We start from the raw sequence: 203,027 nt of genomic DNA, 5'->3' as shown, positions 1-203,027 counted from the left end.
GCCACACTCACCAGTGGTCAACACCAGCCCCTTGGGAGAGCTAGGCAGCTCTGCCTTATCAAAAGCCATGACCAGCTGCCAGGAAAACACCACTCTGGGATGAAAGGAGAAAATATGGCATCACCAGAGTTGAGTCACATCCAGGCACTTGTTTGTGGCCCATTCCAGCTCCCTCACCTTTCACTCCTCTTTCTGCTGATCCCAACCTGAGAGCATCAGTTTAGTTTCAGCTTGATTTCACATCTACGTCCAAGCTCACCTGTAGATCCCTACACCTTTCCATTTCATAGGGCCAAAAGACCTCAAAAGAAAAAGAATCAGAAAAGAAAGACGAGGTCTCAATGTCCTTTACGGGGAGGACCAGACAATAATTACATAAATGAATAAGATCATTTCAGATAATGATACTTGCTGTGAAGAAAATAGAATGTCAAACAAAACATGCGAAGCCCTCTTAAACTTGAGGGTAATTATTGGAGAACCTCATTCAAATCCTACACAATTTAAAATATGTCCTTACAATCCGAATAAGGACAACAGATATTATGTTTTCATCAAGAGATGAGGCTGTTCGTGATCAGCATGTGAATGCTTATTTCTAAGGCACTCACACCCAAGATTCAGCAATCTCACGCTCTGCAGAGTCAACCACAAACTCTTAATCTCTTTGTTTGTAGGCCAAGGATAGAAAGTGAAACCTCCTCACTAGGAGAACCAGCCCTGTGTTTGGAGAGAGGGGAAGAGACAAAGGTTTTCCTATGTCTCACTGGAGACCTGTGAGCCTGACACACAAGGAAACACAAATCACTGTTTCTTGGCAGAATCTCAAGTTGACATTTTTATTTGGAGTTTTCAAACAGCCAGATGGTGATCACTCAGATCTGCACCTATGGCTCTGAAGCCTCAAGCATTCAGGGTCAGTTTCTTTTTTGGCTGTTTGAAGCCAGAAAATCAAAGCCACTTTATACCAATAGGGAAATGCTACCATACTGGTGGGGAAACAGCTACTGCTGCAAGCCCCCGACTGCCTCCTGCCACTATGTGCTCCCCACCACACAGCCATTAATGGATTGACGCTGTGTCCATCGATCTGCATGTACCCAGGCCAGACTGATTAAATATTTACACCCCCAGCTGCACCAATGGGGAAAGCAGACCCAAACCTCAAAAGCCTGGTCTTACATGGGACCCTAAAATTATTTGTTTCCTTTGCCATCTTGCAAAAAGAGGATTCATCTAGGAGCCAAGAGAGCTGGGCTCTGGTCCACCTCCAGGCCTGGTTCTGTCTAGGCCATATCCTGGTGTTACTCTGGCCCCTAATTCAGAGCTGGGGTATGTCTCTTTCGCAAGACTCTGTCATTGCTCCATGATAAGGATGCCTGGGCCTCTGGAACACAGGGCCGAATTAAGAAGGATCTTTGTATTTAAGGATACTCTTTCCTACTTCTTCAACCCCACCTCATCTTCTGCCTCCTGAGAAAATCTGGAGATCAGACCCCTCTGGTGGATAGACACAGAAGAAGTGAAGGCCTATGGATTTCTCGACTATCATTAGCAGCAATCATCTGAAGCTGGAGTCCATTAAATCCAGCAGGCTTTGTTCCCCAGGTCAAACAGCCAAAATACATGGTGGTACACACCTTTAGTCCCAGCTACTCGGGAGGCTTAGGTGGGAGGATGGCTTGAACCTGGAGGCAGAGGTTGCTGTGAGCCGAGATCACACCACCACACTCCACTCCAGCCTGGGCAAGAGAATGAGACCCTGTCTCAAAAAAAAAAAAAAAAAAAAAAAAAAAAAAAAAAAAAACTGGAGATGAAAGAAAGCTAGAACCATTCCTGAGCTCTGGGGGGAAAATCAATAGTTGACAACAAAGTTGTTTGTCTGTGGGAACGAGAACGAAGTGCTGGCTGGCAGACAGGAACCACTCGGGGGTGAGAGCCGGTGAGATTTTTTTTCCACCAATTTTATTGATGAAAAAGCTAATTATACCATTAACTTTGCTTTTTTCCCAAATGATTAGATTATTGCTGCCAGGGAAGAGAATAATGTGGCCACAGTCAAGAAGAAACATTAGATAGCTTTTAGAAGTTAGGAAGGCTTGGTAATGACCATGAAAAGGAGGGTGGTATGACCTCCGGATGTGGCAGACTAGAAAGAACTAAAGCCACTGGTCTATTTTCCATAGGAAAGAAATAGCTGATGGGACCTAAGTGACTTCTTCCAAGCCCAAGGCAGGCCAAGGGCTCTCAGTCCCCAGACAGCCATCAACAGAATTGATATATGAGATCCTTAGCACCACCCTCACCAACTCCTCTGCACAGAAAGCTGGAAATCTGACCTGGGAGCTGTTCCTGAGCACTCTTCATGTAACTCCTATAAGCTTCCAGGTGTTATTTTGAAAAGGAATTCTGAGCCGGGCGTGGTGGCTCACACCTGCAATCCCAGCACTTAAGGAGGCCAAGGTGGGTGGATCACCTGAGGTCCGGAGTTAGAGACCAGCCTGGCAAACATGGTGAAACCCCATCTCTACTAAAAATACAAAAATTAGCTGGGCATGGTGGTGCACACCTGTAATCCCAACTACTCGGGAGGCTGGGGCAGAGGAATCGCTTGAACCTGGGAGCCAGAGGTTGCAGTGAGCCGAAATCGTGCCAGTGCACTCCAGCCTGGGTGACAGAGTGAGACTCCATCTCAAAAAAAAAAAAAAAAAAAAGGAAGGAAGAAAGAAAAGGAATTCTGGGCTGGGCACAGTGGCTCACGCCTGTAATTCTAGCACTTTGGGAGCCAAGGCAAGCGGATCATGAGGTCAGGAGATCAAAACCATCCTGGTCAACATGGTGAAACCCTGTCTCTATTAAAATTGAAAAAAAAAAAAATTAGCTGGGTGTGGTGGCGCATGAGGCAGGAGAATCGCTTGAACCTGGGAGGCGGAGCTTGCAGTGAGCTGAGATCGTGCCACTGCACTCCAGCCTGGTGATAGAGTGAGACTCCGTCTCAAGAAAAAAGAAAAAGAAAAGAAAAGCAATTCTGGAGCTGCTAGAGACCAGACAAAACATGGGCCATGGGGTAAGTAAATTCTTCTTCTGAAGAAGGAAAATAAATGGCAACTCCTTGAGGAGTGAAGTCAGCAGAATAACAAGATCTTCCTTCATTTCCTCAGTCCTAGTTGTCCACCCATGCCCAAAGGCTTCAGCTGTCTAATCTGAGTGAGCAGAAAAATTTAGCTTAAATTGTGTAACTCTGTAGACCGTGTCAGGTGATGCTAGCAATAATAAATCATGTCATTTGAAAACTCTCTACGGCACATTATCTCATTTAATGCTCACAATCACCTTACAAGTTTGATTCTCAATCCTAGCTGCCCCTCAGAATCACCTGTGGAGATTTAGAAAAATCGATGCTTAGGCCCCACCTCAGGTCTAATGCAGAACAAAAGACGTAAACCAGAGCAAAGGAACTAGAGCTTAAAAATCACCCAAGGCTGTCTCTGACTCCTCCTGTCTCCCCTCAGCCTCAGGATAACTCCCTTCCTCATGGGTCACAGAGGAATGTCGAGATTGAGTGAACTAATCACAGCCACCCTGGGCTCACCTTTATCCAACCTGCGAGGCCAAGGTGGCAGCCTGATTAGGAGAAGCTCTTGGTCACACCGTGCAGTCCTCGGGATCCTGTGTGCCCACAATCAGTGCCCCAGCCAGCAGGATAGGAGCGTGTCGCAACCTGCAATCTGTTCCTTGTGCCTCCCTCCCCAAGTTCTAGCTCTGAGTTGGGTGAGCATAGAACCAAGCAGATAGAACAACCTTTCACAGTTCGCATGGGCTCTTTATGCTATGAATTAAGTCTGGGGGATTGCTCCCAACCTCCCAAACCTAAACACCTTAAAAGCTGAGGCCGTTCCTCATCCCCCTCCAACCCTATGGGCAGAATCTACCCAGGACTGAGGCCCTACCCGTCATCCTGTGAACCCTGGAGAAAAAGTGATGGTTGCCAGATTTACTCCACAGTTCTTTGCTCCCTACCAATCTCTTCCCTTTCCCAAACAATTAGCTTCTTCAGTTAGCATGCTGGGGCAGGTGAAATCTGTTTGGGATCATGAACATAGTTCCTTCTATTTTCCACTTCAGCATCAAGAAGATATACTACCCAAACCTGATTTCATTTGTTCATGCCACAGGCATCTGCCCCTCACTTATATGCAAAACACTGTCAAGTGGTTGACAGGATAAAGTTATACACCACCCCTATTCTCAAGAGACTTTATAGTTGAATAGAGTTAAGAAAAAGTTTTAGAACAAAAATAACTGGCCAGGTGCGGTGGCTCACACCTGTAATCCCAGCACTTTGAGAGGCCAAGGAGGGCAGATCATGAGATCAAGAGATCTAGACCATCCTGGCCAACGTGGTGAAACCCCATCTCTACTAAAAATACAAAAATTAGCCGGGTGTGGTGGCACATGCCTGTAGTCGCAGCTATTTGAGCTGTTGGAGCAAGGGAATCGCTTGAACCAGAGAGTCGGAGGTTGCAATGAGCCAAGATTGCGTCACTGTACTCCAGCCTGGTGACAGAGCAAGACTCCATCTCAAAAAAAAAAAAAAGAAAGAAAAATATCATTGTGAGCAGAGTATAAATGAGGTAAGACCTACAATATGAAACAAATTAAGGACACCTTCAAAAATTAGGCAGGACTTGATTTAAACCTTAACAACAGATGGATGACATTTCAACAAGTGCAGAAGGACGACACCGTTTTAGACACAGAACAGTGTGGACACCATGTTATGAAAGTGGGAAAGTTTGCCAGGTGCGGTGGCTCACACCTGTAATCCCAACACTTTGGGAGGAGGAGGCAGACGTGGGCAGATCACTTGAGGTCAGGAGTTCAAGATCAGCCTGGCCAACATGGCAAAACCCTGCCTCTACCAAAAAAAGTACAAAAATTAGCCAGGTGTGGGCAGCTGTAATCCCGGCTACTGAGGAGGCTGAGGCAGGAAAATCACTTCAACCCAGGAAGCGGAGGTTGCAATGAGCCGAGACAGTGCCACTGCACTCCAACCCGGGTGACAGAGTGAGACACTGTCAAAAGAGACAAAGAGGAGGGAAAAGAGGAGGGAAGGAGGAAGGGAGGGAGGGGAGTAGGAGGGATGGAGGGAGGGAGAGGGAGAGGGAGGGAGAGGGAGGGAGAGGGAGAGAGAGAGAGAGAAAGAGAGAGAAAGAGGAAAAGCTTGGGTGTAGTCAAGGAAGAGCTAAAACCCAATGTGGTTGAAGGACAGCCAATAGAAGGGAAATCATGAGTGACAAATTAGACTATAAAGGCCATTAATATCAGCCCAAGGGATCTGGCCTTAGCTTGGCAGAAAGGGGCACCACTCAAGGCTTTTAAGCAGAGGAGTAACAGGATCAGAGTTGGGTTCCAAGAACGGCAGGTAGGCTGGATTCAAGCAAAGACACACTGCAGAGGCCAGGTAAGGAGCTGTTCTCAAAATCCTACTCACACGTGATAAAGGGCCTGATGCACATGGCAGCCGTCAGAATAGAATGAAGGTGACGGAGGTGGAGGAGCTACAGACAGGACTAAGTGACATTGTAGTAACTCTACAGCCTTGTTCCCTCAGATTTCTCCACGCAGAGATGATCTCAGACAGAACAGCTGTGACAACACAGATGTCCCAAACACTTTATACTCACCATGACAAGTGTCCAGGAGGAACAACAGGTGTGCAGCACCCAGTCAGTGTCAGGGCCCACAGGCTCCTGCCACTCTTTCTAATGATGGCTTACTCCCCTGGCATGTAGTTTTTTTATTCTGGTTTTGCTGTCATGAAAGCTCCCCTGTCACAGAGTGGCAAATGCACAGTTAAGTCTTCAGAGGCCACAGCTCAATTTGAACACAACTGTGCTTTGGGCTCCTCCTAGTCCAGGTGTTGCAAGGACGCTGTAGTTCTGTAGCCACTCACTTATTCTGCCTGCTTCTCCACAAGGGCCAGCTGTATGCTTTCCCTGAACTGATGACCCTGGCTCAGTATTTTCTACTAAGCAGCCTGGATAGCTTTCCTACTTCAAACCTTGAACTCCCCTCTTCTATTACAGACTGATTTTTGCCCCCAACTTCCAATTCATACATTGAAGCCCTAATCCCCAATGTGACTGTACTTGGAGACAGGAACTTTAAAGAAGTAACTAAGGTTAAATGAGGTCATGAGGGTGGGACCCTAATTCAACAGAACTGACGCCCTTACGAAAAGAGGAAAAGACATCAGAGATGCACTTGCACAGAAAATAAAGCCATGTGAGGACACAGGGAGAAGACAGGAGAGGGGCTTCCAAGGACACAAACCTGTTGACACCTTGGACTTCCAGCCTCTAGAACCGTGAGAAAATAAATGTTACTTAAGCCACACCTTCGGTGGTCTTCTATTACAGCAGCTCTAGCACCTTCTGAGGAATACTGCCTACCCAGGCTGTGTGTTGGAAAGGGAATGTGTCAAAGGAAACTGAATTCATGCTTTGGTGACTGGCAGAAATGTGATGCCATTAAAAGATGGTGTAGGCATGAGGAATGAGATGGCAACGTCAGTTTGAGGTAGGTTTCAATTAGAGGACTTGACAGAACATCACCTAGAGCTCAGGAGCTGCTGGACTAGAGTCCGGGTTTGGGACCATCTGCACAGCAGCACTACATGAAGCCCATCAATGAGAATACAAAAGGAGGGGGGCCAAGGATAAAGCCTTGTGCAATACCTATATCTAAGTGATAGGAAGATGAAACAAAAAGGCCGACGCGGTGGCTCACACCTGTAATCCTAGTACTTTGGGAGGCCGAGGTGGGTGGATCATTTGAGGTCAGGAGTTCAAGACCAGCCTGGCCAACTGGTGAAGCCCTGTCTCTACTAAAAATGCAAGAATTAGCTGGGTATGGAGGCACACACCTGTAAGCCCAGCTACTTGGGAGGCTGAGGCAGGAGAATCACTTGAACCCGGGAGGCAGTGGTTGCAGTAAGCTGAGATCACACCACTGCACACCAATCTGGGCAACAGAGTGAGACCCTATCCCAAAAAAACTAAAAAGACAGAAAGAGAGAGAGAGAGAGCGAGCAAAAAGGAATAATCAGAAATCAAAATGCCAAAATTTCAGTGTCATCAAAACTAAAAGAAGAATTTTAAGATGGGATAGTTAACAATGCCAAATAATGCTAAGAGGTAGAGAGAATGAAAACAGAAAATGCCACTGACATTCAGAAAATGGAAGTCTGGGCCTGATAAGACACTAAGAAGCAAGTGGATACCAAGTAACAGAGGCAACAAATATTGATACATTTGGGAAGAGATAAATGAGAGAGTAGGAGTAGCAGCTGGAGGGAAAAGCAGGATTGATGGATGCTTTATTTATTTATTTTTATTTTATTTTATTTTTTGAGACAGAGTCTCGCTCTGTCACCAAGGCTGGAGTACAGTGGTACGATCTCAGTTCACTGCAACCTCTGCCTCCCAGATTCAAGCTATTCTCCTGCTCAGCCTCCTGAGTAGTTGGGATTACAGGTGCATGCCAACATGCCCAGCTTTTTTTTTTTTTTTTTTTTTTTTTTTTTTAGTAGAGACGGGGTTTCACCATGTTGGTCAGGCTGGTCTCAAACTCCTGACCTCATGATCCACCCGCCTCAGCCTCCCAAAGTGCTGGGATTACAGGCATGAGCCACTGCGCCCGGCCTGGATGTTTTTATTTTTAACATTAAGGAAATGATCGGCATGTTTCTATATCAAGAGATGATATGGAGAACATGGAAACTGGGATTAGCCTTGATGATCCTTGATGATCTTCTCTGGGGGCAGGAGAGAAGTAGAAAAAAATGGGATAAAGAAGAAAACAAGGTCACTTACCTCAGCATCAATCTCTCCTATGAAATAGTTGACAAAAATCAGGAACTTGGAGAATATGGAGCAAAAGTACCACAGAAAAACAGTCTCTAGGGTCAAACAGGTAAATCAGTGAAGGTGGCCAGGAGGGGACGGAGGAACAGCTGCCGCTCTTCATGAGAAGACAACTGCATGCAGAAGAGGAGGCCAGCATGCCAAGAGACTCTGGAAATCTAGATTTACATAAAATGTCCCCATTAAAAAAAACCTGACAGCTCTTTCAAACTTAAAAGAAATTCTATGTAAACCAAAAAAGAATGGAGCCCCCGAGCTGGCGGTGAACTAAGGCAGTGAACTAATGGCCACAGCATTAGTTCACTACAAAGAGTCAATGAATTGAATTAAAATGTCTAAGAAAAAACTTAGGTTAAAAATATATATATATAATAAACTTGTAGCAGCAAGTTTATTTTTTCTCACAGTAATATACATCAAGAATAGAAAAGGAAAGTGGTAACTTTTACCCTAAATTGGGGCTTAACATGTTTTTAAAACATAAGAGTAGGCTGGGTGCAGTGGCTCACGCCCATAATCCCAGCACTTTGGGAGTCCGAGACGGGTGAATTACTTAAGGTCAGGAGTTCGAGACCAGCCTGGCCAATGTGGTGAAACCTCGTCTCTACTAAAAATACAAAAAAAAAAAAAAAAGCCAGGTGTGATGACAGGCACCTATAATCCCAGCTACTCTGGAGGCTGAGGCAGGAGAAATGCTTGAACCCGGGAGGCGGAGGTTATGGTGAGCTGAGATTGCACCACTGCACTCCAGCCTGGGTGACAGAATGAGACTATGCCTCAAAAAATAAAAACTAAAGGCCAGGGGCAGTGGCTCATGCCTGTAATCCCAGCACTTTGGGAGGCCAAGGCAGGCAGATCATCTGAAGTCAGGAGTTTGAGACCAGCCTGGCCAACTTGGCAAAACACCGTCTCTATTAAAAATACAAAATTTAGCCAGGCATGGTAGTGGGCATCTGTAATCTCAGCTACTCAGGAGTCTGAGACAGGAGAATCACTTGAACCTGGAGGCAGAGGTTGCAGTGAGCCAAGATCGCGACATTACACTCCAGCCTGGGCAACAAGTGAAACTCTATCTCAATTTAAAAAAATAAAATAAAATAAATAAGTAAATTAGCTGGTCATGGTAGTGCATGCCTGTAATCGCAGCTACTCAGGAGGCTGAGGCACAGGAATCGCTTGAACCCGGGAGATGGAGGTTATAGTGAGCCGAGATTGCACCACTCACTCCAGCCTGGGCAACAGAGCAAGACTCCATCTCAAACAAACCCATAAGTGTAGGATGTGAGGATTTCTAGATTTACAAGGAGCACAGAGCTGGAATGAAGGGGGCTGTCACCAGCGATGGCCAGATGCAATGAACTACCATCAGGAAAGAAAGAGCCCAGGTACTGTCATCTCTGCTCATATTCCAAGGTCTGGGACTTAGAAGTGGCAGGATTATTCCATAAATATAATCATCTACACCCGAACCCACCATCACCTTATCTAATAGTAATCAGGAATCAATTATGCAGTCAGTATCACACCATGAAGAAAACAGAGCCTCTCCCCACAAGGCACTTATGTAACCAACACGCAATCCATGAAAACACTAAACCCTAAAACCTTAGCAGGGGCCAGGCACGGTGGCTCACGCCTGTAATTCCAGCACTTTGGGAGGCCGAGGCAGGTGGATCACCTGAGGTCAGGAGTTCGAGACCAGCCTGGCCAATATGGTGAAACCCCGTCTATACTAAAAGTACAAAAATTAGCTGGACATGGTGGCATGCGCCTGTGGTCCCAGCTACTCAGGAGGCTGAGACAGGAGAATTGCTTGAACCCAGGAGGTGAAAGTTGCAGTGAGCCAAGATCGTGCCACTGCACTCCAGACTGGGCAACAGAGCAAGACTCCGTCTCAAAAAAAAAAAAAACCACTTAGCAGGACTGCTGGTGAGGAATGTTTAACCCTAGTTACTTTGACTGTGGAAGGGTATCTGATTGTATAATCTAGTGTGAAACCATAGAGTAAGTTATTTCTGTTTCATTGAGGGATAAGGAAAAGAAACGGCAGGGTCTCTCTGGCAACATTCAACCTAGACATTATTTGCTTTCCACTGAACTCCACGCTTGCCTATAAAACATTCTGAACTTCAGCAAGAAAAAAGCAGCATTCTCAGGACGCTTGACCACAGTGTGCACTTTGAGGAATGCTGTTCTTGCAGCACTTGTGTGCATCTGTGTAACAAAAAAGAAGAAAACAAACCCACTAGACTTTTGTTAGGAAAATACAGTTGGTGGAGACTGTGCGATGTTAAGTCAGCAACTATAGACAGGCTGAGAATTCCTTACAGCCATCAGCCCTGACTCCAAGACTTCATGCCTCACACCAGCCATGGCTGGCCTCCTTCAGAGTCTGCCACAGAGCCTTGGCACATGCCGTTCCTTCCAACAGCATAAGGAAAATATCCTGCTGTATCTGAGCTGGTACTGACTGATGTCTCTAGCAAGGAAGAGATAAAGACAACTCAATTTCACCCTTCTTCAAATGTATTTTACCTAGAACAGATCGTATATTTTTATGCAGATCATATTTAAGGCTGCCTGGATTTCTCCTTTGAAAAGCAAGGCATATGGAAATTCAAATACTCAAGTGTATTTACTTCAAATAATTAATATCAAAAATAGAAGGAGAAGCAGGGCTCTAAGATATGTATTTGCTTAGTGTACTTTCCCATTGTGATAGTTACTGGTCTTAGCCAGAGAGAAATTTCAAATGTGAGAAATCAATGAAATCTATTCCACTGAGAATTATCTGGAGAAGAGTGATCACAGACCCACTGAGTAGTTTTTATTTCTCATTTATGATCAAGAATGGAATCTACTTATCTCAAAGTTCATTTGGCCTGCTGATACCAAGGGACTTCCCTACCCCCAGCCACCATAAACAATACTTTGTCCTATATGGCAAGACTCTGGGCTGGAGTTCAAGGATTTCGCAGTTGGATTGCTTATCTAAGAGTTCTATGAGTTGGGAGAGGGATGGAGCCAATATTGTGTGGAAACAGAGGCACCCACAGAGAGAGGACATCCTCAAGCTGCTGATAGAACTAGTACCTGAAAATAGCTCAACCATCCTGAGGGTCAGCTGAGACAAGGTTTTCCCCAAATCGACATTTTGTGTTACATGACTTTTTGAACTTGCATTTCTACCCCCCTCACTTTTTTTGGTATATCTAAACTACTACAAGAGTCCCGCCTCAAGACAAACTTTCTGACCCTGGTTTTATGATACTATATTCTTAAAAAAAAAAAAAAAAAATCACTCAAGAAAAAGAAATTCAAGCTTCTTGCTCAGGCACTGAGGCTCAGCATAATCCAGCCCTACCTCAGGCCCCCAGCTCCTCAGCAAGCCCCAAATGGTCTATGCACGGTCACCCACACGAGCCTGCCCTTTGCTCATGCCCCATGCTCTGCCTGGAATCCCTTCCCCACTTCTGACTACTTATTCACAGTAAGTACTAAGTAAACATTTTTTCTAAGTGAACAAATTTAAGACCTACCATTTTCAAGGCTCAGTTCAAATTTTAGATTATATACGAACCCTTCCATGACCATCACAGTCTGAAGTTCTCATTTCATCTTCTGAATTTCAGTTATTGCTCATATACTTAACAAGTTCTATGTAATACCTGCTGCGAGGCAGGTATCAGGGTTCAACCCAGAATAGCTACCATCCTGCCCTGAAAGAGCCCGGAGTCCAGTGGGGAGAGCTATGAAGCATAACTGCTGAACAACGGTGTGGGTGCTGGAATATTTAAATACAAAGCCTTTCTTATTGTTTTATGTATTTATTGAGCTCCTACTAGGATTAGCCTAGGTACTTTTTGTGGGTTCTGATTCAATCCTGATGGGCCATTTTACAAGGAAAAAGAAAAGAGACTCTGAAAAGTTAACTTGGTTTTCCCTGGCTATTTGGATAAGCAGAGTCTGGATTCAAACCCAGTTGAGTCTGGACTCCTTTCACCATCTACCCTGCCTCCCAAGCCTGAGGTGTAGAATGTATTCTGGAAATACGTGTAGTCAGACTGGGAAGAGGAAGCCATCCCAGGCAGAAGGAACAGCACGAGATGCATTCCCAGAATGGCAAATGGTTCAGGAAGGTCAGAGCACAGTTACATGTTGAAAACAAGAAGTAGGTTAGACTGTGAAGCACCCCGGACTCAATCCAGTAGACTATAGAGGAGCTTCAGGGTCCATGTCGTGTGTCCGCAGCAAGATAAGCTTTATATGTGTGTGTGTGTGTGTGTGTGTGTGTGTGTGTGTGTGTGTGTGCGCGCGGCTGGGGAATGGAATCTCGCTCTTGTGGCCCAGGCTAGAGTGCAGTGGTGCGATCTCGGCTCACTGCAACCTGCGCCTCCTGGATTCAAGCAATTCTCCTGCCTCAGCCTCCTGAGAAGCTGGGATTGCAGATGCCCGCCACCACGCCCGGCTACTTTTTGTATTTTTATTAAAGACAGGGTTTTGCCATGTTGGCCAGGCTGGTCTCAAACTCCTGACCTCAAGTGATCCACCCTCCTCAGCCTCCCAAAGTGCTGGGATTACAGGCGTGAGCCATCGTGCCCAGCCAAGATAAGCTTTCTTAAGAGCAGGCACCACAGCCCCTTCCTGTATTTTCACACCATCAAGTTTGTATTCAATACAACTGGTGGAAAGCCACAGGCTTTTCTGGATCATTTAGTTTCATGTCCCCAGTGGGACCCCGTAGTTCTATGTAGCTTTATGAATGCCAACTATCTGTGCCTCCAACAAGGCTTGGCAACTCAGAAACCAGTGACCACCTCAGACCAACAGCAGACCTCCTCTAGTTGCCGCTAAGTGGGCTAGGGCTATCTTTTCTACTTATCAAAACTCCTGCCATTCCCTGGATTCCTTCATTTCCGGGTGTCATGTAATAGCAAAGCTGTCTGAAGATTATCTCAATAGCACTTAAGATGTGCTAGGCACTATGTGCATTCATTTAACCCTTGTAACTTCTGGAACTAGATTCTAATATGCCCATTTGACTGATGAGGAAATAGAAGCTTAGACAGTAAAAGTCAGTCTGATCTGGAGTGCAGGTTTCCAATCCCAGTGCTCATTTTCTTAATCACTTAGCCATGATACCCACCAGGCAAAGAGATTAAGGAAATCTGGGCAGTCCCTCATGAAGGACCAAAGAAAGAAGTTGCTGAGATCTTGAGGAAAACATGTCTAGCTCCAGCTTGCCTCTCTCATCGCATCCCTATGCAACGAATGCAAGAATCATTTCACTAAGATGTGACCAGAAAAACCCATTCCCACATGATTAGACCCTGGACTTCAGACGCCCTGAGAGAGTATTGGAGTCCTTCAACCTCCTTTCCTGAGGAACACCTTATCAAAGTCATCACCATCTGCATCTATTTTTCCAGCTCCTTCCCTGCCACACCAATTCCATTTATGCAAATGTGTTTGTGCCAGGTAGTGCTCAAGGGGCTGGTAATACAGCAAGTAACACAAATGATAAGATCCCTGCAGTCTTGAAGCTTAACATTGGCAAAGGTGACAAGTAAAAGAGATGATTTTTTTTTTTTTCTCGAGATGGAGTCTCACTCTGTCACCCAGGCTGGGGTGCAATGGCACAATCTTGGCTCACTGCAACCTCCACCTCCCAGGTTTAAGCAATTCTCCTGCCTCAGCCTCCCAAGTAGTTGGGACTACAGACGTGCGGCACCATGCCCGGCTAATTTTTGTATTTTTAGTAGAGATGGGGTTTCACCATGTTGGCCAGGCTGGTCTCGAACTCCTGACCTCAGATGATCCACCTGCCTCGGCCTCCCAAAGTGCTGGGATTACAGACATGAGCCACCGCACCTGGCCAAAATGAGATGATTTCTGATGGTACATGCTATGAATGATAGAGATACTGGTGGTGTGGAGATGGGAGGCTGTTTTAGAAAGTCCTTCTTGGGAGGTGACATTTGAATTCATACCCAAATGACAAGGAGCTACCCTTCAAGGCTCCAGGATCTACCTTATACTTGGCCAACTGAAAAAGACATTAATGATGATCTGGTCTCAACTTCTTATTTGTCAGTGAGCAAACAGAGGCTCAATGAGATTAAAAGACTAGGACAAGGTTTCCCAACTGACTAAAATTTGTTTCTTCTTACTATTCTATAGAGACTTTCAATATACACATTTGAAATCTAGGCATCTTAAGTTGTGTTTTTAACACATTCATTTTTTTTTTGTTTTTGAGACAGGGTCTCACTCTGTCACCCAGGTTGGAGTGCAGTGGTGCAATCATGGCTCACTGTAGCCTCGACCTCCTGGGCTCAAGCAACCCTTCCATTTCAGCCTCCCAAGTAGCTGACACCACAGACACGTGCCACCATGCAGGATTAATTATTATTTTTTGTAGAGATGGGGTCTCACTTCATTGCTGAGGCTGGTCTGGAACTCCTGGCCTCAAGTGATCCTCCCGCTTGGGCCTCCCAAAGTGCTGGGATTACAGGCATGAGCCGCCATTACCTGACCACACATTTGTACTTATAATTTTATTTTCAGTACACTCTTGGGGAAAAAATGACAGGCCTTCACTTGATCGATAATGAAATCGAGCCTCCAGTTGGCTGAGTAGTTTGTCTAATGGCCTGTCACTAGCAACTGAATGAAAACTCTGATGATTTGTATTCTAGTCCTATGTTCTTTCACCTGGGTGAGAAGTAGCTGCCTAGTCAGTGGTCTGTGAATATAAGACATCATTACCAGCAACTTCACACCCTATGGTGCAAAGAACATACAAAAGTCAAAGATAAGCACAAATTACTATCGTAACACAGAAATTCAAAGACCCTGAGTAATTTGCTGCAGACTTCAGATGACTGGACAATCATGGCCTGAGGCAGTCCCCGCTATCCCCTCTTGCCCTCTGGGTACAAGACTGAAAGCTGCCCTGGTGCCACATTGCAGAGATTTTAGTAAATAAAGAAGAATGTGTTTCTCAGAGCCAACCCCCAAATCTTCATAGCTGGATCCAACCCAGACCGGGAGTCTTCATAGCGAGTGAACCCTTAGGTGAGTGTCATATTTAAGTCTCATGACTCTTCTGCTTAAGAAATAAACTACTAGTGGTTCCCAAACCTACCTGCACTGATCAGAATGATCTGGGAGAGTTTTCAAATAAAGATCTTTCGATTCACACAAGACCTGGAGACTTAGAAATGCCAAAGGTGAGAGCCTGGGGAATGTAGGCTTTAACATTCAGCCAGCCTGGAAATTCACTGGTTTTTCTCATGTCTTAGTGCTGCAGTGTGATACAGAGAGGAAAGACGCCTGCTTTTATTATCAAGTGGGCAAGCTAAGTTAGGCTGCATCCTTTAAGGGCTGCTTCCAGAAGAGTCTTCTCTGCTACCCAAGGCCCCTGTACCAGTAGGAAGGTCCTGGGCGTATCCGCCTGGTTACCTGTGAAGTCTGTTGTCTCATTCCCTTTGGCTGCACATCAAACCCCCGCAAGACCCAGGGAAAGCTTTTTCTGAGATCGGCTTGCCAATTTCTTTGTGAAGCAGACCCCAGCCTGCAAGGGTGAGGCGCCTCTCCAGCAGAAAGAATCTCAAAGTGTGGATCATCCCTCACCCGCAACCACCGCCAAAGGGGCCTGGCTCCCTCCCCATGGGATTCTTCTCCGCCCTAGACAGCCAGCTACTGGCTTGGAAAAAGAGAAAGAGAAAAGGAAAAGAAAGAAGGTAATTCAGGCCTCAGTGGCCAGCGCCCTCAAGGACACGAGCAGTTCTTACCTGGAGATGGAAGAGGAGCCGCTCTGTTCGTTCGCTCAGGAATTCTGTCTCTGCAGGTGAGCACTGGGCTTGCAACTCGCTGGACTTTGAACAAAGGTTGATTTAAAAGCTAATGTATTTAACAGGGACATGTGGTCTGAATTCAAGTGACCTCTGTCCTGCTTCCTGCCAGCTGGCTGGGCCCTGAGCTAGAAAACCTGACAAACCTCAGCAAACCAAATGCTCTGGCCCACCTGCCTGGCCCTGCGGGGAGGCTGCTGCTCGCCAGACACTCCCAGAGAACGAGGAGGAGAGAGGGGGCGAAGGACAGCCAGAGAGGAGGTGCCTCCGCTTTCCTTGGTACTCTCCCTTTGGCAGATGCCTTGGTCACACCCAACCAACCCCCAATCCTGTTAGGGTCCTCCAGTCCCCCATCCCGGGGTCAGGGCCGAGACTCATACAGGAGCATCCTCAATCACTGAGGCCTCCTCAAGGAGCAGTAGCCTGTAACACTCCCACCCAGGAGGCCAGTAAGCCCCAGGAAATGGGGCCAAGCGTTCAGGGCACCCATCCTGCTTCCCTCCACCCTGGATTCTCACTTGTGTGCTCCCTAGGAGTTTAGCAAGCAAAGCCCTTGCTCTTATGTCCCAGGTTTCCTTCTTCTTATCCACTCTCTCCCCTCTTTTTTTTTCTTCTCTTTCTCACCTGACGGTGCTCTTTCTGTTCTCCAGCCTAGCGATAATTGTCTTCGCTTCCCACACTCAGAGTCTCTCAGGCAAGCCCAGCAGGGTAGGTGGAAGGCATTTTTACAAACCCCTCTATCCTGCTGCCTTGCTGCCCAAGAAGTAGGCTGGTGCCGGTGTGCTCAGCCCCCAGCCCTAGCCGCGATCAGCAGCTGATTCCTATCAGCAGCACCCACAGACAGTTCTAGCACTGGCCTTCTCACTGACCTGGATCCTCAGCCCACACTGCAAATCAGGGCAAGAGATTGCTCCCGGCACTCAGGCAAAGCAAACCACAGGCCGAGGACTGCGTGACCTCACCCCTCTTCCACCCACACTGCAAAGGCCATTTGTCTTTGCTGGGCCTTGGCTTGGCCCCCAACAAAGACATGACCTGAGCCAGTGGATAAACGGTTTAAAATGACAAACACTGAGCGGCTTCCTCATACCAGCTTATCTTCCCCCACCTCGGGGATAAGCCCTCTTGGCCTCCTCTATATCTTTCAAAGCAGAAGGCAGAATGGGAAAATCTGGATTTTAGGATCAGAACACCTGAGTTCACTGTAATCCCAGCACTTTGTGAGGTCGAAGCGGGCAGATTGCCTGAGCTCAAGAGTTCAAGACCAGCCCGGGCCACATGGTGAAACCCCATCTCTACAAAAGTTAAAAAAAAAAAGCCAGGCATTGTGGTACATGCCTGTAGTCCCAGCTACTCTGGAGGCTGAAGTGGGAGGATCACTTGATTGAGAGGCAGAGGTACAGTGAGCGGTGATCATGCCACTGCACTCTAGCCTCAATGACAGAGGGAGACCCTGTCTCAAAAAAAAAAAAAAAGAAAGAAAGAAAGAACACCTGAGTTCAATTCTGACGCCACCGTTTCCCAGGTGTTTGATCCAAAGTAATTCAGTTTTAGCTCTCTGGGCCTCACTTACCTTCATCACATATAAATAGCTGTTATTGTACGGTTTTTAAAAAATAGCGGGTTTTTTGTTTTGTTTTGTTTTTTGTGTTTTTTGAGATGGAGTCTCACTCTGTTGCCCAGGCTGAAATGCAGTGGTGCAATCTCAGCTCACTGCAACATCCGCTTCCTGAGTTCAAGTGATTCTCCTGCCTCCGCCTCCCGAGTAGCTGGGATTACGAGAGCCCACCACCATGCCTGACTAATATTTTTGTATTTTTAGTACAGACAGGGTTTCACCATGTTGGCCAGGCTGGTCTCGAACTCCTGACCTCAAGTGATCCACCCGTCTTGGCCTCCCAAAGTGCTGGGATTACAGGCCTGGTGTATTCCTTTTGTATCTGGTTTATTTCATTCAATGTGATGTTTGTGAGGTTCACTCATGTTGCTGTGAGTAGCCGTAGTTCATTTGTTTTCATACTAGGATTGCATTTACATAATGTCCAAATATAGGGCAGAACTTTGGGGGATTCCCGGTTAGCTGGTAACACATGACCGCAACTTCTGGTATACTGGCAAGATTCTAATTCTTGAGCTAAGTGAAGGTTACACAGGTGTTTAAGATTAATTATTGAGCTATGCATTTTTGTTTCATGCACTAATTCTGTATAAATAATAATTAAATTATATTGAAATTTTAAACATTACAATATGTGTATAGCATACTGGAGTAAGAAGAAGCTCTTCAAGGCTAGAAGTGACCTGCCTGAGGATTTCAGCTGTGCTCAGCTCTGCATGATCTATTCAAAAGTGGAAGGGATCAGTATCGTGGCATGCCAATAACCTACATGTGGCACACCTGAGCAATCTGGTCAGGAAGATTTGATCTCTCCACTTCAATTTTTAAAAATTGGCTGGGCACAGTGGCTCATGCCTATAATCTCAGCACTTTGGGAGGTTGAGGTGGAGGAATGCTTGAGTCCAGGAGTTTGAGACCAGCCTGGGCAACATGGTGAAACCCCACCTCTACAGAAAATACAAAAATTAGCTGGGTGTGGTGGTGCACACCTATAGTCCCAGCTACTCATGAGACTGAGGCAGGAGGATTGATTGAGCCTGCGAGGTCAAGGCTGTAGTGAGCCATGATCATGCCACTGGATGCCAGCCTGGACTACAGAGCGAGACCCTGTCTCAAAAAAAAAAAAAAAATTAAATTGTGGTAAAATATTCATAACAAAAAAAATTACCATTGTAATCATTTTGAGTATACAATTCAGTGGCATTAAGTACTTTCACACTGTTGGGCAACCATCACCACCATCCATCTCCAGAACTTTTTTATCTTCCCACAGTGAAACTGTATAGCCATTGAACATGATTTTCTATTCCCTCCTCCCCAGCCCCTGGCAACCACCTTTCTACTTTGTTTCTACAAATTTGACTACTCTAAGCACCTTCTATGTGTGGAATAGTATACTATTTGTTCTTTTGTGACTGGCTTATTTCACTTAGCAAATGTCTTCAAAGTTCATTCATGTTGTAGCACATGTCAGAATTGCCTTCCTTTTGAAGGGTGAATAATATTCCACTGTGTACATACACCACATTTTATTTATTCATCCATCACGGAATGAATTGCTACCACCTTTAGGCTGTAGTCAATCATACTGCTGTGAAAATGGATGTGCAAATATTTGTTCAAGTCCCTGTTTTCAAATATTTTGGGTATTTGCCCAGAAATGGAATTGCTGGATCATACGTTTAATTTCTTCAGGAACTGCCATACTGTTTTCCATGGTGTCTGCACCATTTTACCTTCCCACCAGCAACATAGAAAGGTTCCAATTTCGCCATATTCCCACGAACACTTGTTATTTTCTGTTTTTTGTTGGTTGGTTTGTTTGTTTTTTAAATGATGGCCATTTTAATGGGTTTGAGGTGACATCTCATTGTGGTTTTGATTTGCATTTCCTTAATGATTCATGATGTTGAGCATCTTTTCATGTGCTTACTGGCCATTTGTATCTTCTTTAGATAAATGTCTATTCAATTTGCCCATTTTAAAAATCAAGTTGTTTTTGTTGTTATTGAATTGTATCATCTCAATTTTTCTTTATTATAAAACAAAGACTCAGAGAGGTGAAGTGACTTAGCCAAAGTCACCTCAGGCAGAAACATGGCTAAAAACACTGCTCTTGCTTTCATGGCCAATGCCCTTTCTACTATACCAGTCTGCCTGGTTTAATGGGTATCCTCACATTTTTCTCCAACTTCAGGTCTGATTGTCCCAGTACGCATGTCCTACTACCCTGTCTTTTTAGTAGCTCATTAACTTACTCTGAGCCTGGAATTTTAAGCTCCAGTGGTTTTCTCTCCCTGTCTAGAGTCAGTATTTATGACAGGCTCCCTTTCCACTCTCTCTGTTACTCTGGCCTCATCCCACCTTAAGCGGCAGCCTGTGTACTCTGCATACCTTTGGAGGAATTTATTAGGCCAGGGTCCAGATGCGAGACTGAGATAAATGTTTTACAGCAGTGTGGGTGACAAGCTGGAGACATGGCAATGCCACTTGGCTGCAGCACACACTGGCCCCACATGACTGCTGACCGGAGCTTTCTAGTTCTTTTCAGTAACCAGGTGTCAGGACAGGGGAGGCCTGAGGATCCTTGGAGACCTGTGAATTATTAACACTTGCAAGCTGGCTGCCAAGGATATCCGAGTAGTAATTCACTTGCTCCTCCTTTTCCCAGATGAGGGGTCAGAATACACCACCCTTTTCCACCACAAGAAAAAGGCACAGAACAAGAACATGCCATGTTCTGGGTTCCTGCATGTAGCAAGGTCTGGTCTTGGCACTCTTGGAGTATTGGTTAAAAGGATATTTGGTTGCCCCTTTGTAAGAGATACAGAAACAATCAGTGGTCCTTGGGCGGTTTGGATTCTGCCTTAAAAAGCCAGACCCTCAAGGGCCCCCAACGGTCCAGAATGGGGAACAGGAGAAGAGCAAGAAAAGTGTCAGGGATCTCAAAGCCACAGCCTCAGCCCGACCTCATCCCTCTGGGGACCATCCCATCCAGAGGTAAAGGGTCAGTGAGAAAGAAGCAGGAACCATGAACAGCCTAGTGGCCCAAGTCTGTAGCTCGATTTAAAAGACATCCCTCGGCCGGGCGCGGTGGCTCACACCTGTAATCCCAGCACTTTGGGAGGCTGAGGCGGGTGGATCACCTGAGGTCGGGAGTTCGAGATCAGCCTGGCCAACATGGAAAAACCCCGTCTCTACTAAAAATATAAAATTAGCCGGGCGTGGCGGCGCATGCCTGTAATCCCAACTACTAGGGAGGCTGAGGCAGAAGTATCGTTTGAACCCAGGAGGCAGAGGTTGCAGTGAGCCGAGATCGCACCACTGCATTCCATCCTGGGCAACAAAGCGAGACTCCGTCTCAAAAAAAAAAAAGACATCCTTGCCAGGCGCAGTGGCTCACGCCTGTAATCCCCACATTTTGGGAGGCCAAGGTAGGTAGATCACCTGAGGTCAGGAGATCGAGACCAACCTGGCCAAAATGGCAAAACCCTGTCTCTGCTAAAAATACAAAAAAAAAAAAAAAAAAAAAAAAAAAAAATCCAGTCGTGGTGGCAGGTGCCTGTAATCCTAGCTACTTGGGAGGCTGAGGCAGAAGAATTGCTTGAACCTGGGAGGTGGAGGTTGCAATAAGCTGAGATTGTGCCATTGCACTCCAGCCTGGGCAAGAGACCAAGACTCTGTCTCAGAAAAAAAAAGACATTGCACCTCAAAGTATTGCTTCTCCCAGAATGGTTCCAGTGCCCCCTGACATTCTAGCTTGGAGAGCAAACTAATTGTGCCCATCCTGTTTTCTCTGTTGCTTAGAATTCTTGACAGGATGCCGGGCGCGGTGGCTCACACCTGTAATCCCTGCACTTTGGGAGACCGAGGCAGTTGGATCACTTGAGATCAGAAGTTCAAGACCAGCCTGGCCAACATGGTGAAACCCCGTCTCTACTAAAAATACAAAAAATGAGCTGGGCGTGGTGGTGGGCACCTGTAGTCCCAGCTACTCGGGAGGCTGAGGCAGGAGAATCACTTGAACCCAGGAGGTGGAGGTTGCAGCGAGCCGAGGTTGCGCCACTGTACTCCAGCCTGGGCAACAGAGTGAAAGAGCGAAACTCTGTTTCAAAAAAAAAAAAAGAATTCTTGCCAAGGAAAAAGCAATGCTTGTCTTGTTTTTTGGAAATGTAGTCTCGCTCTGTCACCCAGGCTGGAGTGCAGTGGCACAATCTCAGCTCACTGCAACCTCTGCCTCCTGGGTTCAAGTGATCCTCCTGCCTCAGCCTCCCAACCGGGATTCCAAGTGTGCTCTACCACGTCTAGCTAATTTTTGTATTTTCAGTAGAGACAGGGTTTCAGTATGTTAGCCAGGCTGAATTTGAACTCCTGACCTCAAGTGATCCACCCATCTCAACCTCCCAGAGTACTGGAATTGCAGGCATGAGCCACCATACCTAACCAATGCTTGTCTTTATTATCCACTGAAGAAAGTACATTTCCTCCTCCGAAGCCCAAGTCAGCATGAGGATGGCCCCATCCGGTTTGCCTTAGGGTAGAGTGCAGCCTCTGTGCCTCCAGACAACTGTAGACGTGCCTGCAATTCCACTCAGCCGAGTATTTTTTTGCTAAGCACCCTTTGCTAAGTACTACCTATTAATTTCCTCTGGGTCAACTGAAAATACCAGGGAGGGTAAATGTTAAATCCTTGATGGAAGAGTGAGGCATCAAGGCCTGGGACTCTTGGTGCCTGGGGGAAGGTTGAGAAAGAACGGCCATTGCCAAGTGTGGGAGACCAGTTTCCCCAACTTCTTCAGCCAAAGACAGCTTCACAGGTGCCTTTCCGAGGAGCCCTGCACTGGGACTCACATTATGTGGCTTGCAGGCAGCTCTCGGAGATGATGAGCCAAAGAGGACGGGGGACCTGCAGTTGCAGGCCACATCCTGTCACCGTGGCATCCAGCAGGCCATGGGGCCTGCAATGGGGAGAGTCACATTCCCCTAGGCATTCACACAGCAGAGTGCAGCTTCGTGGGGGTGGGTGAGGGGGAGCCACCCCAGGGTACAGACAGAGCCGTGACTGCAGCCGTTTCTGCCGTGAGGCTGGTGTGTCCTGGAGACACTCGGGCTGTCCCTGTGGAAATGGGTGTGCAGAGCCGGTGGCAGTGTTTGAGCCGGCAACCCCACAGGCCTGGTCTCCCTCAGGAGGAGGCCTGGCCGTAAAGGAACTTGGTGTCTTCTCTGACCGGAGAGGGACAAGACAGGCTCTTCAGGACACCAAAGTAATTTGGGCACATTTTTGTGTGCCTTCTGTTTTAAAAGACAGAACTTAAGAGCACCTGGTGAGCCATTCACTACAGACTGGAAATTAGAATGGAGGCTGACAGAGACATTGTCTCCAGGGCCTGCCGTGTCATCTTGATACCCAAACCCCTGAAACTGCCACCTCTGTCCCCACAATAAAACAGCCCTGAGGCCAGGCGCAGTGGGTCATGCCTGTAATCCCAGCACTTTGGGAGGCCAAAGCAGGTGGATCACCTGAGGTCAGGAGTTCAAGACCAGCCTGGCTAACGTGGCAAAATCCTGTCTCTACCAAAAATACAAAAATTAGCTGGGCATGGAGGCACGTGCCTGTAGTCCCAGCTACTCAGGAGGCAGAGGCAGGAGAATTACTTGAACCCGGGAGGCAGAGCTTGCAGTGAGCTGAGATTGTGCCACTGCCCTCCAGCCTGGGCGACAGAGGGAGACTCCATCTCAAAAAAAAAAAAAAAATAAAAAAGCGAAACAAACAAACAAAAAAAACAGCCCTGACTCCCTCTCCATATTCTATCATTATTCTATTACCAAGGACTCTGGGCAAAAGGCCAGCAATGACAGTGGCTGGGGCAGGGGCTGAAATGCCTACATAACTTTGCTGTATGTGCCTCTGGCTCTGAGGCTTGGTTTCCTTCCAGAAAACTGTTGGCTGTGCTAGGTGTCAGTTCACCCTTCTCTGGGGGAGAGACTGGGCCTTGCACCAGCCCCTGGAGCCTCGAATGTGCTTCCTCACAGCTACTGGGGCAGTAGGCCCTGAACTGGGCCAAAGTCAGAGTTACTCTCCCTCACCCACACTCACCAAACTCACACATGCTAAGCAACAAGGGGCAATGTGACAGGAGAATGAGCTCTACTCTCTACATGCAGGTGTAGCCTCTGGCACCTTCATGGCCTGGAAGTCTAATACAGTCCAGTGAAATGTGGAAATAGCTACAAAGCTAGAGTTACCTTTGGTTGCAGTGAACACACGAGACTTGGACTAAGCCGAGGCAGGTGGCAAGTCTGAGCCATGCACCTGACAAGGGAGACTGACAAACTGGACTCTGTTCAGAGAAGAGTAGAAAGGACAAACAAAATATTGGAACCATGAAAGCATTGAAATAATTATAAGAAATAATTGCAGGAGCTGGGGATATTTAGCCCAGAAAGGAGAAACATTAGAATGATTAACTTTCTTCGGAGATTTGACAGACTCCCGAGTAGAAAGGAAAACTAGGTAATGCTGGCCGGGCGCAGTGGCTCACACCTGTAATCCCAGCACTTCGGGAGGCTGAGGCAGGTGGATCGCCTCAAGTCAGGAGTTTGAGAACAGCCTGACTAATATGGTGAAACCTCTTCTCTACTGAAAAAATACAAAAAAATTAGTCAGATGTGGTGGCAGGTGGCTGCAATCCCAGCTGCTTGGGAGGCTGAGGCCCAAGAATCACTTGAACCCAGGAGATGGAGGTTGCAGTGAGCCAAGATTGTGCCACTGCATTCCAGCCTGAGCAACAGAGGGAGACTGTCTCAAAAAAAAAAAAAAGAAAGAACACTAGGTAATGATACTAGCCCACACCTGAGTACTTAGTATATGCCAAGCACCATGTCAATTGCTTTACACACTTTTCTCATTTACTCTAAACAGCAGTTCTGTGACATTGTTATCCCCATCCCACAGTTGAAGAACATACAGAAAAGGTGAATGACTTATCCAAGGTCACATAGTAAGTGGTGGAGTCAGGATGTAAATCCAGGCGTCTGCCGCATGTGCCTGAGACTTGCCTGCCATCCGTAGACATTTCCCATGTGGGGCCCTCAGCAGACTTCATGGAAAGTTACAGGCAAGCAGGACTGACAGCAGCACAAGGAAGAATTTTACTGGAAGTATTCCACAAGGGATATTGCGTGGACACTTTGGGTGGTGGTGAGCTGCAGAACAGTAGAGCGATTCAAGCAGAGGATGCAAGAGGTATTACCCTGAACGGTTTGCAAAGAGCATTACAGCAGCAGTAGCACCAGGGAACTTGTTAGGAATACAGCTTCTTGGACCACCCCCACCCCTGCCCTGAGACCCTGAATCAGAGACTCTGCAGCTGGGCCCAGCCATCCGAATTGTTCAAAGATGCCCTCCTGGTGATGTTAATACACGCTCAAGTTTGGGAACAACTGGCATGCAAGCGTCTGCACGTTTCCAGGGACTAGAAGACTGCTGCAGTCTTCTGCTTCCAAAACCCCGTAATTCTACAGAAGTCAGATGGAAATACAATTCAACGTCCACTCAGTTTTTCTTTTTCTAAATCGTGTCCAGTTACACAATGTAGCAACTGATAGATTGTTTTCAAGATATTCAAAGGCCCACAGGATACAGATCTGGGAGGCTGTGGATGGCCAGGAGGCAGCCTAGATTTCAGCCACCTCATTGTTTCACTGACTTCCAAGCCAGCCCCACATGTCCCTGCTCCTTGCTGGTTCACACTGTTCCTCTACCCCTGCCTTTTGAAATCCTGCCTTCTTTCAAAGCTCAATTTAAATGTCACATTGTCCACACAGAGTGCCTAACACTGTCTGCGCCCACAGGGCAGTCTCCTTTTCTTCCTCCCAACCTCCCCTGCTTCCTGGCTTCTCTCTCACTTCTGGGGTACTTAGAGCTGTTGGTGCATTCTGTTTCATCTCACAGGGATGCAGGCCTCTCTCAACAGTGTGCTCGCCTTGAGAGCAGGCCCCATTCAGTCATCGACAACCCCACAGGGCCTGGCACACAATAACCTTGTGAGAAGTGACCAAAAGTGACATCTGCAGAAAACTGTGCATGCCACTGATTGCAGGATGGACAGACGCCACACGGCTGGTGAAAAGGAAGTGCGCTGCAATTCACTTTTGAGCCCTGAGGTCTCTGCAGAACTTTGAGGTTTTTTGCAATAACCAGTATGAATACATGTGTGTAAACTAGTACGAAAGGGGCCTCAACCTCACTCACCCACAACCCTGGTTGCCTTGAACTTCTCTTCGTGTTGCTAATAATCACTGTTTGACAGCTCCTCGATGATAAGGAATGCCGAATGCTCTCAGAGCCAACCTTTGGAAGGACCCCATGGACCCAAGGAGGGAGAAGTCTCCAGCTGAGAGAGCAGAGAGGTCATCTGTTTGAACACTATCATAGCGACAGCAAATAAGGATACTGGGGATAACAGAAACCAGGCCCAGTTTAGCAGTTCATACCTGTGGGACCCGGTTTCCTGTGGGCTGTGGTGGACTGGTCGTGTGACCAGCATGGTGGTGAGACACTCCTCATCCCAACACGGGTTCCCAACCCCCAGGCTCCCAGAATGGACTCATTCTGCAGTGAAACCTAACACTTTGATGGAGTGAAGAAGTATTTCTTTTTTTCTTTTCCTTTTTTTTATTTTTAGAGACGCAGTCTCGCTCTGTCACCCACGCTGGAGTGCAGTGGCGCGATCTCGGTTCACTGCAAGCTCTGCCTGCCGGGTTCACGCCGTTTTCCTGCCTCAGCCTCCCAAGTAGCTGTGGACTACAGGCGCCCGCCACCACACCCAGATAATTTTTGTATTTTTAGTAGAGACGGGTTTCACTGTGTTAGCCAGGATGGTCTCGATCTCCTGACCTCATGATCTGCCCGCCTCGGCCTCCCAAAGTGCTGGGATTAGAGGTGGGAGCCACCGCACCCAGCTTGGAGTGAAGAAATATTTCTAATATCTGTCTCATCTGACGATGGCTTCAGTGGAGTGATCTGGGAGTTCTCAAACCCCAGAGCACCCTACTGTTTTTAGGACCACAGAGTGCTACAATAACAGGAACAACAAGGAAAAGAGAGGCTCTAGACTAGTCACGAAAACATTTCCCCCACCTTCCCTGCACCCTTGAATTCTTGCTTAACCTGGCACTGGGTGTCAACCATGACAGGTGTTCCCCCAGAACCATGGCGCTTCCTGGTGTGCTGTGCCCTTCGGCACAGGGCCTGGCCCAGCCTTGTAAGACTTAGAGCCCAATGTTTCTGATTCTCAGACTAATGCTCCTGCCATCTAAGGGCACAACCCTAGAATTTAGGAACAATCGTAAAGTCCCAAGCCATCACTGACCAAGGAAGAACAGAACAGAATAGAAATGGATGTGAAGCTGGGCATGGTGGTTCAGGCCTGTCATCCTAGCACTTTGGGAGGCCAAGGCCAGAGGATTGTTTGAGCCCAGAAGTTCAAGAGCAGGCGGGGCAGCATAGGGAGACCTCATCCAAACAAATCTTTTTAAAAATTATCAACCGAGCATGGTGGCTCACGCCTGTAATCCCAGCACTTTGGGAGGCCAAGGCAGGCAGATGGATCACTTGAGGTCAGGAGTTTGAGACCAGCCTGGCCAACATGATGAAACTCTGTCTCTACTAAAAATATAAAAATTAGTCCGGCATGGTGGCAGGTGCTCATAATCCCAGCTACTCGTAAGGTTGAGGCAGGAGCATCACTTGAGCCCAGGAGGCGGAGGTTACAGTGAGCTGAGATCACGCCACTGTACTCCAGCCTGTGTGACACAGCGAGACTCCATCTCTAAATAAATAAATAAATAAATAAATAAATAAATAAATAAATAAAAAGTTATCCAGGTGTGGTGGCGTACACCTGTGGTCCTAGCTGCTTGGAGGGGCTGAGGTAGGAAGATCACTTGAGCACAGGAGGTCAACGTTGCAGTGAGCTATGATTGCCCCACTGTACTCCAGCCTTGGTGACAGTAAGATCCTGTCTCAAATTAAAAATAATAATAATAATAAATAAATAAATAAATAATTATAAGAAAGAAAAAGAAAAAAAATGGGTGGCAAATTAAGGTCAGTCATTCATCCTCCCCCCCACCACACCAGGACCATTTTGGTGCCCCTACTCGTTGCCTCCCCTGCTCACCACCACCCTCACTCAAGCCTTCTTGACAGCTCCCTGCCCTTCTTCCCTTTCAGCCTGGAGCAGCTGTGTTCTCTGTCCTACTTCTAACCAAAACCTACTCTCAGGAGAAGACTTGGTACCTTTCTTTATACTTGAGAGGACATTCTGTCCTTTTATCTTCTAGTTATTCTATCGTCAGTCCTTTCCTTATTATGAATTAGCAAACACAAAATCTTTGTTCCCCAGGGTAAAGAAAAGAATTTTAAGAGGTGGTTTTTCTCAGCCCCCTCAGCACCCTAGTCTATTTCTAACACCAACAAGACAAAACAAGGGAGAGGAAAGGAGAAGGAGATGGAGGACCAGTTGCAGGAGAGAAAGGAGAAAAAAATCCACAGTGGGGGTGGAGGAAGATCTCTGACTGCTTAACGACCCATCCTGTGGTTTTCAAAGACTGAATATAACAGCTATGAAAGTGTGAGCAATGACGAAACTGGAGAGATGGGGTTTTAACAAGATGCAAGAACAATCTGAGGACTGAGAGCCGTTTCAACGTGAGCCCCCAGCCTGAGAGCAAGAAAGAACTTCTGTCTGGAGGTAAAAAGATCTGTTGGGGACCTGGGGTCCAGGTGGAGGGACGGGATGGTTGACAGAACTGCTCAGGCAAGGACAGGCTTCCCATGAGGTCCCTGAGAAACCTGCCTTTTGGAGGGAACTGTCCTCTGTCCTCTGGACCCTGGGGAGAAGGTTATTTCTGCCTGCCAGACCAGCATGCTCGCTCTTCTTCCATGGGCATTCAGGGATCCTGGCCCCACTCTGACATTCCTCAAATGGAGGAATTCCTCAAATTGCCAGAGGAAAGTTACCAAAGTTTAGATCAGCATTCTGCTGGAGCTCTTCAAGGCCTGGGTTGAGACAAGCCAGGAGGCGGCCCGGGGCTTGGAGCTGGCCCTGTGAGGCACCTCTAGGGGAAGTTCACGTCCTAGGTGGTTCACATCGTGGACCTCTTGGAGGTCCATGCATAGATTCATTCATGGGATTTGTGAATTTTGGGGAAAAATACATCTTTATTTTCACTAATCTTTAATTGAAAGTTAGCACTTGCTTCAGTTACGAATATAGACAATGAACCACAATAGAATTTGCCATCAATAGAAAACACAAATATTTTCAAATCTCATTACAGTTGTTATAGATTTCTCCAAATGTCATTAACGCTCAGCACTACTGCAGAATTACAACAGTTACTAGGCTGATACCAGATCTAAAGAAGCGTGTGTACTGCTCTATCACACATTCTTGTCATGTTTTGACAACTGTCTTGTCATCACTTGTTCCCTTTATTATCCCATGTATCTTATTAATTTTTAAATGTTATTCTGAGAAGGGACTCCATATGCCTTCCCAGACCACCAAAGAGGTCCACGGCCCCCTTTACGTCAGGCGCCTGCTTTGGTGTGTTGAGCAGGAAGCCCAAAATCTCAGACAAGAGCTTCAAGGGCCCCCCAGCCCAAACCTCTGTTTGCTAACAAGTCTGGTTCTACTTTAAGGCAGTTGGGGTTGTGGAGATAGAAAAAGAAGCGCCTTCACAGCAGCAAACGAGATCTTTCTGGGCATCTTTTTCAGTGTCGTGGGAGATCCGTATTCAGAGGTATTTGTGGAGCTCAGAGCTGACCTTCCAGCTCCTCTGAGAGGTTAGATCCGGGCTCCGGTGACAGAGGAAATGGAGTCTCTTTCTTGCCATCTTGTCCCCATCCTCCCCAGAAAACCTCTGGCAAAGCTTTATGTGTCATCTAACCATCACCACATTCCTATGAGGGAGCTTTAAACACAAGAGGAATGTGAGACTGAGCGAGGTCCAGCAATGTGCCACAGGTCACACAAAGCTTGAATTTGAACCCAGGAGCCTACGAGACTCCAGGAGCCCCTCCGGAGGTGAGGGAGGGGAGAGTTTCCTGCAGTCTGTGAGCTGTTGCCTGAGAGAGGCCCCGGGCTCTGGGGCCACCAGCGCAGCTCGGGAGCCCCGGGGAAGATCAAAGGTGAGGATGCCAACTGCACGGGCACCCACCCCCGTGCCCGCGCTGGGGCTCACAACGTTTTAAGAGGGGAGACCCGCCCCTGGCGTGTAGTGGGCCCAGAAAATTCCCAGACTTTTCACGACCACCCGCTCTCCCCCTATTGAGGGCCAGGTGCCGCTCTAGTACATGCTGCGTCCCCAGGACCCACCAGGCCCAACTTTGCACCCCCTCAACTCCCCTCCTAGTTTAGGCTTTCCCTGTCTAGCCCCCATGCTCGCCGGATGGTCCATGGCTGGAGTGACCAACGCAGGGCAGGTTGGGGTCACTCGGCTTTGGCTGGAAGGCAGCGCCCTCTAGCGGCCAGAGTGCGGAATCAGCGCCGCCGGCTCCGCGCTGCCCGGCCTGCGTCACACCAGGGTACTCCCCTCCCGGGCACCAAGGTCACTTCCCAGAGCATCCTTGCCCAGTGACCCCGCCTCCCCCCAGCGCTGGTGAGGGGCCCACAACAGACTTACACGCTCTTCTTCAACTCAGCCCTAGGCACCGCGAAGCCTGGCCACTCCAGCGGAGTGACCGGCTGCATCAGCCCCTCCGAGCCTGTCTGCCTGTCCTCTGTCTCCTTGGAAGCGGTCCCTACCCTGCGCCCCTCCCATCCCGCTGCACCAGTCCCTTAGGAAACACGCCTAGAGAAGGGACACGACCTTGTCAACATTCCATGGCTATGTGGTGCGGAGCCAGGACTGGAAGGAAGCCCGATTTCCTCAGCCCACCTTAATTCACCAACTGTATTCTTTTTTTTTTTTTTTTTTTTTTTTTGAGACGGAGTCTCGCTCTGTTGCCCAGGCTGGAGTGCAGTGGCCGGATCTCAGCTCACTGCAAGCTCCGCCTCCCGGGTTCATGCCATTCTCCTGCCTCAGCCTCCCAAGTAGCTGGGACTACAGGCACCCACCACCTCGCCCGGCTAGTTTTTTTGTATTTTTTAGTAGAGACGGGGTTTCGCCGTGTTAGCCAGGATGGTCTCGATCTCCTGACCTCGTGATCCGCCCGTCTCGGCCTCCCAAAGTGCTGGGATTACAGGCTTGAGCTACCGCGCCCGGCCATCCACTGTATTCTTTAGGCACCAGCTCCCCAAAGCCCACAAACATCTATGAAGGCCTAAGTCCATTGCCATCTTGTAACCTTTCCACATCACTCATCCAGAATTTCTCCTTTCCTGCCCCTTGATACTTTATAACCTTATTACTGTTCTTAGTACAGTCGTTCTTGTGTTACAGCTGTTCGTGGATGAGTGGCTGTGAGGAGAGGGACAAAGAGGACTCCAAGAGAAAGACTCTCATAACTTGGGTTAGAATCCTGCTCCCCAACTTAGGAGCTGTGATTTTAAGCACGTCGCAAGGCCTCTCCAAGCCTCTATATGCTTCGTGCAAATAATACATTTTAAAAAATAATAATGGCTTAGTGTTTTATAACGACTAAACACAGTCTTGTAGGTAGATGTGCCTGGAACACTGTCCATTGATTCCAATATACGAAAGCATAAAAATAATCATAGCTATCACTTATTGAGCCCTTACTCTCTGCCAGGCATTATGCTAAGTAGTTTACACAGGTTACCTCATTTGACCCTCACCACCCTAGGAAGAAAATATTTTGTCACCATTTTATAGGTCAGTAAACTCATTTTCAGAGAGGTTAAGAAACTTGCCCAATATTACACAGATAGTGTCAAAGCCAGATCTCAAACATGCTGGTCTGACTTTAGAGACCATTTAACCACTAAAACATCTTTGCCTCTGCTGTGTTAGTGATCTCTCTGTGCCCCGTGGTGCCTGACACATTATAGATGCTCCGTGTTTCTGAAATATGTCTATTTATTAAAAGCTGAGCATAGTGCCTGGCCCAGGAGCCTAAGAAACTTGACCAAGTCATGCAACTATTAAGTTTTCGGACCAGGATTTGAACACAAACACTCTGGCTCTAGAGTCTATGCTTTTTAACCATAATTCTGGGCTGAATGAATAATTGCAATCCTTCTTTATCTTCCTCTTTGAATCAAATGATGCTTTGTCACTAAATATTCTATGTTTCAAGAGTCACCAGGACATTCTGGTATAGCATGAAGGTATAACAACACAGGAGAGGGAGCAAAAAGAGGTCAAGGCTAGGGGGAAAGGACATTGGGGCCATACCTTGAGCCGCTGCTGGGATGTTTTATTAGGATTTTTTATTAGGATTGTGACAAATGTACAGATAAGTACAGACAAAATTAATGATCGTCTCTACTTAGATTTTATGTTTCTTAATAGTACTGTATAGTTTTTATCCTATAAGTCCTATTCGAATGTTTTACATTTTTCTGGACATTTCATGGGTTTTTTTGGTGGCTATAAAGAATGAAACTTTTTCTTCTACCATATTTTCTAATAATTATATCTAGGAAAATTAATAATCTTATGTATTAATACCTTAAATTATTTATATACACTAATTTAGTTTATTTTATACAAATTATAATTACATAACATTCTATTCTGTGGATCTGCAATAATTTTTTCAACCATTCTTACCAGTGGGTCTTCACCTGTTTCCTTTTTTTGTAGGGGCGGGAGGGCGACGAAGTTTTGCTCTGTTGCCCAGGCTGGAATGCAGTAGTGTGATCTTGGCTACTGCAATCTCCGCCTCCCAGGTTCAAGCAATTATCCTGCCTCGGCCTCCTGAGTAGCAGATCACAGGCACCTGCCACGATGCCCAGCTAATTTTTGCATTTTTAGTAGAGCCAGGTTTCATGTGGGCCAGGCTGGTCTCCAACTCCTGACCTCAGGTGATCCGCGTGCCTCAGCCTCCCAAAGTGCTGGTATTACAGGTGTGAGCTACCACACCTGGCCTTCACCTGTTTCTATTTTTTTGGTATTATAAACAATGCTGCAGTGAATATCCTTGTACATATATACTACCACACTCATGCTTTTATTTCTGTAAGCTATAGCCTAAGGGACAGGGTATGTGCATTTGAAATGTTCCCCCAAAGCTCCATAACAATGTATAGTTCTACCTAGAGTGAATGATTGCACCTATTTCTTCTTACCCTTACCAAACTTTATCAATCTTTTAAATTTTTGTTCATTTAACAGGCGGTAATTCTGAAATGCTGAACTCTGAATTTTTAATTTGTACTTCCCTGAATACTTGTAAAACTAAAAAACTTTTTATTCCATTTCCTCTTTTGTGAACTGCCTATTCAGATACTCTATCTTTTATTGTTTTTAATAATTCTTAAGTTTCTCGGGTTTTCCAGATGTAAGCTATATCACATATAAATAGTAATAAATTTGCCTTAAGACTTCCAATATTTATACCCTTTGCTTTATTTTCTTGTCTAAATGTAATGGCAAACACTTCCATTACACTGTCCAAACAGAACAATGTAAAATAACAGAAATAATAGGAAGCATCTCTGCCTTAAATTATCCTATATTTTACCATTAAATATGATGTTGAAATTTCATCTGAGATATACATTTCTCCATTATATTGAATAGTATTCATCCATTACCATTTTACTTAGGATTTTAGTGGGAATTAATGTAAGACTTTATCAGAAGGTAATATTGACTTTCTTTTTTGATCCAGTAGTATGTTAATTAATAATTTCCTAATATTAAATCATCCAAGAATTTCTAAAAATGAAACCTCATTCCATTTGTCATGGTGTGTTATATTTTTAATATCTTGTAGGACTGGTTAATTTTTGTGTGTGTGTAATTTTTGTTTTTGGCTTTCTTGAGACAGGGTCTCACTGTCAACCAGGGCAGAGTGCAGTGAAGATCATACCTCACTGCATCCGTGAACTCCTGGGCTTCTCCCACCTCAGCCTCTTGAGAAGCTGGGACTACAGGTATGCACCACCACACCTGGCTAATTTTTGTATTTTTTGTAAAGACAGGGTCTCGCCTTGTTGCCCAGGCTGGTCTCAAACTCCTGGGCTCAAGCGATCCTCCCACCTCAGCCTCCCAAAGTGTTGGGATTATAGGCATGAGCCACCACACCTGGGCCTTTCCATTTTTAAAAATTTAAATAAAATATTATAAAACAGAATACAGCAGCATATGAAAAGAATAACATACTAGGCTGGGCGTGGTGGTTCACGCCTGTAATCCCAGCATGTTGAGAGGCCAGGGCGGGTGGATCACGAGGTCAGGAGTTCAAGATCACCCTGGCCAAGATGGTGAAACCCCGTCTGTACCAAAAACACAAAAATTAGGCGAGTGCAGTGGCAGGTGCCTGTAATCCCAGGTACTTGGGAGGCTGAGGCAGGAGAATCGCTTGAACCTGGGAGGTGGAGGTTGCAGTAAGCCAAGATCGTGCCACTGCACTCCAGCCTGGGCGACTAAGTGAGACTCTGTCTCAAAAGAAAAGAATAACATACTATGACCAAATGGTTTCAGTTTTTGTTTGTTTGTCTGGGACTGCAAAGATGTATCAATTTTAGGAAATCTATTAATGTAGATCACCATCTTAATATATCTTAAAGAAAAATAATATAATTTTAGTTGATACTTAAAGGCAATTAATAAAACATTCACATCCATCCTTGACATTTTAAAACTCTTAATAAAATAGAAATAATGTATATTCCTTAACATAATGAAATACATCTCATTCTCAAAGCTACTATAATACTTAAAAAGGAAACATTTAAGCATCCCCCATTAAACTTAGAAAAAAGACACTCATTATTACCATTATTATTTAATATTTTTCTGGAGACATTAACCAACAATATTAGAAGAAAGAAATCAGAGATATAAAACAGAAAAAGAATTATCATTATTTACACATAATATGATTGCATGACTGGAAAATCCAAGAGACTCAACTGAAAAATGATAGAATTAAGGGAGGGGAGCTGGATATGAAATTAGTATCTAGTAAAAAAATAGCCTTTCATATATGAACAACAATGAAAAATTAAAAGATATAATGAATGATATAATGAAAAAATAAGTTAAAAGATACAATGAGTGGAAACAACAGATGCTGGAGAGGATGTGGAGAAATAGGAACGCTTTTACACTGTTGATGGGAGTGTGAATTAGTTCACCCATTGTGGAAGACAGTGTGGGGATTCCTCAAGGATCAAGAACTAGAAATACCATTTGACCCAGCAATCTCATTACTGGCCATATACCCAAAGGATTATAAATCATTCTATGATAAAGATGCACACGTATGTTTACTGTGGCACTATTCACAATAGCAAAGACTGGGAACCAACCCAAATGTCCATCAATGATAGATTGGATTAAGAAAATGTGGCACATATACACCATGGAATACTATGCAGCCATAAAAGGATGAGTTAATGTCCTTTGCAAGGACATAGATGAAGCTGGAAACCATCATTCTAAGCAAACTTCATAAGGACAGAAAACCAAATACTGCATGTTCTCACTCATAAGTGGGAATTGAACAATGAGAACACATGGACACAGGGCGGGGCACATCACACACTAGGGCCAGTTGGGGGGTGGGGACTGGGGGAGGGATAGCATTAGGAGAAATAGCTAATGTAAATGACAAGTTGATGGGTGCAGCACACCAACATGGCACATTTATACCTAAGTAACAAACCTGCACAAGGTGCACATATACCCTAGAACTTAAAGTATATATATAAAAAAAAGATATAACGGGTAAAAGATGACATTTTCAATAGTGAAAAAGAATATGAATTACTCAAGAAACAAACTTAGCTAAGAAATGGACAACGACTTTATGAAGAAAACTTCTATACATACCTGAGACACATATATTTGAAAAATGAGTATCACATTCTCGGATCAAAAGAATCAGTGTCACAACAAATTCAGTTCTCCCTAAGTTAAAATATAAATTGAACATATCCCAATTTTAAAATACCAACAGGACTTTTTCTTGGTGGTACACACAGTAGGAAAGGCGAGACTAGACAAGCCGACTATAAAAATCAGAAAAATAAATTTATAGAAAAATTCTTGTTTTCCCCTTTTGAATTTTAAATGCTGTGAATGTAATTACCTATTCAAAAGTTATAAACTACAAAACTTTATATTTTTAAAACATATACACACAGAGAAGATTTTTTAAAATAAAAATACATTTATTTTATATACATAATTGCAATTTGCCCTTTTTGACCTAATGATATATCATGAATATCCCTCCAGGCCCATATTTATAGAAGTATCTCATTCTTTTAATATATATAATATTTTATTGCATAGATTCATGGAAACTTATTAAACCATTTCCCTATTGATGAAATTCAGGTGTTCGTTTTTCTTCAGTTTGTTTATTTTGAAACAGGGGTAATTTTTCTTAGCCAGGATTAGAAGGCATAACTATAAAAAATAAAACACAATAATGTTGAAGGAAAATTATAGCCTCAATTGGAGGAAAACTTTCCTAAACAATGCAGGAAACCCAGACAACTTAAAGGAAAATATGATTAGGTACGTTGTATTTAATTACATACAAATGTAAATTTTCCTTGTGAAAAAAAAGCATCATAAACAAAGAGAAGAGACAAACAACAAATTGGGAGAAAGTATTTGCCTAAAGAAATGGCAGATGGGTTAATATCTCTAATATAGAGAAAGTTCCTAAAAGTTGAGTTAAGAAATATAAAGAATATGAACACACACAATTCATAGACAAGGGAATACTAATGACCAATAAGCATATGAAAAGATCCTCAACCTCACTAATCATGGAAATGCAACATAAAACAAATCTAATTTTTCATCTATCAGATTGGCAAACATTTTAAAGTACAGAAAATACTCAGAGCTGGCAAGGGCACAAGGAAATGTACACTATTAAGCATTCTTGGTGAACATCTGATTCTCAACAGTCTTCTTGGAGAGCAATCTGTTTATAGTAGAAAAAAGTTTTAATCCTCATATTCTTTGACCCAGCAATCCAATTTAACTTAAAATATATACATATATATATATAAGAAAACAGCCCTACTGTCTCCCTACATCTCTCCCTCCCCTGCCCTCCCAGTATATCTCACTTGGTTTACCACCTCAATTCCCAGCCAGTTGGACTCTAATGCCCAAGCCCTCCTCTACCTCCATCATACTCTAGCCAATCAAAGCTAGTGCCTGGGATGGGGAGATGGTCTTGGAGCCCTGGAAGGCTTTGTCTAGTGGGTCCCCCTGTGCTTTCAGGAGACTGAAGCCAAGGATACCAGCAGAGCCAACATTTGCTTCAAGTTCCTGGGCCTGCTGACAGCGTGCAGGATGCTGATGGAAACTGGCAGAGGCTGCTGTGCCCTGGCCATCCTGCTGGCAATTGTGGACATCCAGTCTGGTGGTGAGGATAGGCCCTAGAGCAGAGACGGCCATGGGGAGGATCCTGGGCTTGTGGGAAGGGCTGGATCCCATGATTTTCTCTGATGGGGAAACAAAGGACTCACTTTTTTTTTTGAGGGAGTCTCACTCTGTCACCCAGGCTGGAGTGCAATGGTGCGATCTCGGCTCACTGCAACCTCCGCCTCCTGGGTTCAAGCAATTCTCCTGGCTCAGCTTCCTGAGTAGCTGGGACTACAGGCATATGCCGCCACGCTCAGCTAATTTTTGTATTTTTAGTAGAGACAGGGTTTCATCATATTGGTCAGGCTGGTCTCGAACTCCTGCCTGACCTCAGGTGATCCTCAGGAGCCCGGCTGACTCACTGTTCTTGACATTAAGGAAAGAGTAAAAAATATAGTGTCTTTTTCTTTTTTGTTAGAACTGATACTACTGCCTCTCTGTCAGACATTCTGCCTCTGCTACATGTTTCAAAGAGCCTGGTAATCTGTGCCTCAACCTAAGATTCCTTTAAGTTCCTATATACTATAAATTTATGAAATCCAGGTTTGAGATCCAGATACTGCAATCTTCATTAACTTCAGTACCTAGTTTAACCACTCTGCCTCAATTTGTGTATTTATAAAACGGGAACAGTAACACCTGTCTCTACGGCTATACTGAGGATTTGATATATAGAAAAGCACTCTAATAGAGACCCTGTAGAAGTTCCAGCTGGAAAGTAGAAATAAAATATAAACCATTTTGGAGTTAATCAATGGCTGGGATTGCAAGTCTCCCTCAGATACAGGTCTTATAAGACCCTTATCTCTTACTCTTGTAAGAGAATTGCATTTAATATGTAGGGGGAAGCCTCCATCTGTGCCTCTTCACCATTTTCATGTGAGTGAATTTAGTTTACTGTATATACCAAGAGGAGTCTTACAAGGAAAAGCAAGTCATAGGGGATCAAGCTGCCAAGGGAGTGGGGCTGGCAGCCTCATCATCTGCCTGATGAGTTTTTAGCAGAGAGCTGGATGTAACCAAGGTTGGGGTTTTGCAAGGATCCGTCACAGCGGGAGTAAAGCTAAGGGAGCTGAGGGTGGATATAAGGGAGAGATTATAGTAATGGACTACAAAATATAAACTACAGAAGGAAGTGAAGTTTGAGGAGAGTGAGGGGCAGTACAAAGGTGGCAGGGCCAACGCACTGGAAAATTAGGTCAGAGACACCCATTGAGCCGAAACATCCTGGGTTAACCCAACTATTTTCTCCACTTCTGTATCTAGGTTACAGATTACTTACAGGGAAAATCATCAAGTCGGCAGATTGGCACCATCAGAGTCATGGTCTTTGGCTACCAATGGTCCCTCAATAATTAGTCTGTTTCTCCAGTCCATTCTCACTTCATTTCTGCACAGTGGCTGTTTTTAATTATCTCTGGTATTTCTGTGGTCTCTCTCATCCTATATCTCTTAGAAAAACTTTTACTCTTCCTTCAAGTCTCAGCTCCAGCACTAAATTCACTGTGAAGTTTTCCTGATTCTTCAGACTTAGGAATCTCTAAGATTCCTCAATTATAATAACTGTGGAATTAAATTGTAATTTTTTGCTAATCTGTTTTTACATTAGGCTTTAAACTCTGAGAGTGGCCAGGCACGGTGGTTCATGCCTGTGATCCCAGCAGTTTGGGAGGCAGAGGCAGGAAGGTCGCTTGATGCCTGGAGTTCAAGACCAGCCTGGACAACATAATGAGAATCTGTTTCTACAACACAAAAAATTAGCCAGGCATAGTGGTGCATACCTGTAGTGTTAGCTATTTGGAAGGTGGAAGCAGGAGGATTGCCTGAGCCCAGGAGTTCAAAGGTGCAGTGAGTTACAATTATGCCACTGCACTCCAGCCTGGGTGACAGAGCAAGACCTTGTTTAAAAAAAATTTTTTTTTAATTAAAAATCCCCAGTCATCTAATGGTTAGGGAAAAAAAGGTCTGACAGTGGGGCTCATGTCCTAGTCATCATTGCCCCAGCAGGGCTTGGCAGGGTGAATACCCACACATATTTGTTAAGTGGAGGAACAAATAAACCTATGAATGAATGGATGCTTTGAGCATATTATTTAGTACCTTAATTTTCATTTTCCAGATGAATAAACTACTGCCCAAGGAGTTAGGTAACTTGCTGACAGTCACACAGCCATCGATAGAGCTGTAATTTGTATTTCTTGTCTGCCAGCACTGCTGCCAGGTTCTGCTTCAGTCCTTCCTTGAAGACTTCTAGTGATAAGGAGCAGTAATGGTGAAATTCAAAAAACGCTACCTGACCTCTGGGTAATTCTTCCCTTTCCATTCCAGGATGCATTAACATCACCAGCTCAGCTTTCCAGGAAGGAACACAACTGAACTTAATCTGCACTGTGTGGCATAAGAAAGAAGAGGCTGAGGGGTTGGTAGTGTTTTTGTGCAAGGACAAGTCTAGAGACTGTTTTCCTGAGACCAGTTTAAAACAGCTGAGACTTAAAAGGGATCCTGGGATAGATGGTGTTGGTGAAATATCATCTGAGTTAGTGTTCACCATAAGCCAAGTCACACCGTCGCACAGTGGGACCTACCAGTGTTGTGCCACAAGCCAGAAGTCAGGTATCCGCCTTCAGGGCCATTTCTTCTCCCTTCTAGTCACAGGTGAGTCTCTAATACCCCTAATGACACCAGGTGGGACACTGAGCAGAGTTGACAGCTGGTGATGTAATCAGATGGTTCAGGTCCTGGATAGGCAGTTTCCTTCTTTCTCAATCCTTTTCCAACATTCCCATTGGCAGATGCTGCCTTTCTTCAACATGCACATACAAACATAAACTCATTTTGTTTTTAATTTTAAAACTCTTACCGGGGTGGCTATCGCATTTTTATTGACAGGGAGATGGTGACACAGGGGTTGAAGAGATTTGTCCAATGCTACTCACTGACCGGTGAAAATAAAAACAGATAGAAATTAGGCCTCCTGGCCAGGCACGGTGGCTTATGCCTGTAAACCCAGCACTTTGGGAGGCTGAGGTGGGAGGATCACCTGAAGTCAGGAGTTCAAGACCAGCCTAGCCAACATGGAGAAACCCCATCTCTACAAAAAATACAAAATTAGCCGGGTGTGGTGGCGCATGCCTGTAATCTCAGCTACTCGGGAGGCTGAGGCAGGAGAATCGCTTGAACGTGGGAGGCAGAGGTTGCAGTTAGCTGAGATCGCACCATTGCACTCTAGCTTGGGCAACTACAGTGAAACTCCGTCTCAAAAAAAAAAAAAAAAAAAGAGAAAAAAAAAGAAATAAATTAGGTCTCCTGATTCCCAATTCAGAACTCTCCCAGAAATGCGGCTATATTTCTAAATTCAGGCAGACAAAGAGATTAGGTTTGAGATAATACGAGTATCTGTCTTAAGGAGCATTTAGTTGGAAGAAACAGAAACCCATTCAAGGTACCACAGATTAGAGGAGGAAAAAATAAAGCAAAAAGTACAGCTGGCCCTCATGAGCTCTAGCTCCTGGAATCAGAAACTAGAAAGGGGACAGGACGCAAAACAGTTACCATTTCAAACTCTGAGGCGGCAAGGCCTCTGGCTTCTGCATCTGTCTTTTTCACTCTGTGCATGCTCCCCTGGCTCCATTACTACTTTGGCATGTCCTAAATATGGCCACTCCAGCCTTAAGTCAAACTGTGCCCAACAGAAAGTGTCTGTGTTCCTATATTCCCAGACAACAGAGCAAGCCTCCACAATTCTGTGAAAAAAAAAAAAGTTTACCTGGCTGGGCTCTGTGGCTCACGCCGGTAATCCCAGCACTTAGGGAGGCCGAGGCAGGCGGATCACGAGGTCAGGAGTTTGAGAGCAGCCTGGCCAATATGGTGAAACTCCATCTCTACTAAAAATACAAAAAACAAAATTAGCCAAGCATGGTGGCACACGCCTGTAGTCCCAGCTACTTGGGAGGCTGAGGCAAAAAAATCGCTTGAACCCGGGAGGTGGAGGTTGCAGTGAGTCGTGATTGCGCCACTGCACTCCAGCCTGGGCGACAGAGCGAGACTCCGTCTAAAAAAAAAAAAAAGTTTACCTTGAATTATATATTCAGCCAAACTATAAACCAAATGTAAGGAAAGAAAAAAGATACTATCACAAGATGCAACGACTCAAAAAAATTTGCCTTCCATGTGATCTTTTCAAAGAAGCGACCAGAGGATGTGCTTCAGTAAAACAAGAAAGTGAATCCGTAAAGGAGATAAAATGAGATACAGGAAACAAGGAATCTAACAGGGAAAAGGAAATTCTAAGCTGGACACAGTGGCTCATGCCTGTAATCCCAGCACTTTTGGAGGCCAAGGTGGGAGGATCACTTGAGCCCAGGAGTTAGAGAAAAAAAGCCTGGGCAACATAGGGAGACACCATCTCTAGTGGAAAAGAAAAAAAAAAAGGAAATTCTAGAATTTAAAAAGGGCACTTAGTCCAGAAGAGAGCAAGAGAAAGAAGACTCTGGAAGGGAAATCTCTAGGAGGTAAAAATGGAATTGACATATCATCTTTCTAAAGGCCCATTAAAGACCCGATAAAAGGATTAAAGAAATGGATATGGGCCGGGCACGGTGGCTCAAGCCTGTAATCCCAGCACTTTGGGAGGCCGAGACGGGCGGATCACGAGGTCAGGAGATCGAGACCATCCTGGCTAACACCGTGAAACCCCGTCTCTACCAAAAATACAAAAAAAAACTAGCCGGGCAAGGTGGCGGGCGCCTGTAGTCCCAGCTACTCCGGAGGCTGAGGCAGGAGAATGGCGTAAACCCGGAAGGCGGAGCTTGCAGTGAGCTGAGATCCGGCCACTGCACTCCAGCCCGGGCTACAGAGCAAGACTCCGTCTCAACAACAACAAAAAAAGAAATGGATATGGAAAACTCTGCCAGTAAAAAAATAAAATCAGGCTCTAGAAAAAACTAAATTTTACAAAAGAAACATAGCACACAACTTGATTCTGCAAAAAAATAACACAAAATCCAAATTATGTAAACATGACTAATTTAAATAAAATTTGTGATACAATTATTTTTGCAAGAATGCAGAGAAGGAAAATGGGTAAAAGTATAACCTTCATCTACTATAGCAGAAAGCCAACAGAAAATGTCTACATTTTATCACTAGGAAGCAGCAATATGAGCATATTATTTAGGAATATAAGACATCTTGAAGAGTTGGCAGTGGTTGTCTCAGACAATAAGCCTAGGAGGATAAAAGGGCACTGCTATTATTCTCTAAGAACTTACAACTACTTTACTTTTTTTTTTTTTTTTTTTTTGAGACAGACTCTCACTCTGTGGCCCAAGCTGGAGAGCAGTGGCATGATCTTGGCTCACTCCCAGGTTCAAGTGATTCTCCTGCCTCAGCCTCCCAAATAGCTGGCACACGCCACCACCCTCGGCTAATTTTTTTGTATTTTTAGTTGAGACGGGGTTTTGCCATATTGGCCAGGCTGGTCTCGAACTCCTGACCTCAGGTGATCTGTCCGCCTCAGCCTCCCAAAGTACTGGGATTACAGGTGTGAGCCACCGTGCCTGGCCTATCTTACTTTTAAAGAAAAATAAGTGTAAATTACCCACTTACCACCACCCTCCCCCCATGAAAAACTGGCCCAGAGCCTTTGAACAAATGTTTTTAATCACCTCCTATGGTTCCTAGTTAATTCAAATGTTCAACTTGTTTAGTTTGATTGACTTTCTTCCTTGCTTCCTGGTGTCTTCCTGTCTGACCTAGCCACAGCATTCAGCACTTCTGACTATTCCCTCCTTCATCAAAGTGTCATCTTAGTGGTTTCTGTGACTGTACTCAAGTGGTTCTCTACCAGCTTGGCTCTTCTTTTGTCTTCTCTATTTCCTCCTCCCACCTCTCAAACATGAGTATTCATTCCCCAAGACTCACTTCTCATCACTTCAACCTTTTCTCTTTACTCTCTCTCCCCAGTTCTCATCTACCCATGATTTAAACCAGCATCTCAATGCAATTGACCATCAAATCCACTTCTCCAGTTCAAACCTCTTTCCTAAGTTTTAATTAAACGTTTCAACTAACAACTGTACTCCTAGCTCCTAGATGCCCCACCATTTCCTCAAACTCAGTACCAAAGCTATCCTCCTGAGACCCTGTTTCTGTTCATGACTGAAGTCAACTTTGGTTCCTCCTTTTTTCTTAACCCCCAATTCAGAGAGTTACTAAGTACTACTGTTCTTCCGCACAGCAGTACTTTGTTATTCCTTTCCTTCCAAAGGTGTTTTTCAGGTCTTCATCACCTCACACTTAACATATTCCAATAGTCTCCTAACTAGTGAGTCCCCTGAGTTCAGCAACTGTGCCCTACTCACCTTTGTATCTCCCACACCTACCACAGGGCCTAGCACCGAGCTGTTGCCTAATAAATGGTCCAGCAACTCTAAATACTGTTTCTGCCTCCACTCCATTCTACATACTGCCACCAGCTTGTCTTTCCAAAATGCTAATTTGTACATGCCACACCACTCAAAGTTTTAATGGCTTCTCACTGTCTATGGGATAAAGTCTAAATTACTATAGCCTGGCACTAGAGACTCTATAGCATTTCATTATATTTATGTGAATACATTGCTTCAGTTAAACTGCACTAGCAGATACTCCTCTTTCATTCATCCAACAAATATGTATTGTGCATCCCACGCCCAGCGCTGCGCCTTGGAGAACAGAATGAGGTACAACACAGTCCTTGTTCCTTATAACCTAAAATTCCTGTTCTAATATATTGTTTTGGTTGTGAAGATTCTCCCTAAGAAAGAATGCTTTTCTCATCTCAGCATATTTAAGTATTACAGTCAGCACATCTAGATGGTTCCCCAAATGTGGAAATTAGGTGCATTTTGGAAGGTAAAACTGGTTAAGAGGAGACAGGTAACAGATAATAAACAATGTCAGCTGGGTGCGGTGGCTCATGCCTGTAATCCCAGCACTTTGGGAGGCTGAGGCGGGCAGATCACTTGAGATCAGAAATTTGACACAAGCATGGCTGACATAGTGAAATGCCATCTCTGCTAAAAATACAAAAATTAGCCAGGTGTGGTGGCACATGCCTGTAACCCCAGCTACTTGGGAGGCTGAGGCAAGAGAATCACTTGAATCCAGGAGGCAGAGGTTTCTGTGAGCTGAGATTGTGCCACTGCACTCCAGCCTGGGTGACAGAGCCAGACTCTGTCTCAAAAAAATAATAAAATAAAAAACAATGTCTGCCATTTACTTACTGTGGGCCAGGCATTGTGCTAAGTGATATTATTTTATTTAAGCTGCATGGTCTTTTGAGCTATTGTGCTGTGATAACTGAAGCTTGAAGATAATTTACGTTTATCCAACTAGTGAATGATGGATAAAAATCCAGATCTAGGCCAGGTGCGGTGTCTCAAGCCTGTAACCCCAGCACTTAGGAAGGCCAAGGCAGGTGCATCACCTGAACCCAGGAGTTCAAGACCAGCCTGAGCAACATAGTGAAAACCTGTCTCTACAAAAAATACAAAAATTGGCTGGGTGTGGTGGCACATGCCTGTAGTCCCAGCTACTAGGGAAGCTGAGGTGGGAGGATCGATTGGGCTTGGGGCTTGAGGCTTCAGTGAGCCATGATCACGCCACTGCACTCTAGCCTGGATGACAGAGCAAGACCCTGTCTCAAAAAACAAAAACCAAAACAAACAAACAAAAAAACCCCAGATCTATTCCAAAGGGCAAGATTTTAACTTATGCTAAATTGCTTGACCCACTCTAGAAAATGGGGCTATTTGGGGATACCCAAGTCCAAGGTAGCTAAGCTGTTTCAGCTATCTCTGTGGCAAAACTTCAGAATTACTTTAAGGTCTATCTGCATCCCCAGTGTCTGACACACAGGAGATTCTATACTTATTTATGGCTGCTTAAGTACATCATCATTACCCACAATGTTAAAGATACTTATCTGGGCAACAAATTACGGCGGGAGGAATCCTTGGAGATCATAAAAGAGATGTTATGAGATGATGCAAAAGGAGGTACTGATGATTTCTGAAACCCTCCCCTGATCCAAGATTCTCTTTTGAACCAGAGACAGGGAACTACACAGTGACGGGACTGAAACAAAGACAACACCTTGAGTTCAGCCATAATGAAGGCACTCTCAGTTCAGGCTTCCTACAAGAAAAGGTCTGGGTAATGCTGGTCACCAGCCTCGTGGTCCTTCAAGGTACGTCCAAAAGAGCCGTAAACACCCCAAGCAATGAGGGTGCTATTGTATTTCTGCCATCTTGGTTATTCTCCAGGAGGAGAAGGTTGGAAAGGAAGTCCAGAGGGAGAGGAAAATGTTACTCAAGCCCTGGTTATCCATAGGAAAGTTCAAACCAGTTTCACTGATCCAAAAGCACTAAAGAGGAAGACAGATAAATCAGACTTTCCAAAGGGTAGGAGGTAAGACTTATTAGGAAAGAAGGCCTGTGAGAGAGGCAAGTTAGTACAACCACCTGTACTCACTGCGTGAACAGAGGACTATAAGTTGAAGCAACAGGTTTTTGACTATTAGAGGAAGAACAAGAGACAGACTTGGTTTGGAGATGGTTTTTTGTATTGTTTTTTTCAGATGGAGTCTCGCTCTGTCGCCCAGGCTGGAGTGCAGTGGCACAGTCTCGGCTCACTGCAAGCTCTGCCTCCCGGGTTCATGCCATTCTCCTGCCTCAGCCTCCCGAGTAGCTGGGACTACAGGCGCCGCCACCGCACCCGGCTAATTTTTTTTTTTGCATTTTTTAGTAGAGACGGGGTTTTCACCATGGTCTCGATCTCCTGACCTCGTGATCCGCCCGCCTCGGCCTCCCAAAGTGCTGGGATTACAGGCGTGAGCCACTGTGCCCGGCCTGGAGACAGGTTTTTGAACATTGCAGCTCCCCAGCAAAGGCTGATGGCCAAATTGAGTATATTAAACACATGTAGCTGAGTCTTCTGAAAATCATTTACCAATATGGATTGGTGCTCTCCCTATTAGATAATAAAAGTGAACCTTCCAATAATTTGTCATTATGTTTTTGCATAATAAGCAACTGATTCAGGTTTTTGCCTGTCCTTGGCATTCTTAACTCCATTTAATTTAGGCATTCCTCAAATCAATACCACTGTTTTGAGTGACATCAGAATGTAAGCTCTATATATGTAAGGACTTTGTCATCTTTACCCCAACAAAAAGTCCCACACATATAGCACGCTCTTAATAAATTTGTTAAAGAACCTGTACGATGAATCAGATGCTTTACACATGATGATTCTAACCTTATACAACCCTTGCAAGCAAACATCCCCTGGTTACTCATCAGGAAACAACATAAGGAAGTTAAATAGGGCCTGGTGCGGTGGCTCACACCTGTAATCCCAGCTCGTTGGGAGGCTGAGGCAGGCAGATCCCTTGAGCCTAGGAGTTTGAGGTCAGTCTGGGCAACTCGGCGAAACCCCATCTATACAAATAAATAAAAGCTTTGTCACACGTAGTGGCACACACACCTGTAGTCCCAGGCTAAGGCACAAGGATCACCTGAGCCCAGGTTGGTTCAGGTTGCAGTAAGCCATGTTCATGCCACTGTACTCTAGCCTGGGTGACAGACTGAGACACTTTCTCAAAGAAAAAAAAAAGTTAAATGTTGCCTGTCACAGCAATTAATACAGATCCTTCTCACTCTAAAACCTTACACTCAGTAATGACCTACTATAGGCAAAGCACCTCTTACCTCCTTTACCACCCCATTCATTCTGAGATTGACTCCTCCCCTTTCCAGAAACAGGACCACCTAAATATTCCCTATTCCAGTCCCTTATCTGCAAGTCATCAAAAGAAAACACAGATTTCAAAAAGAAAACACAGACTTTATTTGTAATCCTTGACAAGGATCTTCTAAATTTAAGCCTATGCCAGTTTTCAGGAGGAAACATGAATATGAAACAGTCTGACCATTTAGACATAATTTTTTATTGACTTTAAATTCTCTTGGTTAGGCTACTGTAACCAGTAAAACACATTTTATTTTAGAATAAAAATTCTAAAGGGTAAATTGAGTCTAGCCATACAACCTACTACCAGTTACTATCTCTGATTCCCAAGTCATCCTAGAGAAAAAAAAAAAAATCTGGACTTTTTTCCTTTTCCACTCAGGTGAAGAGAATGAGCTTTTTAATCCAATTTTTTGTTTTCTCCTGTATTCAATTCAAGTAGCTTTAAAGTTAACCAAAGGAAAAAACCAAAGCTCAATATTTGATTAAATGAGAAAATATACACTACTTAGAAGCTTTCTTTTCTTTATCCTTCTCCCCCAACTCAAGGCTTAGTAGAATTATGGAAAGAGGTAGTATTCAGTAGAACAGTACACATGCTTTTTCAGGTCCAGAAACACCACATAGATCAAGTTATCACGCTTACATGTGGGGAAGAGGAGGAGGGAGTTTCCTGGATCTCTGTGCCTCTCAGCTCATGAAGCCAATTTCACTGAATATCCTTATCACTATGCCAACAACTCAGATCTATACATGGAAAACCTACCTTCAATTTTTTGAGTGGCATCTATTGCTTGATTGTCCCTTCCAGCAAGGAGTGATCAAAGACTAGCTCCCTTCGCACTCCCACCACAATCAGATTTGCTCAAGATTACAACCCTAATTTAGTAATGTGCAATACATAAAATAGTTCCCACTTTCCTTTTCCAATCCCTTCACAGTCATGAGGGCCTATCAAACACACATCTCAGGACAGGTCAGACTTCACTATATCAGGTATTTTGTTGCTATTCTAAGTTATAAGGCAGTAACACAAACTTTCTTTTTCTTTCTACAGCTTTGTAAGCCTTGTGCCAAAAAAAAAACGTTTTTAAAAAGCTACAGCAAGATGAGTCTGACTCTAGCTTAGTATGTTTCTCATTACAACAGGCACAGAGAAGAAAGCAACGGGACATAGGGGAAGAGATGCTAAATATACCAAGAATCTGTGGAAATATAAGCTGGGGCAAATCAGTGTGATCCTTGATTTTGCTGCTCACCATCAGAGCAAACCTGCCTTCTTCCCTCCTAAGCTCCAGTAAATAAACAGAACAGTTTTCACCAAAGTGGCTGGTATAGTCCTCAAATATTGGATAAATATGTGCGTTTTTGTACCTCAGAACAATTTTTCCTCCCTCCTCCTCAACATAGTAAAATAAGTCAAACAAAATGAGAACACCAAATTTGGGGGGAATAATTTTTTATTTAACACTGTAAAGGAAAGAGGAAGAAAACAAGCAGAGATAGGTAGGACAGAAAGGAAGACAGCCAGACCCAGTGACTGACTTGGCATGAAAATGAGGAAATGCAGACAGACCTCAACATTCAAAAACATCCACACAGCACTGCTGGAGGAAGAGGAAGATCTGTGCAGACCAGGAGCACCACAGGCTACAACTGCCCAGCTTCAACTCAACACTTGTTAACCTCTTTGGTCATTTCTCTTTTTAAATAAATGCCCATAGCAGTATGTGCAGTCTTTTCTTTTCTCCTAAATCCACAAACTCTCTTCTTTCTCTTTGGACAGACGACCTATTGTCATAGTTAAGCAGAGAGTGGGCAGGATATTCCTGATAGGAGGAACTACATGAATAAAGGGGTAAGAGCACAGAAATTTAGCTACAGCTCCATGGTGAGCCATTAAAAGGAAAGAGACACTTTACCTGTGCTCCTTGGCAAGGACCTGCCAAATGTGGGAGCTACGGTTTGTGGGAACGGAGAGAGATATGGCTGAAGTAGACGAGTAAGACCCTTATTAGTGATAGTCCTGAACCTCAAACTAAGGATTTTAGACTTTGTATCCTATGGAGATAAAAGAACCAGCCAGAGTCAAAAAGACCTGGATTCAAATTCTGGCTCTGCAACATACCAGCTATTTGTCATTGGGCAAATGAATTTTTTTTTTTTTTTTTTTTGAGACGGGAGTCTCACTCTGTTGCCCAGGCTGGAGTACAGTGGCACGATCTCGGCTTACTGCAACCTCCACCTCCCGGATTCAAGCAATTCTCCTGCCTCAGCCTCCCAATTAGCTGGGATTACAGGCATGCACCACCATGCATGGTTAATTTTTGTGTTTTTAGTAGAGACGGGGTTTCACCATGTTGGCCAGGCTGGTCTCAAAATCCTGACCTCAAGTGATCCACCCGCCTCAGCCTCCCAAAGTGCTGGGATTACAGGCGTGAGCCACCACGTCCAGTGCAAATGAGGTTTTGAGATGCTATTTCTGTTTACCTATCTGTAAAAAGGGATACTGCCAACTGTATCTTCTGTTTCCACAGGACTGTTCTGAGAATTAAATGAGAGTCTGGATTTGGAACCTAGAGCCATTTGAATTCTGACTCCAAAGTCTCCAAAGCCTTCTCCATTACATCACATTCACCTTAATCTTTCTCTACCTGTTTTATATATGTTAGTTCTGTGTTTCTAACTAACTAAATAAGCTCACATGGGTAGAGATGTCTTTTGTTTTTACTATTCAAAGAATCTTCTGGAGCTACTCAACATTATACAATCATTGGAAGTCTCAGAAAGAAGATATATCCAACTATATATAGGAAAGGTTTCAGCCATTGTACTATACTAATTATAGTCCACATATAAAAATCTGTGACACATAATCACAGGAAACATGATCACTGCCCAAGTTTATGAAGACATTTAAGAGCATTAGATTACTAGCTCTGACTCGAACTAAGCAGAATATATACAAAGCAATCATACTTTGTACATACCAACTGAGTCTTGCTTCTTAAGAGTTTATTTACTCTGCTTATCTCTCAATACTTGGTTAAACAGAAATTTAAAATACTTGTGTCTTGGCTTTCAAAATGTGTTGATAAACTGACTTCAAATAAGCCTACAATTTCCATGCATAACAAGTAGTTTTCTGGACACACATCTTAGCCCCAGTCTACGTGAGTGATTCACAACCACGGGTTCTGAACCTCTGTGAGGCCATGAGGTTATTAGAAGGAATCTATATAGCATAATCTTCAGCCTGAATAAATATCTTTCAAGTATTTGTATATACTATATTTCAATTGGATGTAAATTCTGGTGTGACTAATAAAGATACATTGACTTAGGCCCGGCGCGGTGGCTCAAGCCTCTAATCCCAGCACTTTGGGAGGCCGAGACGGGCAGATCACAAGGTCAGGAGATCGAGACCACCCTGGCTAACACGGTGAAACCCCGTCTCTACTAAAAAATACAAAAAACTAGCCGGGCGCGGTGGCGGGCACCTGTAGTCCCAGCTACTTGGGAGGCTGAGGCAGGAGAAGGGCGTGAACCCGGGAGGCAGAGCTTGCAGTGAGCTAATATCCGGCCACTGCACTCCAGCCTGGGCGACAGAGCAAGACTCTGTCTCAAAAAAAAAAAAAGAAAAAAAAGATACATTGACTTAAAAGCATTACTGAAATTATAGCAGCTTTTTGTTACATATTCTTTAATCAAAAATACTAATAATATGGCTATCATGTTGTTGGAAGGGAATCTAATAATTTGGGGGTTTTTGTTTTGAGACAGGGTCTCTGTCGCCCGGGAGTGCAGTGGCACAATCTTGGCTCACTACAACCTCTGCCTCCTGGGTTCAGGCGATTCTCCCTCCTCAGTCTCCTGAGTAGCTGGGACTACAGGTGCGTGCCACCACACCCGGCTAAGTTTTGTATTTTTAGTAGACATGGGGTTTCACTGTGTTGCCCAGGCTGGTCTCAAACTCCTGACCTCAAGTGATCTGCCTGCCTCAGTCTCCCAAAGTGCTGAGATTACAGGCATGAGCCACCATGCCCAGCCAAGAATCTAATAATTTTTGGACCTTGAAAATTGTATTTCTTATTAGAAACTGTAAAGAACCACAAGCTTACATCCTATGATTCACAGATCTAAGTGTTCTGGTTGAAAGAGGAGAAAGGGGCAACATTCAAACTACACTTCTGTGGACACCAAGTGTAGTTTGGCAGGAAAACATAAAGTTTACATGTATAAAACCTTAAAGCTGAATGCCTATAATGCACTTGTCTGTGGCAGGTAAGAGAGATCAAAACCTTACAATGTCATTTGGATCAGACAAGGGCTCTATTTTGATCCTGGAAAGCATCTCTGGTTGTACACATTGTATTCTATGCATTCTATTTTAAACCCCTGGAGCAGCGCAGTGCTCCCCGGCTGAATACTGAGACACTGACATTATTGCAGGCTAGGATTTCCCCCTACAGGACAGCCACTTGTGATGCTTATCCCACCAAAGTTTTCCTCCATCTTACTGCGACAGAACACAAACGAGATTCATTAGGGAAATTCTCAATAAGAGTATTCTATTCTGTAAGTCGCCCCCAATCCCCAGAGCTCCGATGGATTATTCTTGTAAACAGCACTTTTATCTTCCGATCTCTCTACCACAGAGGCCAAAAAGGGTTTTCCCCTAACATCCAAATATCTATTCAGATACCAGCCCTGCTCCTTCTCGTAAAATCTGTCTCCTCACCTGGGCGCGGTGGCTCATGCCTGTAATCCCAGCACTTTGGGAGGCCAAGGTGGGTGATCACTTGAAGTCAGGAGTTCGAGACCAGCCTGGGCAACATGGCAAAACCCTGTCTCTACTAAAAATACAAAAATTAGCCAGGCATGGTGGCATGTGCCTGTAATCCCAGCTACTTGGGAGGCTGAGGCAAGAGAATCGCTTGAACCCAGGGGTGGGGAGGTTGCAGAGGGCTGAGATCATGCCACTGCACTCCAGCCTAGGTGAAAGAGTAAGATTGTGTCTCAAAAAAATAAAAATCTGTCTTCCACTTCTTAAGTCCCAAAGCTGTTTTGTTGTCATTTAAAACAGACTCAGACTATGCTTCCCTCCTGATTTATTAAGACGGATATATTTAATTTGTATTTCTTGAGGGAACAGCACCTGGGAACCAGGGAGAAAGAAGCTGAAGCATGCGGGTCATGAATTATTCCATTTGGTGTCAATAATTTGTCAGAAAAGTTTTTTTAAAAAAGCAATAGATAACTGTATTATAGTTCAACTGATTATAATATAGAAGCAATGGATGATGAACACCCTTTCCTCAAAGTCTTTTATTCCCAACCTTTGGAAATGATTAGGTTTTTACCTCCAGGGAATCCCCAGCCCAAGCCAGCATACCAGAGAACTCAGGGGAACAAAGACCCTAACAGTTATGTACAATGAGAGAATTAGACTGTGAGGTTCTAGCCCTCTTCTCTATCTCTGATCACTTTACCTCAGTGCACACCATATCCCTTCTTCCTCCATTGTGAAATGTGCATATACATGTATATAAATATCTATATTTACACATATATACATACATAAAAATGTGCAATACAAAGACATAAGCAAGGAGTTTTTCCTAATAACTATTTAATCAGAGACTGGTTGGAGAAAAAACAAGCTCTTCCCCTTGAATTTTCCTTCTAACTTGAGAACCAATTCCCGCTTAAAGAAAACATTTAAGAAGCACCTGTCAGCTGGGCGCGCTGGGCTCAGGCCTGTAATCCCAGCACTCTGGGAGGCCGAGGTGGGTAGGTCACCTGAGGTCAGGAGTTTGAGATCAGCCTGGCCAACATGATGAACCACTTCTCAGAAAGACACATTATTAACTTGGTGAAACTTAAGTGGGATGAGGAGCACTCTGTATACATGCATCATTTCTGTTTTTCCTCGTTGTGATGGTTAATCTTACGTGTCAACTTGACTAGGCCACATGATGCCCAGATATTTGGTCATACAGTACTCTGGGTGTGTCTGTGAGGGTGTTTTTGGATGAGACTAACATTTCAATCAACAGACTGAATACAGCACACGGCCCTCCCTAATGTAAGTGGCCCTCATCCAATCAGTTGAAGGTCTGAATGGAACAAGTAAGGGAGAAGTCCTCCTGCCTGACTGCTTGAACTAAGACCTCAGTCTTATCCTGCCTTTGAACTGGAATGGAAACATCAGCTCTTCTAGGGTCTCCAAAAGCTGGCTTTCAGACTGGAACTACACCATCAGCTCTCCTGGATCTCTAGCTGGCCCACTGCAGATCTTGGGACTTCTCAAACTCCATAATTGTGTGAACCAATTCCTTATAATACATCTCAGGCTGGGCATGGTGGCTCCTGCCTGTAATCCCAGCACTTTGGGAGGCCATGACAGACAGATCACCTGAGGTCTAGATCTAGAGTTCAAGACCAGCCTGGCCAACATGGTAAAATCCTGTCTCTACTAAACATAAAAAATTAGCTGGGCGTGGTGGCAGGTGCCTGTAATCCCAGCTGCTAGGGAGGTGAAGGCAGAAGAATCACTGGAACCCAGGAGGCAGAGGTTGCAGCAAGCTGAGATCGTGCCACTGCACTCCAGCCTAGGCGAGAGTGAGACTTCCATCTCAAAAAAAATAAATAAATAATAAATAAGAATAAGAATAAATTCCTGAAGAACCCTAACTCCTCAACACAAATTAACGTGGACATCTGAGGTGCCTCCCATTATAAGAAGAAACACAACAGATTCATTAAGTGGGACAGTCTGGGAAACAGCAAAATGAGTCTCACGTCCTCTATCCATCAGAGCAAAAAAAGTGAAGAAAATTTCATATAACTTAGTCTGATGCTGTTTGCTATACTGTGTAAAAAAGGCAGACCCCTATCCAGCACTTTGTTTCCACCCTTTGTAAAGCTACTCAGATCCTCTAGTTCTCTAGGCATTGGTTCTCTAGCTGTAAGTAAAACTACAACTGCCTTTCCTGGCATCTCCAGACACTGACAAGCAGATAAATATGTCCAGGCTGTCATAATTTTTCTGAGACAACTGATATTGTGTACTTGAAAACTGCAACATGGCCGGGCGCGGTGGCTCAAGCCTGTAATCCCAGCACTTTGGGAGGCCGAGGCGGGTGGATCACGAGGTCAGGAGATCGAGACTATCCTGGCTAACATGGTGAAACCCTGTCTCTACTAAAAATACAAAAAACTAGCCAGGCGTGGTGGCGGGCGCCTGTAGTCTCAGCTACTTGGGAGGCTGAGGCGGGAGAATGGCGTGAACCCGGGAGGGGGAGCTTGCAGTGAGCCGAGATCAGGCCACTGCACTCCAGCCTGGGAGACACAGCGAGACTCCGTCTCAAAAAAAAAAAAAAAAAAAAAAGAAAAGAAAACTGCAACATGTCCCAAGTTCAACACAGCCTTCCTCCATCTAAGTAGTGGCCAAATATTCATAATACACCTCTAATTTCCTTCCATCCTCCTCCCCAATTCAAAACCAATGTTTATTCTCAAGCTACATTTCAGGGGCTACACACAGTAAGTAGGTCTCATTCCCCAAACAATAATCACTACAGAGGTGTAATACAGGAGGTATATGAAAAAACATATTTTATTCCCTCTGGGCCCAAATGAATCATACTTTCTGGTCACAACTTTTAGAGGCAGGCTATTATTTCAGCAGGCCACTCTCTCACTTTTTCTTTTCCCTCTCTGACTCCTTCATCCTCTACCAAAGTACAGAAAAAAGTATCTCTAGCCCCCTTCTGTCACCCACAAATCAGTGTATGATAGTCAACAAAAACTGAGGAAAGACTCCTAGCCAAGAAAGAGACCCACTAAAGAGTGGTGTTTTTGTTCTGATCATTCTAAACTATACAAGGCTGATGTGACAATACAAATGGTGCACCTCTGTACCTTTTTTTTGGTACACCAACAGTTGTTCTATGTCCCCATCATTTCCTTTTGAGACCTTGAAGTTTCAATAACATTCTTGACCTTACTGTATTCAATGTTAAACACTTGAATGCTACAAAGAGCATGTGCATGGGATGTTGCTAGGCTGAAAAAATAAGGCCTACCTCTCCCAGGCCAAGCTGTTTTGGACATGATCACACTGATCAGTTTGAGTCCAAGTATAGCCAGAGAACCAAGCAGAAAAGGAAAGTTTCAGAGATGAAAAATAGGCTTAAAAATTAAAATGTGGCAATGTAAAATCTTAACTCCTGAAGACCAATGAATTACCAAAAACAGTGAACTGGCTGCAGACGCTCACTGCCTCTATTTCTGTGAGGCAAATTATTTTAAGATTACTAGGAAAAAAGACAGTAAACAATGAGTTGAGCACTTTGAGAGGTTGAGGCAGGCAGATCACTTGAGCCCAGGAGTTTGAGACCAGCCTGGGCAACAAGGCAAAACCCTATCTCTACAAAAATATAAAAATTACCCAGGCATGGTACCCAGGCATGGTGGCAACATGCCTGTAGTCCCAGCTACTTGGGAGGCTGAGGTGGGAGGATCACTAGAGCCTGGGAGGTCGAGGCTGTGGTGAGCTGAGATTGTGCCACTGTGCTCCAGCCTAGGTGACAGAAAAAAAAAAAAATCAGTGAGTTGGGGATTTTTTTTTTTTTTTTTTGAGATGCGAGTTTCATTCTTGCTGCCCCGACTGCAGTGCGATGGTGTGATCCTAGCTCACTGCAACCTCCGCCTCCCGGGTTCAAGTGATTGGCCTGCCTCAGCCTCCCGAGTAGCTGGGACTACAGGCATGCGTCACCACGGCCAGCTAATTTTGTATTTTTAGTAGAGACAGGGTTTCTCCATGTTGGTCAGGCTGGTCTCGATCTCTTGACCTTGTGATCCTCCTGCCTTGGCCTCCCAAAGTGCTGAGATTACAGGCGTGAACCACCGCACCTGGCAGGAATCATTTTTTAAAATCTCAGAGGCAAAGATCTCAAACATCTGTCTTTCTGTGCCTGTACACTGCCCAACTCATTCCCAAAAAGGAATGGGAATTAGATTCCTACCAACATAAGGCTCCCAATATATGTTATGTAGGTTTCTGGGGAAACTACATCAACTGAAGTAGTCTTTAAAAATTAAAGTAAGACGCCAGGCGCAGTGGCTCACGCCTGTAATGCCAGCACTTTGGGAGGCTGAGGTGGGCAGAGCACAAGGTCAGGAGATTAAGACCATCTTGGCTAACATGGTGAAACCCCAATCTCTACTAAAAATACAAAAAATTAGCTGAGCATGGTGACAAGCGCCTGTAGTCCCAGCTACTCGGGAGGCTGGGGCAGGAGAATCGCTTGAGCTCGGGAGGCAGAGGTTGTAGTGGGCTGAGATCGCGCCACTGCATTCCAGCCTAGGCAACAGAGCAAGACTCTGTTTCAAAAAAACAAACAAACAAAAATTAAGAAAACCAAAGCACACAATGATGAACCACTTTTCTCTTCTTGCTGTAATTTTTCTTTGATTTGCTCTCTGGGGTTCAAGACAAAACGAAATCATTAGTCTTAGATTCCTGAATTTGACCTCGCCTCATAGCTAATGTGAGCAAGAGTAGTTTTTTTTGTTTTTTTGTTTTTTTTTTTAATACGATTAAGACAAAAGGACTTTATATCAGCAGGACTTTAGGGCTGTGGTTCCACTGTTTTTATAGTAAAATACACTAATGGTAGGGTAGAGGTTGGAGAAGGAGGTGGAAACACCCGTTACAAGGCAACATGACAGATAGCAGGACCCTAACTAGACTTTCAGGAATTAATTCTATTCAGGTGGGAGGAGCCCTACACAATTAAGTTTCACACTTATAAAATTATCACTCTGAATTCAGGGATAAGAGGCATTTGGTTGTAGACACAATTCCATCTGTAGATACTAACTTTAAATTTAGAGAAGAAAAACATTCATTGCATTAATATTATGTGTTGAGTTTCTTACATGATTCCTAAATCCATCTACTAATTTTTTGTTTTGATACAATGTACAGCTATGGTAAGATGATTACCACAGCCCAGATTCAGGTGTGGTCTTTAGCTTCAGAAAGTCCATCGGTCATGTAACTGACTGTCATTGCTAAATCTGTTGCTTGCAGAGGCCTCAGAGCTCTGGCTTTGCCGAGTAGAGTCCTCACCATTTAAGCTCTTCCTACATACAGGACATGTGTCATGCTGAAACAGAAAAATATTAGTCTATGTGAAGATCCTGGCCTGAGAAGCTGGGAGTACTGCACACTTAAATAACCCTGAGAATTGTCACATCAAAAATTATGACTTGGAATAGAAAAACAATAGGGAATGCATCCTCATACAGCATGCACTGGCCTCTAAGGTGTGATACCAGGGTATCTCCCAAACAGAACTTTAAGCAGAACTGACAGGCACAATTCTAGGCCAGCAAGTTAATAACAGCTAACACATACCACCAAACAGAACTAAGCAGAAACAGTGAGTAATCTATGACAAGAGGGTAACTGCCCATTACTTCCCATATGGTCTAGAGCAGAGGTCAGCAAACTTTTTGTTTAAAGGGACAGGAAAATTGGCCGGGTGCACTGGCTCACACCTGTGATCCCAATACTTTGGGAGGCCAAGGCAGGAGGATCACTTGAGGTCAGGAGTTTGAGATCAGCCTGGCCAACATGGCAAAACCCTGTCTCTACTAAAAACACAAAAATTGGCTGGGCATGGTGGTGCATGCCTGTAATCCTAGCTACTCTGAGAGACTGAGGCACAAGAATCACTTGAACCCAGGAGGTGGAGGTTTCAGTGAGTTGAGATCATGCCACTGCACTCCAGTCTGAGTGACAGAGTGAGACTCTATCTCAAAATAAATACATAAAGGGACAGAAAATAAATATTTTAGGCTTTGCAGGCCACACTACAGCTGTTACGACTAATCAACTCTGCTGATGTAGCACAAAAGTTGCCACAATCTATAAACAAATGAACATAGCTGTGTTCCAATAAAATGTTATTTACAGTAACAGGTGGCAGGAAACAATGACCTGTAGAACATAGTTTGCAACCCTTGGTCAGAAAAGTTCCAAACAAATAACAGTACCAGAGTTAGCCAGGGATTTATGGGATAAAATCTGATCTACTTGGATCTCGAGGAACTGTTAACTATATCTTTACTCTGAATCATCCCCCCAAGAAGCCATGACTTGCTGTACTCACCAGTTCCAGCCATGGCACAATACAACTGCTGTGAAAGAAGTGATTGCAAGGTAACTGCCGGACTTCCTCTTCAACTGTGTAATCTTCTTTGCATACTGGACACTCTAAACCCATATCTGTTGAAGAAGGTAATGCCTTTTAAAGTAAACAAGCAAAAGGAAGGAAGAAAAAACTAACCCAATGTCTCTACCAACCCTATGAATGCATAAAGACATGAGACAAAAGAAAATGTACACCCAAGTAGCAGGCAGCTAAGAGGCATGAATTTATTTCAAAACGAGGGCAAAGGTGTAGTAGACGGAGACACGAAAAGGAGGAATGACGAATGGGGCCTACTCCAAAAAGGCCTACGTAGGAATTATACAAGGCCTATTTTTTGATGTAAAGAGTTGGAAGAAATAAACCGGGGCTTAGATGATCTGTTCAGTAAAACGGAAAAACTTCTTCCCAAATGTGTGACAGCCCTCTGGCAGTCAGTTTCCACTGTCAATCTGTCCACCATAGCCAAGGGATTCATCTCAGCAACCTTGGCAGTTCAGTGTCTCAAGCCACTTGCCACTTTCACCATGCTCTTTTCAGCATGGGATAAAGCACTCTATTTCAGTGTGGCTGCCCTAAAGTCCTCTGTAAAAATTGTTAATGAGGGCGAAGGCGGGTGGATCACGAGGTCAGAAGTTCAAGACCAGCCTGGCCAAGATGGTAAAAACCCTGTCTCTACTAAAAATACAAAGATTAGCTGGGTGTGATGGTGGGCACCTGTAATCCCAGCTACTTGGGAGGCTGAGGCAGAGAATTGCTTGAACCCGGGAGGCGGAGGTTGCAGTGAGCCAATTCGCGCCACCGCACTCCAGCCTGGACAACAGAGCAACTCTGTCTCAAAAAAAAAAAAAAAAAATGTTAATAAAAGCTATACCAGAAAAGAAAAAAAAATACCAGAAGCTATACCAGAAAAGCTATACCAGAAGTGGTGCTACAGAACTGCAAAGTTGAAGTCTAGCTCAGGTCACCAAATCAAGAGACAGAAAACCCTCTTCTCTGAGAAGCATTAGTCACCAACTATATTGGGAATTCCAAGCAGCAAGTTTTGAGTTTCCCAAATTTGGCTAATACTGTCAGCTAGTCTACATGCCTAGTGGCTGGGATATGCTCCATGAACCAACAGCAGATAAGGCATTTGGGGCAATACTACTACTTAACCGATTTACTCCTTACTCTCCATTCTTACCACCTTAGCCTTAATTATTTTACTTCTCATGCCTAGTCTGCTGCAACAGCCTCCCAGCTAGTATCCCAGATTCCACGATCTTAACCCTCCAAATATATCCTATACTTTGCTACAACTTAATTTTCCCTCAAACCAGCTCCATAGCAATCCCCAGCTCCTCTTCACTTGGATTCTCAGCTGGCACCTCAAAAATCAATGAATTAAAAATGTAAAACATCACCTCATCTCCTTACCCAAACCAGGGCCCATTCACTATTTCCCCAGCCCTTAAGATGTCAGCACCATGTTTACAGTTACAAAGCTGTGAAATCTCAGAATTATCTTTGACTTTCCCCTCCTTCATCCTATTACGCAATCAGTGAGGAAAGCCTCTCTCCAAAATGATCTTCTGAATCTACCCTTTCCTTTCTGTTAGTATTGTCACCATCACCTGAACCTCACCTGGACTGCTGCGACAGACTCTAAAATCCCTGTTTCTGCTATCTCGCTTCCAATGTGCTACACACTGCCCCTAGACTAATCTTCCCTAAAGACCACTTTACCTGAGTCACACACCACGTATATTAGTGCATACTTTTCCTTAAATAGAATGACCTAAGATGGCCCACCTTGTCTTTGAAATCTCTAACTCTAAACCCAAACTGATGGGAACAGAAACTCCCAGTCCAGAATGTTGTCCCTTGTCACTAAATTCCTCCAGTGCTTACAAATAAAGTAATATCTATGACTAATATACCTAACTGTACCTGACACAAAGTAGATCTGAAACAAATTCCCAGTCTCCTATTTTTTTCTCTTCTCCTTTCCCCAATGTCAGTATCATGTGTCCAACACAGTTTTTAATCATTTGATGAGTTTTTCTTCAACTTATCAGAATCAAGTCTTATCTATCTTTGTACCTCTTTATTCCCAATGGCACCTAAAAAAGAGACATAATTGCTTAGGAAATACCTACTGACTAACCTAATAAAGGGGTAGGAACTTTCCAGATTTGGCACCCAGGTAGGAATTTTAGAGGGCCATAGCTTCACTTAAAGGTCCTTAATATAGGAAGGTATTGGGATTTTTTTTCTTATTTATCTTTTTTGTCTTTTTATTTTGTTCGTTTTTTAAACTTTTCACTTGTCAGAAGATACTGGGATTTTGAACAGAGATCAGAAGATGACAGAGTAAGTATAAAAATGAACCTACCAACTTGTTCCTGAGTTACTGTCACTGTTGGAAGAGATGTGATCTTTTCCTTGTCAGCTGGGGGAGGGCCTGTGTTTTCCAGTTGTCCTAAAAGCTACAAAAAAAGAGAAAGAAAAAGATGAAGTGGCAGACATCTCAATACACCTGGAGAGGGAGCTGCTCCAGCTGAGAACCAACAGCACAGACATTAGGTATGTTAGTTACTCTTACTTCTGCTAGGCTCTGAGAGGCTTGGGTTTCCCCTTTCCTGCTGCCAGAACACTCATAATTGCTTTACAATTTCAGAGTGACATTGCATAAGCCTACAGACAAACCCATGACTGCAAGGCCCACCTCTGGGCATAAAGCAACTTCAGGGGCAGCAAAAGGGTTGTGATGTCATGAATAAAACTACAGCTTAATAAAAAGTTAATATGTAACTGGTCCAAAAGCTTCATTCTGCTGGAATAAGAAAAAAGCGAGAGTATGAAAAGTAGCATAATGTAAGCCAAGAAATAGGTAAATTACCGCCTATAAGAAGACTGAATATAAAGGACATGCTTTCTAGTCTCAGAAATCCACAAGGGAAGTGAAAAACCAATCAAATTAAAATGAACATAAACAAGTGGAAGCAATTATACATGGCATGGGAATACCTTTTTCTCTGCTTCCTTCCCCTACTTTGCTCCATCTAGCAGAAATCCCTGCTTTGACATGTGAGGAAATCCTCCTTTTTTTGTGAAATACGTGTCAACAGAATCCTTATAGGACTGAACAAGAAAGACCAAAAATACAAAATACTATTTTTTATAGAAGTCTTTTCTTCCTATGGAGATGAAACCATCTTCTAGAAATTCCCTCGGACCTAGGAAGTGCATGGATGCTGAGCTAACCCCATAAATCATTCATCCCTTTAGTAAAATGGAAACCCCAAAACTCAAAATATTAGAGAAAGCAGAATGACTGCCATTTCAGAAAGTAGCAGAAGGAAAGCAGGAAGCCTATGGAACCATGAGACACACTGAACAGACACCCTCAAAAGGCAGCTCCTCACCTGGGTTACAATGGCATCAAGCCCTGTCTGACCCCAGGCATAGTCCCCAGGGTTGGAGTGCAGCATCCCGCTCCTATACATGAGATGAGACAGACAGCATTAGATGGAGTGACCAGGCTCTGCCTTACACCACAGAAAAAAAGTGGCAGAGGGATCCTGTTCTCTCTCAGAGCTGGAAAGTCACTAGTCCTCCAGGATCAAGAGGCAAAGAATTCTGTATATTTTCAAGATCAAACAAACTATCCAGAGATAGTATCTCATTCTCTAGGAATTTTACTTAACTAGAACATAAAATGTAAAGCTACCTAAAGTACCACATGACATGCCAGAACAAAAAGAGTGACTCATTGCCTGTTGGTTTCAAAAATTTGTCTTTTCTGTGCCCACTTATATTAAACACAGATGGAGCTGCTTTTTAAGGAGAGTTTTCCCTTCATGACTGGTCAAAATCTACAGCAAACATCCCTCATTATAAGAGGCTGCCCACAGTTCTGGACAATGAGGAGCTTTCAAGTAGAGAAGCAGCCATAGCAGTCTCTCTGAATCACAACTTAGAGCAATTACAAAAGGGACTTGGCAACACCTTTTTCTCCCCCCTCTGCAGAGCTGCTGGTACACTACCAGCAGAGGTCCAGACTAGTGGATGACAGAGGTCCTAAAAGGACTGAGGTTCCTTTGAGCAAAGAAACCTTCTGGGCCACAGTCAGAAGCGGCAAATAATTTCTCTGACAAGAAGAAATTCCATCTTTAATCCCTATCATACGTAAGTGTCACTCTGATACTGAATACAGCCTATTGTTTCTTCTGACAAATCCTCTTACTTTGAAAAAAATAAAGTTCAGCATAATGTTTTCAACTTCAGAAATTCTTAAGAGTAAAATATTCCTGTGTAGTCTACTGGGGAACCCACAAATCAGATACCAAGCCTGGCAGGGACCATCTCATTCCCTACCTCAACACAACTCTCAGATCTGAATATAAAAGGGATCAGGACATTTCTAGCAACCAAACATTCTGGGGGACCAGGACAGCCTTCCTGAGCCTGAATAATAAAAAAATAAAAGTTCTGATTAAGTTTGGGCTTAGCAGATAATGGCAGTCTAGCAGCCTCCAGTTACATCTACATACTCACCTATGCAGTTTTTTTGTTTTGTTTTTTGAGATGGAGTCTCGTTCTGTTGCCCAGGTTGGAGTACAGTGGCGCGATCTCGGCTCACTGCAACCTCCGTCTCCCGGGTTCAAGTGATTCTCCTGCCTCAGCCTCCAAGTAACTGGGACTACAGGCGCATGCCACCACGCCTGGCTAATTTTTGGTATTTTTGGTAGAGATGGGGTTTCATCATGTTAGCCAGGATGGTCTCGATCTCCTGACCTCGTGATCCACCAGCCTCGGCCTCCCAAAGTGCTGGAATGCGATTATGGGCGTGAGCCACCACGCCTGGCCTATGCAGCTCTTTTTCTCTACTGCACAGAAATGACAGCACCTAAAATGATGTCACTCCAATAGAGTAAGATAGAAAGCAATTAGTTACTTACCAGGAAAAAGGGTGTGGAGATCCAGGAATGGCAGAATTTGCAAAGAATCCTGCAAAGATGTGTTGTAGTATTCTGTTAGAGAAGAAAAAATTAGGTAAGACAACAGACTAATGAAAGTACTCTACAGATATCCATGGCTGCCTAATTACCAACTACTTCCCTAAACCAAAATAGTTTTTTATTGGCTATTACACAAGAGACAGCATCAGAAACCAGCCTGCCACACGGCGGTGTGCTATTTTGCTATTATGGCTATCTTCCTGAACTCTGCTATCTTATAGATTAATAGATTTTTGTGAATTAAGCTGGAAAGGGATCTGATGGTATGGTATAGTTTTTCAAACTATGTTCCTTGTTCCACCAACAAGGAACTATGTTCCACCAACATAAGGAAGGGTTAAAAGGGATGCCGAGCCAGTGGAATTCTGGACCCACCTTCCTTTAACAAGGGTAGTTCCATTTTTGTATGTTGTACACATTGGGTTTCTGAATAAGATATCATTTAATGGGTCCTTCAAAATAAAAGTTCAAGCAATAATTCTATTTTAAGGTTGTTTTAGATGATTATAACACAAACACATATAAACACACACATGCTTAGCATTTGTCACTCTGAATACTTAAGATGGCACAGGTACACAGTTCTTTATACGAATGAGTCTTTGTTACCCAAAGAGATACTGGAGTGATGCCTCAGCAAAAGAAAAACCTGAAGAAGTTGTTCCCCTAGATCTTCTGTGTTCTGGATGATATGTAATTTTTTTTTCTTTTTTGAGACAGAGTCTCGCTCTGCCGCCCAGGGTGGAGTGCAATGATGTGATCTCAGCTCACTGCAACCTCTGCCTCCTGGGTTCAGGCAATTCTCCTGCCTTAGCGTCCCGAGCAGCTGGGATTACAGGCACCTGCCACCACACCCGTCTAATTTTTTGTATATTTAGTAGATTTAGTAGAGACGGGGTTTTACCATGTTGACAAAGCTGATCTTGAACTCCTGACCTCGGCCTCCCAAACTGTTGGGATTACAGGTGTGAGCCACTGCACCCAGCAATGATATGCAATTTTAAGTCCCTGGTTCCCGCTTTACTTATTAGGCCAATTAATGTAACAATGGCAGTAGCCAACATTAGACTTTCCCTGCTACTAAAGTTCAACAGCAGCTCAGCAGCTAACTGCACTATTCCGTTTGTTTGCTTGCCTTTTTGTATTATTTTTCATTATTTATTTTTAACTGACAAAAATTGTATATATTATGGTATAGAACATATTTTGAAATATGTAAGCATTGTGGAATGACTACATCAAACTATCAACATATGCATTACCTCACAAACTTATTTACAACAATAACACTTAAAATCTACTCTCTTAGCAATTTTCAAATGTACAAAACACTGTTTTTTGTTTGTTTTTTTTGAGATGAAGTCCTGCTCTCTCACCCAGGCTGGAGTACAGTGGCACCATCTCGGCTCACTGCAAACTCTGTCCCCCAGGTTCAAGCAATTCTTGTGCTTCAGCCTCCCAAGTAGCTGGGATTACAGATGCGCACCAACATGCCCAGCTAATTCTTGTATTTTTAGTAGAGATGGGGTTTCACCATATCAGCCGGGCTGTCAAGTAATCTGCCTGCCTTGGCCTCCCAAAGTGCTGGGATTATAGGCATGAGCCATTGCACCTGGCTGAAAACATTGTTATTAACTACAGCCACCATGTTGTACAACACATCTCTTGAACTTTTAACTGAAATTTTGTATCCTTCAACATCTCTCTAATCCACCCCCTCTGCCCCACAGCTCCTGGTAATTACCATTCTACTCTCTGCTTCTATGAATTCGCTGGCTTTTTCAAAGAATGCTTCGTGTTGTTTTAAAAATATGTCCAAAAATTATTTGATAATCTTCCCTTCAGTGTGGGCTTGACTTAGTGACTCACTTAACAATAGAATATGGCAGAACTGATCACCTGTGACTTCCAAGACAAGGTAACAAAGCAGGAGAAATGGCCAGGTGTGGTGGCTCATGCCTGTAATCCCAGCACTTCGAGGTGGATGGATCACTTGTGGTCAGGAGTTCGAGACCAGCCTGGCCAACATGACTCCATCTCTACTAAAAATACAAAAATTAGCGAGGCATGGCGGCACATGCCTATAGTCTCAGCTACTCAGGAGGATGAGGCAGGAGAATCACTTGAACCCGGGAGGCGGAGGTTGCAGTGAGCCAAGATCATGCCATTGCACTCCAGCATGGGTGACAGAGTGAGACTTTGCCTCAAGAAAAAGAGGTGGTGTGGCGGGCGGGGCGCATAGTGCCTTCTCCTTGTACTTCTGTTGGATCAATCACTTGCTCTGGAAGAGTGCCATATCAAGCAGTCCTATAGAAAGGTCCATGTGATGAGGAACTGAGCACTCCTGCCACCAGCCAGAACAAACCTGCCAGAATATGTGTAAAGCCTAGTCACCCCTATACTGCAGCAGTGGCCAACATCTTGACTGTAAGCTCATGAAATCCTGGGCCAGCATCACTCAGCAACGCTACTCCCAACTGAACCTGTTCCTGACCCAGTGAATCTGTGAGATAATAAATATGTTTGTTTTAAGCCACTAAACTCTGAGATAATTTGTTATACGGCAATAGGTAACATACAGATTTTGATATCTGGATACACGTGCTACCATAATAAAGACCTAAAATGTGAGAGTACCTTTGGAACCCAGCAGTGGGGCAGAAGTTAAAAGGACTTTGAGGAGAGCATCAGTAAAGTTTGAAGAGCCTTGAAAAAAAAAAGCAGCACTATGGCCTTTGAGGAAGTTAAAGGTGAGATTAAGAAAAGGCAGAAAAATCTTATTGGAAACTGGAGGGAAAAAGATCCTTGTTATATACTGGCAAAGCTGTTGCCTTACCATAACATGGAAAGCAGACGTTGCGGTCCACAAACTGGTTGATAATCTAGCTAAAGAGATTTCCACTTTTGAAAGTACCTCCTGGCTTCTTGTTGCTTACTTTAAAATGCAAAAGAGGTATAAATTAAAGGAAGGACAGACAGTTAAACAAAAAGGACAGAATTATATAATTCTGAGAATTCCCAGCATCTCCAGATTAGTAAATGACACTAAAATTAAGAAATGGATTTCAAGCAAAGATTAAATCCAAGGCACTGCCAAAAGACTGATTTCAGATGAAGCCAAGGATCAGACTATAACAATTCTTTGTTAAGACCTCAGAAAGGGCCGGGCGCAGTGGTTCACACCTACAATCCCAGCACTTTGGGAGGTCAAGGCAGGAGGATCACTTGAGGCCAGGAATTTGAGACCAGCCTGGCCAACATGAAGAAACCTGTCTCTACTAAAAATACAAAAATTAGCTGGGCATGGTGGCACACACCTCTAATGCCAGCTACTCGGGAGGCCGAAACATGAGAATCACTTGAACCCGGAGTTAGACGTTGCAGTGGGCTGAGATTGTACCACTGCACTCCAGTCTCGGTGACAGAGTGCAACTCTGCCTCAAAAAAAAACAAAAACAAAAAAAACCACCACAACCTCAGAAAGATCTAAAATAGTACCTAAAGAATCACTCAGTTAGAAAATTGGACTAAGAAGTTTAAGGGTGTTACTGCTGTAACAAACTACCACAAACTGGGTAGCTTAAAACAAAAGGAATTTATTCGCTCACTGATTTGGAGGGTGTCAGTAGGGTTAGTTCTTTCAGAAAGTTCTGAGGGAGATTATTTCCATGACTCTTTCCCGGCTTCTGGTGATGGTTGGCAGCAATCTTTGCCATTCCTTGATTTGTAGACGTTATGTCCCCCGAGTCTCTGCCACTGTCATCATACGGCTTTCTTCTCTTTGTCTTCTGTGTTCATGTCCAAATTTCTAGCTTCCTCTTTTTTTTTTTTTTGAGGCAGAGTCTCACTCTCGCCCAGGCCGTAGTGCAGTAGGTGCGATCTTGGCTCACTGCAACCTCTGCCTCAAGGTTTAAGCGATTCTCATGCCTCAGCCTCCTGAGTAGCTGGGATTACAGGCATGAGCCACCACGCCTGGCTAATTTTTGTATTTTTAGTAGACATGGGGTTTTACCACATTGGCCAGGCTGGTCTCGAACTCCTGACCTCAGGTGATCCTCCCACCTCGGCCTTCCAAAGTGCTGAGATTACAGGAGTAAGCCGCCACACCCAGCAAATTTCTCTCCTTATAAGACTATCAACCGTTGGATTAAGGCCCTTCCTGATCCAGTGTGATCTTCTTATAACTTGACTACATCTGTAAAGACCTTGTTTCCAAATAAGGTCATATTCACAGTGACCTTATCAGGGTTAGGACTTGAATACAGCTTTCTGGGGGACACAATTCTACCCACTACAAGTGGTATCCCTCAGCAATCCCAGCAGAAACCCAAGTTGGAAAAAGTCTAATTAGAAGAGATTGGTGGACGTGGCTTTTGCCTAATTGCATGAACCCCAGTGAGATTCACAGGATATCAAAGTTTTAAAAAGAAACACTGACAGCTTAAACTGAAAGGTGGAAAGATAGTACAAAATGAAAACAGGTCTCTGGGCCCTCAAATTTCTACCAGCAAGAAGCATGCTAAGAAAGTTATGCAGCTACAAATATGAACTACTTTTAATGGAAAAGAAAGGATGACTAACAAGGTGGACTCCAGAGTCACAGAGAAGAACTCCTGGGCAGAAACAGAAGTCCTAGTCAAGGAATTTCTGACATTTGTCTAGACAACTATTATAATTGCTATGAACCAGCAATTTCTTTGTGCCGCCATTTTTCCCTTTTGGAACAGGAAATCTTTATACCTGTTCAGAATCACTGCCTGTCCACATCACTGCATGTTGGGTGTGTGATAGGTAGATTACTTGTCTCTTTAGTTTACAGGTCTTCATATCAAAAGGAACTGTACCTGAGGAACTATACCCAAGAAGCCACACCCACACTTGGACCTAGTTAAAGGACAGCTACCTGTATTTCAAGCTGATGCTACAGAAGAAGGAAACTTTTTTTGATAGCTCTTGGGAGGAAGAAGTGTAAATAATTTGTGGCTAGAGGGCAAACTGGTGATTTTAAAATACATCCATGAATTCTTTAGAGGTGGAGCTAATTCTCTTCTCCTTGAATGTGGGCTAGACTTAATGATTCACCTCTTACAGACAAAATGCAGCAGAAATGACAGTGTGTGACTTCCAAAATTAGGATATAAAAAGGCATTATGGGTTTTTTCCCTTCTTCCTCTATCATTCTCTTGGATCAATAACTCCAAGAGAAGCTAGCTGCCAAGTAATAGGGACATTCAAGGAGCCCTATGGAGAGGCCCAGATGGTGAGGAACTATGGCCTCCTGCCAACAGTCATGTGAGTGAGCCATCTTGGAAGTGGATCTTCCAGGTCTAGTTAAGTGTTCGGATGACTGCAGCCACAGCTGACATGTTGATTATAAATAACCTCATGAAGCCCTTCACCAGAACCACCTAGCTAAACTGCTCCCAAATTCCTGACCCGCAAAAATAGTGAGATAATAAATACTGTCATAAGCTGTTAAATTCTGGAGTAATGTGTTACACAGCAATAGGTAACTAATATATATCCACCTATTTGCCAGTGACAAGAAGGGCAAATTATCACATGCTTAAACTGATCAATAAGTAAATGGTAATAATCAAGTGTGAGAGACAGCCTAGTTCTTGAAGCTGTTAAAAGTCAATCCTATAGGAATGCTTGGAATTATGAGGAACAATTCACCAGCAGCTGATGAGCTGATGATTCCTCTTTCTTGGCTGCTCACTCTCTGGAAGTCAGATGTTAGTCCCATATTTTTGCAGCAGTAACAGAGACTGCTCAGGGTGGCCCCAATGCATATGAGCTGTTGCTCGGAGAACAATAGTTCATAGAGTATTTACAATGAATTTTGTTTATTAAAAAAAAAATCTTTTCTTGTTAAAGCTAAATGTCTGGGAGGATGTGGAGGGAACAAAGATAGTGTATACATTTAATTTCAGAAACTTACAGAAGAGAAAAATCAACCCACTGGGTCTGGAAGGGAAGTCACATGCTAAAACCAGGTAAGAGTCTTCACATAGTTGCCAGAGCTGTACTCTCTCTAGGTTTTCCTCATACTTCCCAGGCTGTTTCTTCTGAGTTTCCTTTGCTTATTCTTATCTTCCAAACTTCTAAGTTTGGAAGGCCCAGGCCTCCATTCTCTGAGCTCTACTATCTCCTATCTTGACTTCTTTGACCATTTTATCCAGCTTTATAATTTTAAATACCATATATAGGCCACAACTTCCAAATTTTATCTCCAGCCAAGACCTCTGCCTACTCAACATTTCCACTTGCGTAATAAGCACCTCAAACTTATTATGTCCCAAACTGAATTAACTCTTAAATATTTTCCTCCAAACTTATTCCTCCTAATGTTCCCCATGTCAGCAGATGGTGGCTCCATTTTTCTTGTTTTCAGGCCAAAAACCTTGATGTCATAACTCTTCTTTCTGTTACACCCCATATCCAATCTGTCAGTAAATCCTATCATGAATATTGCCAAACTGCATCTGAAACCAAACCATTTTTCACTACTCTCACCCAAACCACTGGTATTTCTAGCTTATATGAACGCAATAGCCTCTTAAATAGTTTCTCTGCTGTGTCTTTGCCTCGCACACCTTGCAGCCCCCCATTTTATTTTCAGCACAGCAGTTAGAGCAATCATTTCAAGATATAAATGACACCTAACTCTCCACTGGAATAGAAGTTCTTATAATTGCCAACTAGGCTTCATATAATCTAATACCCACCTCCCCATTCCTACTCCCATCAACTTCTCCTACCATTCCCCTCACCTTCTCTGCCCTACATTGGTCTCTCCTTGTTTGTACATCCCTACACTTCCTTGGTGTCTATTCAGATACTTTCTCAATAAGACATTTGCTGACCATGCTCTTTTTGAAACTTCACTTCCACCATATTCCCTATCTCCCATCCCTGCTTTTCTTCCACCATAGCACTTACTACTGCTTAACATTCTGTTTATTTTGATTGTCTATCTCTCCCCATTAGCACTTAAGCTCCATAAGGGCAGTCATTCTTGACTATTTATTGACTACTGTATGCCCAACATCTGGCACATAGTAATACACAATGTCTGTTGAATAAATTAAGAGACCTCTTATGGGGCCAGGCAAACTGGCTCACACCTGTAATCCCAGCACATTGGGAGGTCAAGATGGGAATACAAGACCAGCCTGGACAACATAAGGAGACCCCATCTCTACGAAAAAATTTTAAAATTAGCTGGGCCTAGTGCTGCACACCTGTGGTCCCAGATGCTTAGGAAGCTGAGATGGGAGGATCACTTGAGCCCAGGAAAAAATTAATTAATTAAGAAACCTCCCCTAGATGGGCTCTGATATGGTTTGGCTGTGTCTCCACCCAAATCTCAACTTGAATTGTATCTCCCAGAATTCCTACATGCTGCGGGGAGGGACCCAGGGGGAGGTAATTGAATCATGGAGGCTGATCTTTCCCATGCTATTCTCATGATAGTGAATAAGTCTCATGAGATCTGATGGGTTTATCAGGGGTTTCTGCTTTTGCTTCTTCCTCATTTCTCTTGCCGCCACCATGTAAGAAGTCCCTTTCGCCTCCCACCATGATTCTGAGGCCTCCCCAGCCATGTGGAACTGTAAGTCCAATTAAAGCTCTTTTTCTTCCCAGTCTTGGGTATGTCTTTATCAGCAGCGTGAAAAAGGACCAATATAGTAAATTGGTGCCAGGAGTGGGGCATTGCTAAAAGATACCCAAAAATGTAGAAGTGACTTTGGAACTGGGTAACAGTCAGAAGTTGTAACAGTTTGAAGGGCTCAGAAGAAGACAGGAAAATGTGGGAAAGTCTGGAACTTCTTAGAGACTTGCTCAATGGTTTTGCCCAAAATGCTAATAGTGATGTGGACAATAAGGTCCAGGCTGAGGTGGTCTCAGAATGGAGATAAGGAACTTGTTGGGAACTGGAGCAAAGGTGACTCTTGGTATGTTTTAGCAAAGAGACTGGAAGCATTTTGCCCCTGTCCTACAGATTTGTGGAACTTTGAACTTGAGAGAGATGATTTAGGATATCTGGCAGAAGAAATTTCTAGCACCAAAGCATTCAAGAGGTAACTTGGGTGCTGTTAACCAGTTTTATAAGATAAGCAAAGCATAAAAATTTAGAAAATTTGCTCCCTATGTGATAGAAAAGAAAAACCCATTTTTTAAGGGGAAATTGAAGCCAGCTGCAGAAATCTGCATAAGTAGCAAGGCGCCTAATGTTAATACCCAGGACCACAGGGAAAATGTCTCCAGGCCCTGTCAGAGACCTTCACGGCAGCCCCTCCCATCACAGGCCCAGAGGCCCAGGAGGAAAAAGTGGTTTCATGGGCTGGGCCCAGGGTCCCCGTGTTGTATGTAGCCTAGGGACTTGGTGCCCTGTGTCCCAGTTGCTCCAGCCATGGCTGAAAGGGGCCAACATAGAGCTTGGGTTGTGGCTTCAGAGGGTGCCAAGCCCAAAGGCTTGGCAGCTTCCCTGTGGTGTTGAGCCTGCAAGTGCACTGAAGACAAGAATTGAGGTTTAGGAACCTCCACCTAGATTTCAGAAGATGTATGGAAACACCTGGATGCCCAGGCAAAAGTTTGCTGCAGGGGCGGGGCCCTCATGGAGAACCTCTGCTAGGGCAGTGTGGAAGGAAAATGTGGGGTGGGAGCCCCCACACAGAGTCCCTACTAGGGAACTGCATAGTGGAGCTGTGAGAAGAGGGCCACCATCTTCCAGATCCCAGAATGGTAGACCCACCGACAGCTTGCACCATGAGCCTAGAAAAGCCATAGACACTCAACACCAGACAGTGAAAAGCAGCAAAGAGGGAGGTTGTATCCCACAAAGTCACAGGGGTAGAGCTGCCCAAGACCACGGGAACCCACCTTTTGCATCAGCATGACCTGGATGTGAGACTTGGACTCAAAGATTATTTTGGAGCTTCAAAATTTGACTGCCCCGCTGGATTTCGGACATGCATGGAGCCTGTAACCCCTTTATTTTAGCCAATTTCTCCCATTTGGAATGGCTGTATTTACCAAATACCTGTACCTCCACTGTATCTAGGAAGTAACTAGCTTGCTTTTGATTTTATAGGCTCACAGGCAGAAGGGACTTGCCTTATCTCAGATGAGACTTTGGACTTTGGGTTAATACCTAAATGAATTAAGACTTGAGGGGACTGCTGGGAATGCATGACTGGTTTTGAAATGTGAGGACATGAGATTTGGAGGGGCCAGGGGCTGAATGACATGGTTAGGCTGCCGCCATGTTACAAGTGCCTTTAGCCTCCCACCATGATTCTGAGGCCTTCTCAGCCATGTGAAACTGTTAAGTCCAAATAAACCTCTTTTTCTTCCCAGTCTCAGGTATGTCTTTATCAGTTTTGTGAAAACAGACTAATATAGGCCCCAATCAAATGTATCTTGAAAGATATATACAATCTATTAAGATAAAAAATATTATAAAATATGTGTAGTATAATCAATTCAATTTCAATTATATAGATGTAATTATCATATATATATATTTTAAAAGGTCTATAAGATTATACATCAAGGCGTAACTATGGCTATTTCTGGATAAGGTTGTCTTTTTATTCCATACCAAAAAAAATATTTTTTTTAATAAGGAAAAAAAAAGTTAACCGAAAAAAGTCAGTTCTCAAAATCTGAGATGTGATCAGTGGTCAGAAAACCATGGTCCAAGAATCTAGGGTTAACTTCAGAAGCACATATTCTCTAGGTAGGAAATCTTAAAATATATTCTTTACACAGTCATAAAAAAGAACAAAATCATGTACTTTGCAGCAACATGGATATAGTTGATATAGTTGGAGGTCATTAGCCTAATAAGCAAGTTAATGCAGAAAACAGAAATACCACATGTTCTCACTTATACATGGGAACTAAACATTGGTTACACAGGGACACAAAGTAAGGAATAATAAACACTGGGGATCACAAAACCGGAGAGGGAGGGAGAAGGGCAAAGGTTGAGAAACTACCTATAGGTACTATGTTCACTGCTTAGGTTATGGGATCATCATAAGCCCAAACCCCAGCATCACACAATATACCTGTGTAATAAACCTGCTGTTCTGTGAGTTACCAGGAGAGCAAATTTTTAAAAATTTAAAAATTAAAACCAAATCTGTACATGTACCCCCTGAATCGAAAATAAAAATAATAAATTTTAAAAAGAACATATTATTTAGGTGGGACAGCTTCTTAGAAGTAATGTACCCTACAAAGCGAATCGGAAACAGCTTACTGCTAACTAAAATCAAAGAGGCTTCCTTTATATAGCCAGGAAGGAGACTAAACCACCAGGCTAAAATGCAACAAAGAACCAAAAGAGTAAAGCACAACAAAATAAAAATGGGGCTGGGTGCAGTGGCTTATGCCTGTAATCCCAACACCTTGAGAGGCTGAAGCAGGAGGATCACTTGAGGTCAGGAGTTCGAGACCAGCCTGGCCAACATGGCAAAACCCTGTCTTTACTAAAAATACAAAAAAATTAGCCAGGCATTGTGGCTCATGCCTATAGTCCCAGCACTCAGGAGGCTGAGGCAGGAGAATTGCTTGAATCTGGGAGGCAGAGGTTGCAGTGAGCTGAGATCACACCACTGCACTGCAACCTGGGAGAGAGTGAGACTCCCTCTCAAAAAAACAAAACAAAACAAAACAAAAACAACAAAATAAAATAAAGATGGGTTTCAATGTAATAAGTGCAGACTAGTGGGTGGTAATCTCTATTACTTGTCTGGAAAATATGAATGTGCTGGTGTTGACCTAACACAAAGCAAAAAAACCTAACAAGCATTAATATTTTACCGTCCTAAAAAATTATTTGAAGTGAAATATGAGTAATTTCTTAGCATTTATCACAACCTGAATGGAATTTCTCTTAAAGATCATGCAATTTCCTTGCTGATTCTATATGTACCAAACCACCATCCGATTGCTTTTGATTTCTTGATATCTGAGAAATTCACAGACAACAGTATGCTAACAAACAGATGAGTTTTGGAGTCACTGAAACAGAATACCCTCAGTTATAAATGTATAAATTAATCTTCTGACACAGGTCAGATGCACTTAAAGTCAGATAAGATGAGCTAGTCTATTCAAGACCTAATTAACTATCATTCAAAAGCTGCAGATTAGAGGATAAAGCACATACTTTAGGGACACTGAATAAATATTTGCAGAATGAATGAACAATGTGAGATTTCCCTGTCTTTGTGTTAGTAAAAAACTTTTACTCATGCCAATGAAAAAGTCAAAGAAAATGGATCTCATTTCAGGGAAACTTATTAAGTTGGTGTGAGGAACACACTAATAATCCCACAAAGGCTAATCTCTGACACCTGATTTCTTAAATACAAAGTACTCTTTTTCTTGAAATGGAGTCTTGCTCTGTTGCCCAGTCTGGAGTACAGTGGTGCAATCTTGGCTCACTGCAAGTGATTCTCCTGCCTCAGCCTCCTGAGTAGCTGGGATAACAGGCAACCACCACCATGCCTTGTTAATTTTTGGATTTTTAGTAGAGATGGGATTTCATCATGTTGGTCAGGCTGGTCTGGAACTCCTGACCTCAAGTGATCCACCCACCTCGGCCTCCCAAAGTGCTGGGATTACAGGTGTGAGCCACCGCAGCTGGCCATTAAATACAAAGTACTCTGTTTACAGTGAAACCAGTAAAATGAACAGGAAATTGAGATGTAGCCCATGGAAACCATAAATGGAATGCCCATATGTTCCTTCTCAAAGCAAGAGGACAAAACTGTTATCAGGAAGAAGCCATGCTAAAGTTTAATCAATTTTTTAAAATTTGTAAAACATGAAATTGTACTTTCAAAACATACAGTGACATCATAATGACAATTACTGTAAAGTAACAACCATATGGAACAATCTGGGCAGGCCTGCTAAGTAGGTATAGTAATAGGCCCCAAAGATATACTGTGTTTATTTATACTTCTATGAAAGAAAAGAGAAAAGAAACTGAATTTAAAACTTTCAAGTTCTATTTACTGATATACTGGTGCCTTGGAAGGAAAGTTTCTGAGAAAATTAGGGAAATGCTTAATTCTTTGGTTAAAAAATAAGTGAGAAGGCTACTTAATTTTAAATTTTTGACTTATACTAAACAGTTATACTAAAATTTTTCAGTACAAGTAAACAGTTAAAAATCTCACCAAATACAAACACTTCCATTTCTGCACTATCCTGGCTCCAATATTTAACTGCCTTTATACTCTTAGACAATTTACCTAAACGCTCTGTGCCTCAGTTTCTCTGGTAAAATGGAGATATTCACAATACCTTCTTCACAGAGTTATAGTGAGGATTAAACAAATGAATACCTGTAAAGCATTTAGACTAGTTTCTGGCACATACTCTTAGCTATTATTACTACTAATTTATATTTTTTTGTACTTTTTAGAGACAAAATTACAAGTATCCACTTATTCAAAACAAACACGTTTAGTAGCCACTATAAAACCGATACTGTGCTAGAAGCTGAGAATACAGAGATAAATAAAACATTACCCTACACTATTAACCCCAGAAGTAACTGAAAAGACTGTAATAGATCTAGTTCTCAAAAGATACCAGGTCCAGATGGAATTACAGGTAACTTGTATTAAACCTTTAAATAATAGGTAATTCCTGTGTTATTTAAACTATTTCCAAGCATAAGATTACAGCAAATTTTCCCAGTTCCTTTTATGCAACTAATATAATCCTGACACCAAAACTTGATAAAGAGACTCACCGTCTTTTGAATAAATATAAAAATTCTTAAAAAAAAAAAAAAAAAAGATAAGGAACAAATCAACTCCAATAATGTATTAAGAGACTCCAGCCTGAGCAACCTAGTCTCTACCAAAAATTGAAAAATTAGCCAAGTGTAGTAGTACATGCCTGTAGTCCTACCTAGTTCGTAGGCTGAAGTGGGAGGATTGCTTGAGCCCACTGAGTTTGAAGTTGTAGTGAAACATGATCTTGCTACTGCACTCTAGCCTGGGCAACAAAGTGAGACCCTATTTCCCCAACCTCCGAGCCCTAAAAAAGACAGATTAGTGCTCCTTGACAAAGCAGCTTGAATAGAAACACTAGAAAACATTAGAAAACATACTTGTTAATAAAATGCATTAACTGTTTAAGGGAGAAAAACTCTAAGGTCATTTTGATAGGACTGCAAAGGGCATGTGACAAAATCATTAGTCATTCTTAATTAAAAGCCCCTAATAAATTATGAATAAAATTAAACTTTCTTAGTGTGATAATGCATATACTAGGAACCAAAAGCAAACATGTTTAACAAAGAAACACTAATTCATTCTCACTGAAGTCCGGAAAAACACAATGATGCCTATATTAAACAACTTGGTTTTGGTAGTATAGTCAATATAACAGATAAGAAAAATAAGAGGCATAAACATTGGAAAGAGAAACACAATCAATATTTGAGGATGATATGAGTGCTAACTAGAAAACTAAAGAGAATAAAATGAAAAACTATTACAATTAATAAGAGAATTCAATTAAGTAACAAGATGAAGGGTAACAAAAAGTTTGCCAGCAATAATCAGTTAAAAAGTCAAATCGGCCGGGCGCGGTGGCTCAAGCCTGTAATCCCAGCACTTTGGGAGGCCGAGGTGGGCAGATCACGAGGTCAGGAGATCGAGACCATCCTGGCTATCACGGTGAAACCCCGTCTCTACTAAAAAATACAAGAAACTAGCCGGGCGAGGTGGTGGGCACCTGTAGTCCCAGCTACTCGGGAGGCTGAGGCAGGAAAATGGCATAAACCCAGGAGGCGGAGCTTGCAGTGAGCTGAGATCCGGCCACTGCACTCCAGCCTGGGCGACAGAGCAAGACTCCGTCTCAAAAATAAATAAATAAATTAAATACATAAATAAATAAATAAAAAGTTAAATCAAACTATGAAACTTGACTGAATGATGCAAAGTGTCCTGTATCTTCTACTCAATTGGCTGTGAACCTAAAACTGCTCTAAAAAAGTCTATTTTTAAAAAGAAAGAAGAAAGGGAAAAGAAGAAGGAAAAAGAAGGAAGAAGAAGAAAAGAGAAGGAAGAAGAAGATGGAAAAGGGAAGGAGAAAGAAGAAAAGGGAGGAAGAAAAAGGGAGGAAGAAAAAGGAAGGAGGAAAAAGGAAGGAGGAGGAAGAAGGAAGAGGAAGAATGAGGAAGAATGAAAGAGGAAGGAGGAAGAAGAAGGAGAAAGGAAGAAGAAGAAGGAAGAAGGAAGAGGAAGACAGAGGAAGAAGAAAAAAGAACCAAATAAACTGAGACCATGAGCCATAGGTCTGAGAAGTTTCAGTATTACTAAAACGTACCGGCTGGGCACAGTGGCTCACGCCTGTAAACCCAGCACTTTGGGAGGCCGAGGCAGGCAGATCACCTGAGGTCAAGAGTTTGAGATCAGTCTGGTCAACACGGCGAAACCCTGTCTCTATCAAAAATACAAAAATTAGCCAGGTGTAGTGGCAGATGCCTGTAATCCCAGCTACTTGGGAGGCTGAGGCAGGAAGAATGCTTGAATTGGGAGGCAGAGGTTGCACTGAGCCGAGATCACACCACTGCACTCCAGCCTGGGCAACAGAGCGAGACTTTGTCTCAAAAAAACAAAAAAGCCTTTCCTGTCCCAGCCTGCGTGGTGTGGGCTTGTGGGTCTTTGAGACCTGAAAATTGAGAGCGTTTTCGCACCCCAGGGGCTGCTTCTGGTGGTTCTGCGGCCATCACCATGCCACAGACCGAATATATTGAATTACACCGTAAACGCTATGGATACCGTTTGGATTACCATGAGAAAAAGAGAAAGGAGGAAAGTCGAGAGGCTCATGAACGTTCAAAGAAGGCAAAGAAAATGATTGGTCTGAAGGCTAAGCTTTACCATAAACAGCGCCATGCTGAAAAAATACAAATGAAAAAGACTATCAAGATGCATGAAAAGAGAAACACCAAACAAAAGAATGATGAAAAGACTCCACAGGGAGCAGTACCTGCCTATCTGCTGGACAGAGAGGGACAATCTCGAGCTAAAGTACTTTCCAATATGATTAAACAGAAACGAAAAGAGAAGGCGGGAAATTGGGAAGTCCCTCTGCCTAAAGTACGTGCCCAGGGAAAAACAGAAGTATTAAAAGTTATTCGAACAGGAAAGAGAAAGAAGAAAGCATGGAAGAGGATGGTTACTAAAGTGTGCTTTGTTGGAGATGGCTTTACAAGAAAACCACCTAAATATGAAAGATTTATCAGGCCAACGGGCTTGCGTTTCAAGAAAGCCCATGTAACACATCCTGAACTGAAAGCCACCTTTTGCCTACCAATATTTGGTGTAAAGAAGAATCCCTCATCCCCACTGTATACAACTTTGGGTGTAATATTACCAAAGGTACTGTCATTGAGGTAAATGTGAGTGAATTGGGCCTTGTGACACAAGGAGGCAAAGTTATTTGGGGAAAATATGCCCAGGTTACCAACAATCCTGAAAATGATGGATGTATAAATGCAATCTTACTGGTCTGACAGCAATTTCATATATAATTATTGAGGACTACACACCAATTGAAAAAACTGCCATTACTGTGATGTTTCTGAATACTACCAAACAGCCATACATGTCTGCAATGAAGAGATTTATTAAATTGTAAACATTAAAATGGTCCTGTTTTTAAAAAAAAAAAAAAAGAAAGAAAGAAAAAGAAAAAGAAAAGAAAAAAAAACTCAAAGTACCAACTGTCCCCAAATTAATATATAAATTCAATGCACTTCCAATCAAAATCCTAATGGGATGGGAAAAGGGGCAGAGATTAAAAAACTGCATCTAAAATCCATTTGGAAAGGCAAATACAAGCAAAGCATTAATAAACTTGCAAACAAACTAAGAACTTTGTTTTTTTTTTTAAGAAAAGAACAATAATGAGATGGACCTTCCCTACCAGTTTTCAGATCACAGTATAAAATCGTAGTGCGTACACCAGAATGGTACATGAATAGAATACAAAAATAAAGATCTACAGCACATAACAGAGAATCCAGAAAGAGAAAGGTAAGTATGAAAATGTATACATAATAAAGGTGATATTTCAAATCAGATATGCTATATATTATGCTATAAATAACTGGATACGCAAATGGGGGGGATTAGATCTTTAACTCAAAAATACACAAAAATACTCCCCACCCACCAGAGATTTGGGCATAACGCCCAATCAGGGCCAGAAACCTTCCACAAAAGTCGATGGATGGGCACGCCTGTAATCTCAGTACTTTGGGAGGCCATGGGTGGATCACTTGAGGTCAGGAGTTCAAGACCAGCCTGGCCAACATAGTGAAACCCCACCTCTCTTAAAAATACAAAAAAAAGCCGGGCGCGGTGGCTCAAGCCTGTAATCCCAGCACTTTGGGAGGCCGAGACGGGCGGATCACGAGGTCAGGAGTTCAAGACCATCCTGGCTAACACGGTGAAACCCCGTCTCTACTAAAAAATACAAAAAACTAGCCGGGCGAGGTGGCGGGCGCCTGTAGTCCCGGCTACTCGGGAGGCTGAGGCAGGAGAATGGCGTAAAAACCCGGGTGGCAGAGCTTGCAGTGAGCTGAGATCCGGCCACTGCACTCCAGCCTGGGTGACACAGCGAGACTCCGTCTCAAAAAAAAAAAAAAAAAACAAAAAAAAATAGCTAGGCATGGTGGCGTGAGACTCTAATTCCAGCTACTCAGGAGGGTGAGGCACAAGAATTGCTTGGATCTGGGAGGCAGAGGTTGCAGTGAGCTGAGGCCACACCACTGCACTTCAGCCAGGGCAACAGAGCAAAGCTGTCTCAAAAAAAAAAGAAAAAAAAAGTTGACAGATGGACATATCCTCTGGGATGAATCCTCCATAATTCCTGTAAACTTGGAGCCACCACCGGCTATCTTTCATTTCACAAAGAGAGAGCCATCATCATAACACAGGAAAGCAGATTTGAGAGAGAAAGAATGATAGACAGATGAACATAACATATTGACTGACCATCTAGATCCACCTATAGACTTCTAATTTACATCAGTGCTTCTCAGTGTTACTCCTAGGAAGTGATTTAGAAATCCAAGGGAGCAGTTTTGCTAGTCACAATAAATGGTAGGTACCATTCACATTTACTAAGCAGGAAAAATGAGTGCTAGCTACCCTGCAATAAACAGGAGGACAGCCAGGCCCAACAAAGAACTGTCCGCCAACCTGCATATTCTGAACATTCTGCCTGGACATTCATTTGGTGACAAACTACCTATATAATTAACTGAAACTAAATCCAGCTCCATTCTACACATAAACACAAATTATTTTCCATTTGGTTTTAATATATACTGAATTTTCTAGGCATGTAACTATTGTGAAAACTGAGGGAAGTTTATGCTTCCCCACAAACCCCAGAAACTTCCTAAGAGTTCTTCACCATTTTGAAAAGTCGTAACATTGTACCAACAATGCTTGTGGCAGATGAACTGTAAAATATAATCCTCTTGTACTGTTTGCATTTGTAGCTATCATCTTAATGATTCTATATACAGAAGTAAGCACCTAACTTTTCCTTTTGTCTCCCATAATAGTTATGGCTAGGGATTTACACATTAAAACACATATATTCATATATTTTTTTATTTCTCCTTTATATTAATTGGAGAACTGTGTGTGTGTATATATATGCATATGTGTTTTTATTATGTTTTATAGCTTATATTATCAATAAGTTTCTAATCAGAATAGTAGAGGGCATTACAAGACAATTGTTATAATAGGGAGATGTTGGGTCTGATATAGCTAACAACCATTTGAGCTATGTGAACCAACACATTCTAGTTTTTTGGGTTTTTTTGAGACAGAGTTGTGCTCTGTCACCCAGGTTGGAGCAATCTCGGCTTACTACAATCTCCACCTCCCAGGTTCAAGCGATTCTCCTGCCTTAGCTTCCCAAGTAGCTGGGATTGCAGGCATGTGCCACCATGCCCAGCTAAATTTTTTTAATGTTTAGTAGAGATGGGGTTTCGCCATGTTGGCCAGGCTGGTCTTGAACTGGCCTCAAGTGATCTGCCCACCTTGGCCTCCCAAAGTGCTGGGATTATAGGCATGAGCTACTGCACCTGGCCGCCGGTTAGTTTTTTCTTAAGTTATATTAAATTGAATTTCTATCACTTGTAACCAAAGAGTTCTAACATAACCATAAAAAGCATTAAGAAAATATAAAAATTAAATTTTAAATCTTGGAGTAAGAAGAGCCTCTTTTTTTTTTTTGAGACAAGCAAGGACTCACTTCTGTTGCCCAGGCTGGAGTGCAGTGGTGCAATCACTGCTCAGTGCAGCCACAACCTCCCAGGCTCAAGCGATCCTCACACTCATCCTCTGGAGTAGCTGGGACTACAGGCACATGCCACCATGCTCAGCTGATTTTTCATTTTTTGTAAAGATGAGGTCTTGCCATGTTGCCCAGGGTGATCTTAAATTCCTGGGCTCAAGCAATCGTCCCAGAAGTTTGAGACCAGCCTGGGCAACATAGCGAGACTTCATCTTTACAAAAAAAATTTAAAAATTGGCCAAGCGTTACAGGCATGGTGGTACATGCCTGTAATCCAAGCTACTTGGGAGGCTAAGGCAGGAGGATTGTGTGAGCCCAGAAGTTTGAGGCTCAGTGAGCTATGATCACACCACTCTACTCCAGCCTGGGCAACAGAGCAAGACTCTTATTACAAAATAAAGAAAGAAGAAGAAGAAGAAAAAGTAATTTCAAGGGGGAAGAAAAAAGATTAAAAGGGTTGAATTCAGTGAACTAGACCTATACAATAAGGATTTTAAAGTATCCACTGGGTCTGCAATTATTAATAGAAAGTCACCAGGGACTTTAGTGAAAGGAGGGCCAGACTACAGCAGGTAGAAGAATAATGAAAGATAAAAAAGTAAACACAAACAACTCTTAAGAAATTTTATTGAACAGGAAAGGAAAAAGATTACTAGGCAGTAACTGGAACAGTAATTCTCAATTCTGGCTACAATAAGAATAACTTCAGGAGCTTTTTAAAATTACCAATGCCTGGTTTCACCCAGACTAATAAAATCACAGTCCCTGGTGATGGAGTCCAGGTACCAGTTTAAAAGATATCCTCAGTGACAACGATTTACAGCCAGGACTGAAAAACACAGAGCTAAAGAGTAAAACAGTGGCCAAAGGGCATTAACTGGGAAAGAAAGCAGGAAGAAGAAGATGGATGATACAAAATCCCAGACGAAACAGCTAGAGAATGGGTCAGAACATGGGCTGATAGGCTTGCCTTGAAAAAAAAACAAAGGACACCTCATCTCAGGAGGCTCGAAGGAGAAATGAATGTTGATATAGAGAAACTGGGCACAGGGATTTGGGGAGTTCATGCCCAAGGCCCCAATTTTCATAAAGGAGAATATAAATCAGCTTCTGAGAAATTTGAAGAATGAAATTTAGTGAAAATTAAAATATCTGTTGAGGGAATGCAAAACAAAAGCCTAATCAAAAGCATGAAATCTGGTGGCGATTAAATGCACCTTACTATCTGCAGGGGCATGATTGGGAACATTTATGTGACTTTTCTAAAGCAGTATTGAACCATCCCCTAGTAAAGGAGCAAGGAAATGTGAATCACAGCACTGCTCCAAAATTGGCCATTTAGTGGGTGGAATGGAGGAAAAAAAAAAAAAAAGATGCATAGGAGGTAAAAGTTTAGACGAACCGTAGTTGAGAAACTCAATAATGGGATCTCAAATCTCAAAACAGGTAGAAAAGGGAAAGTAATCTACACACAGTTTAACTGGCACAGGATACAGTAGTTTTAACTCTGGGTGCCATAAGCTATTAAAACAATGTAATTCACTGATTTTTGTCCTAGACAATCTCATTAAATCAGATTTCCCATATCCTGTATTTGTTCCATGAAGCGATGTCTGCAACTAACTTTGAAATGCACAAAACATAAGATGAACTAATGGAGAGCTAGATGGATAGATATGTAATAAAGCAAGTATAGTAAAATGTAATAAAGCCTAGAAGGTGTGTGTTGGGGGAGGGGGGAGTGTAGGCTCTAGAACAGCACTGTTCGATAGAACTTTCTAAGATAATGGAAATTTTCTATAATATGTTCTGTCAAATACGGTAACTATTAGCTACATGTGGCCAATGGGCCCTCAAAATACAGCTATTTGGGATTGAGGTCTTTGAATTCTGAGTTTTATTAACTTTTGGTTAACTTAAATGTAAACATATAGCTACATGTGGCTAGCAGCTACCATATGAGACAGTGCCGCACTAGATTCATAAAGCCCTAGATTCAAGTCTTAGATACACCAATGGCTGTTACCTTATTTCTGAGACTCAGTTAATTATTTTATAAAATGAAAACAGCAATAGCACCTATTACTTCACACAAATTAAACAACATAAAGCAGATAAAGCATGAAGCACAGTCCTCTACATATGGTAAACACTTAATAAAATTAACTTTTATTATTCCAACTAAATGAGATCCATGAGCAAAACCATCTATTTGACTCATCATTGTGCTCCTACTGTCCAGTACAGTGCCCCATACAAAAAAGACACTCAACAAACATGTATTACATGAATGTTTTTACAGTCATAAGACTTTATATTTATCCTATTAAATTTGTTTCCTTTCTTCACAAAAAGCAGATACTTGATTCAATTTCATGTTAAGTCCATTGTTCCAATCTGTTGAAATATTTAACCCTAATGCCTATATATTTGATACCCTTTTGAAATTTTGATAAATATACGGCTATAGTTTGAATGTGCCCTCCTCAAAAATTCATGTGTTGGAAACTTAATCCCCAATGGAGCAGTGTTGAAAAAGAGACTTTAAGAGATGAATCTCCCATGAGTGGATTAAATGCCTTCATCTCGGAAGTGGATTAGTTATTGTGGAGTGAGTTCCTAATAAAAAGGATGAGTCTGGCACCTTTCTTTCTTGCTCATGCATGCTCTCTTGCCCTTCTGCCTTCAAACATGGAACGACACAGCAAGAAGGCCCTCGCCAGATGCAGATCCCTCAATCTTGGCCTTCTCAGCCTCCAGAAATACAAGAAATGAATCTCTGTTCTTTATAAATCACCCAGTCTCAGGCATTCTGTTATAGCTACACAAAATGGACTGAGACACATATCGTCTATATATTAATTTAAGACATTAATAAAAACGTTAATCAGAGACGTATAACATTTCTCACTCTCTAGTTCATCATCAGGTGAGTACTAACATTCAATTTAGCTTCATTTTCATTCTTTCTACTTACGTCCATCTTGTCCACAAAGGTAGTAAGTATGAGACCCTTATAAAGATTAGATTACACCAATTTGTCCTTCACTGAAACTACCTTAAAAAGTAACTTTAAAAACAACAACTCACCCTTCAATAGCTGGAGATCTGTCAGGACGAGAACTTCCTCGAGATCTGTATCTCCGACCCAATGGTAACCGTGGAGGCCTTGCTCCCCAGAAGTCAGTGTGAGTCTGGTGACCCCTTTCATTGGCTCTATTATCTTGGTCCAGTGGATTGCCACTTAGAAATGGTCTAAAATCTTGAAAAAACATTGTGTGATCCAAATGGCCCCAAAGCTAGTAAAGACCAGAAATAAGTCACGTGTTAGAAAAATCAATCAATAAACACCTGGATTGTTTACAGTTTTTTATATTACAAATGGCCGCCGTGATTATTACTGGATGTGTCTGCTGCTGCAGAGGTACAAGAGTTTTTACGTTTTTGGTCTGTCCAACTATTACATGATCCATACATCTTCAACTTTACTGGGTAGCGACAAATTGTTTTCCAAACTGGTTGCAGCAATTTATACACCCACCAAATGTTTAAGAGTTTCTATTGTGCTACATCCTGGCAAGCACTTGATATCACAGGACTGTTTTTAAAAAAAGTTTTTAACAATTTGGTGAATAGAAAATGATTTTCCAATGTGGGGTTTTTGGTTTTGCTGTGTAAGAAAAATTACGAATGTTTAATTAAAATGCGTATGTTTTGGTCCTATGCCAAAAAGAAAATTTAATAGATCTGTGGTGAGCCTGAAGACTCCTTTTAGCATTTCTTACAGGGCAGGTCTATTAATAATGAAGCCCCCTCAGCTATTATCTGGGTATGTCATGATTTCTCCTTAATTCCTGAAAGATAGCTTTGCCAGATTTAGAATTATTGGTTGGCAGGTCTGTCTTGCATCACCTGAAATATGTCATTCCACTGCCTTCTAGCCTCCATGGTTTCTGCTAAGAAATCAACAGAAATTCATCTTATTTAAGATCTCTTATATGTTACAAGTTGCTTCTCTCTTGCTGCTTCCAAGATTCTTTATCTCTGGCTTTTGAAATTTTAATTACAATGTGTCTTGTATGGGATGTCTTTGAGTTTACCCTTCTTGGGTGTTAGCTTAGCTTCCTGGATGTGTATATTCATGCCTTGTCAAATTTGAAATGGTTTCGGCAATTATTTCTTAAACATGTTTTCTGCACCTTCCTCCCTCTCCTTACCATGATACATACGTTGGTATCCCACACATCTCTTGGGCTCTGTTCATTTTTCTTCAATCTTTTAAATGTGTGCTCTTCAAACTGTATAATTTCAGTGGACCTATCTTCAAGTTCACTGATTCTTCTGTCTGCTCATATCTTTTGTTGAGCTCCCTTAGTGAATTTTCATTTCAATTATTGTAATCTTCAGCTCCAAAATTTATTTGCTTACTTTTAAAAACTTCTATCTCTTTACTGATATTCTCTATTTGTTGAGATATTATTACCTTGAATCCCTTTACTTCTTTGTCCATGGTGTCCTCTAAGCTCTTTGAGTATACTTAAGACAGCTGATTTAAACTTTTTGTCTAGTAATTCTAGTATTAGTGCTTCCTCGGGGTAGTTTCTGTTCATTTCTTTTTTCTTGTGAATGAGGCATATTTTCTAGATTTTTCACATGCTTCGTAATTTTTTAAAAAACTGAACATTTATAATGCGTAAAAAATAAAACAAAAAACAAAAAGAGATGGGTGCAGTGGTGTGTGCCTATAATTCTGGCTACTCATGAAGCTGAGGTGGATCGCTTGAGTCAACGAGTTCAAGATTAACCTGAGCAACATAGCAAGACCACATTTCAAAACAAACAAATAAACCAAAGAGAAAAAAAAAAGAAACAAAAAAAGAAAAAGACGGCCAGGCGCGGTGGCTCACACCTGTAATCCCAGCACTTTGGGAGGCCGAGGCGGGTGGATCACCTGAGGTTGGGAGTTCAAGACCAGCCTGACCACCATGGAGAAACCCTGTCTCTACTAAAAATACAAAATTAGCCGGGCATGGTGGCACATGCCTATAATCCCAGCTACTAGGGAGGCTGAGGCAGGAGAATCGCTTGAACCTGGGAGATGGAGGTGGTGGTGAGCCGAGATCGTGCCATTGCTCTCCAGCCTGGGCAACAAGAGTGAAACTCCGTCCCAAAAAAAGAAAAAGAAAAGTAAAATGCTCGCCAGGTCTTTGCTGATTAGCTGTTGGGGCACTCCTTCAAAACTCAGCCAGGGCCTTTATAAATCTGCCTTAATACTCACTTCCTGCTTGTGCTGAACCTAAAGACAAGCCAAGGTGAAAGCTAACGGCCTTGTCTTTTCTGAGCATGCATACTGCCCTGAGCTGTGCACTTGGCTTTCCAGTTTCTCATCCACAACAGCTTTTCAAAGCTCCTATTCCTCCACAAAAACTCACTCTACAGCTTTTCCTCTCAGGCTTTCAATATCTTATTGTTTGCCCTGGTTTTTTGTTTGGTTGGTTGGTTAGTTGGTTGGTTGATTTTTGCCCCTAGTGGCAGTCCTTCGGGGAAAGGACAAAACAGAACACATAACCCCTTAGGAGGAAGAGGGTTCACTCTCTGGAATCAGGCACCAGCATGGGGAACACAGGCTCTCATCTTCAAGACTACAGCCATACCAGGAAGGAAGGTGAGGCTAGGGTAAGCTAAAATGCTACAAAGATCTCTTATCTTGTTTCAGTGCCCTTTCTTCTGGTGAAGTATTTGCTTGGCTGCTGTAAACCTTTGACTATCTTTCCAGAGTTTCGATAAGCTTGATTCTGACTTTTTTGTCAAGGTATTTGGTGTTTCTGCAGAGGGATGACCCCCAGAAGCTCCTACTCTGCCATTTTCACTGACATCACCCTGTCATTGTGGTTTTAGCTTGCTTTCCCTGATACTAATATACTAATAAGGCTAAACATCCTGTCATGTAATATTTACCAGCCATTCCTATGTCTTCTCTTCCCTGCTGCACCCCCCCAGCCTTTTTCTTTCTTTTCTTTTTTTTTTTTTTTTTTTTGATGTTTTAGAAATCCAAAAATTTCTTTCTTTTTTTTTTTTTTCCTTTTTGAGATGGAGTCTTGCTCTGTCACCCAGGCTGGGGTGCAGTGGCACGATCTCGGTTCACTGCAAACTCCACCTCCTAGGTTCAAGCCATTCTCCTGCCTCAGCCTCCCGAGAAGCTGGGATTACAGGCATGTGCTACCATGCCCGGTTAATTTTTCATATTTTCAGTAGAGATGGGTTTCACCATGTTGGCCAGGCTAGTCTCAAACTCCTGACCTCAAGTAATCCGCCCACCTCGGCCTCCCAAAGTGCTGGGATTACAGGCGTGAGCCATGGCACCCAGCCACATTTATTTCTTAAATTTAAATCATATTCTTGTTAAATCACACAGAGTTTACTTTTTTAGCACTCATCAGTTGTTTCAACTAAATCAGTTTTAAATCTCTATTCTTTCTCTTTTATGTCTTCTCTTCTTTCATGTCTTTTGTCCATTTTCCCATTGAACTGACTTTCTAATTGCCTTAGTATCTTTTTTTAAAATTCTGTATTTTAATAGTTAATTCCTGGTAACAGAAATGCAACTGATTTTTGTATACTGACCTTAGTATACAGAAAATTTGCTGAACTCTTAATAATAATTTGTGTACATAGAAAACCCAAAAACAGGCTGGGCACAGTGGCTTATGCCTGTAATCCTAGCACTTTGGGAGGCCAAGGCAGGAGGATCACTTGAGTCCAGGAGTTCAAGAACAGTCTGGGCAACACAGTGAGATCCTGTCTCTACAAAAAATTTAAACATTAGGTGAGTGTGGTAGCATGCACCGTTAAGTCCCAGCTACTCAGGAGGCTGAGTGGGGAGGATCACTTGAACCCAGGATCCTGAGCTCAAGATCATGAGGTCGAGGTTACAGTGAGCTATACAGAATCCTAATTATATGCTATGTTTTTTCATATACATACATACCTATGGTAAAGTTTAATTTATAACTTATAACTTAATTTATAACTTAGGCATCGTAAGAAATTAACAATAACTAATAATAGAATAGTTATAACAATATATAATAATAAAAGTTTTGTGAATGTGGTTTTTTGTTTTTTGTTTTTGAGACAAGGTCTCAACTCTGTAGCTCAGGCTGGAGTACAATGGCGTAACCATGGTTCACTGCAGCCTCAATCTCCTAGGCTCAAGTGATACTCCTACCTCAATCCCCCAAGTAGCTAGGACTACAGGGACGTACCATCACACTTAGCTAATTTTAAAAAAAATTTTTTTTTTTTTTAGAGATGAGGTCTAATTTTGTTGCTCAGGCTAGTCTCAAATATCTGGCTTAAAGTAATCCTCCTGCCTCAGCCTCCCAAAGTACTAGGATTGAACTATGAGCCTCTGTGCCCCACTTTAAAATATCTTATTGTAGCTGGGCATAGTAGTTCAAGCCTATAATCCCAGCACTTTGAGAGGCTGAGGTGGGAGGATCACTTGAGGCCAGGAGTTTGAGACCAGCCTGGCCAACATGGTGAAACCTTGTCTCTACTAAAAATATAAAAAAATTAGCCAGGCATGGTGGCATACACCTGTAGTCCCAGCTACTCAGGAGGCTGAGGCATAAGAATCGCTCAAACCCAGGAGGCTGAGATTGCAGTGAGCCGAGATCACTCCATGGCACTTCACCCTGGGCAACAGAGCAAGACCCTGTCTCAAAAAAATAAAAATAAATAAAATAAGATATCTTATTGTGGTATACTCACCTATTTTCAGGCCCTGGTTGACCACAGGGTAAGGGGGGGGCTACTGTACCAATTTAGACTCCTACCAGAGTATAAAAGCTTACATTTACCACTACTCTGACCAACGTTTTTTTTTTTTAAGAAGGAGTCTCGCTCTGTCGCCCAGTCTAGAGTGCATTGGCACGATCTTGGCTCACTGCATTCTCCGCCTCCCAGGCGCAAGCCATTCTCCTGCCTCAGCCTCCCGAGTAGCTGGGATTACAGGCGTCTGCCACCGTGCCCAATTAATTTTTGTATTTTCAATAGAGACGGGGTTTCACCATGTTGGCCAGGCTAGTCTTGAACTCCTGACCTCAGGTGATGCACCCACCTTGGCCTCCTAGAACACTGCAATTACAGGCATGAGCCACCACACCCAGCCTGACCAACATTTTTTAAAAGTTTTAAAAATTCCAATACATAAGCTGAAGAACAAAAAGTAATATGCAGAGTAAAAACATCAGTTAGATTTCTCAGCCAGGCACAGTGGCTCACATCTGTAATCCCAGCACTTTGGGAGGCTGAGGCGGGTGGATCACCTGACGTGAGGAGTTCAACACCAGCCTAACACGGTGAAACTCCATCTCTACTAAAAATACAAAAAGTTAGCTGGGCATGGTGGAGCATGCCTGTAATCCCAGCTACTTGGGAAGCTGAGGTAGAAGAATTGCTTGAACCCGGGAGACAGAGGTTGCAGTGAGCTAAGATCGCGCCATTGCACACTCCAGCCTGGGCAACAAGAATGAAACTGTGTCTCAAAAAAAAAAAAAAAAAAAAGATTTCTCTAAATACTGGTGACATAAAACACCTTTTCATTTTAACTGCCATTTGCACTTCTTATCAAATCTGCCTTATTTCCCTTTACTTTCCAGTTACAGTCTTCAACTATTAGAGATCACTGGTTTCTAGTCTGAAAAATTGTCTAGAACACAAGAATTCTCTTGACCCAAAATTCCAAAGTAAACGCAAGATTTAAAAACCTAAAACTATACTTGTCTTCAATAAGTGAAAAAGTACGAGCAGACTCCTCCATGTTCTCAATCATCTATCTCACGAAGATAATTACAAGAAGAACTATGATTCCCTTACTATATACGATTCCACAACATTTGCTCACAGAAAACAACTCTCAAAGTAACCATTAGTTTCATTATAATTTAAAAATAAAATATTTAAAATCTTGACTGGAAGAAAAGTCAAGCACCAAGTTCATAATAATCTGCTTTGATACTAACATACTTTTAGATGACTATAAATTGTTATCACACCTAATAATATATAAAATTTCTAAAGGATCCATGCTTAAAAACAGCTTCAGCCGGGTGTGGTGGCTCACGCCTGTAATCCCAGCACTTTGGGAGGCCGAGGCGGGTGGATCATGAGGTCAGGAGATCGAGACCATCCTGGCTAACACAGTGAAATCCCATCTCTACTAAAAATACAAAAAATTACCCGGGCGTGGCGGAGGGCCCACGCATGGCGGAGTCCCAGCTACTCGGGAGGCTGAGGCAGGAGAATGGTGTGAACCTGGGAGGCGGAGCTTGCAGTGAGCCGAGATCGCGCCACTGCAATCCAGCCTCAGCGACTGAGCGAGACTCCGTCTCAAAAACAACAACAACAACAACAACAACAAAAAACAGCTTCAACATCATAACGAGGCATTTTTCAACTTGTATAGAAAGTGCAAATTAGTGCAAATTAATAGTAACAGTCAATGTATTTGTGGCCTATTTTAATCTCAAAATAATAGTGTACCCTGACCAAAGAACACAGGACAGCAGAGCACACCTCACAAATTTATACCAAATCAGCACTAAGGATAAAAATAGCTTCAGGTCATTTGTCTCTGAGTAGACTTAGATAAGCATAAAAGAAAAAAAAAAAAGCTCATACAACAAAACTGGGTATTTAGGACACAGCTTACATAAGTAAAAACTAATAGGGAACACTATCATAGAGTTTTGCTAAAATAGTCTAAAGAATCACAGAGACAGTTTGACAAGTTTTGCCTTGAAAACCTGAAAACATTACTCTGAATATAAGTACAATGACAGTATTTCTGAAAATATTTGGGGTGAACTACTTTCACATTCAAAATAAAAAACAGGATGGACAATATCTTCCATTTAGCAGAACTTGCTCTACACTAACCATGATCACATCAGCACTTCTTAAAATATTATGGTATGGTCCTCAAAAACGTAAACAGTTACCAAATGACCCAGCAATTTCACTCCTAGTTATATAACCAAGAAAATTAAAAACATATGATCACACAAAAACTTGTACAAAAATATTTAGAGCAGCATTATTATTCATAACAGGCAAAAAGTGTAAACAACTTAAATGTCCATCAACTGATGAAGAATAAATAAAATGTGGAATATCCATACAATGTAGTATTATGCAGCCATAAAAATGAATGAAGTACTGATACACGCTACAGCATGGATGAACCTTGAAAACAGTATGCTAAGTAGAAAAGAGTCGGTCACAAAGGTTCACATATTACGTGATTTCATTTATAACAAATATCCTATATATGCAAATCCATAGAGACAGAAAATAGATTGGTGGTTGCCTAGGGCTGAGAGAACTGTGGAGAAGTATGTAGTGACTACTAAGGTGTATGGGGATTTTTTTGCGGATGATGAAAAAGTTCTAAATCAGTGGTAAACGGTTGTACAACTCTGTGAATATACTAAAACCACTTAGTTGTATACTTTAACAGGGTGAATTACATAGTATATGAATTATATCTCAAAAAATAATATTAGAGTCTATAAAGATGAGTCAATTAAGGGTAAATAATTTTATAATTATTAACCTTAGAAACGTAATCTCGAAAAAGTTCACAGGTGATTTTGTGAAAACATTAAAGCAAAGCAAGGAAGACACTCATCACTCCGAAATGTTTCCTCGTGTGCCTTTATAATCCTTCCCTCCTGCCCCTCCCCATCCCCAAGCAACCCCTGATCTTTCTGTGGTATGCGTTTTTTAGAATTTTATGTAAAGGGCATCGTATTGTATGTACTCTTCAACAGAGGAATGATGTAGCTGATTAGTGAATAGCAAAGTCTAATCTCTAATGATTTCACATTTCTCCAGCAAGTGAAGTTGCACAAATGCAAAATAAGAGGTTCTGATTATGTGTGCCTGCTCTGCAGACTCTAATTCTCAGGTAGGTCATCCTGTATAAACTTAGGATGTCCATTTGGCCACAGTTCAACTTTGTGTTCCAATTCAGCTGAATAAAAATTAAATTTTTATATCCATCTGTCCGGTGTTCTGTTTTATTTCTCAGTATGTTGTAGACTTAGGTAGAAGAAGTATGATCAATGATCAACCATCATATATAACTAGACATGCCTAACACAGGATAATAGTTCAATAAATATAGTGTAGCCATTAAAGAATATGAAGTCCTAAATTTTTTTTTCTTTTTTTTTTGAGACAGGGTCTCACTTGGACACCCAGGCTGGGGTACAGTGGCACGATCTCAGCTCACTGCAATCTCTGCCTCCCAGGCTCAAGAGACTCTCCCACCTCCGCCTCTCGAATAGCTGGGACTACAGGCATATGCCACTACACCTGGCTAACTTTTTATTTTTATTTTTGTAGAGACAGGGTTTTACCATGTTGCCCAGGCCAGTCTTGAACTCCTGGGCTCAAGCGATACGCCTGCCTCCACCCTTCCAAAGTGCTAGGATTACAAGCGTGAGCCACCATGTCCAGCTATAATTCTATTAACTATAGAGAGACAAGTAAAAGGTTTATGACATAATACCAAGTAAATTTTTAGAGGCAGAAATACGATATACTCTATGACAGCAACTCTAAACAGTTATGAGGTATGCATATGAGAAATGAGAAGTATGCTAAAAAATGCATAAAGCTATAATCAAGTAATGAGAATATGGGATATTTCTTTTTTTTTTTTGAGACAGAGTCTTGCTCTGTTGCTTAGGCTAGAGTGCAGTAGTGCGATCTCAACTCATTGCAACCTCCGCCTCCTGGGTTCAAGCGATTCTCCTGCCTCAGCTTCCCGAACAGCTGGGATTACAGGTGCCCATCACCACACCCAGTTATTTTTTTTATTTTTAGTAAAGATGGGGGGGTTTCGCCACAGTGGTCAGGCTGGTCTGGAACTCCTGACCTCACGTGATCTGCACACCCGGCAGATATTTCTCATTTTTAAAAAAGCTTAGGCCGAGGCACAGTGGCTCATGCCTGTAATCCCAGCACTCTGGGAGGCCAAGACGGGAGGATCACCTGAGGTCAGGAGTTCCAGACGAGCCTGGCCAACTTGGTAAAATACAAAATTACAAAAATTATAAATTATTTTACTTGGTAAAATACTAAAAATACAAAAATCAGTCACGCTAGGTGGCGGGGGCCTGTAATCTAAGCTACTCAGGAGGCTGAGGTGAGAGAATCACCCAAACCCAGGAGGCAGAGGTTGCAGTAAGCCGAGATCATGCCACTGCACTCCAGCCTGGGCAACAGAGCAAGACTCCGCCTCAAAAAAACAAAAACAAAAAAGCTTAAGGTTGTTATTTTTCAGTATCTACACCTTAGGACAAAATCTGAAAGGAAATGTATGGAAAAAGGGAGCTCTTAGAATAGTGAAACTCGAATGGGCGCAGTGGCTTACACCTGTAATCCCAGCACTTCGAGAGGCCAAGGCGGGCGGATCACGAGGTCAGGAGACTGAGACCATCCTGGCTAACATGGTGAAACCCCGTCTCTACTAAAAACACAAAAAATTAGCGAGGCGTGGTGACATGCACCTGTGGCCCCAGCTACTCAGGAGGCTGAGGCAGGAGAATCACTTGAACCCAGAAGGCGGAGGTTGCAGTGAGCCGAGATTGCACCACTGCACTCCAGCCTGGACAACAGAGTGAGACTCTGTCTTAAAAAAAAAAAAAAAAAAATTGTGAAACTGAAGATACATATTTTTAATTTTTTTTACTGCCACTATAATGCTGCTTATGTAACAAAAACAAATTTTATTTAAATACATATAAATCAGACAGCTCAGAGCACTCTGCCCTCTTGTGCATACCTGAGAGCTCTTTTTTCCAGAAAGCCATGTATCTTATTTTCTCCTAATCTGAGGCAGCCGCCAGAGCCACTCTTGCACTGAAGTGATCCATTCAGGTAAGCTGAGACTCTAAGATCAGATGACCCACTGGCACCAGGTCATGGTCAGAAGTGCAAGTAATCAATGAAACCTTCAGGTAGCTATGGGGCTCACTTTCCAGATTACCAGCAGGAGCTTAGTATAGCAATGTCTTCTCTCTACAAATTGCTAGCAACATTTTCAGATTCACTCTCCACTGGCCCTCACACATTATTCAAACATTGCTCCCATGTAACTGGCAACCCTCCCCTACCTTCTCTCTATCCCATTAGTCTCTTATCTCCCACCCCAGTCTCATTTTTTTAAAAAAAAGTCAATACCGATTTTGTCAGAAATTTTCTTGGAATGAGCCTCTTCTAATACAGTCAGTATTTTAAGAATTCAGCTATCAGTAAATGTTACTTATAGAAAATAACCACCTCATTGTACAAGTAGCTCCGGCTAAAGAAAAATAGAGCAAACCTGAGCATAAGTCTTTGCTGAAATTACCAACTAAAGCGGGGAAAAGAAAAACAACTTTAGTTTCTATATATAATTTTATTTCTGTTTTTTCTTCAGCGACATAAGCATAAAACCTTACAGCTTATGAATATTATTTTGAGATAATTTTCACATCTTTGCTTATCTAAATTCCACCTACTCTTCAAGGCTCCAGTGCCAAGTTTTACCTTCTCTATGAAGTCTTAAGAATGGCTAAAATGTATCAAGCACTCACTAGATGGTAGGCACAGTCAGGTCTACACACCTAGCATGTATTAACTCAATTTAATCATCATAACATCCCTATGAGGAAAGGATGATTATTTCCCCCAATTTACAGACAAGGAAACAAGAGAGGCACTGAGAGATTCTAAGTAACTTTGCCCAGGTTACACAGCCAATAAATGGCAGACACAGGATTTGAGCTCAGGCAATTTGGTTCCAGAGGCTGTGCTCTTAATCACTGTTATATGACCTCTCCTCAAGACCATGGCCCACCTTATCTCTTCCTTCTACTATACTTGTTACATATATCCCACAATAAATTTATTATACTCTGTACACTTTTTTTTTTTTTTTGGAGACAGAGTTTCGCTCTTATTGCCCAGGCTGGAGTGCAGTGGTGCAATCTCCGCTCACTGCAACCTCCGCCTCCTGGGTTCAAGCGATTCTCCTGCCTCAGCCTCCTGAGTAGCTGGAATTACAGGCGCCCACCACCATGCCTGGCTAATTTTTTGTATTTTTTAGTAAAGATGGGGTTTCACCATGTTGGCCAGGCTGGTCTCAAACTCCTTACCTCAGGTGATCCACCCGCCTTGGCCTCCCAAAGTGTTGGGATTACAGGCATGAGCCACCACGCCCAGCCTTCCCTGTTTTTTAAGTGTTTCACTTGCTCCACAACTAAATTTTAAGTTCCTTTCAGGCAAGGCAACCATGACATTTACTTCCTGGCCCTATTTCTAGGAGAGTGCTATGTATGAAACATTCAATATATACTTTTAGTCAGGCACAATGACACCTGCCTGTAATTCCAGCTACTAGGGAACCTGAGGTGGGAAGATCACTTAAGCTCAGAAGTTCGAGTCCAGCCTGGGCAACACAGTAAAGCCACATCTCTTACACACACACACACACAAACACTCACACACACACACACATACACTTCTTAGCTAATTTTTTAAAAATCCCTGGCAACATCTAAAGAATATGAAGTTACAAGCTATGAATCAGCAAAATTACTTTAACACCTGAAGGATAACTCATGCCATCAGTGTCGGATTTAGCATTACTAAAGTTAGGTAACTGACTACATATATTTATTTTTCTTCTTACTCAATGCATCTCTTCCTGGTGAGTCATATCTACAAAATTGGCAGACCAATCTATTTCCATTACCTAAAAGAGAACACTAAAGAAAAATCAAATGAAATTTCTTCTTCTGCATATGCATAATCAGTAAGTGACAATCTGTGTTATCACAAATAGCACACACAAGAGAAAAGAATACTGAAATCACAAAGGCTTCCAGGACTGGCAAACAGAATACATTTTATTTTATTTTATTTTTTTGAGATGGAGTCTCGCTCTGTCACCCAGGCTGGAATGCAGTGGTGCGATCTCGACTCATTGCAACCTCTGCCTCAAGCAATTCTTGGGTTCAAGCAATTCTCGTGTCTCAGCCTCCCATGCAGCTAGGATTACAGGCACATGTCACCATGCCCAGCTAATTTATTGTATTTTTAGTAGAGATGGGGTTTCACCATGTTGACTAGGCTGGTCTCGAACTCCAGCCCTCAGGTGATCTGCTCACCTCAGCCCCCAAGGTGTTGGGATTACAGGCGTGAGTCACCATGCCTGGCCCAGAATACATTTTAAATAACGTTTTTCAATTCATTAAAATGAGAAAATAAAAATGGAAGTTCAAAACATGATCTGTCTGGAATCACTCTAATCAACCTGGGCAGTTCAGAGTTAACCAAAACTCTTAATACTGGATATTAAGAAGTAGTACAGACCATAAGCAGAAAAACCACCCTAAATAGAACTGGACCATTACCCACACAATGTTGGTAAATCTAACAACATCAAAATGTGGGGGCTACAGGTCTTAAAACAATTTTCAAATAATAAGGGAGAGAAGCTTAGGGTTTTACAGGCTTCTTCTTAAATATCACTTTTCAAATATACTACTAGTACAATTTCAATTTACATACAAAACAGTGAAATATTTTGCTATCTCTCTAGGCACTTCAGCTATCTCTGGAAAAGGTTAATGTGATCCTAAAACAAAGAAATCCTGATTATGGGATTTAACTTATTTCTTACTTTTAGCATCTGTCAGCTTTCTAGAGCTGAACAAGTTGTATGGCAATATAGGGTACACATACAAACAAGCAAAAGAAAAACATCAGTGTTTTTTGTAGGCTGGCAGGTTTGTACCTTCTGGGCTGTAGTCTCTAAATGATTAAAAACAGAGAGTACTAATGCCACTGAATTATACACTTAAAAATAGTTACAATGGTTTCTTTTTTTAAAAAAAGACAACTAAAGAGACTTTAGGTCAATGGACAAAGTGAAAAAAGAAAATTACTCTGGATTTAATATAAAATGGTATTCAAGAATGAAGACTAATACCCTATTTTCAAATCACAGTTAAGATTTTTCCCAAAAAATATGGACGCCACATTATAAGAACACATAGAAATTATTTACAGACCCCATCTTGGGATCTGAAAGGCAAGTAAATGTATCCTTAATCTACACCAAACTACTGTGTTGACTAAAGGTAAGCCCTGGAAACCAGTACCTCTGTACAAGGTTGAAGACTATCTCATTGTGACTTCGACAACTTATCCTGGCCTGCACTTTACCTGGTTGTCACACCACTAAAGCAGAGTCTGCAACACTGTTATTTCAAAAACAGCACAAGCTTTTTATTCTCACACTGTATGTACAATAACGAAGTAGAAAACAAGAATTAAAAACACTACCAGTTTAAAAGAATACAGTTTGAGGCTATTACTTTCTCCTAAACAAGGGTTTATCAAAGGTAACATGCTCAAGCCCCAGTTACTGAAAACACAAACCTTCCCAAGGGTTACTCTGGCCCACATTTTTTCTTATACATTCAGTTAAACTCTGATGTCTTGCCACACTGGAAAATTAGTATCTGCCATGATTTTAACACCTAACCACTTCTCAAAGAATTCCTACAACTAAAGGAAAACTTACCTCTGCAAAATGTGTTGTTGTGCTATTGTCTATCCGACTGCCGCCACCACCTAAAAAACTAAAGAGAAAAGGAATGAGTGGTGATTCTATTCCCAGGAACAAGCTCCCCTCCCAGAAGCTAAATATAGAATGGCATAATGAGAACAAAGCCCAATAAGGAAAAATAACTCATCCCAACACAACACCTATAAAGGAAATTATGAATAACTGGCATGTAAATTAATCTATGAGAAGTATCATAAACCACAAAATCAAGTGATTTTCAAGGCTATATCCAGTGAAAATTGGAGAAGTCACCATAGAGAAGGAAGAAGGACCCACAGCCAGCAATGCAATTCAGATTTGACCTATCAAAAGAAAAACATTTATCCTCAAAAAACACTAACAAAACAAAATGTTTCACTAAAAAACCATTCAACCACCAGATGAACAAAACATGTGCAGCTACAATAGTTAATATGTCTTAGGAATGATTAAATGTAGTAACGTAAGGGGCCTGGTACTGTATTTAAAACACTATAAAAGGATTCAATAAATATTTCTCCCCCTACCCACCTTTCAGGACCCAACTCAAATGCTACCTCCTCCATCAAGCCTTTCTGTACTCACCAACCAAATAAGACTCTTCCACACCCCTCTGCACTCTCACTTTGATTCTAAAACCTACCTTGTATTATAAATATCTAGGATGTGCTGCATCCATTTCAACCCATTTGCCTCCTTCATCAATATAAATTCAGGAGGCAAAGACTGCAATTTATTAATGCCTCTCAAATACACGTAGAGTGTTCATTAAGTGTCAGACATTACACAGTACTATCACCTTTAAAAACCCTGCAATGTCAATATCCTATATTGAGACTCAAAAATAAAAGTTGTTGAATTAATCACGTGAAAATGATAAAATAACTATCTATTCCCAAGGACCCTGAAGAGTGGAGAGAAATATTAAATCCCATTGTCCTCATGAAATTTGCAAAGAACAAAGAAAACAAGCTAACACATCCAGGAAGGGGGAATGGAAAGAATCACAGGAACTGCTGGATACCACTTTTACCTCAAGAGACACACTTAAGCACACAAACATAGAAACACTCACCCCAATGATAAGTTCACAAACTACTACAAATAGTTTTCATCTGTAGGATTACAATACCAATCCAGGCATTGTGCTGAGCTCACTGAGGAAACACACACACCCTAGTTAGTCTGAAACCGAAAATGAAAAAGCAAAGCTAATGCCATTCTTTATGCAATCATTCTCAAGCCTTATTCCATGATTAGAAACCATTTAATACCTCTATTAATTTCAGAAAACCACTTTTGTAAAAATCACTCCAAATGTATAACAAGCCCAAAAGTACTTGTACATCTATGCTAAATAAAGAGCTAACTGAACTACCACATACCATAAAAAACTAAGTTGAGTGGCTATGTATCCATTTGATTGCTCAAGCCCAGACAGGTTTCCAGGACTCTTCCTTCCTGCCTTTACTACACAGTTTCAGGGATTTAAATATCCTTGGTAATTGAAACTGCAACAACTCTTATCTTCTGGGGTTCTGCTCTCCCTGAAGCTACCTCACTGTTCGCTTTCCTTAAAATTCCTTTACATTTTAAGAGTAATAGAGCTAATCATAGAGAAGGGATAATAGAAAGCACCACGTTGTTCTGAGAAATGTTACAAAGCTTAAGAAAACTTACAGTGTGCTCCTCTACATGGAAGTTTAAGAGCAGATGGCGCCCATCATCTAATATTTACATGTGAGAACCTCCTCTTACTGGTTTTTACCCTTCCACTACTTACCACTGCAACTGCTAAATATTTAAATCAGCAAATATTTATGAACTTTATAGAAGGAAATACCATACTGCCTCTAAAACAAGGATTCTAAGAAAAAGATATCTTCTTTCATGTAAAACACTAATCTCTTTCAAAACACACAGTCTGTATGAGTAAACTGCTACCAACAGCACCTATATAAGACAACCTTTGATCTACAAAGACACATAAAAGAATTAAGAACAAAAACCACAGAATCCATAGTTCCCTGCTAGGCAAAGATTCATCCTATAGTTATTCATTCTCATTTATAACTGTATTTGCATAAAAGTACTATCTGCCTAAAGAAACCAGGGTTACTACTTGAAAACTTGGCAAAAAATAAGCCCATTAATCGTTCCCCCACAACCAATATATCCTTTATTTAGCACATGCAGAGCATAAGTGCCTGAAATAAGTATTTGATGCAATTATAATGGCACAAACAAAAAGCTATCCCAAGTTAGCATGCCATCCACACAAAACTGCTAATTTTGCAGTCATGCTATTCTTAAAGGTTTAGTGTTGGTATTGTACTATTTAAAACCAAGATGACATTTAACCATATCAAAATAGATCCCATGCCACATATTGCCCCAGAAGCTCCAGCTTGTTTACACATATAATCACCAATCATTAGTAAAGTAAAACTAATAGTACATACTGTAAAATGTGTAGTTTTTCCTGGTTGTGGAAGGTACCTTCAAACTTTAGATTCTGCCAACAGTAACAGTAAAGGAATTACCTACTGCCATTAAAATCCCCAAAGTCACTCCAAGATTAAGATGCTTCAGATTACAGATTCTTTTTGACCAGTCAGTATTTCTTCAATTTTCACACCAATGTTTAAACAAATAGCCCCAAAAGAACAAATGTGCCATTGTGTTTACCAAAAGAGGCCATCCTATCAATGCTATTTTAAAATTTATTAAAATTTTAGGTTAGGCCAGGTGCAGTGGCTCACACCTGTAATCCCAACACTTCGGGAGGCTGAGGCGGGCAGATCATGAGGTCAGGACTTCAAGACCAGCCTGGCAAACATGGTAAAACCCCATCTCTACTAAAAATACAAAAATTAGCCAAGCATGGTGGCGGGTGCCTATAATCCCAGCTACTTGGGAGGCTGAGGCAGGAGAATCACTTGAACCTGGGAGGCAGAGGTTGCAGTGAGTCAAGATCGTGCCATTGCACTCCAGCCTGGGCAACAGAGTGAGTGAGACTCCGTCTCAAAAAAAAAAAAAAAAAGATTTTAGGTTGGGCACAGTGGCTCATGCCTGTAATCCCACCACTTTGGGAGGCCAAGACAGACGAATCACTTGAGGCCAGGTGTTCGAGATCAGCCTGGCCAACACAGCAAAACTCCGTCTCTACTAAAAATACAAAAAAAATTAGCAGGGCACAGTGGCGCACACCTGTAGTCCCAGCTACTGGGCAGACTGAGGCCCAAGAATCGTTTGAACCCGGGAGGGAGAGGTTGCAGTGAGCCGAGATCAAACCACTGCACTTCAGCCTGGCAACAGAGCAAGACTCTGTCTCAAGAAAAAAACAAAAAACAAAAAACAAAAAAAAACAAGAAAACACATTTTATAGTTTTGTTCACATAAACAAAAAAAGAATATGTAAGTCACTTCCAGAAATATTTCCCCTTTTTATCAGCTGTATACCTTTACTAAGGCCAATAAGAACAAATTCCAAGCACTGCAAACCCATATATTAATATTACACTGGAAAGATGGCCTAAGTTTGACAGCAACAATCTTTTTTTTTTCTTTTTTTTGAGACACAGTTTCGCTCTTGTTGCCCAGGCTGGAGTCTTGGCTCACTGCAACCTCCGCCTCCCAGTTTCAAGTGATTCTCCTGCCTCAGCCTCTCAAGTAGCTGGGATTATAGGCACCCGCCACTATACGTGGCTAATTTTTGTATTTTTAGAGGAGATGGGATTTCACCATGTTGACCAGGCTACCAGGCTGGTCTCGAGCTCCTGACCTCAGGTGATCCATCTACCTCGACCTCTCAAAGTGTTGGGATTACAGGCATGATCCACCACACTGGCCAAATAATCTTAATAAGAACAAGAGACTCAAGGCTTCCTCAAAGTAGAGGAACAATCAGCTTCCCTGACTAGAACAGCCTGTTTACCTGATTAGGTATCTATGTCAGAAGTCACTCCCTAACCCACCAAAGAGGTATAACAGCAGTTTACCTTCAGGCATCAGAGTGGTCACTAAAAACCAACTAATAATCTAAGATAAGCCCCCGAGTCTCAGCTAATAAATGAAAACTTACCAGATTTACTCTGACATGCGTACAGTTGTACATGGAATGCCACATACAATCAGAAGCAGTGCATATCACCACATCTGCTATCTTATTACTTTCCAAATTTTCCCATTTTTCTTTCTTTTTCCTCTCCCATTCTTCTGCCCTCTTTTGTGCAAGCTCATGCACTCACTGACACTCTCTTTCTCTCTCTCTCTCTCTCTCACTCTCGCTCTCTCTGTAGAGTGTAAGTTATAAAACAAATTCAATTTACTCAGTCCATGCTGAGAGAAAATAGTTTTGATAATATAATGTCTGACTTATTCATGAGCTTGTACAATACCTGGAATCATCTGTCACTTCTTCAATAAAGCCTGATTCACATCTGGGACAAATATATTCCTATAAAAGAAAGGAAGAAACAAAAATTTTTCATTAGAAAGCTAAGTGAGATCTGTAGTTTCAGAATAACATGCAGTATACAAGCTGAGGCTCTGAAATGCGGTATGTACTTGCTGACTCGAGTAGTATTTTTTTTTCTTTTGTGATCTGTCACCCAGGCTGGACTGCAGTGGTATGATCATGGTTCACTGCAACCTCGATCTCCCAGGTTCAAGAGATCCTCCTGCCTCAGCCTTCAGAGTAGCTAGGACCACAGGCATATGCCAACATGCCTAATTTTTTTTATTTTTTGTAGAGGATGAGGTCTTGCTATGTTGCCCAAGCTGATCTCAAACTCCTGAACGGATCTTCCTGCCTCAACCTCCCAAAGTGCTGGAATTATAGGCATAAGCCACTGAGCCCAGGCTAGTTTCTTCTTTTTTCTTTTTCTTTTCTTTTTTTTTTTTTTTTTTTTTTGAGACAGAGTTTCGTTTTTGTTGCCCAGGCTGGAGTGTGCAATGGCATGATCTCGGCTCACGGCAACCTCCACCTCCTGGGTTCAAATGATTCTCCTGCCTCAGCTTCCCAAGTAGCTGGGATTACAGGCATGCACAAACACGCTCGGCTAATTTTGTATTTTTAGTAGAGATGAGGTTTTTCCACGTTGGTCAGGCTAGTCTCGAACTCCTGACCTCAGTTGATCCACCTGCCTAGGCCTCCCAAAGTGGTGGGGTTATAGGCATAAGCCACCATACTCAGCCTTCTTTTTTTTTTTTTTGAGATGGAGTCTTACTCTCTTGCCCAGGACCTCAGGAGCTAGAGTGCAATGCAATGGCATGATCTCGGCTCACTGCAACCTCCACCTCCTGGGTTCAAGTGATTCTCCTGCCTCAGCCTCCTGAGTAGCTGGGATTATAAGCTCCTGGCTAATTTTTGTATTTTCAGTAGAGACGGGGTTTCACCATGTCGGTCAGGCTGGTCTCAAACTCCTGACCTCAGGTGATCCACCAGCCTCGGCCTCCCAAAGTGCTGGGATTACAGGCATAAGCAACCACGCCCAGTCCAGTACCGGCCTAGTTTTTTCTAGTATACTCTGGCAAATACGGAATTCCATAAAATATTTGCAGAATTGTTTCATAGCTACCTAAGTGGTTTCCACTGACAGCTGAAAGGTAGAGTGCCAAAGATTTTTTTCTTTATTTTAAAATTTAGGTTATTCATTTATTTATTTTGAGACGGAGTTTCGCTCTTATTGCCCAGACTGGAGTGCAATGGTGCGATCTTGGCTCACCACAACCTCCGCCTCCCGGGTTCAAGCGATTCTCCTGCCTCAGCCTTCCAAGTAGCTGGGATTACAGGCATGCACCACCACGCCCAGCTAATTTTGTATTTTTAGTAGAGACTAGAGACGGGGTTTCTCCATGTTGGTCAAGCTGGTCTTGAACTCCCGACCTCAGGTGATCCCCCCGCCTCAGCCTCCCAAAGTGCTGAGATTACAGGCGTGAGCCACTGCGCCCGGCCTATTTTTTTTTTTTTAGACGGAGTTTTGCTCTTGTTGCCCAGGCTGGAGTGCAATGGCATGGTCTTAGCTCACTGCCATCTCTCCCTCCCAGGTTCAAGCCATTCTCCTGCCTCAGCCTCCCAAGTAGCTGGGATTATAGGCACCTGCCACCATGCCAAGCTAATTTTGTATTTTTAGTAGAGACAGGGTTCTACCATGTTGGTCAGGCTGGTCTCGAACTCCTAACCTCAGGTGATCTGCCCACCTTGGCCTCCTAAAGTGGTGGGATTACAGGCGTGAGCCACCACACCTGGCCTAAAATTTAGGTTTTTTTTTTTTAATTAGAATGAATTCATCATCTAATTTTCTCTTCAAATCTAACAAAAAAAGCTCCACTATATATATATCTCTCTCTCTCTCTCAAAGCAGTAAAATATTATGATAATGACAGGTATAGAAACCACTACTTTTAGGCTGGGCGTGGTGGCTCACACCTGTAATCCTAACACTTTGGGAGGCAAAGGTGGGCGGATCACTTGAGGTCAGGAGTTCAAGACCACCCTTGCCATCAGGGTGAAATTCCATCTCTACTAAAAATGTAAAATTAGCTGGGGTGTGGTGGCGTGTGCCTGTAGTTCCAGTTACTTGGAAGGCTGAGGCAGGAAAACTTCCTGAACCCAGGAGGCAGAGGTTACAGTGAGACCAGATAGTGCTGCTGCACTCCAGCCTGGGCGACAGATCCAGACTCTGTCTCAAAAAAAAAAAGTAAGAAACTGCTACTTTTTACTATGTAAAGAAAGAGACTGCTACTTTTTACTATACATACAAGAAACATAAAACTGGGCCGGGCATGGTGGCTCATGCCTGGAATCCCAGCACTTTGGGAGGCCAGGCAGGTGGATCATCTGAGGTCGGGAATTTGAGATCAGCCTAACCAACATGGAGAAACTCCATCTCTACTTAAAAAAAAAAAAAAAAAAAATTACAAAATTAGCCGTGATGGCACATGCCTGTAATCCCAGCTATTCAGGAGGCTAAGGCAGGACAATCGCTTGAACCTGGGAGGCGGAGGTTGCAGTGAGCCAAGATTGCGCCATTGCACTCCAGCCTGGGCAACAAAAGCGAAACTCCACCTCAAAAAAAAAAAAAAAAAGAGAGAGAGAGACATAAACTGAGTAACAGCATAAATCAATTTGTAGACTAGGAACAATGAAGCAGTACAATATTTCTATTCTAATCTATCTTCTGTTTATCAATGATTCCAAATAAAACCTAACATTCTCAAATACCCTACAGAAATGACAATTCAAATAACCAAAACAATTCCATTAAGTCAATTTCTATTTCCTTCAATAATAAATCTTTCTTTTAAATAGTATCAAGCGTTGGGGATAAGAATACACTTTAGACACTACCTTATAGTAATTTTTTAAAGTATATTTTAACTACCTATGAAAATAGATCTGGGAAACATTTTTTTTTTAACCTCATCCTGGACTCCAAAGGCACAGGAAAGACATTTTCAACCATTTTCTTTCTTATTTATTTATTTATTTATTTTTGAGACAGGATCTCACTCTGTTGCCCAGGCTGGAGTGCAGTGGCACAATTTTGGCTCACTGCAGCCTTGACTTCCAGGGCTCAGGCAATCCTCCTGGTCTCAGCTGGGACCACAGGCACACACCATGGCCAGCTATTTGTATTTTTGGCAGAGATAAGGTCTCGCCACATTGCCCAGGCTGGTCTGGAAGAACTCCTGAGCTCAAGCAATCTGCCCACCTTGGCCTCCCAAAGTGCTGGAATTACAGGCATGAGATACTGTGCCCAGTTCAAGTATTTTCTTATGCCCTATAGTTTCTGAACCCAAAATTTTGTTTTACCTGAAGATGATGTAAGCTGTATTTGACTCTTCAAAGAAAGACAGGATGGCAATTCAAACACTCAAATGCTTTTTTTCTAAAGAGATGGGGTCTCATTCTGTCACCAAGAGTGGTGTGCAGTGGCACAATCACGGCTCATGGCAGCCTCAAACTCCTGTGCTCAAGTGATCCTCCCAAAGTGCTGGGATTACTGGCATAACCCACCATGCCTGGCCCTCAAATGCTTTTTAAAAAGGAAAAAAAAAAAAAAAATCCCTCATGTCAAAAAGATTAGTTTCTTGAGGAGACAGTCAAACCAAGAAACAGCGAATCTAATACAATAATTGCTATAATCAATGAACACTGGAAACAGAAACAAATACAGAGTTTGCCTGGGAGAACTAGGGAAAGCTCTGACTGAAACACACACCTAAAATAATTTGTCCAATGAAAAAGGAAATAATAGGTTTAGGACCATGATGATCGAAAACAGCATGCATGGAGGTTGGGAGTGGTATGAATGTGGATATGCAGACAGGCAGATAGGGGTCAGAATGTAGCAAACTTTAGATAACTATTAATATCAACTTTACCTTCAGGATCAGAAACTCAACCTTTTTTCCCCACTACACACATGAAGGATGAGACACATTCACAACAGGCATACTGTAAACTACTCCAGAAATAATCTGAGGACCACATAAATCCCTGAGTCCTCCTCTACTCCTTCATCCGCTACCCTCCCAGAAAGCTGCAACTCCCTCCCTTTCTCTCCCATTAAGAAAACTTATCTGGGCCGGGCGCGGTGGCTCACGCCTGTAATCCCAGCACTTTGGGAGGCCGAGGCGGGCGGATCACAAGGTCAGGAGATCGAGACCACAGTGAAACCCCGTCTCTACTAAAAATACAAAAAATTAGCCGGGCGCGGTTGTGGGCGCCTGTAGTCCCAGCTACTCGGGAGGCTGAGGCAGGAGAATGGCGTGAACCCGGGAGGCGGAGCTTGCAGTGAGCCGAGATCGCGCCACTGCACTCCAGCCTGGGCGACAGAGCGAGACTCCGTCTCAAAAACAAAAAAAGGAAACTTATCTGGTTAGGCGTGGTGGCTCACACCTACAATCCTAACACTTTGGGAGGCTGAGGCGGGAGGATTGCTAGAGCTCAGGAGTTTGAGACCAGCCTGGGCAACATAGTGAGACCTCGTCTCTACAAAAATTTAAAAATTAGCCAGGCATGATGGCACATGCCTGTAGTCCCAGCTACTTGGGAAGCTGAGGCCAAAGGATCGCTTGAGCCCAGGAGGTTGAGGCTGCAGTGAGCTGTGATGGCACAACTGCACTATAGTCTGGGTGAGAGTGAGACTCTGTATCAAAAATATATATATATATACACACACACACACACACACACATACACACACACATATATACACATACACACATACATACACGAGTGTATCTGAATGCCGAATGCAAATGAGACTGATTTTGGAAAGCTAACCTTATCTAATGTCTAAGATTAAATTCAAAAAAAGAGTCAATAGTAAAATGAAATCACAGTGCTAGGCCCTCTTTCTTCTCTCTCCCTCTCTCATTCATTCCTATTGCTTTAAATATCTCTATATGCCAACTCCCCCCAAATGTATATCTCTATCCCAGGCCAGTCTTCTGAATTCCAGACTCACTCACTCTTACATGTATGCGCTCTCACACGCTTTTTCTCTCTTACACACACCCCCCTCAAGACGTGGCATACCAGTTTGCTCATACTAGAAACCCAGGGGTCATTCCTAACGCCTCTCTTTCACCTCCCACCATCAAATCCTGGTACTCCAAACACAAACACATTTCCCAAATCTACATACTCCTTGTGCCGCTGCCGCTACCTTAACCCAAGCCAGTACTGGCTCTGAGCACTAAATATCTTCCCCTCTTTTTCCTTTTTTTTTTTTTTTTTTTGAGATGAAGTCTCGCTCTGTCACTCAGGCTGGGGTGCAGTGGCACCATCTTGGCTCACTGCAACCTTTGCCTCCTGGGTTCAAGCAATTCTCCCACCTTAGCCTCCAGAGTGGCTGGGATTACAGGCATGTGTCACCACACCCGGCTAATTTTTGTATTTTTAATAGAGACGGTGTTTCGCCACGTTGGCCAGGCTGGTCTCGAACTCCTGACCTCAAGTGATCCGCCTGCCTCAGCCTCTCAAAGCGCTGGAATTACAGGCCTGGGCCACCACGCCCAGCCTGAGTATCTTCCCTCTTAAGTCGTGTCCTGCTTCTCATTTAGTCCTTTCCAATCTAAAATCAAAAAAGAACCATCTTTTTTAAAGCATAAAACAGACCACGTCATTACCCAGCTTAAAATCTTTCAATTATTTAAAAAAACACTTAAAATTAAATTCTTTAACACGATTTACAGGGCTGGTCTGTGCTCAACTTGACAATCTCATTCTAGACTACCCACCTCTCCCCTCCCTCAGTGTGTTCTAGCCACAAACTAGCCTTCTTTTGATTCTTCGAACTCATCAAGCTCAGCATTGCCCAAAAGCTTCCTGTGACTAGAACACTATTTCCCTTTCTGTATGGCAAGGGGCGTCTAATTTCTTTCTTTTTCTTTTTTTTTTTTTTTTTTGGAGACAGAGTCTCACTCTGTCGCCCAGACTGGAGTGCAGTGGTGTCATCTCGGATGGGGATCACATGAAGTCCCCACTTCACATGGTCCCAGTCACGGCTCTGTGTCCGGAATGTATTCCTTCCGGTGGGTTCTTGGTCTCACTGACTTCAACAATGAAGCCGCGGACCCTCGCGGTGAGTGTTACACTTCTTAAAGATGGTGTGTCTGGAGTTTGTTCCTTCAGATGTTCAGATGTGTCCAGCGTTTATTCCTTCCGGTTGGTTCGTGGTCTCGCAGACTTCAGGAGTGAAGTCGCAGACCTTCGCAGGAAGTGTCACGGCTCTTAAAGGTTGCGCCTCTGGAGTTGTTCCTCCTGGTGGATTCCTGAGTTCGCTGGCTTCAGGAATGAAGCCACAGACCCTCCAGGTGAGTGTTTCAGCTCATAAAGGTAGTGCGGCCCCAAAGAGTGAGCAGCAACAAGATTTACTGCCAGGAGCGAAAGAACAAACTTTCCACTACTTTGAAGGCGACCCGAGCGGGTTGCTGCACTGGGCTGAGGATGGCCCGCTTTTATTCCCTTATTTGTCCCCATCCACATCCCGCTTGATTGGTTCATTTTACAGAGCGCTGATTGGTCCATTTTATAGAGTGCTGATTGGTACCTTTCTACAGAGTGTTGATTGGTGTGTTTACAATCCTTTAGCTGGACACAGAGCTGCTGACTGGTGCATTTACAATGCTTTCGCTAGACACAAAAGTCCTCCAAGTCCCCACCCAATCTAGAAGCTCAGCTGGCTTCGCCTCCTCAGTTCTAGGAACCAGGCTGTCAACCACTACAGCTCCTTCACAGGAACATGACACTTCAGAGATATAAATCAAACTGTAGAAGTGCTCTATGGTGGCCGGGCGCGGTGGCTCAAGCCTGTAATCCCAGCACTTTGGGAGGCCGAGACGGGTGGATCACGAGGTCAGGAGATCGAGACCATCCTGGCTAACACGGTGAAACCCCATCTCTACTTAAAAATACAAAAAACTAGCCGGGCGCGGTGGCGGGCGCCTGTAGTCCCAGCTACTCAGGAGGCTGAGGCAGGAGAATGGCGTAAACCCGGGAGGTGGAGCTTGCAGTGAGCTGAGATCCGGCCACTGCACCCCAGCCTGGGTGACAGAGCAAGACTCCGTCTCAAAAAAAAAAAAAAAAAAAAAAAGAAGTGCTCTATGGTTCTTCCTGTCATTTGGAAGTGACAAGTACTCCTTCCATTTATAAGCAACAATCAAAGCTTTCTCAATAGTTATATTTTGATTTCAGGGAAGAAAAGCCAAAACTCTTCCCAAATGCTCTGTTAATTATTCTTTATAAAAGTAGCTAATTATAAAATAAACATCACAGCCTGGAATATCCTCCTGCAATCAACATTACAGAAACAACAGAGAACTTTTTAGAATATACAAGATCTTCATTCTCTAATTATCAAAGTAAAAAATGCACATTTGTATCTTACATACTTTAGTAGTCTGATTTCAGAACAAAGTCTGGTCTCAGAAAACTATTTCACTTCCATTTCTTTAATCTGCCTCTTAGATACTTGGAAACCCCAAAATGATACTCTAAAGATACTGTATTTCCTGTTTCTAGATTTTCCTTATAAAGGCTTCATATCACTCCACTTACTAGTACCACTTTTCTTCTGGATTCACACAAGTCACTAGCTTTCCCATGATTTCCAGCTATGTTAAGGGTCCACCCCTTCACTCTGAGAGCTCAAAAACTCTATCAATTGCTTCAAACTAATCAACAGACAAGGCGTTAGATGAGGACAGAAATGAAATAAGATTGGTTATAAGCTGATAATTGTTGAAACTGTATACATATAGATTCGTTATATTATTCTGTCTACACATTTTGTGATAGAAAATACACAAAAATTTGCCATCTTAACCTTTTTTTTTTTTTTCTGAGACAGGGTCTCCCTCTGTCACCCAAGCTGGAGCGCAGAGGCATCATCTCAACTCATTGTAACTTCTGCTTCCTGAGACTACAGGTGCATGCCACTGCACCCGGCTAATTTTTGTATTTTTTGTAGACATGAGGTTTCACCATGTTGCCCAGGCTGGTCTTGAACTCCTAAGCTCAAGCAATCTGCCGGCCTCAGCCTCCCAAAATACTGGGATTACAGGCATGTGCCACCACACTCGGTCCACATTAACCATTTTTAAGTGTAACAGAAGTGTTAAGTATATTCACATTGCTGTGAAACATCTCCAGAATCTTCTCATCTTGCAAAACTGAAACTCCATACCCATTAAACAACAACAACCCATTTCTCCCCTTCATTCCCTGGTAACCACCATTCTACCTCTGTTTCTATGAATTTGTAATTTTTGATACTGACACCAACAACCCAACTGTCCCACAGAACTGATGATTATAGTTTCTTTTGAAAAAATAGAAATTGACTCTCCCAGTCTTAAAACGTGAAAAACTTACATTTGTCTTATCTGAGTTCCTTTCTCAGGAAACCATCAGGTATCCCAGATATATCAAGGAACTGAAACTTACCAGATCACTGCATCTAAATAATGAAACCTCAGACCCCTCAACACATCATGACTGCCTAAGTGACCTCCTGCTTCCTGTTGACCAACTTCTCTTCCTTATCTCTCTCTAATTCCTGTTTTCCTGCATGTAGTTACAGCTCTTCCCTGCTATATAAGCCCTTAATTTTAGTCAGCCTGGGAGATGGATTTGAGACTGAGTTCCTGTCTCCTCAGCTACAGCACCCAATTAAAACCTCCTTCCCTGGCAATACTCATTGTCTCAGTGACTGGCTTTCTGTGCAGCAAGCAGCATGACCGAGAATACACCCCTGGTGTTTCAGTAATAATACCTAATATAAGTGAAAGCACACAGTATTTGTTTTTTGACTGATTTATTTCACTTAATATCCTCAAGGTTCACCCACACTGCAGTATGTGACAGATTTCCTTTTTAAGGCTAAATAATATTCCATTGTGTGTATATACCATATTTTATTTATTCATCAAGGACATCTGGGTTGTTTTCACCTCACAGCTATCCTGAATGTACTGCTATTAGCATAGGTGTGAAAATATCTCTGAGGCCCTGCATTGAATACTTCTAGATACATATACAGAAGTGAGTTTGCTGGATTACATAGTAATTCTATTTTTAATTTTTTGAGGAACTGCCATGCTGATTTCCATCACAGTTGCACCATTTTACAGTCCCACTAACAGTGCACAAGAATGGTTCCAATTTCTCGTAATCTTCACTAACACTCATAATTCCCTGTTTGTTTTTTAATAGAAGGCATCCTAATGGGTGTGAGGTGATATCTCATTGTGGTTTTGATCTCTCTGATGATTAGTGATGTTGATCTCTCTGATGATTAGTGATATTGAACATCTTTTCAAATGCGTCTTGACCACTGGTTTATTATCTTTGGAGAAATGACTATTCAAGTCATTTGCCTATTTTTTAATCTGTATATTTGATCTTTTGTTGTTGAGTTGTTGTTCTTTCTACTTTCTGGACATTAATACTTTAACAGATACACAATTTACAAACATTTTCTCCCATTCCACAGGTTGCCTTTTCAAGTTGACTGTGTTCATTGATGCACCACAGTTTTTAAGTTTTATACAGTCCCATTTGTCTGTTTTTGCTTTTGTTGCCTGTGTTTATGGGGTCATATGCAAGAAATCACTGCCAAATCCAAAATCATAAAGCCTTTCCCCTAAGTTTTCTTTTAGGAGTTTTACAGTTTTAGGTCTTATGTTTAGGTCTTTAATCCACTTTGGGTTAATTTTTATATATAGCGTAAAATATGAGTCCAAATTTTTGTTTTGCATGTGGAAGTCCAGTTTTCCCAACACTATTGGTTGAAGAGACTGTCCTTGCTCCACAGAGTGGTCCTGGCACCCCTGTCCAAGATCATCTGACCACATATGCAAGGGTTTATTTCTGGAGTCTCTATTCCATTGTCTATATGTCTGTTGTTATGCCAGTACCACACCAGTTTTATTACCGTAGCTTAGTAATATATTTTGAAATCAGAAAGTTTGAGTCCTCCAGCTTTGTTCTTCTTTTTCAAAACTGTTTTGCCTATTAGCGGTACCTTGAGATTCCAAATTAATTTTGGGATGAAACTTTTATTTGCAAAAAAAAATGCTGTTGGGATTTTGATAGGTATTCTGTTGAATCTGTAGATTGCTGTGGGCAGAATTCATATCCTAACAATATTAAGTCTTCCAATCCATGAACACAGGATGTCTTTCTATTTATTTGTAAGCTCTTTAATTCTTTTCAGCAGTATTTATGTTTTGTTTTTCGTGTTTTTTGAGACGGAGTCTCGCTCTGCCACCCAGGCTGGTAGTGCAGTGGCGCGATCTCGGCTCACTGCAAGCTCTGCCTCCCAGGTTCACGCCATTCTCCTGCCTCAGCCTCCCAAGTAGCTGGGACTACAAGTGCCTGCCATCATGCCCAAGCTAATTTTTGTATTTTTAGTAAAGATGGGGTTTCACCATGTTGGCCAGGATGTTCTCAATCTCTTGACCTCGTGATCCGCCTGCCTCGGCCTCCCAAAGTGCTGGGATTACAGGCATGAGCCACTGCAGCCGGCCTCAGGGTTTTCAACAAATAAAATCATATCATCTGTGAACAAAGATAATTTTACTTCTTCCTTTCTAATTTGGGTGATTTTAAGTTCTTTTTCTTGCCTAAATTGGCTCTGGTCAGGACTCTTAATACTATGTTGAAATAGTGGTGGCAAGAATGGGCATCTTTGCCATGTTCCTGATATTAGGGGGAAAGCTTTCGGTCTTTTACCACTGAATAAGATGTTCACTGTGGGCTTTTTTTTTTTTGTCGGGTAGGGGGGTAGGTGAGGGTGGGAAGGGTCTTGCTCTGTTGCCCAGACTGAAATGCAGTGGTACAATCTTGGCTGACTGCAGGCTCAACCAATCCTCCCACCAAAGCCTCCCAAGTAGCTAGGACTATAGGCGTACATCACCATGCCTGACTAATTGTGTTTATTTTTTGCAGAGATTAGGTCTCACTTTGTTGCCCAGGCTGGTCTCAAACTCCTGGACTCAAGCGATCCTCCCACCTTGGCCTCCCAGAGTGCTGGAATTATAGGCATAAGCCAACACACCCAGGCCACTGTGGGCTTTTCATAAATGCACTTTGATATGCTGAGTTTCCTTCTATTCCTAGTTTGTTGAGTGTTTTTATCATGAAAGGGTGCTGGATCTGTCAAATGCTTTTTCTGCATCAATTGAGATGATCATACAGTTTTTTGTCCTTTATTCTGTTAATGTGGTATTCTCTTTACTTTGATGTGTTTGAAATTTTCCATGATAAAGTTTGTTTTGTTGTTAAGTTACAACAGTCTGAGAAACGTAGTTGGGTCAAGAAACAGTTAACCAAACCATATACTGAGCAAACTTGTGGCCATTTAAAGTAGAAGATCAGAAGTAATTTGTTACGTTAGAATTAAGGAGGGAAGTCTACCTATATTTACCAAACACATTTTGTGCTTGACACTGTGCTATTCCACTTAACCACTCTGTGAGGTAAATATTGTTACTGCTATTTTACAGACAAAAAAATGAAGGAAAAAATTGTTTGTGCCCAGATGACCTTCCAGAGACAGCCCCAATAAGATCTCTCAGCCCATATATTCTTCTGCAATGTGACCTTCCCACTCCCTTTAAAGACATGGAGTCTATTTCTCAAGTCCCTTGAATCTGGGAGGCCCTGTGACTTCTTTGATACAATACTGTACCAGTTCCAAAGCCCTTAACTGCCTGGCAACTTCTACTTCCTAACTCTTGGAACCCTGAGCAGCCACATAAGTTTAGGCTACTCTGATGGATAGACAGGCCATCTCAAAGAGCACAGAGACATCAGACAAGTAAAAGGAAAAAACCATCTTAGATCCAGCCTAGGGCAGAGTCTTCAGATGGCCCCATCTCCAGGTACCATCTGACCACAACCACATGAAAGACCTTAAGGGGAGAAGTGTCCAGTTGAACCCTGTCAATCCACAGAAACATGAGAGATAATAATAAGTTATTGTGTTAAGCCACTACATTTTGGATAGACTTGTTAGGCAATAATAGAAAACCAGAACATAGCCCAAGGGATGAAAAGGAGCTTTAGGCCAGGCATGGTGGCTCACGCCTATAATCCCAGCCCTTTGGGAGGTTGAGGCAGGCGGATCACAAGGTCAGGAGATTGAGAACATTCTGGCTAACACGGTGAAACCCCATCTCTACTAAAAATACATAAAAATTAACTGGGCGTGGTGGTGGTAGCCTGTAGTCCCAGCTACTCGAGAGGCTGAGGCAGGAGAGTAACGTGAACCCGGGAGGTGGCGCTTTCAGTGAGCCGAGATTGCGCCACTACACTCCAGCCTGGGCACAGCGCGGAGTGCAGAGCGAGACTCCGTCTCAAAAAAAAAAAAAAAAAGAATGAAAGAAAGAAAAGAAAAGGAGCTTTAAACCTTGGTCTTTCTTGAATCCAAAATTCCATCTTTTTCTCATTACACCATGTTGATTGAAAATAACTATGCTTTTAAAAGGCACAGTGTCTCACGCCTATAATCTCAGCACTTTGGAAGGCCAAGGAGGGGGGAATCACTTGAGGCCAGGAGTCTGAGGCCGGCCCAAGATGGCAAAACCCCGTCTCTACTAAAAATATAAATATTAGCCAGGCATGTTGGCACACGCCTGTAATCCCAGCTACTCTGAAGGCTGAGGCAGGAGAATTGCTTGAACCCAGGAGGCAGAGGCTGCCGTGAGCAAAAGAGTAAGACTCCATGTCAAAAAAAAAAAAAAAGAAAAAGAAAAGAAAAGAACTATGCTTTTAAAGGAACACTAAATCAAGAATAATAATGAATCAAATGCCAGTTATATGTCAGGCACTATGGAAATCTATCCTACACTCACATATTAATACGTCAAGTCTTCACAACAAACCTCTCCCCAAAATATTTCCAATGTATACAGTCAAAAAATCTTACCCCTCAAAATTCAGTAACTAATTTCTTTCTTTTTTTTTAAACTGAGACAGGGTCTCACTCTGTTGCCCAGGCTGGAGTGCAATGGCACGATCTCAGCTCACTGCAACCTCTGCCTCCCCGGCTCCAGAAATTCTCCCACCTCAGCCCCCAAGTAGCTGGGACTACAGGCATGTACCACTACGCCCAGCTAACTTTTGTAATTTTTTGTAGAGATGTTTTGCCATGTTGCCCAAGCTAGTCTCGAACTCCTGAGCTCAAGCAATCCTCCCATGTCAGCCTCCCAAAGTGCTGGGATTACAGGCGAGAGCCACCACGCCCGGCCCAGTCATTTCTATCATCCCATCTGTAAAAGAAAAGCGTAACAAAAAACCTAAGTTACTTACCTAGAATCATTGGAAACAGGAACCCAATTGTTTCCAGCAAACTAAGTTGCTCTCCCCCTAGGATCTAAAAGATTACTGTAAACAACTCTAGTGAAGATACTCAGTAGCAGGTTCTGAATCAAGAACAACTCCTTAAGCATAGCTTAGTCCTGATGCTGACCCACATAAAAGAACAGGCCGGCCCGGCGCAGTGGCTCACGCCTGTAATCCCAGCACTCTGGGAGGCCGAGGCGGGAGGATCACGGGGTCAGGCAATCGAGACCATCCTGGCTAACACGGTGAAACCCCTTCTCTACTAAAAATACAAAAAAAAAAAAAATTAGCCAAGCATGGTGGCAGGCGCCTGTAGTCCCAGCTACTCGCGAGGCTGGGGCAGGAGAATGGCGTGAACCTGGGAGGCGGAGCTTGCAGTGAGCCGAGATGGCACCACTGCACTCCAGGCTGGGCGACAGAGCAAGACTCTGTCTCAACAAAAAACAACAACAACAAAAAGAACAGGCCAAGAGGACACAAAGCACTAGAAATATAGGAAGGAAAGGGAAAGGGTGGTTTTAATGCATTATTTTCTTTTGCCTCCAGTATTTCAAAGGATTAGTTATCACAATATGTGACATCTTAGAGGACAAGGAGCTACAAATTCAGACCTATTTATATCAGGTCACATAATGTGAAATTTACATATTCTTGAACCCTATACAAGTTTGTATCCAATACATATTCAGTGCATCAAATGTAATATAAAGACTTACTACTTATTTCCTAATTTCACAGCTATGTTTTCCTACCTCTTCATTATCAACTCAAAGTGTTTATTTTATCTAAAACAGAAGTTCCAATGGTGATTAAAGTGTCAAAACAAAAAAAAAGCCCATTTTCTGTCTAGTCTGACAGTTACAATACTGTTAGACACATTCTATTGTTCATATTCTCTTTGAGTATCGCATGGCAAGACAGTCAGAAATTCCTAATTAGAAGAATTAAGAACACAAAATTTTTGCTACACATCACAGCTTCTAGGCCAGTACCCAAAATACTTTTAATCTGATGCTAAGTCTCATCACTAGGTCAAAGACCCTGCTTTTTTCTAGAGACTGGTTCCCTTTACAAGCCAGGTTATACGTCCTCCTCCCTTTTCAAAAGCATCAAATGAACCCCAAAATAAAGACAACAGAACTTCTGAGTTCTGTTCCCAGTTCCACCATTATCTCAAAGTCTCTGTGAAAATCTGTTTCTAAAGTACAAATACTGTCCTCACTGACTTCTTTCTCTCACCTCTCCTTCAAGAAAATAAGGAAGACATACCTCTTATTCATTACAAGAAAGAGAAAGTTTCCAGTCTAAACATTTTGAAATTAGTCCTCTGAGCTCAAGGAGTTGTAAGCAAGTGTTCTCTTGGCTATTAATAAGGAAAAGCAGTTTACTAAAAAGGAAAACAACAGGCCACAGTTTCAGTGTTACACAAGGATACCTATACAATTTAAATACTGTTTGAAGAGCTGTGATTCAGTTCCAGGCCAATAAAACTATCTTGATTTATTTATGGTCTCACCCCTAAGAATAGTAACATTCACATTCACAACCTTTATCTTCTTTTTTTTTTTGAGACGGAGTCTCACTCTATTGCCCAGGCTGGAATGCAGTGGCACAATCTCAGTTCACTGCAACCTCCGCCTCCCAGGCTGAAGCAATTCTCCCACCTCAGCTTCCCAGTAGGTGGGAATACAGGTGCCCGCCATCATGTCCAGCTAATTTTTATATTTTTAGTAGACCAATGGGTTTCACCACACTGGCCAGGCTGGTGTTGAAATCCTGACCTCAAGTGATCCACCTGCCTCAGCCTCCCAAAGTGTTGGGATTACAGGCGTGAGCCAGCGCACCCAGCCACCTTTATCATTTTGTTCCTTAATTCAGGCCATGATTGAACACTGACATTACAGATTCCAAACAGGAGTGCATAATCAACCAAGCTTCTTTAGCTCATTGTGTACCAAAGCAGAAAATCAGGTCACAAGACAAAGTGTTACTTGATACAAGCTTGATCAGATAGTCAAGAAGCCAAATTTTCTATGGAAAAAACACACGGGACTACAAGAATTACCAGAGAAAATGTTAACCTCAGACAACATAATATAGCGGAAAAGATTTATAGTGTTTTTGGCTTGCTCACACTAAAGGCAGCAAGAAAGGAAACAACCCAGTGGCATAAATATAAAATGATAAATTGAGCCAAAAAGTATAGATGATTAGCTCTGATGTGTACCACAATCGTTTAGAAAATGTATTTTCTTGCTTTTAGCTTAGGCTGACAGAATCTTGTTTCACAAAGTGACAACATTCATTCACTCAGCAAAAATTCTAAGCTGTATATTCCAAGCATTATGTAGAAAGAAAAATAACCTGGAATTAAAAGTCACTAAAATCACCTACAAAGTGTATGCTCTGATAAAATCATACTTCCCTGAACCATATTCTAGTAGTTAGGGAAGTCAAAAGGCATATAAAATGAACTTCTGAATATCCTAGTCTTAGGTACTTAGCCTCGAAATGAGAACTGAGCAATGCTTCACAACAGCGTAAGTGGTTAGAGTAATGAATGTGAAGCAAAAACAAAGCTGGACTGGTAATCATTTCAACTATGTATGTGCACTTCAAAACATCATGTTGTCTATCTTAAATGCATGCATGCATGCACACACACACACACACACACACACAATTGGACTGGAAACACAGAATAACCAACCAGTTGTGTGATATTGGGTAGCTCACTTCATCTAAATGAGATAGTACCTGGAATATACTAAATTCTCAACCAACTGTAGGTTCTAATAAATTATTCTGAGTGATTTGGATATGGAATATTTCTCAAACCATGTTTCACAAGATATTAACCAGTGGTTAAGGGGGGGAAAAAAACTAGATTTAGAAAAGCCTGAACTAAATATCAAACATGCTGCTTTAATGAATGATTTTTCAGAACCATTAATATGCCATTCTGTGTCACAAAAGGGGAAGTGGAGGGATGGAGATAGGGAAACAATTTGGTATGCAATATTTTACCATAATTCTGAACTCCTATTAAATCTCCTGGCACACAGTTTGAGAAACACTGATCTAGACTACTGATTCCCACACTTTTGGTTCCCATAAAGCAGTTAGATTTTTAAATTAAAAAATTGGAAACTCGCACACATTGCCAGCTTTTTTATTTTGCCAAGTATAAATATTTTTTTTAAATAACCATCTACTATCACCATCATTTCATTTTAAAAAGTACTATTTTACCATGTACCCACAGAGCAATCAGAGCTTCTGACTGAGAACTCTTAATCAAAATAAAAGTAATACTTGGAATTCTAGCACTGACTTTCCATCAATGATATAAGAGAACTTCACAAGTATGACCTAATTCAATTCACGGCAGGAACATTCAGGTCAGGAAAGATCACATACAAACTGGTTGTTAACAATAGCCACTGACTATTGGATTAAGAAATCAATTAGTTAACTGAATAGAACTTTAAGAACAAAAGCAACGTAAATGCAACCTCAAAGCAAAACAAAGAATATTCATAAAACAGTTCTAAAAAAAAAAATTATCCTAGGCCAAGTTTACCTGTTACTGAATCCCAAGTCTTCAAAAAAAAAGAAGTTTTAATTTATTTAGTCAACATTATCAGCATTATTGCTTTGTTTGATTTATAAAAGGAAAACTTTGACATTGCTTTGCATTATGTCCTCCATCCTAACATTTTCAAGACTGTTCATCATTATAAGATAAAATATGTACTAATAGTTTATAACTCATGAAGCAGATTATTTCAGGGGTAAAATCTAAATCCTAGTATGTTAGTGGCTACCACATGATCTATGTGGAAAAACTACAGAAGAAAATTTCCTTACAAAAAATCCAAAAATACTCCAAAGCTCAAATCACTAAACCGTAGCTAGCAGGAATAATCACAACTATCTCATTTTACAGACAAGGAAAATGAAGACCCTGAAAGGTTCAGTAATTTAACAGCTAAGATAAAGCATTTTTTCCCATAGTACTATAATATTATTTATATGTAATTAAAATAAATAAAATCAGCTATAAAAAGGGCTGACAACAGCTGCAAAATGAGGGCTAGTTGTTAGTTCTACAGCTTACAACAACAGTATCTCAGACCTGAAATGGGCAAAAAGTCATTTGCTCTAATCCAGAGATAGCTACATTAATATAATGTTTAAATGAAATATGAAATTTAAGTCCAGGCGCAGTGGCTCACGACTATAATCCCAGCACTCTGCGAGGCCGAGACGGATGGATCACTTGAGGTCAGGAGTTCAAGACAGGGTGAAACCCCATCTCTACTAAAAATACAAAAATTAGCTGGGCATTGTGGCGCATGCCTATAGTCCCAGCGGCTCAGGAAGCTGAAGCAGAAGAATCTTTGAACCCGGGAGGCAGAGGTTTCAGTGAGCTGAGATCGTGCCACTGCACTCCAGCCTGGGCAACACAGAGAGCCTCCATCTCAAAAAAATAAAATAGATAAATAAATATCAAATTTAAAGAAAGCCAAAGGAGGAGAAAATATTTAAATCCTCATTTTACTACCCATTTTTCTCAACATTTTATTAATCTCCTTGCTTCTTCCTGAATATAGCTGATACAGTTTGGATATGTGTCCCCTCTAAATCTCATGTTGAAATTTGATCCCCAATGTTGGAGGTGGGGCCTAGTAAGAGGTATTTAGGTCATGGACGCAGATCCCTCATGAATGTCTTGGTGCAGTCCTTATAGGAATGAGTGATGTAGTTATTTAAGAGTGTGGTACCCCTCCCCTTTCTCTCTTGCTTGCTCTCTTGCCTTGTGGAACACCTGCTTCCCCTTGGCCTTCCACTATGACTGGAAGTTTCCTGAGGTCCCACCAGAAGCAGATGCTGGTGCAAAGCTTCTTGTACTGTCTGCAGAGTAATTAGCTAAGTAAACTTCTTTTATTTGTTTATTTTTTGTTGAGACAGAGTCTCCTTCTGTTGCCCAGGCTGGAGTGCAGTGGCAGGATCTCAGCTCACAGCAACCTCCACCTCCTGGGTTCACGCAATTCTCCTGCCTCAGTCTCCTGAGCGGCTGGGATTACAATGATACGCCACTGCGCCCAGCCATAAACCTCTTTTAAGTTACCCAGCTTCAGTTACTCCTTTATAAGCAACACAAAATGGACTAAGACAACAGCCTAAGTACCTAGAACAGCTCCTGGAACATAGAAGGTACCAATACAGTTACTGAATAAATAAAAATGGACTGCTGTTACTGTTGCATAATCTAGTGCCTGTTATTTTAATGTTATTATCAAATACAAACTAAATTCAAAGTGCTGTACTTCACAAATAGAGTATATGTGTGTGTCCTCAAAGAAAATATTCAGAATCAATCACTCAGGAATAGAAATAGACATACTTCTGGAAACCTTTTACAGTACTAGTGTTACAGGATGAGATAGACCTATATTATACTGCTAATCTTATTAGAAACCTTAGGAACTCTGAATCTGTCCATCTAATACTGATTGCATATTAAAATAGGATGCTAATATAATATTAAAACAACTTCTCCCTATCCATTCAATCAGCATCTACACTTGATAGAGAATAATAAACCAACAATTTTAGTGATTAGTAAACTAAGGTTGAAAAATTCAGGAAATTAAACATTTTTATGATTCTCATTAATATTACTTTCAACCACTTTTTTATTGCTACAGGTATCTGTAAATATTCATGGGGTACATGTGATATTTTGGTACATGCATACCAAGTCAGGGTATTTAGGGCATCCATCACTTTGAATATTTATCATTTCCATGTGCTGGGAACATCTGAAATCCTCTCATCTAGCTATTTTGAAATATACATTGTTGTTAACTTTAGTCATTCTACTCTGCTATCAAACATCAGAACTTATTCCTTCCATCTAATTTTATGTTTATACCCATTAATCAACCTCTCTTTATCCACATGCCTCACACCCTCTACCTTCACACACCCTTCCAGCCTTAGATATCATTCCATTCTCTACCTGCATGAAATCAACTTTTTTAGCTCCCACATATGAGTGAGAATATGCAATATCTGTCTTTCTGTGCCTTGTTTATTTCACTTAACATAATAACCTCCAGTTCCATCCATGTTGCTACAAATGGCATGACTTCATCCTTTCTTATGGCCAAATAGTATTCTGTTGCATATATACACACACCACATTTTCTTTATCCATTCATCCATTGATGGATACTCTGATTCCATCTTTGCTACTGTGAATAGTACTACAATGAACATGGAAGTGCAAGTATCCCTTTGATACACTGATTTCTTCTCTTCTGGATAAATACCCAGTAGTGGGATTGCTTGATTGTATGGTAGTTTTTAGTTTTTTTGAAAAATATCCACTCTGTTTTCCACAGCGACTACACTAATTTACATTCTCATCAACAGTGTTTAAGAGTTCCCTTTCTTCCACATTCTCATCAGCATCTGTTATTTTTGTCTTTTTAATAATGGCCATTCTAACTGGGGTATAATGATATCTCATTCTGGTTTTGGTTTGCACTTCTCTGATGATCAGTGATGTTGAGCACTGTTTCATATATCTGCTGGCTATTTATATGCCTTCTATTGAGAAATGTCTATTCATGTCCTTTGCCCAACCATTATTTGGTTTTTTATTATAATGTCAACAACTCTTTAACCTAAAACATACAAATCAAGACTAGCAGTGAAAATTAATTTGCTGTTTGCCTTTTACATGTTATTAAAAAGTAAATGTACCATTTATAAATAGTTTGTGCACTATATCAGCAATCCAAATAACTACTTTTTTTTCAAAGCAATGAAGCTAAGATATAAAAATTTCTATTCCTCAACCTAACTTTTCTTAACTAGGTACACTAATACCTGTAAACATTTAGCAGTGACCATATTACAAGATCAGGATCTAATAATTGGCACCATAAATTCAAAATCAGGGAACCAACAGTTTAATAAGTTTGAGAGTAAAAGCACCTCACATTAGTACTTAGAGAAGATCCTCTAAAGAAACTTTCATTCAGCAAATTCAGCCATTAATGACTAATGAAGTAACTCTGCCTACAAAGCCCATCAGCTGTTTATCTGAAAGGCAGGCAATTATGGGATGACTCCTCTACTTATAAGCTCTCATATGCAGAAATAAAGCCATATTCCACAAGAGGCTTCACTCTACCGGCCACTAACAAATGGCAAGTGGTCCATCAAACTGCTGCTTTGAGCCAACCCTTCAGTCATTAGTCTACAGGTCTGTGCTTTGTTGCTTTGTTTTCAAGGGTTTTTTTGTTTTTTTTTTTTTTTGAGACAGAGTCTCACTCTGTTGCCCAGGCTGGAGTACAGTGGTACGATCTCAGCTCACTGCAACCTCCACCTCCTGAGTTCAAGCAATCATCCTCCCTCAGCCTCCCGAGTAGCTGGGATTACAGGCGTGTGCCACCACACCCAGCTAATTTTTGTATTTTTAGTAGAGACAGGTTTCACTATGTTGGCCAGGCTGGTCTCAAACTCCCGACCTCAGGTGATCTGCCCCCGTCAGCCTCCCAAAGTGCTGGTATTACAGGTGTGAGCCACTGCACCTAGACCCAGCTAATTTATTTTATTTTATTTTATTTTATTTTATTTTATTTATTTTTTTTGGAGACAGAGTTTCGCTCTTGTTGCCCAGGCTAGAGTGCAGTAGTACGATCTTGGCTCACCGCAACCTCGGCTCACTGCAACCTCCACCTCCCAGGTTCAAGCAATTCTCCTGCCTCAGCCTCCCGCGTAGCTGAGATTACAGGCATGTACCACTACGCCCGGCTAATTTTGTATTTTTAGTAGAGATGGGGTTTCACCATGTTGGTCAGGCTGGTCTTGAACTCCTGACCTTGAGTGATCCATCTGCCTCAGCCTCCCAAAGGGCTTGGATTACAGGTGTGAGCCACGGCGCCCAGCCTGTTTTCAAGGTTTTTATGAACACTAGTACCTCCATCATTTTCAACAGGTACAAAAAGAAGAAAGCTGCAAGAAGAAAAAGCCTACAATTAAGTTTCCTTCATTCAACAAATACTAGTTGAATATCTACTACGTATGAAGGCACTGTCCTAACACTGACGAAAAAGAAAACATCAATAATAAGAGTGGTAAGGAAATAAATTTGAAGACATACAGGAATTGTCTAAAGGCCAAGTAAATCTTTGTCTTTTAGACTAAAAGACTGTGCTTAAGTAGTGAATAATAAGCAAGAAAAAAAGACCAGAGTGAATGATAAAACAGAAAAACGTTTTCCTGTATGATTAAAGGTCATTCTTAAAGAGGACAATACAATCATCTAGGGGATATTTGGGACATCTATGGAAGTGCTTTGGTTGTCACAGCAGTTAAGAAGTGCTTCTCACTATTCATAATAGCAGAGACATGGAATCAATCCAAATGCCCATCAATGAGAGGCTGGATAAAGAAAATGTGGTACATATACACCATGGAATACTATGCAGCCATAAAAACGAATGAGTGATTACTTTGCAGGGATGTGGATGGAGCTGGAAGCCATTATCCTCAGCAAACTAACATAGGAACAGAAAACCACACATCACACATTCTCATTTGTAAGTAGGAGCTAAATGATGAGAACACATGGACACATGGTGGGGAACAACACACACTGGGACCTGTGAGGGGAGCCTCAGGAAGAACAGCTAATGGATGCTGGGCTTCATACCTAGGTGATGAGTTGATCTGTGCAGCCAACCACCATGGCACACATTTACCTACACAACAAAACCTGCACATTCTGCACATGTGCCCTGGGACTTAAAATAAAAGTTGAAGAAAAAAAAAAGTGTTACTGACATTCAATTGGCAGAGGTCAGGAAAGCATAGGCAAGTCTGGCACAAAGAAATAATGTCTTTATTCTCAAACTTCCTTATGAATAGTTAACTGGATTTTTAAAATTTGTATAATTACCAAAGCCTAGAACCTAATTCCATTCTACATATAAGCACCAAATCCTTCTGCATAATTTTACTCATTTATTTATTTTTTGAGACAAGGTCTCACTCTGTCACCCAGGCTGGAGTGCAGCGGTGTGATCACGGTTCACTACAGCCTTGACCTCCTGGGCTCAGGTAATCCTCCCACCTCAGTCTCCCAGGTAGCTGGGACTTCAGGCACGTGCCACCACGCCTGGCTAATTTTTTAAAAATTTTTTTGAAGAGACAGAGTTTTACCATGTTGCTCAGGCTAGTCTCCAACTCCTGGGCTCAAGTGATCCATCTGCCTTGGCATCCCAAAGTGCTGGGATTACAGACGTAAGCCACTGTGCCCAGTCCGTAATTTTAATATGTACTGAATGTTCAGAAAAGCAACTGCTGAATAAAGTAAGAGAAAACTGTACTTTGGGGCAGATACAGTGGCTCACGTTTGTAATCACAGCACTTTGGGAGGCCAAGGAGGAGGACAGCTTGAGCCTAATTCAAAACCAGCCTGGGCAACTAAGTGAGACCCCATCTCTACCAAAAAAAAAAAAAGGAAGAAGAAGAGGAAGAGGAAGAGGAAGAGGAAGAGGAAGAAGAAGAAGAAGAAGAAGAAGAAGAAGAAGAAGAAGAAGAAGAAGAAAGAAGCTGTATTTGAGTTTTATTTATACATTTGCAAAGAACTGTTCACTGTACTGGTTTGCTTCTCCTGGTATTTAAGTTGCAAATACCCTTACAGCAGTCTATTCAGGCAGCTGTTATGGCAAGCGAATCTGTCAGAAATGTTTTCTATTTATCCTTCATCTTACTGCAAGATAATTTTTTAAATTATATATGTAGGGCCGGGCGTGGTGGCTCACGCCTGTAACCCCAGTAGTTTGGGAGGCCAAGGTGGGCGGATCACTTGAGGCCAGGAGTTCGAGACCAGCCTGGCCAACATGGTGAAACCCTGTCTCTACAAAGAACAAATAATAATACAAAAAAAATTAGCCAGGTGTGGTGATGCACACTTGTAATCTCAGGTACTTGGAAGGCTAAGGCAGGAGCATTGCTTGAAGCACCCTGGAGGCAGAGGATGCCGTGAGCCACGATCACGCCACTGCAGCGCAGCCTGGTTGACAGAGATTCTGTCTCAAAAAAATATATATATACATATATATATATGTATGTATGTAGAAAAGTTGTATTACCTGTGGATTTCATTTCATTAAAGAGAGTACTTCAAAATACTTATAAAAAGAGGGCAATGGATCTGAGAGGTTTGAGAACTAACGGGCTAGAAGATCAGCATCACTGTAGGATGCCTGCAGGTCTCAGTTAATCCAGCAAAAGGTAAGAAAGAGCATGTAACTATAATTTTTTTTTCTTTTGAGAATGTAAATTCTAAGCATGGTGAAAGGTAAGCAAAATGAAACTTCTGGAAGATGGTACTATGGTTTAAAAGCCTATTCAAATCTATACAACATCAAAGTAAGCGGCAACGAGGTAAACATTACCTTGTCTACTAAGAAGTTTCCTGTGACACTTCCTCAAATTGTCAAGGAGAGAGATTAATCTGTCTTAACAGATTTTCAAGGAAGATAAAACTAACTGGTCTGGCCAGGCATGGTGGCTCACGCCTGTAATCCCAGCACTCTGGAAGGCCGAGGCAGGCAGATCACTTGAGGTCAGGAGTTTGAGACCAGCCTGGCCAACATGGTGAAACCCTGCCTTTACTAAAAATACAAAATTAGCCAGGTATGGTGGTGCACACCCATAATCCCAGCTACTCGGGAGGCCAAGGCACCAGAATTGCTTGAACATGGGAGGCGGAGGTTGCAGTGAGCCAAGATCGCACCACTGCACTCCAGCCTGGGTGACAGAGTGAGGCTCTAGGTCTCAAAAAAAAAAAACCGGTCTGTTTTGGGGAAAGAGTCACCAACAGTCTACTTATCATATAAGAAAAGTATGCCTGGTTTAAAAATCACTAGAGCCAACTCACTTCTGTCTTTTTCTTCAAGAGATGGGGTTTTGCCATATCACCCAGGCTGGTCTCAAACTCCTGAGCTCAAGTGATCCACCCACCTCAGCCTCCCAAAGTGCTGGGATTACAGGCATGAGCCACCATACTTCTAACTGATATACATGCATTTGGGGACCTCTGAGAAACTCTGAACTGCAAACAATTGAAAAAAGAAACTTTTAAAAAAGAAAAATTTTTCAGCACCTAAACTTCTGTGTGAAACTACAACCACCACCAAAATGTTTCCAATACATTAATGGCCCTATTTCTCTGCAAATAAGGATTACTCATCATTCTTACACTGCCTTTCAATTAGGATTATACAGATACATTCCTTATTCAAGCTTTCAATACGTGCACCTAAGTATTATTTTACAGTGGGATATACTTAGGTAAAATGAGAGGGTCAGATGACTCAGAAGTCGCCTGAAGAATTTTAGAACAAAGATTAATAACTCCAATATACCCCCTCAACCAAGAATTTGAAGAAACTAAGAGGTTAAACACAAAATTTCCAGAGCTCATGAAACTTCTGAGAAGTGTAAGAGAAACACAGAAAGTAAAACTAAAAGTAAGGCTTGTTGTTTGTTTTCATTTTGTTTTCAAACTGGGATTTCCAGCTGTCTTACTAAATTACATGCAGTGTTACTATCTCAATTAATTCCCAACTGACAAAACATGTGGATAGTTTTCTTTTAGAAGTCACCCTTACAGTACGTAACTTGAGAGGAGTAATCCAATTCCTCTGGTTTCAGTAACTCCAAAGACAGAAAGTGACTCCAACAGATATAGCTATAATGGAATCGCAGCCACTAACTGAGCCCTAGTTCCTGTTCTAAACAATCTCTCCCATCAGTGCTTTGCCTAAAATTATACGGTCTCAATTATCTTACTGAAAATTCACTGGGATCCCAAAATTAAAAATCAAACCTACACCTAAAACAAACCTTAAACACCATTAGCACAAGATGACACTGACTATCCCTCTAGCTATCCCACGGTTTCTCAGCCTCAGTCCTCTTAACTTTTTGGGCCCAATATAATTCTTTGAGGGGGCTATCCTGTGCACTGTAGCATGTTCAGCAGCATCTCTGGCCTCTACCCACTGGACGACAGTAGCAGCCCTCCTCACAGCCCCCAGTTATGAAAATCAAAAATGTCTACAGGCTGGGTGTGGTGGCTCACGCCTACAATCCCAATACTTTGGGAGGCCCAAGCAGGACTGCTTGAGGCCAGGAGTTTGACATCAGCCTAGGCAACACAGTAAGACTCTGTCTCTACAAAAAATTAAAAAATTAGCCAGGTGTGGTGGTATGGTGGTACAGCTACTTGGAAGGCTGAGGTGGGAGGATTGCTTGAGCCCAGGAGGTAGAAGCTGCAGCGAGCCGGTGATCACACCACCGCACTCCAACCTGGGCAACAAAGTGAGAAAAAAAAATTGTCTACAGATTTTGCCAAATGTTCCCTGGGAAACAAAACTACCTGAAATTGAAAACCACTGCTCTAGGCTATCTCCTTTATTACTCATTAGGCTGTGAAGAGATCCAGCCTGGCCAACATGGTGAAACCCCCGTCTCTACTAAAAATACAAAAATTAGCTGGGCGCGGTGCCAGGCGCCTGTAATCCCAGCTACTTGGGAGGCTGAGGCAGGAGAATTGCTTGAAACTGTAAGGTGCAGGATGCAGTGAGCCGAGATCGCACCACTGCACTCCAGCCAGGGTGAAAGAGGGAAACTCCATTAAAAAAAAAAAAAAAAAAAAAAAAAAGGCAACGAAACATAAAGAAATACAAAGTGTTAGCACATCTAGTTGGTACTTCCCCCAAAAATACAAAAAAATTCATCTGCAGTGAGTTCAATTTTCAGATTTTTTTCTTCCTTATACTGAAAAAGTCCCACACAAATTTCCAATATATACATTTATATTTATCAGAATTTCAAGGATAAACTAGCCTCTACCTATAAGAATGCATATTTATTTCTAGATATTGCAGTGAATATATGTACTGACACCGTACATTCCAATTTCATATGGCAGCACCTGCATTTTGTACCACTGTAGCCTTTTAAAGACCTCAAAACACTGAAGTCATTACTTTTTAAATATAACTACTGGGTGTTCAACTCTTATCAATCATTCAATCAAAAAATATTTAATTAGCAACTGCTATATAACACCAGATAGATACCTCTCTGGGACCTTTCTAAGAATCGTGCAACTTGGAAAGGTCAGTGAGCTTAAAGGGTCACAAAGTCTTTAAGAAATCTGCTTTTTAGCTACTTTTATTATGGGTGGTTTGAACATTTTCCTGTATTAGAGTTATTACAAGTACAATTCAATGATGAATGCCATCTGTAGCACCTGGTAGAGCCAAACTAGATAACATTACTTATTGATAAGGAAAACATTTTATTAGATCACAGAAGATGATAAAAGAAGAAGATGGAGAGAAGCCTACTACATAGTTTCTTCAGGTGGAGCCTGAAGGTGAGCAGGCCTTAACCTGATCTCTTCATCTGGATTTAGGAAGATACCCTGATCTCCATAAAATACTTAAAGAACCACCCTAGTCTCATCAGTACCAAAAGTAGGTTACTCTGCATATGATTTATCTCACCTGTTTAATGATGACTCTACCAAATTTAATCTCATAAGGTTACATTCCCTAACCTTGATTTAATGGGGAAAGACGGATGGTAGGGTGTAGGGACGGAATAACACCTTTACACTCCATGACACTGCCCTCTGTGGTGTACTACCCAGTCATTCATAATCAACGTAGCATACTAACTCCATTAGTCATGGCTTCACATTGTCTCTCAATAAGATAGGTCGAGTTTCTGCTATGGTTTTGAAAATAATACTCTGAAGTTACTTTAAGTATTTATTCTATCATCTGATGACCAAAAAATCTACAATGGCATTTTACCCAGTCCTACAGAAACTTGAAATCCTGAGGCTCCAGGCTATAGAATCGAAATCTCTGATTTTAAAATCCAAGTTTAGTACTCACAAAATTCTACTAAAGTTATTTTCACTGTAAATAGGAAAACACTTTCAATAAGAAGAAGAAATTCCTAAACAATACTCACTTGGAATGGAGACTTTTTTTGAAGCCTAACAGAAAACAATGCCATGAAATATGTTTTCATAATTCCCTTCATGATTTCTCATTTCTTAATATCTTCTTTCCAAATGAACCTTTTGTCCTCTTTTCGAATGGTTTTTTTTTTTTTTTTTGAGACGGAGTCTCCCTCTTGTTGCGAGTACAATGGTGCGATCTCGGCTCACTGCAACCTCTGCCTCCTGGGTTTTCAAGCAATTCTCCTGCCTCAGTCTCCTGAGCCCAGCTTAAATCACTAAATTGTTTAGATTAGAGGCGCCCACCACCACACGAGGCTAAGTTTTGTATTTTTAGTAGAGACGGGATTTCACCATGTTGGCCAGGCTGATCTCGAACTCCTGACCTCAGGTGATCTGCCCACTTTGGCCTCCCAAAATGCTGGGATTACAGGCGCTAGTCACCATGCCCTGCCCTCTTTTGTCCTCTTATCTGGGTAGATCCAACCCAAAGACACACAAAGCTAGAATTGATCAGGATTAGCAGTAAGGAGTGTTATTTTATCAAATTAAATGAATTCAGTCTACATGTGGCTTTAAAAAAAAAAAGATGAAATAATAAAATAATAAAATTTTAAAAAGAAGAGAAGAGTGATTAAACCTTGCAACCTAGTCCCACTGAACACAATCATGGCTCTGAAACAGTCCTTCCCATTGAATGGGTGAAGAAACCTAGTAATAGCTCATTAAAAGCTGATGTAAACTCAATACCCAGCCTCTGGTGTTCAGTGAGGACAGCACTCATAGGTGATGGGTTCTTTCTTTCTCTTTCTTTTCTTTTTTCTCTCCTCTCTCCCCTCTCTTCTCTCTCCTCCAGACTGGCTCTCTGCTACCCAGGCTGGAGTACAGTGGCACAACCATAGCTCACTGTAACCTCGAATATCCTGGGCTCAAGCAATTCTTCCACCTCAGCCTCCCAAGTAGCTAGGACTATAAGCACATGCCACCATGCCCAGCTAAGTTTTATTTTTTATTTTTGTTGAGACAGGGTCTTGCTATGTTGTCCAGACTGGGAGAACATTTTAAACAAAGGGAGACAGAGGTCTAAAAATAGGTAACACATAGAATGGTGAGGTAAATGCTATGGCCAAGGCACAGGGCGTGTGGAGGAATGAGATGAGTTTTTGAAGCTGATTAGATTATATCATGGAGTCTTTTTCTTTTCTTTTTCTTTTTGAGATAAGCTCGCTCTGTCACCCAGACTGGAGTGTACTGGCACGATCACAGCTCACTGCAGCCTTGACCTCCCGGGCTTGAGCGATCTTCCCCACCTCAGCCTCCTGAGTAGCTAGGACCACAGGCACACACCACCACCCCTGGCTAATTTTTTTTATTTTTATAGAGATAGGGTCTCACTTTGTTGCCCAGGCTAGTCCCAAACTCCAGGGCTCAAGCAATCCTCTCCTGCCTTGGGTTCCCAAAGTGCTGGTATAACAGGTATGAGCCACAGCATGCCCCAGTTAAGTGATGGTTCTTGGTATCCAACTATCACAAGAGTCAGTACCTTCTTTGTTTACTTTGTTTTTATACAATTTATCCATATCTGATTTTGACTGGGGTATTAAGCCTTTTTATATATTGACTATAAATGGTTTTTAGGTTTTATGTCCTTCATTTTGCTCTTTGTTTTCTATACATCTTTCTTAGATTTTAGGTTTGGGGGTACATATGTACATTTGTTACATGGATAAACTACGTCACTGGAATTTGGTGTACAGATTTCGTCACCCAGCAACTGAGCATAGTACAAGAGTTTTTTGACTCTCATCCTCCTCTTACCCTCACCACCTCAAGTAAGCCCTCGTGTCCATGTTTGTGCCCATGTGTACTCAATGTTAGCTCCCACTTATAAGTGAGAACACGTGATACTTGGCTTTCTGTTCCTGCTTTAATTCACTTAGGATAATGACCTCCAGCTGCATCCATGTTGCTGCAAAGGTCACGATTTCGGTTTTTTTTTTTTTTTTAAATAGCTGCATAGTATCCCATGGTGTATGTGTACTACATTTTCTTTATTAAGTCCACCACTGATGGGCATCTAGGTTGATTCCATGTCTTTGCTCTTGTGAATAGTGCCACAATAAACATACAAGTGCATGTGCCTTTTTGGTAAAACGATTTATATTCCTTTAGGTATATAACCCAGTAACAGATTGCTGGGCAGAATGGTAGTTCTGTTTTAAGTTCTTTGGGAAATCAAACAGCCTTCCACAGTGGCTGAACTAATTTACATTCTCACCCGCAGTGTATAAGCATTCCCTTTACCCCACAACCTTGCCAACAACTGTTATTTTTGGCTTTCTAATAATAGCTATTCTGACTGGTGTAAGATGGCATCTCACTGTGGTTTTGGTTTGCATTTGTCTGATGATTATCGATGTTGAGCATTTTTTCATATGCTTATTGGGCCACATATATGTCTTCTTTTGAGAAGTGCGTAGACAAAAAAAACCAAAATCATACCAACCACACTCTTGGACCACAGCACAATTAAAATAGAAATCAATACTAAAAAGGTCTCTCAAAACTATACAATTACATGGAAATGAAACAACTTGCTCCCGAATGACTTTTGAGTAAAAATTGAAATTAAGGGAGAAATCAGAAAGTTCTCTGAAACTAATGAAAACACCGATACAGCATACCAGAATCACTAGGACACGGTTAAAGCAGTATTAAGAGGAAAGTTTATAGCACTAAACATTTACATCAAAAAGCTAGAAAGACCTCAAATTAACAACCTAACATCACATCTAGAGAAACTAGAAAAACAAGAACAAACCAATCCCAAAGCCAGCAGAATAACCAAAATCAGTGCTGAACTGAATGAAATTGAGATGCGAAAATCCATACAAATAAATGATAAATGAAACCAAAAGTTGGTTCTTTCAAAGAATAAACAAAACTGATAGATCCCTAGCTAGATTAATAAAGAAAAAGAGAGAAGATCTAAATAAACACAATAAGAAATGACAAAACTGACATTACCACCAATCCCACAGAAATACAAAAAACCCTCAGAGACTATTACAAACACCTCTATGCACACAAACTAGAAAACCTAAAATTCCAGATAAATTCCTGCAAACATACAACCCCACAAGACTGAACCAGGAAGAAACTGAAATTCTGAACAGACCAATGATGAGTTCCAAAATTGAATCAGTAATAAAAAACCTGGCCAGGGCCATGGCTCATGCCTACAATCCCAGCACTTTGGGAGAAAAAGGCAGGCAGATCACTTGAGCCCAGGAGAGATCAGTCTGGGCAACATGAAGAAACCTTATCTCTCAAAAACAAAACAAAACAAAACAAAAGAGAAAATGAGCCACGTGTGGTAGCACATACCTGTAGGCCCAGCTACTCAGGAGGGTAAGGTGGGAGGATCGCCTGAGTTTGGGAAGTCAAGGCTGCAGTGAGCCATGATCATGCCACTGAACTCCAGTATGGGCAACACAGTGAGACCCTGTCTCAAAAAATAATGAAAAATAAAAACTTACCAACCAGAAAAGGCCCTGGACCAGATGGACTCACAGCCAAATTCTACCAGACACATGAAGAAGAGCTGGTACCAATTCTACTGAAATTATTCCAAAAAATCGAGGAGGGACTCTTCCCTAACCCATTCTACGAGGCCAGCAGCATTCTGATACCAAAACCTGGCAAAGACATAATGAAATAAGAAAACTCCAGGCCGGGCGCGGTGGCTCAAGCCTGTAATCCCAGCACTTTGGGAGGCCGAGACGGGTGGATCATGAGGTCAGGAGATCGAGACCATCCTGGCTAACACGGTGAAACCCCGTCTCTACTAAAAAATACAAAAAACTAGCCGGGCGAGGTGGCGGGCGCCTGTAGTCCCAGCTACTCGGGAGGTTGAGGCAGGAGAATGGTGGGAACCCGGGAGGCGGAGCTTGCAGTGAGCTGAGATCTGGCCACAGCACTCCAGCCTGGGAGACAGAGCGAGACTCCGTCTCAAAAAAAAAAAAAAAAAAAGAAAAAAGAAAACTCCAGGCCAATATCCCTGATGAACACAGACACAAAAATCCTAAATAAAATACTAACAAACCAAACCAGCAGCACATTAAAAAGCTAACGCAGGCCAGTGTGGTGGCTCACATCTGTTATCTCAGCACTTTGGGGGGCCAAGTCAGGCAGATCACTTGAGGTCAGGATTTCAAGGCCAACCCGGCCAACATGGGGAAACCCCGTCTCTACTGAAAGTACAAAAATTAGCCAGGTCTAGTGGTGCAAACCTGTAATCCCAGGTACCTGGGAGGCTGAGGCACGAGAATCATCTGAACCCACAAGGCAGAGGTTGCAGTCAGCTGAGCTAGTTCCACTACACTCCAGCCTGGACGACAGAGCGAGACTCCGTCTCAAATAAATAAATAAATAAATAAATAGCGGCCGGGCGCAGTGGCTCACGCCTGTAATCCCAGCATTTTGGGAGGCCGAGACTGGCGGATCACACGGTCAGGAGATTGAGACCATCCTGGCTAACACGGTGAAACCCCTTCGCTACTAAAAATACAAAAAATTAGCCAGGCGTGGTGGCAGGTGCCTGTAGTCCCAGCTACTCGGGAGGCTGAGGCAGGAGAATGGCGGGAACCTGGGAGGCGGAGCTTGCAGTGAGCCGAGATAGCGCCACTGCACTCCAGCCTGGGCGACAGAGCGAGACTCCGTCTCAAAAAAAAAAAAAAAAAAAAAAAATCAAAAAAATTAAAAAGCGAATCCACCACAATCAAGTAGTCTTTACTCCTGGGGTACAAGGTTAGTTCAACATACATAAATCAATAAATGTGATTCATCACATAAACAGAATTAAAAACAAAAACCACACATCAGGTCAGCCGCAATGGCTCATGCCTGTAACCCCAGCACTTTGGGAGGCTGAGGCAGGCAGATTGCTTAAGCTCAGGAATTTGAGACCAGCCAGGGGCAACGTGGCAAAATCCCATCTCTACAAAAAAGAAAAAAAAATTAGCCGCGCATAGTGGAACCCACCTATCTACTAATACTCAGGAGGCTATAGTGGGAGGACAGATTAAGCCCACGAATTCAAGAACAGCCTGGGCAACAAGACAGAACAAATTCTGTCTCTATTTAAAAATAAAAAAGGAGGCTGGGTGCAATGGCTCACGCCTGTAATCCCACCACCTTGGGAGGCCGAGGTGGGCATATCACGAGGTCGAGATGGAGACCATCCTGGTCAACATGGTGAAACCTTGTCTCTACTAAAAATACAAAAATTAGCTGGGCATGGTGGCACATGCCTGTAGTCTCCACTACTCGGGAGGCTGAGGCAGGAGAATTGCTTGAACCCAGGAGGCGGAGGTTGCAGTGAGCCGAGATCGCACCACTGCACTCCAGCCTGGTGACAGAGCAAGACTCCGTCTCAAAAAAAAAAAAAAAAAAAAAAAAGAGAATATACTGTATAATTGAAAATTACTAAGACAGTAGATTTTAAGTGTTCTCACCACACAAAAATAAATATGTGAGGTAATGCTTGTTAAATAGCTTGATTTAACCATTCCATGTATACATATATCAAATCATGCTGTACACTATAAAAAATACAGTATATAACTTTTAGTTGTGAAAAAAACATGATTTATTAAATGCTTCTCCCCTCTTCATCACCCTCCCCTTCCTTTTGCTACCTCACAGTCTTTGGAATTCTCAATCTGAAATGTACCTATCCCTCAAAACTCAATTTAAATCCCACTGGCCACATCAATGCTATGAAATTCCCCTCTCTGTATCCTAAAGCACACATCCTCACCCCTTTATGTTGTTACTTTTTCCATGTTTGCCTTGTTTTTCCCCAAAAGCTGTAAGATCCTTAAGGTCAGGAACCACATATCGCTCCATATCACCTCCAGGACACTCAGCAGAGAACCTTGGATACATTTAGAAAGAATCTGGTTATATTCAATTGTGTTAGGCCTCAATTTACAAATCAGACATGACAAATAACATATCAGACCAAAAAGATCAAGAAACTTCTCCAGGCATTAAGTAAGGCTTAGAAAAACACCTACTCAGCCTTTAAAAATATCCCTTTGAAATAAGGACTTAAAGGTGAGAAGAAAATATATAATCAATTGTGGAAATTTAGACTGTCTTCTCACTCTTGTTTTTTTTTTTTTTTGAGACAGGGTCTCACTCTGTTGCCCAGGCTGGAGTGCAATGGTGCAATCTCAGCTCATTGCAACTTCCGCCTCCTGGGGTCAGGCAATCCTCCTACCTCAGCCTCCTGAATAGCTGGGACTACAGGTGCATGCCACCACATACGGCAGATTTTTTTATTTTTTGGTACAGAAGGGGTTTCTCCATGTTGCCCAGGCTAGTCTCAAACTCCTGAGCTCAAGCAATCTGCCTGCCTTGGACTCCCAAAGTGTTGGGATTACAGGCGTGAGCCACCACGCCTGGCCAACTTCTCACTCTTAAAGGCAAAATAGTGAACAGCAACTTAAAGATCAAAAAAGCTAAGGTTGCAATATTCAACAAGGCATCACATTCAACAACATACCCCTGGTAGGTTACACACATACTGGCTGAATTCCAGACTCCCTCTCTATGGTAAAAGAGTTCTGCAGGCTCTGATGCTGGCTGGAAAAAAACTAGGCACCTGCTCTTCCCAGCACTGAAATATAGCCAAAAAAGAAAAAAAAAAACCATAAACACACAGCAAAATCAGCAAGCAAAACTAGCATTTAGGCAGGGAGTGGTGGCTCACGCCTGTAATCTCAGCACTTTGGAAGCCCGAGTCGGGCGGATCACTTGAGGTCAAGGGTTCGAGACCAGCTTGGCCAACAAGGTGAAACTCTGTTTCTACTAAAAATACAAAAATTAGCCAGGGTGTGGTGGTCACGTGCCTATAGTCCCAGCTACCTGGAGGCTGAGGCAGGAGACTCGCTTGAACCCGGCTGGTGGAGGTTGCAGTCAGCCAAAATCATGCTCCTGGGTGATAGACGGAGACTGTCTCAAAGGGAGAAAAAAAAAAAAAGGCTAAGTAGCATTTATATGAAACTATGACTCCGATGTTGGGGGTGAGGCAAGTAGAGAGGACAGAATATATCATAATGCCTTAAAACTTTTGAGAGAGAGAAGACTATAAAACACCCTTTAAGCACTTACTCACTGGACTCCATTTGTTTCTAAGAAATAAGATATACAGACTCACTTTAGAAGGCTTCCTCGTACACTGTATCTGAGACACCATAAATATAAACATACATTATGTTGCCACTCTATGGTAAGGCTGAACCTGGACACTTCTAAGGAATGGAACAACCATGAAGACAGTTGGCCAAAGATAGGACTGACATTCACCCTGGGGGAGCTCCTCGTAGTAGCTACAACCCAACCCAAAACAGCTTCTGGGTTTGTGATGCTGGTGCTGGCTAATAAGCTGCGTAAGTGTTGTTTGTTTTTTGTAGAGAGGAGTCTCACTGTGTTGCCCAGGCTGGTCTCAAACTCCTGGCCTCAAGCAATCCTCCTGCCTCGTCCTCCCAAAGTACTGGGATTACAGACCTGAGCCACCGCGCATGACCTACAAAAGTGCTTTTTTCACAACCACAGCACTGCCTCTCAAGGAGCTAACAGTCTGGTAGAAACTCGTGAAAACCAATTTCATGTCGGAGGTAGCAACCCCAACATTCTATCCCGGCTCTTTTTCTTAAGTGAAGAAAGGGACAGGGCGGGGGGCGGAACAATGGTATTAAAGACACTAGCAACATGACAACCAAAATAAACGAAGTTGAAACAGTACGTCCTGCCTTCTTCCTAAAGCCATTTCCTTCAATAGTGATAGGAGTGCAGGCTGTCTGCAAGTCATTAGTACGCTGCTATTTTCACTTTCACAAGGACCCTGGAAACCTCTGAAGAGCAAAATCCTCCTTTTCGCCTCACAGATACCATCCAACCCCCTTTCTGTGCTTCCTTCCTTCCCCAGAGAAAACCGAATAGGGACAATCCTCAGCAATCCGCTATTTTGCTTCACTGACAAGGGAGGTGGCGGGGGCGGGGGGAGTGAAAAGTGGAAAAGAACGTAGAGGAAGGTGAGAAGACACAGCGGAAGGAGTATGGGGGGAGGTCATCGCGGGGAAAAGACCAGGTATAAAAGAATGCAAGAAAATTGAGGGGAGAGTTATCAGAGGGAAACTTGCCAAGAAAAAAATAATAATAATAAGGACAGGAGAGGTAAAGAGGTGAGATCAGGAGAAGCAGCCCACGATGAATTAAGAGGTGGGCAGGAGGGTACGGGGCCGGAGCCGTGACGCCCAGGGTCTAGGGCCAGTGGCTGGAAAAGTGGGCAGCAGGTATTCGGCAGACCGATGTCCTGGGAGTCAAGGGTGTGCGGAAAGCTCCAGACCCAGTTCCGGGACATCAGAGCCAGGAATCTATGAGGTTCCCAAGTACAGAGAACACGGGGCTCTTACCGGTAGTTTGGGGCTGACCTCGCCCTTGCAAAAGTGGCAGAAAAACCGGTGGGCGGCTACAGCGGCGCCCGAGTCCGCCCCGGCCGCCGAAGCCTCCGCCATTTTTGTCCTCCGCCGCGGCCGTCCGAGAGGGCAGCCGGCCCGTCCCTCGCCAGGCCGCTACCTCCCGGGCTGCAGTAGCCACCGCCGCCTCGGTGCGGCCCACCGCTTCAGAGCCCGCGTCGGTCACGTGAGTCGGCCAGACCCAGAGAGGCGGCGGCGCCAACAGCAACCCTGCGGCCCGCCTCCCAGCACCAAATAGGCGCAGGAAGGAGAGGCAAACCTCCCGCCCGCCGGCTCCACAAACAGCCCCTCGCTGGTCCTCCAGCCTTCCAGCGAGAAGAAAGAAAGAGCGTCCCCGGAAGCCGCCGAAACTCTAGCGTAGAGCGGCACGCGCTTTTTGCCTTTCCGCGTCCTCTTCGGTGGCCGTCCTCTTCCTTGAAAGGGCGGTGGGCTCCACTTCCGCTCAGAAGGCCAGCGGGAGCCGCAGGAAGCCGTCGCGGGAAGTTCAGCAGCATTGGGGTTGGTGCCTCTGAACTGCGCTGATCCTGAGGTTAGTGGAAAATGCTGTCTGAACGTGGCAGCACTGACTGGACCAAGAGACCAAATCCGGAATGGGAACCTGTGTAAAGGGAGTGTAGAGCTAGGAGCCAAGCGTCTTGTAAGTCCTTTCCGAGGATGGCAAGGGATCTGGGAATGCTTCTCCAAAGATACGCGGATGGACGAAATAGGTCTCTGGTGATACTAAGGCTTCTTACGAATTGGAAGAAATAAGTAATGTTTGGTAGCAATTTGTAATAAGGAAGTAATCGTATAATAAACTACGTCCGTTTCTGATTGTGTCAACTTTGTCAAGGAGTAGAAGTTTAAGAATTGAATGCTGTCCTGCAAACAACGTAACCTCATCTCCTATTTGACACGCCCTGTTGAGAAGCAGTCCTTTACCGCCTAAATTTCTTTTTCGAAATTATCATTTCCTTTATGAACTAAGAATAACACTGCCTGCTCACTTCCACCGGGCTGTGAACAGTGACCTTAATTCTTCCAAGCAATGAAGTGTAGAAACTAAGGTCTGTGACAGACTGCAAAATCATCTACTCCCAATCTTTAAAGAAAATCAGAATCATGCATAATCCCATAGGGGTATATTTGATGCACAGTCTTTTTCTATGCATACATTTTTCCTTTTTTTACAATAATTGAATCTTTATATTTTTTCAGCTTCTGTCACTTAATATATTATGAATAATTTTCCTCTTTTTGCTTTTTTTTTGTTTTTTTTTTTTTTGGAGACAGAGTCTCGCACTGTTGCCCGGGTTGGAGTGCAGTGGCGCGATCTCAGCTCACTGCAACCTCGTCTCCTCACTTCAAGCGATTCTCCTGCCTCAGCCTCCCAAGTAGCTGGGATTACAGGCGCCCGCCACCACGCCAAGCTAAATTTTTTTTGTATTTTTAGTATAGAAGGGGTTCACTATGTTGGCCAGGCTGTTCTCAAACTCCTGACCTTGTGATACGCCCACCTCGGCCTCCCAAAGTGCTGGGATTGCAGGCATGAGCCACAGCGCCAGCCTATTATGAATAATTTTCTTCTACACGAATACACATGGTACTAAATAACTTTGTTGGCATAGTATGCCATTGTATGGGTATGCCATCATTTATTGTTAGACGTCAGATTGCTTCCAGTAAGTCTGTATTATAGAGAGAACTAATGACTTCATTATTATTAGCTTTTTATTCTTTCCTTGGATACAATATCCAAAAAGAAATTGTTGTTTCAAACATATGCAAGATTTTTAAGGCTTTTTGATATGTATTGTCAAATTGCCCTCCAGAAAGAATACATGAATTTACACTCAGCAGCTCTGCTTCCAGCATGAAAGACTTTCCATTGTACCGTTTTGGTGTTTTTTCCCTAGCTCTCAGACTCCCCAGTACCATGACTCAAGCAGAAATTAAGCTCTGTTCTTTGTTGCTGCAAGAGCATTTTGGAGAGATTGTAGAAAAAATTGGAGTCCATCTGATAAGAACCGGCAGCCAGCCACTAAGAGTAATTGCTCATGACACAGGAACATCACTGGATCAGGTATGTCTAAATGACATTAATTTTCTGTCATTTCACTAATTTATCTCACCCATCTTTGAATATTGTTCTTCTCACCCCAGAAAGGGAAAAATGAAGAAAACCTGCCCTGGGAGCAGAACAATGTTATTTGGGGAAGAAAAGGATGGGACTTAGGCATCAACATTTTGTTTCTCAAAGTGTTCCTAGTTCATGACAGCTTTTAGGCAAATCTTTGCTCTTCCCATGCCATACCTCGTTTATTCACAATAGGTCTTTTAATCTCAGTACTGCCTTTAAGGAATGAGAATGATGAAAGTAAATTGTGTTTTGAAAGATAAGGATCAGAGTAAATATAGCAAGGAATCTTCCTGATTTATTGTATTGATGTCTGATTCTTATTAGCTACTCCAATGGAGAGAAAATAAGTGCAGAAATTATCTAGCCATTTTCTGATGCTTAGTAAGTTGTTGGACAAAAAATTTCCAGCAGTAATGAGCTATATCTTCAGGTCTTTCCTCTCTTCTCTTTATGTCCCATCTAGGTGAAAAAAGCCCTGTGTGTCCTCATCCAACATAACCTGGTGAGTTATCAAGTGCACAAACGTGGTGTGGTGGAGTATGAAGCCCAGTGCAGCCGGGTATTGCGAATGCTTAGATATCCCCGGTACATCTATACTACCAAAACTCTGTACAGTGACACTGGAGAACTGATCGTTGAGGAGCTTCTGTTGAATGGCAAACTGACAATGTCAGCTGTTGTGAAGAAAGTGGCAGACCGGCTCACAGAGACCATGGAGGGTTAGTACTGTATCCATAGTTGTTAACAGAAGCATAGATCAGCTGGCTACAGGAATGGACCCTAAGCTATCTTAGGCCGTCTCATCTGCCTTTTTCCTCCTTTTATACAGATGGCAAGACCATGGACTATGCTGAAGTATCAAACACATTTGTACGACTGGCAGACACACACTTTGTACAACGCTGCCCCTCAGTACCTACCACTGAGAATTCAGACCCTGGGCCACCACCACCTGCCCCCACACTTGTCATTAATGAAAAGGACATGTACCTGGTTCCTAAGCTGAGCTTGATAGGTAAGGAATTTTAACCCCTGGAACTGTGACTTGCCTTAATTGTGGATTCTTCTTGATTGATTATCAAATGTATGAATCAGGTGAACATTTACCTTGGTAAATCAGACTGATTTACCAATCAGTCTGAACATTTGCTATGTGTCAAACATCGTGGTGGATAACAATGAAAAAATCATGGTCTCTGTCATGGGGCTTTAGGAGACATACATTAATCAGAAAATCACATCGATATATCATTAAACAGTGATAAGTACTATGAAGGAAATATTCCAATGAAGGAACTGTCATAGTATTATGACACATACATTAATCAGAAAATCACATCGATATATAATTAAACCGTGATAAGTACCATGAAGGTAAAGTATGAGGTGTTATGAAAATATATAATGGAGGCCGGGCGCGGTGGCTCAAGCCTGTAATCCCAGCACTTTGGGAGGCCGAGACGGGTGGATCACGAGGTCAGGAGATCCAGACCATCCTGGGTAACACGGTGAAACCCCGTCTCTACTAAAAAATACAAAAATCTAGCTGGGCGAGGTGGCAGGCGCCTGTAGTCCCAGCTACTTGGGAGGCTGAGGCAGGAGAATGGCATAAACCCGGGAGGCGGAGCTTGCAGTGAGCTGAGATGCGGCCACTGCACTCCAGCCTGGGCAACAGAGTGAGACTCCATCTAAAAAAAAAGAAAAAGAAAATATATAATGGAGACTTTGGGAGACTGAGGCAGGCGAATTGTATAAGGCCAGGAGTTCCAGACCAGCCTGGGCAACATGGTGAAACCCCATCTCTACTAAAATTACAAAAATTAGCCAGGTATGGTGGTGTACACCTGTAATCCCAGCTACTCGGGAGGCTGGGGCAGGAGAATTGCTTGAACCCAGGAGACAGAGGTTGCAGTGAGCCAAGACTGCGCCACTGCACGCCAGCCTGGGCGACAGAGTGAGACTGTCTCAGAAAAAAAGAAGAAAATATATAATGAGGGACAGGATTCATCTGGGAGTTTAGGCCTCATGTTTCTTTGAGAAGGTGACATTTGAGCTAAGATTTAAAGTGGAAGCTAACAGTGAGGTAACGGAGGAAAAGCATTTTTGGCAAAGGGAATAGTATGTAGTAAAAAAAAAAAAAAAAAAAAAAAAAAAAACCGCATTTGTAGACCAGGCACGGTGGCTCATGCCTGTAATCCGAGCACTTTGGGAGGCCAGGGCGGGCGGGTAACAAGGTCAGGAGATCAAGACCATCCTGGCTAACACGTTGAAACCCTGTCTCTAAAAAAAAAAAAAATACAAAAATTAGCCGGGCATGGTGGCGGGTGCTGGAGTCCCAGCTACTCTGGAGGCTGAGGCAGGAGAATGGCATGAACCCGGGAGGCAGAGCTTGCAGTGAGCCAAGATCTGAGATCATGCCATTGCACTCCAGCTCTGTCACACTCCAGCCTGGGTAACAGAGCAAGACTCCATCTCAAAAAAAAAAAAGCATTTGAGGAAATGAGAGAGTGTCAGTATAGCTAAAGCATTGTAAGCAAAGCAAAGAGGCATGAGATAAGGTTAGAGACATAGATAGGCAGGGGTCTGATATCAGAAGCTAATCAGGATCGACCTGCTTAGTACTTGGATGGGAAACAGGCAGGGACTAAATCAAGTAAGACCTTATAGAGCATTTGTTCTTTATGCTAAGAGCAAAGGAAAACCACTAAAGGATTTTTTAGGAAATGACATGATCTAATTTATACTTTTAAAAGATTCGGCCGGGCACGGTGGCTCAAGCCTGTAATCCCAGCACTTTGGGAGGCCGAGACGGGTGGATCACGAGGTCAGGAGATCGAGACCATCCTGGCTAACATGGTGAAACCCCGTCTCTACTAAAAAAAATACAAAAAACTAGCCGGGCGAGGTGGCGGGCGCCTGTAGTCCCAGCTACTCGGGAGGCTGAGGCAGGAGGATGGCGTAAACCTGGGAGGCGGAGCTTGCAGTGAGCTGAGATCGGGCCACTGCACTCCAGCCTGGGCGACAGAGCGACACTCTGTCTCAAAAAAAAAAAAAAAAAAAAAGATTTTTTTGTCTACAGAAAGGATGGGAGAATGGGGCAAAGTAAAAGTTGACAGACTGGTGGAAAATGAAACAGAGGGTGAAGGAGACAAGTATTAAGAATGACATTTCTGTGTCTGACTTGCACATGTGGAAGAATGGTGATATCATTGGCCATGAAAGAGAGTATTGGAGGAGAAAGACTATAAGCTTCTTTTTGAACATGTTGAGTTTCAGATCATTTCATCCTTTACTTGAATTTCTTATAGCTCTTCAGCCCCCTAAGCAACTCTGATCTAGAGGCAGCTATAGATGTCTTTGGAATGAAAGACACCTGCTCTCATGTTTGGTCATTTGCTGTCATACAGTCATACAGTCTAAGTGTTCAATTATTTGTTTGGCAGGAAAAGGTAAAAGGCGCAGATCATCTGATGAAGATGCTGCTGGGGAACCCAAGGCCAAGAGACCAAAACATACTACAGATAACAAGGAGGTAATGGGGCTTCTTGATTAGAAGTCCTCACCCTGCAGCAGGCCAGAAAGAGCACTCAGATAACAAGCCCCAAGAGAGCTTAAAGCTTCCTGAGCTAAGAAGCAGTAGGATTATGAACCTCATTAAATATTAGAAATAGAATGAACCATTCTATTCATTCACAAAGAATGAACCATTACTGTCTCCCTTCTGAGCCTTAATTCTTTCATTGAACAGAGATAACAGGCTATGTAAAAAGGGGCCTAGAAAAAGTTTAGATTGCTCAATATGGCAAGAACCTAAAAACAGTGGTGAAAAATGGGTCTAAAAACTATACATAGGCCTGAACTTATATTCAGTGCCTTCTTAGCATGCCTATAAAGATGTCAGTAAGCATCTCAAACTTAGTGTGGCCAAAACAGAATAATTGATTCCTCCTCTTAGTAAAAGACACTACCACCTAGGCCAGCCACCTAGGACACCACCATTTCTGCTTAGGCCAAAATCCTTGGAACCCTCTAATCTCACAGTAAAACATATCAGCCCAGTTTCCAAAATTACCTCAAATCCAACCATTTCTCATCTTTTAACTGCCGTCTCTCATCAACTCTTTCCTAACCCTTTCGTTAATGGTCTCCCTAGCTGCATTCTTACCTACTTAGTAGCCAAAATGACTTTCTAAGTTCAAAACAAAACAATACATCCACTGATTAGACTCCTTTAATAGCTTTCCTTTACTCTTAGAAGAAATCCAAGATACGGGCTAGGAAGCCTTACGTGATCTAGGTCTTCGTATGATCTGTTGGAGACAGGCTTTTCAACCTCACCTCTGACCCATCTCCGTCTTGCTCACTGTGTTCCCCCTACTGACTTTCTATCTCTTAAACATGTCAAACTCTTTCTAGTCTTTAGACTTTGGCCCTTATCATGCCTCTGGCTTCAAATGTTTGTCCCCAGATCTTCGTGTAGTGGTCTCTGTTTTTATCATTTCTGTCTTAAATGCTCTTTTCATAGACTTCAAGCACCATTGTCCTCTCCTACACTGGTCCCTACCACATTTCTCATTTCATATACTTCACAGCATTTATATTTATAACTGGAATTATTTATTATTTGTGTACATGTTTGTCTAAGAGGTGTGGACTTTATCCTGAAGACAAGGGAGAGCCATTGATGGATTTTAAGCAGAGAAATGAAGTAACTGGATTTATATGTTAGAAAGATTATTATAGCATAGCAGTTCCTAACCTGTACTACTCCATGGATGGATTTCAGAGAGTCTGCTTGTACTTATGTGCATTTTTCAGTGAAGCTCTCCATACCTTTCATTACATTCTTCAAAGGAACTGTGACCCAAAACAGTTAAAAAAAAAAAAAAAAGAAATGGGAAGAATGATGCAAAACAAAATTAGAAGGAGAAAACCCAGTTATTCCTTTTATAGTGTCTGCTATGTTTTAAAGGGGAAAAAAACAAGAAAAAAGAAAAACCAGTTAGGAGGTTATTGTAGTAATCCAGATGGGCCAAGATTTAGAGTCTGAAATAAGGTAATGATAGGAGAGAGAAAAGTAGACATCTGATAACTATGAAGAGTAGATAGAACTTGGTAATGTGGTAGATTATGGACAGCAAGGGACTAGGGGTGATACCCAAGTTTGTAGCTTAAGAAATTGGGTTGGCCGGCCAAGCACGGTGACTCACGTCTGTAATCCCAGCACTTTGGGAGGCCGAGGCAGGTGGATCACCTGAGGTCAGAGTTCAAGACCAGCCTGGTCAACATGGTGAAACCCCGTCTCTACTAAAAATACAAAAATTAGCCGGCCATGGTGGTGGGTGCCTGCAATCACAGCTACTTGGGAGGCTGCGGCAGGATAATGGCCTGAACCTGGAAGGCAGAGGTTGCAGTGAACCGAGATTGCACCACTGAACTCCATCCTGGGTGACAGAGCGAGACTCTATCTCCAAAAAAAAAAAAAGAGAGAAAGAAAGAAATTGGGTTGTCTAGGCACAGTGGCTCTCGCCTGTAATCCCAGCATTTTGGGAGGCTGACGCAGAAGAATCACTTGAGCCCAGGAGTTTGAGACCAGCCTGGACAACATAGACCCTATCTCTACCAAAAAAGAAAAAATCCACCAGACCTGATGGCACATGCTTGTAGTCCCAGCTACTGAGGGGCTGAGGTGGGAGGATCACTTGAGCCCAGGAAGTCAAGGCTGCAGTGAGCCACAATTGTGCCATTGCACTACAGCTTGGGCAACAGAGCAAGACCCTGTCTCAAAAAAAAAAAAAACTGGGATGGTTATAGTGCAGTTACCTGAAAACTTACAAAACAGAACAGTTTGGAGAACAAGTGAAAGTGTCAAATAGGCAGCTGAGTCTATGCATCTGAAGCCTAATAGAGGGTTCTAGGATAGGCCGGGTGCGGTGGCTCATGCCTGTAATCCTAGCACTTTGGGAGGCCGAGGCGGGTGATCACCTGAGGTGAGGAATTCGAGACCAGCCTAGCCAACATGGCGAAACCCCATCTCTACTAAAAATACAAAAACTAGCCAGGCATGGTGGCACAGGCCTGTAATCCCAGCTACTCAGGAAGCTGAGGCAGGAGAATGGCTTGAACCTGGAGGGTGGAGGTTGCAGTGAGCCGAGGTTGTGCCACTTCACTCCAGCCTGGGCAAAAGAGCAAAACTCCATCTCAAAAAAAGAGAGAGAGGGTTCTAGGATAGAGTGACATATTTGGAAATGCACCAATAGTTGAAACCTGGAGAGCAGATAAAATTACCCAAGTAGAGCATGTAGAATAAAAAGAAAGGAAAGGTATGGATAGAACCCTGACAAAACACCAGTATTATAGGTGGGATCTGAAAGAGGAATCGGTGGAGACTGAGGAAAGGTGGCCAGAAAGGTTCAAAGTAGCACCAAGAAAAAATAGTGTCAGCCAGGCCCAGTGGCTCACACCTGTAATCCTAACACTTTGGAAGGGCAAGGCTGGCGGATCACTTGAGCCTAGGAGTTTGAGACCATCCTGAGCAACATGGTGAGACCCTGTCTCTACAAAAAATACAAAAATTACCCAAGCGTGGTGGCACACACCTGTGGTCCCAGCTACTTGGGAGGCTGAGGTGAGAGGATCACCTGAGCCCAAGGAGGTCAAGGCTGCAGTGAGCTACGATCACACCACTGCTCTCCAGCCTGGGTGACAAAGACCCTGTCTTTAAAAAGAAAAAAAAAAAAAAATGGTGTCATAAAATCCAAGGAGCCACATAAAGTTTTAAGAAGGAAAAAATGTCCAACCATGTCATATGCTTCCAAAAGGTTAAATAAGATCAGAAGTGGAAAGTATTATTTGAACTTAACAACATAGAGTCCTCAGGGACAATTGTGGAATTTCACTGGAATGCAAGTGACAATTGACATTTCAGTACAATGGTGGAAACGGGTTAAGTAAATCTAGATAGAGATAACAGCTGGGATGGCCAACTGTTTGAGAAGCTTGGCTGTGACAGTAAGGAAAAGAAGAGAAGGCATAGGGTTGAAGGAGAATTCTAGAGTAAAAGAGACTTGGACAGGGTAAAGGCTGATAAGAAGGCGGTAGAGAAGGAAAGGCTGAAGATGTTAGAGGACAGGGTAAAATAGAGCTGGATCCCCAAGAATGAATGAGAGAGTAAGATCTGGAATACCAATATGGGCATTAACCTTAGGTAAAAGGAACATTTTTCAGCTGTGATAAAAGTGAGTGAAAATATGAGTTAAGAACAAAAAAGAAAGAAATGTGGTGAGGATGTGCACAGAGCTGAGTAAGTTCTGGCTTAGTGGCTTCTATTTTCTCTGTGAAATCAGAGGCAAAGTCATCTGCCAAGAGTGAGAAGGAAGAAGGGTCAGGTTGGAGACTTGAGGGTAATGGAGAAGAGTTAAAATAGGGAGAGAAAGGGTGGTCATGGTGGCTCACGCCTGTAATCCCAGCACCAGCCTAGCCAACACTGTAAAACTCAAACTCGGCCGGGCGCGGTGGCTCAAGCCTGTAATCCCAGCACTTTGGGAGGCCGAGACGGGTGGATCACGAGGTCAGGAGATCCAGACCATCCTGGCGAACACGGTGAAACCCCGTCTCTACTAAAAAATACAAAAAACTAGCCGGGCGAGGCGGCGGGCGCCTGTAGTCCCAGCTACTCAGGAGGCTGAGGCAGGAGAATGGCATAAACCCGGGGGGCGGAGCTTGCAGTGAGCTGAGATCCGGCCACTGCACTCCAGCCCGGGCGACAGAGCCAGACTCCGTCTCAAAAAAAAAAAAAAAAAACTCAAACTCTACTAAAAATAGAAAAATTAGCCTAGCTCAGTGGTGGTTGCCTGTAATCCCAGCTACTCGGTAGGCTGAGGCAGGAGAATCGCTTGAACCCGAGAGGCAGAGGTTCCAGTGAGCCGAGATCATGCCACTGCACTCCAGTCTGGGTGACAAGAGCAAAACTCCATCTCAAAAAAAAAGTAAAATAATAAAATAGGGAGAGAAAGATTGGAGATGAGCTTAGAGAACCTGTTTGAAGTTGGGATTTGTCTAGACACCAATCTACATGACTGAATGATTTTTCTCCAACCAATTTAGTTGTTACTGTGTAGGAAAAGAAATGGTGAACCATTAAATCCAAGCTCCTCACCAGAAAACTTTACATTATATCTAAATGTTTCTCTCTAAATCTTTTCTCTTCCTCAGCCCATTCCAGATGACGGGATTTATTGGCAGGCCAACCTTGACAGATTCCACCAACACTTCCGTGATCAAGCCATTGTGAGTGCAGTTGCTAACAGGATGGACCAGGTAATACCTAAGTGGGTCTGTCATTGGTCATCAGGGACATTTACTTATTTGTCATATCTGGCCATTGGCACAGAGAGCCGGGGGCAGCACTGTGATTTCTGAATTCTAGTTTACTTTTCAAACAGACGAGCAGCGAGATTGTGCGAACCATGCTCCGAATGAGTGAGATTACCACTTCCTCTAGTGCTCCCTTCACCCAGCCATTGTCTTCCAATGAGGTGAGTTTCGTGTTCTTGCGCTTTCTGACAGATTCTTGGGTATTAACAACGTTTATTATACACAGATCCTGGGTTTGGGTTGAGGTCTGAGCCTTGATAGAGAAGGGCGTTTGTTTGATGTGGAGCAGGGATTATCTTCAAGTGGTGAGCACTGAAATGTTTGGTCTCTTAGGATCCAGCTTTTAAAAATCTACACTATTCACTTAGTCAAAGTATCTGTTCGTCAAGTACAACCTATTCCTAATTATTTTAAGAATCCACGATTTGGACTCTGAGAGCCTTGGCATTCAGGATATTATTTGACCCCTTGTATTTAAAATACTGATATCTAATATATCCAATATGTGTTATTTATATTACTTTCGTAGTAATACAGTCATGCACCACTTAACAACGGGATACATTCTGAGAAATGTGTCGTCAGGCGATTTCATCATTGTGTGAACATCGTAGGGTGTATTTACATGAACCTAGACGGTGTAGCCTACAGCACACCTAGACCGTATGGGATAGCCTATGGCTTCTAGGCTGTAAACCTGTAGAGCATGTTACTGTACTGAATACTGTAGGCTGTTGTAATGCAGTGGCATCTGTGTATCTAAACATCTAAACCACAGAAAGGTACAGTAAAAATATGGTATGAAAAATTAAAAACTACACCTCTTTAGTGCACTTAACATGAATGGAGCTTTCAGGACTAAAAGTTGCCCTGCGGGAGTCAGTGAATGAATGGCAAATGTGAATGTGAAGGTCTACATACTTAGGCTACACTGTATTTATTAAAAACAGTAACAGGCTGGGCAGGGTGGCTCACGCCTGTAATCCTAGCACTTTGGGAGGCCGAGGCTAGTGGATTGCTTGAGCTCAGGAGTTCGAGACCAGCCTGGGCAACATGGTGAAACCCGTCTACTAAAATACAAAAGAAAAAAAAAATTAGCCAGGCATGGTGGCGTGCACCTGTGGTCCCAGCTACTCGGGAGGCTGAGGCAGGAGTATCGCTTGAACCCAGGAGGCAGAGGTTGCAGTGAGCCAAGATCATGCCACTGCACTCCAACCTCACCACAAACGTGAGTAATGTGTTTCACGGCGGCATTGTGCTATGATGTTACAACAGCAAGAAATCACAAAACAGTAGGAATTTTTCAGCTCCAGTATAATCTTATGGGACCACAGCTGCACACGGTCCATTGTTGACTAAAATGTTATGTGGTGCATGACTATATTTACTTAAATATTCCTACATTTTTATATTGTTTATTTTAAAGTTCTACAGCCAGGTGCAATAACTCACACTTGTAATCCTAGAACTTTGGGAGGTTGAGGCAGAAGGATCCCTTGAGGCCAGGAGTTCAAGACCAACCTGGGCAACATGGCAAGACCCCCGTCTCTACAAAAAATGTTTTAAAAAAATTAGTTGGGTGTGGTGCCACATGCCTATAGTCACAGCTATTCGAGAGGCTGAGGCAGGAGGATTGCTTGAGCCCAGGAGTTTGAGGTTGCAGTGAACTGTGATCATGCCACTGCACTACAGCTTAAACAACAGAGCAAAACCCTATTTCAAAAAAAAAAAAAAAAAAAAGGCCGGATGCAGCGCCTCACACGTATAATTCCAGCACTTTGGGAGGCTGAGATGGGCAGATCACCTGAGGAGTTCAAGACCAGCGTAGTCCAACATGGTGAAACTTCATCTCTACTAAAAATACAGAAATTAGCCAGGCATGGTGGTGGGCGCCTGTAGTCCCAGCTACTTGGGAGGCTGAGGCTGGAGAATCGCTTGAACCCAGGAGTGGGAGGTTGCAGAGAGCTGAGATCAGGCCACTGCATTCCAGCTTGGGAGACAGAGTGAGACTCTGTCTCAAAAAATAAAAAAAAAAAAGGTTTGGTATGTATCTTTATTCAGACCTTGCATACTCTAACATATGTGTGGGTGTATGTATGTTTTAACCCCAAAATGGGACTATTCATGCTGGCTTGGCTTTTTTTTTTTTTTTTCATTTTTTTGTGACAGAGTCTCACTCTTTCACCCAGGCTGGAGTGCAATAGCATGATCTCAGCTCACTGCAACCTTCAGCTCCTGGGTTCAAGGCATTCTCCTGCTCATCCTCCCGAGTAGCTGGGATCACAGGCCCATGCCACCACACCAGGCTAAATTTTGTATTTTTAGTAGAGACAGGGTTTCACTATGTTGGCCAGGCTGGTCTTGAACTCCTGACCTCAAGTGATCCACCCACCTCGGCCTCTCAAAGTGCTGGGGTTACAAAGGCATGATCTACCGCACCCGACCTATTCATATTGTTCTATAACTTGTTTTTTTATATGACAGTGTATGTAAAACTTTTCATGTCAGTTTCTATAGATTTGTCTCACTCTTCATAATGACTGTATCATATTCCACTTAATGGCCATGCTATATTTTAGTGTACTCCTCAGTACTGGTCATTTGGGTGTTTCTAATTTTTTACTCTTACAAACAATCCTGCTATGAATATTTTTGGACAGTTTTGTGATAAAACTAAAATTGAAACTTTTTTTTTTTTTTTGAGACGGAGTTTCGCCCTTGTAGCCCAGGCTGGAGAGCAATGGCACAATCTCGGCTCACTGCAACCTCTGCCTTCCAGGTTCAAGCGATTCTCCTGCCTCAGCCTCCCAAATAGCTGGGATTACAGGCATGCGCCACCACGTCCAGCTAATTCTGTATTTTTACTAGAGACAGGGTTTCACCATGTTGGTCAGGCTCTCCAACTCTTGACCCAAAGTGATCCACCTGCCGCAGCCTCCCAGAGTGCTGGGATTATAGGCGTTAGCCACTGCGCCCAGCCTAAAACATCTTTATTTCAGTAAAGTTAGGAGTTCTAAGTTCCCAAACCCATTTTAAGTGTCTTTTGCTCCATAGATCTTCAGATCCCTACCTGTTGGCTATAACATCTCTAAGCAAGTTCTTGATCAGTATCTCACTCTGCTGGCAGATGATCCTGTAAGTCTATTTTTGCTTTTTTTCTTTTTTCTTTAGTCTGTACTGTTGATAATTTACTTCTGCACTGATATCTAGTATCATTCTCCTGTAGAGTTATTCTCTGCCTAGCCAACCCAGACAATTTCTCCACATCATTTGATCTCCCATCAAATGTGTACCCATCAAATGATGTGGAGAAATTGTCTGGGTTGGCTAGGCAGAGAATAGTCTGTCTGCTGCAGACTTTTGGTCAGATTTGTTCCATTGGAAACAGAATCGCTGGACTTCCATTCAGTTAACACTCTCTCTTTTTCTTAATAGCTAGAGTTTGTTGGAAAGTCTGGCGACAGTGGTGGAGGAATGTATGTCATCAGTATCCTTACCAGTTATTTCCTTAGAGTCAGGCAGCCTGACCTATAAATCAGAATGGTGCTTTAGGAAAGAAAGATTTGATAATGTTTATTACACTAAATAAGTTAGAAAATTGAAATAATTGTTAAATAAATTTTTCTATGAATTTCCAGTGAACTGCATTGATGATAAAGAAGTAAAAAGAAGCCAGGCATAGTGGCTCACACCTGTAATCCTAGAACTTTGGGAGGCTGAGGCAGGTGAATTGCATGAACCCAGGAGTTCAGGATCACCTAAGCAACATGGCAAAACCCCATCTCTACAAAAAATACAAAAACTAGCCAGATGTAATGATGCATGCTTGTAGTCCAGCTCCTCAGGAGGCTGAGGTGGAAGGATCGCTTGAGCCCAGGAGACAGGGGTTGCAGTAAGCTGAGATGATGCCACTGTACTCCAACCTGGGTGACAGAGTGAGACCCTGTCTCAAAAAAAAGAAGTAAAAAGGACTTTTAATCTGCCAAATTGTAGTTAAGCAAAACCCTTACTTAAACACTTGTATTAAAGTTTTGGAATATTTACGTCCCATAACTGAAACCATAAATTATAACATGAAAAGCAAAATAGCTTTAAAATAGAAACTTAGGAGTAAAACTCAGATCATAATAACTAGGCCAAAACATTACTGAGTGACCTTAATTCTCTACATAAAGACCTCCATAAGGCATTAGCATCCCTAGCCACAGCCACTCTGGAGTCTGTCGTACAGGAGAGGTAAGGGGGACACTGGGTTTGGGATCACATACTTCCTATCCCCAATGAAGTAATTTGATCATTATGTAAGCAACCAATATAACCACACCTTGGCACACTTTGCCCCATTTTTTCACTGGACTCCTATGGATCGCATTAATACTGCTCTTTACCCTAAAATAACCTATTGCTTAATTCCAATTAACCAGCCTCCCTAAAGCCTTTGCTTACAAATGTAGGAACTGTGGCACTCAAATAAGTCAGCAGTTGGTGACTGCCTTATGATTAACATCAGTTGGTGAGGCCTTACCATCACCAGCCTGTGGAGCTGTAGAATAATTTTCTGATCACTGTTCCTTTCTGGTCCTGGCTCCACACATGGAATAGAACAACCACCCCATCTATGACTGGGAACTAAAGCTAATCTTCTATGTTAGCATGCCATTTGCTTTCTTCATTCCTTTCCAGATTTGGGTCTCGCTGTGCTAGAATATTCCGTCTAGTTTTGCAGAAGAAACACCTAGAGCAGAAGCAAGTGGAAGACTTTGCAATGATTCCTGCCAAGGAGGCAAAGGATATGCTATATAAGATGCTCTCAGAAAATTTCATGTCACTCCAGGTAACCAACCAAGGGTGTAATAATTGCCAACCAGCAATGCTGGCCTAGGGTGAGAGAAACTTCTTAGGGAAACATACTGAACCCCCAAGCAAACTCTATATCCAGCTCTGAGACAGAAAAACATGATTCACAAGCACTTGGAGGATAATGTGGGGCCTTAACTGCCCTAGTAAGAAAGAGGCAGCCGGGCACAGTGACTCACACCTGTAATCCCAGCACTTTGGGAGGCCAAGGTGGGCAGATCACTTGAGGTCAGGAGTTCGAGACCAGCCTGGCCAACATGGTGTAACTCCGTCTCTACTAAAATACAAAACCATTAGCTGGGCCTGGTGGCACGCGCCTATAATCCCAGCTACTCAGGAGGCTGAGGCAGGAAGGAGAATCTCTTGAACCCGAGAGGGGGAGGTTGCAGTGAGCCGAGATCGAGCCACTGCACTCCAGCCTGAGCGACAGAGTGAGACTCTGTCTCAAAAAAAAAAAAAGAGGCACAGCCAGGACGTCACCCCAAACCCATCCTGTCTTTTTTCTCTTCTATTTCTGTCCTTCCTTAAGCCTTAATTCTGTAATAGTTTAAATTTATCAACACATCTAACTGAGTCTGCAGGGCTATGTAGTAGACCCTATGAGTAAATAGAATGGATTTTAGAGTCAGATTAGAGCTCTGCCTTACCCAGTTACATTAAGCAAGTTACATTTTTTCCATCTATAAAACAGTGACGAATGGTGATAATAAAAATAATATGGTTGCCAGGCGCGGTGGCTTATGCCTGTAATCCCAGCACTTTGGGAGGCCTCGGCGGACAGATCACTTGAGGTCAGGAGTTCGAGACCAGCCTAGCCAACCTGTTGAAACCCTGTCTCTACTAAAAATACAAAAATTAGCTGGGTGTAGTGGTGTGTGTCTGTAATCCCAGCTACTCAGGAGACAGGAAGGAGAATTGCTTGAACTCGGGAGGCAGAGGTTACAGTGAGCCGAGATTGCACCACTGCACTCCAGCCTCGGCAAAAGAGCAAGACTCCGTCTCAAAAATAATAATAATATGGTTTTCTGTGAAGATCAAATAGAATTTACCTGGCACATAGAGTTGCTCAGTAAATGTTAGTTGCCTTCCCTTTCTTCCCCAGCTCAGGATGCTGACAGTCATGTAAAAAAACAGGGAAGCCCAGCTCTCCGTTTGACTAAGTATGACATAAACCACAGAGACTGGGTCGAGCACAACTGTAATCTCAGCACTTTGGGAAGCCAAGGCAGGATGCTCATTTGAGCCCAGGAATTCAAGACCAGCCTGGGCAATATAGTGAGACCATGTCTCCCCCACGCCCAAAAGAGTAAAAAATTAGCCGAGCATGGTGGTGCATGCCTGTAGTTCTGGCTACTCGGGAGACTGAGGTGGGAGGATTGCTTGAGCCAGAGGTAGAAGTTGCAGTGAGCTGATATCATGCCACCACACTCCATCCTAGGTAACAGAGCAAGACCCAGTCTCTAAATAAATAAATAAATAAACACAGGTACTGAATGACTAGGAAACAGGAAAGTATAAGTAAAAAAGAGGGCTGAGTAACTCCAGGTGGAATGAGTGTGTACTTTGCCAGTTCTAAAACAGTATAATTTCTGTTATTTTTCTTTCTATTGGACAAATAGGAAATTCCCAAAACACCAGACCATGCCCCATCCAGGACCTTCTATTTATATACTGTGAACATCCTGTCAGCTGCCCGAATGTTGTTGCACAGGTGCTATAAGGTAACTCCACACGGACAAGTCCCCCTCATATGCCCACTTCGCCCTGAGCTGCTGAAATAGAACTATGTACATTCCTTGGTCTGTCTTCTCTTTCCTCAGAGCATAGCCAACTTGATAGAAAGGAGGCAATTTGAAACCAAAGAGAATAAGTAAGTAACATTTTCAGTTGAGTTATTTACAATTTTCAAAGTCAAGGGCCTAAGGGGGAAATTTCCTCTAGAAATAGGAACTAATAGATGCTGGGCCTGGCAGGGTGGCTCATGCCTATAATCCCAGCACTTTGGGAGGCCAAGGCAGGTGGATCACTTGAGGTCAGGAGTTCGAGACCAACCTGGCCAACATGGTGAAACCCTGTCTTCACTAAAAATACAAAAATTAGCTGGGCGTGGTGGCGGGCACCTATAGTCCCAGGTACTTGGGAGGCTAAGGCAGGAGAATCACTTAAACCCAGTGAGTGGAGCTTGCAGTGAGCCAAGATCATGCTACTGCACTCCAGCCTGGGCAACAGAGTGACACTCCATCTCAAAAAAAAATATTTTTTTGAGAAATAGGAACCAATAGAGATAGCAACCAGTCTACTTGCATTGAATCATTGGCTTAGATTAGTATAAATCATGCATTAGTCTACACTTTTCTAACATGCTCCCAGTGAAGTAATTTTTCAGATTAAATTTATGAGAAACGTACAAACGCACCAAACTTTAAGTGCAAATGAGAGGCAGTAAGAATTTCAGGATTAAAGTTATATTTCCCAGTAAGTTTGTAGAAAATGTCCTTAGAAGGTAACATTATCTACTTTGACCAGGAAAATGGTAAAAGGGTGGTGGGCTGTGCCTCAGACATACGTGGTAAGAGAATCTCCCAGGTTAGGGAACATGTTTCAGAGTTGTGTTTGTTTGACAGGCGTCTACTAGAAAAATCTCAGAGGGTAGAAGCCATCATTGCATCTATGCAGGCTACAGGTGCAGAGGAAGCACAGTTACAAGAAATAGAGGAGATGATCACAGCTCCTGAACGTCAGCAGCTAGAGACCCTGAAACGTAATGTCAACAAGTAAGCATCACAAACTTCAGACCTACATTTCAAAATACTATCCAGAAAATCCATTTTGACATCTGTAACCCTCCAACTTAGCATGAGCAAACCTAAACTCACTGTCTTCTCCAGCTAACTGAACAGAATTTAATCCACCTATTTTTGTAAACTAGCAGTTCTGAAGATGTTCTCAGCTTCTTCTCCATCACCATATACACTCTCTTATTCATCAAGTACTGGTAAATTTTTTTTAAGAGGGGATTTTGGCTGTGTTGCCCAGACTGGCCTTGAACGCCTAGGTTCAAACAATCTTCCTGCTCAGCCTCCCAAGTAGCTGGGACTACAGGCAAGTGCCACTGCACTGGCTTACTTTTACTTCAGTAATGCGTCTCAAATCTGGCCTTTCTAAGTATTTTTTTGGATGCTAGGTTAGTGGTTGCTTATTTCATTTTTGGATTGTTCATTGCTAGTGTTATACAAAAACAACCAACTTTTGTGTTGTGATTTTGTATCCCACAACAATTAAGACTACCCTCCCCCAGCCGGGCGCGGTGGCTCAAGCCTGTAATCCCAGCACTTTGGGAGGCCGAGATGGGCAGATCACGAGGTCAGGAGATCGAGGCCATCCCAGCTAACCCGGTGAAACCCCGTCTCTACTAAAAAAAAATATACAAAAAACTAGCCGGGCGATGTAGCGGGCGCCTGTAGTCCCAGCTACTCGGGAGGCTGAGGCAGGAGAATGGCGTAAACCCGGGAGGCGGAGCTTGCAGTGAGCTGAGATCCGCCCCCTGCACTGCAGCCTGGGCGACAGAGTGAGACGCCGTCTCAAAAAAAAAAAAAAAAAAAAAAAGACTACCCTCCCCCAGGACAGAGGCTCTGTATTTTGCATTCTTAGCAGTTTCCATGGTGTCTGGCACATAAAAGATGCTTGGTAAATGGCAGAATGATCTACTGGTTCTCCTGCCTTCTTGCCATCCACTCTCAGGGGCAACCAAGCAGTTATCCATGGCCACACCACCCTAGCCTCTAATCTTAAATATGCTAATGAACATTCAGTCTAGGCAAATAAATGCTTTTACTTTTTCACTCAGGTTGGATGCCAGTGAGATCCAGGTGGACGAAACCATCTTCCTGCTGGAGTCTTACATTGAGTGCACCATGAAGAGACAGTGATCCAGAAGCATCTTCCTCAAAAGATCTGGGGGGGGATGGAAAGCAAAATAAAGGAAGTGCCTGGATGCATTATTTGCAGTGGGATAAGTTGCAGATTCTTCAACTAAACCCCCCTGTCTATCCCCTGCAGCCCAGGATACACCTGAAAGAATTTGGCATATTTAGATCCATTGCTATAATCTCCCCTCATCAAATCTTGGCACTGGGAAGAACCTTAACAGGATTAATCATCTATCAGATGTATCTGTATCCATAAAGAAGTTACCCACACCTATGGTTACCTACATCCCTGGCAGTAGGAAACTTCTTCCTAAGAAGTTAATTTTATTTTCAAATGTCTATGCCTGTTCTTTATTTTGTTGAGATAGATAGATAGATAAGATAGATAAGACAGAAAATTTGTTGTTGAGACAGGATCTCACTCTGTCACCCAGGCTGGGGTATAATAGTGCAATCACAGCTCCCTGCAACCTTGACCTCCTGAGCTCAAGCGTCCTTGCACGTCAGCCTCTGGAGCAGCTGGGACTACAGGCATGCACCACACATACCTGGCTAATGTCTTCTTTTTTTTCTTTTGTAGAGACGGAGCCTCCCTGTGTTGCCCAGGCTGATGAACTAATTTCTAACACACACATAGTGTAGGGAATGTGAAAGGCTATCACAGAGTAGAAGAAAAAGTTATTTTGAGGGTTAGCAGGTAGATTGTCCCAAGCAGTCACACTAGAATCTGTGGACTGAAGCCACATTTGCCAGCTCCAGGCTTCTAACACATCTGAAACTACGTAGAACAGCTAGCCCAATGCCTGGCATATGATAAGCATACAGTAAATGAGTACCTTCCTCTTCTCCATGGTTCCTTAAAACTGGCAACGCTAAATTGTCTCTCTCAGTATCATGGATATAATTTGTCCCAGCAGCTTTAATTCATTTAAAGCAGTTAAATGTTGTTTTATAATATCTTCAGTTTGGTCTCACCAATGTGTTTTCTAATTCTTTAAACACTTGAGTGCCAAACAATTGCCAGCCACCATACTAAACACAACATACAAAGATAAGTAAGACACCATTTCTGCCTTCAGACCAGTCACCATCATTTACTAAGCACCTGTTTGTGCTAAGTACTGGGGTAAGCCTTGGAGTTGTAAAGATTAATAAATTTTGAGCATACAGTCTAGTAGGAGGAGACAAATAAGTACATAAGTACCAGGAAGTATTGGAGGTGCTACAGTAGAAGAGTAACTCCGTACGGAGAGGCCAGAAAGGGAAAAGGGTCAGGCAGGAAAGGGAACACAGAGAAAGTGACAATGTATAGTTTGAAAGATGAGGATGTTTTATTTGCAAACTATCTTAACAAGGTATTAATAACCAGAATACACAAGGAGCTCAAGCAATAGCAAAAAGAACAAATAATCCAACTTTAAAATAGCCAAAAGATCTGAATAGGTAGTTTTCAAAAGAAGATATAGAAATGGCCAACAGATATATCAAAAAATGTTCAACATTACTAATCAGAGAAATGGAAATCAAAATCACACAGATATCATCTCACCCCAATTAGTTACTTTTACCAAAAAGAAAGAATGAATGCTAGTGAGGATGTGGAAAAAGGAAAGCCCTGCCTGGTACACTATTGGGAATGTAAATTGGTACAGCCACCATGGAAGACTACAGAGGTTCCTCAAAAAACTAAAAATAGATCTGTATGCTCCAGCAGTTCCACTACTGGGTATGTATATATATCTCTCTCTCCAAAAGGAAAGAAATCAATATATCAAAAAGATACCTGCACTCCCATGTTTATTGCAGCACTATTCACGATAGCCAAAACATGGAATCAACCTAAGTGCCCATCAATAGATGAAAGGCTAAAGAAAATGTATATATTATTCAGCCGGAAGAATGAATGAAATCCTGTCGTTAGCAGCAACATGGATGGAATTAGAGGTCACTATGTTAAGTAAAATAAACCAAGCACAGAAACAAATATTGCATGTTCTCTCTCACATGGGAGCTAAAAAAGTGGATCTCAAGAAAAAAGAGAATAGATTGGTATTACCAGAAGCTAGGAAGGATGGGGAGGATGAAGAGAGGTTGATTAGTGGGCACAGATTAATACAGTTTGAAGAAATAAGACCTAGTGTTGGATAGATCAGCAGGGTAGCATAGTTATTAATTTACTGTACATTTCAAAACAGCTAAAAGAATAATTTTGATGGTGGCTCAATCCTATAATCCCAACACACTGGGAGGATCAGTTGAAGCCAGGAGTTCAAGAACAGCCTGGGCAACAGTGAGATTTCATCTTTACAAAAAATTAAAAAATTAGCCAGGTGTGGTAGTGCGCACCTGTAATCCCAGCTACTCAGGAGGCTGAGGCAGGAGAATCGCTTGAACCAGGGAGGTGGAGGTTGCAGTGAGCCGAGATCGCGCCACTGCACTCCAGCCTGGGTGACAGAGCAAGACTCCGTCTCAAAAAAAACAAAAAAAGCCAGGCGTTGTGGTGGACGCCCTGTAATCCCAGCTACTTGGGAAGCTAAAGCACGAGAATGGCTTCAACCTGGGAGATGGAGGTTGCAGTGAGCTGGGATCACGCCAGTGCACTCCAGTCTGGGTGGTGCGAGACTCTCGAAACATCACTCTGGCAGCACTGTAGAGGATGAACTGGTAGGGGCAAGACTATTTGGAGACTTGCAATAATATCTCAGGCAAAATATGAGGAAGGCTTCAACTAGGGCAATGAATGAAGGCTGGAGAGAACATGAGTTTGAGGAAGTTTAAGGAGATAGCATCTGCATACTTGGTTGCCATTTGGGTGAAGTGAAAGAAGGAGAAGTGGTCTCGAAAATGTTATGTGGCGTGTTTCGCTTGGAGATAATGAATTCAAAGTGATGCCTGCTGTAACAGGTGTGCACAGTGCTGTAGAGGGTGCTTACAGTTCAGCTTAGGGCTGGTAGGAAGTAACATGTGAGTCCTGAAGTCAGTCGGTCTGGGGGTCATTGTCCTAAACAGAGAAGATAGGAAGGAAATAGGAGCTGAGCTTTTACAGGTATTCTTTGTGGTTTAATATTATACCCATGGGTCATCCTCAAAAGATGTGCCCGGATTTCCCGGGGACTTTCGGAAACCCCGCTACCTTCCGACCCAGCGGAACGCTCCAAGAGGAAGCGTCGCTAGGCCACCAGAGGGCGCCAGGCGGGCCGCAGCGACCCCAGAGTCGCGTTATGGCCGCGGCGCGGGTACAGCTGCTCCTGTCCGGGCGTCCGGAGTCGGTGAGCTTCGCACGGAGTGTGTGTGGCCTCCTGGGAGCCGGGCCAGGGCTCGGGCCGTGGCCCATTCACTGCGGCTTGAAGCGAGGACGGCTTGTCCTCTCGAGCAGGCCCTTCCCAGGCGCCTCCGCTAGGCTTCCGCTCCAGGTCAGCAGAAAGGGGCCTCAGAGCGGGGGTGGGGGCAGTGAAGGGCCGAAGACGGGGACTGAAATCGGGTGGGAACTGGCGGCGGGGACCCCGCCTCCAACGCGCGTAGCCCCATTTTTGAAAGTCACGCCCACCCAGTGCCGCCCCACTTCTGAAGCCTTAACCCAGCTGGCTTCCTTCTGCCAGCGACCCCCTTTCTGCCCTTTTGCGGCCCTGGACGGGCGGCCCAGGGTTCCTGGGGCTGAGCTGCCCACAGATCGAGGTGTGGACCTGGGTGTGGCCGTCATTCTGCAGTCCAGCGACAAGACTGTCTTGCTGACCAGAAGGGCACGCACCCTCAGCGTTTCCCCCAACCTCTGGGTACCCCCGGGTGAGTATTCTGGGGACGAGGCCCCACGTACAGAAATTTGCCCTTTCCCCGCAACAGTGTTTTCCCCAGTCTCAAAAGGATAAAGTGGGCCCCAAAATGTGGCATCTTCATAGCCACAAGTGACTGCAACTCCCTGTGTCCACTGGAGGGGAGAGAAATGTCAACAGTGAGTGGGCGGTCCCTGGTCAAGACCACCACCATTCACCTGTTGGCCCCGCTGTTGTTGCAGGTGGGCACGTGGAACTTGAGGAGGAGGTAACCAGTCAGCTGATCCAACCTGAGCCAAAAGACCCATGCCTAGGACCACCTTGGGTGTGGGCTGAGGGAGGGGCAAGCAGGAGGACTTGGAGGAATCAGGCACTGGCCAATCTGATGTGTCCTCTCTGACTCCCAGCTGCTGGATGGAGGGCTTCGAGAACTTTGGGAAGAGTGTGGACTACACCTGCCCCAGGGCCAGTTCTCTTGGGTCCCTCTGGGTTTATGGGAGGTGAGACAAGGAGCTGGGAGAAGCCCCTTCATATTTAACCAACAGACCTCAACACCTACCCACCAAAGTCCATAGATCAGCCCCTACCTGCCTTGGCTACAAGGGAAACAATAGCACATAAGTGGGCTGGAGTCCCCAAATCCATAACCCTCACCCATGTCCCTGCTGTGTCATCTATACCATCCATGCCCTCAGCTTTTGGCCACCATTTTGTTTCACCCTAAAGCTGTATTAACAAAGTCTCAAAAAGTGACAGAAAGGGCCGGGTGTGGTGGCTCATGCCAATGATCCCAGCACTTTGGGAGGCCGAGGTGGGCGGATCACGTGAGGTCAGAAGTTCGAGACCAGCCTGGACAACATGGCAAAACCGCGTCTCTACTAAAAATACAAAAATTAGCTGGGCGTGGTGGCAGGCACCTGTAATCCCAGCTACTCTGGAGGCTGAGGCTGGAGAATCGCTTGAACCCAAGAGGCAGAGGTTGCAGTGAGTCAAGTGGTGGTGTGCACCACTGCACACCAGCCTGGGTGACAAGAGCGAAACTCCATCTGAAAAAAGAAAAAAAGTGACAGAAAGTTCTCACTTTTGCTGTTTTCTTTTCCTAGTCTGCCTACCCTCCTAGGCTGAGCTGGGGTTTACCCAAGTACCATCACATTGTTCTGTATCTACTTGTGATCTCCCAGGAATCACAGCAGCAGCTGCAGGTAGGGCTGGCAGTGAGGGAAGGAAACAGGGCTCAGGGGAGCCCAAGCAACCTGGTTCTGCCTGTGATTGGAAGCTGGGCGGCAGGGGTGGGGGGAAGGGGGCGGTGGTCAGAGATAACCAAGAATGTGCAATACCCTTTCCCGTTGCGCCTGCCTTTCTCCTTGAAAAGTGCAGGTAGGTTTTGATCACGAACAGGCATCCCAGGGAGAGGCAATGACTGAGGGGTCACCATGTCTGACCCCAGGCCCGGATCCAACCAAACCCAAGTGAGGTGAGCGCCCTTATGTGGCTGACACCAGATGTAGCTGCTGCAGTGGCTGCCACAGAGGATGGGACAGAGACACCCAGACTTCTCCCCCAGGACCTACCACCCTCTGTCCTGTAAGTAAGAGCTTCTCCCTCAGCCTCTAATACACCAGCATATTCATGTTGAGAAGTACAGCGTCTATCCTCTCCTCAGGATGGAATTTGGTGGTGTGGGGAGATTTAAAGAGAGTGGGTCAGGTGATAATTAAGAAGGTCCATGAGATCTAAGACACTGACCATCAAACCCCAAGGATTCGTGCTCTAACTGGCTAGCATTGAAGGTCTAAGTGTCAGTTCTAACAGAGGGGTAAGTCATTTAACCCTCCTTGAACCTGTTTCCTTTCTGCAAAAGAGATCAACACCCACCACCTCCTGTGGTAGTTGGGAGGATTCGGGGACCTCACATACATGTAAGTTCTTTGTAAGCTACAAGGCACAGCCCCAACAGGAGTTGTCACTATGCAGTGCACTGGAACTAGAAGAGGATGGAAGAGCCCGACCTCTGGTCCTGCCCATGTCCACCCTGCTGCGGATGATCCCAACCATGGCAGAGGGCAAAGAGAGAGTCAGCACTGGAACCAAGTTTGCCCTCAGGCTCTGGCTGCAACATCTGGGCAGGGAAAAGTGAAAAGGGACTGGAGAGCTCCACAGCACTGGGCTGGAATGGTCTGGTTTTACAGGCATGGGGGAAAGGAAGGAAGGACAACCTCTCTGGGAATTCCTCCATGGAACACCCCCACCGTGTAAAAGTGCAGCTCACCTGGACCCAGGGCCAGCAAAGGAAGAATGGAACATGGACCCTCTTCCCCCAAACCAGGGCTCTGGAAAGTGAAGTGTAACATCCCCTCCCTAGCCCATCTCCGTGACACTCACAGAACATTCACAACCTTTATTATGGGTGACAGCTTCACTACAACTTTAGGAATAAAAAGTAAAATTACAACACAGGTCTCAGGCCTTGGATGAGCCTGAAAAAGAGGACTGGGAAGGAGGGCACAGGGTCCTCCCACCTCCCTGGAAAGGTGCAGAATGAGCCAGGCCTAACCACAGGGCCATGAGCCTCTAGAAGCTTAGGGCGGAATAAGAAACACTGTGAACTTAAATATATAAATAGAGAGAGACCCAAGCAATAGGCCGGGCCTGACTCCCAAACCACTGGGGGATCATGGCTAAGGCCTTACATCCTCCTCTGTCATACTGGAGTAGGAGGCAGGGGAAGTCATCTTTGGAGTATTTTGGTTTTTCTTATTTATGTACAAAAAAATCCACATCCACAATCCAAAATAAAGTTCTCTGTCCATCTCTGAAACTGCCTGTCTCAGTTTTTCCACCTGTCTGTGTGGCCAAAGGGAAGGGAATGGAATGGACATGAAGAGACAATGGATGTGAAGAAGAAATAGAGCCATGGGTTTGGGGGTAAGAAGAGAGAGCATTTGGGGTTCAAGAGAGGTGCCCCTTTCCCAAGAGGCTCTAGACACAGTTGAGGCTGAGGGTTCAGCCCTTCTCCCAGCTCACATCCCATCCCATTTACCTCCCACTGCCTAGGTTAACATACCCAAAGGAATGTGCCACCATCTAAAGAACATTTCCAAAAACAAACCCCAATGTCCTTAAAAAGAGGTTAAATATTAACCCTTTGGGTGCTGGCCTTGTCAGGCAGAGATGAGGCCAAAAGTAGGCATCTGTGAAGGTCTGTCTGGCCCTTGGCCAGAGCCAGCAGAGGGATCAGAGTAGCTGGGGTTGGGACTCCACAGCATACTTGCTCAGTGTTGGGGGACAGTGAAGTTTCCATACTCCAAGGAACTCAGTCCAGGGAAATGATGTCTGACCGACAGCCAGTCAAAGAAGGACCTGAGGGTAGGGGTCCTCCATGCCCCTCCCTCAAGGCTCCCCCAGGGGCCACAATGCTGCTGACACGGCCAGGAGGGGGCGCCGGAGTGGCACTGCGGTGGGAGCTCCCCAACGTGGGGGCCAGTGGGCCCAGAAAGTGAGAAGGGGTCCCTCGGTACTGGAAGAAGTGGCCAAGGGCATCCTGCTCATCTAGTGAGGTGATGACGGAGGGGCCATAGTGCTAGGAATAATCAAGGACATAGTTTAAGATCTCATCCTGACTTCCCCACCTCCCAGTCACTCATCTCAGAAATGCCGTATGGGGGCAATCAACCCCTGTGGATCCCAAGGTATTCTCTGAGAAAAGGGAGAGCCTCTCCCTCTTTCCCCTACTTCCCCACACCCTTCGCCTTTCCCTGCCTTGAGAGCTCCTCCAACTTGCTAGGTTCTTGGCGTTGTGGGTGTCTGAAATGTGTGGAATGTCCGGTTAGGGCAGGCATGGTGCTCTAAGTGCACACGGGGGTGGGGGTGAGTAGGCCGGGGCAGAATAGTAACAGGGGATCTACGAAGGAGGCCTAAGTAGGAATCTCAGGAACTACCAGTGGGGCTGAGGAGGATAATAAGCTACCTACACCCCACTGCCCTCACAGAAAAGCAGATTTACATCCCCAGAGATCATAAGAGAGGGAGGGGTCCCATCAGTGCCTAAAGGACACTTCAGAGATCTGAGATCTTCTGAAGAAAGAACCACTTACCTGACTCTCTGTCTGAAGAAATGAAAATAAATCTAAACCTAGCAAGAAAAGAAAAATCAAAATCAACCTCCTATCTGACCCCTTTACCACCAAAAGACAAAGCACTTTGGACTGTGGCCCCTTGCAGGAGAAGCAGGAAGCTTTGAGAAGGAACAGGGGTTCTGATGTAGCTCTGGGGAGGGTGTGACAGTGCAGGGTCCATCTTATGATCCATGTCATACCTTGGATATCGGCTCCCAGTGGGAAGGCAGGTGGGTACTCATGTAGTGGGAGACTGGACAGGAAATCCCCACCCAACGCACCCATGGCAGGGCTCCTTAGCACCGAGGATGGCTGGTGGCCAGACGTCAGGACTCTGTGGGTAGAGAAGAGCTGAGGCAGCCAGCAAACCACAGATGCCCTCACCCAGCTCAGGTCCCCAGGTTCCCTCTCTGTCCCCTCCACATTTCTCTTGCCCCAGGCTTTGTCCAATGATCATCCCTGACTTCTTCCCCTGTCCCTTTTGCCGTAGATTCAGCCTATTTTCTCATACCCTTTGCTTCCAGGTAGGGCCGGGATGGCAGCTGAGGTGACAGAACAGTGCTTCTTGGTAGGGGGCAGATCCTCCTCATCTGATGAGCTTTCTATTGTCAAGTCAATAACTTCGACCTTCTTCTTATTCTCTGATGGATTTCCCTCCTGGACTGGGCTGTACTGGAGGCCTGCGGATATTACGAAGACTATGTCTCAGAGAAGAGGCCATCCAAGATTTAGCTTAGCTGGGGAACAGGGGGTCACTCACCATCCAGCCCATACCCTGGCGGGGGGCAAACCTCAGATGCCTCCTTCTTGGGTTTCATTGGGCACCAGGATCCATCTTCCATGAATTGGATCTCATCACAATCTGAACAGGAACTAAGAATCTCCATAAATAAACTGGGGGAGGAGAGAGATGAAAATTCATGGGGCTGGGAGATGAGCGGAACAGTAGCCAGAGAGTTCTATAACTCGCCTTCCTGTACCTCAGTTTCCTCATCTGTAAAATAAGGACATTATCCATCCTACTGGACCTCTCTGAGTTGTTGGAATCAAGTAACAGAAGGTATGTAAAAGAGCTTTGCAAACTAAGTAACAGGTTTTAAAATAAATACAATCTGAGGCCGGGTGAAGTGGCTCACGCCTGTAATCCCAGCACTTTGGGAGGTAGAGACAGGTGAATCACTTGAGGCTTGGAGTTTAAGACCAGCCTGGCCAACATGGTGAAACCTCATCTCTACTAAAAATACAAAAATTAGCCAGGTGTGGTGGCACATGCCTATAATCCCAGCTACTTGGGAGGCTGAGGCACGAGAATCGCTTGAACCCGGGAGGCAGAGGTTGCAGTGAGGCTAGATCACACCACTGTTCTCCACCTTGGGCAACAGAGCAAGGCTCTGCCTCAAAAAAAAAAAAAAAAGGCCGGCGCTGTGGCTCACACCTGTAATCACACTTTCAAAGGTCGAGGCGGGTGGATCACCTGAGGTCAGGAGTTCGAGACCAGCCTGGCCAACATGGTGAAACCTCATCTCTACCAAAAATACAAAATTAGCCGGATGTGGCAGCACATGCCTGTAATCCCAGCTACTTGGGAGGCTGAGGCAGGAGAATTGCTTGAACCCAGAAGGCAGAGGTTGCAGTGAGTCGAGACCATAAGACTGTGCCATACCACTCCAGCCTGGGCCAGGCATGGTAGCTCATGCCTGCAATCCCAGCACTTTGGGAGGCCAAGGTGGGAAGATCACTTGGGGCCAGGAGGTCGAGGCTGTAGTGAGCTATGATTGTGCTACTATACTCCAGTCTGGGCAACAGAACAAGACCCTGTCTCAAAAACAGACAAATAAACAAACACAAAAAAAACCGTCGGGGGGGACTGGGAACAAGAACCATAATGTAGATTCCGAAAAGGGGTTAAGACTAGCAAGATCAAAAGATCAGAACTTCCAGGCCCTCAAAAGAACCTTACTGCAATGCTCAGTGGGAAGTCAGATAGTTGTTATAGGTGATATACTATGACAGTTCAGTACCGGCTCTGCCACTTAACAATGTAACCTTGAGCAAGATTCAATCTCTCTCGGCCTCAGTTTCCTCATGTGTAATGATACTACCTATCTCATAGGGTTATTGTTTTCTTTTTTTTTTTTTTTCTGGGTGAGTGTCACTAGCCAATCAAAGGATTATTTCTTTTTTTGAGACAGGGTCTCAATCTGTTGCCCAGGCTGGGGTGCAGTAATGCAGTCATAGCTCACTACAGCCTCAAACTCCTGGGTTCAAACCTTCCTCCCCACTCAGCCTCCTGAGCAGCTAAGACTACAGTCATGAGCTATTATACCATGCCTGGCTAACTTTCTTAATTTTTTATAGAGAGAGGGTCTTACTCTGTTGCCCAGGCTGGTCTCAGACTCCTAGCCTCAAATGATCTTTCCATGTCGGCCTTCCAGTGTTGGAATTACAGATGTGAGCCACTGCACCCAGTCCATAAGCTTATTGTGAGGTTTCAATGAGATAACTCATTAAAAGTACTCAGCAAGATGCCTTGTATATACTAAGTTCTTAATATTGCCCTCCCACTCCACATACCCGCACATACACACACACACACAAATTGGCAAAAGGGATAGATAAGGTGAGAACTGGGGTTCATGTGAGGAGAAGTAAGCCATATAAATTAAAAACCCTGAAGGAGGTGGTGGCTAAAAAAGAAATATAGACTGGGTATGGTGTCTCACGCCTGTAATCCCAGCACTTTGGGAGGCCGAGGTGGGCGGATCACCTGAGGTCAGGAGTTCAAGACCAGCCTGCCCAACATGGTGAAACCCCGTCTCTACTAAAGATACAAAAATTAGCCAGGCGTGGTGGCACGGACCTGTAATCCCAGCTACTCAGGAGGCTGAGGCAGGAGAATCGCCTGAACCCAGGAGGCGGAGGTTGCAGTGAGCCAAGATTGCACCACTGCACTCCAGCCTGGGCAACAAAGTAAGACTCCATCTCAAAAACAAAGAAAAAGAAAAAGAAAAAGAAATAACAAAGAAAAGAGGGTCCTAGCAGATGTCCTAGGTTAAGAGGAAGCAAAATGGCCCTACCCATCAATGATAAGAGATTCATAGGGAGCCTTCTTGTCACACACAGGACATGTCCACGTAGGCTTCTTCTCATTCATCTGGAGATAAAGGGCAGCATCGAAGCTCTGCAGGTGGGCGCAGGTGAGGGCACGACAAGGGACAGTGAGGCGCATCTTCCCTAGCTGAGGAGAAGCAATTTCTCTTGTCAGAGGCTCCAGTCTGGTTTCATCCCAGAAAACTTCACTCCAGTATTCCTAGGAACCCTCATCAAAGTCCACAGGCTAAACCCAACTCCCTTCCCACCCTGTTCCCTTCTCCCCTTTTACCCACCGGGCACATGAGTGACACCCGGAGACTCGTAGTGGCCACCTCACTGTCAGGGTCAGCAGTCAATTTCTCCTTGACTGAAACAAAAGTGAGGCCAGAGCCATGGGGTCAGCAAGGCTGGAGGCAGCCCAGGAGCTGGTAAGGCCAGGAACAGATGGCTCTGGCTGAGAGGGTGCTGGGTGGAGCGTCTTTGGGGGCCAGTGGGACGTCACGTGGAGTGGTCTGGGATATGGATGATAAAGGCTGGGTGTGGGGGATTTTCCCATCCCTGAAGATGCTTAAACATAGCTGGGTGACACTCTGGCTATGTTAGAGATGATGTGGAGGAGTTGAAGCATCATGTGAGGGTTAGATTAGAGGATCCCTAAGATTCTTTCCAGTCCAGAGAGCCCATATTCTAGCACGGCTGGAGTTAGGGACTGTGAGGTGCAAAGCAGATACATAAATGGAAATGCAAGGGTGTCACTCACTGCCTGGGAGTGGTCCAACTTCAACTATAAAGACTGGAAGACTGGTCGGGGTAGAGGGGGAGGGATGTGGTTCATGTGAGAAGGAAGTAAGTTGTCAAAAAAGAGGTACGGGTTTAATTATGAAGACTGGAGGGCCAGGAAGACATGGATCCAGATCAGGTGGGGAAGAGAGGAAAGACGTTACTCACTCAGTGCCCGCGAGTGGTCTGGGTTCCGGATTCCCTTTGCTCTAAGTTTTTGTAGAAGGGTTCCTGCAGTCAACTGCCTCACCAGGTACACAGACAAGGAGTAATTCTACTTGGAGGTAGGGGGTAGACAATTAGCCTCTGCTTCTCATACCACCACTGCCCACTTTTGTTCCATGAGGACCAGAGACAGACCCATAAAGAGAAAAGTGCTTCCCCAACCCAGGACACTGGATGGTTCCCCTTCACCCTCAGCAGGCTTTTCCCGGCACCCTGCTTTAGCTGTGCTCACCCGTCCGAACTCAGATGACCAATTGACCACAATGGTGTTGGGAACAGTGGCTGAGAGTCGAGCCAGAGGTGTGATGTTGATGGGGCGGCTGGGCCTCTTGGGCTCAGCCCCATTCTTGGTTGGGGGAAGGTAACCCTGGAGAAGGGAGGGACCGGTCAGTGGAGAAGTGGCTCTGGGAAGGGGCTCTGCTCTTTCAACAAAGGATATCTTGTCTCGGGTTATTCACTCCCTGGAGGGAAGGCCAACTCCCTCACTCACTGACCAAGGGGATGGAGGCCCATTCAGTGGCTCACAAAACTGGAGCACTGTCTCGGGCTGTGTGTGGGGTTCACTCCTGGGGAGAAAAAAGGAACGCACTCACTGAGTCCCTGAGGAGGAGGAATAAGGATGCCTCACCTTTTCCAACTCTCAGCTCTGGGGTCATGACTTATAAGTCTTTCTGGCCAGGTGCGGTGGCTCACGCCTGTAATCCCAGCACTTTAGGAAGCCGAGGTGGGCAGATCACCTAAGGTCAGGAGTTCGAGACCAGCCTGGCTAACATGGTAAAACCCTGTCTCTAATAAAAATACAAAAATTAGCTGGGCAGGGTGGTGGGCACCTGTAATCCCAGCTACTTGGGAGGCTGAGGCAAGAGAATCGCTTGAACTCAGGAGGCAGCGGTTGCAGTGAGCCGAGATCCCGCCACTGCACTCCAGCCTGGGTGACAGAGCAAGGACTCTGTTTCCAAAAAAAAAAAAAAAAGAAGTCTTTCTTAAATCTCGGGTTGAACTAATGTCCTCCTCCGAGTTCTGACAGAACCTTTGTTCAGCCCTATCTTAATACTCTTGAGATGATATTGATTCAGTCAGTAAACTGAGCACCTACTATGTACCACGCACTGTGCTAGGCATACCTCTTTCAGAACAGGTTTGTAGTTAATATTTATGAACTGAAACGGTAAGGGATAACTGACAGAAGAAGGGGAGAGCATTTACCGGCAGGGGGCACAGTTTCCCATTGACCTTGACAAAGAGGTTGGGGGGAAAATAATCTTCCTGGGGGCAGCTGGTCTCACAGAGACAGAACCTGGTAAGAGATGAGAAAGGAAGAAAGACTGGGAAGAAATTTCTTTAGCTGAAGCTGGCAGAGAGACAGGGAACCCCAGAAAATCAGTCATAGATGTCTGGAGCCCTCAGCATCCAACAAAAGTCCCAGGGCTGCAGTAGACAGTGGCAGAGCAGGGACATCTTGTAAGGGTATCTGTCATACTCCTACTTCACTCCTACCACTAATGCGTACCCAGCATAGGGAGGATGAACTCACCTTAGCTGCACCTGTATGGTATAATCACATTTGGCTCCTGGCAGAACCTCTCTGTAACAAGGAGGGAGACGAAGAGGTATCAGCATGTAGCCCCCAGAGGGCAGGGGTGAACGCACAGAGAGGCTGAAAGTTAGATGTCCGGAGGATAGAGAAGAGACACACAAAAGAACGAGAGACAAGTAGGTACAAGAGGATGGATAGGGAAAAGCGCAGGGCAGAAGAGAAGAAAGTCAGAAAGCAGAGTCCAGGGGTAACCCCCCAGGGATGAGGGAGGAAGACTGGAAGAGATGTACCTGGATGTAAGAATCTGCTGCACTTGCTGGGGTGTGAGGGCAAAGGTAAAGTGCGCTTCCTCAAACCGCTGGCTAGAAGTGGATGCTGAGGATACAAAGGGGCAGTTATTCCAAGCCCATGCACAGGCAGCCACAGAAATCACCCCCATCCCAGGTCACTGATCCCATAGGACTAAAGCCTAAGAAATGTCTGGGGAACAGGTAGGGAGTCCAGAAGACTAAGGGACCACAAAGAGCCATACCAAGGGTGGTGGGCCGGATGAGCTCCCCGTAGACTTCATAGAAGGGCAATGGTTTCATGGTGACATCAGGGTGCACAGGCTGGGCCAGAGAGGGGTGCATGTCCACCTCACGCTTGGGGCCCAGCAGGGTGCCAGGGGCCAAGAGGGTTGGGGGAATGGGAGCTAGAGGACCAGGGGAGCCTACAGGAGAGGTGCCAGGAGGCAAAGAGAGAAGGGAGAGATCAGAGGGCCCCAGGGTCTTCCGGGGAAAGCGTCGTCGGTAAAGCTCTTTGATCTTCATCTGGACGCTAGGGGCACAGCTGGACTTCAGGAGGTGCAGGGCCTTGGCCAGGAGCTCGTGCTTCCGCCCACTCTTGTTCCGGCCAGCAAAGCCAAGAAGCACCTGGAGCTCAGACACCCGGAAACTCATCACCATGTGCTGTGGAGAAGAACAGAGAAGCTTGAGAATCCTCCGTTGCACAGGCCTGCCCTGCCAAGACATGGGCTGAGCTACCAGGTGGGCAGTGCCTTTTTCCCTCCAGCACTGATGGGAAAGATGATGCTTCGCAGCTAGTGGATTACTGCCAGGTAGTCAACCTATCCAAAGGGACATCTCAGTCCCACTTTAGCAACCATCAGGTCAGCATCATCACCACCCCCTGCCCACCCCAAGCTTGAGCAACACTGTCTGTCTCCCCAGGCCTGGAAGTGGCCAGAGTGGGGCAGGGAATGGCAGACAGCAAGCCACCCTCAGACACACCTCCAAGTCTATACAGCCTCCCGCCTCCAACCCTGCCTCTAGTCTGGACTCTCCTTTAAGCTGCTTATCTCCTCTCTTGCCCTTTCTCAGACACTCAAACTCATCCCAGCCTCCTGGGAAGAGGATAGGAGACAGGGAGAAGGAGGGAGAGACAAGAGGATTCAAGCCAGACAGCCCCACGGGGAAGAAAGGGGCCAGGTGGCTGGAGGATTGTGCCCTTCAGCCCACCCCTCCAAACCTCCTTAATTCCTCAGCTATTTCCCCCAAGCCTCTGAAGCTTCTGTGGGCCGGGGTTTTCAGGTCAGGGTTCAATGCTCATTACTCCCCCAGATCCTTTCTTGGAATCATTAATATAACCGCCCCCTCCCCACAACTTAGTCCTATTTTTCTGGAAGGGAAACAGGACCAAAACTTAGGTTGAGGAGATTAACAGTGATTCACTGAGTCCAAGTATCCTGCCTGTTTACTCTATCTGCCAGGAACCATTATCTGGCGTCTCTCCTACATAGAGAAAATAATACTCCTGTACAACCTACAGCCCCCCTACACGGGTGGAAGAGGAGCGGGCAGAGCTCTAAACAGAGGCCCTGGGTGGATGAAGGAAAAGCCTCTGAGTCAGGGCACAAAATCGCAAATTTCCTGAAGGTAGCTGGGCCCAGTGGCTAGACCTCCAGACTGCCCAGGACCATAGCTCCATTTCAAAGGGCAGAAGAAAACCAGGAGGCATGGGGATGAACTCGGTGGTTTAAGGTTCTATGAGATGTCCTCAGACGTGGTCACCCTCCAAACTCTGTGTGGCAGAAGGAGGGGAGCGCTCTCCTTAGAGGGAGGACTCCCTTCTGTGAATCTCTAGGAGATCCTGTCATGGGCAGGGCTTGCTAGCCCTACACAATTCTTCTCACAGGAGGCTTTGTCTTGGACCCCTTTTGTGGAATGTGATGAGAAACTTGCTCCTCTTTCTCCCCATCTTTATCTTCTCTGTCCTGTCTTATTTTTTCCATTAGCTTTCCCTATAACTTCCCTCCTTTCTATCTCATAGTTTCACATGCCTCTGCCTCTGCCCAAACATCGCGATTCACTAAGGCAGGACCTTCCTCTGAGCCTCCAGGATGCTTCTGCCCCACCCCTCGAGGTATCAGCCCGCACAGCCCCGCCCCCTGCATCTCAGCCGCCTACTGGTATTTCCCAAAGCTCGGATCCCGAGAGTAGCCCCAAAGACCCTACCCTTTCAGCTGCCTTTCCCCCGGAGCCTCCCCTACATCTGCCCCGCGGTCCCATCCCTGCATCTGCCCCCTACTGTCGCATCTCTTGGCCTCGATCGACTCGCCCCCAGTGCCTCTAGAGCAGCTTTTCCCCCTGGCCCTACCCCAACAACTGCCCCTACTACTAAATCCGACTTCTACCCTTCGTCCCCGCCCCCTGCGCCTCAGCCCCCAACAGCTGCAATTCCCCTCGGCCCCACCCCTACATCTGCCCCGCAGCCCCGCCCCCGGAGCCCCGCCGCAGCCCCTTCCTCGCTCTCAGCCACTTCTTTCCCATCCTCAGCAGCCCGTGCCTGCCACGTCGTCGGCGCCCACCCGAGCCCCGGCACCCAGTCTCGGTCGCTTCCCGGACACGGCGTACCGCCGGAATCAGTCCAGATGGGGATGGGGGAGGGGGCCGGTACCTTTAATTCGCCCAGCTCCGCCATCTTGAGACATCGCAGGCGCCCTAGCCGGAGCCGGAGCTCAGGCCCAGGGACCGGCGCACAACTCTCCACCCCGGCGCCGGCCGCAAATGCCGCCTGCTCCGCCCCGTCCGGCCCCCTATACCTCCCCTTCCCGGCCCCGCCCGCCTGGCTTCGGACTAGCCCCAGCCTGAGCCCCTCCCTCCACAGCGGACCCAGCAGCTACACGTCTGCGGCGGGTTGGCAGGACGCGTAGCCCCGGAGGGAGTTTATGGCCCCCAAGATCGCGGGGTCCCCTAGGGCAACGAAGAGGAGGCGGGTCCGAAGTGCCTGGTGGAGGGGGGCTTTGCCAGGGCAGAGTTGGGAGGGGACAAGCTTTTAGAGAGCCAAAGATACTTGAAAGATGGAGGGAAAGTATCGGGAACTGCTAGAGCTCAGAGAAATGGGGGAGGGGGTAGCGAAGTTGGAGCGCAAACCCTCATCTCCATCTCTACATAAGTTTAAGCAACTAAAATCGAGAGGTCTTCCAACTCGGGAAATGGGCGAGCGCTGATCCGTCTTAGGGAAGCCGTGGAGTCGGCATTCAGTTCAAGACAGCTATACTCAATTCACCCTCTCCTCCTCCCCCCCAACACCAACTACAATGCAGCTCGTGGTCCGATCGTAGGACTCAAACTCAGCAGCAAAAAAAGTTTGGTGCGGGGAGCGGGACTTACCAGCACAGTTGTGGGAAATGGAGAGAGGGTTCGGGAGGCTCAGAGGGCGGGCTGGAGAGGTGGGGGCATGGGGCTCGGCGCCGCTCCTGCTGTCCGCACGGCAGAAGTTCGGTCCAGCGGCCGGACGCGGCGGCCGCGGCTCCGCCCGGGCCGGAGCTCCGCCCGGCCTAGCGCTCGGGCTGGGGCCGCCCCCTCCACGGGAAGCCCGCCAGGACCGCCGAGAGGGAAGGGGGGCGGAGCTCGGGCGAGAGAGGGAGGGACTCAGAGCCTGGCGCTGGAGCGATTAACTCCTGGTGTGAGTGGATCTGGAGAGATGAGATCCTTGGATCCCATCATTCTCACTACCTCTGTGACCCCTCACGCTTATGTGTGGGATTGGGGTGGTGGCACGCTGCTGCTAAGGCCGTGTGAGCCAGGTGTCTGACCGTATAAAGCAGTCTTCCTTGAAATGACAACCGTCTCTCCCTAGGGCAAAGCCTGGGCTACTGAATCCAAAGTGTACCTAACAGTAACTACTCCAGATACCCCTGCACAGTACCTCCACCAGAGCCCCCAAACCTTTGGTGTAGCTGAAGATGAATTGAGGGGTTTTCTTGCCAACAAAAGGAATCTTTCTGTCCCTCTCTGAACTACCTACTCACTCTCCTTCCTCCAAAGCCTTGGACCCTCCAGAGGCCCCATCCCAACCAAGCTGATCACTCACATGCAGGCCCCAGATTAAATCTGTTTCTGTTTCCATGGAAATACCTATTTATTTATTTATGTTTGAGACGGAGTCTTACTCTGTCACCCAGGCTGGGGTGCAGTGGCGCAACTTGGCTCACTCTAACCTCCGCCTCCCGGGTTCAAGCAATTCTCCTGCCTCAGCCTCCCGAATAGCTGAGATTACAGGCCTGCGTCACCACGCCCGGCTAATTTTGTACTTATAGTAGAGACAGGGTTTCACCATATTGGTCAGGCTGGTCTCAAACTCCTGACTTCGTCATCCGTCCGCCTTGCCTGGGCCTCCCAAAGTGCTGGGATTACAGGCGTGAGCCGCCATGCCTGGCCCAGAAAATACCAACTTAAGGGAAATGTACCCTTACTACATACTGAGAAACTCACAGCATTTTATAGTTGGCTGCATATTTGTTCAATAAATATTTGAGTGCTTATCAGGGATCATTAGGTGCTGAGGACATAAAAGCCTTGCAGGAGTTCACAGTCTAGCAGCAGGGACAAGACACGTTAAACCTATAATCAGCATACCAAAAAAAGTGCTTTGATAAATAGGAAGAGGCCTTTTATTTAGCTGAAGCCTTCAGTATAATCCTTCTCCTAAGACCCTACCCAGGCCAAAGATTGAAGGTGCCAGCCTACCAATATTCCCAGGCACCTGTTGAACTGGAACTAGGCCCAATGACTTCGTGGTTTTTGTCCCTAGGGAAGATACCACCCTCTCCTAACACTCAGGTTCTTTCCTTGCTGCTTTGCTACTCAAATTGGTGAGCGCTTCAGGCTAAACTTAGACTCAACTAATTCTAAATTCCAGCTGCTCCCCTCCAACACCTGAGTCTTCATCAGGTCCTGAGATCTTTTTTGCTGTTGTTCTGTTTAGTCCTCTAGATCAAAAGTTACTATAGTTTGTATTTCTGAGAATTTTCAGTAGTTGCAGGGTGAGGAAGGTAGGGAGGATTATTAAAAAGAGACAAAGCGGGGACCTTTGGGAAGTGATGGATATGTTCATTATCTTGATTGTGTAATGGTTTTACAGGTGTATATACATATGAAAACATCAAATAGTGTACTTCAAATATATGCATTTTACATGGAGAGACATATTGGCATATATCAATCGTACATCAATAAAGCTGTAAATGCTGGATGCGGTGGCTCACGCCTGTAATCCCAGCACTTTGGGAGGCTGAGGTGGGCGGATCACCTGAGGTCGGGAGTTCGAGACTAGCCTGACCAACATGGAGAAACCCTGTCTCTACTAAAAATACAAAAAAATTAGCTGGGTGTGGTGGCACATGCCTGTAATTTCAGCTACTCAGGAGGCTGAGGCAGGAGAATCGTTTGAACCCAGGAGGCGGAGGTTGCAGTGAGCCGAGATTGCACCACTGCACTCCAGCCTGGTGACAAACCATGACTCCGTCTCTAAATAAATAAATAAGATAAAACTGTAAACATTTAAGAGAAAACCTCGCCTTGAGTTCTAGTGATTTCATGAAGGAGGAATCTCCTTTAAAAGTTCATTTGGGCCGGGTGCGGTGGCTCACGCCTATAATTCCAGCACTTTAGGAGGCCAAGGCGGGCGGATCACGAGGCTGGGAGATCAAGACCATTTTGGCCAACATGGTGAAACCCTGTCTCTACTAAAATACAATAGGCCGGGCGTGGTGGCACACGCCTGTAATCCCAGCTACTTGGGAGGCTGAGGCAGGGGAATCACTTGAACCCTGGAGGCAGAGGTTGCAGTGAGCTGAGATCGTGTCACTGCACTCCAGCCTGGCAACAGAGCAAGACTCTGTCAAAAAACAACCAACCAAACAAACAAAAAAGTTAATTTGAAGGCCAGGCATGGTGGCTCAGGCCTGTAATCCCAACACTTTGGGAAGCCAAGGCAGGCGGATCACTTGAGGTCAGGAGTTCAAGACCAGCCTGGCCAACATGGTGAAACCCCATCTCTACTAAAAATACAAAACTTAGCCAGGCGTGGTGGCGCATGCCTGTAGTCCCAGCTACGTGGGAGGCTAAGGTGGGAGAATCACTTGAACCAGGGAGGCAGAGGTCACAGTAAGCCGAGATCACACCACTGCACACTGCACTCCAGCCTGGGTGACAGAGCAAGAATTCATCTAAAAAAAAAAAAAAATTAATTAATTTGAGGTTAGCAAAGTTATTGAAAGAGAGAAAAAATAAATTGGAAAAAAGTTAATTTGAGGTTATAAGTTCTAGCATCCCTACAGGATGATGGAACTGGGGCACCTGAATCTTATCCTGCATGCAAGCTCCAAAAGGGTAAGAAAGTTTTCTGTGCTGCCTCTACACTATTCCCAGTGCCTGACAAATAGTAGACTCCTTAAATATCTGTTTAATAAGTTAATGTCACCAAAGGAGGGAAACTGTGAATCAGAAGCAAAGTTCCAGATTGAAGGCATTCAAAAACATAGTCTGAACCCAGTCATGGTCCACCAGGTTTCACCTACTTTCACCCACATACTCCTACATCTGAAGCCTGGGGAATGGGGTGGGGAGATGAAGCAGGAATCATAAGTCGCTACTAACTCCTGTTAGAGAGCCCAGGAGGAATAAAGAGAACATTAGGATTAGAGCTACTTTGGGGAAAAAAATTATGAACTCAAGAAAAATTTTAAGACTAGGGCTATTGAGGTAACAGTTTGTGGAGTTTTAGGAAGGGAGATTGGAAAAACCAGGGGCTAAGGAAGTTTCTACTTCTGTGTTAACATTAACGTCACTCACCACTCCCATAGCTCAGCCCATCCTGGGATCAGTTTCCAGGAGCCCCAGAGGAAGCCAAAGGCCTGGCTTCCATTACCAAAGCTGCTTCCTGACTCATTCTTGAGTTTAGCCCAATGATCTCCCCCTTTCTGGACCCTTCTCTCTACAGTTTCTTAATTCTCCCCACCCTACACATCATGTATAACAAGAAATGTAATGGTCCTTTAATATGCGTGGGTAATTGAGAGCAGGAAGGCAAGGAGAGGTTCTGTTCCCCTTAAAAGAAATGACTGAGACCCTTTTGATGATCTTTCTTTGATAGCTGCACCTCTTCTCCCTTTCTCCATCAATCCCTCCTTTTTCCATTTTCCTGGCCTTAAAGCAGTCCCGCGCTTATCCACATAAAACCTCTGCACCTTCTTTAGGATCTGATCCGGATATCTCAGATGCTCTTTTTCACCCTTGGCCAAACTCTGGAGCCGCCTCTGCAGCCCTTATGGAGCCCCCTGTCTTCCATGGCAGCCCCTCCCCACTCTTTTTTCTCAACCCAGCCTCTTTACTGCCAAAACTGCTGCTGTCTGACCCAGTGTAACCCAGCAGAGGGTGGACTGAGAGAAGGAATGGGGAGGGATCAGCGTGTGGGCCACCAAACTGCAATTCCAGATTTTAGAGGAATTCACTGCCTCATTTTCACCTAGCAGCCTGGCTGGTGGAAGGGCAAGAAGGGGAGGAGACCCAGGGGAAATGGCCAAGAGAGAGATATATATATATATATTTTTCAGTCTGAGAATGGAATCACAGGCAAAAATGAAACTTGGGTATCCCTTCATCCACTACCCAGGAATCAGACTTTTCATCCCTTTTGTCACCTGCGACACAGAACAGTGACACCATGTGTGTCAAATATAGACGCATTGTTTAACACTTGGTAAAATATTTTAGATAGCATATCTTGAAGAAAATCCAGGTCTCTCAATCTCCCCTTTAAAAAAAAAAATCATGGATTCAGCAGTCCCAAGGCAAAGAAAAAAGATTAGAGTTGTGGCAGATTTGAGAAAGAGGAAAGGAAGAGTGTCAAACCCCATTTTCACTGAGGGCTATTTTTCAAACCGTGGGTCTTCATCCATTAGTGGATGCATTTTGATGGAGTATATTAGCAAAGAATAGAAGAGAAATAGTAAAGTATTATTTGAGGTATGTCTACACAAGATACAAAGTGTATTTCTTGGCCGGATGCAGTGGCTTATACCTGTAATTCCAATACTTAGGGAGGAGGATTACTTGAGGCCAGGAGTTTGAGACTAGCCTGGCCAACATAGGAAAACCCTGTGTCTTCAAAAAGTACAAAAATTAGTCATGCATGGTGGTGCACGCCTATAATTCCAGCTACTCAGGAGGCTGAGGCATGAGAATAGCTTGAACCCAGGAGGCAGAGGATGCCGTGAACTGAGATCACGCCACTGCACTCCCGCCTGGGCGACAGATTGAGACTCTGTCTCAAAAATTTTTTTTTTATTTCTTACTAGGGATCAAAAAGTTTAAAAGTTGCTGACTTAATAGGGCCATTTGTGAATTTCACTCAAAAACAAATAATTGCCAATGCCAGGCATGGTGGCTCAAGCCTGTAATCCTAGCGTTTTGGGAGGCAGAGGTGGGTGATCACCTGAGATCAGGAGTTCGAGACCAGCTTGGCCAACATGGTGAAACCCCGTCTCTGCTAAAAATACAAAAAAATTAGCTGAGTGTGGTGGCATGCACTTGTAATCCCAGCTACTCAGGAGGCTGAGGCATGAGAATCGCATGAACCCAGGAGGCGGAGGTTGCAGTGAGCTGAGACCATGCTACTGCACTCCAGCCTGGGTGATAGAGTGAGACTCTGCCAAAAAAAAAAAAAAAAAATTGCCAAAGCTGGGAAACAATCAAGATGTCCTTCAGTAGGTGAATGGATAAATAAATTGTGACACATTCAGACAATGGAATATTATTCAGTACTAAAAATAAGTGAGTTATCAAGCCATGGAAAGACATGGAGAAAATTTAAATGTATATTACTAAGTCAAAGAAACCCATCTGAAAAGGATACATACTGTATAATTCCAACTAATCACAACTGGAGATGGGAAAAAGATCAGTGGTTGCCAGGGGTTAGCAGGGATGGGGAGATGAGCAGACAGAGCACAGAGGATTCTTACGGCAGCGAAACTACTCTGTGTGATAATATAGAGGTGACCAGGCACAGTGGCTCATGCCTGTAATCCCCAGCACTTTGGGAAGCTGGGGCAGGTGGATCGCTTGAACCCAGGAGTTTGAGACCAGCCTGGGCAACATGGCAAAACTTGGCCTCTATTAAATGTACAAAAAAATCAGCCAGGTGTGGTGGTGCTCGCCTGTAGTCCCAGCTGCTTGGGAGGCTGAAGTTGAAGGATTATTGGAGCCCAGGAAGTTGAGGCTGCAGTGAGCTATGATCATGCCACTGCACTCCAGCCTGGGCAACAGAGTGAGACCCTGCCTCAGAAAAAAACAAACAAAAACAAAAAAAGATAATATAATGATGGATACATTTCAATATAAATATGTCCAAACCAATAGACTCTATAACACCAAGAGTGAACCCTAATGTAAACTATGAACTCTGAATGACAATAATGTGTCAATGTAGGTTCATCAATTATAACAAACACACCACTCTAGTGAGGGATGTTGATAATCGGGGAGGCAGTGCCTGTATGGGGGCAGAGGATATATGAACATCTCTGTACCTTCTGCTTAATTTTGTTGTGAACCTAAAACTGCTCTAAAAAATAAAGTCTGTTTGTAAAATAAAAAACAAAATCTACCTGTATCCCGGGCATGGTGGCACACGCCTGTAATCCCAGCTACTTGGGAGGCTGAGGCACAAGAATCACTTGAGCCCAGGAGGCAGAGGTTGTAGTGAGCCGAGATCGTGCCACTGCACTCCAGCCTGGGCTACAGAGCAAGACTCTACCTCAAAAATATATCTACTTGTAAAAAAATGTTTTTAAGGCCAGGCGCGGTGGCTCACGCCTGTAATCCCAGCACTTTGGGAGGCCGAGGCGGGCGGATCACAAGGTCAGGAGATCGAGACCACGGTGAAACCCCGTCTCTACTAAAAATACAAAAAATTAGCCGGGCGCGGTGGCGGGCGCCTGTAGTCCCAGCTACTCAGGAGGCTGAGGCAGGAGAATGGCGTAAACCCAGGAGGCGGAGCTTGCAGTGAGCCGAGATCGCGCCACTGCACTCCAGCCTGGGCGACACAGCGAGACTCCGTCTCAAAAAACAAAACAAAACAAAAAAAAATGTTTTTAAGAATAAAGACATACTGTTAATATTTTTTCCAAGAAAAAAAAAGAATAGAGGGATGAAAGGTATTCCTTTCCCCACTCCCCTTTAGAGAAAAAAAAAAATTACACTCAGCCCAATTCCCTCCTCATGCTTTATTTTCCATACAGCTTGTTTCCATCCACACCTCCTCTGGTCTCATCCATGCTGATTCCAGGGTCCAGGTTCAGATCTGAGGTCTGTAATGGCAGGTGAAGCCCTGCCCATACCATTTCCTAGTGGCCAACACCCCCACCCACCACAGCCTGATGAAGCATCTGTCAAGCAGCATTTCTTATTCCCTGAAAGAAGAAATTAAAGGATGAAATGCACACACTTCCATATCCTCAGTCTCCTCCCATTCATGTCAATATGCTAAAAGGGACCCTCATCTATCTGGACTGGAGAAGGGGACTATCTGCATTGGGGTGGGGGGAGGTTTGGGGGATGACTGCTCTTTGAATGAATGGTATCAAAGTGAAGAGATTCTGGATTTTGTAGAGTCCTGCCCTAAGGAACAACTTTGTACCACTATCCAACCATCACTCATCTTTTACTGGCATCTCCCTAATCCAGACCCAACCCCTCTTTTCAGTCTCCATCTCATAAGTCAGCCCCCTTAGTCCACCTGCTCACTGATTCCTGACTCCACCCAGTGATTCTCCATGTTCTGTCTTCTCAGTCACCTCAAATGCTCTATGGCCCAAAGGGCTCCCCAGTGTCAGCTACCACAGGGGCAAAAGGGACCAATTTCATTCCATACACCTCCTTTCCCAAGCCCTTTCTCCCAAGCTCCTTCCCTCGGCACCCTTTTTTTTTTTTTTTTTTGAGACGGAGTCTCGCTCTGTCGCCCAGGCTGGAGTGCAGTGGCGCGATCTCGGCTCACTGCAAGCTCTGCCTCCCGGGTTCACGCCATTCTCCTGCCTCAGCCTCCCGAGTAGCTGGGACTACAGGCGCCCACAACCGCGCCCGGCTAATTTTTTGTATTTTTAGTAGAGACGGGGTTTCACCGTGGTCTCGATCTCCTGACCTTGTGATCCGCCCGCCTCGGCCTCCCAAAGTGCTGGGATTACAGGCGTGAGCCACCGCGCCCGGCCTCCCTCGGCACCCTTAACCCACAACTCACAACAGAGAATCTCGTATCCCTGAGGGCACACAGTAAGGCTGCCTCACTCCTCTTGCATGCTAAGGATTCGCAGCAGGATATTGTACACTTCATGTTCCATGTAGCCCTGTAGATGGCGGGAAAGGAAGAAAAGGAGATGAAGAACAGAAAAGGAAGATAATGATGTCTACTTTTCAGGATTGCTGTGAGGACTACAACCATGAATATGAAGCAAAGCACCGGGTACACAATAGGTGTTCCATTCTTTGTAGTTATTCTTCTTAACAAGCGAGCAAGACACCAACCTCTTCTTCCCTGTTTAGGACTAAGTGGCTCCAGGAGGAGACTGAGACAGGGTATTGGGTATTGGGGACAGGAAAAGTCCTTACTATAGGCCAGGGAATTGAAATGGAGGGGGAAACACCTCTCCTTCTCACATTCATGCACAACCTCTCTTGATCTACCAAATGAGATCAGAGACCTGGCACTGGATCTGGCTTTCTGAGAAATGGCAAGTATGTACAGGGATCCTGGAGAAGAGAGAGGGACCCTAAATGCAATACCCTGTACTCAGCTTTATGTCTATATGTCCCTCAAAACTCCACCATGCTCACCCGAGCAGCATTCAGTAGATGATTCCTGTAGGTGGAGATGATCTCTTCATTGTTCTTTTGGGAATCCTGGGAATGAACATCAATGGGAAGTCACATGTCTGCCCTCACCCAAGCATGAGGAGCAACACAATGAAGTGGTCAGCAGTACCAGGTGGGCTCCTTGGCCCATCACTGGTCCATCCTGGACCACTGCCTAGCCAGGCCTCTGTAATTCCTAGAATGTCTCCCATATATACATCACTTTCACTGCCGACATTCTTCTCCAGCACCATCCCTGACAGCCAAAACATACCTGCAGCTGCAGGGCAAGGCGAGCATTTTCTCCCCGAATTGCTAGAACCTCTTCTGAAAGCTGCTCCAGCTTCTTCAACAACTCCTTGATCTGAGGCCAAGAGGAAAGAGGCAACCAATGAGGCTCAAGGCATTTCTCCCACAAACACCACCCAGGGTCAAGGTCAGCTTCCTTTTACTGAGTATTTAATATGTGCCAATTTTACACAAATTGTCTCATTTAACACTCAAAACAGCTTTTCTTCTGCATGGTGTTCACTAAAAGTAGGAATAACAATGTAAAAGCTAATTAAGGTCACAGACTTCAGTGAAACCCTTAAAAGTCCAAATCTTCTTGATATTGTGAACTGTACACCTTCCAGTTTAGTTTCTTCTGGACTTTCCACACTTAATTGACAGTTACCTTTTACAATTTGCAGACATTATGATTAAAATTGGGCCTCTGCTGTGATGATTCCTATTTCCTCTCATGTTTTAAAGTGCAGACTAACATTTAAGTGAAAATTAGCATCAAGTAGTGCAGACATTTGTATGCATTTCCTTGATTCAATTTGTGACCTTACCAGTTTTGAATTGGAATTGAACCATTTCTTAGATAAAGGAAACTAAGTATATTGTTGCACTTTTAAGTTTTCAAAACAGTGTTTAAAAATTGCATTCTTTTTATTTTTTTTTTTAACTCAGTTTAAAAAGACTAAAACGTTCTTTCAAAAGAGGCATCTAAATGCGTTCCTAATTTTGTATATGGGCTTAGGTTTTGTAACCAATAAAAAAAGCTGCTATCAAATATGATAAAACATTGAAAACTTAAAAAAAAATAAATAATAAAACAACTTTTCTTCTGAGAGGAGCAATACTTCTCTGAAGGAAGGTTGGTTTTTTTTTGGGGGGGGGATTTGTTTGTTTGTTTTGTTTTTTTGTTTTTTAGACTGAGTCTTGCTCTGTCACCCAGGCTAGAGTGCAGTGATACCATCTCTGCTCGCTGCAACCTCCGCCTCCAGGTTCAAGCGATTCTCCTGCCTCAGCCTCCCAAGTAGCTGGGATTACAGGCATGCGCCACCACACTTGGATAATTTTTTGTATTTTTAGTAGAGACGGGGTTTTGCTATGTTGGCCAGGCTGGTCTTGAACTCCTGACCTCAGGTGATCCACCCACCTCAGCCTCCTAAAGTGCTGGGATTACAGGCGTGAGCCACTGCACCCAGTCTGTCTTGTATTTGGAGGCACGGTCTCACTCTGTCACCCAGGCTGGAGTGCAGTGATGTGATCTCAGCTCACTGCAACCTCTAAATCTGGGCTCAAGCCAACCTCAGCCTCCTGAGTAGCACAGGCACAGGCACGTGCCACCACACTCAGCTAATTTTTGTATTTTTTTGTAGAGTTGGGGTTTTGCCATGTTACCCAGGCTGATGTCAAACTCCTGGGCTTAGGCGATCCATCCACCTTGGCCTCCCAGAGTGCTGGGATTATGGGCTTGAGCCACCGTGCTCTGCCTGAGGGAAGTATTATTATCTACATTTTGTAGATAAAGAGACTGAATGGCCGGGCGCGGTGGCTCAAGCCTGTAATCCCAGCACTCTGGGAGGCCGAGGCGGGCGGATCACGAGGTCAGGAGATCGAGACCATCCTGGCTAACACCGTGAAACCCCGTCTCTACTAAAAAAAATACAAAAAACTAGCCGGGCGAGGTGGCGGGCGCCTGTAGTCCCAGCTATTCGGGAGGCTGAGGCAGGAGAATGGCGTAAACCCGGGAGGCGGAGCTTGCAGTGAGCTGAGATCCGGCCACTGCACTCCAGCCCGGGCGACAGAGCGAGACTCCGTCTCAAAAAAAAAAAAAAAAAAAAGAGACTGAATTAAGTAATTTGTCAAAATCACACAGCTAATAAGTGATGAAATCATTATTTGAACCACAATCTCTTTGACTCCTTGGCCCATGCTCTTAACTTGGTACTGGATCCTAACCTACTTCTGGCTACTGACCACTAAGGGAAATGGAGATGAGTCCTTGTGGCTTATTGAGGCAGAGGCACAAACACGGTTAATGGTAACTAGCAGTAATAGGAATAGTGGTAGTAGGAATAATGATAGCTACCTTTTATTGAGTACTTACCATGGGCCAAGAGTTCCAAATCTTTTAAATAAATATAATTTCTTATTTAATGTAATCTTCACAACCATTTTATTATCCTCATTTTATAGATAAGAAAACTGAGGACTAGAGATGTTAAATAACTTGCCCAAGATCAGACAACCTCGGTCCAGAGAACACATTCTTAACCATGACACTATATTTGCTTTTACTCAATTGTCTACTTTCATCTTCTCCTTCAGTGCAGCATAAAAATACTTTCTTTAATTAACCTCAACCTGCACTTATTCCTATTCTGGATAATATTCCTTCTATTTTTATGGACTCCACACTATAGAAAACATATATTTTTTTATATATATATAATTTTTTTTTGAGGAGGAGGAGTCTCACTCTGTTGCCCAGACTGGACTGCAGTGGTGCGATCTTGGCTCACTGCAACCTCCATCTCCCAGGTTCCAGTGATTCTCCTGCCTCAGCCTCCTAGGTAGCTGGGATTACAGGCACATGCCACCACACCCAGCTAATTTTTGTATTTTTAGTAGAGATGGGGCTTCACCATGTTAGCCAGGCTGGTCTCAAACTCCTGACCTGAGGTGATCCTCCCACCTCGTGAGCCACCATGCCTGGTCTCTTTATATTTTTTAATCATTCTAAATTTGACCATGTATCCAAGTTTTAATAAGAAGTCTGAAATCATTCATTTCACAGGTAAGTCTGGAACTACTGAATCCATGTGTAAATTGATATTTAGAGTTCATAAAACATGTCTCACAGAAACATGTAGACTCACATTTAGAGCAAGCGTTAGGAAACTCTGGTATCTAATAGTGGTTTTCAAGCTTTTTTTCTTTCTTTCTTTCTTTTTTGAGACAGAGTCTCGCTCTGTCACCCAGGCTGGAATGCAGTGGTGCAGTCTCAGCTCACTGCCTCCTCCGCGTCTCTGGTTCAAGTGATTCTCCTGCCTCAGCCTCTTGAGTAGCTGGGATTATAGGTGCGTGCCACCACGCCCAGCTAATTTTTGCATTTTTAGTAGAGACGGGGTTTTACCATGTTAGTCAGGCTGGTCTCGAACTCCTGACCTCAGGTAATCCACCCGCCTCGGCATCCAGAGTGCTGGGATTACAGGCGTGAGCCACCACGCTCGGCCTCAAGCTTTTTTTCTTTGCGTTGGTGTCCTCTTTGCCAATGGACATTGTTTTGTAGAACCCACTCTGAAGTGGAGGGGAGAAGAGCAGCTATCACTGGGTCTACTTTTCTTAACTCATTAGTTCCTGAGTCACCTCCTCAGAACCTCAGTGAAACCACAGCAACCCATCATGCTATTAGGCCTCTTCCCAGGCTAATAGTAATTCAAGTCCAAATGCTAATAAACGATGGTGCTGCCCTGGTGGCAGCCCTAAGCACACTGCTTCTGAATCTGGGTGCCAAATTTTAGTACCTAAGCCCCCTTCTCTCTTCCACTTATACCTTACCTCACCTCCAATCTCACCAACCCCCTCCGACCCACCAGAACATAGCAGTGTGGTCCCTGCAAAGGACTGGCGCTCCGTTTGGGGTATTGATCTGACCCACTGCTGCAACAAAGGTAGCTGGATTCAGGTTAGCAAACTCCCAAATACACAGAAACTTTCCCCAGTGCTCCCCAGGGCTACCTCAGCTGCTCACCTTGGCCTCCTTGTCTCGGCAAGCCCCAATGAGATGTTCCATCTTCTCTTTCAGCAGCTCTGCTGTTTTCTCAAACTGCTCGGAGCGCCCCCGCATCTCGCTGGCCTGGCGCTCTTGTTCGGCTGCCTTAGCGGCCAGGTCCCCGCTCCGGCGGCGCTCCTCGGCCACCGCCTCCCGCAGCCGACCCATTTCCCGGCAGGCCGTGTTATACTTTTCCAGCAGAGCCTTTAGCTCCTGGCCCCAAGCCTGGGCCTGGGCCACCAGCGAACCCCGAGTTTTCTCGTGTTGCCGTAGGCTGGCTGCCTCCCGGGCCCTTAGCTCAGCCACTTCCTCTGTGGCTTGGTAGAGCAGCTGCTTCAGCTTTCCGATCTCCTGGCTTTTCCCGCTCATCGTGGCCTGAACTGCCCGCAGCTCTTCCTCCAGCTTCCTCAAGTCTTGCTCCAGAGCGGCCACTTGGGGGGATGCTGGGGCCTTTAAGGAGGTGCCTGGCTCCCGACATGGGGACAAGGACCCCCGCAACTGCCGGTTTTCTTCTTGCAACCGAGCCAGCACCTGCTGGGCCTCCCGGTGCCGATCTACCAGGGTGGTGATGCAGGCCCGCAGCTCCTCCAGGGGCTCCGCTGCTTTGCTTTGTGCACTCCTCTTGCCCACTAGGTCTGGGGGCAGGCAGTCCCACAGCCCTCGGAGACCGCTGCTCTGGGCGGCCAGGAGCTTCCGCAGCTTCTCTGTGGCCTCCTTCTCCACTGCCAGTTCATCTGTCAGCAGCCCCACACTCTGCCGCAACTGCTGTAGCTGGACCTGCGCCTCTGGCTTGGGCACAAATTCCCGCTGCAGCCGCTGGCTCAGGGACTGCAGCTCCCTCTGCAACCTCTGCCGCTCCCGCCCCAACTCCCCTAACTCCTCCACCAAGTTACTGTTGCTCAGTCTCAGTGCTGACACCTCCTTCTCTAGCTGTCCCTTTGCCAGGCCTCCTAGGGCCTTTTCCCCTCCAGGGGCGCCTAGAGGCTCTCCGCGAGCCCCAGGAACCCTTTTCTCCTTCCCTTCATCCTCTTTGATGCTCCCTGGGGCTGCCTTTAGGGCTCCCTCTCTGGACTCCTGGGAAGGAACCTCAGGTTTCACCTGTAATCCTGCCTTTGCCCGTTCCAGCCTTGCCAGCACGCACTCCAGTCGGGCCTCCATCTTCTCCCAGGCAGCTGCTGCTGCCTCAGCACGGGGAGTCCCCAGGGCTCCCTCCATGACTGGTCTTGACAAAGCCCCCCGGGCAGCATCCTTTTCTCGCCACACTGCAGCAAGCTCCTCCCTTAGTTGTAGCAGAAGCTGGTTCATGGCTGCTGGGCCCACTGGTTCAGCCACTGTGCCTCCTGGTTCAACTCCTAGAACCTGGAAACTCTCCTTCTGGCCAGCAGGCAGCTGGTCAGCATGATCATGGCCAAAGGTCTGTGTACCACTGGTAGTCAGTTGCTGTCCTGTGGTTTTCCTGATGGTCTCAGACTCTGGGCTCTGGAGTGGCCCCTGTTCTTCTTGTTGGGACCTTCCATGGACTTCATACTGGATCTCTCCTGGGGCTGAGTCCTCAGCCTTCTTCAGAGCTAATACTGGATTTACTGTGGCTGCTGCCTGCTGCTGCTTCTTTAGCTCTTGTATACGCTCAGCCAGCAGGTCCATAGGACAACCCTGCTCCATGCCATCCCCTCCAGGCCGGAGACTAGAGCCTTGCCTTCCTGAAGCTCTGGGCTCCCAGGATAGGAGGAGCCCTAGCTCCTGCACCTGCTCTCGAATCTGGTTCTCAAGTCTCAGACAGGCTGCAGCTTGAGTCTTACACTCTTCTGTCTTTTGCACCAACTCCTGCTCCAACTGAACAACTTTCCTCTGCTCCTCTTCATACTTCCACCTCCACTCCTCCGAGCACGGGTCTTCGTCCTCCTCTTCCTCTTGCTCCTCTTCAGGCTCTGCTCTCCATGGGCTCTTAGGTGGAGAACCTGCTTGGGGCTCAGATGGAGAGGCCTATGTTGGAAACAGAATAGTAAAGTGTGGCCACGAGGCAACAAACTGAGCCCCAGGAGTGCCTTTTTTCTCTTAAATGTCTTGACACCCCAAGGACCACTGGGAGTAGTCACAGTGGGATAGCTTGGGGTGAGTCAAAAGCAAAAGGGGAGGCACTTAGGTTCTTACCTGGGATGCAAGATCGGGGTGCTGGACTAGCCTCTGACCTATAAGAAAAGATATGAGGAAAATGAGAGAGAAGACAGGTTCCATGTACTTCTAGCCCACATTCTTAGCTTCAGACTTTTTCTGAGAGAAGTGGCCTCTCTGTGATCAATCTCACCACACATCTTCCTGGTGCCAGAAGCCAGTCTTGTTTAGTGGATCCCTAACTATCCAGCAACTTTGGTGTCCTCTCCCAGAAATGAGTCTCCTCATTCATTTTGTTCACTCATTTATTTATTGGTCACTGTGTCCGGCACTTTAATAAGCATTAGAACTTCAATGGTGAGCAAAACAGAAATGGCCTGTCACCTAAGCGGATTACAGTCTGGTAGAGGAAAGAGAGAGTGACCAACAAATCACACAAATAGACATACAATTACAACTCATAAATGCTAGAAACAGCACTAGCCAGAGTTGTCCTCAGTGAGAGACCAGGCTGCATTGAAGAATTTTGTGATTATGCTTTTGGGATGGGAATTTGGGGTCCTCTCACAGTAGCAGCAATAAATACGTAAACTCTCAACTCAGGTGACAAATATCTGTCAGATAGATTACTTCCATGGAAACAAATGGGACTCTAAGAAACTTCTCTGATTCTAGGGCTATCAAGGAGAACCTGGAAGTTACAAAAGGGCTTTACCGCCCCGCTGCCGCCGGTTCAGGGCCTGCTGTAGCAGCCTCCACAGTGACTTGTCTTGCGTGTGCAGAGCATAGTGCAGAGCATCGTGCCCTGTGCTGTCCACAGCCCCCGCGTCTGCTCCGTGGCTCAGGAGCAGTTCAGCCACCTCGGCACTGCCTTTCTCACAGGCCAGGATCAAAGCCGATCTGTGGGTTGAGACAAATCTGAGCATAGACTAACCCCCATGGAATCTAGAAGTCCTGGATCCAGACATTCCACTCATAGGGTAAGCTCTCACTCAGTGGGATCAGGAGAACAACAGACCAACATTAGACCAGACTAGATTTTTTTTTTTTTTTTGAGACGGAGTTTTGCTCTTGTTGCCCAGGCTGGAGTGTAATGGCGCAATCTCGGCTCACCACAACGTCTGCCTCACCACAACCTCTGCCTCCCAGGTTCAAGCGATTATCGTGCCTCAGCCTCCCGAGTAGCTGGGATTACAGGCATGTGCCACCACACCTGGCTAATTTTGTATTTTTAGTAAAGACTGGGTTTCTCCATGTTGGTCAGGCTGGTCTTGAACTCCCAACCTCAGGTGATCTGCCCGCCTCGGCCTCCCAAAGTGCTGGGATTACAGGGATTCTACATACAATTTTTATTGGAAAAAAGGATCCTCTTGCTTAAAAGATAATTTGAAAACCAGTAAATTCAGCCAATGGGTCCAGAGCATGGATTCTACTTCCGGGGTCATCTATCTATGAAGGCGGTAGTGGCAGCAGGCAGAGTTCTTCAGAACCTCCACTGGGAAGGAATGAGGTTCCCAAGAACACAAAGACCAACCTGACTTCTTCCCCAACACACATACACACACACACGTTGCCCACTGGCTTCTTTCTAAATTGGTCAGGCATGGGAATTGGGGTGGGTAAACAAGGAGGGCTCACTTGTCATTCTTGTCTGTAACATTAACTCGGGCGCCTCTCTGCAGCAGCTGTGAGCAGATAGCTGTGTGCCCACCCAGTGACGCGATCATCAGGGGTGTACGTCCATCCTGCACAGATTGTAGGAAGGGGTTCATGAGGAGCCAGGGACTGCCAGAGGCTTGACACAATCCTAACGGCTCCCCTCCCCTCACACCACTCCAGAAAAAATAAAAGCCCAGATCTTGGGTCTAAGCACTCCCTTTTGGAGGGTCAGAAGCTCTCCAGAAGATAAGGCTTAACCTCTCTGTGAGGAAGAAGAGGAGAAGCAGGAGGAGAAGGAAGAGAAGGGTGGTGCTAACACAACCCTAGGTCATGGAAGTTGGCCAATCAAGCTCAGAGAGCGCAGCAGCTTGCCTGTGTAGGACACTGCCCACTTGCCCATCTGACACTCACATTATCCAACACGTCCAGGAAGGCTTCGTGGTCACACAGCAGGAGTACACTTGAGGCACAGCCAGAGGAGGCTGGGAAGGAGATGATTGGGTTGAGGGGAAGCATGAACAAAGCCTGCTCAGACTATAACCCAACATCCCTTCCAACCATTTCATTGGTTGGCCCTGGCTGCCCTTCCCTCCTCACACCTTCCCTTTCCCACCCTGTAGTCCCTGCAGCCCTGTTCCCATGAGTCCCCTGCACACACCTGCCCAGTGCAATGGACTACGGTTTTCTGCATCCACAGCATCTTCGTTAGCACCATGCTGCAAATGGCCACAAAGGGAAGCAGCATGGAGCTTGGTGTTAACATCCTCATCCCATACCCCCATTGGGTTACCAATTTCTATGGTAATATGAGGAGGGGCAGGAGGGCCACTTTGGAGAAGGCTGTCTACTAGGCAAGCCCAGTTCATTCATTGCTGATGATAGGCAGCGTTGATTATCAGCCCTGGTTTCTAAACCAAGGGGCTAAGAAAAATCAGATGGCAGATAAGTAAAAGTGTTAGGGAAAATGACACCCAATGTCCCCATGGCTGGTACTTTAGAAACGTAATTGTGAAACTTGGAAAGGATTAGGAAGAACAAAAGCAGAACATCCATTTGCCTGATGGCTGGTTAAGATAACTGCTTTTTGTTGTTGTTGAGACGAGTCTTGCTCTGTTGCCCAGGCTGGAGTGCAGTGGTGCAATCTCGGATCACTGCAAGCTCCGCCTCCCGGGTTCAAGCAATTCTCCTGCCTCAGTCTCCCAAGTAGCTGGGACTACAGACACGTGCCACCACACCCGGCTAATCTTTTCTATTTTTAGTAGAGATGGGGTTTCACTGTGTTAGCCAGGATGGTCTCGATCTCTTGATCTTGTGATCTGTCCGCCTCAGTCTCCCAAAGTCTGGGATTACAGGCATGAACCACCACACCCAGCTGGTAACTGCCTTTTGTACTTTTGGAAACTCATTTATAAATTATCCACATGTCATTGTACATGATATTTCTCTTTATACTACTAGACTATAAACTCTTCAGAAACAGACAGTAGGGCTTTGGTTTAATTTGAACATCTCTGTCCTCCTTCCTCTTGCCCTTCATCATAGCAGGAAGTCACTGCAGTGGCTCTGCTAATGACAAAATCGATAGTTACTGGCAACTCTGCTTTATAACCTGCCCTCAAAGGCGGTATCGAACATGGTGCCTGTACATAGTAGGTGTTAAATCAATGTTTGCAAACAAATGATTATCAGCCCTCCTATTGGGTATGAGGCGAGTACATTTGGCCAATGATTCCTTATAAGTATGAAATGAAGTTAGAAAACTCTGGGACCACTTCTTCCCTTCGCAAGAGTAGTATCAAGGGGCTGCTCTTACCTGAAGCAGGACCTTAACACACTGTGGCTGGCAGGAGATGGTGGCCAAGTGCAGGGCAGTGCTTCCTGGAAACAGAAGGAAGGGGAGAAGGAGGGTAGGTGGCCCCATGCATGCTGATGACTCACAGGGAGGGAAGGCAAGAGACGCACAGATAATCAGGAGATTAGGGAGAGAAGCTTTCAGCCACACAGGGCCAGAAATTCCTGTTCCCCAAGTGCCTGGTACCTGTGATGAAGGTGGGAGTAAGGGTGAGGTGTGCCCAGCTTACAGAGAGGGGAACTCCTGGAGGGATGATGACCAGAACTTACTGAGGAGAGAAGCAAGGGACCACAGTAGGAACGTCCAGCAGGGCCCAGCACCGCCGCCGACTGCTGCCGTACCAGGGGCAAGCAAGCAGCATGGCCCGGGCTCTGGCTCACTCACCGTCCTCATTCTTGCTGTTGATGTCAGCCCCATTTGCAAGCAGTAGAGTCAGACATTCTGTCAGTCCTTTGGAGGCTGCCAGATGAAACCTGCCAGAATCAAGGCCGAGAGGCAGAAGGATAAAGGGACCAGGGATGAGGAATGGGAGAATCTTGATAAGCCCTTCTTGCTATGCTCCCTACCCCAAAGCCAATCCTAAAAGCAGAAAAAGAAGCTCCCCTAGCTTGAATTTCTGAGAAAGAGAAGTCTATACGCCCTCCAATCATAAAGGGTGCTAAAAGCAAGAAAGAAATAAGAGCTACAGGTCTCAAGGAATCTCAGACTATTGCAGGGATGTCTAGGGAACACATAATTACCTGCCTTTCTGAGCACAGAACCCTTAGCAGAAGTGGAAGGGTCACAGAAAGAGTCAGTCAGAGCAGAGCAGAAGGCTGGATGTTCGAAGGCTTTGGGTAGAGACCAGGGATAACATTTCCCTTGACTTAATCACTACTCCCTCTAGCCATGTGACTCCTATGCTACCACTTCATTTCTAATTTCCCAAGCATACACACCCTCCTACTTGTGCAATGAAGAAATACTCTACTTAGTGTATTTCTGTTTGTTTAATGGGCTTTATGTTCTTTACAAGTCAGTGGTGTCAATCTGGGTTGTGAGATGGATGGAGCTCAGGAACAATATTTTCTTTCCTCACTTTGTGTAGAACTTATATGTAGCAAAAAGCTATTGATATACTTGCTGATTAAGACAACGAAAAGAGCTCTGAAGCTGTAGGCATTCCCTGGTCCTATGTTATATTGGATTTGGGGGCCTCAAAAGGGAGCCACATGTAAGGGGCAGGGGCAGGAGGACTTACTTACGGGGACTGGCCGTTTGAGTCTAGCTTGGTGGGTCGGGCAGATTTCCTGGAGGCCAGGGCAGCCACGCGTCCCACATCTCCCCGCTGCACTGCCTCCAGCAGCTTCTGATCACGGCGGTTCCATCTCTCCACCTGGTCCAGAGCCACAAGTTGTGTAAATATAGGGGATGGGGGTAGCATAGAGAAAGAAAAGAGGCAAATGGTTAGGATGCCAAACGAGAGAAAAGGAACATCCCTGAGGTCCTTTTTCTTTTCCACAAGTCACGCATCCTAGATCATTTAGTCCTTCTTAGGTGGGCCTAGCTAAATCTTAACCAGCTAATATGCCACCAAGAACTATTGCTCATTATTTCAGCCCTGAGCCAGAAGGACCCTGGACCACTGAATTAAAAATCATTTGAGTGAATGCATAGTATTTTAAGCTGAATGCATAGTATTTCAAATGTCCTTTATCATCATTACGATTCGAGTTGTTGTTGGATGCCCAACCTGAAAGCAATCCTTTCCCTTTTGCTCTCTAGGTCTTGCTGGAGCAAATGGAACCAACCTGACCACTCTTGAGGGCTCACATTGCCTCTCACCACGGCCTCCACCCCTGAACCCCTGCTGCTCTGCTTTTTGTCATCAGTTGTTTGAGAAGTACATCAAGGCACTGAGCTTCAGGTTATAGCTAGGAGTCCCAATACCTAACCATTCCATCTCTTTTCATTGGCTTTGGGCCCCAAAATTAAAAGAGGAAACTAGAGTTTCTGTTTTCCCATATCATATCTAGGCCCTTTTGAGTGTCTTTCCCCTTTCCATGGCAACAACAACAAAAAGGCAAAGAGGTTTCTAGCTATGCTTGAGGAAGCAGCAAGAGGCAGCTCCCCTTCTCCTCCCTCCCAGTTTCCCTGGCAGGGAGCAGCTGTCTAGACAAGAGCCACACCTGGGCATGCATTGTTCTATCATTCCAGCTTGGGTTTTGCGGGTGGTGGGGTAATTACAATAATTGAAGTGCTACAGGGCGTGAAAGAGACAGCTAGGTAAAAACACCCAGGGACGAAAGTACAGAAAAGCCTGGTTTTGTCCAGAGAAGGGAATGAAAAGGAAGAGATAGATGCAAAGATCTGTGGTCTGATGTAAAGTGTGCCAGACGAGCATTTCATTGGCTGGCCTGAGTTTGGGACCTAGTTCAGCTACATTCTCGGCTATGTGACCTAGAGTAAGCCATTAAACACCTTTAACCTGTTTCCTCTTCTATAAAATATGACTAATAACAACTACCTCATCATGCTGTGACTATTAAACGAGCTAATATACACAAAATCTCTTTATAAACTGTAAAGAGCCATACAAATGTGTGGCACCCTTGTAACAAAACAGGAAGTAGTGGGGGGTTGGTGGTGGCACATAGCATTTTATAAGGTATAATCTTAACAAGAGGCTATAGAAGGGGGTGAAGAAAAATAGGGTCTATGGAAGCCCAATAACTCATTTTCAAGCACTGTTTACGTAGCCAGGGCAAATTGTGAATCAACCACAGGAAAGCTTTAAATGTCCAAACCATAAAATTATCTAAGGTAGATGGATTCTGAGGTAACGCTCCTGTACGGAAGTTGTAACTTCTCACAGTCCTTTCACGTGCTATTTCAATTAGTTTCTCAACATCCCTGGAAAGTAGTTAGGGCTATTATTCCATCTCTTTGACAGAAGAAACGGAAGTATACCGAGATTAGATAACCATTCAAGATCATGAAAAAGAGTGGCAAAACTGGAATTAGAATCCAGGCCACAGCCGGGAGTGGTGGCTCACGCCTGTAATCCCAACACTTTGGGAGGCCGAGGTGGGTGGAATCACCTGAGGTCAGGAGTTCAAGACCAGCTTGGCCAACATGGTGAAACCCCGTCTCTACTAAAAATCCAAAAAATTAGCTGGGGGTGGTGGCGGGCACCTGTAATCCCAGCTACTCAGGAGGCTAAGGCAGGAGAATCGCTTGAACCTGGGAAGTGGAGGTTGCAGTGACCCGAGATCACGCCATTGTACTCCAGCCTGGGTGACAAGAGCAAGACTCCGTCTCAAACAAACAAACAAAAAAAGAACCCAGGCCACCTGATGCCAAATCCTAGCTCTCACCACCAGACTACACTACTACAAGCTATAGAAAAAGGTTTACTTATTTCCAGATAAACAGTCTCAAGTTGCCTCCAGGGCAAAGCCACCCACCCTTAGGCTCTACTGCCTGCACGGAGTCTCCAAACAGGTTAACTCGCAAAGGACAAAATAAGCAAAATGACTCCTCCACATACTAACAGACTCTGACATGTAAGAACGCATTTCCTGGCCGGGCGCGGTGGCTCAAGCCTGTAATCCCAGCACTTTGGGAGGCCGAGGCGGGTGGATCACGAGGTCAGGAGATCGAGACTATCCTGGCTAACACGGTGAAACCCCGTCTCTACTAAAAATACAAAAAAAAAATTAGCCGGGCGTGGTAGCGGGCGCCTGTAGTCCCAGCTACTTGGGAGGCTGAGTCGGGAGAATGGCGTGAACCCAGGGGGCGGAGCTTGCAGTGAGCCGAGATCGCGCCACTGCACTCCAGCCTGGGAGACACAGCGAGACTCCGTCTCAAAAAAAAAAAAAAAAAAAAAAGAACGCATTTCCTAATGCCCTTTGGAGACCAGGTCACCCCCAGGAAAGCAGAAAGCTAGAACTATACCACATGACAGGGTGCTGCCATCAGCTGACCTGAACCTGCAGTTCTCTGTTTAAAGTCTTGACTTTAACACTGCCTGGCTCTGTGAATTTAGGCATGTAACAACATCTCTGAACCTCAATTTCCTAATACTATAACAACCTATAAGGCCTCTAGCTCTGTGTCTGTCACATAGTAGATGCACAATAAATGTTATTTCCAATCCCCATCCTTCCTGGGCACATTTTAGATGTTCCTGGGCTCAGAATTCTCCAGCCAGGGGAGTGGAAGGGATCTTGCTGATATTATCCAGTAAATAACAGCCAAGCTGTATAGATGGTAAAGATGTTTCTTAGCAATATAGATACTTTTCTTTCCACTTCTTTTGATTTCTTTTTTCTTTTTTTGACAGAGTCTTGCTTTGTTGCCCAGGCTGAAGTGCAGTGGCATGATCATAGCTCACTGCAGCCTGGACCTCTGGGCTCAGGTGATCCTTCCACCTCAGTCTTCTGAGTAGCTGGGACTACAGGCATGCTCCACCACACCCAGATAATTTTTTTTTTCAGACATGGGGTCTCACTGCATTGCCCAGGCTGCAGTGCCTCACTGCAGATGGGGTCTTTTAGAGATGGGGTCTCACTGCATTGCCCAAACTCCTGGGCTCAAGTGATCCTCCACACCTCAGCCTCCCAAACTGCTGGGATTATAGGCATAAGCCACCACACCTGGCCTGGATACTTTTCTTTCCAGCTAGATAGTTCTAAATCCACCCAATTTACTTCCTATAATCTCATTATACTAAGTAGAGTTTAGAATGGGTGGAAGTTTTTCATGGCCAAGCCTCTACAGAGCTGGAGTAAAGGACAGAGAGATGCTTTCAAATGTTAAGACAGACACTAATGTCTTAAATGTACAGACATTTCAAATGTCTGTAGCTTACCCCAGCACGTTGGAAAGGAGGCACTAGATTACCATCACAGCCTCAAGGGAGCAATCACCAAATTAATCAGCAGACTCAATAAGTATAAGCTTTGTATTTCTTTTTTTTTTTTTTTTTTTTTTTTTTTTTTTGAGACGGAGTCTCGCTCTGTCACCCAGGCTGGAGTGCAGTGGCCGGATCTCAGCTCAGTGCAAGCTCCGCCTCCCGGGTTCACGCCATTCTCCGGCCTCAGCCTCCCGAGTAGCTGGGACTACAGGCGCCCGCCACCTCGCCCGGCTAGTTTTTTGTATTTCTCAATAGAGACGGGGTTTCACCGTGTTAGCCAGGATGGTCTCGATCTCCTGACCTCGTGATCCGCCCGTCTCCGCCTCCCAAAGTGCTGGGATTACAGGCTTGAGCCACCGCGCCCGGCCTAAGCTTTGTATTTCTATAGGTGAGATTAGAGGACTTTCGTAGAAGTAATTGTACCTTCTCCTTATCTCTCTGACAGTGTACCTATAAGCATCCTATACCATGGAAGCACACCAGCAAGTAGAGAGAAAAGCAATGACTTCTGCTGTAGGTCAGGTGAGTGGAAACAGAAAGCCTATCCTGGAGGAACCAAGACCTAATTCTCAATGTTTTAATTGCAGTAGACAGTGCTAATTTTTTGTTTGTTTGTTTGTTTTTTGAGATGGAGTCTTGCTCTTGTTACCCAGGCTGGAGTGCAATGGCACCATTTTGACTCACTGCAACTTCCACCTCCCGGGTTCAAGCAATTTTCCTGCCTCAGCCTACCAAGTAGCTGGGATTACAGGTGCCTGCCACCACACCCAGCTAATTTTTGTATTTTTAGTAGAGACAGGGTTTTGCCATGTTGGCCAGGCTGGTCCCAAACTCCTGACCTCAGGTGATTACACCCACCTCAGCCTCCCAAAGTGCTGGGATTACAGGCTTGAGCCACTGCGCCCAGACAATCCAGTGCCAATTATTTAAAGCTCTCTTCTAGTCTACTTCTGGTCTACCTAGGCAGAGTAAGCTTGTATGTAAGATACCCTCAAGGATATCCTCTACTTGACTAAAATAAAATGGGATTATAGGAGTTGGGTTTTTGTTTGTGGATTTTCCTATATACTGGATAACTTAGATTTGCTTTAAAATGATCACTGCTTTTTCAGTCCTTACTCAGACTGAGGGTGCAGAGCTCTGGCCCTGGACCTAAGTGTGTGAGTGGAGATGGGTAGAGGCAGTCTTCCAGTGTGACTGGGAAGCCAGGCTTTTGGAGTGGTCAGAAAGACTGCCACACTACTTCTCTGACAAATGGTTCCAAAGTAGTTTGCCGTCCAAAACAGTGGAGGAATTTCTCATGAGAAGTATGGGGAAATTTCATGAAGAAGAAATTTACAGCTGAAACTGGCCGATTTACAAGCTTTCTATGACTCCATTCTATCTGAAGAAACAGTTTTCTTTCCAGCTAGATAATTCTAAACCCATCCAACTTACTTCCCATAATCTCATTATAGTAAGATCTTATTATACTAAAAGTTTAGAATGGGTGATCATTCTTTATGGTCAAACCTCTGTACAGCTGGAGTCAAGGAGGACAGAGGGATGGTTCCAAATTCCAAAAGCCAGTCCACTCACTCCAGCACCTTGGAAAGGAGGTACTGCCCAAGGTTTGGGGGATCAGAAAGAATGAAATAGTTTCCCCATTCCTAAGGAGCAGGCAGACTGCACAAACCTGTAAGGGAAAGGCAACATTGAATACTTTCAGTAACTAAGGAAGAGGCCATATGAATTTCTAAAAAGTCTTTATGAGTTAAGACTGAGTCTGGGCGGCCTCAGTTTCTGGGGTGTAGAATAGTAAATACCTTTTGACTGGTTGATCAATGTGTGGAAACTAAGTAGAGATGCAAATGTAAGTGGGACAAGGACAGGCCTCAACAGAATTCATACTCTTGCCTCATAGCTTGCTTCCAGGACTCTGTAACCTGCCCATGCAGAATGAGCTAATTGAACATTTCTCATATTTGCTTATGAACGATACCACTAAGTCAAGTTAGCAAAGCAATATTGCTACAAGTAGCTGGCTAATTTGCTTCTAAATTAGCCATAACCCCAACCTCTACAGAAAATTCCACTTCTAGATAAGGGGGCTCTCTGTAAGAGATCTTTAGAGAAGAAGCAGCAATATCCTCCCTAAGCCACCATCTTCTATAATTTTACGGTTTTTTTTTTCTGGGAGAACATGGGGAATAGAGTGACTTCTACTGGGAACTCTGAGTCTGCTCTATCCTCTTCTCTCATCATCACTTTCCTCCAACTCAACCAAAGGAAACAGAGAGCATCATTCCTAAACAACTGGGCAAGGGTTCAGGAAATGAATAATCTGGGGAAAAGCAGAAAGAAAGGCCTTGAGCCTTGACTGGCCCAAGAACCAGTCTAATGATCAGATACTGCAGTGAACTGGCTTGGGTGGATTCTGCAGGCAACTCATCCAGTCCCTTGGGGAGCAGTCAGGCAACTGTGCATCCTCTGGCAGTGCCTGTGAGGCTGACCAGACTGCAATATTAACTCACAGCAAGCAGGCAGGAGGAAAAGTGGGACCTGCGACCATTGGGCAGAGTAGGGCAGAGGTTGGAGGGGAGAACAGAAGGTTGCTCTTGTGGGAGCATCAATTGGAAAAAGGTTTGGAGTGATGTCTAAGGAACAGCAGTGCTGGTGAGAGATGGGAATGAAAGTGGCATGGGGCAGGAAGGAAGCAATGACAGAGGAGATTGTGAAAAAGGGTTAACAGAAGGCACAGGGCTGGGAGTGCTTGTTGAACTAACAGTAAACAGCAAGGACAGAGCTACGTGGGAAGGCAAGATTGTGGGGACAGGACAGGGATGAAATATGGGGCTCTGGGACATAACTTGGTGGTGTAGAATGGAGCTTGGGGCCAGGCAGGGGCCGGGGAAGATGCTTGGGGGAGGTTTGGTACTGGGAGATGGAGCAGAAGTAGGGCCAGCGCCATGGGAAGGGGACAGAGCTGCAGAAAACGTACCAGAAATCGGGGGTGTAGATGCTAGGAGGACAAGAAAGGGGCCAGGGGAAAGGACCCTGGGGAGGGCAGAGGTGAGGAAGGCAAGTCAGAAGCTGCATTGAGATGGGACTAACGACTTCTGTCACCACAGAGCGGGGACCCCAGCCCCATCCTCCCACACATTTTGGCACCTACCGCCACCTGTGAGCTGGAGCAGGAGAAGATACGCTTCATGGCCGGGGTCGAGGCCACGGGGGACGGGGACGCGCAGAGAGCCGGGCCACAGGTTCCCGAACCCACCGGACTTGGCAGCGGCTGTGCAAGAGACAGCTGTCAAAAAGCAGAGCGGGCCCCGCCCCAAGATACGCCTCAGAACCCGCCCTGCCCAATCAGAGGCAAGAACCCAAGGGCTGGGCTCAAAACTCCGCCCCTGGCCCTGACCTACCCCGCCCCTGCAGAGGCGAAAAGCCCGCAGTCTTAGGCTGCGACCGGGGCTTGGCCTCAAACCTCGCCCTTCAAATCTGAACCCGCCCTGCGATCCGACCTGCTCAATCAGGAAAGGAACCGGGTGGGCTACGGCTGAGACTTCTCCCGGGCCCGGCCCCCGCCCACCCGCAGTTCCAGGCGGGGCCTCCGCCCCAAGCCCCGCCTCAGCCCTGCCCGTTGGAGAGCTGTAGCTAGAGGCAGGAGGGTCCCAGCTTCTACCGTGGGCTTCGGTCTCACGGACTGTCGTGTTTGCATTTAATCACTGGCGAAGTTACCTCTGCCCCCTCCAACTCCCCCCGCCCCACCCCGCCCCATTCCGCTGCCAAAAACCCAAGCAAAAAAGAGCATTTGAAGAGAGCAATTCGGAAATAGGAGATTGTAGTGCTAAGCAGATCACGGATAATGCGCGGCCCGCGGTAACCTGGGGGACAAAACCTAAGGAAAGGGGATCAGGTTCAATTTTATTTTTTGTTTCTTTTTTTCTGAGACAGAGTCTCACTGTGTCGCTCTGTCGGCCAGGCCGGAGTGCATGGTGCCAGCATAGCTCACCATAACCTCCAACTCGTGGGCTTAAGGGATCCTCTCATTCCAGCCTCCCTAGTAGCTGAGACTACAGACTTGCGCCACCACGCCTGGCTTTTTTTTTTTTTTAAAGAGATGGAGTGTCGCTATGTTATCCAGTCTGGTCTTCAACTCCAGGCCTCAAGCGATTCTCCTCACTGTAGCCTCCCAAAGCGCTGGGATTATAGGCATGAGCCGCCACTGTCCCTGGCCCAGGCTCAATTTTTAAACGCAATACTGAATTGGAAAAGAGCAGAGAGCGAGGAGAGCACTTTTATTTTAAACCGCCCCCCGCCCCGCCCCCACCTCAGCATAGAAACAGAAAATAACCAAACAAAAAACTGTCTTCATTATTTCCACTGCCCTTGAAGTTCAGGCTCTTGGTAATTCTTGAAATCAGTCTCCGCCCATCCGTCTTCCTGTCTCTCTTTTCTCCTCTCCCCGCCGGAGAGAGCTCACTAAAATGCATATGAAAACTTACAGGGTAAAGCCCAAAGTTCTTAAGCGGTTTACAAGGCTCTTCAGGAGTCATATGCTGCTGCCCTCTTTTCCAGTCCCATCTCTCATTACTTTCACACAAAAGAGCCACTCAAGCTGTTTCTTTTTTTTTTTTTTTTTTTAATTTTTTGAGACAGAGCCTCACCCTCCCACCGGACTGAAGTGCAGTGGCACGATCTCGGCTCACTCACTGCAGCCTCTGCTTTCCTGGTCCAAGCAATTCTCCTGCCTCAGCCTCCCAAGTAGCTGGGATTACAGGCACGTGCCATCACGCCCGGTTAAGTTTTGTGTTTTTAGTAGAGACAGGGTTTTGCCATGTTGGCCAGACTGGTCTCAAACTCCTGACCTTAAGTGATCCACCTGCCTTGGCCTCCCAAAGTACTGGGATTACAGGCGTGAGCCACTATGCCTGGCCTTGTTTTATGTGTTTTGAGGCAGGGTCTCGCTGTCACCCAGGCTGGAGTGTGAGAGCATGATCACGGTTCACTGCAGCAGC

The 203,027-nt window shown here is 44.2% G+C and overlaps 6 protein-coding genes and 1 pseudogene across 20 annotated transcripts; 4 read left to right on the top strand and 3 right to left on the bottom strand.

Moving 5' to 3' along the window:
- The first annotated feature begins 27,890 nt into the window (after nucleotides 1–27,890).
- LOC105479031 (CD160 molecule) lies at nucleotides 27,891–48,459 on the top strand. Of its 7 annotated transcripts, none has more exons than XM_011736805.3 (6): nucleotides 27,892–28,159; nucleotides 33,370–33,475; nucleotides 36,795–36,939; nucleotides 39,267–39,593; nucleotides 45,031–45,168; nucleotides 47,880–48,459. In XM_011736805.3, the coding sequence occupies exons 3-6, from the start codon at nucleotides 36,867–36,869 to the stop codon at nucleotides 48,029–48,031; spliced, it is 690 nt and encodes a 229-aa protein (XP_011735107.1). In that variant the 5' UTR covers nucleotides 27,892–28,159; nucleotides 33,370–33,475; nucleotides 36,795–36,866; the 3' UTR covers nucleotides 48,032–48,459. The 7 variants fall into 7 exon arrangements, with proteins under 7 accessions (XP_070926228.1, XP_011735107.1, XP_011735106.1 ...); XM_011736807.3 differs by having other exon boundaries at nucleotides 27,894–28,159; nucleotides 47,788–48,459; XM_071070127.1 differs by lacking the exon at nucleotides 47,880–48,459 and having other exon boundaries at nucleotides 27,891–28,159; nucleotides 45,031–45,595.
- A 5,874-nt stretch (nucleotides 48,460–54,333) lies between these two features.
- LOC105479033 (ring finger protein 115) lies at nucleotides 54,334–138,668 on the bottom strand. Its single transcript, XM_011736809.3, has 9 exons — nucleotides 138,420–138,668; nucleotides 102,403–102,461; nucleotides 97,979–98,036; nucleotides 84,424–84,632; nucleotides 62,902–62,973; nucleotides 61,366–61,438; nucleotides 60,333–60,426; nucleotides 57,917–58,032; nucleotides 54,334–56,908 (listed from the first exon to the last, which is right to left on the bottom strand). Exons 1-9 carry the CDS (start codon nucleotides 138,519–138,521, stop codon nucleotides 56,777–56,779), a joined length of 915 nt encoding a protein of 304 aa, XP_011735111.1. The 5' UTR covers nucleotides 138,522–138,668; the 3' UTR covers nucleotides 54,334–56,776.
- LOC105479032 (ribosome biogenesis protein NSA2 homolog pseudogene) lies at nucleotides 77,713–78,604 on the top strand (annotated as a pseudogene).
- A 172-nt stretch (nucleotides 138,669–138,840) lies between the features above and the next one.
- LOC105479034 (RNA polymerase III subunit C) lies at nucleotides 138,841–157,835 on the top strand. 3 transcript variants are annotated; one of them, XM_011736810.3, is made up of 15 exons: nucleotides 138,841–139,011; nucleotides 140,378–140,544; nucleotides 141,065–141,320; nucleotides 141,431–141,616; nucleotides 144,045–144,133; nucleotides 148,816–148,920; nucleotides 149,046–149,138; nucleotides 152,032–152,112; nucleotides 152,413–152,464; nucleotides 153,153–153,213; nucleotides 153,661–153,811; nucleotides 155,454–155,555; nucleotides 155,655–155,704; nucleotides 156,459–156,608; nucleotides 157,682–157,835. In XM_011736810.3, exons 2-15 carry the CDS (start codon nucleotides 140,398–140,400, stop codon nucleotides 157,761–157,763), a joined length of 1,605 nt encoding a protein of 534 aa, XP_011735112.1. In that variant the 5' UTR covers nucleotides 138,841–139,011; nucleotides 140,378–140,397; the 3' UTR covers nucleotides 157,764–157,835. The 3 variants fall into 3 exon arrangements, with proteins under 3 accessions (XP_011735112.1, XP_070926085.1, XP_011735113.1); XM_071069984.1 differs by lacking the exon at nucleotides 138,841–139,011 and adding an exon at nucleotides 139,086–139,189; XM_011736811.3 differs by lacking the exon at nucleotides 138,841–139,011 and adding an exon at nucleotides 139,231–139,528.
- Nucleotides 157,836–158,281: 446 nt separating this feature from the next.
- LOC105479035 (nudix hydrolase 17) lies at nucleotides 158,282–164,153 on the top strand. Of its 6 annotated transcripts, none has more exons than XR_011607989.1 (7): nucleotides 158,282–161,176; nucleotides 161,363–161,546; nucleotides 161,776–161,801; nucleotides 161,941–162,033; nucleotides 162,637–162,735; nucleotides 162,932–163,117; nucleotides 163,508–163,646. XR_011607989.1 is itself a non-coding variant. In XM_011736816.3 (7 exons), exons 1-7 carry the CDS (start codon nucleotides 159,466–159,468, stop codon nucleotides 163,668–163,670), a joined length of 726 nt encoding a protein of 241 aa, XP_011735118.1. In that variant the 5' UTR covers nucleotides 158,282–159,465; the 3' UTR covers nucleotides 163,671–164,153. The 6 variants fall into 6 exon arrangements, 4 of the variants coding, with proteins under 4 accessions (XP_011735118.1, XP_011735114.2, XP_011735115.2 ...); XR_011607988.1 differs by having other exon boundaries at nucleotides 162,911–163,117; XM_011736816.3 differs by having other exon boundaries at nucleotides 158,282–159,489; nucleotides 162,981–163,117; nucleotides 163,508–164,153.
- On the bottom strand, nucleotides 163,917–175,088 carry LOC105479037 (protein inhibitor of activated STAT 3). Of its 2 annotated transcripts, none has more exons than XM_011736818.2 (14): nucleotides 174,937–175,088; nucleotides 171,816–172,233; nucleotides 171,574–171,658; nucleotides 171,281–171,331; nucleotides 170,953–171,043; nucleotides 169,979–170,113; nucleotides 169,690–169,795; nucleotides 169,035–169,108; nucleotides 168,726–168,886; nucleotides 166,409–166,542; nucleotides 166,160–166,328; nucleotides 165,849–165,982; nucleotides 165,628–165,665; nucleotides 163,917–165,113 (listed from the first exon to the last, which is right to left on the bottom strand). In XM_011736818.2, the coding sequence occupies exons 2-14, from the start codon at nucleotides 172,228–172,230 to the stop codon at nucleotides 164,847–164,849; spliced, it is 1,860 nt and encodes a 619-aa protein (XP_011735120.1). In that variant the 5' UTR covers nucleotides 172,231–172,233; nucleotides 174,937–175,088; the 3' UTR covers nucleotides 163,917–164,846. The 2 variants fall into 2 exon arrangements, with proteins under 2 accessions (XP_011735120.1, XP_011735119.1); XM_011736817.3 differs by lacking the exon at nucleotides 174,937–175,088 and adding an exon at nucleotides 174,221–174,352.
- Nucleotides 175,089–181,820: 6,732 nt separating this feature from the next.
- On the bottom strand, nucleotides 181,821–201,329 carry LOC105479038 (ankyrin repeat domain 35). The gene is made up of 14 exons (XM_011736820.2): nucleotides 201,182–201,329; nucleotides 194,375–194,505; nucleotides 193,515–193,603; nucleotides 193,092–193,156; nucleotides 191,937–191,994; nucleotides 191,690–191,760; nucleotides 191,258–191,364; nucleotides 190,335–190,519; nucleotides 189,659–189,696; nucleotides 187,487–189,490; nucleotides 183,731–183,820; nucleotides 183,439–183,504; nucleotides 182,846–182,951; nucleotides 181,821–182,021 (listed from the first exon to the last, which is right to left on the bottom strand). Exons 1-13 carry the CDS (start codon nucleotides 201,218–201,220, stop codon nucleotides 182,889–182,891), a joined length of 3,006 nt encoding a protein of 1,001 aa, XP_011735122.2. The 5' UTR covers nucleotides 201,221–201,329; the 3' UTR covers nucleotides 181,821–182,021; nucleotides 182,846–182,888.
- Between the last annotated feature and the right edge of the window lie 1,698 nt (nucleotides 201,330–203,027).

This window comes from Macaca nemestrina, chromosome 1 (assembly GCF_043159975.1).
Source record: "Macaca nemestrina isolate mMacNem1 chromosome 1, mMacNem.hap1, whole genome shotgun sequence".
Lineage (NCBI taxonomy): Eukaryota > Metazoa > Chordata > Mammalia > Primates > Cercopithecidae > Macaca > Macaca nemestrina.
The sequence above is the reverse complement of the archived record's forward strand: the minus strand, read 5'-3'. Positions and strand labels throughout refer to the sequence as shown.

What these genes read in the sequence shown, in the direction of transcription:
- LOC105479034 (XM_071069984.1), top strand. An exon ending in GCTCACAGAGACCATGGAGG is followed by an intron (nt 141,321 to 141,430) that starts GTTAGTACTGTA and finishes CCTTTTATACAG; the next exon opens with ATGGCAAGACCATGGACTAT. An exon ending in AAAATTTCATGTCACTCCAG is followed by an intron (nt 153,812 to 155,453) that starts GTAACCAACCAA and finishes TTGGACAAATAG; the next exon opens with GAAATTCCCAAAACACCAGA.
- LOC105479031 (XM_011736804.3), top strand. Translation starts at nt 36,867, where the DNA reads ATGCTGATGGAAACTGGCAGAGGCTGCTGTGCCCTGGCCATCCTGCTG. An exon ending in TGTGGACATCCAGTCTGGTG is followed by an intron (nt 36,940 to 39,266) that starts GTGAGGATAGGC and finishes TTTCCATTCCAG; the next exon opens with GATGCATTAACATCACCAGC. An exon ending in CAGCCTCGTGGTCCTTCAAG is followed by an intron (nt 45,169 to 47,879) that starts GTACGTCCAAAA and finishes TCATTACAACAG; the next exon opens with GCACAGAGAAGAAAGCAACG.
- LOC105479033 (XM_011736809.3), bottom strand. Translation starts at nt 138,521, where the DNA reads ATGGCGGAGGCTTCGGCGGCCGGGGCGGACTCGGGCGCCGCTGTAGCC. An exon ending in TCTCCACACCCTTTTTCCTG is followed by an intron (nt 61,439 to 62,901) that starts GTAAGTAACTAA and finishes TCTCATGTATAG; the next exon opens with GAGCGGGATGCTGCACTCCA. An exon ending in AGTAACTCAGGAACAAGTTG is followed by an intron (nt 58,033 to 60,332) that starts GTAGGTTCATTT and finishes CTTCTTCAACAG; the next exon opens with ATATGGGTTTAGAGTGTCCA.
- LOC105479035 (XM_011736812.3), top strand. Translation starts at nt 160,838, where the DNA reads ATGGGTCATCCTCAAAAGATGTGCCCGGATTTCCCGGGGACTTTCGGA. An exon ending in CAACCTCTGGGTACCCCCGG is followed by an intron (nt 161,547 to 161,775) that starts GTGAGTATTCTG and finishes CTGTTGTTGCAG; the next exon opens with GTGGGCACGTGGAACTTGAG. An exon ending in TCCCTCTGGGTTTATGGGAG is followed by an intron (nt 162,034 to 162,636) that starts GTGAGACAAGGA and finishes TTCTTTTCCTAG; the next exon opens with TCTGCCTACCCTCCTAGGCT.
- LOC105479038 (XM_011736820.2), bottom strand. Translation starts at nt 201,220, where the DNA reads ATGAAGCGTATCTTCTCCTGCTCCAGCTCACAGGTGGCG. An exon ending in GTGTTAAGGTCCTGCTTCAG is followed by an intron (nt 191,995 to 193,091) that starts GTAAGAGCAGCC and finishes GGCCATTTGCAG; the next exon opens with CATGGTGCTAACGAAGATGC. An exon ending in GCCTTGCCCTGCAGCTGCAG is followed by an intron (nt 183,505 to 183,730) that starts GTATGTTTTGGC and finishes GTTCATTCCCAG; the next exon opens with GATTCCCAAAAGAACAATGA.
- LOC105479037 (XM_011736817.3), bottom strand. Translation starts at nt 174,244, where the DNA reads ATGGCGGAGCTGGGCGAATTAAAG. An exon ending in GAATCTCTTATCATTGATGG is followed by an intron (nt 166,543 to 168,725) that starts GTAGGGCCATTT and finishes CTCCTCCCCCAG; the next exon opens with TTTATTTATGGAGATTCTTA. An exon ending in GCCAGGGTATGGGCTGGATG is followed by an intron (nt 166,329 to 166,408) that starts GTGAGTGACCCC and finishes TAATATCCGCAG; the next exon opens with GCCTCCAGTACAGCCCAGTC.